The sequence below is a fragment of the Oenanthe melanoleuca genome, chromosome 14 (assembly GCF_029582105.1).
Source record: "Oenanthe melanoleuca isolate GR-GAL-2019-014 chromosome 14, OMel1.0, whole genome shotgun sequence".
Taxonomy (NCBI): Eukaryota; Metazoa; Chordata; class Aves; order Passeriformes; family Muscicapidae; genus Oenanthe; species Oenanthe melanoleuca.
In genome coordinates, this window is record NC_079348.1 from 1,798,493 (window position 1) to 2,078,572 (window position 280,080).

The 280,080-nt window shown below is 41.2% G+C and overlaps 17 protein-coding genes and 1 long non-coding RNA gene across 29 annotated transcripts in view; 10 read left to right on the top strand and 8 right to left on the bottom strand.

Moving 5' to 3' along the window:
• Positions 1-11,274: 11,274 nt before the first annotated feature.
• On the bottom strand, positions 11,275-30,902 carry PDILT (protein disulfide isomerase like, testis expressed). The gene is made up of 11 exons (XM_056503059.1): positions 30,542-30,902; positions 24,154-24,360; positions 21,168-21,301; positions 19,555-19,692; positions 19,008-19,118; positions 18,161-18,286; positions 17,002-17,199; positions 15,614-15,734; positions 14,080-14,261; positions 13,045-13,128; positions 11,275-11,436 (listed from the first exon to the last, which is right to left on the bottom strand). The coding sequence occupies exons 1-11, from the start codon at positions 30,735-30,737 to the stop codon at positions 11,368-11,370; spliced, it is 1,566 nt and encodes a 521-aa protein (XP_056359034.1). The 5' UTR covers positions 30,738-30,902; the 3' UTR covers positions 11,275-11,367.
• LOC130259092 (acyl-coenzyme A synthetase ACSM4, mitochondrial-like) lies at positions 27,361-43,527 on the top strand. Of its 3 annotated transcripts, none has more exons than XM_056503052.1 (14): positions 27,361-27,567; positions 33,901-34,166; positions 34,932-35,142; positions 35,563-35,770; positions 36,753-36,896; positions 37,486-37,642; positions 38,186-38,265; positions 39,204-39,327; positions 39,640-39,720; positions 39,857-39,958; positions 41,347-41,474; positions 41,560-41,659; positions 42,290-42,409; positions 43,050-43,527. In XM_056503052.1, the coding sequence occupies exons 2-14, from the start codon at positions 33,966-33,968 to the stop codon at positions 43,134-43,136; spliced, it is 1,743 nt and encodes a 580-aa protein (XP_056359027.1). In that variant the 5' UTR covers positions 27,361-27,567; positions 33,901-33,965; the 3' UTR covers positions 43,137-43,527. The 3 variants fall into 3 exon arrangements, with proteins under 3 accessions (XP_056359027.1, XP_056359028.1, XP_056359029.1); XM_056503053.1 differs by lacking the exon at positions 27,361-27,567 and adding an exon at positions 31,658-31,731; XM_056503054.1 differs by lacking the exons at positions 27,361-27,567; positions 39,857-39,958; positions 41,347-41,474; ... (1 more) ...; positions 42,290-42,409; positions 43,050-43,527 and adding an exon at positions 31,659-31,731 and having other exon boundaries at positions 39,204-39,344; positions 39,640-39,723.
• Positions 43,528-43,772: 245 nt separating this feature from the next.
• On the top strand, positions 43,773-53,854 carry LOC130259093 (acyl-coenzyme A synthetase ACSM4, mitochondrial-like). Its single transcript, XM_056503056.1, has 14 exons — positions 43,773-43,930; positions 45,794-46,058; positions 46,767-46,977; positions 47,398-47,605; positions 48,053-48,196; positions 48,554-48,710; positions 49,175-49,254; positions 49,926-50,049; positions 50,780-50,860; positions 50,997-51,098; positions 52,021-52,148; positions 52,234-52,333; positions 52,828-52,947; positions 53,356-53,854. The coding sequence occupies exons 2-14, from the start codon at positions 45,858-45,860 to the stop codon at positions 53,440-53,442; spliced, it is 1,743 nt and encodes a 580-aa protein (XP_056359031.1). The 5' UTR covers positions 43,773-43,930; positions 45,794-45,857; the 3' UTR covers positions 53,443-53,854.
• Positions 53,855-54,087: 233 nt separating this feature from the next.
• On the top strand, positions 54,088-62,163 carry LOC130259094 (acyl-coenzyme A synthetase ACSM4, mitochondrial-like). Of its 2 annotated transcripts, XM_056503057.1 has the most exons (14): positions 54,088-54,251; positions 54,786-55,053; positions 55,515-55,725; positions 56,114-56,321; positions 56,425-56,568; positions 56,819-56,975; positions 57,445-57,524; positions 58,205-58,328; positions 58,827-58,907; positions 59,015-59,116; positions 59,466-59,593; positions 60,224-60,323; positions 60,973-61,092; positions 61,858-62,163. In XM_056503057.1, the coding sequence occupies exons 2-14, from the start codon at positions 54,853-54,855 to the stop codon at positions 61,942-61,944; spliced, it is 1,743 nt and encodes a 580-aa protein (XP_056359032.1). In that variant the 5' UTR covers positions 54,088-54,251; positions 54,786-54,852; the 3' UTR covers positions 61,945-62,163. The 2 variants fall into 2 exon arrangements, with proteins under 2 accessions (XP_056359032.1, XP_056359033.1); XM_056503058.1 differs by lacking the exons at positions 59,466-59,593; positions 60,973-61,092; positions 61,858-62,163 and having other exon boundaries at positions 54,162-54,251; positions 60,224-60,321.
• A 5,926-nt stretch (positions 62,164-68,089) lies between these two features.
• THUMPD1 (THUMP domain containing 1) lies at positions 68,090-71,955 on the bottom strand. The gene is made up of 4 exons (XM_056503567.1): positions 71,714-71,955; positions 70,977-71,157; positions 70,391-70,639; positions 68,090-69,787 (listed from the first exon to the last, which is right to left on the bottom strand). Exons 1-4 carry the CDS (start codon positions 71,927-71,929, stop codon positions 69,459-69,461), a joined length of 975 nt encoding a protein of 324 aa, XP_056359542.1. The 5' UTR covers positions 71,930-71,955; the 3' UTR covers positions 68,090-69,458.
• An 818-nt stretch (positions 71,956-72,773) lies between these two features.
• Positions 72,774-78,826, bottom strand: ERI2 (ERI1 exoribonuclease family member 2). Its single transcript, XM_056503427.1, has 8 exons — positions 78,769-78,826; positions 78,486-78,625; positions 77,966-78,093; positions 77,658-77,814; positions 77,050-77,150; positions 76,106-76,187; positions 75,361-75,449; positions 72,774-75,141 (listed from the first exon to the last, which is right to left on the bottom strand). Exons 1-8 carry the CDS (start codon positions 78,789-78,791, stop codon positions 73,819-73,821), a joined length of 2,043 nt encoding a protein of 680 aa, XP_056359402.1. The 5' UTR covers positions 78,792-78,826; the 3' UTR covers positions 72,774-73,818.
• Positions 78,827-78,879: 53 nt separating this feature from the next.
• REXO5 (RNA exonuclease 5) lies at positions 78,880-93,134 on the top strand. Its single transcript, XM_056503426.1, has 19 exons — positions 78,880-79,069; positions 80,635-80,756; positions 81,665-81,791; positions 82,667-82,751; positions 83,232-83,381; positions 83,528-83,616; positions 84,420-84,535; positions 85,229-85,367; positions 85,937-86,031; positions 86,441-86,543; positions 87,130-87,266; positions 87,579-87,687; positions 88,010-88,120; positions 88,245-88,382; positions 88,850-88,942; positions 89,384-89,603; positions 90,071-90,264; positions 90,834-90,943; positions 91,558-93,134. Exons 1-19 carry the CDS (start codon positions 78,977-78,979, stop codon positions 91,625-91,627), a joined length of 2,301 nt encoding a protein of 766 aa, XP_056359401.1. The 5' UTR covers positions 78,880-78,976; the 3' UTR covers positions 91,628-93,134.
• A 48-nt stretch (positions 93,135-93,182) lies between these two features.
• On the bottom strand, positions 93,183-118,605 carry DCUN1D3 (defective in cullin neddylation 1 domain containing 3). Of its 2 annotated transcripts, none has more exons than XM_056503370.1 (4): positions 118,519-118,605; positions 108,107-108,182; positions 102,914-103,446; positions 93,183-101,061 (listed from the first exon to the last, which is right to left on the bottom strand). In XM_056503370.1, exons 3-4 carry the CDS (start codon positions 103,342-103,344, stop codon positions 100,578-100,580), a joined length of 915 nt encoding a protein of 304 aa, XP_056359345.1. In that variant the 5' UTR covers positions 103,345-103,446; positions 108,107-108,182; positions 118,519-118,605; the 3' UTR covers positions 93,183-100,577. The 2 variants fall into 2 exon arrangements, with proteins under 2 accessions (XP_056359345.1, XP_056359346.1); XM_056503371.1 differs by lacking the exon at positions 118,519-118,605 and adding an exon at positions 117,930-118,338.
• Positions 118,606-118,649: 44 nt separating this feature from the next.
• On the top strand, positions 118,650-129,773 carry LYRM1 (LYR motif containing 1). The gene is made up of 5 exons (XM_056503372.1): positions 118,650-118,734; positions 125,644-125,802; positions 126,801-126,893; positions 128,409-128,668; positions 129,538-129,773. The coding sequence occupies exons 2-4, from the start codon at positions 125,644-125,646 to the stop codon at positions 128,523-128,525; spliced, it is 369 nt and encodes a 122-aa protein (XP_056359347.1). The 5' UTR covers positions 118,650-118,734; the 3' UTR covers positions 128,526-128,668; positions 129,538-129,773.
• A 4,896-nt stretch (positions 129,774-134,669) lies between these two features.
• On the bottom strand, positions 134,670-186,087 carry DNAH3 (dynein axonemal heavy chain 3). Its single transcript, XM_056503507.1, has 61 exons — positions 185,985-186,087; positions 184,979-185,092; positions 183,991-184,195; positions 183,579-183,612; positions 182,897-183,077; positions 182,202-182,391; positions 181,736-181,931; positions 180,700-180,825; positions 179,792-179,987; positions 178,334-178,513; positions 177,848-177,984; positions 177,585-177,690; positions 176,844-177,022; positions 176,380-176,564; positions 175,060-175,183; positions 174,335-174,491; positions 172,469-172,613; positions 171,988-172,199; positions 171,632-171,723; positions 171,101-171,215; positions 169,658-169,774; positions 169,283-169,462; positions 168,249-168,385; positions 167,412-167,613; positions 166,751-166,843; positions 166,343-166,453; positions 165,478-165,592; positions 164,893-165,091; positions 163,789-163,897; positions 163,331-163,444; positions 162,039-162,215; positions 160,928-161,019; positions 160,290-160,509; positions 159,366-159,500; positions 158,465-158,576; positions 157,698-157,939; positions 156,989-157,089; positions 156,805-156,910; positions 156,300-156,429; positions 155,586-155,822; positions 155,096-155,199; positions 153,818-154,112; positions 153,182-153,361; positions 152,014-152,137; positions 151,766-151,922; positions 151,178-151,321; positions 149,969-150,635; positions 149,693-149,858; positions 149,148-149,364; positions 148,026-148,208; positions 146,967-147,165; positions 143,988-146,129; positions 142,867-143,092; positions 142,258-142,502; positions 140,963-141,079; positions 140,026-140,180; positions 139,094-139,261; positions 138,133-138,275; positions 137,364-137,568; positions 136,025-136,162; positions 134,670-135,841 (listed from the first exon to the last, which is right to left on the bottom strand). The coding sequence occupies exons 2-61, from the start codon at positions 185,066-185,068 to the stop codon at positions 135,488-135,490; spliced, it is 12,108 nt and encodes a 4,035-aa protein (XP_056359482.1). The 5' UTR covers positions 185,069-185,092; positions 185,985-186,087; the 3' UTR covers positions 134,670-135,487.
• Positions 186,088-188,395: 2,308 nt separating this feature from the next.
• LDAF1 (lipid droplet assembly factor 1) lies at positions 188,396-193,416 on the top strand. Of its 5 annotated transcripts, none has more exons than XM_056503512.1 (5): positions 188,396-188,602; positions 190,325-190,459; positions 191,318-191,486; positions 191,875-192,013; positions 192,566-193,416. In XM_056503512.1, exons 2-5 carry the CDS (start codon positions 190,388-190,390, stop codon positions 192,654-192,656), a joined length of 471 nt encoding a protein of 156 aa, XP_056359487.1. In that variant the 5' UTR covers positions 188,396-188,602; positions 190,325-190,387; the 3' UTR covers positions 192,657-193,416. The 5 variants fall into 5 exon arrangements, with proteins under 5 accessions (XP_056359487.1, XP_056359486.1, XP_056359483.1 ...); XM_056503511.1 differs by having other exon boundaries at positions 188,595-188,947; XM_056503508.1 differs by lacking the exon at positions 188,396-188,602 and adding an exon at positions 189,119-189,236.
• Positions 193,417-196,823: 3,407 nt separating this feature from the next.
• On the bottom strand, positions 196,824-203,820 carry ZP2 (zona pellucida glycoprotein 2). Its single transcript, XM_056503662.1, has 18 exons — positions 203,786-203,820; positions 202,243-202,316; positions 202,010-202,093; positions 201,841-201,935; positions 200,911-201,069; positions 200,594-200,638; positions 200,170-200,334; positions 199,707-199,803; positions 199,437-199,618; positions 198,932-199,061; positions 198,602-198,783; positions 198,432-198,523; positions 198,224-198,348; positions 197,796-197,985; positions 197,444-197,579; positions 197,271-197,367; positions 197,098-197,184; positions 196,824-197,007 (listed from the first exon to the last, which is right to left on the bottom strand). Exons 1-18 carry the CDS (start codon positions 203,818-203,820, stop codon positions 196,865-196,867), a joined length of 2,118 nt encoding a protein of 705 aa, XP_056359637.1. The 3' UTR covers positions 196,824-196,864.
• A 2,621-nt stretch (positions 203,821-206,441) lies between these two features.
• ANKS4B (ankyrin repeat and sterile alpha motif domain containing 4B) lies at positions 206,442-212,061 on the top strand. Its single transcript, XM_056503489.1, has 2 exons — positions 206,442-206,752; positions 209,572-212,061. Exons 1-2 carry the CDS (start codon positions 206,589-206,591, stop codon positions 210,641-210,643), a joined length of 1,236 nt encoding a protein of 411 aa, XP_056359464.1. The 5' UTR covers positions 206,442-206,588; the 3' UTR covers positions 210,644-212,061.
• A 556-nt stretch (positions 212,062-212,617) lies between these two features.
• Positions 212,618-223,140, bottom strand: CRYM (crystallin mu). Of its 2 annotated transcripts, none has more exons than XM_056503492.1 (8): positions 222,970-223,140; positions 222,101-222,251; positions 221,076-221,138; positions 218,941-219,042; positions 217,932-218,115; positions 216,380-216,501; positions 215,440-215,524; positions 212,618-214,783 (listed from the first exon to the last, which is right to left on the bottom strand). In XM_056503492.1, the coding sequence occupies exons 2-8, from the start codon at positions 222,236-222,238 to the stop codon at positions 214,719-214,721; spliced, it is 759 nt and encodes a 252-aa protein (XP_056359467.1). In that variant the 5' UTR covers positions 222,239-222,251; positions 222,970-223,140; the 3' UTR covers positions 212,618-214,718. The 2 variants fall into 2 exon arrangements, with proteins under 2 accessions (XP_056359467.1, XP_056359466.1); XM_056503491.1 differs by lacking the exon at positions 222,970-223,140 and adding an exon at positions 222,415-222,709.
• On the top strand, positions 222,986-233,980 carry LOC130259307 (cytochrome b-c1 complex subunit 2, mitochondrial). 2 transcript variants are annotated; one of them, XM_056503487.1, is made up of 14 exons: positions 222,986-223,331; positions 224,896-224,988; positions 225,119-225,268; positions 225,702-225,766; positions 226,718-226,774; positions 227,109-227,233; positions 228,586-228,683; positions 229,094-229,151; positions 229,312-229,407; positions 230,264-230,463; positions 230,734-230,814; positions 231,388-231,464; positions 233,009-233,162; positions 233,732-233,980. In XM_056503487.1, the coding sequence occupies exons 1-14, from the start codon at positions 223,296-223,298 to the stop codon at positions 233,813-233,815; spliced, it is 1,374 nt and encodes a 457-aa protein (XP_056359462.1). In that variant the 5' UTR covers positions 222,986-223,295; the 3' UTR covers positions 233,816-233,980. The 2 variants fall into 2 exon arrangements, with proteins under 2 accessions (XP_056359462.1, XP_056359463.1); XM_056503488.1 differs by having other exon boundaries at positions 223,230-223,331; positions 224,899-224,988.
• On the bottom strand, positions 233,818-237,838 carry LOC130259310 (uncharacterized). Its single transcript, XR_008841613.1, has 3 exons — positions 237,689-237,838; positions 237,111-237,206; positions 233,818-236,445 (listed from the first exon to the last, which is right to left on the bottom strand). It is a non-coding gene; the product is annotated as an uncharacterized LOC130259310 (long non-coding RNA).
• Positions 237,839-238,076: 238 nt separating this feature from the next.
• MOSMO (modulator of smoothened) lies at positions 238,077-268,024 on the top strand. 2 transcript variants are annotated; one of them, XM_056503565.1, is made up of 4 exons: positions 243,327-243,511; positions 245,736-245,805; positions 258,195-258,407; positions 264,269-268,024. In XM_056503565.1, the coding sequence occupies exons 1-4, from the start codon at positions 243,491-243,493 to the stop codon at positions 264,451-264,453; spliced, it is 489 nt and encodes a 162-aa protein (XP_056359540.1). In that variant the 5' UTR covers positions 243,327-243,490; the 3' UTR covers positions 264,454-268,024. The 2 variants fall into 2 exon arrangements, with proteins under 2 accessions (XP_056359538.1, XP_056359540.1); XM_056503563.1 differs by lacking the exons at positions 243,327-243,511; positions 245,736-245,805 and adding an exon at positions 238,077-238,348.
• Positions 268,025-269,157: 1,133 nt separating this feature from the next.
• VWA3A (von Willebrand factor A domain containing 3A) overlaps positions 269,158-280,080 on the top strand; it is a 17,612-nt gene continuing 6,689 nt past the window's right edge. Inside the window, exons 1-13 of the mRNA XM_056503723.1 lie at positions 269,158-269,336; positions 269,564-269,666; positions 270,980-271,118; positions 271,208-271,311; positions 271,536-271,616; positions 272,625-272,719; positions 273,635-273,754; positions 274,576-274,650; positions 275,324-275,468; positions 276,373-276,571; positions 277,010-277,080; positions 277,958-278,098; positions 279,495-279,594. Of these exons, the coding sequence (XP_056359698.1) occupies positions 269,272-269,336; positions 269,564-269,666; positions 270,980-271,118; positions 271,208-271,311; positions 271,536-271,616; positions 272,625-272,719; positions 273,635-273,754; positions 274,576-274,650; positions 275,324-275,468; positions 276,373-276,571; positions 277,010-277,080; positions 277,958-278,098; positions 279,495-279,594 (1,438 nt within the window). The 5' untranslated portion in view covers positions 269,158-269,271. The remainder of the gene's footprint in view (positions 269,337-269,563; positions 269,667-270,979; positions 271,119-271,207; positions 271,312-271,535; positions 271,617-272,624; positions 272,720-273,634; positions 273,755-274,575; positions 274,651-275,323; positions 275,469-276,372; positions 276,572-277,009; positions 277,081-277,957; positions 278,099-279,494; positions 279,595-280,080) is intronic.

Consider the following 280,080-nt stretch of genomic DNA (forward strand, 5'->3'; position numbering starts at 1 on the left):
CTTGCCCCATTCACAGTTTTGTCATTTTGCAAACACGCTCTTTATTCTAATTTCTGTTCCCCCTGAATCTTTAGCATGCAAGTACATGATCTATTGTTTTTGATGCTTACTGTGCTCTGTAAACAATGGTGGGAGGCAGAGTAGATGTGACCTTTCCAGGCTGCTAAGTAACTCTGTGTGTTGCAGTATCCTGGAAACTTTAAAATGCTTCTAAATGTGAAGATCAGAGCTCATTCACATCTCTAATGAGAGTGGGAGGTTTTATGTCTTACTGTAATTGTTTTGGTCCTCAGCCTGCAAGCTGGGTTACAGCAGGTGGCTGAAGCACAAGGAAAATAAGCAGCACTCAGTGGTTCTGATAAGCCCAGCACAAAACCACTGGACCAAACCCCTTCAAATCACACCTGCCTGCATTTGTGTGTTCCTGGGCTTCCCTTGCTCTGAGTGGGCTACAGAGCTGCCCTTCCTTGGAGTCCCCAGCACATTCCTGAGCCCAGTCTGCTCTCTGCTCCACACAGAAGTGGTTTCTGGGGTGAATGTGTCACAGCCTGACTTTGCAGGTGCTCCTTCTCCCAGCACTGATTTTCCAACCCCATTGGGTTTAGAGTTCACATCTTCAGGAACAGGTGTTCAAATCAAGCAGGTTTTTAAGACTGTGCATTTAATGCTGTGCATTCAGCACCATGAACAGAGGGCTTTGGAAAGGAAAAGGGTGAGAATGAAGGTGCTCTGAGACCTGCTGAGGGCCTGGCTGAGCATCAAACACTGCTTTTACTTCTGACCAGGAGCCATTTGAGCACAGAAATGGGTTCTGTCCTGGGTTCAGAGCCAGTTTCTCCTCTCTGCCCAGCCCTCCTCTTCACTTGAAGCCTTTCTTAAATGCAGTGTGCTATCAGTGTCCCAGACAAAGCAAATCCTCTGTGGGGAACTTTGGATCAGCACAAGTAGTAGTCACATGTCTATGGAAACATCTGAATTTCTGGTTGCCTTCCAGTGCATTTCTGCAAATGGCTGATATTCTGCTTCAGAGCACATAAAAAATTTAAAGAATCACTACATGCTAAGTTTAAAAAAAAAATACAATGGAGTTCTGTGCACTCAGGGAAATTATTGAAGCAATAAAGAATAATGTGTTTGCAGATGAGGCTCCACAAAAAGCAGTGCAGAGAAAATCAATAATGTCATACTTCTTGCCAGATTCCAAATACTTGTGGAAATAGCTACGGTGTGAGAGGGGAAAGGTTTGTTTCAATCAATCATTCTTGTATAATACAATATCACAGACCAAAGTAACTCACTTGCTAGGGACTTTAAGAGCTTGAAAAGCATTTAATCAAAAATGTTCAGACATTGTTGATCTTCAAGACTCATTATAAAGGGAATATGTGGTGGGCAGGGAGGCTGAACCAGCAAGGTCCTGGGTGCTTTCCTTGCACATCCTCATGCAGAAAGGTGGGAGCCTGACTTTGTATCAGAGCATCTCACTGCATGTTCAGGCTGTGAATGCCCTAAGGAATGGGAGAAATGCCCAGCTGGGTGCCTGTCTTGGGTAATTCACAATTGAAGCAACAAGTGCATGCTTGAAGTAGGTGGCAGCTGTAATGAAATTAAATGCCCTGCTCACAAAACTTCTAGTGGAACTGAGAATTGAAACCAGAATTCTTGAATCAGAGTCTCCTTTAGAGACCAAGCTAAGGCAAGCACACAAATTTTGGGTTAGCATTTCTCCCTGGGCCTTGGTGTGATTGAGAACAGCTCAGGCTGATGTGTTTAGGGTCAGAAGAACATTACAAAGTGATAATTAATGATAAAACAAACAGAGAAATACCAGAGCTGTCCCTATAGAATGGCCCAGGGAATGGTTCAGGAGAGACCTTGCAGATGCACAGGAGATCTTCAGATCTCAGCAGACAAAGCTCTGAGCTTGGGGCTGGTTTTCTCAAATGAAACCTATTCTGAATGTGCCCATGGAATCTCAGTTCCCCAGGTGTGAGGTCAAACTGGCTTTTGTAGTTTTCCTGTTTGTTTAAATAAATTTTTCATTTAAAAAACCCCAACAAAACAAAAACAAAAAACCAGAAAAACATGATAACGTGATCTTTGTCTTCCACTGCACCTAATGATGGAAGAGAAATTATGGTTTCTGTGGTACACACACTCCCTGAAGCAGCATGTATTGATCTAAAGGATGTGACAGTTTCCCTCTTTTCTGATGTCAGTATTTTATTGATGAACAGAAATTCTAATTTCATCCAGTTTTCATGTTTTGAAATACATGTTAATTCTGATGTGGAGCAATATGAACCTTTTTTTTTTTTTTTAATTTAATGTAGAATTGCCATAATTTGTATTTTCAGAATGAAACTCCATTTTTCTGCAGGACACCAAGAAAGCTCTCTCACCTGCTCTCTAACTCACACACAGAGATTCACAAACTCAGGTCATTTTTCATCCCAGATATCCCTGGCTTGGTCAGAACAGGGAACTGAAATGGTGCCTCCCTTCATCCTATGATGCAGCCATCTCACTCTGTATTTATTTTTTTAAAAAAGAAAACCTCAAACCAATTCATTGCCACAAAATATTTAATAAAAGAGCACACTTCTACAAGATCCAATTAAACCAGAAATCTTTGGATGGCTGCAGTCAGACTGCCTTGCTGTTCTCCTGAAGGTCATCTAAAGGCTTGAAGCATTCTGGGTTTTGGAATGAAAACTGTCATCTTTATTCATTTTGAGTAATAGTGGAAGGAACTAGAATTATAAATTGAGATTCACTTCTTCCTCCTTCAGCTACTGAATCAGAAAAAGTTGTATAAAATTAGATCCATCTTCTGATTACTCAGAACAGAATTTTCAGTCTCTCACAAGGCAGGTCAAACAATGCCCAGAAAGTTTCCCCTCTTTTACTTAGGCCATTAGAGAATTAAATTGATTGCATCATTTTCAGCATCATTTCACAAAAGTCAATAGTCCATCTTCCAAATTGCATCAGTGCCTCGTGCCATAACACCCATATGGAAAACAGAGCAGCTGCCCCTCCCTGATACACAAGGCATTTAAAATTCTCCTACAGAAAATTATTCAAACAAGACAGTAAAATGGCAGCTATTCACCATCTCTTTTCTCCTGCAAATAGATTGTTCTGCAAGAATAAAATTATTTGCTGTTTTTCTTTTTTCCTTTCCCCGTGTGCCTAAATTCACCATTGTGTAAAGGAGTCTAGATCAAAGGAAGACAGAGATAGCAGTGTGCTGTCATGGTCAGGGGCACTAACTGAGCAAAGCAAAGTCAAGAAGTCAGCTTGGAGTTCTGACAATGCTGCCCTGGTGAGCTGTGCCTCACACCTGGAGGTTTATTCAGTGCTGGGAGAGGGAAGGATGGCCAGCCAGGCTGGTGTGCCCTGGGCATGAAGCAGGAAAGGCAGGAGCAGCTGGAAAATTGTTCCATGCTTCTGGAGGGCTGTTTCCTCCCAAGCTGTGGTGCTCTCTAAAGAAGTGCTTCACAAGGGCAAGGGAACCAGCTGCAGGGCATTTCAGCCCCTGGCCACAGCTCTGCCCTGCTGCCCTGCAAGTGCTGCTCAGTGTAAGCAGCTCAGAGTAACTCACCCACTTCTGCTCAGGTTTTACACCTGGATTATGGCTTCAGGGACTCCTGAGCAGGCAATTTTCCTTTCCAAGCAGATCTACAGGATTTTCCAAGGCAGTAAAAGGAAACTGTTCACGTCTGCTGGCTGAGGATGAGATGATGCCTCTGGTGAGGTGAAACTGCCAGCAGTGTGCTTATCTGCTGAGGTGTGATTGACAGGATTTTTAACAGAAATAGGAAGCAAATGCAAAAATTTGCAGCTTGTGGTTCTGCTTTCAGTATTTCTTCCATGTTAAGCTTCAAAAGTTTTGAGAAATGTGTGGCAGAGTTTGCTTGTATCTGTTCTGTTTGGTTCCTCTGCTTCTCTCTTTTTCCCCAAGACAAATGATTACATTTATTTCTTTTTTTTTCTCTAGCAAGACAGAGGATTACAGTGGCATGAAAGAGTTGGGCAACCATAGCTGACATTTTACTTTGATTTGCTGTTGTGTCATTACAGGAACACCTGGCAGGACGTTACAGAAATTTATCCAACATCATAGGCTGGGAAAATGAGAAACAGTTCTTTCTTTTTCACCCCAGGTGAAGAGGGATTGAAGCACCTGGAGACCTTTTGTTTCTTCAGGTCTAAGCTACTCAGACCTCCAGCCCTGGGCAATGGTTTGGTCAGGTTGCTGCCTGGAGGACAAAGTCTGCTGGTGCATTCACTGTTGCCTCCTGTGGGGAAGTTAGGGACAGAGTTCAGGTTCAGCACTAGAGCTGATGAACTCCTCCCACCCAAAATTCATACATTTAGCACAGTGTCACTCCAGCCTGTGATTGCAATGTGGGAGTCAAGTCCTCACTCCACAGAACCCCCTGGGGATGCTGATTAAAATCTTCCTGCCAGACCAGCTGGCTGCAGTCATCACATTATTTTGATCCAGACCACTGGATCAGGCTGGTAGCAAAAAATCCCTTTGGGGACTGAGGTTTGAATAAGGAAAGATTGAATTCTTTATTTAGAAAAGTCTGATGGTATTAACCTGCTAGTTTAGAAAGTACCCACCCCACTGTGAATATTAACATGCTTTTATGAGGAGCAGGAACTATCAGGGACAGTTTTATAAGTGAGAAATGCTGCTTCTGCAAGCACTATTGTGTTAAATTGTAGGATTACATTACATTGTTAGAAGTTATTCTGAACAATAATATACATATATATATATATACATATATACACAGATATACAGATCTACTACACAAGTCAGTAACATAAGTTTATGGTGAAGGTGTTGACCTGAACACCAGTTTGAATTTCTGTGTGGCTTTCTCAGCTGCCCTTTACCTTTTGCAATGATGGAACAGCTCCCTGGGGCCAAACACTGTTTGCACTTTTGTCCCTCACCCTAAAAGTCACAAGGGCTGCTCAGAACTCAGAGTAGAAACAGTGATGAAAAATGTACTTGCTTTCCCAAAGCTGGAAAACTCTCTGTCCCCCTGTTGCCATGGTAACACCTCCATCCTCATTCCTTCATCACTGCTCCCTATTACCTTGCTCTACCACTGTCTCAAAGCAATCATTGTCTTTTCCTATCCCTGTGCTGAAGCAAGGAGAAAAAATATGTAGAGAGGAGCAGCCTTAAGCACACAGAGGCAGGTTCATTCTGGATACAAAACCATCAATGTGATTAGCCCTGAGGACAGGACAGTCAGAAAATGAAGAATAAGTTGCTGATTTGAAAGTGCAGCTCTGATTCTCATCAAGAAATACGTTGCATAACTTAAACATTGATGGTCTACACATCATTCTGGGGATTGGCTGCTTCTGCTCATGTCCCTGAAATTTGGGGTTGTTTAGGAAAGTGCTTTCCCGGGATTTCTCTGCCTGGGTTATTATTGACCACCTGGCCAAACTAAAGGGTTGTGTCAGAAAGCAGCTCTGCTGTAGAAATAATTGTGGAGGGGGTTAACATGAAATGCCACTTCACAGAGGCTCTGTTCCTCAAAGTGGTGCCCTATAATTTCACAGAAATGGGCTGGACCGTGTGGTTGAAGCTTCAGTTTGTATCTGGTGATCTGCCTGACAAACTTTCCTTGCAGGTACTATTTATGCCACCCAAATTAGTGTGTGCATGCTAGTCCCTTGAGTGAAATTAATTTTACAGGAGTATGATCTATAGGCCTGTACCTCTCTTTTGGTGTAGCTGGCTAGAAGTGAAATGTTTTTGGCATGCTCATGGCCCATGCAAATCAAGTGTGGGCTATGTCTTATTTTGATGCAAAGATTATCCCACATGATTACAAAGTTCTGTACAGTTGCCTACCTTTAATTAGAAACACTGAATATTATCTACTGCAAAGTGGATAATTACAGTACTTCTAACTAAAACCCACTTGTTGGTGTCTTCTGGAATGAGAATGAGGGCTGTTCTGCCATTGCTGAGAGAACATTTTACCTCTCATGGCTTGAGTCAAGGATAGTTCTGCCATGGGGTGTGATAATCTCTCAGCTCTACTTGGTGTTTATCCTGACAACATGACAATGCTGTACTTAATTGTACTTGGGATATAACCCAGCACAGCCTGGTGTAACATTTCCACAGTGCACACAGCACGATTTCAATGGAAACTTCACAATCAGAAAAATTTCAGGGAACTGGTTTTATATCCTATTGACAGTTTTCACTTCAGGTTTAGCTGAAATGTTCTCTGCTGTCTGTCACTTTACTGGGGTTCAATAAAACTGCACTAAAACTGTTTTCCCAAAGTGGAGGCTTTCTAAATCAAGCCAAAAGAATTCCATAGTGGAATCTTCTCAGCAATGGTGGAGGGATGCTTGCATTGATACTCAGCCTTGTGTGTGTGAGGTGTCTGAGGCACAACAGGGCTGTACCTGGGATGCAGAAGTCGCCAGCAGCTGAGCTTCTCCCCTCTTATAAAACCATTTCTTTCTTTTCTGCTTCGGTTCTTCACACTTCTTTGTATCTCCTGACTTGTCCTGTCCTACCTGCCACCTTAAGTTTCCCTCCTGTGGGGTCCCGGGTGTAGTCAGTGCCTTGGTCTCTCCCCAGACCCACGGTATCTCTTCATCCCACAGACATTCCTCTCCTTTCTCCCTCTCTGCCTTGCTTTCCCCCGGGGGCACACGGAGCTGGCTCTGTCCCTCTGTCCCGACCCGGGCTGGGGGTGCCGGACACCCGGCAGGTGGCGGTGGAGCCGCGGGGATCCCGCAGGAGCCGGGACCCGGCTCACAGGGAATTCCTATGGAATGGAAACCCGGCTCACAGGGAATTCCTCTGGAACCGGGACCCGGCTCACAGGGAATTCCTCTGGAACCGGGACCCGGCTCACAGGGAATTCCTCTGGAATGGAAATCCGGCTCATAGGGAATTCCTCTGGAACCGGGACCCGGCTCATAGGGAATTCCTCTGGAACCGGGACCCGGCTCACAGGGAATTCCTCTGGATCCGGGACCCGGCTCACAGGGAATTCCTATGGAATGGAAACCCGGCTCATAGGGAATTCCTCTGGAACCGGGACCTGGCTCACAGGGAATTCCTCTGGAATGGAAACCCGGCTCACAGGGAATTCCTCTGGAATCGGGACCCGGCTCACAGGGAATTCCTCTGGATCCGGGACCCGGCTCACAGGGAATTCCTCTGGATCCGGGACCCGGCTCATAGGGAATTCCTCTGGAATGGAAACCCGGCTCACAGGGAATTCCTCTGGAATCGGGACCCGGCTCATAGGGAATTCCTATGGAATCTGGACCCGGCTCACAGGGAATTCCTCTGGAATGGAAACCCGGCTCACAGGGAATTCCTCTGGAACCGGGACCCGGCTCACAGGGAATTCCTCTGGAATGGAAACCCGGCTCATAGGGAATTCCTCTGGAACCGGGACCCGGCTCATAGGGAATTCCTCTGGATCCGGGACCCGGCTCACAGGGAATTCCTCTGGATCCGGGACCCGGCTCATAGGGAATTCCTATGGAATGGAAACCCGGCTCATAGGGAATTCCTCTGGAACCGGGACCCGGCTCACAGGGAATTCCTCTGGAACCGGGACCCGGCTCATAGGGAATTCCTCTGGAATGGAAACCCGGCTCATAGGGAATTCCTCTGGAACCGGGACCCGGCTCACAGGGAATTCCTCTGGAATCGGGACTCGGCTCACAGGGAATTCCTCTGGAACCGGGACGCGGCTCACAGGGAATTCCTCTGGAATGGAAACCCGGCTCACAGGGAATTCCTCCGGAATCGGGACCCGGCTCACAGGGAATTCCTCCGGAATCGGGACCCGGCTCATAGGGAATTCCTCCGGAATCGGGACCCGGCTCATGGGGAATTCCTCTGGAATCTGGACCCACCAGTGTCAAACCAAGTGAAGGGAAATGATTGTTAACTAGTCTTTATGGACCCTTCCATCTGTTACTGGTCTAAAAGAACTGTTTTTCTGGCAGCCACTGGTGATATGCCCTGGCATGGAGAGGATGGAGAGAATGCTTTCCCAGGATGCTGGTTTAGCTCAGGACTCTGTTAGCACGTGGTGTGGGTGCTAAGAAATAACCAGCATCTCAAAAATGACAAGGCCAGAGGAGGAAAATTTAGGCAGAATTCCCAGCTCACTTCAGTCTATAAAATACAAGCTTTGAAAAGCTCAGGCTTCAGACATGATGCTCACATATGTCCTTAGCCTCTGCTGGCTAATTATGACCCTACCTATGTTGTACTTGGCAAGAAGGCAGCATTTGTTCAAGGGGGCTCTTGCCAGCTGTGCCTGGGAAAGTGCTTTTCAATTGGATCCCAATTAAATGCTTTATTAATATTTATTATTCACTGGTTGCAGTTATTGGTAAAATGCATTCACCCAGGAGAGCTCAAATGAATTACAGCATGGTGTTTCTTCCTGAGGAGGGGGGGAAATGGTTCTTTAGCTGTTTGTGTTCACTGTGTGGTGGTGCAGGTCCAGTGTGTGAATAGGGAGGGTCCCTGTGCAGTAAATTCCCCTTGCAGGAGCTGTGTGGAGCTGGCAGCCACTGCATGTTTGTTCAGGCAGCAGGACTGGCACAGCTTCAGCTCTGTCAATGTTTCACAGAAAGCAAATATTTCCAAGGTGATTCTCAGAAGCTGCAAACTGAGGGCACACTGTGTAATCCTGCCTGCTCCAACACCAGGAACAGAGCTGCATGTGGCTTGGCCCTCCAGTTGTGTCATTCCCCAGAGGTGGTGAATCAAGTCTGGAATGAGATGCTCCTGGAAACCCTCTGAGCTGGACACAGGCTGCAGTGGATGACTGACAGCACAGCCACAGCAGCGTGGCCACAAGCCCAGGGCACAAACAGGTTTAAAGCTTTTCCCACAGCAAAAGTTCAAATGAACAGATTCCTCACCCTTGTCACAGCTGATTATACCAAGCAGGGATTTCAAATATCTGAGCTGAGTAATTTCCACCAGTCCAACTCCACTTAACACAAGAGCACATTTTTACAAATGTGTGAGTTATTCCTTTTTGTTAATACAGCTGCATTAAATCATTGTGACCTTAGAGCAAAATCTCCTTTCTTTGCTGTCAGGAGTGTGAGAGAAAGGAAAGACAAGAGTGTCAAACTTCCCAGTGAGTTTGACAATGAAATTCTCTGAATGAAATACCTGAAATATTGGCTTTAGACCCCTCTCTCATTGTGCCAGCAGTCTTCAAACATATAGCACACATCTGTTTCTACCAACAGGAGTTTCTGACCTCCAAGCCAGACCTTTTGATTTATACCAATTATCCCACTGCCACACATCAAGGGGATTTTTTTTGGACAGTCAGTGCATTTGTTTTGTATTTGTATTAATCCTTTTTAATGTATTGTTGTTATGCTAATGCCAGCTGAAAGTAATTCCAGGGAAATTAAGCTAGGGTTAGTCTGTTGTAAAGAATTATTATGGTTCTCATTAAGATTGATTTTTTTTTTTCCTGTTCATTTGAGCATCTATTAATGATTGTCAATTCTGAACATTTTTCTCCTCCAGGACTTAAGAATAAAACTTAATGAGATTAATTTCTAAGGTGCTCAAAGCTTGTATTTTAAGGCAGAATAGGCTATCATTGAATAAAGAACACAAGTCAGCATTTCTTGAGGATGGTTCAAGTTTATCCCTTTTTTTATTAAACTTTGTGATGCTTTTTATAAATAAGATTCCTAACTGAGAGTGTTGCTTCTGCTGCTCCATATTGATAACCAAATCATGTTGGCAGTGTAGATTAAAGCAGTTCCATTGCTGGTATGCATTAATATTTCTTTACTTAGTCCTGTCTGTCTTAATTGATAGGGCTTATTTATGTGCATGAGGAGATCATTCATGTGAGTGAGGCATTCAAAATATTGGTATTCATTTACAGCAACAAGTTTGGCTAATAAATATTGATTTTAAAAAATTTTTATGGTTTTAAGTAATATCTAGAATGTCTGAGCACAGCTTTAATGAGGTAGACTTTAAAGTGAAAATTCACTTCATGTTTAGACTAAAATAAAAGAAGTAGTGTTTGACTTAGCAAAGCTTGAGGAAGCAATTGCATTTCACACACTTAGGGCTCGGTTCTCCTTGTGACACTTTTAAATTTTTGTTGCAGGAATATTTCTGTAGCTGAGTTGGGTCAGAGGGAGAATGAGGCAAGGTGCCAGCCCACCTGTTTGGCACCATGGGCTCCTCCTGCCCTGGTGAGACTTGGAGCACCTCAGACAGTAAGAAGGCAGAATTTTGACCAGGGAAGAGATGTGATTCAGGCAGGCTTTTGGCACATCTTTTATGGATTTGCAGCTCTTGCCATGTGTCAGGGCCTGGCATGTGGGTCTGCACTCAGCCCCTTGTCTTGACACCACATCTGAGAGTGGCTGGAACAGAAATGAGAACATCATTTGCTGAGATGTCACATGTTTTCATTAAAATGTAATCTTGCACCTCATAATAGGATAGATAGCAATTCCAGCACTGAGCCTTGTACACAGTGGGTAGACACAGTGAAATTTTTTTTTTTTTTTCATTATCTTGCATGGTAAACCCATCTGCCAGATACAGCCTGGTGCTGAACCTTGCTTGCTCTATTTTTCTGGAAGGAAACTAATTAAAAGATAATAGCTTCTGTGTTTAATTTTGTTCAAAATATACTGGTGGCATTGCTTGCCACTCAGATTCCATCATGTTGCAAGCAGCAAAGGGAAAGCACACGGACACCTCCCTCTCTTTGGGATTCAGTTTGTCTCATTCTCTTTCTAATCTGATCTCCCTGGATATCAAATGAAGGTTTCTGTGTGTCAATGAATGCCCAGTGTTAAATGAAAGTCAAACGTGTATTTTTCTAACTGGAATTAAAATATATCTCTATTTCTACATTTTTTTTTTACTGCTTGATAATTAAAAAAACATGAACTGTTCCTTGCTGCCCCTTTGGGCACAGTCTCTAGCTGCAGTGATTTCTTCTGAAGATCCCTCCAGGTTTGTTTTTGGCAGTGTCAGACCCTTCTTTCTGGGAGCAGCTAGACTCCTTTGGAAAAGAGGTTTTTTTTTATTAATAATAAAGCCATTGTTTAAATAAAATTTACAGTACTTTAAAAGCCCATGAGAACTGATCCCAGTAAAACTAGGGCTAAATTGGATTGAAGTCACACAAAACAAACCATGGATACTGAATTCTTTACTTTTTTTTTATTATTCAGCTCTGTGTTCTCTTGAGATGAGTCATTCTTCCAGTGAGCTCCTTCCAGGAAGGATTCCCCACAATCTTCAGAATGTTTCTCTTCCCTGCACTATTAAAGTTCTTTCTCTGTTATTACAGTTTCCTTTTGGCTGAAATCTTCTTTGATTCCTCCTGAGGGATCCTTTTAAAAAAGGAAATGCAGAAGGAAAATTGCTTATTACAAGTGTTCACAAAGACAATTACTCTAGTAATTCTTTAACAAAATAAATATTCAAGATTAGTTGAAATGCAGACTTTCATCTTTTCAACCAAGGAACTTGAGGTCTTATTAATGAGGTCAGAAACAGTGAGATGCACTTTGTTCTCAAACCTTTTCACTGGTTTATGGCAGAGCTTAGATGAAGCTTTATGTGAAGATTTAATATGAACTCAGAATACCATGTGTGCTGATGGGCACAAGACTGTCTTTCTTCAGCAATCTCAAAAGAAACTACCTTATTTATCTTGTGTATGTGTTGTGAATGCCCTGAGGTGAGGATGAATAATTACTTCAAGAGGGGAGTTCATATCAAGCACTGCACTGAAAATGGTCTAAAACTCTAAAACTGCAATCTTCTGGGAAAATTTGGTGGGTGTCAGGTAAGGGTGGAAAAAATGTACAGGTGAGAAAAATGCCAATTACTTACCCCTTTTGCTACACGGAGCATGGTTTTGAGTGGTATTTTCTGAGCTGACTTTTTTACTTAATCTTTTATGTGGAATGAAGAAGAGACAACAGAACATGCAGAGCTCAGATACTGCATGCCAAGGACTGTGTGTAGAGCTCAGCAGATGTGCTTGAGACACAGCACTAAGGAACATGCAAGAGGCAGACATCAGGTGTGGGCTCTGGGGTTTGGAAAGCAGAATTGTGGCAGGGCAAGGGTGGGTGTCTGGTCCTGCTCTGCACTTTCTGTGTCCCAGTACTGGTTCAGTCATCTTTCTCCAGCAGTAACTACATATTGAAGCACTGAATGCAGGAGAAAATCAAAGAATTTGGTGGAAATAAGTCTGATAACTCAGAACTGTTTCTCCACCCACAGGCAGTTTTCCTTCTAGCTGAGAAGAGTGTTAATAACAATTGCTACCCTGTGGTTCCACTTCACTTCTGGGCAGAAAGGACCCAAGATTCTTATTCTGGGTGTCTCCATTTACATGTCAGGATTTTTCCTGTTGCTTGTAGCTCTCAGTGTGGAGATCAGTCACATTGCTCACTTACCATGTGTCTTTTTGCAGAGAGGTGTCTGTGATTAAATAACAGGCAGCTGTGGGACAGCAAACAATTCTCTGGTCTGATTTAGAGAGAAGAAAGGGTGGGGGGACTGGGCAATAATCACAACCAGAGAAGGGACATCATCTGCTCTCAGCTGTGTCCTTGTTTCACAGGAGGAGAAGTGCACTGAATGAGGTGGGCAATGAGATGTGAGCAGCTCCAGCCCCAGCTGACACTCAGCTGGGCTGTTTTATCCCAGTTAAATCTTGAGCAAGTGCTGCTGCACAGCTGCCAGGGTGCAGCTCCTTTGTGCCATGTGCTCACCGATGGAGTGACTCAGGGATGGCAGGAGCTGAGTGACAAAAACAAGGCTGGGAGTGGGTGTGTGCTGCCAGGCTGGGGCACAGGGCTGCAGCTGCTGAGGGGATGGAACCAGCTCCAAACTGGGTCAGAACCAGCCCAGAGCAGGGGCTCAGGAATGGCTCCACAAGCTGGGACCTGCCTGGGTTACACAGCAGCTCTGGATCAAACACCTACCTTCTCTCCTGCTCCTGCTTTCATTTGTTCTTCTAAGAATTCAGAAAATGCCTCCAGTGTATATTCCCCAGTATAGGCCACTTCCTGAAAATAATTTAAAGTTGAGTATGTAACTGTACACAACATTTTGGAAATAATGATGAAATCAGGTGGAGGATTTGGGTTCTTTAGACTGACCAAACTCTAGTTTTGTGCTCAGTTGTGCATGCACATCTGAGAGGAGAATCTCTCAAAGATTAAATGAGGACATGGGTAAATGTTTTAGAATTTAATTTAAGTTTACTTCTAAGAAGGAAAATGAAAAGCTTAGTAATGCCTTAATTATAGTGGTATCTTAATTTTTTTTTTACTTCAGTGATATTTTCTTTTTAATTAGATAATCTACATAGATGGAGAATGTAGCTATTTAATATTTTTTTCCTCCACTTTCAGCAGCATTTTCTAATTTTGTGTAACCTAGCTGATTCATTAGGTAGAATATTGAGAAAATCATGGTCATGACAACAAATATTTATTACCAGTGGAGACTGGGATACCAGAATTAAGTAAAATTACTGGCTTAAATGTACAGAATAAAGCTTTTGATTTGGGTTTTGTGAAAATGAGGAGGGAAAGGAGCAGTACCAACATTTTAGGGACAATTGTTATACATGCTCTGGAAACAACTGGCACAAGCAGCCCTTTGACAGAACATCTCTTGTCATGTTTTCAAGTAAAAAGGCACTGAGGTCATTAGGATTCACTCCTAGTTTAAACTGTTGCTAGAACCCAACAGGCTGAGTGGAGATTGTTAAACAGCAGGATGTGAGGCCCTAAGGACTTGTAGTGAATGGTAGCTGAGCTCCTACCACAGCCTCATGAAGAGGATGAGACACTGAAGGGTTTCTCCTCTAATTCAGAAATGTCCACTCAGCAGCCAGAGCTGAGCAGAAAAGGACCAAAGCTTTGTGTGCAGGGGCTCCTCTCTCCCTGTGACACATGTGCAGGCACAGACCTGCCCTGGTGTGCAGCTGTGCCTCCCCAAGGGCTGCTCACCCTGTGCTGTGCCCCAGCAGGGAACAGTGTGAAGAAGGGATAACGATCCAGCCCCACCGACAGGATGTCGTTTGCTGTGACATCAATCTTGGCAATCATCACGTCTTTGTGGCTTTGGTATTGCTCTCCCAGCTTGTCCCAGATCAGCAGGAGCTTTCTGCACTCGTGGGACCAAGGGGCATCTGCAAATTTAAAACTAGAGTTAGAAGGGCACAGCAGTGCATGTGGTGGTGAAATCACAGGGACCCAGCCAGCCCTTCAGGTTAACAGGGCTTGGGGATCCAGCTGTGGCCAGTATCTGCTTGAAACCATTTGCCCTTCATGAATTTCATGTTTCTGTATAGTGATAACTAGTTTTTCACTAACACATTTCTGATAGCAGTGCTGCTTTAGCTCTCTTTAGCCCCTTATGACTGTAACAGACAAAACTTGGACTATGCTGGACAGGTGTGCCAGGTATCCAGTGCAACCATGTAAGCCTTGCATCATTCCTGTCTTGAAATACTTGTCAGAGCTACAAAATACTTCCTGCATACTAAACTTAACTGTGTTCATAAGCCATGCTTAGAGGAGTTTGAGTTGTGCTGTTTTGACTCTGAGCACTGCAGTGATGCAGAGGACAAGCTGCTGAGAGCCCAGGATGCCTTTGGAAAGCTCACAACACAGTTTGTGTTCATTGTTCTCCTTCAGTCAGGAGAATAATGCTCACACTCAGTTACACAGAATTAAAATTTCAGGAGCACTTGGCTGAATACAGTACATTCCCTTAACCAGCCTTTCATTTCCAGAGGACTTGGTTCAATTCTTGCTTAGATCATTCAGTTTGTTCATGATGCTGAAATGTAAAAATTACTTGTGTGAGTGACACAGCTGCAGCCAGCAAGGAGGGTGGCAGGAATGTACCACCTTTAGGAATTTCTGGAATTCAGGGCAGTACAGGTGGTTGTCTGTATTTCTGTTGATGCTGCATGTTTGCTTTACTGAAGGAACTAAGGCACAAACTAATCCCTGCTGGTACAAGGATAGGGCAGAGGTTTCTTGCTGGAAAGAATCATGTTAGGGAGCCACACCCCTTACAGACAGAGGAGGAGAAAAATAGTTGCAATTTCCTAAACCACAATTCCTATCTGGGTTTTAATCCTAGAGCATTATAACCAGACAATTTCACTTAACTCCCCCTCTGCCCTTGGAAGGCAGCCTGACTCAGGCTGTACAACACATTTCCATCATGCACCAGGACATTCCAGTGCTGTGTTGTCTCTCAACACAGAGATTCGATATGGCCTTGACAAATATTTACTGAAGGGATACAGTGCTACTCGGTGCAACACTAAGTCAGCAAAGGTATCACAGTGTTTCCATAGATATGACACAAATTTTTCTTCAATTCTTTCCACAAACAATAAAAATTCCGTGAGCTCAGATCCTGTAAAGTGCAAAGATTAGTTTGGTATATGAGCACGAGCTTTCACTTCTTCCTTCCAACTGATCATATTAAAGCAGCTTAAAATCTGAATTCAGTGACAACACTTACAAAACATGACAAATACAGTCATGGTCTTGTTGAAGATGACACTGTTGAGATTCTTCCCAACAAGCACTTTGACAGGTGTCTTGTCCCAGTCTTGTGGAATTTCTTCACTAGAGAGATGTTGCTGAGCAGAAACAGAAACATTGCTGTGAAAGTGCAGGGAGCATTGAGAAACTGAACTCCAGCTCAAGTTAATGTGAGACTGATGGACATTACCTAAGGTGCTCTGCTACTGTCTGATAACTCTTCTTTATCTTTACATCCTGTCAGCCACACGTGGTTCCACCTTCTCTCCCTTCAGCAGGAGCTGGGATCTCACACCCCTGGGCTGTTGGTACTCAGAACTACTTGTCCCTCTCTTGAATACAGACTCTGTGGCAGACTGGCTGCAAATGATCTTTTGGTATTCCTTGTCCTGAATTCTTGTTGCCCAACGTTCAGAAGCTGGACTACTGAAAGGTTTACATAATGTGGGCTCTCAAAAGTGATGTAAAACACACCAGAAAGAGTGCACTGCTGATTGAATTTCTTCTTTCACATTTAAATCTCTTCCTTCTACCATTTACAGTGCAGTAGCTGAGAATTTCTCTTCTTTAACAGCACAGGAGCAGAAGGGCACATGTGCCCTTTGGAATCTGTCCTTGGTGGGACTGTGCCCCCCAAGCAGATCTTGGTGACAGAGGCCACATCCCCTCTGCTTCTGTTCTTGTGCTCCCCTCCAGCACTAATGCAGGATCTACCTGCTCACATTTCTTAAATTCTGCCTGCTCTCACACTGACTGCTTTATCTTTTCTCCCTGTAAATCACCCTGAGGTGCACTGAATAAGCAAAAAATTGTAATGCATTTTTCATAAGTGTGATGATACCTCATGATGGCAACAAATGCTGCATTTACCATTGGGAATGATCCCCCTGGGAAAATTCACTTTGCTAAACTTGCTTAAAACAAATTCCAAATGTTAAATCCCCTCTGAAACTGTCATTTTCTATTCACTGGATTTTTATGTAACCTTGAAATCTGTTGCAATGATTGTTTGCATCTCTCCCCAACGAAGGAGAGGAAATATCTCCATTATAGTATTGAAAAACTGAGACATGGGGAGTTTTCAAACCACTAAAATAAAACAGCTGGCATAAGTTATAATATTGGGCCATAGGTGATCAATCCAGTATTTAGTCTGGAAGACTGGAAAACTTTGTAGTTCACCTTAATTTTTAAATAGAGGGAAATGCTCTGTCAGCAACTGTAGATGAATGCATTAGGCTGACAGCAGATTAATAAACCAGTGATCACAGCAGGACACTGTTCTAATTTTAAAAGGGATACTCTGCCAATTTGCTGTGTTTTAGCTGGTGTGGTAGACAGTTGTCTCATTAGTCATGGACATACCTTTGCTTTTCCATTTAGGTAGCTCTGGCAAAATTCTTTTAGGTTCTCCACAGTCACCTCATCTGCAGGCATTTTGTACTTGGCATCACTGGTGAGATTTAGGATTCTCACAGCAGGAACATCAATGTCCCTGATGCGAAAATACTCGAAGATCCTCCCATTCCTTGCCTCGTTGGTATCCACCAAAACAAACAAAATCTGATGAGAAAGAGAATCAAGCATCTGGTTGGGTCTTCCAGCTTTGTTTTAGCCATTTTGGAGAGATGTGGAGCTTGGCAGTGGGGGAGGATCCAACCTTAAATTCAAAGAGCTGTCAGGAATCATTTTTGTCTCAGATCAAAACCAGCAGCTCTGTGGATGTTACTACACCTTGATCCTAGTTAAGAACAAATGTCAAGCAGCCAAAAGTACAGAAGTACTGTCCTTTCACAGTGGTTTGCTATCATATCTTTTAGTAACACTTCTAAATTACCCCTCAAAGTGCTTATTGCTCTTCTTCATAAAACTTATCAGGACAGAAGAGCTGAAACGTGTAATCCACATGTATTTTCCAGTATTTCATATTTTATTACAAGATGCCTTACTATTCTTCAGTGTCTCATGTGCCTGGAGCAGGAATAGCACCACAGAAAACCAAAATACTTGTGTGTATGACTGCCTATAACTGTATGTAACTGTGCATGCAAACACATGGCAGCAGGCAAGGCTATGCACACACCTTGTGATATTCCTCAGGTTTTGCATCTGTTCCTTCAGGCAATATTCTGCCTTTTCTTCAGGCAATATTCTGGGTTCCTTGTTGTATTTCCCAGTAGAGCCAGAAATTTCCAGAATTTTTCTAAAACTGCCTTTGGCTTGAAGTTGCTCCCAGAAAATTTTATTTGTAAAATCAGAAACAGATTAATTTGGAGCAGCTGGAATTAGTGCTCCTCTTTGTGGTCTTTGTGTTTTAAAGAATCATTTCCCAGTGAAGTTTATGTTTCAGCTTGTCCTTAACAAATACAAATAATACTGAAACTGTATTTAAATGTATTTAAATGGTTTGGTAGAGTTAGAAGATGGACTGACAGCAGTTTATTTTTACCAGTAATATTGGTGAGTGGTTTTCCTCTGGTCTTTTGGCATTCCTATTTGCAAATCTGGATTCAGTGTTACAAACCTTTCCTCTGAATTCTGCAGCAGCAGACTGGTAGTTTTCATAAATCTCATTGAATGTCTCCGAGCTCCTTGGGGTGAACAGCAGGATGTGATTTTCAACAGGGACATCAAAAATCTTCACAGACGTCTGGGAAACAAAAGATTCAACATCTGCTCCACTCTTTGCAGGCAGAACAGTGAATCAGAGGCTCAGCATATCAGTATCCCTAAGTTCTGCTATTGCAAATGTTACTTTTGAAGACTCAGTTCCCAGTCATTTCCAGAACCATTGGATTTTGTCTCATTGTTTTAAAACAGATAAAGTAAGAAAAAACAGATAAAGCAAGAATAAACAGATAAAGCAGCTGCTGAGTGGGTTTTTTTCGGTTCCAGGAAAAACCTCATAGATATTCATAGATTTTTTACAGTCAGAAGGGACAGTGATCTTCTAATCTGACCTCCTGTGTAACACACACAGAAGAATTAATGCTGAAAGTAGAAGATGGTGCTGCCCAGGGAGGCCCAGCTGCAGCAGCTGTGGGGGCAAGACCTGCCTGGGCATTTCCTTCCCTTCTGGGGATCCCCAGCAGCTTCTATCTCCTTCCCTGCACAGGAGCAGTTTTTTCTCATGCCACCCTATAATCAGAGGCAGTGGGGTGTCCCCCAGGCAAGCAGCAATTCCTGCTGGTTTATTCCCTTTGTGCCTTGGCCCAGAGCTCCTGCTGCTGGGTTGGAGTGGGATTCTTGGAGCCAGGATTAGGGACTGACCTCCCACCCCCTCAGCTGCAGAATAGCTCCCTAGGTGCTAATCCTGCATGCATTTCTGTCTTCCTCCTGTAGCTCTTGCTAAAAGAGTGAAATGCACATACCTCAATATTATATTCAGTGACTAAACCCAAGGTAAAGGTTTTGATTAGTCTTGTCAGGTCCAGCTTGTTCTGTCCAGCATCTTCAAGCACTTCATTATGCACAGGTTTTCCCTGGACAAACAGTGAAGTTTGTGAGGGTAGTGGCCTTATCAACTCTAGGAGCAACATGACAGGCTTTAAAAGTGAGAGTTTTATCATCCTCAGCAGCTGAAATTCCATAGCTTGTAAAATGAATGTCACAGCTAGATTGAAGAGCAAGATAACAGCTAAAAATTCAAGGTACAGCTGACAGTTTTAATTTGTTCAGTGATGTTGACACACTGAAAGATCTTTCCTACATCCATCCACATTATCTGTGAGATATGCTCACTCAGGAAATCATTGGTCTGACTACTTCCCATTCTAAATATTGCTGCTACTCTGTATAGTTTTAGTTAAAAATGTAGTTTGGCAAAAAAATTTGTATATAACCTGAAAAACTCCCGATTTGCCTTTCCATAGCCCACAGCTGGCATGGCACCTTACCTGTTGATTTTTGTACTCCTACCTTCTCAAACACAACCAGGGAGTTCCTTTGGATGCCATAGTCAGCACAGACATCCTCACTGGCTGTCATCCCAAAAGGCATCTCTGGCACATCTCTTGCTGTCTCACTGAAAACTTCCACACTCTCACTGTGAAGTTCCTAGTCCCAGAAAGAACATTTATTAAGACTTTGCCCTACATGCTGCTAAGGTGTGTAGGAGTCAGAGCTCCAGGTGAAACAGGTTTTCCTTCTCAAGGCAAGGACCTCGACTCCTGCATCAAATACTCACTGTGCTGTCCACCCTCAAACTAATAGTAAATAAGGATGAAAGGCAAGAGCACTTCCAGATTTGATTTAATCATTTGATTATTTCATGCTAGATTAATAGTAATTTATATGCTAAGACCTTCCAACACATCCTGGCTCTCCTATTTGTGAGCAATCTGTGAGTAATAGAAGCCCAAATATGGCTCTTTATTTGCTTGGACACTGTTTTTTTTGGCTTCCACCCATTAAATTTCTGACATGCCCTAGCTCATGCTCATCTGTTGTCATTTCAGCCCCCAAGTGAAACCAGTGTCCAGTCAAACAGATCTGCAGGCAATGTCTGCTATCAGTGTGGTTCAGGGAATTCTCTGGCATCCCTGTGATAGAAAGAGCTTCTCAATTTCCCCCAGCACTGGAAAACTGCCTTCCTTCCTAAATGGCTGCAAGCAGATTGCTGCAAAGCACAATTCTGGGCACTGAGCATTTTCACAATTTGTCCTGTTATGTTCTGTGTGCTCACCAGCTTCATTGCCATGGGACATTTTGGTAATGAGTCCTGTTTTCCATATCCACCAAGCTTGGACTATCTACTGTAGCCAGCACATATTATATATTATTATTACATATTGGGATATTATCAGTTCAGGTATGAGTCCAGACATTGTGCTTTTAACTGGGCAGAGAGATACAAAAATAAAAGTCTCTTTAGTTGGAGAAAATACTTGATTGAATTTCCAGATATTAAAGATTTCAAGGACACATTGAAAAATCAGGAAAAAGCTGTTCCTATTTTTCTCACTCTGACAGCATTTCTACTGACTGTTATCATTAGCATTCGGCCCAAACCCTCAGAACCTTATCCTGCTCTGGAAACTGGTAGAACTTGCTTGAGAAAAGACAACACATTGTTGGATCATATACAGTGGTAATATTTTATGACTTCCTATCCATGTGGATTTGGCATTCTTCACACCAGGAAAAACTGGGAGAGTTTGGCAGAAGCTTTTTCTCTGAGGGTGCAGGAAAACTGCTGTGACCAGCCAGAGCTGTGCAAACTCTGCTGGAGCATCCTGCTCTCAGAAGCAGCTCTCAGGGTCTCTGTGCCCAGGCACTGACTAAGGAAATGTGCTGTGGTGTAAGATTTTCTTATTTCTGCCTGGGCTGCTTGTCTAGAAGTGTGAAAAAATAGATAAAGTTAATTTTTTTTTTTTTTCAAATATAGAGAAACTGAGGGCCTGGGTTTTTCTGGTGAGTTCTAGGTTTTGGGGTTTTTTACCTTTTGAGTGTGTGGGATTTGGTGTTGATAGCAAGCAGTATGTCCCAAAGCTGGAACAGAAATGAGCCTTTTGAGCTTTCCAGATAATTACCCTAAAAAAGCCAATCACTGCTAAATCATCAGCTTTTATGATGGTTTCAGCCTGATCAGTGGAGTTGATTAAAACAGTGCTAGGTCCTGTTCTTCTTTTCACCCATGTAATAAAGGTTGAGGCTTTTCTGACTCCTGTAGAAGGAAAAGAGAGTTAAAATGAAAGTCAAAATGAATGACAGAAATTTCTGTGCAATCAGCACAGAGGCAGTGGAAGTGCAGAGGAATGCTAAATACAAATGGACTTGGGCTCCTTTGGACTGAGGTCAAAGCTGATTGAGAGGGGGTTTGAGGTATCCAAATTCACCTCAGGTCCTAGTCACCATTTAAAGTGTTGTGACTCTGGAAGATCAACTGTGGATCAGTACAGTTTCTTCTGAGACTTCTGCAGATGGTTTTATGTCCAGCTAAATGATTAATCACACATGGAGAATAGAGATGAGGAACTTCAGACAGGTAGAAAAGCTGTCCTGCAAGATCTCATGTGTCCCAAAATCACAGTCAGCTATAAAGTGCTATCGATCTAAGGTTTAATCCAGAATGGCTTCAAACCAATTGCAGATTTTATTGAACTGTTTGTTCAATTACATTAGGTGTCAAAATTGTTCCTTTGGTGCTGCAGGAGGGATCTGATAGGCACAGAGACATGGTAAAATTCCTCTATGGGGCCATAGAATCACTTCAGTTTAGATATAAGAAACAAAGCTGAAGTGCCAAAGTTGTCATTTAGTTCTAGATTGTTCCATCTTTTGGCTTCCAAATTACTAGTGCCAGTTTCACTGAGATTATAGTCAGTCAATATTTCCTAAATTCTCCTAAGCCTTCAGAAGTTTTATAGTACTGAGTCTCTTTAAAAAGTACATTTTTAAACTATCATGTTTTCAGAGGAATTTAAGGCAACAAATTAAAGCTCAGGTGATTGAAATCTTAGCCCTTTTATCTCTGTATGACAGACAGGCTTGTTGGACCACAGTAAGGGTTAATTAAAATCATACATGAAAAAGAAAAGTTAAGTGCTGGAGTCAAGGTGTACAGTATAAGTGGATTATCAGAGATGCAAGTCCCAGCACTGTGCATTGTAGCAGTATGACAAGATCAAAATTGAGTCAGGCCATTTACTGCCATCAATTTTGCAGCAGACAGCACTGCAACTCGTTTAAAATACTTTTTTTCAAAAAGTGAAGCAGACAGTCATCTGCTCTGGAGTGTATAGGCTGCAGAACAAAGCACAGAGCAGTATCTAGTGGCCATAGAGTGCTTGACTTCTGCTGTCTAAAGGCAGAATTGAGTTCTTGTCACTTGTGTCAGTGCTATAGTCCTTAAGCACATTTTCTGGGTGGTTAGTATTTCTATTGACTTCCTTTAATCAGCCTGTGTACTGGCCAAATTCTGACCTTGCAGCTGTAAATGATGATTTTACAAAGCCTAGAATGTGGCTTTCATGTTATGTCCATTGCCAGGGACGCCACTCAAAACTTTCATCTTCCATAAAGAGATGAATTAATTGATTTAAGCAAGGTCTGCAGTTTCTTTTGTGGTATGAAATATGTACCAATCCTGGATGAGCAGTCACTGGGTGGCCAGTGCACATTTCCAATTGCCAGTGCTCAGTGCTTTAAGAGTCAAACACGGTATGTGAGGTTTCACTCAGTGTTGCACATCAGCACTTACCAGTGAACAAAACGTAATTTAAGCCACTGTTGGTGGCACATGTCCTCCAAACCATTGGTGCTATCTGATGGTACAAAGCACAGAGCAGCAGAGTTCCCTAATTCTTGCATCTTGCTAGAAAGTGTGCCCCAAGCAGCAGCTCTCTGCACGGCAGCTATGTGTGTGTTACAGCTCTCTGTACTCACTGCTTCACACCAGAAAATCTCACAGGTTTACCAGTTTAAGAGAGGTTTCCTTGTCAGTGCTGTAGATTTAATCAGAGACTGAAGGAGGGGCCCTTTTCAGGTGTCAGCACCTCTAACAGGAGCTCAGCATGGCACATCACGCCTCCACTGGCATTTGTGCAGAGGCTGCTGTTTGCACAAGTCTAGATGGTGGGAACTTGGTAAGAAATTCAATAGCAAGGAGGAGCAAGTTGCTAAAAATACTGAAAAGCAGGTTTCAGCAGGAGCCACAGGGGGCTCAGCAGTTAAAGATATCTCAGCACAAGGTTGTGTTCAGGTTCAGGAGGCAAACTTTGGGCTCCTTTTTTTGGTCCTTGTATTAAACTTGTGACTCACCTGTATGTGCTCAGAGTACACTAACAGATGCTTGACCAAGTCATGCAATTTTTATCACCTCTTTAAAAGTTCATCATTTTATGAAAAATAAAACCTTTCTTGTATATACTGTAAGTGAACAAAAATTATTAATATGACCTGGATTTCTGGGACTGTTCAAGTCTGCCGTTGTCTTTGCTTAATAATTTTCTGTAAAATACTTCAAATTATTCCATGTTTTATTCTAAGCCACATATGAGCTCCCTCTGATGGCTAAATGGCAAAATTATTTTCCTTAGCTTAGGAAGTAAGGATGTCAAGGACCCTGTGAATTCCCAGTTCTTTGTTAGATGTAGCATTGCTTCACTTGTTTCTGTAGGGACACTGCCCATGGGAATTGCAGTGACCAGAAGAGTAATGGAGCAGTTTGGGGACCCAATTCTTGTTTGGCATAACTCATTAATGTTTATTGTAATAATTGGGAACAAAATGTCTTGTTGGGGCAATTCTGTACTCAGTGGAATAACACCAGTAATTAATTTGACTGTGTGAACTTAAAGTAGAGAAGATACCCAGTTATGCCCTTGGAGGATGAATTCAGATTGAAGTTCCTATATTCATACAGAGGCCATTGCACATTCAACACCATGGGTAAAACCAGCTTTCCACCTTGTGCATTTTTTATCTGAGCATCTATATTTTTCTTCTCAGCAGGGTAATAGATAGGCACATCCTGTCATTACATATCATTATCTTATCAGTGCAGGAGACATTTACCTTTGCAGTCTATGGGATCTTCCCTGCTGCCATTCACAAAAAATTTCACACTAGGAAAGGCTTGAATATTAAATTCTTTTCTCAAGTCGGGTTGGTGTGTCACATCCATCTTGCCAAACTGGATCCTTGGAGCTTCTTTTCTCAGCTGTCGTGCAGCCTCAGCAAATTCTTCAGAAAAATTCTGAGAAGACTGAGATAAAGTAACATCTGGAAAAGGCCAATCAAAAGCCAATGGATTACATAAGCCACAGCATGAAGCTTTCTAGTGGAGGTTGTTGTGTCAAGTGGTAGCTGGAGAGTTTGAATAAGGTCTTCTATGACTCAGAAATAAATGAGGGATTATATTTACTTCTTTCTATTGATGCTATTTCTATTCCACCTCTCCCTATGTCCTTGAACCAATCACAGTGAACAACCAGCAACATTTCAATATTCTTCTGGGAAAATATGATGAGCAGTTAAAAAGTAGTTTGACTGACAAAGCTGGGTATGAGTTTAAGATAGGAGAAGGATAGAGTTAAATATTACTCACATTAGGACTCTCTGATCCCATTTTTGTAAGCACTTCACTGAGGCAAACTTTTGTAATGCAGAAAGTATTTTTCCAGATGAGATATGGAGGAGAGAAAGAGAGGAGCAGAGAGTGGTGTTTTAAAGGATGGCAGTGTATTCCTCCTCCAGCTCAAATGGCAGCTGTGTGTTTGGTGGGAGGAGAGGGGCCATCCTAGGCTGGGCCCTGGAGCTGTAAAGTTATATTGACATGAAAAACAGACAGGGGAAGGAAACTAGGCACACAAACTGCTCTGCATTCAAAGACAAGTAAGAGATAAAGGCCTGGAGCTTTATATTTTTGCAACTTGGTTGAAAAAAACCTGAGTGGTCAGAGTTGCAGCTAACTAGGAATATAAGTAGCATGCTTAGATAATGAGAGTTGGTAGAGTCAGTAGCTCTGTGCTGCAGCTGGGAGAAGTGAATGACTCCAGCAGTCAGACCAGGAGAACATTAAGTACCAATGACCTGCTAACCGTGAGACACAAGATGAGTGAACAGACGGATAAAAACTGTTTCCTTGGCTACCCAGAAATCATGTGGAAACATCCATCCTGCACCTTTCCCCTGCTTTCCTGAGTGATTAGACTCCTCTTCAGCTCTCCATCAATTCCTTTTCATTCCACTCACTCTGTTTGCCTCCCAGGTGCTTTATTTTTCAAGTCATTTGAGTGTTGCAGGAAATCATCACTCCTTTTATCTGGAGCCTTTTCTTGAGTTTTGTTTCGCTTCCCCTGGTTTAGATTTTTATTGACACCGATCACTTCAGGCTGTGGGATGAGGAGGCAGCTGCTGGGGCTGATGTGGCATCACAGGCTCCAGACTCGATGAGCATCACAGAAAGCAGGAGCAGACACAGATAAGAGGCAGCAGAGCTGGTGACAAGGTCACCAGGGAGGGCATGAGTGGGTGGTGGGACACCTGTGTGAAGCAGTGTGCTGTGCCACAGCTGCCAGAAGCAAGACCCCTTCAAAGGCTGCCAGCTCAACAACAGCCTCCTATTAACATGGGAGAATGTTTCCATTATCAGTAGTTTTAGCTGTGTTGTAAATAAAAACAATTTGAAAATTGAAAGTGGGAAGAGAACCAGAAATCCTGTGTTTTGACTCTCACCTCTTCAGTGCATTGACAGCCTCAGTAAGCTGCTGCTTCTTTTTCATGGTGCAGTTTACTGAGCTAAAAGATATTGAAATGTGGACAGATAAATCTTTTGCTGACACATGAATGTTTTTAATGGCCCTAAAGAATTCTTGAAGTGGGTATACATAGAAGCACAATGAGTTAATTTTCCTACAGCTAATTGCTGCTGGCCTCATTGGCAGTCATTGTGAATGTGCCTGTTGTCCTGCCAGATACTGATTTCCTGGCTGTTAGTATCTGACATGGTCACAAAACCATTTCAGCAGTCCCATTTCTCATCTGAGCAGGCTGCTTTTACAGTTGCACTACAGGTATACAAATTCCTCTGTAGAAGAGTCTTCAGATGAAGGATAGATTCATGTTTAACATATCAGAGTGGAAGGATGTTAATCTTGCTGCAGTTGCAAGCTTGCTTGTGTGACCTTGAATTCTCCCTTTCTATTCTAGAGTGAGATACAGCCATAACCTCCTGTGCTGACCTCTCTACTTTTTAACTGAGATTTGTAGTTCATTTGATATTTTCCTTTATGTAAACATCAGGGTTTAGTGTAAATTTGGATTATTGTAAACATTCACTGAAATAAGTTTGTGTGAGAGACACCTAAATGAGAACTCCATGCTAGTAAGTAATTCTGCTGCAGGTAACTGCAACTTCTTCTTAATAGCATCACCTTCAGCTTTTGTGCCTTAAAGAGGAGATGTTGTCTTCAAGAGTAACCCTCATCTTGCCTATTAAATGTCATTATCTCAGGCTGTCAGTCAGAGGTTGCAGGAATACTGTGGCTGACCCAGTGCCTCACTGGATGTACAAATGTTCTGCTAGAAAAGGTAAACATCACCTTTCCATAGATGAGAGTGTGCTTAGCACACAAACCAGCAGCACAATGTCTGCACCAGTTGTGTGCTTGTCCTTGGGTTATTCCCATGTTTATCTAGGATCTAAAAACTTTCACTGGAAAGAACAGCAGCAGGCATTCCCAGAAACCTGTGGAATCAATCATTTATTCTTTTCATGAATTCCTCTGGTAAGTTGGAGGAAATGGTGTTAGCACATGCCCTGAAAGCAGTGCTGTCAGTGCTTGTGTTTGCAAGTGTACAAAGTTCATTCTCTCTGTGACAGGCATATGTGTTAGAGTGACTGAGACCGTTTCTGGTGCTCCTTTGTTTTTCTCTGCAGTGAAAGTAAACAGAGGGCCTTATATCCAGGCAGTCTGTAGTGTAAACAGTGAAACTTCCATGCAGACAGCTCTGACCTAAGATCTACCTTCTGCTGGCAGCAAGTGCTCTGAATTCCCTGTGCTCATAGGCAGGTGAGTGGAATTTAGATCAGTTTAACAGGGATGAGGAGATGCCACAGCCTGCAGCAGAAGAGAACCTTCAATTGAGTGCTGGGCAGGGCTCACACTTTGCTGGGTGATGCATCACTTTCAGACATGGCTTGTTGCACAGAACAGCTGGGATGAGAGAGGAGGAGTGCTGGATTTCTGGGTCAATGCTTTGCTTTCTCACTGAGTACTTGCCCTGTGAACTTTGCCCAGCTCCAGAGGGATCTGAGGGATCTGACACTGCCTGGCTGGAAGTCAGCATGTATTTATAGAAACCCTCCCTGAAGGAAGGCAGACCTGGGACACTGTCAGGGTGGAACTGGCAGGTATTAAAAAGACTTGGGGATCACTGGGCAGAAAATATCAAAGCAGATCTCACCTGACAAATACTGTGGGACTGGTAAGTAAATAACATTATGCAACAGGGGAAGCATTGGGGTTTTCTCATAATTGATAGGTGGCCTAAGACAGAGTCATAAATCAAAGTTTGCAGCTCTGACTTTTGTGGTGTTGGTACAGCACCAGAAGAAATCCTATCTTCTGGGAAGCCTAGGATTCCTTCCCACTCTCTGTGTCCCTGTGATTGCTGATGAGTCAGGAAGAAAAAGATCTCAGGTCTCACATTCATTCCAGATTTCTGAAACTAATTCCTGGCAGCCTCACAGATTTCCTGGGTGAGCTGGGCAATATTGTTTTCTCTCACATTATCTGTTTCCTTAATAGTTCCTAATTAACACTGGTTGTTTATTTAGACAGACTTCTAAGAAGTAGGATATAAAAGATTAGGACTTTATGGCTTTTCTGTGCAGGTCCCATCTTTAGTCTCCTGGTGCTGTGGCAATGAAATTATTGCAGCAAATGAATCAGCTCATAATTGTGGAGTCATGTTTCCTACACCCCAGGGCAGTCCCTCACTGCAGGATAGTTTTTCACTGCCCCAGAGGCTGTTTAGTGGCACATCTCCAAGGGGAGCTCTAGAGATGGAGGTCAGTGATTTCCAGATAATGGATCTGTGCTGTGGAGCTCATCACTCTTGGGAGTGATTCCATAATTCTTTCCAGGGACTGTGGATGCCTTTCTGGTTTGTGGGGGAAAGGCAAGCCATGGGTTTTCAGTAAGCCCTTAGACAGACATGCTGGCCTTTGGTGCAAACATGACAGTGATGAGGATCACTGGAGCAAGGTGTGTTTGGGGAGCCAGGTGTGTTTTCATCTCTGTATTTTGGAAGATGAGGTGGGGAATGGGAGAGTCTGTTTGTCCTTCCCTTCTGAGGAAGCCAGGTGTGAGGGTGGTGTCAGAGAGGTGACTGCTCTGAAGAAGGGACAAGGAAACCTGATTTAGACCCCACATCCTTTGGGTGCCCAAGTTCCTGGGCTGCTGTATTCTGAACAATTCTTTCTCCATCTCCTGTCTCTTTATGAACTTTCTCCTATCTGTTTTCCACTCATATTTGGTTGCAATCCTGAAGTGTGTTGCAATATTTCACTGTTGATAATCTCTGCCAGTAGTAAGAAAGTTTGTCTACAAACTCTGCTCTGACCTGGCCATTTAGATCCTGTGCTTTGAAACAGCTCTTACAAAGATGAGAATACAGAATGGTTAAGGCTTTTCTGATAAGTTCTTTGTCCATTAAAATTGTGCATCCCCAGAGAAATAAAACAGTTCATAACTGCAGACTGAATTTGGCAAATAGCTTTAAATCCTTCACAATTAGTAAACAAAATCTTCCTAACATTTTCAGAAGTATCTAAAAATTTTAAACAGGTTTTAAATAACTTTCTAATGTGATTATTCTGAAAGTTTAGAAACACTTGAAGTTCTATAACCTTGTTTTAGGATTAATGAAATGTTTGGTATAATCCAAACATCTTTTGAGTTTCCTGAGTCTGTTAGTTTATTTTAGGTTTTGTTGTTGGAAATAGAAGTGTTTTCATTTCAGGTTGACCTACACTACATCACTACTACTACTACTACTACTACTACTACTACTACTACTACTACTATTACTACTACTATTACTATTATTATTATTATTATTATTATTATTATTAATAATAATAATAATAATAATAATGATAATAATAATAATAATAATAATTTCTTGTATTTATTATTTATTTATATTATATTTATTTTTATTTTTATTATACTCTTTAATTATGTTATTATCTGTGTTATTGTTTAATGCTATAATATTGTATTGAACACATTACTATATATTAATTTTTATTTTATATAGTGTGATTATATTATATTATATTATATTATATTATATTATATTATATTATATTATATTATATTATATTATATTATATTATATTATATTATATTATATTATATTATATTATATTATATTATATTATATTATATTATATTATATTATCTGCAGTAGAGACCACATTTGGTAGTGATGCAAAAGATTAGATGCACTTCTGCAAAATTAGGATATTGCCTTAATTTCAAAAATCCCTTCCAAATACAGTTTGGGGGTTCAGCTTGTGCCTGTGTCTGGCCCCTGCTTCCAAAGGGGCTGGTTTGAAATGTTTGTGTGATTAAGGTTGAGGGGAGTGTGCACTGAGCTCAGGGAACTTGGCTCAGCAGAGCAAGGTCAAGCCCAAGCCACAGAGACAAAGGTGTTGCTGCCTTATGCAGATCAAAGGGATTCTGCTCCCAGCTGGCCACTGCAGATCCCCATCTGTGGCATGGGAAATGATGCAGCATCTCAACTCTTGGGTGGGTAACATCACACAAATCTGCCTCTTGGCTTTTGCCTTTGTGATGTACTGATGGCCAGACCTTATAACAGAGTTAGTTACTCAAAAACCCAACAGTTTTCTCCCCAGAAGGAATGAACATGAGCCTAAAAGAAGGACAACAAACCTGCCTCTACCTAATCAAGCACTCCTTTCAGGGAACAAGAGCAATCAAATGCAAATAAATACATCAAAATATTGTAAAAAACAATCCATGAAACCCAAGCATTCTTAGAGGAGAGATGCCATCCAAAAAACCTCACACAAAGTGGTGATGAAAATGTGAGCAGGGGAAAAACACTCTCTGATTAACTTTTGTTTGGTTGGGGGATTTTTAATGTGTTTTACCCATCACTGCTATGAAACAGATACTTGCAAAATTAGGCAGTAGAAGCAAAGAATGCCAACTCAGCGCTGTCTTATGTAGCAGACTGGCATTTAACCACCCCAAAAAATAATAAATTACTGTAGTTACAACTAGAAATAGACACATGAAGGAAACCAAAACAAACAATGACTACTAGGGGACAAAGCAATGGTAAAACAAGCATTCCTGAGTGCCCCAAAATCAGTCATTCTCTGCAGAGCCACCAGGGTCAGGGAGTGGAAACTGATACTCACAGAACTTCACCAGGAGGTATTTGGTTTCCTTCAATGCTCTGTCAAAGTTGCTCGTTTTCAGCAAGAGGACATGGTTCTCCTTTTTTATTTTGGGGAGCTTGGTTTTCTTTAGCTTGGCTTCATTTGGGCTTATGCTGTCTGCTGCCAAGAACCCTGTGAGAAACAGTAGAAGAAGGAAAAATGGATGCATCTTCATCTTGTCCTGCCTTTATCTAGATCCTGAGGAAGAAAGAAGCAAAGGAGCATTAAGCTGTAGGGTTTGCTGCTCAAATGTCTGCAGCTGTATCAGCCAAACCAAGAGGCTGATAAGGTTGATAACAGTGCACCACCAGTGGAGCCAACTGCACCTTTCCATGGGAAGATTAAATTAGTTAGGTACTTCCTCATCTTTAGTAGTGTTTGCGGGTGGGGAATTATTAATGGGGAAGTTTGGTTTATTGTTTCTGTAAGTAAACAACCCAGGGAGAAGAAAGAACAGAAGGAAACACTTGCCTACAGAAGTACCAGTGGGTTCAGGGTGCACTGGTGTAATTAGACACCCTGCTCTTGTCAGGGCAGCACACAAAGCAGCAGGTCAGGTACCTGGGACAGTATTTGGGGGCTGCTCCTCTGCTAATGTTCACTTGTCTCTTGCACTTACAGATCTACTAATTGTGGATCTGACTGAGAGTGTGCTGAAGTCAAGGAAAAACTCTCATTTCTTTGCATAGGTAATTTTAATGTCTGTAAATCTTCCATGTATTGTCTGTGAGGCTCCCCTCTGTACATAAGTGAAAGCTGTAGCTCAAGTCAGATACTGCTTCAAGGGTTAAACCAGAAGATTTTGCCATTGGTTTTCAGTGGAAACACGATTTTCTGTGCAATAAACTGAAGGGACTAAATGTACCAATTCATCCTTAGGATAGCTACCAACTGTGCATGTGAACTATGAGGCCTCCCTAGACAGTCTTTTCAGAACATTAAAAAAAATATCTTACAGAAATATCAAGATTCTGGGATGCCTTCAATTTACTAAGGAATTATTACTTCTATAAATACCTAGCAGTCCATAGTTGTAGCAGAAACATCTTTGACCCTTAAACTCTGATGAAATTGGTGAACTTTACCCCCAAAGCTGTAGCTGGTAGAGGAGACTGGGTATTCTAGTGGTTGTTTCAGTGGCACGAAGGACAGAGCAGACTTGACAACAGGTGAGTCTGGATTAGTAGAACCAAGAAGAAATTCCTTCAATAATTATTCTTTCTTCTTGCTAAGGAGCAGCAAGTGATGCTTTGCACCTCGTGCCTGTAGCAGATTTATCCAGGAGGGCACCACTAAAAAGAAGGAATGTTCATGATGGGGGTTGATGTGGTAGCCTCCATTTTCTGTGGGTGAAGGATCTTGGGGGGCATATTGCTGCAGTTTAGTCTGTTTTCATGCCTGCTGTGAGTGGGGCTGAGTTTCCAGCAAACTCTTTTCTATCAGTCTCAAAAGCTTTGTGTTGTAGTGCACCTTGAGGTTGTTCTATTAGTGCTTGTAGAGTGTGCCTAATGAAATCAGGGGCTGTGTATTCAGGCTGCTTGCAAGATAAGATCACACATAAATACAGATTCAGCAATCAGGTACTAAAGGAGAAAAAGAAGCAGAAAGATAAGAGTCTCCCATTTGACTTTGTGGTCTCTTTCTCTTCATAACAGGTTCCTTTCCAACATACTAGTAAGGTTAAAAAGCATCTCTCAGAATTGCAGGCTAAAACTAACAAGGGCTGTTTGAGCTGAGCAGGCAGTGTTTGAGCTCAGAACACAGCCTAAGGCTCCCAGAACAAAGGTAGGATGACAAAGATATTTACTGAGAGAGCTGGTTTCTCCCCTGTCACTAAAACAAATAGCTGTCAACTTAAATCCCTCCTGGAAACCTCCTAGCAGGAAATAGGCTCTGTCATGGGAAGGGCTTCTAATCTCCATGTCCTGAAAGGAAACTGCAGAAAAAGGAGGAGCATACAACAGTCCATCCTGCCAGGACAGATTTAGATGAAACTGAACTGGTGGAGAACAATGTTTTCTTTGCAGATACAGTTACATTCTGTGCATTTCTTCATCAGTGCTATTTAGTTTTGGCTTCATTTTTGTGCTTTGTAGTTTGAGAGCTTTGGAAAATCTGCCCTCTGCAGAAGTCACAGTCCAGTCAGCAGGAAACACTGGATTCAGGATAAATAATATCCTAGAGCCTTCTGCTTGGTTACCACTCACACCCCTTAAAATATGTGGTCAAGAGCCATTGAGAAGTGCCTCATATGTGCTCCTGTCTCAATTTCTCTGGTTTGTCTCACAAAGACAGTGATTTCAGAGTGATGCCAGTTACTGTCATTTATTGGCACTGAACACTGGAAGCTCTCACTACACCTACACTTGCAATAAATAATGCAAAGGTGAAAGTAACTGCATGGAATTCCTGGGAGACAGGTATGTACTGCTGGCTATTAAATAAGGAAAATATCATAGCACAAAAAAAAGTTTATAAAGCAAAGCTGATTTCATTGAATTGGGAAAAAAATTCTTTTGATATATTGGTACATCCTTAAAGACTTCATTACACTCAAAAGAAGTTTATCTGATAATTCAGCACCTGTCAGTAAAAATCCAGTTTTCTTGACTTTTAGGGTTGGGCTTTAAATACCAGTTATATTATCCATTCTGTCTCTTCCACATGTATCTGTATGTTGGTAGGAAAGACTAGGAGAAACTAGAAATGTTGGCACTTTCTTTGCAAGCTTATTTTACAACATGTATCTTTTTCCAAGCTGCACACTTCAGCTGAAGCACAAAGCAAATGGAAGTCTTTGGCACTCCACCTTTTCTCACCTACTGTCTATTTTGTGTTTATTCCATTCCTTCAAAGAAAATAGAACTCATAAGAAAATAAATCAGAGATTCATCAGTTTTATTGGTGCATAAATTCAGTGTGACTCGCCATCTAGTGCAGGTTTAAGGCATAACATAATTACAGAGATAGTTTTAAGTCAAGGTGATAGTCTCCTAAAACACTTCAATAGTAGTGGCATTTTATTTCTGTAAGCAGGCAAAGTAACATAAAATTTACAGGAATCTAGACACAGATATTGAGAAAGGGACTGGCAAGTGAAGTTCTGGAGATGAGATATGAGAGTCATTGATCAGATGACAAAGTAGAGGACAAATGTTCTAATGAAAAGCACTGCACTATCCCTTTACAAGAAAAGGAGGATCATAAAATAATAGGGAAATTGGGATGTGTTCAAACAACCTATTTATTCAGGCTGGTTTGCATTAATTCATCCAACATCACAAACTAGACAGCAACCAATAACTGTCAGGTTTTAAATATATTTTCTTTCATTCCAGGTGACTGATTCCTTTGGTGCACGCCTGATTCTTTTCCCTCACTGTCTGATAAAACATCATTTATCATGAGAACATTTATTAAATCCTGGATTCCTCAGTGTTTGTGGATTCTCAGGTCACCTTCCAGATCATTCCATGGAAACAACAGGCTTCTTACATCTCAGATTATTTCCTATTATGAATCTATAAACCAGTGTAAGAAGGAACTGCCAGAATATTTCAACTTTGCAAGTGATGTCTTAGATGAGTGGGCACGACTGGAAAAGGTAGTATTTATCTTTTATTTTATAGACATTGAGTTGTAGTTTAACCCCAGCTGTCAACAAAGAACCACACAGGGCCTGGATCACACACACAGTCACACACACACTCCCCAGCAGGATGGGGAGGGGAATTAGAAGAAAAAAAAGGTAAAATCCATGGGTTGACAAAAGAACAGTTTAAGAATTCATATAAAATATAATAATAAAAAGAATATTAATAATAATAATAATTATCACTATTGTAGAAGTATTAGTGGAAGTTGCAGTGATGAAAAGGGAGATAACAAAAAGAGAGAGCAAGAAAGAAAACCCAGAAAAGACAAATGCTGCACAACACAATTTCCCACTGCCCAATGATGAACACCCAGCCTGTCCCCAAGCAGTGACTGGCACCTCTCAACCAACTTCCCACCAGGGTATAAACTGAGCAGGACATTCTGTGCTGTGGAATATCCCTTTGGACAGTTCAGGTCATCTGTCTATGATCTCTCCCAGCTATTCATGCACCTCCTTTTTGTCAGAGTGTAAAAAACTGGAAAGTCCTGATTTAGTTGTTGCTAAGCAGTGCTTACTCTATCCCAGGCAAAGCCCGGACACAGTGGAACAAATCTCAGATGACAGAGTTTCACTGATGGGTATGGGCACCATTCTACTCTGTTTGTCAGAAAGATGGGTATCACCCTAAGAGAGTAACTGCCAAGGGTGATTTGTAGTGAAGTGAAACCTTTGAAGGTTTGTCTTATTTTAATATCTTCTCACGTGTCATAGGATGGAAGAAAACCAGCAAATCCAGCTTTTTGGTGGGTCAATGAGGAGGGAGAGGAGGTGAAGTGGAGCTTTGAGGAGCTGGGCTCTCTGTCCAGGAAGGCAGCCAATGTGCTTTCTGGAGCCTGTGGTTTGCAGCCAGGAGACAGAGTCATTGCAGTTCTGCCTCGTGTTCCTGAGTGGTGGCTCCTGAACGTGGCCTGCATGCGAGCAGGTGAGTCACTCCCTGACTTGGTGGGTGCAGAGAGAAAGCAAACACAGGCTGCAAGCCATGAGTTAGATTACAGGGAAGAAAATGCAAACAGGAATGTTCTGTTGTGACCTCTACATCTGGTCTTCTGCCTAGAAGAGCATTGGCAGCAACCACACAGGAAGCACAGGGTCAGACAGGGTCCAGTCAAATGGCATCCTCAGGTGAGACCAGTGAGGGGTGAATGGCTGCAGCCTAAGGCCAGACTTGACCACATGTATAATGGAACAATTTATGTGATTAGAGTCATTAATAATTCAATAGAGCTATTTTGTTCTGCTTTCAAACTGCTAAATATCCATGATGGATAAAATCAGCATCAACAGAGAGACACCATCAAGTATTTTTGGGAAATACTGAGTTTTCTCAATTGCTTCTTTCCAGGAATTGTCCTTATTCCAGGAACATCCCAACTAACAGCCAAAGACATCTCATACCGACTCCAGGCTTCAAAGGCCAAGTGTATCATTACCAGTGACACACTGGCACCTGCAGTGGAATCTGTCCTGCCTGGCAGCCAGTTCCTGACAAGTAAACTCCTTGTAGGCCAAGGGCGCAGGGATGGGTGGCTGAACTTCAAAGAGCTCCTTGTGTGAGTACCCAGCTCTTTCACCTGGGAGAGAATTAGTGTTGGTGGGCTCATTAGGATAAGCTCATCTCAAGTTTTATCAATTGAAACAGTTTTTATAGAGTCCTGCAGTATCAAAAGTTTGATCTCATGCAGGCTCTGCAGTCGAGGAATTGCCGTGTCTCTCACTGCCGACCATGAGGTTCCCGCCACCCCTGTGTGAGTCTGGCTGGCTGCCCATGCCCCTCCTTCATGTGGGGGGCCGGGGAAAGAAACAAAACTGCTGCTGCTGCCTTTGTCCCTCTGTCTGCAGCATGCTGGCTAAAAGTGGCCAAGCAGACAGACTCCATTAGGAGTCTTGCTGAGACACGCAGGCCACGGGTGCTGCCCGTGTGGGCCGCGCAATCCCGGCCACTCCAGGCCTCAGGGAGGCACCGGCCACGGGGCCACTGCTGGCGCTGCTCCTGGAGTAAACAAAGTTCATTGTGCTAAACAAAGTTCATTGTGCTAAACACAGTTCATTGTGCTAAACACAGTTCACTGTGTGAGCCATGCCATGACAGCCTCGGCCCAGCAGTCTCGGTGGTGCCGGCACAGGCCTGGCAGTCAGGCTGAACCGCAGGCTGACCTGCAGGCCGAGCACACCCAGCCATGAGGGCCTGGCCTGGGCTTCTCCAAGCCAGAAGCCAAGAGAGCTTTCCCAGGATTTGTTCATCTTTAAACGAGCTTTTCCCAAGAGGCCTAACAAGCTCTTTTGGGTGCTTTAACTGGGTATCGATCTTCTTAACCAGGCAGCTGACTGGTTCCACCCGGTCTCCACAGGGAACCATTTCTGCAGGTAGTGGACTCCCTCCCCAACCAAAAAGCAAACCTACATTAAACCACAACAATTGGTGAGATTATTCAGTTTGGGGACACTTTCTTGTTGAATTCCTGGACAGCCAAAATACTGTTGCCAAGGTGGAAAACTGCATGTAGTGACTGGAATATATTATTTCTTCTGAAGGGTTGCATCTGCTGACCATCAATGTGTCAAGACAAGGAGTCAAGACCCAATGCTCATCTATTTTACCAGTGGTACTACAGGCTTCCCAAAAATGGTGATGCAGTCCCACAGCAGTTATGGCATTGGATTTGCAATCTCTGGCAGGTATTGCTATTATTTTGTTGTTATTACTATTATTACTGGCAAGTATTATTATTATTTCTTGCGGTTCCTCCCAGGGTCCTGACTAAGTAATGTGATCAGCATTAAACTGAAAATGTGACCATAAAATTCCAGTAAATGTAGGCATTTCATGATTGTAGGATTTTGCATCCTCCTCATCTTGAGCATTAAAGGCTACCTTTCTCAAAGCATTCTGAGTGGGAAGCTGGTGATCAAGGGTCCAGAGAAGTGACTTGTTTAGTGTCCTGGAGAAATGAGCTGTGACATAGCTGATGCCTCAACTGCACCAGGTGGGGAAAGCCTACTCCAGATGATCTGTCTGGGCTCTGCTCTGGATTCAGAATCTGCAACTCAAGACAAAGATGTTTTGCACTGCTCATGAGAAAAATTAATGCTCAAAATATTAAGCAGGAGGGAATGAAGAGAATATTTAAGACTCTTCAACTCTCTCAAACTTTCTACAGAGCCTCGCTTGCTGATATCACATCTTCTAATGGGAGCCTCCTGCTGTGACCTGGGCCTGTCTATCACATCCTCTGCAGCATTTCTTTCATCTCTGCTTTTTCATCAGGTATTGGATGAACTTGACTCCTTCAGATATTATGTGGAATACCTCTGATACTGGTTGGGTAAAAGCAGCTTGGAGCAGTGTTTTTGCACCATGGATCTGTGGATCCTGTGTCTTTGTACACCATATGCCACAGTTTAAGTCAGAAGTTATTGCAGAGGTAAGCTTAACATTTTATACTGTGATGTTTATTTCCATTTTATACAAGTGAAGGAAACAAACTGGGCTCCAGTCCATGGGTGCCACTGCTCAGTAGCAGCAGGGATAGTACTTCCCACATCCCAAGGAATCATCCCTCCATTTGGTGCCCCTTAAGCTCAAGGAACAAGTGTTTTCTCTCCTGGTTAGGCCAAGTGTCATGGCTTGAGTGTAGAGGACAATTGGAGGAAGATGCAGGATATAAAGCTCTTGGGATCACTACTATGTTGTCCAATATTGAACCTAAACCTCAATTCAGGTATGGACTTGCAGCTGTTTTGGGGTCAGGCTGAGTATGGGCCAGTAATCAGAGTATGGCATAAACCTGAACTCCTGAATTTTCAGTGAGTTGCCAGAGTTCCTATTCCTCCCCTAAGGCCCTTTTAACCAATCTGCTGGTTAATTCCTCTAAACATTGGCCTCTTTTGTTAATCACCTGTACATTTACAAGGTCACACCCAGCATTACACTTTCTTCTCAGCACAATAACTTCCTGTTTTTCTAGACTCTCTCAAGATACCCCATCACCACCTTCTGCACGGCTCCCACCGCCTTCCGCATGCTGGTCCAACATGATGTCAGCAGGTACAGCAGGGAGGGGAGGGAGCCTGGGCTGCACTGCTGGGACAGCTCTGCATGCTGAGCTCCTTGGGCTCCTGGATTCTCTTCTTCTCTTCAAGGCAATCTAAGGAGCACAACTTGCTCTCAGTTTTGAGATGTGAGAATAATTAGCCACACCGTGGGCTACTGGGGCTTCAGGACTGGGGCTTTGAATAGACAGCACAGAGGAAACTCTGTGGGACAATTTTTAACTTGTCACTTCCTCTGAACTTAGGGTTCACAGTTCAGATTAAGTCAATGTTTTAGGCAGCATTGAGTGAGGGAATTACTGGAGCACCATGGAGTTGTTCTTATATGTTTGAGAATGAAGGGAGCAGTTAGAGGAGTTTCACATACTGGGAATTATTTGGCAGCTGTTCCCATCAGTTTGTTACTCTGTAAAATACCCAGTTTGTGAGAATTGGTTTGTAAGGAGTTTTCACATCTTTGGTCACACTCTTGTCCCATAGGCCTTTCATCCTGACAAAAGCCAACCCAGGTTTAGCAGAGCTCAGCTTCTGTGTACCTATTCATCATTCCTTTTGCTCTAGAAATTTCTCTGTGTTATATCTGATCTTGGATGTTGGCACACAGCTCAGCTTTCCACACACATCTCATGTGCTTGTTCAGTTTTCTCCTTTTATGTCAGCTCTCCCAAGGAAACACTTTTGCTCATGCATTTTCCAGCAGAAAAACCTTCTTCTAGTGACACAGAGATAAACCACATCATCTTCAGTGGCAACTCAAGCAATCTAGGAGTCTAGTCCAGGTGTGCATAATAGGATGATGATTATCATTTCCAAAGGAGCTTGTGAAGTTTTAGGTGTACTTCCATGGAAATTAGAGGGAGGCTTTTCTGTTAAATCTATTTGCTGTTCTTTTCAAGAATTAAGAAAATTATTTCATTTGCTGTTTCTTTCAAGCTACAAGTTCCCAAGTCTGAAACATTGTGTAACTGGAGGGGAAGCACTCAATCCTGAAGTGTTGGCGAAGTGGAAAACCCAGACAGGGCTCGTTATTCATGAAGGTTATGGCCAGACAGAAACAGTACGTTTGCAATAAATGTAATTACGTTTATTAATTTATTATTAAAAGCCTTCACCATCTTTACTTCAAAAGCAAAACTAAAATAGAATATTTGCTCTGGATATCAATTTGTCCTATCTGAGGTTTTATTGAAAAGTATTACAGCAGCTCACATCCCAGACTCTGATGTTCCCAAGAACCCCAGTGCTTTGGTCCTGATTCAGCCCTTGTCACAACAAAGTCACAAAGGAGAGTCCTGTCTAGTGCAAACAATTATAGAATTTACAGCACGTTGCAACAATTTAAACAATCTTTTATATATCTCTTCTGCAGGTGACAATCTGTGCCAATATGAAAGGAACGAAAATTAAACCTGGCTCTTTGGGAAGAGCTGTTCCCCCTTACGATGTGCAGGTGCGTGGGATGTGGCAGCTGTGGCTGGCACAGTGGGGCAGTGCTGGCCGTGTCCCCTCTGTGCCCTGCTCTGAGCTGCAGCAGATGCTGCTGGGAGCTGATCAGAGCCCTGCTGCTGTGTGTGACCTCTCTGCAGATCGTGGATGAGCACGGGGCTGTTGTGCCTGCAGGAGCAGAGGGCACCATTGCTGTGCGAGTGCAGCCCTCGCGCCCCTTCTGCCTCTTCTCTGAGTACCTGGTGAGCTGAGCTGCCCTGCTGGGTCTGTGTCTGCTGGGAGACTCGGGAGGGAGCCAGGGCAGAGTGCTGGAGCAGCAGAACTCCATGCAGGGTCTTCACAAGGTCTCACTGGGTTACTTGAGGACTTTGAGCCTGATCAGTGCATGGTTCCAGGAACAGACTGACAGAGTGTAGCTTCAAAATGCAACATAAACCAGGGGATACTTGTTCTGGGTATGCACCAGGCAGTTGCCATGCACTTCATGTTCAGAGCATCCCCCTTTTCCCTCTATTCCATTTCTGTTTTGGTTAAACAGAATGCACATAAATTCTTCTCTTATACATCAGAAGCTCAGGGAAGCTTTCCCAGGCACAGGTATTTTATTCCCTTATTCTACTATCAGAGGTGCCCCCATTCCAGCAGTCTCTGCAGTCAGAGAAACCTTTGTGCAGGTGCCTGTCACACACAACATGTGCACAACATCAACAGCACCAACACAAGCTACAGCAAACCCCTCACATGTAGATAATCATATAGCTCTGAGGTAGTGACACACATAATCAAACACCACTTTTCAAATGGGGATGCTCTACCCACTGAAAGCAGAGCCAGGTTAAGGATGAAGAGATATTTTGGTTCAGGTCAAAGGTCCATCTAAGTAACTGTTTATCTGTGGTGGTGCTGAGGTGCACGACATTTTTAAGAAAACAGCAGAATCAGGCAATCCTAAAGAAATTCTCCCCTGTATTGGACCTGACATATTCAATAGGCTTTGGGGCTATGGCTATGTTTTTAATCCTCTTCTGAACCCCCATAATATTTATATACTTGTTGCATTCTCATAAATCAACTTGCACAGTCGTTTTTCACTTTGTCATAAAAGCCTTCTTTACATTCAGTATTGTTACTTCAGGTTTTCACTATGTCTTCTTTTGTCAAAGTGTTTTTCCTGTGTAACCAAAAGGTTATACTGGATATGTAGGTCCTAAAGGTCAGATAATGCTTTTCCTTCAGGTCACCTCATTTGTGTTTGGTTTCACAGTTAACAGGAAAACGTTTCCTCTGGAAGTTATTTTGGCAACCCCCTGCAATGATAAGTCATTTACCTGAACAAAGTGGATTACACCTTTAAGTCATTTCCTGTGTTGGATGGGCATTTTGATAGAGCATGACCTTTTCTCTATAGAACAGAAATCTACTATAAAAGTGTTTTTGTCCATTTCATATGTCCCCACAACAGAGCTGCTAAAGTGGCACTAGTTATTTAGTTGAAAATATAAAACAGCATTGAACACACTCATTTTGAGAACAATTGTTCATTTTTTAAGCAGTTCAGTCACTGCAAAGTAAATGCATTAAAATTCACTAACATTAAGATATTTTTTTGAAAATGTTTGATTGTTGCCAGGATAATCCAGAGAAAACTGCTGCCTCTGTGCGTGGAGATTTTTATCTCACTGGGGACAGAGGCACTATGGATGAAGAGGGATATATCTGGTTTGTGGGAAGAGCTGATGACATCATTAATTCTGCTGGGTAAGGTTTTTCCTTTTAGATTTGCCTCATGAAGGAAAATGGGAAGACCATTGGAGTGGTGGGGCTGATGTCTGTGCTCCCCCAGGTACCGCATTGGCCCCTTTGAAGTGGAGAGTGCATTGATCCAGCACCCAGCAGTGTCAGACGTGGCTGTTGTCAGCAGCCCCGACCCAGTGCGAGGGGAGGTAAAGCAAAGCAGACAAAAGTTATGAAAGAAATGCCCTTTATTCTAAACATCAGTATCCCTATATGTACTAGGCTTCCTTGGAATTCAATGTGTTGTAGATTTTTGAAATTAAGTGGGCTTATTTTTTAAAAATCCATATCCTAATAGATCTTAAAATATCAGAATTATTTCTTTGTTTGCAGGGTTTTGATGTGTAAAAATAGTTTGGCTTTTCAACCTCATAATGACATACTTTTGTATAAGCAATGAAATTTCAATTAGTCATCATTTTGTTACTTAGTGTACTGTAGCAATGACATCAAGAGTGTTTAAATTTTGTTTTATATTTTCCAACTCTGCAACACTTCTTTGAGCAACTGGGATGAGATTTTGGTATTTTTTATTTTTTGTATTAGAACTTCTTGAAAGTTTAATAATGTATAAATTTATGGAAAAAAATGGAAAATAGCCAAACATTCTCTGCTGCAGAATGGGTCCTTCATAGCACAGCAAATAGGCTAATGAAAAGGGAAATAAAAGAAAAAACTCACATTTTGCCATTCTGAATATTGACACTCACTTTTCACAACAAATGTATTCCCTTATTCCCTCTGGAAGTTAATGGAATCTCTTCATTCTTGTGGCACAGGTGGTCAAAGCCTTCATTGTTTTAGCTCCTGCTTTTGTATCACATGATCCAGAAAAATTAATTCACGAGCTTCAACAACATGTCAAGAAGGTGACTGCACCTTACAAGTATCCAAGGAAGGTAAGTGCAGCCCAGAAAGAAAGGCCCTCTCATTGTACCAGAAACTGAGCACTTTTTGTTCTGCCTCATCTCTTTTTCAACAGCATTCTGACCAACACTTCAAGCAGAGTTAGATAAAATAAAAGTAGATTACAAGGTCTGTTGTTGCTGTAGCCTTGGGCTGGCTGTGTGTGCTAGAAAGTGCCTGGAGGGAGGAAATGGTCATGAAATTTTATTTCATGAGCAGCCTTTCTTTCTTTCCTGGAGTACTGGGGTTTTCACAGCAGCTCAAAAGGGCAAGGCTTTCCATTCTATCCAGTTCTAGCTTGAGCTCTCCTCTGACACACAGCCAAATCAAAACAGCAGTTCCTGCTGGCATCGGTGGCTTGGAATCCATCTCTTCCCACTAGGGCAGACCAGTAACTCCCTGTGCTGAAAGCTGAAGCTCTCAGCTCCTAGAGGTCAGGGTCTCCCTGCAAGTAATGTCTGTGCAGTGGTTACAAGGTGTAGTAAGGAATTCACCATTCCAGCTCTGGTTGTGCAGCTTCCCATCTATTTATCCCTTGCTATCCCAGGCTAAAAGTCTTTTCACAATCTTTTGTCACACCTGGGAAATTAACCACAAGTTTTTTGTCTACAAGGGAGAATTTTTGCCTTTCAGGTGGAGTTTGTTCAGGAGCTGCCAAAGACAGCTACTGGGAAAATCCAGAGAAAGGTTCTAAAGAGCAAAGAGTGGGCAAAAAAATGACAACAGCAAGAGTGATCTGGAAAACGAGGAGAGAAATTCTCCATCATGTGTACCAGCCATAACACATGACAGAGCAGGTTGTCATGACCCAAAGCAGGAGGAGAACGTTGGGAAAAACAAACTGTGGAAGAAAAAGGAGAAAACATTCTTGAGGCTATGTGGTATTGGAACCATTTTTGCCATCGACCAGTAAATTTTCAGAAGGAAGGAAGTGCAAGTAATTCAAAGTGTGGTATGGGAGAGAGAAAGACTCAGGTGCATGCAGAGGTCTAGGGTTTTTTACTGCAATTTGTATAAACATCTTCCTTAAAAAAAAAAAAAAATGGGTGAAACCACGAGGCTTTGAAAATTACAAATAAATGAGAAATTAATAAAAATATATTTCTCTTGAGGTGGATATCAACAATTAATTAACATCCAAAACCTACCACTCTAACATTCTCGAATTTTTCAGGGTGGAAGGAAAAAGGCATTTCTTTTTAATGCTTCTCTTCATCATGATGTTTGTGATCTACTTAAATGGTTAAACTGGAGGGAAGAGTGCTTTAGGTGAAGGTGCAAATTATGTACAATTAACAATGGTGTAAATGATTACAAGAAAAAAGTTACTCCACAGAAAGTTCTGCTGCTTGATCTGTTTTGTGCTGCCTTCTCTTCTCATTACTCCAGAAGAAGAGAGCAATAAAGTCAGAAGGGTCTCACTCTAAAACCTTTATTAAGGAATGGTCATGTTTCACATCTCCAGGGAACAGCTGATCTTTACAGTGCCTCAAATGGGAAGCATGTCCTGAAAGGTGAGTGAAATGAATGAAGGGGATCTCCCCCAGCAGATCTCAGTCTCTCCTGTGTACAGCAGACAGGTCAGGAAAATGTTATTTATCTGAACTCCTCACATTGATGATCACTGAGCAAAGCAAATGGTATTAAGTCAGGAATAATAATTTCTGTTTCTTCCTACTCATTCTGAGAACTTTGCCATTACTGGGTCTTTTCCTCTGTTTTCTGTCTCCGTTTTCACTTCTACATTTGCAGGTGAGAAAGTGTTAAAAACTTGAAGGCTCTCACAGTCTTCTTGATGGACATTTTTGTAGAGCACTTTGGAATCCTAAACTTCAAATGTGCCATTTTGCCAGTCTTGAATATAATTTCCCTAAATATTCCAAAATATTATGTCCTTCCTCTTTTTCTCAAAGTGTGTTGTATAGATTTTGTCATTGTAATGCTCTGAAATACACAAGTTACAGCTAAATTAGAGAATTAGAGCAGACTGAGAAAGGAGAAACATCTTCCTAAGTGATCAGGGCTTGTTTACAACTGGTCAGTGTTTCTCTGTACAATGTCCCAGGAGTGTGGAGAAGACCATGAATTTCTGTTTCTTTTGACAAAATATCTGTTCTGGGGGGGGGAAATTCTGCATCTAGATCATTTATGTTAGCAGATATCACTGAAACAATTAAGTTGTGTTAAGCTTGGGTATTTGAACTAATTTGCCTGGTAGGCAGATTAAATATTACTGTATAAGGTTCTGCTAAGGAGTAAAGCAATAGTTCCAGTGTTAAATAAGTAACTTTTTCATGAGGAATAGAATTTGGCCAATGAGATCTGTGCATCAAAGATGTGAGAACAAACAGTTATGAATGCAGACAAGGGACATGGGGTAAAAGACTGCAAATTGAGCTTAAAAACCTGGGGCAAAGGGCAAAACAGCTTCACTCAGGCCACAAAACTTTCCTAGGAAAAAGTATTTTATTCAGAGTTCACCTGTGATTTTGTAATGGAAGAGGGCATCTGCAGCAAGCAAATGTAGAACCACTCTGCCTGGGAAGGTCATGAGCAAATCCTCCTAGAAGGTATGTTGAGGCATGGAAAAGACAGGAGGTGTTCCCAGGCAAGCAGTGTGTAAATGAAATTTGGGGGCCTGCATAAGGGATTACTGGAGTGAAAGTGCTTGGGACAGATGTAGTGAATGGACCTATGAGTCAGCAGCTGGTGAAGTTAAAGGAATGAGAATGTTGGTGGAAGTTAGGAAATATTCTTCAGCTCCACGAGAAGGAAAAGGAATGGAGAATCAGCTAGTGAATGCTTTGATGACAGAAGCAGGGATATTCTTCTAATGCAAACATTAACATCTGATGATGTGTTTGAGGAAGGAAAGTTGTGGGCAATTAACAGCCCCAAAGAACATGTCAGCTGAGACACAGACAAGGTGCCAGATTAATACAGGACATTAATCCTTAAAACACAGAAGGTAAAAAATATGAGATAGCAGGATGGGGAACTTCACATTATTTTAGACCATTCAAACCATCAGTCTGCAGTGGGCCTGAGTGAATTCAATGAATTGCCCATCAGCTCATAACTGGATTGTCTTGATAATCTCAACATTTATTTGTTTTGTTGGTTCTTCTTGTTGTTGTTACAGGATTCATAGCAACAACTCTGCTAATTTTATTAACCTCAAAATGACTGTGCTTATTCCTTCTGCATACTGTAGTGTTAAACACTCATATCACAAAAATACATGTACCATGACATAGAATGAGGGTGTGTGTAAACAACCTGTTTATTCAAGGCAGTTTGCATTCATTTATCCAACATCCTACATGGGACAGCAACCAATAACTGGGCTGGTTTAAATGTATTTTTTTTCATTCCAGGTGACTGGTTCCTTAGGTGTGCACCTGACTCTTCCCCTCATTGTCTGATAAAACATCATTTATCATGAGAACATTTATTAAATCCTGGATTCCTCAGTGTTTGTGGATTCTCAGGTCACCTTCCAGATCATTCCATGGAAACAACAGGCTTCTTACATCTCAGATTGTTTCCTACTATGAACCAATAAACCAGTGCAAAAAGGAGCTGCCAGAATATTTCAACTTTGCAAGTGATGTCTTAGATGAGTGGGCTCGACTGGAAAAGGTAGTATTTGTCTTTTATTTTATAGGCATTGTGCTGTTAACCCCAGCTGTCAACAAAGAACCACAGAGCCCCTGGATCTCTCTCTCTCTCTCTCTCTCTCTCTCACACACACACACACACACAGCCAGTGGGACGGGGAGGAGAATCAGGAGAAAAAGAAGGTACAACCCATGGGTTGAGAAAAGAGCCATTTAATATTTGAAATGCTATAATAATAATCATTATCATATTGGTAGCAGTAGTAGTAGCTCACTTTCCACTGATTCATGCCCAGCCCATCCCCAGATACCTCCCAGCAAACTTCCCCCCAAGGTATTGTTGGCAGAGTGTGGGAAACTGGAAAGTTCTTAACTTACAGTAAGCACTGCTTAGCAACAACTAAAACATCACTGTGTTATCAGCACTACACTCATCCTAAATTCATAAACCACAGCACTCTAGCAGGACTTGTAAGAAAATTTAATCTACTCCAGCCAAAATGAGGACATAGTGGAACAAATCTCTGATGATACAAATCAGGTTTCCTCATTGGTACTGGGCAGTATTAGCTGCAGAGTGAAAGCACCATTCTATTTTCTTTATCAGAAATAAAGGTGTCACCCTAAAAGAGTGATTGGCAGGGATGATTTGCTTAGTTAGGACTTATTTTTTATTGAAGTGAGACCTTTGAAGGTTTGTCTTATTTTAATATCTTCTCACGTGTCGTAGGATGGAAGAAAACCAGCAAATCCAGCTTTTTGGTGGGTCAATGAGGAGGGAGAGGAGGTGAAGTGGAGCTTTGAGGAGCTGGGCTCTCTGTCCAGGAAGGCAGCCAATGTGTTTTCTGGAGCCTGTGGTTTGCAGCCAGGAGACAGAGTCATTGCAGTTCTGCCTCGTGTTCCTGAGTGGTGGCTCCTGAACGTGGCCTGCATGCGAGCAGGTGAGTCACTCCCTGACTTGGTGGGTGCAGAGAGAAAGCAAACACAGGCTGCAAGCCATGAGTTAGATTACAGGGAAGAAAATGCAAACAGGAATGTTCTGTTGTGACCTCTACATCTGGTCTTCTGCCTAGAAGAGCATTGGCAGCAACCACACAGGAAGCACAGGGTCAGACAGGGTCCAGTCAAATGGCATCCTCAGGTGAGACCAGTGAGGGGTGAATGGCTGCAGCCTAAGGCCAGACTTGACCACATGTATAATGGAACAATTTATGTGATTAGAGTCATTAATAATTCAATAGAGCTATTTTGTTCTGCTTTCAAACTGCTAAACATCCATGCTGGATAAAATCAGCATCAACAGAGAGACACCATCAAGTATTTTTGGGAAATACTGAGTTTTCTCAATTGCTTCTTTCCAGGAATTGTCCTTATTCCAGGAACATCCCAACTAACAGCCAAAGACATCTCATACCGACTCCAGGCTTCAAAGGCCAAGTGTATCATTACCAGTGACACACTGGCACCTGCAGTGGAATCTGTCCTGCCTGGCAGCCAGTTCCTGACAAGTAAACTCCTTGTAGGCCAAGGCAGCAGGGATGGGTGGCTGAACTTCAAAGAGCTCCTTGTGTGAGTACCCAGCTCTTTCACCATCCTGCCTGTGAGCTGAAGGGAGCTGTACCAGAAGGTGACATTGCTGAGGTTTGGGGGGAATTTTCAAAATCCAAATGAGTTGCATTTCTCTGTCAACTTGCAGTATTGTGATTACATTGCATTAAGTACAGGTTCATGAAAGCCAGGTTTTGGGAGCCAAGTTCAGGTACTTCAGCTTCTTCTTGCTCTTCAGCCCTGTGATTCAGACTTTACTTGTGACAAGCAAAATGGGTTCTCTAACTTTTCCTTGTGATATATAATGCAACTATTTCTTTAGTAAGATTATATAATTTTGTAAGATTATTAATTGGTGATATTATATAATTATGTAAGATTATATAATTTAGCAAGAAAACAATAAAGATACTGAATACCTGGTGGAAAACTGCATGTAGTGACTGGAATGTGTCATTTCTTCTGAAGGGTTGCATCTGCTGACCATCAATGTGTCAAGACAAGGAGTCAAGACCCAATGATAGTGTATTTTACCAGTGGTACTACAGGCTTCCCAAAAATGGTGGTGCATTCCCACAGCAGTTATGGCATTGGATTTGCAATCTCTGGCAGGTATTGTCTTGCAGTTCCTCCCAGGGTGCTGACTAAGTGATGTGATCAGCATTAAACTGAAGATCTGACATGAAACTCCAGTAAATGCAGGATTTGCACCTTTCTCCTCATTCTCCTCTCATGGTAAAACCCTTGTTATTAAAAGCTTCTGGAAGACCCAGTTGAGCAATAAGGAAAGTGTCCCTACAGCCACACCAGGGGAAGTCAAGCACTCTCATATTGGGCCAACGTTCCCTGAGAACCAAAGCAACCTTGAGCCATTTCATTACACCTTAGAAGTTACCCTTTAGCTTAAACCTATGCCTTGCTACTCACTTGCTTTCCCTGAAAGTTTTTTCATCTCTGCTTTTTCATCAGGTACTGGATGAACCTGACTCCTTCAGATATAATGTGGAATACCTCTGACACTGGCTGGGCAAAATCAGCCTATGGCAGTGTTTTTGCACCATGGATCTGTGGATCCTGTGTCTTTGTACACAATATGCCACAGTTTAAACCAGAAGTTACTGCAGAGGTGAGTAATCCCCATATCCCAAGCAATCCAAAGGTACCAGAATGCCTATTCTTCTTCCAAGCTATTTTTTAAAAACACTCAGGTGGATGGTTGTCCTCAACATTGGCCTCTTGTATGGGGCAGAAACCTTAACCTTAATCTTCCCATGAATAATACTGGGAAAGCTCTGGTCTAGTTCCCTATCACCAATTAGGCTTGAGCCTGGAATAAAGACCCCTTGGAAAACCCAAAAAAACCCTTACTTACATCTACTGCTCTCACTGGTCCTTCATTTACATGAGTGACTTTTCTTGGACAGAAAGTTCCATATTTTCTACAGGAGCTGAACTGCCTGATTCAGCATTTTTATGGTTTTCATCTTGCAGACATTTGAGCATGTAAATTGTGTTAATCACCTGTACATTTACAAGGTCACACCCAGCATTACACTTTCTTCTCAGCACAATAACTTCCTGTTTTTCTAGACTCTCTCAAGATACCCCATCACCACCTTCTGCACGGCTCCCACCGCCTTCCGCATGCTGGTCCAACATGATGTCAGCAGGTACAGCAGGGAGGGGAGGGAGCCTGGGCTGCACTGCTGGGACAGCTCTGCATGCTGAGCTCCTTGGGCTCCTGGATTCTCTTCTTCTCTTCAAGGCAATCTAAGGAGCACAACTTGCTCTCAGTTTTGAGATGTGAGAATAATTAGCCACACCGTGGGCTACTGTGGCTTCAGGACTGGGGCTTTGAATAGACAGCACAGAGGAAACTCTGTGGGACAATTTTTAACTTGTCACTTCCTCTGAACTTAGGGTTCACAGTTCAGATTAAGTCAATGTTTTAGGCAGCATTGAATGAGGGAATTACTGGAGCACCATGGAGTTGTTCTCATATGTTTGAGAATGAAGGGAGCAGTTAGAGGAGTTTCACATACTGGGAATTATTTGGCAGCTATTCCCACCAGTTTGTTACTCTGTAAAATACCCAGTTTGTGAGAATTGGTTTGTAAGGACTTTTCACATTTTTGGTAAGGTATTTATTCTTGTCACGTGGGTCTTTCATCCTGACAAAAGGCAACTCAAGTTTAGCAGAGAGCTCAGGCTCTGTCTTCCTATTCATCCTTTCCTTCAGTCTCAGGTGTACTTGGAAAGTCAAGGAAATCTGTTCAGTTAAGGCTGTTCACTACTCATTTTAGTAGTTAAGAAAATTATTTCATTTGCTCTTCCTCTCAAGGTACAAGTTCCTGAGTCTGAAACACTGTGTAACTGGAGGGGAAGCACTGAATCCTGAAGTGTTTGAAAAGTGGAAAATCCAGACAGGGCTGGTTATCCATGAAGGTTATGGCCAGACTGAAACTGTACGTTTGCATTAATTCTTGCAGTGTACCCATTCAAAGGTAACAAAACCAAACCCACAATACCCTTGATAAATCAATGGAAAAGGTGAGAATCACTTATATGATTATAACAAAAAAAAAAAAAATATTTTGTGTAATTATGATTATACAGTTCCAGAATCAGCAAGCTGTATATTTTAATGGTTTAGACCCCTGCAAAAACAGAGACACTTCAGATCAAATAAGTTGTAGGACATCCCCTTGTCATCTTTACTTAAAAAAAAAAAATCTGAAAAAATAATTTGCTCCAGCTATCAATTTGGCCTGTCTGAGGTTTTAATGGCAAATATTAAAACAGCTCACATCCCAGACTTCTCTGTAAGTGAACATCAACAAAATAATTAAGAGCCAGATCTCAGGCCTTCTCTCATTTTGCCCTTGAAATGGTCCCAAATTAATTGTCCCATTATTGAAATAAGATCTGGAATAATTTCACATCTGCTGTCCTGCAAAGTCAAGTGTTTGCAGGATAACCCACTGGCTCAGACTCAACAAAACCAAGCTCACACAGGTCTGACCTGAAGTGCCCCTCAGCTCCTCTCTGATGTTCCCAAGAACCACAGTGCTTTGGTCCTGATTCAGCCCTTGTCACAACAAAGTCACAAAGGAGAGTCCTGTCTAGTGCAAACAATTATAGAATTTACAGCACATTGCAACAATTTAAACAATCTTTTATATATCTCTTCTGCAGGTGACAATCTGTGCCAATATGAAAGGAACGAAAATTAAACCTGGCTCTTTGGGAAGAGCTGTTCCCCCTTACGATGTGCAGGTGCGTGGGATGTGGCAGCTGTGGCTGGCACAGTGGGGCAGTGCTGGCCGTGTCCCCTCTGTGCCCTGCTCTGAGCTGCAGCAGATGCTGCTGGGAGCTGATCAGAGCCCTGCTGCTGTGTGTGACCTCTCTGCAGATCGTGGATGAGCACGGGGCTGTTGTGCCTGCAGGAGCAGAGGGCACCATTGCTGTGCGAGTGCAGCCCTCGCGCCCCTTCTGCCTCTTCTCCGAGTACCTGGTGAGCTGAGCTGCCCTGCTGGGTCTGTGTCTGCTGAGAGACTCGGCAGGGAGCCAGGGCAGAGTGCTGGAGCAGCAGAACTCCATGCAGGGTCTTCACAAGGTCTCACTGGGTTACTTGAGGACTTTGAGCCTGATCAGTGGATGGTAGTGCTGAGGTGCAGGACATTCCTAAGAAAACAGCAGAATCAGGCAAACTTATTCTCCCCTGCAATTGAACTACCATAATGAATAAGCTTTGGGGGTCCTATCTATGTTTTTCATCCTTTTCTGATCCCCCATAATATTTGGATAGTTGCAGCATCCTTGAACAACAACTTGTGAAATGTAATTACTCACTATGGGATAAGAAACTTCTACAAGTTCAATATTGTAACTTCTGGTTTTCACTATGTCTTGTTGTAAAAGTGTGTTCCTGTGTAACCAGGAGGTTACACTGGGTGTAGAGGTCCTATAGGTCAATGCAAATAATGAAGTTTTTCCTTCAGGTCACCTCATTTCAGTTTTGGTCCTGTCAGTTAACAGTAAAAAGTTTATTTTGACAGGAGCTTATCAAGGCAACCCCCTGCAATGATAAATCATTTCCCTGAACAGAGTGGGTTACACATTTTTGTGGGCTACACACTTGCTGTGATGGATGGGCATTTTGATAGAGCATGATCTTTTCTCTATAGAACAGAAACCTCTTCATACACTCTTTAGTGTGTAGGATTCTTTTCCACCTGTCACATACTTCAGGCATCAAACTGCTAATTAACATGGCTCTGGATATTATAGTGGAATATATTAAACATTATTGAAAACACTCATTTTGAGAACAACATAAAAAACTATTTTTATCATTTTTAGCAATACTGGAAAGTAAATGCATTAAAATTCACTAACATTAAGATATTTTTTTGAAAATGTTTGATTGTTGCCAGGATAATCCAGAGAAAACTGCTGCCTCTGTGCGTGGAGATTTTTATCTCACTGGGGACAGAGGCACTATGGATGAAGAGGGATATATCTGGTTTGTGGGAAGAGCTGATGACATCATTAATTCTGCTGGGTAAGGTTTTTCCTTTTAGATTTGCCTCATGAAGGAAAATGGGAAGACCATTGGAGTGGTGGGGCTGATGTCTGTGCTCCCCCAGGTACCGCATTGGCCCCTTTGAAGTGGAGAGTGCATTGATCCAGCACCCAGCAGTGTCAGACGTGGCTGTTGTCAGCAGCCCTGACCCAGTGCGAGGGGAGGTAAAGCAAAGCAGACAAAAGTTGTGAAAGAAATGCCCTTTCTTGTAATATCTTGGCAGATCTTGCAATTTCAGAATGATTTCTTTGTTTGCAGGTATTGATGTGGGAAAATAGTTTGGCTTTTCAACCTCATAATGACATGTTTTTGTCCAAGCAATGAAATTTTGATAATTTTTCATTTACCATAGTGGTAATGATATCCAGAATGTTTAAATTTTGTTTTACATTTTCCAACTCTGCAACACTTCTTTGAGCAACTGGGTCAAGATTTTCAGCTTTAATAGGATATAATGTTAAGGGGGAAAAAAGCTGGAAATATGGAAAAAATCCTCTGCTCCTGAATGGCACAGCATTCTGTAATAAACAGCTAATGAAAAGGAAAATTAAAGAAAAAACATTTTGCCATTCTGAATATTGACACTCACTTTTCACAACAAATGTATTCCCTTATTCCCTCTGGAAGTTAATGGAATCTCTTCGTTCTTGTGGCACAGGTGGTCAAAGCCTTCATTGTTTTAGCTCCTGCTTTTGTATCACATGATCCAGAAAAATTAATTCACGAGCTTCAACAACATGTCAAGAAGGTGACTGCACCTTACAAGTATCCAAGGAAGGTAAGTGCAGCCCAGAAAGAAAGGCCCTCTCATTGTACCAGAAACTGAGCACTTTTTGTTCTGCCTCATCTCTTTTTCAACAGCATTCTGACCAACACTCCAAGCAGAGTTAGATAAAATAAAAGTAGATTACAAGGTCTGTTGTTGCTGTAGCCTTGGGCTGGCTGTGTGTGCTAGAAAGTGCCTGGAGGGAGGAAATGGTCATGAAATTTTATTTCATGAGCAGCCTTTCTTTCTTTCCTGGAGTACTGGGGTTTTCACAGCAGCTCAAAAGGGCAAGGCTTTCAGTCAGCATTTCATCATCCCAGCCCTGGCTGGGCAGCTTTCCATCCTTTTACCTCCAACCATAATGAAAGTAGGTCTTTCCTTCAGCTGAGAATTTAACCAGAATTGTTTTTTGCATTTCAGGTGGAGTTTGTTCAGGATCTGCCAAAGACAACTACTGGGAAAATCCAGAGAAAAGTTTTAAGGAGCAAAGAGTGGGCAAAAATATAAAAATAGGAAGGGTGATGTGGAAAAACAAGGACAGAAATATTCCTTCACCTGTACCAACCATAACACATCCAACATGGCACGTGTTTATGACCCAGAACACTTGGAAACATTGGGAAAATCAAACTGTGGAAGAAAAAGTAGAAAACTCTCATATGGCTTGAGGATGTTGCTATTGGAACCACTTTTGCCATTGATGAACAAATGTTCTGAAGGAAGGACTTACAAGTTATTAGAGTGTGGAATGGCAAAGAGAAAGGACAGACACAAATGCATACAAAGATTTCATTTTACTGGATATAAACATATCCAGTAAAAAAATATATAAACATATATAAACATATATATAAATAGCTTCCTTGCAAAAAAAAAAAAGTGTAACTACAACTCAAATATATACAAATAAACGAGAAATTAATTAAAATAATCTTTGTCCTGTGGTGGGTATCAGCAGCATATTAATATATTCTTGTCAATAACTACCACTGTAACATTCTCAAATTCTTTCAGAGTGGAAGGAAAAAGATATTTCTTTTTAAATGGTTAAAGTTGAGGCAGAAGAAGACCCAAAATGCTTTAGGTTAAGGTGCAAATTACACACAACGAACAATGGTGTAAATGATTACAAGAAAAAAGTTACTCCACAGAAGGAGCTTTGCTGATTGGTCTGGTTTGTGCCACATTCTGTTCTCGTTACTCCAGAAGAAGTGAGCAATAAATTCAGAAGGGTTTCATTCCAAAACCTTTATGAAGGAGTGCCCAGGATTCACATCTCCAGGGAATCTTCTCACATGGGAAACATGTCCTAACAGGTGAGTGAAATGAATGAAGAGGATCTCCAACAGCCACTCCTGGTCTCCATGTCCACAGCAGACAGCTCAGGAGAATGAGTAGGAAAGTCTCTGTCAAACTCAGGGGCTACATAATGAAGTGAAGGTTCTTGGGGCTGATGTGGTGAATGGATGAGTCAGTAACTGCTGAAGCTAAAGCAGTGAGATTCTTGATGGAAGTAGTTTGGAAACATGCAGAAAGAAAAAGGAATAGAGAATAAGGTACTGAATGTATGAAGCAGGAACATTCTTCTAATGCAAACAATAACATCTGATGTTGTGTTTTAGTATGGAGAGTTGTGGGCAATTAATTTAAAATTTAAAAATATGAGAAGGCAGGATAGGGAACTTAACATTTAATTAGCATGTTAAAACCATCAGTCTGGCTCTGACTAACCCAAGTGACTTTAATGAAGAACACATTAATTCATAACTGGATTATCTTTGGATAATCTCAATATTAATTTTCTTTTTTTTTTGTTGGTTTGGTGTTTGTTTGTTTGTTTGTTGTTGCAGGATTCATAGCAACAGTTCTGCAATTTTGTTGTACAGCCTACAGCATCTAGACACATAATCTTCTGCCATGAAGCTGCTGTTTAAATTACAGAGTTTAAAACTCTTGAGGACTCTGAAGCCTCTTAATAGAACTTTCCATGGACATCCCAGGCTGCTTTCCTCTGATGTATATTCCCAGTATGAGTCCATCAGACAGGGCAAACAGGAGGTACCAAAGTACTTTAACTTTGCAAGTGATGTACTGGACAAATGGTCTGAGATTGAAAAGGTAGGTGACCTTCTGTTGTGCCAATGAAATACTTTAATTTTAAATTTCATTTGAAATAAGATGGGTTTTTGGGTTTATTTCTTTATAAAAACAACCAGTCACCAAACCAAATTTGCATAATGAAATTATACTAAAGTTTATTCTTTCTTGCTTTATTTCTTGTTATTTTGTAAGAGCATTAATGCATAGTGTAAGGCTTAAATTGAAATAGGATCCAGACTAGGAATTGGGTCTAGAGGCAATTAGGCTGGTAAACATTTCAGAATCAGAGAAGGAGAATCTATTTGGGTTACCTGAGCTTGATGAATAGCAAATCTCAATCCTTTAAGGACAAGGAAAAAAAAGCTTATATGCCAGCTGTCAAATACTCAGATCTTCCATAATTTAGAGATGTTTGTGCATTATTATTTCATGGTCCTTCAGAAGAAAATCTTATATATTTGAATTCCTATGTTTTGTAGGCTGGAAAGAGACCACCCAACCCTGCTTTCTGGTGGATAAATGGTGAAGGAGAAGAAGTGAGGTGGAGCTTTGAGGAGCTGGGGCTCCTATCTCGGAAAGTGGCCAACATGCTGACTAAAGAATGTGGGCTGCAGAAGGGAGACAAGCTGATCCTGATCCTACCACGAATCCCAGAGTGGTGGCTGGTCAAGGTGGCTTGTATGCGAGCAGGTCAGGGAGGTGAAATGGGCGTTGCAAGTCAGTTGAGGGAATCAAGAATGGATATGATTTATCAAAGGAAAATTGTGCAATAATCCAGTGAGTGCACTAGCTGCCAGGCAGTCCTGAAGGATTTTCACTAGGGGCCATAGGAGAGGTAGCTTGTGCAGTGAGCAAGAAGATGCTAGAAGGCAGGGAAGAGCCATGGAAGTCACCAGGCAGGTCCACATTCCATTCCTGACAGGAAAGCACAGGCACCTGCATTAATCTATTTGGCTGGGGAACACCAGGGCAAATCTGTATGGGAGATCAGTTTGGGAATAGTTAATAGCTTAGGTTCTTAGAAAATAATCAGATGTAGAAAAACTGCCAACACAAACTAACTTTATTTATCTTCCAGGAATTGTCATAATCCCAGGAACATCCCAGTTATCAGCCAGAGACATCCTGTACCGACTCCAGGCGTCAAAGGCCACGTGCATCATCACCACTGACAAACTGGCTCCTGCAGTGGACTCAGTGGCATCCCAGTGCCAGCTCCTGAAAACCAAGCTGATGGTGTCCAAAGGCAGCAGGGAGGGGTGGCTGAACTTCACTGAGCTGTACCAGTGAGTGTCATTAGTGGCACTGCAGTCACCAGGACAAAGCAGACCTGCTCCCACAAGCTCAACTACAACAACTGAAGTTATAATTGCATTCTCCTTTTTACAGAAAACAATCTGCTGACCATTCCTGCATCAAAACAAGCATTCAAGACCCAATGACTATCTTCTTTACCAGTGGAACCACAGGTTCTCCAAAGATGACTCAACATTCCCAGGGTAGTCTTGGTTTCAGACCCCTTTTAAGTGAAAGGTATGAAAGAGTTAAGCCTGGTTGAACATAAGATAATTGGCATAGTAGAACTATTGTAAAAAAATTCTGAATAAGAAATACCAGTGAACATCCCCAGCCCTTCTCCCTTTGAAATCAGAGTAAAAACCCCATCAAATTGCTAAGGATTAGGATTGCCCCTAATGTGTCTCAATGTTCCAATTAATACCTCTTACCCTTTTTTGGGGTGTTTTTCATTATCTTTTCTTTATTTTTTTTCCTGTTCTATCAGGTACTGGTTGGATTTGACTCCCTCTAACATGATATGGAACACAGCAGACACAGGATGGATACTAACTTCAATAGCATCTTTTTTTGATCCCTGGGTTTTTGGATCGTGCATCTTTATACATAACCTACCACAGAGTGACTCAGCAGTCATCCTAAATGTAAGGGAAAAACTCATGGAAATATATTCATCTGCAGAAAGCATGCCAAAAACATTTTGTACATAGCTGGTGAGCACATAAACAAAAATCATCCAAAAGCAGCATTAAATGCCTGCCATTCATTTCAGTGACTGTGGCAATAATCACAGTGGGTATTAATGCAGAAATGAAGTGTTTGTCTGCCCATACCTACCAAGATGAAAGTGAGCACCTCCCTGTGGTGTAGACAGAGGAGGAACTATTCTGGCCATGCCCCAAGCTGTGGGGTCCTGGTTGTGTTAACATGGGATTTTTACAATCTCTGCATCTTGCACCAACTGCAGGAGGGTCCCTCCCCCAACAGAGGGTGTGGTGCTTTTACACATGGGGGAAATGTACTTCTCCTTTCACTGTCACCTGTTTACTATCTATTCCCAAGGCAGTTTTTTGCCTGAGCTTTACATGTCCTTCTTGTTGTTTAACCCTCTAGACTCTCTGCAGATTCCCAATTGATGTCCTGGTTGGTGCTCCAACATTGTTCCGCATGCTGGTGCAAAATGATCTCTCCAAGTATGTAAAAAAAGTACTTACTGATGTTTAATTTAGCCTAATCAAATTTAGTAATCTCCTATATCTAACTGCTTGACCCAAAATAGGTCAATAATTTAGTTTAAAATATCATTCACAAGAAGACTGTAATGCAAAATTTGAGTTTTGCTGAGTTTTTTGATTAAACAGAGAAATTTGATGTTTTCTCTCAGAAATTATTAAATGCTTTGTCATAATTTTTGTTTACCCCATAAATTGTCCACACTTTGGGAAGGACCTAGAAAGTGCATGTCAGCATTACTGTGAGGTAATTATTTGTTGTGGCAGTTGTACCTCAGCCCCTGCTCCAGTTCTCACTGCCTGTCATTGCTCCTTCCTTCCCTCCTGAACTTTCTCACTTGGCCTGTTGCAGAGGGTCAGCAATCAGGGCCCTGGCTCAGCAGATCAGTATTTGGTTGTTTATAATCCCAGCTGACTTCAGCAGAAATTTTATTTTTCACATGTTTAACTCTGACAGGTACTTCTGTAGAGTGTTGAGCACAGAGTGATATTCTTGTGTCAGGAGCAGAAGGACCAGGGCCCCTCTGATTTCCCCACTTTGTGGCACCAACTCTCCCAGCAAACAGCTCTCCCATGGTGTGCTCCTGGTCTCCCCCTCTAGATTTAAGTGTTGCCTTTCATGTTTTTAACTCCCTGTGAAGATACAAATTCATGAAGCTGCAGTACTGCGTGAGTGGAGGGGAACCACTCAACCCAGAAGTGATGGAGCAGTGGAAGAGCCAGACGGGGCTGGACATCCATGAGGTGTATGGCCAAACTGAAATGGTACATCTTAGGGACAGCAGCCTGTTAAATCTTTGGAATTTCCTTTTGCTGTAAGGTTTGTTTTGTAAGAGCACAGTCTGTTTCCTCCTTCACCTTTCTGTGGGTGTTTCAGTTGCTCAATTCCCTGGTAACCTCTGAAAAACTTCCTTTCATGGCTCTGCTCACAGAACCTGCCAGAAACATGGGGCTTTGAGGGGAATGTGCTGTAATAGTTCTACAAATGTCCTTAAGATAATTCCAAGTAACAGTGACAGCCAAGAGGGCAGAGTTTGAATCTAAGGGAAGAAGACTGGTTAGCAGAGCACATGAATTTTTCACAGAGAATGGAACAGGATTCTTCCAGGGAGTTTTATGATTTTGCTTATCTGTGCCATACAGCACTGACATCTAGGATCCTATGAATCTTAATTTCTTATTTTGGAATTAGTCTAGAAAGTACATTTAATGAATTGTAGCAATTTTCTATTGCAAAACTTTGGTTTGTTTTGATTTTTGCAGGGAATAATCTGCTGTGTTGGTAAAGGAATGAAGATTAAACCTGGATCAATGGGGAAAGCAGCTCCCCTTTATGATGTTCAGGTTTGTTGATTGCTCTTTAGATTCTGTCATGGGGGATTTTTTTGTTTGGTTGGATTTGTGAGTTTGTTTTTCCATTAGACTAAAATAAAAATTGTTTTTCATCCTAGATCGTTGACAAAAATGCCAATATCCTGCCTCCAGGACAACAGGGGGAAATTGCTGTCAGAAGCAAACCTATAAGACCACTTGGTTTTTTCTCTGAATATTTAGTAAGAACTTAATTTTATTCCTCACCACCACTACCAATTTCCCCAAAGGCTCTCCAATTGCATAGTGGTCCTAAAGGCTGGACATTTTTCACCATTTAATTATTTATTACCAGAGTAATTTGTTTATTTGGATTGGTGGATGTTAGAAAAGGAAAGAAAATAATTTAGGATCAAGTTAATTTTTATCTTAAATAATAGAAATTATTTTAAACCCATTTTATTGTATTTTACATCAATATCAGTACATCCTTGACTGAAAAATTAACATTTGATGTTATGTGAGCTATAGCATAATGTATAGCTAAATGCATGCTCAAAATCTAAACTACTGCTTGTAAACCACTTTAAGGACAACCCTAAGAAAACTGCAGAGAGTGAACGTGGAGATTTTTATGTCACTGGAGACAGAGGGACTATGGATGAAGAGGGATATTTCCAGTTTATTGGCAGAGACGATGACATCATCATTTCTTCAGGGTCAGTCTGCACCCATTCTAAATCTGCCATTGTATATTCTTACATGTTGCATCCTGGTGAGCTTCTGACATCATAATCCTGGGATAGGAATGTATTATAATCCTGTATGACCTCTTGACTTTGGAATACTTGCTGTTATTATCACCTTTTCACAGACCTCCAGTATCATCTTGGTGATGATATTGGATCCATTTCCCCTGCAACATCTCATGTGTTTGAACAGAGAATGAAAAACTTCAGCTGGCAAAGGAGAGATTAGTTTAGTTTTTGACTAAAATTGAAGGAATCTGTATAGGATTCAAAGAGATTTTGAAACATTAATTTTTAACATGTTGAAAGGAAATAACTTGATGTTGTATGATGTGATACCATAACTTATCACAGCTCCAGGGTGGGATGGAGCTCCAAGGAGAGAGAACAGATGGAGAAATATCCACAGCCCCAGCAGTTCTCTGCCACAAGACCACTATGAAACACTTTCTCATTTTGTCTAAAGCTTTCATGGCTGGTTGTTGACTTGTTCTGGCTTTTTTTTTTTTTCCTTCAACATGAAAATTAAAAACCATTTGATACTATTTTTTCCAGATAAAAATTACGAACCAAATCTCATTTCTATTTTTCCTTACCTAGGTATCGCATTGGGCCATTTGAAGTAGAGAGTGCCCTGATAGAGCACCCAGCTGTAGTAGAAACAGCTGTTGTCAGCAGCCCAGACCCCCTCAGAGGAGAGGTAAGGATGCTTACAAGAGAATTCCAATCCAAGACATCTCCTGGTCCCTGCCTATCAAAGAATTTACTCTTCCTTCTTGTTTGATCTCGATGTCTCCAAACTGTCTCTGTCTTCATCTCTGTCCTTTTCTTTCACTCAAAAGGGAGGATGAAAGGTCTGCAGGTCTCATCTCAACAGGAATTCCCAGAGTTTTAAGGCTGAAATTCTGAGAGTTCTAAGCTTGGAATTCCCAGGATTTTCAGGGAGGAATTCCCTGATTTTGGGGCTGAAATTCCCAGGACTTTGAAGCTAAAACTCCCAAGATTTTCAGGATGAAATTCTGAGAGTTCTAAGCTTGGAAACCCCAGGTTTTTGGGGCCAGAATTCCTGGGGTTTGAGTCACAATATTCCCAGGATTTTGAGGTTGAAATTCCCAGGATTTTGGGGCTGGAATTCCCAGATTTTCAGGGCTGAAATTCCCACATTTTTGGGGCTGAAATTCCCATGGTTTAGGGCAGGTTATTCCAGGATTTTGAGGCCAAAATTTCCAGGGTATTTGGGCCAGAATTCCTGGGGTTTTGGGGCAGGAATTCCCAGGGTTTGGGTCTCAGAATCCCAAGCCCTTAAAAACAGATAGTATCAGATCAGTTCTGTTAATTTTACCTTACAGGTTGTGAAAGCATTTGTGGTTCTGTCCCCAACCTTTTCATCCACTGACCTGAAGAGCTTAACTCGTGACTTGCAGAATCATGTCAAGAAAACTACTGCTCCATATAAATACCCCAGAAAGGTAAATATTTCTGAGGAGAAACTTTAAAACAAGGCACCCTTCCCTAAATTTCAGGAGAATTAGCATCTAGATTTTCATGATTTAATTGAAAGAGACAGCAGTAAAGATTCATCCAGACTACTGACTCCAGAAGACCTTTCCTAAATAACATTAGTTTACATTGTTTTTCATGCCTTTTGTAAAGTACTTGTTCAAACTTCTCAAAAATTTCTAGGTTTTGAATATCCCAGCTAGATCTCCATGTTCTTAGTCAGACTCACAATAATTCTGTTTTGTGTTTAACCTTCAAACAAGCACTTGCCAGTATCTTTAGGGTAGCACATGACTCAATCTGAGTAAGACTTTATCTGCTGATCATCACAACTAATAAATATCCACCACCCCAGGAGAATACACTTGGTGTTTCTTAGTAATCCCAGCACCACAGGAAAAGAGCTACTTCAGTGCCTTAGTTAACTTGAGCAGAACTCACAGAACTAAGAACCATTAAAGACTTTTGGGCTGTAACATCTTTTTTTTCCTTCTTTTTGTCATTCATCTCTGAGCTCTGATACCATTCAGGCATTTGCCCTTTGCTGTGAGTTACTGTACTCAGTCTGGTCAGCTGAGAGGCAGCTGTACAAAGGGATGGTTTCACAAGTGGTTTGGCTTGGATTTGAGGCAGGCAGTTCTTACTGATGGGACTCCTCTCAGTTTTCCATATTAGCTTGGAGAATCCTGGAAAACCAAGCATGCTGCATTGCTTCCTCTCTTTATTTTATCTAGGTGGAATTTGTCAAAGAGCTGCCAAAGACAATCACTGGGAAGATCAAGAGGAATGAATTAAGGGACAAAGAGTGGGGACGGATATAGCATTGTTTGGAACTTAACAAAACTTCTTTCATTCCATTAGAGCTATATTCATTTCACTACTATAACTGACCTCACTCTGATCTCTTTTTATTAAGTGCCTGAGCATCAAAAAACACAGGTAACATCAAGATGTGATATTTGTACCTGCTTGCAGAGTTTCCAATATCAGTGAATTGTATTATTCTGGTGAAAAATAAAATTTTCAATGGACAACTTCAATAGCTTTTCCCTTTGAGACCTCCTCCCCATCCCTCTTACAGCCCAGCTTCTATTTGATGTTATTCTTGAGAGACAGTAAAAAAAGGTAATGCCTACATTTGAAAAGGTATTTTACATGAAATGTATTTGATTCCCCATTTCCTGAGAGTTTACTCTGACATCCAAAGCTTATGGAAAGGACATGGTGACTGGTATGGTCCCTATATGGGTTCCAAAAATGCAACCTTATGAATAGGTTGTAAAAAAAGATGTTAGTTTTTTTGCCACATGCATAGTGGCAGTAAAAATCCTAAAAATGCATTGTTACAGATGGGATATTAGCAGTTTTATTGGATAGGTTCAAAATCCACATTTTTGGTGGTAGGATGAGAACCATGTGCATGTGTCCTTTCTCCTGAAAGTGTCTTGTCTCTTCCAAGAACTAGCCAGGAGTGCAATTCTCACTGCAAGGTTGGAAGTATTCTGGAATAGATATGAATATAAGATCCCATCTTTTGCTTTAAAAACCACTCTGAGGTAAATGAAATAAGAATTGAGATTATGTTCAGTAGGTGAGAAATAATCCTTTAATAGATGATGCTGTCATGCATAATGAGAAACTAGTAAGTTGTAGAAATTCATGGTATGTACTTAATGTTGCACATATACACATATACAGTGTGTATAAATGTATGTTTTGTGTATGCATTTGGCATGTAAAATTGCTCTGCTTGCATTAGTAAGAAAGTTAATATTTAGTTTTATGTCTTGAAATGCTTAATACATTTCCAGGATGGGTTTGGAACTTGGTCCTGCAGATTTTCTGGATTGTGATTTTTGTGACTTTGAGTGAGTTATTTTAGCCAGTCCATTGAGCCAGAACATTTTATAAGTGATCTACAACTTCATCTCCTTTCCCACAATACCAAAGGTTGGAATTAAGCTTTAATGAAAAACAGAGCAGCCTTTAGATGAGTTTGGGTTTAGTTAGTCAAAAGCGATTCAGATTGTTGATATAAAACCAACTCTTCTACTAATACTTGATCTGGATCTAAATAGTCATCATGTAAGAATAAAAACAATTTATAAAAGCAATGTATGCAAGCTTATCTGTTTTAAAAGAGCTTGTTATTGAAAAGATCAGTAAGAGAAGGGATAATTTGACAAGTCTGGCCATCACATTCCAGTATTAGATTTAAGATTCAGACCAGAACTCACCATCACTGTCTGATCAGCTGTGGCAGAGCAAGGGAACTCAGCAGCTGATAATTTGTTAATGGGTTCCTTAAAATAAAAAATAAAGTTATCTCCAAACACAATCTCCCAGTCTTCTAGTGGGTGTAGAAAATTAAATCCTCCATGAGAACAAGTGGTTTGTTTAATGTGATTCTGCCAGAAGAAAAGTGAACAAAATAAGATTGTGCTCAAACCTGGCTGCAGCAGGGTTTTAAACTTCCCTTCCCTTTTCCTGTATTACAGCTTTTTTCTGAGAGATTGATTTTTCTCTCCTTCATTCAGTCAGAACAGAGGGAAAACATGTTGGATATTTTAAATGTAATGCCATTTTTGGACAGAATAACAAGAAATTGGATTAGATCTTTAAGTGAAATTTTAAAAAAAGTTTGAAAGTGTAATCTGGACACAATTTCAGCATCTGATTCTTTTTAAGGACATTCAGATTTCAAATGTCAGTTCTTTTTGGAAAAGCAATCTAATTTGAAGTGAAGTAATCAGATTTTTAAAGTAATCCACTTATTCCATGTAAGTAATACATTTTTAAATATATTTTTAAAATATAATCTAATTATGAACTTTGAAATTAATGATTTTAAAGCAAATTTAAAAGTATAGTCCTGCAACATGTTCTCGGGTTTTTGGTACTGTGCTGGGCTTCAACAGACCTGGCAAGACTTTCCCCTGAGCCCTGGTAGTGGCACAAACTGTTCTGGGAAGGGCTTGCTCAGGAGGTTTCCTCTCTCAGTCTGCACATTGGGTCAGACAGACTTTGCCAACATGTTCTTGCCATTTTGCAATGATAACCTGAACCTGGGCAGGAATAAAGGAAGAAACAAACTGGTGAATCAAAACATTTCTGTCTGATGTGTGGGCAGGAGCCTTTGCTCTGTCACACTGCCCACGGTGCCCAGCAACCACAAAAACCCCTCAGTTGTTCCAGTGGTGTGTTTGTCCTGCACTGCTGGCTGAGTCAACCAACTGATACTCCTTGTTTCTCTAAAACAGAAATTATTATTTTTGTTGGGCATTGGGAGTGATGTGCTACCTGCCAGCTAAATCCTAAAAAAAGCCTGAAGCTTTTAAATTTGCAGGCTTGCCTCAGCAAAGGAACAGAGTTTGGGATGAAACTGCTAAGTGGTGGTGTTATTTCTCAGTACAGACAATTTGGGGTTTGCTAAATAGCTGTCAAATATGATCTCTGGGAACATTTAGAGGAAGAAACTGAGAAACAGAGTGGTGCTCTTTGCTGCTGAGCTAGTCACCAGAACATGCTCATCCTGGACTTTTGTATATTCCAGCATCCTGTCTGTGTTAAGTGGACAACCTTCTGAATAAGGGTGGAAGATACACATTGCTGTTCTGCTCCTTTGAAATATTTCTAAAGCAATATATTCTCAAGAACTACAAATGTACATGGGAGAAAAGGTTTTTGAAAATAGTGTTAGAAGAGAGAAAAATGGACTGGTCCTTTTTTTTATATCTGCAGTGCTGTTACTGAAAGCCACAATATATATAACTCTGTGCCAAATATTATTTTGTGAGAATGTTTTTTAATCATTGCTGGTGATCAGACTTCCAGGTCTAGCCACTACTGGGTTGCATAGAGTTTCAGGATTAAATATAATCAAGGATTTCCTGGACTGAGGTGTCAGTTCAGACTGTGAGATATTTCCATAACAGTCAAGCCATTCCAAGGTTATGGGCACAGCAGAGGTTTAGATCATCCCTGCTAGGTCACATCTCACATTTCTTGTTTCCTCTCTGCAGCCCTTGCACTTCACACCAGGCTGCTACAGCACTTGATTCAGAAGATGTAAATAGCAGCTGAACTCGATGACCAAGGCTGTACTGAGCACAAAAACACCACTGAACCAGGAAAACGAAAAAAAGGAGAAAAAAAAAGAAAATAAAAACATCAACAACAAAAAGCACAGGGTTATTTATCTTGGATTTTCCTGGTTCTGCTGTAAACCCCCTACTCACTACCCATAAACATATCTGCTGGTAGCAGGAGCCTGGGAAAACAGCAAATGTGCTGTGGAGTAAAACTGCTGATGACCTTTCAGAACTAATTGTCTGGCTAATAAACACAAGGCCCAGGTGAGGCTGTGCCAGGAGGGTTCTGCAGGTGGATCTCACCTCTTTCATACCCTTAAGCTCTGTAATGGATATTCCTTTGCTTTCCAGCTCAAAGCTCATTATTGAGGTCAAATAGAGCACAAATGCACAAAATGCTGTGTCCATTGCATTAACCTAAATGAATCTGAGCTTGCACTACTGAAACCAGAGGAGAGTTGAGAATTTATTTCTTTAGGAGCAGAAATGGAAAAGGAGATGAAATTAAATGAAGAGCTGTTTCATGTCCCAAAAAGTGTTTAAAGTGCTCTCTGGGCTATGTGGTCTGCAGAGGAGACAGAGTTTTAGGGATTCTTCCTCAAATCCCAGAGCAGGGGCAGCTGAGTGCAGCTTGTATTGAAACAGGTGAATTGTGTATTTCCTAGTGGTCTGTAGATTGTTTGCTACTTTCTATGCCAGAAGTTAACAATTCATTTAACAATTCTATTTCTGATCTGACTTCCTTGCTTGAACATTTGACAATCAAAGGGGTGACAGGGGCAGTCTCTAACAATTGATGTAATTACCTTCATTGTTTTTCTTTTACTTTCTGTGGCTTCTGTTAAACTGACAGACTTAAGTTAAAGCTGCCAGTGTTTTCTGCCTCAAAATGATGCATCCTACTTTCACTGTACCTGTAGCAAGGGACCTCATAGAGACAGAAGCTATTTTGTACTTCAGGTCTGCACATCCCTATTCAAGTTCAGAAATGTGAGACTTATCTTACCTCCTTCTCATTTCTGCATTGAATGGTGCTGGTAGCCAACAAATCAGGAAAAGCTGTGAAGTGATGAGGACTGAAAGGGAAAAGTTCTTAATGCATTTCCAATTTTATTGCACTTTCAGGTGTTATCATTATCCCAGGGACAGCACAACTGACAGCACCAGGCATTTGCTATCACTGCTGGTTTCAAAGGCAGGTGTGTTACTATAATGGATGCCCTTGCTCCTGTGGTGTTTGCATCCAAGTGCCAGCCTCTGAAAAAAAAGCTAATTGTGTCTGAAAGTGGCAGGGCTGAGCAGCTGAACTTCAGCCAGTTACTCAACTAAGTGCCTTCTGCCTAAACCCTGTTAAGAGTTCTCTCCAGCAGAATTTCCTCATGTTTGAACACTCTTTACACTTGTATCTCATTAATGAATCAGATACCTCTAAGGGTGTAGAAGAGGCAATTTATTCTCTTTTTTATATAGGGAACCAATCTAAGGAACAGCCAAACTGCTAATTATAAAATAAGTAGCCTTATGATGTCTAGATTTATTATATAAGACCATAAAACAACACAAAGTGGGCAGGAATTACTTTTATTGACAGCTGCAGCCTGTTTACTCTCTAAAAGATAAACATTCTTTACAAAATTATTGCATGCTTCTATAACTTGATAAGGCTACTGTGAATAGCTTTTCACTATGAAAGGCTAAAAAGGGTACAGTAAAATGAATTTAATGTCTTTAGGAATCCTCTAGACAGGTCTGCCCAGCAGGCAGGATAACTGCCCTGACTTCCCTGCTGCCCATGCTGAGTGCTGAGCTGGAATTCCTTGCAGGAATGGGCAATGTTTGCATGCCAAGCCAACAAACATCAGTCCTGGCAGAGCATTTTTCATCTGTTTTTTACATGCCACGCCATGTAAATGTAAGAACACCATGCCCACAATGAACAGTTACTCATATTTCATGTTGTTTTCCAGGCAGGCCACAAAACTAAGCCTCTTAGATTTACAGGATTAGCTGTTTTAAGATGGCATAACCACAGGGTGATTGCTCTTTGAATAGGAATATAATACAGGAAGGATTTGCAGCATGATTCTTTGGGGCACAGGATATTACCTGCTGCTTCCAATCAGTGGGAGTTACTGGTGTTACTTACAGCTCTCCCCTACTGTATTTCACAAATGAAATGATAAATGAACTGAATTACATGAAAACTCATATTTTAATTACACAGCTGTGACCCTCAAGGCAAGTACTGGGAAACATTGAGGCTGTGAGATTGGCTTGTTCTTAACAGAAATTATCTTCAAGTTTCTGAGTTCTAATCTAGCACAAGGGGAAGAACCAATCTCAAGGCCAGGGTTTCATACCAAGGGATGAACTCCACCATCACCTCTTCAGCTGATGTCTGGGCACTGTAACATCTTTCCTCAGCACTGACAGTGACAGCAATTTTTTGGCTTTTCATGCAAGTGAGATAATAATGTCTTATAGTTCATCCATGAAGGTTTGAATTCAAAGCACTGAAGCACTGTCTGACCATGGAGGAACCACTGAGCCCAAAAGTGACAGCAGAGTGGAAAAGCCATGGAATTAATGTCCAAACAATGAATGTGCAGAAAGTGCAATTTGAAAAATCAGGCACACATGTCAATGAGAGAGCAGAGGAAAGAAAATAAAACCTCCCACTAATTACCCAGAGTTCTGCCCTTGGAAGGTAAGCAGGCTGTCATGAATCATGATTACCAACATCAGCCACCAATAAACATTCACAGTTGGCTTTTGTGTCTGGTCTCACATGGTTCTTTCCTTTGTGTGACTCAGACATTGATGGTTTTAATCCACACACAAAAATCTTCAAAAATTTAAAGAAGACACCACGGGACATAAGAAAGCAGGGTTTTAATAAATGGGTTGCAAGGGAGACAGGACTAGGGAAAAAAGTCATCTTCTTTTTCCAATTTTTGAAAGAAGAGGAAAATATAAATTATGAGAGACTTGACCACGTCCTTTTCATTAAACCAAGACAAGTAACAAATTGTGTTCTTTAAGATAAGTCTTTTCCCATTAGCAATGCACAGGCTTTTATGCTAGAAATAAAATACTAAAGCTAGAAAGTTCTACAAGAAGCATACTCAAAACCCTGCTGGAAAGCAAGTTATAGCTGCACTGGTTTTGATTGGTTTTTAGGAGTCACAGGGACAGTCCACTGTAACAGTAAGACAACAGAAGGACTCACTAGCATTATTTTCCATCTGAAACAAAATACCATAAAGCTAAAACTGTAACAAAAATGAAAATTTAATTCCCCTTATCTAGTATAGTATAATGGCAAGCTTCCTTCATAAGCTTCCAAGCAGTATTTAAATTCAAACTTTGAGACTTAAGGAAAAAAAAACCAAACAGAAACACTTTATAAAATCCCCCAAGGATTGAGTCTTTGGAAAGAGCAGCAAAAGGCTATCTGCAGGAAATTAGTCAAAAGGATTCCATTCAGTGACTACAGCATTTACTACAAACCAGTAAGTGCTGCATACACAGCTAATGTAAACACACATGTAGTTTTTGATAAAACCATCAGCAATGCCTGCACTGTACTTCTACTGTTCTAAAACAGTCCAATCTTTTACTCCAAATCATCTCATAATATTCAAGTATTTATATATATAGTAACAGTTCTTCTCATTCATGTCAAGACAGCATATCCTTGTGTATTTATAAATACATGTATAAAACCCTCCATCAAATTATTGTCTTTACATCATTCTGTTGTTCATACAGAAAAACACTACTGAGCTCTGCAGCTGTCAGCTCACTTCCTTCCCAAAACTCTCTGTAACCAGCTCTTTTCCAGATCTCTCACTTCTGACAATAATTGCCCAGAGCTGCTTCTGTGCTGCCTTTTGGCTTCTGCAGCCTCCAGATATAACGAAGAGTTCATAGATGCCAGGCTGGCCACATCTACATATACATGCACAGACCCCTGCCTGTGTGCCAGGTACAGGAAATGCAGAACAAAGCTGCAGGAGGACAGCAAGCTCCACCAGAAAGGTGATGCACTCTTGAGCACCTTTGCATCTGCTGAAATGTCAGTCCTACCTGCAATGAGCATTAAAATTCTTACACGTGTGGATTTTAAAACCAGGACTTTAAAACAAAACCCCCTCTCCTCATTCCAACACCCTTTCAGAACTCATGGGCAACTATTTTTTATGTGTTTGGAGTACATTTACCTTTCCCTTATATCACATTTTCTACACTGTCAAAGCATCATTCCCCTTGGGCTCAGACTCTATTTCACTTTGATTCTTGTTCTCTTCTTTTACTTCTTTAGAGCTCTTCTCCTCCTCCTCAGTTTCGGCTTTAACTACCTCTGAATTCTGTTCTTCTGTCACACTTGATGGGTTCTGCTGTGCATCTTCTTTGCTGCTCTTCACCACCTCCTGCAGATTGTATTTTCTGAACAGAACATAGTCCCTCACCACACTTAAGCAACAGACGGTTTTTATTATTTCCACCACAACTGTGTATTGTGGATTATTGAGATCAACCTTGTTTTCAGGATTGAGGCTGCCCACAATTCCTGTAAAAGAAGATGCAATTTAAAAGAATGCTGGAAAAACTGTTTAAGAGCATAAGTATGTCTTGTTTCTCAGTACTTGCAGTGAAATTATTTTTCAGCTACTTCAGTCCTACTGATGGAACATTCTGTATGTCCTACTCTGTTCTGCTATTTTAGGCAACTACAAAAATAACTGGCTACAACTGAGGGGGATCCTGTCTTCTCTCTCTTAATTTTTATCCATCCAACAAAATACTCGAGAAAGGTGAAGCTATTATATGAGTCAAATATTGAACAGAAATAGTAAAATTATTATTTCAATACAGCATCCAGAGAGAAAGCCTAAGAGCAGCCATTTCAAAGCTCATATAATTGATACCACAAATTATATTCAACATTGTTCCCTCTTCTGCTTATAGTCTCTTATGACATCAACACCAACAAGAAATACTGATGTCAGGTTTTTTTTTAAGTCTTAGAGAAGCTTTTAGAATTCAACATAGAGGTTTCAAGCAACAAATGTCTAAGTCCATTACGACCTCTTTTAATGGTCTGACCCATGTTATGCATGCAATATACTTGTGCATGTAAACTTGTTCTGCTTCGTGTTAAATCCATACATACCTGCCAGCTCCTTAATGACTTCTTCCCTACTCATATGGCTGTTATTACGAGCTTTGTAAACAATCTGAAAAGTACCCTTGTTAGGGGCCTTAAACCAAGGCTCAAAAAACGTTTCTGTGTATTTTTTCATATCTTCCATAAAAGCTTTGCAAGTTCCAGAAATGGGCAGCATGCGCAGAATGACTCTTGTTTTCTTCTTTTTAGTGGTGTGCATATCCTTTAGTATATGATGCACCAGGTTCTCAGGTTCTACAAGAAAAACAGTTGGGGATGAGCAACAAATTGAAGGCATTATCTACCCTCTTCCCCTTCTAAATAATAAGCTGGGAACTTGGCTGCACTGCTGTCAGCCTCAAATTCTTCTATGTAAAGCATTGTTTTACTATACCAACACTAGAATATCAAAGATTGTTTTGTCAAAGCAGTTTCCTCTACGTTTACCTTCTTCACTAACAACAAAATTCAGTGGCACAGCCAAAGGGAAGGGTATTTTTTTGATATACAGGTGTTACTAGGAAGCCACACTGTGTGGCCTTTGACAAACAGCGCTGGGAGCAGCTGCACACTCAGCGTGAGGAAGTCCCACCTATGCCCTGCGTTCTGATGAACACCACGTTGTTGGCACCACTCTCCACCGACTGGAAGCGCCGCAGCTTCTGCTCCGTCGAGGCACGGATCTGACCAACCTCCTTCTTCAGAGCCGCCTCCACATCATCCTCATCCTCCTCCCCGTCGCTTCCAGACAGCCTCTCGTCGTGATCTGAAAACTTCACACAGGCCCCGTTTGTCGGTGAGCACCGAAACATTCGGGGGTGCTGCACACACACGCGGTTTGTCCCACACACACGCGGTTTGTCCCACACACACGCGGTTTGTCCCACACACACTGGGTTTGTCCCACACACACGCGGTTTGTTCACACACACGGTTTGTCCCACACACACTCGGTTTGTCCCACACACACGCGGTTTGTCCCACACACACGCGGTTTGTTCCACACACTCGGTTTGTCCCACACACACTCGGTTTGTCCCACACACACTGGGTTTGTCCCACACACACGCGGTTTGTTCACACACACGGTTTGTCCCACACACACTCGGTTTGTCCCACACACACTCGATTTGTTACACACACACGCGGTTTGTCCCACACACACTCGATTTGTTCCACACACACGCGGTTTGTCCCACACACACGGTTTGTTCCACACACGCGGTTTGTCCCACACACGCGGTTTGTCCCACACTCAGGCTCGTTCCCCACGCTCAGCCCTGAGGGAGCCGAGGCCCCGCTCCGCCGCCCCGGCCCCGCCGCACGCACCTGCTCGGGCCCGTAGAGCAGGTCCCCGTACTCGCCCAGCAGGCTGTAGGCCTCCCCCACGCACTTGCGCTCGTTCATGTTGCAGGTGATGAGGATGCCTCGCATGCCGGCCTCCAGCTGCCGCCCGGCGCCGCGGGGCCGCTTGGCGCGGCCGGCCCCCGCCGCGAAGTGCCCCTTGGGCCGCCGCTTGCGCGCCGCCGGCTCGGCCGCGGCCATGGGGCAGCTCCGCCAGCAGCGCCGGAACGGCGTCAGCGCCGCCACCGCCCCGAGCCCGCCCGGCACAGCGCCGCGCCTGGAGCGGCGGCCGCGGCGCCGGCAGCGACCGCGGGGAGCGGGGCTGGGGGACAGAACCGCGGGGAGCGAGACTGAGGGAGCGGGACTGGGGGAGAGACCCGCGGGGAGCGAGACACGGGGAGAGAACCGCGGGGAGCGAGACTGGGGGAGCGGGGCTGGGGGAGAGACCCGCGGGGAGCGAGACACGGGGAGAGAACCGCGGGGAGCGAGACTGGGGGAGCGGGGCTGGGGGAGAGAACCGCGGGGAGCGGGGCTGGGGGACAGAACCGCGGGGAGCGAGACTGAGGGAGCGGGGCTGGGGGAGAGAACCGCGGGGAGCGGGGCTGGGGGACAGAACCGCGGGGAGCGAGACTGGGGGAGCGGGACTGGGGGAGAGACCCGCGGGGAGCGGGGCTGCGGGACCGAACCGCGGGGAGCGAGACTCTTGGACCGGCCCGCGGGGAGCGGGACTCGGGGAGCGAGGCTCCGGTACTGACCCGCCGGGACCGAGCCCCCGGAGCGCGGTGCGGACCGCGGTGCCGAGCGCTCTGGTGGCGCTCAGCCGCCGCCAAACTCGTAGCCTTTGATGCTTTTGCTTCCCCCGAGCTCCGGTTCCAGAGTTAAAGTCTGCGTTAATAATTCCGAACTGAGGAGAGCCAGCAGCCCTCGGTCCGACACCGACCCGAGAGATGCTTCGGCCGATTCCCTGCCTGTCCGACCCCCGAAGGCGTCACGGTGTAGAGGGACCAGCTAAACCAAAAACTCTTTGAACAGGTAAGTGGAGGCTTGGAAAAATAGCGAAGGTGTGCTAACAGAACAGCTGTGGCCCGCAGCGGAGTTCCTAAAGGAAGGTGTCTGTGTGCATCCCGGTCCGTAAGAGCCCCCTCTCCCTGCTGTAACTTTTAAGCTTCTTGGACAATTAAGGGGGTAAGAATTATTACAGGTTTTGATCTGTGGAAAAAACTGACCAAGGCAGTTGCTCCAAATCCAATACAAGAAAACCACCATTGGAAGCAAACTGTGCTAGAAGTGGAGAAAAAATGAAAGTATTTGCTGCTTTTTTGCAGGATTTTTACAAACTAAGATATTTACACAGTAATGTAAAGTAAGACATTACACTATATCCTTCTTAGTTTAATTTTGAGTACATTTGTACCTGATTCTCATCATTTCATGGGATTTCCATCATTCCACACGATTCCCTGCCCCAGGGGCTACACTACGAGCTAAAGCAGACACTGATACAAATGAAATGGGAAACTCAGAGAGGCAAGAGCACAACAGTGATGTGTGTTAAATAAAATATTTAATGAAATATCAGTATCTTATCTTTATTGTTACTTAAAGGATAAAAAACTCTGTAAGAGTTCAGGAGAATACTATTGCTTCAAAAATCACTTTTGATGTGCAACATCTCCTAAAGATATTTTAAAATCTTTCAAAAGTTTCAATAATTAAAAGTTGTAGGCATTACAGATATTTAGAAAAAAAGTGCAAATAAAATCTGAGTCATTAACATCTTTAGGGACTGGACTAGTAAAGTATTTAAAATATATGATAGAACAGAAATTTTAGAATAGTAGCAACAGGTGCTCATGCTCTAATTTTAGCACTTAATAGTTTTATCTCTTCTCTCACACTTCATTAAGAAGATACTTTATAATCTGCTGATATTTTTGAATGTTTAAGCAACTTTCCTTTCTATCTATGTTAACCACAAACTGTCCTTTTTGTCCCATTCTGAGAATATCTGACATCATTTGACTGTCCTGATTACATCAGCATGAAACTTAAAAAGCTTAAGATTCAGACAAAAAAAACTGTATCCATTTTCAAGTTCTCATCGAGGGTCTAAGAGACAAATACCTTTTGTAGTAAGAATTTTCTGTATTGTTAGAAAAAGTTCCAAGAGAGGTCAAAGCATCTGCCTTAAAGGTAAAACCATTAGATTTCTCTTTCAGAAGAGCATATTCCCACTTGAAGTATCCACAACCTTTCTTATCACCTCCTTGCTTGCCAACAGGACAACAGAAAAATGCTCTGCCATGATTTGGGCCAGCATTTGACACAGAGAGTTTTCTGGCTCTTCGGCCACAGTTACACAGAGGGGGAGTTGATTTCACATTTCTCACAGCTCTTACAGACTCGTTCAAATTGACTGTGGAGTTCAGAACAGCAGGAGATACTTTGGGTAAATCTGAACTTCTCAAAAATAAGGAGTGATCAAAAGAGGAATTTTTCTCTTCATATATATGAAAAGACTGCTTTTTTGCTGGTGGGCATGTTTTTGGACTAGTTGGCTTTCTTTTAGGAGCCTCTAAAGGAGTCGAGTAATTTCCAATTAATGCTGATTGTGCTGAAACAGCATTTCCCTTTGCAGATGGTAACTTAAAAGCTGAAAATTTTGAAGTCTGCCTTTGTACTGTCCCTATATCATAGATTGTGGTATCAGGACTTTTGTAAACAACAGACTTCAGCAGTTCCATGGGTGCTGCACCTTCCTCCAAACTCTGATTATCTGAACTTGTCACAGCCAGTTGTTTTGAAATACTTTCTTCTTCTTCAAACACTGTTAGACTATCTGTACTTGAGTCATCCTTGAGCTGAAGAGAGTCTGAATTTTGTTCATATTGAGATTCTGGTATCAAAGCAACATCTTCCCAGTCTGTCAGCAGAGACAAGCACTCAGAACTGGTGCTGACGTTCCCACTGGAGAGAGTAACTGAGGGGATGGTGGTGGAGACAAGCACCAGCCCTGATCCCTGCACTGGGAGGCTGGGCCTGGTTGTTCTCAGAGGCTGCCCAATGCTCAGTCTCTGCTGGATGCTTGTTGATGGCTGTGCCAGACCCAGAGGAACAGGAGACCTGGCAGTAGATGTTGCTGAAGAGCTGTGGGATTGAGTATGGAACTCAGTCCTTGAGCTGCTGCTGGGAATGACACAGACACCTGCAGAGGGATCAGTGCAAGTGATCTGCTGTTCCCCAGCCTGTGCATTGGCACTGATCTTGTTTCCAGCAATACTGTCGTGTTTGTTCTCAGCCAGAGATTTTGTTTCACAAGTCCCATCTCTAGATGTTTCAGGTCTGCTCTTACTTCCCAGTGGAGTCTTGTCAGTGATGTTTACAGTCAGTGTTCTGGAAATTAAATTACTTTTCTGATGTGCCCAGGGAGTCCATAAACAAAAGCAGATTTTGGAAAGTGAATACCCAGACATTTTGGGAATAAATGCACAAAATTAATAAGTGTATCAGCCTAAGGATGTTCTTTCCAAATCATAGTCAAGATGCTGGGTTTATTATTTGAATAGCTCACCTTTCATCTGTATTCCAGGTTACAAAGCAAGTAGACAGGAAGATACAAAGTAGTGACTAACCTTATCCAAAGATTTAGTAATTTTCAGCACACATCCATCACAAATCAGCCTCCAAGCAAGACGAGCAGTATTCCGGGAATCATCCAACCCTTCAAAATATGGGTATATTAATGTCTTCTTTTTAAACTGCTCCTGGGGATAGTTCTCATTACAGGAAAATGTAATCTAGGTAAGCCTTACATGAATGACAAGGAGTCACAGAACTGTGATACTTAGTCATCTAGTTCAAAAAAAGGAAGTAGAAGTAGAAAATTCCAAATAATTCTCTGTGCTGAAATATCTGAAGAATTATCCACAGAGCTGAATATTTATTCACAATTTTAAATATCCTTGCTCTTTTTATTAATCAGGTAAAAAGAAAATATTATGCCAGAATTCTCTCACTTAACATGATATCCAGAGCTATCAAGTAAAAATCAAGTAAAATCAAGTTTCTTTATCTTCCCTCCACCTCTTCTCTTTTGCATCCTAGCAATTTATAAATTGATCTTGTGAACATACACTCAGTAGTAGAGAAGGCTTCAGAAATTAAGTATAAGGTTTGAAATAACAAACTGATCTCAGAGCACTTTGCATTTCTTGTTTTGATGGTCTGTTGGACAGAACATGGCATAACTTGAAACAGTAGTTACTACTCAGAGTAATGGCTAACTATTAACTAGCTGCTTTAGGTTAAGCTAAACAGTACTATTTAGCTAGATACACATATTTATATATATATTAAAATGAGGATCATCATGCTTACCAGAATGTTCCCGTCCTTCAAAAACAATCCCCAAATCCTGCAAAGCTCCATTTAGTCCTTTAGGCTTTCTGTTATAGAAGGCCTAAGGAAAGAAATGCAGGTGCTTAACATGAAGCATTTCAAAACCTTTCCCTAGTGAAGCAAAGCCATTTCAGAAATATCCCCCTATGAATAATAAATCTCACAAGGCAATTAAGCAAGTTGGATATCTGCATTTTACAGTGAGGATAAGACTAAAGTGACTTACCCTGTTAGAAATCAGAATGGAAAGAACCATGAACCCCTTCTCTCAGTCTTAAGAAAATCCATTCTGTCTGAGCTCTGGAGTCATTTGTCTGCATTCTATGGCTTACATTGATGAAAGTCTTAACAGACAGTATTGAAAAATACACTATAAATTATACCTTAAGATGCAATCAAAGGCATGGGCATGAATATATTTGGCATAGGTATGGATTTTTTTGTAAGTGAAAAAATTGAGTATTATTACCTGCTCTTGATATGAGTATCTGATTTGATCACTAGAAAGGGGAAATATTCACACTGTTTATCTTTAGAGACCTAATTCTGCTACCTACCTCTAAGGTACCTCTAAGTACCTCTAAACAGACTATAATGAAGACCTCCTACCCAGTAGTATAAGGCAGCAATAAGAACACACAAAACAAAAAAAATTATAGGAAGCAAGGAGAGCAAAACATGTCAGGAAAGGAAGAGCAGCTCATAAACTCTCATCATTCTTTTATCAAACAACAGTCTTTTCCTAGCATTAAGATTTCTATTCAAATTCACACAGTTCTAGGGCAGTTGGTTACTGAGTAGTAACAAGGAATAAAACCAGGTTACTGGTCACTGGGACACACAGCATTGCCTTGTAAGTTCAGGTACAGTCAGCCTTTGAGGTGAGTGTGGGGAGGAATGTTCCAGTCTGTCAATCTTCTCACCCTGTAGGTCGCTTTGAGATCAATCCAGGAATTCAGAATGTCAGGTTTGTGCAGCTGCTTCCTTTTACACTCGTAGTGCAAACACACACCCAGGTCCCAGTCTGTGCAGGGAAAACCACAGTCAATGCACCACCACAGAGCTGGCCTAAAATCCACATAGTGTGGCCTATGTGTCCCTTTATGAGGCCTAAAAATCTACATAAAGGGACACAACAGCAACACACTGTCAGCATCCTGTGCTGCTGGACAGGAGGCACAGCCTGTGAAGTGGTTGCCCATGGGAAACACTGGGGTTGCAGAAGAAGCAAACCCCTGTTGTTAGTAAATAACTTCAGACAGTTAAAGATCTCAAAGACATCAATTCATTTAGACACACTAAGAATGGTCATACAGTTCACTAAAGCAGAAAAATGTAACAGTGTCAGGCTCTGGAGTCAAAGGTGAACAAATCAGGATTCCATGGATTTTATATTTTCAGTCTTATCCCAGTATTCCACATTTTTAATACCTAGTAACAGGATTCTGGCTGCCTAAAATGAAGACACAATCTCACTAGTGCCACCTAATGTTATTGCTGTGCAGAAAAAGCAAATGAAAATGTTATTTACCTGTCCAAGTAACAAAGGCACATGCTTTTGCTTCTGAAGTACAATTACTCTGACTATCTGTAGTGAATATAATTTTCTTCTCCTTTTGTATCTTTTGAATCCATTTCAAAAACTGTGATAAGCAGATGTTTAGAGGCACTCCTTCGTCAACTTGATTCTTCAAGGAACAGAACAAGAAGCATGTATGTGTTAGAATGCACTGAAATTCATTTCAGGTTTATTTCCTTTTAGCCCTTTAAAGGCCTCTTTAAATAAAAAAGTAATCAGCAATTATACAACTGTAAAACAATCTTAAGTCACAATTATACCTGTGTTATGCCAGTTAGTTCTGTACAGAATTCAGAGAGAATAGGATGCTCCTGGGGCTGGACATACATGTGGAATTCAGATTCAATCACTCCTGTTGAGGTGTTTAACAGGACTGCTGGAAATTCAACTGCAACAGACACAGAAGGAGAGGAAGAAACAAAACAAACAAAACAGAACCAAAACACAAAGCCAGAAAGGCTAAAACTGTTCACAGGAATACCATTTTTATATGGGTTCCTGCCAACTCAGCATATTCCATTATTCTATTATATATATACATATATATACACACTTATATATATAAACATAGAATTCTAGCATGATGCTGATAAGGCCAAGGTTGTGGGTTTCATCCCTGTGTGGATCATTCAATTAAGATCCTTGTCGATCTCTTCCAGTTCAGAATATTCTGTGATATACGTATATGTAGATGCGTACACATTTCTGTTATTTATATATCTATCATTCCATTACAGGGGTTAAAAGGCACATAACACAGAGAAGCCGCGGGGCACTCACTGATCTCGGGCCCGCGCTGCCCGCGCTCCGCCCAGCACGTGGCCTCGAAGTCCAGCACCACGAGGAAGCCGAAGCGCTGCCCCGCGGCCGCCCGCGCCCCGCTCCGCGCCCCGGCGCTGCTCCGCGCCAGCCCCAGCCGCCTGCGGGGAGCACCGCGATCAGGGGACACGGCCACCGCGGGGACACGGACACGGGACACGGCCACCGCGGGGACACGGACACACGGGGACACGGACACTGGGCACGGGACACAGACACGGCACACGGACATACGGACACGGACCTGGCCAGGCGCTTGGTGGCCATGGCCGCGCTCCGCCGCCTCAGCGAGCAGCCGCCATTTCAAAGCTCCCGCGGGCCCGCCCTCATCGCGCTCTCGGCGCTCGGCTGCTCCTGCCGCGGCCGCGGCGCCGCCCAGCGCGATCGGGGAGTCCCCGGCAGCCGTGCCGAGCCGAGCCGAGCCGTGCTGTGCCGCCTGAGCCGCGCGGGACATGGCGAACGGGCTGTGCCTGAACGGGTGCAAGCGGCCCGGTGAAGGCGCGGAGGGGCCGCGGAAGAGGCGGAAGGCGGATGGCGGCCGCGAGGTGAGAGCCGAGCGCCCGGCGCTGTGAGGGGCACACAGGGCCCGCACCGCGCCCCTCACAGCTGTTGCTGCCCCGCGCTGGGAGCTCGGCAGGGCCCTGCACACCGGCGGTGTACCGGGAGGGTCGCGGTAACACCACAGAATGTTTGAGCTGATCCGCAGGGCTCATGGAGTCCAGCTGCTGGGCTGCACAGAACACACCAGCAACCTCACCATGTGCCCCAGAGCATTGTCCAAACGCTTCTCGAAGCTTTGGGGCCCTGAGCGCTGCCCTGGGGAGCCTCTAATGGCCTGGGTTCTGCTCCGAGAGATGAGGGAAATAACTCCTGTGGAGTGCTCAGCATTGCATTTAAGGAATGTTGTTTAAAAAATAGATACATTCTCCAATAGAATCTTCTCGTAAACACAGCAGATGCTGAAAGGAGCGCTGTGTGTGCTCAGCATGAGCAGCCCCACGGTAACGCCTCACCCAGGGCACTGAGATCAGTCCTGTTTGTACCTGTTACAGACAAATTCCTGCGGGTGGCAGTGCCTCTCCTTGGTGAATCAAAACCTCTGCTCTTTGTGCGGGTTTTGGTTTTTTTTTACAAAGCTTTAATTAGGCTGTAGTGAAAACAACGGTGTCATTACTTGTCTCGCTTAGCAGGAGAGATGAGGCAGTAGCAATTACACCAGCCTGTGCTGTTATTGCCGGGTGATTCCTAACCACTGGAACCACAAAGGTTGTCACCTCTCTAACTTCCTTAAATGACAGATGTCTTGAAGAGCACAGCAGCTCAGTCCCATGTGGGCAGGCTCTATCCAAATTACTGAGCACAAGGCTTGTTAGTGCTCAGGGGAAAAGAACTTCCAGTGGTTGTTCATGCTGTGAGGTTTTACATTCTCTAGTGTTGGATGGTGTTTTTCCTGCTGTATGCCTTGATGGCTTTTCATCACCTATAAAACTCTTTAAAATTTGTACAGGAGTTCTTTGGAACAGGTCATTTGGTCAGTGGAGATCACTACAGTGCCACATTTATTTGCAAATTAGCCCTTAGAAGAATTTGTGCATTTAGGCTTAGAGAACTGCTGAGTAGCACAGTCCCCATCTCATCTCCCCAGTGTTTTCTTTCTGCAGCTTCCGAGGAATTTACTGAAGCATGTTTCCCTGCAGGGGTCAGCAAACCCTTCTGGCAGAGCCAGATCCCACACTGTAGACAGAGAAAGCCTCCCATAGAGTGAGTGGCTACATGTAACACTTGTACAAATGTTTAAAATTCTACAGTAGCAGTGGGGGAAAGGGTTGAGAGACCAAGATACTGCATTTGCATATCAATTGTCTCCTTAGTGCATACATCTGCTTGTGGTAATCTTTATTAAATAAATCTTTGAAGTTAGAGTACCTGGGTTACTGAAATGTTCAGTAAATGTAATATTAAAGTGGGATCTGAAAGGAAACTGTTGCCCATAAGGAGTGGAAGAGTTCCTTTAAATGTAGCTGGTTGTATCTAAATAGTTTACTTTTCCCTCTTTTTTCATGGTGTGATTACATGAAACCTCTCTTTACCAGCATTTCCCTTTCCACAGGAAAAGTCCTGTCGTTTGTCAGCAGCCCTGCTTGGCGAGGACTCTGAAATCAGCCAGGACCAGCTGTATGAGCTGCTGAAATACGCAGCTCTGGGGAAACGCCACAATGCAGCACAGCCCAGGTACATCCACAGCTGCAGTCAGCCTGGCCTCGTGTTCTCCTGAGCTGGGAAAACATTCCTGAAGGAAAATTGGCCACGCTGGGTTTGGAACACTTGCCATGGAGTTGCCATAATGGCAGCTTGGATTGTGCAGATAAAGTTAATGTTAGAGCTGGCCAGGAAGCAGAATTCCTCTTCTGGCAGAAATCCTACCATTCCATGGTTTTGTTTCATGCAGTTTTGAAAAACTGAATGATTGATGTGGAACTGAAGAAGCTCCACACACTGAGAAACAAAAATACCCTGTTAAAATGTTAACACAAATATTAATGCATTTCATGTTAGATATAATTGACACAGTTCTAGACTGTTCTAGAGCATTTTAGAAAAAAAAAAAACACATTTTTTTTCTAGTTGCCCTTTCTCTGGACCACTTCTCAGTACTGGAAGGGAAATGCTGAGGATGGTTTGTAACCTTGAATGGCAAAAATAAAATTAAATTAATCCTCAAATGAAATTCAAAGCAGAAAATACCCCACTTTAGATTTTAGTAGTGAATAGAAAATTATTTTGTGAAACTTATTTTGATGCATTAATTCACCAGACTGCATCACTATGGTTGAAGTTGCTGGTATATTCACATTCTGATGCATATGAATGAGGTGAACATGTCCTGAAATGGTATGCAGCAGAAATTTGCAATAACTCTTCTTTCTCTGTCTCCTGAATTCTGTTGCTCCCAGGAATATGTGGCTGTTTGAGATAAGCTATAAAGCCTCTTCTTACTGAAGTCATTTGGCACTTTGCCATTTACTGACTTAAAACCTGGGCTGGTTCCAACTGGTTTTGTTTTTTTAAGAGTGCTTGATAATTGTTTTGCTTTGATTTTTATTTTGGTTTTTTTGATTGTTGCTCTTTTTTAACTGCAGCTGGTGCCGTATTTATCACCAAAGCCACCTGGCTGGAGTTGTGGTTGTTGTTCTACACGAAATGAGCCAACTCCATTTCTACAGATTCTATTTACAGTTCAAACACCTCAGGAAAGTATTCCAGCATGTAAGTCCCCACACTGCTTTGGTGTCCTCTAAACTTCTTCCTGTCCTGAAACCACATCCCAGGGATGATGGCTGCAGTGGAATTACTGCCTTTTCCAAGGATGTGGCCATCCTTGACAGCAAGTGAGAGGATCTGATTGCAGCAGTTGTCAGCTCAGAACAAAGGACAGGGCTTTGATATTAGGAACAGGATTTCAAGACATATGTCTTTGAAGCCTTACCATGTGAAATGTTTATTGATGTTTTAGTCATCTGACTGTTGTGTATCCTGCACCTACAGGATGCCAATTAGATTATAAATATCTTGGAATGATTTCAATAAATTGGAATCTACTCTGAGTGAGGAGACTCTCAATATAGTTATGTTAGTCCCACTGGTTGAAAAATATCACTTTTATTATTTGTATTTTATGTCAAGTTTCTCCCATTTCCCAAAAATATTATTAAAATAATTATTTTAATTTTCTGACTTACAAGAAATATTTTTGAAGGAAGACAGAAAGAAAGAAGGACTTGAATTCAAGCTTCTAGAGAGTTCTTCCTTAACTGCAGCAAATGTAAATCACAACTTAACTGGAAAGACAGGCTCTGGCTTTAGTTTCTATCAAAGAAGGTCTTGAGATTTGCTTTCTTGATTGTATCAGGCAAGGCAAATCTGTCCTGTAGTACAGAGAGTCCTATATCATCCCCCATTGGAACTGGTTTGGTTTGTGTTGGGTTTTTCTACTTGATAAAACACCAAATGTATTTCCACCATTTCTTTATCCATCCTCCTCTGAATTTGGCTGGTTTGGGGATCAATAAACCCCTCATTTTCCTCTTATTTCTGCCTGTCTTCCAAAGTCATGAACATGTTTTCACATTTTCTTTTTTCAGAGATTCACATTAGCACCTTCTGCTAACTTCCCAGTCAGCCTGTATGGAGAAGGAACAAACCTGAAGCCTCAAAACAATCCACAAGGTGTTTTTGTTTTTTTTTTTTTGTTTGTTTGTTTGTTTGCATTGTCTCTTTCAAGACAGTGACTCACTTGGAACAGAAATTTATGACTTGCATCCTCTGCAATCCCAGTGTGCTGCCATGGTAAACTTGTTTAGAAAGGAACACAATACAATAGCTTAAACCATGAGACTTCTTACTCTAACTAGTTCACTAATTCATGTTGGGCCAATTATCAAAGTGAATGCAAAATGAGAGAAGGTTTTTAACATATTTAATCCAAATTCTTGCTGCTTTACTACGCATTTTGTGATTATTTTATTCTAAGATATATCTAATCAAAGAGACAGAGATATAAATTAGGCTTGAGCTAAGAAGACTGTGTGTCTTTTTCTCTGACCCTCTCTCTCCAGTCTGTTCCAGGTAGTAATTTAGAGTGATGCAGCCTCCAAGTGTAGATCTGATTTAGAAACTGAGCTTGACAGATGCTTCTGTATTTTACAGGCTTGACTTCCACCAGCAGCGAATGCATTACTAAGAAGTCAGACTTGCAATGTGATCCCATCATTCAGAGATATGGAGCAAAAAAGCAAGGCCTTACAAGCTATACTCTAACTTTAGAAGAGCAGGAAAAACATGGCTATCCCATAGAAGGTCAGTTTTTGTGTGAGGGCTGATTAGTGGTTTAGTTGTGTTGGGGGTTGTTTGTAATTTTGATAGTTTAGTGATATGTTTTGTCATATAAGATGAGTTATAGAAGAAGGGTCTTTTTCTTATCCCTGGGTGTGTTTTCCCTGCAGGTTCCCCTAGATCCGAGGGCTACATCTCCACAGAGTGTGATCAGCAGAGGACAGACAGCAGCCCCCTCTTCGGTCTGGATTGTGAAATGGTAAAAATCAGTGTGTGGCCTTACAAAATAGAGTCAGGCACCCAGCTCTTAACAGCTGTTCCCAAGTGAGCCAAACACTCTGTGTATTTGTGAAACCACTTCTGATATCTTAATATCTGCTGCCAATCCCTTCTTTGATAGTACCACTGGTAATGCAGCCATGGGAGAGGTCCCAGCAGTGGTTCTGGCAATGAGACAGGAATAATATCCTGAGCAGAGGGCTCAGTTCTGTTGGCTCCCAGAGCAGCAGCTGGATCTTCCAGGCCTGTCAGCAATGTTGCAGTAACCCATGAGGCTGCTGTGGGATTCCTCCTCAGCTCTCTCCAAGGTTTGGGAAAGGGACTCCCTGTCACACATCTTTCCTTTAGCCATTACAGTTCCTCTGGCAGCTGCTGTGGTGAAGAGTCCTCCTTTAGTGCAGTTTTAGCCTTACAGGGATGTCTGTTTGGCATCAGCACTGAGTAACTATTGATACAACCTGGGCTCTGCCTTTAAATTGTACAACATCTCTGGGGCTGGAGCTGTCAGTGGCACTTGTGCAGGGCAGACTACAGACTGATTCTGTGAAATCAGCACTTCTTTACAATGTTTTTCTGTGCTGTGTGTTTACTGTGCCTACAGTGCACATTTAACAATTACAGTGAAGCACAGCAGAGTATAAACCCACCAGCCATGAGTGGTAGATCTCTAAGTCAAGGAACTCCTTTGCAGTGATGCTGCTGCAGCCAAAGCAGGTGTTAGCTGAGGTTTTTGAGTGGCAGCATCGTGCTGATTCAACAACTGCCTCTGTTTCTTCCTGACAGTGTGTGACTGCCAAAGGGAGTGAGGTCACCCGTGTGTCTCTGGTGGATGCCCAGGGCCAGTGCCTCCTGAATGAACTGGTCAAACCTGAGAGCAGAGTGATGAACTACTGCACCAGGTCACTTGCACAAACCTTCCTTATCTCTTTGTCTTTCAGAGCCCTTTCAAACTCAGCCTGTTGCCCAGGACCTTTCAGAAACCCCTTGCTTTGCACAGGTGCTGCTGCATTGCCCTCAGTGTTAAGTTCTTGCTGCTCAGTGCCCGTGGGGCTGCCAGGCAGAACCACTGCCATTCTGCAGTGTCCATGGGAAAGTTCTGTTCCAAATTAATGATACACAGTACAAGTTACTCTTCACTGCTGGTTCTAAAATAAGGTGGAGTCCATAGCTAAATTTGCTCATATGTAAAAAATGCATAGAGCTTTTACACACCTTTAGGGTGGGACTCAAGATTATAACAAAAGCAGGCAAAATTCAAGGTTTGTCTTCTTCAAAACTTACCTGGCTTTATCCAGGAGGTGATGTCCCAGTCCCCTCAGGTTACTTGGAAGCATCTCCTTCCACCATCAGACTTGCAATATTTCTTTACCTGTGCTATCTGATGCCAACTGCATCACTTAAGAATGCCTGGGAGAAATAAACTTTTGAAACAGATGTGGTGACATTCTTAGCAGTTTAGCTGCAGTATATCCTCTGATGTTGGAACAGAAAACAGTAAATAGCATTCTGTGATTAGCTACACCAAGTTCATGCTATTTTCCAGCACACACTGCTGCTAATTGTTTTTAACTGACCCAACTTTTGTTTTGAAGATTCTCAGGAGTCACAAAGAAAATGCTTCTTCCAGTGAAGACAAGACTGTCAGACATCCAAACCAGGCTAAAAAAAATGCTTCCCCATGATGCAGTATTGGTGGGCCATTCTTTAAATTTTGATCTTCAGGCTTTGGAGGTAAGTATGTTTTTAAGAGTGTTTTTCCTGACCTTGTGTTCCTCATTTCACACCTGAAAACTCTTTAACAATTGCTCTTTTTATTAATGAACACTTGTTAATTGCTTTTCATTATGAATAGGGCTATTCATAATAAGGAATTTAAAATCCAAGAATTCTCCTTACAGCTATAAAATTTGCAAGGGCAGTTCAGAACCCAAAAGAGAAAAGTCTGTCCAGACACAAATATTGTTACAACTGCAGCTTTACCCCTCTGCTTCAGCCAGATGCTTCTGGAAGCTCTGGTTTGGGGAGAACTGAAGTCCTTTCTGTGGGTAATTTAACCAATCTAAAATGAATCATAATTAATCTTTCTAACCCAATCTAGATCTTCCCACTAGAGTGGGAAGTAGAAAGGAAAGTTGGACTTGTTTCATTATTCCTTTTGCTCTCTTGTGGATGAGATCTGTCAGGGAGGAACTGGCAACTGAGATTAAAAGGCACAGAAAAGGATTAGAGGCACAGAAAATTGTGGAGTTACTGTCCAGTTATGTTCTGAAACTAAACTGGTGATGATTTTTCTCCTGCAGATGATCCACCCCAGTGTAATTGATACTTCACTGCTTTTTGCCAGAAGTGAAGGTCGAAGATTTAAGCTCAAATTTCTAGCCAAAGCTGTTTTAGGGTAAGGTTATTACTGTACTGTCATGGGAAAGATTAGAAATTGTCATGGTGAATTATAGGATCTTACTCTGCTGCTAATAGTATCTGAATTATTATTTTGTTACTAAGATTCAAAAAGACTGGATGTGGCACTCGGTGCCATGGTTTAGTTGAGGTCTTAGGACATGGGTTGGACTCAATGATCTTGAAGGTCTCTTCCAACCTAGTGATTCTGTAAATTCCATAAAGCATTTTGCTCAACATTGCAAAAACATTTCTTGCAGTAACTTCTGGGAATATTTCACAGGAATGCTGCTGCACAGAACTGAAATCCTTTTTGGAGAGGGGAAAGCATAGTTTAGAAAAGACAGGAATTTGGTCAGTGTGGAAAAGCAGATAACCTGCCTGTACACCTAATTCTGGTGCTCTAGGAAGGAGATTCAGTGTGAACAGAAGCTTGGGCATGATCCTACAGAAGATGCTAGAGCTGCATTGGAATTAGCTCAATTCTTCATTGAGCAAGGACCCACAAAGGTACTTATATCTAATTAAGATTTCTCTGCTAAAATACAGAACATAATGTTGTGCTTTTGAAGAAGAAAACTCCACTCCTGCCCATCTGTTGATTTAAAAGAGAAAATGCAGCTGTGATAGAGTTTGGCAGCTTGTTGCTTCCAGCCTATATCCAGACACCTGAATAACCTGGGCACCACCAGTGCTCAGCACTCACTGACATCAGCCAGCACTGCTGCTGCTCCTGAGGAGAGGCACTGGCTCAGGAAGGACTGAGACACTTGCAGCCTGCAGGAATGCCTGTAATTTTTCTAGATGAAAGAAAAGAGAGACCTTGTGTGTTGTGGTAGTGATTCAGCTGGTTTTATGAGTCCCTTGTGTTGTTGATTTCTGAGAGAACATTTTTGGAGATGATTGCTTGTTGGTGCTGTGAGTGCTGCCTGCTCAAAAATGACAACAGAAAATAATAAGGCAAGAAATTAATGCCCATGTTTCTTCACTGCTAGGAGTGTGCCTGCATGACTCAGAGGGAAAGCATAGGCTTTTTGGTCAGCTGCAATTAGCTGATGAGATGAAAGCCAGCTAATAATCTTCTTTCTTCCCCAAGGTAGCAGAACTAAACTTGGAGATGCTTCTGACAGCTGAAAAATGGGCTGAGCTCTCACAGAACAAAGCTGCACTACAGCCACAAGGATGTGGGTTCCAGGAACAGCTGAATGAGCCTCCACCATCATCCAGACCATGGTAATAAGATTCTCAAATATCTGTGTTTTTCCTTCAGTTGAATCCTCAGTAAAATTAAACAAGTGTCTCATGTTTTTCAAGAGCCATCAGGATCTTCAGACAGACACAAATAATTTCAGCATAGTGCTGAAAAACTTTAAGCAGTTTCATCTTAAATTTCAGAGTATTTCCTGGGCTTCTTTTGATGTTGTGGACAAGAATATTCTTTCAAATTTCTTAAATTAATTTTAAACCTCTGACAAGCACTTCTTGGAAGTTTTTATTCCCCATATTGAAAAGTATTGCAATTCACAGTGTACTTCTCTCTGCTAGTTTTTTAGATTGTCTGCAGGTGACAGGCAAAAAACCCCTCCTCTTGGGCAGACAGGGATTAGACTCTTCTGGCCTGTGTCAGAGTAACCTGAGCACTTCAAACAAACAGGTGAATGGACTTACAGAGGGTTGGTCTAAGCATCAAAATAGTTCAAAGTTCTTCTTCTTCTGGGAGTGGGTAGATGAGTCCTATTTTAAAAGCTGGCTGACAGTACTGTTAGCAATAGTGTTAATACCAGGGTAGCTAAATCCATGTGGGCATTTCTGAAATGAGCTTTGATCCTCTGCATCCTCTCATGACTCACCAAAGAAGAATTTCTGCCTGGGGGCTTTCTTGGACAATAATGAAAATTAAAGTTGGGAGTTCAATTCAATAGCCTTGTTTCTGATCCTCTGCAGTACAATTGTCTTGTGTGCTCTTGACCCTCCAGATTCTTCAGAGAGCCTTGGAAGATGTTCCCCTGTCCAAATTCAGTATCATTCAGTTCAGTTTGGGTCCAGAGTATCTTGCATCTCACTTTCATGCTGGACTTTATGAAAAGGTATTCTTTTTTGTTTGAAAATAGTCTTCATGCTGAGCTTGTGGAGAGATGTGATTTCTCAGGAGGCACTGAGTAGTCAGTTCATTTGCTTTTGAAGTGCCTTCTCTAATCTGTGTTCCAACAGGTGAGAAGCAAGCTGACTGACATGCTGACAATTTACGCAGGTCCTTTTGAGGAGAACTTCTGCATGAAGCGTGTGAAGAAAAAATTTGGGAGGTGTGGACCAATTCAGTCCCTTACAGTGGTAACTGAAACATTCCAGGTGAGAAGCATTCAAAGGCTGCTGACAGACCTGGAAGGTCTGAGTAAACTCTTGGAAAGATATGGAGCCAAAGAATTACCAGTTATTCTGTTTGGATTTTTTTTTTTCTGGTAGTTTAGTCATCAACTACAATCACTGTACCTAAAAAGCTGCTCCACACAATGACAAATGCAGCTCATGTGCTGCTCAGAGGACTTCAAGTGCTGGGGAAGCTGAGGTGATTTTTGTCCTTCTAAAGAGAACTGATCTGTTAAGGCCTTTAATAGCCAAAGGAGAGAAAAAAAGGTAGTGTTAATTGAAGGGGGTTTTAAGCAGCTAGAGTATGTGTTACATACTTTACCCCAAAACTTTTTTATATTATTCTAGTTTTAAAAGAAAGCACAACTTTATTGAGACCTGACTTTTAAGAAGGGAGGGCTGATGTGTTTCACTGATAAACCTGAAGTATCTTACTCTTCTTTCTCAAGCCCTATGTCTGTATCCAGTATGAAGTGCTGGAAGCTGCCCAGCTTGCAATTGAAAGACTGAATGGAGCTGAGGTAGCAGGATCCTACATTAAGGTAAAGGCAAACAGCAAAGTTATATTCAGCCCAGGCACAGCCTCCAGTACCTCTGAACCATCTCAGCAGTGGATCTGGCCAAATGCTGCCTTGTTACAATCTCCCTGTCCCTGCACAATTCAGGGCCACTGGCAGAAAGGAAGTGGCTGGATCCCTCTTTTTTTCCTTTCTGCCTGTCAGTAAAAGGGATTTAGAAAGCTTGAAAAGGCAGATCCAAGTGTCAGGGCTATACTGAGTATGGCATTTTAGTTTTACAGTGTTTCTGCATTACAAATACGATCTCCCTGTATCATGACTAATTAAGTTGGCTTTCATTAGTCATAATTATTTCAAGTGATGGAAAATAACCTGGTAATGGGAGAAAAATACTTTAAAATAGAAGTTCAGAACACAGAACAGTGTGGGCTGACATGCTTTTTATTCCTGCTGCATCCACTCCAGGTCCAGAGACCAGTCACTGCAGCAATGCTGGACTGCAAGGTTCTGATTAAGGAACTAGAACTGGATGTAGAAAATGAAGGTGTGATTTATGTGGCTGGTCTAAAGAATTCATTAACAGAGACAGACTTGCAAGAAGAATTCAGCCAGTTGAAAGACCTGGAAACACTGTTCCTGCCAAAGGATCTTCAGAGTGGAAAGCACAGGAACTGCTGTTTCCTCAGTAAGTAGCTTCACACACAACCTGCATATTTCCTACAAATCAGCTCATTCAGCAGCCCTTGGGTCTTTGCACAGACACAGCAAGGGCTACTGAAACCCAGGCAGGCTCAAAGGGATGGTATTTAAAATGCTGCAGTGAATGCACATATTGTTTGGAGGAGCACTTTACAGCTAAATATTTAAGAGGAAAAATCAACTGCTTAAAACAACCCCAAACATTTACTTAGAAAAATTCCAGGGTAGCTAATGGGCTCCAGTACTTCCATGTGAGGGGTGGCTACTATAGTCACCCTGAAAGGTGAGAACAGCTTGATGAGTGCTGCTGCAGCCAACTAGCATTTCTAGTCTGATGTTTATCTGTAGCAAGATGAGAATCTGCTTTTGCAGTGATTTGTTTCTCATGTCCCTCCTGCTCCACACCTTCAGCCCTGCATTGCCAAAGTGTGTTCCCTTCTCTTTGCATTTCAGAATTCCAGAAAACCCAGAGTGCTGTGGATGCCCTTGAAGCTATAAATGGAAGGACCATGAAGGGTAGTGTGTTAAGAAGTAGGAATGCCCTTGCTCCAGGTCACCTCTGGAGATGGATTTGGCAAATGAACCACAGCAATGGGAATCAAGGAAAACACATCTTCTATGAGAAAATGGAGCAGCTGTCTGACTCTGTGAGTGTGAGGCTCTGCTGGTGCTTGTTGCAATTAGTGAGGAGGGACTGCCCTGGGAAGCTGGAGTGGTAACTTTGAGCTGACTGAGGTGCAGAGCTGCTTGTGACAGAAGGGTCTCCTTGTGCTGGAGCAAAGGAGCTGCCAAGGATCAGTTCTCATAGAGCAGTTTAGAGATAACAGCACACAAAGAATGTGATGCTTGCAGGGCACTGCATAATGTTAAAAGCACACAGCTGCACAGGGCAGTGGGTGGTGCTGCCCAGGAACTGAAGCCTGGCACTGGAGAGATGACAGGGCACAGAAGTCACAGGGAGGGGTGAGTGGCTGTGTGGCTGCACAGGAAAGAAGAGCTCTAGCTGAGAACTCTGGAGGTGCAGCTCTCATTTTTAGCATGGTGCCATTTGAGCAGGGCCTGTGGTTCTCCCTGCAGCTGCCAAGGGGATTTCTCCAGGCAGGAGCAGCATCACTGCTGCCCTCACCTGCACCATCCCACAGATCAGCCTCCCCACACACTTAGAAGTAACTTGCTGATGAATGGGGACCTTTAATGCTGCTATTCCCTTGTGCAGGAGCAGGATCTAAGGAAAAAGGTGAAGAAGTTAGACCACCATATCAGAAAGCTTTATAGAAGCCTGCAGAACAACACCCTGTGCATTGTTCTCTTCCCTGGAGTGAACAGGTAACTTGCTTCCTATTTTGCAAAGAACCAGCTGCTGTTTTCTTTAGGCTAAAACTGCATCTGTACATTTCTGAGCAATCATTTGCCTCTCCAACCCTGCATCACCTCACACCCCCTGCACACACTCACCTGTCACCCTACAGGAAAATCTGAGGTGAGGATGGCTGTGAGTTGCAGTTTTGCAGCAGAGTCACTGGGCTCAGCACGTCCCAATTTACTTTTCCAGGGCCATTTCCAACTATCCTCACTTAGCACAATCTTCCATCACCAAGGGGCAGGAATCCCACCAGCAGAACAGGTGGATTCAGGAATCTGCACCCACAGAGCCTGGCTGACACTCTCAGGCTGCTGAGTGGGTTGGATGGGAGCTCCATCTCAGGCTGGGAAGAGATTTCTTGCCAAGTGTGAGGTTCCTGCATTACTGTGTCCCTGAGGACCAACAGTTCAGAGGAGGCTTCTTGATTTAAAAGTGTGCCAAATAATTGTGGGGTGGAAAAAAAAATTTTTCAATGTGCTGACCTGGGGGGTGCAGGCCTCTCAGAGCCAGCCCAGCAGAGTTATGTGCACAAAGGCTGAACTGAGCAGAACTAACACATCTCCTGCTTGTGTTGCAGCATGCATGGATCACAATCTGGCCTTGGTCTGATGGGAATAAAAGATGATGAAGGGAGGAGTGCTTGTTAAACTGCCAAGATTTTAAGCAAAGTCTTTTGTTAAGATATTTTTAATTACTTTAAATATTGACGTCTTTGTAAAGATCTCTTACCATAAGAACAATAGGCTTTCACTTTGTATCTTCTACAATTCTAAAAATAAAACCATTCAAAGTGTCTTAAAGCCCAAAACTTTTTCCATTAACCCTTGTTGCTGTGGTGAGGTGGAGCCAGGCAGGTGCTCAGGGGCAAACCAGAGCAGTGCTCACAGGAGCTGGGCAGGATTGGCCTGTGGCTGCCATTCCTTGCTGGAGACCAAGGCACCAGCTGGGGCATCTCCCCTGCAGCATCCCAGGCCATAAACCAGCCAGCCAGGTCAGTGCAGAGCCTGCAGCAGCTGCTCAGCAGTTAAAGCCACCCCAGGAATTGTGTGGATTTCTGGAACTGTGCTCTGCCAACTCCTGGAGTTGCTGCCTCCTTTCTGGGAAAGTGCTGTACTTAGTCCATGGAAAGGAGGAATCAGTGATTCATACTCCTTGGACAATCTCCACTTTCTCCTCCCTCCCCTCCCACACACACACAAAAAAAAAATTATAAAAAAAAAGTTTCCATGTGGCTGTGGGAGGGGCAAGGGATGTTTTAAGGAAAGCACATGGCTGTGTGGACTTGCATGGCTTTCCACAGGGAGCTGGAGCAGGATGAGGTGATTTGCAACCTGACAGCTCCAGACCTGTCCTTTGCAGCCACTGCCACTTGAAACTGAGGCTGCTTGAGCATATTTTGTTAACACAGAATTTCCAAGCACAAAGATGCTTAGGAGAATTTTAGACACTCAGAAAAAAATTGAAATAAAAGGAAGTGTTTGTTAAAAGGTTTGACCATGAGTGAGGGATTTTTTTCATGTGAATTGGAATAGGCTAAGACAAAGTTGAAGTAGTTATCATTCCAGAAATTATTAAATACAGCTGATGGAATATTTACACCCTCCTACTTTCCAACCCTAAGTTCACTGTGCTGGGCTGGGTTCTCTCCTTGTGCTGGAATTTAGAAGCTGAAAGTTGCTGCATGGAGGAGCAGGCACAAAAACAGGAAAGCAGGAGGAAGGTAAGTTCAGCACAAGCCCAGGAGCAGTAGTGAGCAGGCAGGAGATGCTCATGTTGGTGTCATTAATGACTGAATTTAAAGCCACCTGAAAATCAATTATTCAGCAAGATAAATGCAGCCAATTTTTTCTCACACAAAGGCACTTTGGCCACTCCAAGTGAGCCTGGCATTCATTTGGCTCCAGCTATTGCAAAGTGGCATAAGCAATAACATCAGTGCTCCTACAGAATGAAAGGCAGCCAGTGCCTTCAGCAGCACAGCCAGTCCCTGCTGCTGAACAGGAGGGGAAGGGCAGTCTGACCCCAGCACTCATCCCTCTCCAAGGATTCCCTCCTGTTCAGGCTCTTCACATCCAGCATCTCCTTGCTGCAGACATTTGCACTGCAAAGTTGAAAAAAACCAGCTGGTTTTCCTTCCACACTTAAAAACTAGGTGGCCACCTCCCTGCCAGGACTAGATGGGATTTAGTGAGCATCCATCCAGGAGTCCTGCTTGAGAAACATAACAAATAAAACTAGCAAGAGTCCTATTCATAGGCATGAAAAAATAAGTAATTTGTCCCTTTTTAATTGAAAAATGAAAAAAGGACTTCAGCTTTAAATAAGACATTTTGTACAAAGCTTGAGCACAAAAAAGTGAACACCAATGTGTCGTTATGTAAACACCACAAATGTTACTCATTTGTTCAGTAATGCACAGAACAGCCTGCAAGTTCCCTTTCCAGTGGGTGAGATTGCTGTAGCTGTTCCCCTCCCCTCAGAGCTTACTGGAATACAGGAAACCCAGAAGCTTTGGAACATTTACAAGCTACAGTAGTCAGGATACATTGTGACTAAAGGATTTTTGTTTTGTTTTTTCTTTAAGGGGTTGGTCATTTAAATATACAAAGTACAATAATCTCACAGGTCAATGAATGGCAGCTTGGATTAGAAAAAGCACCAAAATATTTAATATACATCTGGCACAAATTTCACAAGAAGTCAGTAATGGACAAACCAATGCTTTGCTTGTAGGAAAAGAAAAACCTCAGACTGTACTTAATGCTCTTCTTCCAAAAGGGACACAACAAAAACATTGCACTCAGGATTGCTATCAAGTAAAGACAACCTTCTTATCACACCTTACTTGCATTGTGCCTTAGATTGCACATTCCATAAGATGCTGTTTCCATTCTGTTCCAGACGCCAATGGTGAGAAAATTTGATATAAAAGTAATTTTACATGATTTGTAAAACTACAAACCAATTCAGTAGATTAGGATTCAGTAGATGCATTGTCCTGAAATTCTCCCAATTTTCATTTAGATCAGGTTTCAAATTTGTTTGCATCCCCTTGAAATAAAGATCCTACATGAAACAGAATTTACTCCAGCTGTTTTCAAGCTTTACATTTACACAGCACTTCTGATACTGCTGTCCCAAAGAGGAACCACGGGGCTGCTCCATGACATGCAACACATTCATCATTTCCCAGAGGGAGAAAACTGGCTCATACAGGGTTATCTCCTGGGTAAGTCTGAAAAGGCAAAACACCCCCTGGCACAAAGAAAGCAGATGTGACCCTGCCCACCCTTGTGGTTTACTGAGGAGCCCAGAGGCCAGCAGGGCTCAGGGAGCTGTGCTCACAGGAGGCAGTGACAGCCACACAAAGATCCCCTAGTTACACTCAGTTACTCCTCTGGGAGCAAACACCACCAAAGTGCACTCCTCCCACAGACAGGGACTTGAGGTTAAACTGGGGCCTCAAGATCCACAAGAAAGAAATGAGGCTGCACCAACCAGTGCTCCCAGGCTGACCCTTCTCCACAGCCCAGCAAGGCCTTGTGGTTGCTTCATGCCCTCAAGACCAGGCAGAGCAAACCCCAGCAGTGCTGGCTCAGGACAGAATCCTGCCAGCCCCATCCGTGGCTCCTGGAACTTGAGTTACTCAACAACTTCTAGCATGAGGCCCTCCAACCCTCCTGCCAGCCCATCTCTTTTTAAACACTATTTCAAACTTACAGCTAAGAAAGCAAGTGTATTTTGTTTGGCATGACTTAAAAAGTCACAACTTCCAAACATGGAGCACTAATCTGTAAAGTCCTCTAACACACACGTGTAACACACGTGGGAGGAGCAGCAGCCTTCAGCTCCACCGATCCTCTGTGCAGTTTGCACCTCTGGCCACACCATCTCCACTCTCATGAACCAGAGAAGAGCAAGAGTCAGCAGCTGTAACTGCATAAAATGGCAACATTCAAGTAAACACACTGCTTCAACAGTAGGCAACCTTTAGTCCAGATACAATTTACAGGGGGAAAAATGAAACACTTTACAGCACAAACACTAGAGTGTGAAATGACAAGTTATCCAAAAAGGGCTTATCTGAAGAGTGCAATTAAGCAAAGATAGAAACTTATTAAAAATTAAACAAAAACCAGTATTACCTACAGAACCAGTTGGATTTTCAAGGACTGAGGATTGCAATAGTAGCAAGGAACCGCTGCAATGTCAGTGGTTTAAGGCAAGCTGTTAGGACAAGAACGTACATGCTCCTTTCACCTACTGTCTCATGTCCCCCTGCTCCCTGGAAATCCGTGCCCATCCCGATAGTGCAAGAGGTCACACCTCAAAACCAGCCCTGACACTGGAAGAATCTTGCAGCAGTAGCTGCTACAGCATCAAACTATGGGGGATTTGCAGTGACAGCAACTGTGTTGCAGTTTGCTTTGGGGAGGAAAGGAAGGACACAGACGTGTTGCATGGAGAACACCCCCAGTGCATTAATGAACACAGCTGAGCACCAAAGCCACTCTGGCATCTCCAGTTCTCTTGACAACACTCCAGCTTCACCCAAGCACAAGGGGTTTATCCTGTGCAGGATTCTGACCTTTGCACTTTGGTAGCTCCCATCTTTGCTGGGTGGTTACAAGTCCAGTCCAACACGGAACAAAACACAGTATTTTTGATTAAAATAAAAATACACTCATGGCACTGCATCAGGTGGGTTCCTAAAGCTTTTCAAGGGCAAATGAAAAGGCTGATGGCTCCCTCTTGGGGAACAGCTGCTCCATCTCCAACTGACTGTCAGTACAGGCAGCCTGACCAGGGAAGAGGACGTGTGGTGACAGAAGCCCTGAGCCACACCCACGCAGCTCTGCTCGCTCTATTGCACTCCAAAAGTAGCACCCGGGAGAACCAACTCTGGTTTGCAGCTTGACCCGGCCCCCTTCCAAAGGGTCCTTTGCATACAGGTTAAACACAGGATACCAAAAACTATGGCAAATAGATAATACTTAACTTGGGTCAATTAAAAAAAATAGATTACTCATCCAGGCATAAAATCCTGGCAGGAAAGGATGGTAGCCTTAAACTATTCAAGTCTAAGAACAAGAGGTAGAGATACCTACGTACTTCATGGTGAAGGAGATACAGCCTTCTTTCTGTCTTACAATCTCATGAATTTCACTTCAGTTCACACTACAAAACCAAAGGTTTGATCTTCAATAGTCCAAAAAAGAAAATGTTAACACTGGTGGGTTTGTTTGCACACAACAAAATTTAAGCAGACACTTTGCTTTAATACTTATTTGAAAAAATATGTTTTTCTGCATATTGAAGCACTGCCCTGAAGAACTCTGAGTTTCAGGTTAAGCATCTTCCTTTTTAATACAAAAGGCTAAATTCACATGCACACACTTTGAGCAGAGTGGGCTCAGGGGAAGAGCTGGATGCCCAATTTACTGAGGCCCTTCTAAAACAGGATCACGCTGCAAGGCTGCAAGACCCAGAAACTCACAATGACTATTATTTACCAAAGAATGGGAATGATGTAACCTCAGCCACCAAACAATACCATAGCTGAGGTGGCTATTAACTACATGGTGTTTCCTTAACTTTGTTGGCTTTTTTTGGAAACAAGACTTATGTTGATAGTATCACAAAAAGTCTAAGGTCACTGGTAAGTGCATAGGCCTGGGAGCCATGGGTGACAGGCTAGTCCTGGATCCATGGGCTCCTCAGGCTCTGATGGACACACCAAGACTGAAATAAGTCACCCAGTAAAGCTGCTGCTGTCCCCCAGCACAGTCCAAGGGAGAAGGGGCTGCACCTTCTGCCACCAACCCAAACCACTCTGCCCTCAGAGCACCCTGAGCTCATTCCATGCTCTGAGCTGTGCTTGGCTGCAGCTGTCCTGGTTCAGAGCTGATCCAGGAGATCTGCTGGGCCAGCCTGGGGGAGCAGCTCCCACAGTCCCAACTGCTGCAGCTGCTTCTGTGCCACTGCCAGCCCTGTGCTCATGCTCCTGTGCTCCTTTCACTAGGATTGCACAGCCCTAGAAAGCTGTAATTTTCCATGTAGAATAGCACCAGCAGCAAATAAACTCAATTTGGTGTTCAATTCCAACTCATGGCCTCAGTCATGCTTTATGGCCAGCTATGGGCAAGATCTTTCAAATCCTTACTTCAATCAATAGATAGTCTTTGACCTCAGAAATGCACCCACACAAGTAAAAATTAGCACAATTAAGCCTCCAGTTGATCTGGAAGACAAATTTTAAAGGTGTTGAAAACTATAATATGGTGTAAGTGGTCAGTGTTTTATTACTAGGGGCTAAAGTTTACAGGAGTTGTATTTCTTTGCATATAAGAGAAGGCAGTAAAATGCCACAGACTGTGGATGTCAGACCAGTTTTCCATTATATTACTTCAACTATCTATATAGTTATCTGTAGTTATTTATCCCAAGTTGCAGCAGATTCATTACATGCATAAAGTTCCCTAACACATTACCTAATTTAAAAAAAAAAATTAAACAGTTGCAATGGTTTCAAGGATTTCATCAGCATCACTGCTCACTTACAGTCCTGTGCCCTACACAATGAAGAATTAAATTATATAAAAATGAAGAGTGAATGTATTTGGCCTGTTCCACAGATATTCACAGTTTAACCATTAAACAAGCATATTTTCAGAGGCTCCAATATTATTAAAGACCTCTCAGAGACACACACAAACCCCACACTCCTGCACCCAGCTTTACAGAGTCCAGGCAGTCTTGTTTGGGATCACAAATCACCAGGCAATCCAAGAGAAGCTCTGACAGCCCCACTCACTGCCAGCACTGCAAAGAGCTGCAGCTCCTGCTTCAGGAGTTCAGAGCTGACACAGCTCTGGTTTGCATTCTGTAAATGGTAATTAAAGGACTGGAATTAGGCTAAAGATAAGTGATACTTTGCTAGATAGATAATTTGGCTATTTTTGCAAGTACCCTGCCCAGTGGGTGGAGTTGCTGCTGCCTGGCTGGAAGCAGCAGAACAGGAGCAGGGCTGTCCCCCACACTGAACACGTGGGACCTCACCACTGGTAATGGCTGTCCTTTCCCCAACAGGAAACCAGATTTTCCCTTCCTGTGTGCTCACCTCCACCTTTAAAAGAAGCTGTATTACATCTGACAGATGAAAATGGCTGAGCCTGATGCACTGCAGACTGATTTCCTCACTGCTCTCCACATTCCAACCACAAGATAAGCACCTTCCTTAGAGAGCTCCATCCCTCATCCTTTGGAGCTGCTGCATGCTGGGGTGTAAAGCAGAAGCTGCCATGAGCTGGTGTGCATGCATGCACTGGCTACCTACATGAATAGTAATTTTCACACTCTGGACATTTTAAATTTCCTTTAGGGGGAAAAAAAAAGAAGTGATGAACAAAGCATTTAATAGCTGAATGAATGAAAAGTCTCAAACTTACAGTCTTCATTTACTATCAAATCAGTCCCCATTTGGAACTTTTCCTAACAAAGCAGCCTCTGTTGGGGGATTTATTTTAGTCTTTTAAAAATAACAGCACCAGCAAAAGTCTCACCATAAATTCAACAATTCCAGCATGAGTGCTTTGGCCTGCTTTGCTCATCAAATCAGAATAAGGCTTTGCTGCCAAACACTTACATGCCACAGAAAGTTAGAGAAGCAAAGACAAAGCTTTGGGTGTATTTATCAATAAAACATCAACTTCAGGGCACTCCTGGAAAGGGACAAATTCAGCTGCATCTAAAACAATCACATTTGTTTTCCACAGCCTGTCTCCCAACAAGAGCAGCACGGGCCAAACTCTCCTTTTATTAGATGAAAGAGATGCTATCTGTGGCTTCTGGGTTTGTTTATAAACAGTTTGCATTGCCCACGTTTTGTTAGTGATTTATGACCTCCAAGCCAAGCTATTGCAGACTGCACACCAGCAAAGTCAGTCCCAGAATTCAGGCAGATCCTACTCCCCCTCTGCAAACCCCTGTGGGGACAGAGCAGATGTGCCAAGCATGACACCCTGGACCTGGTGACAAGCTCAAAACCTGTTTCCCTTTAGCTTTAAAACCCTTATATCACAAAAGCTATTAGATGCTATGGATGACTGTCCAGGCTTTTTTTGTTTTGTTTTCAGCTGAAGTTGGTTTATGATCTTGAAATGCAGCTCTGAAACTAAAAGGTGTGTAAAGGAAGTATATCAAATTCATTAAGCCAGCACTTGGCTATACAGAAAGCCTTGGCAATCAATCCTTTTACCAAAAGGTGTAAAAAAGTTGACATACTAAAATTAAAAAAGGTAGCATCAATAACCCAAAAAATTTCAACCAGTGTTAATAAAACTCCCTTTAAGTCACAACAATTTCAACAGGCAAATAGTCCCAATACAGGCATTGTAAAATAATAAATTGACTCCTATCCAAATATTATCAAATCAGTCTAAAAATGACTCATCTACACTGCTGTCATTAAGAACACAGTAAGAATTCACTTTGTCATCAGATGCCAATATTGTTGCTCCAGAAAGTGTGGAGTATTAACTGCAATTTAGCAATTAAACATATGGTTTAAAAAATTGGTTTGTCAATATTAATGCAAAAGATAGTTCCTTACATAGAAGTACTGTGCTTGCCAGACAAGTAAGGTAATACTTTAGGTATAAATCAAACAAATTAAAGCAGAATTATACCACAGTTTTCCTTGAAGACTTAGGATTTGTGTGTTGCTTCTGTCAATGTTTAGCAAACTTAAGAAGCAGAACCTTTGGTTCTTTTAGTCAAGTAAAAATATTCTCATGTACCACAAAAATACAACTTCCAGAGAAAATGGAAGTCCATCAACAAGTCCACTTTCAATAAAACTGAGGTAGTACTGCTCTTTTATTATGTGAATGTAAAGAGATTTAGATACAAATCATCATCTACCACTCAGTTGACTGACAGGTACAGTAATTTTATAAAACAATCCCAACATTTAGTTTGAAAGTCCAAAAAAAGGAATGATCTGGACTCATTCACTAGGAGTTAGCTCAAAATGGGAATTAGCCATATTACAAAAAGCTGTTGCTTATGTTGGTTTTTAGAGCCTTATTACCCAGGATTAATGCATTTATAGTTAACACTGCTGTTCATCTTGGTATAAAACCTCAAAATTATTACAGCCTAAAATTTCAACAATGTAAACAGCACTACACACAGTACAGACCTGCCCTGACAGACGTAGTATGAAAAACTTAATCTGGCACTGTATAATTTAGCAATGTTAATTTAACCTAACTAAAAAGAACTACATTGTGCAAGAAGTATCAGACTTATTTATACTAATCTGAAGTCTTAAAAAAAATAAAAATAATAATAATAATAAAAAAAAAAAGCTTAACTTGTAGCCAGGGTCAAATATTTCAGGGTGAGAGTAAAAGGAATAACCAAAATTAAGAAAGTGCCTAAAACATGATACAGCATTCTAGAGCCCTTTCAAAGACAAGGCAGAAAAAGGTGTAAAGTAGAAAAATCTGGAGCCTCGGTAATTTCCAGAAACATCCAGAGTTTACATTTCGTGAAGGGCAACAAGTTGCTTTTGTCACTGCTGCTTGGCCACTGCTAAGTCTGCTCCTCCACACACAGCCCCTCTGTGTCTGCAGACAGAAGACATTTGGTTTCCTCTTCCTTTTTCCTCCGCTCCATTTCCCACTCCACAAAGGTGTCGAAGAGACTCGGCCAGGCCTCGTCCTCGCTGTAGTTGCTAAGGTCCGGTCCAATCACCTGAGTAAAATTTAGAAACATGTTCCACGTGTCCCGGGAGATTCCCTTGATTCCTGAGGGGTTCTTGATTAGGAAGTGTAACCACTGGTCCAAAATAGGGGGCTTGTTTTGGGTGAAGACTAATTTCCAAAGGGCAATGGCTATTTCCCGATGTAGCGACCTCTGTCCTTCCTCAGAGTCCAGGCCAAACTGGAAGGTGAAACGATAGAGATCCTTGAATTTATCTTCTTGCTTGGCTTCATTTAGGAGGCTGGGGAACCTTGCACAAATGCCATCAATGCTGTCTGCATTTATTGCTTTGCAGCCTTCAAAAAACTCCTTCCTGTTAAGCAAGAGAAGAGAAATTAGAATGAGCCCTTCCCACTGACCTTGTGTGCCAAATGCATCCAGGCCCTGTTCAGCTGCACCAAATCAAAGATCATCTGGACAAGACAAGGTGTGCCCTCAGCCCCAATGGCACACAGATTTTGGCAACAGGAGCCATTGGAAAGAAACAATTCCAAGGCATTCCTAAAGGCCTGGGGAACCACGTGCAACCCCCTCCAGTGTTAGCATTTGAAAGGTTCTGCTCTCTGGCTTTTCTGGACACTTTCACAGCCTGGAATGCCTTTCACATTAAAAAGTGAAGAAGAAATTCCACATGTTTGAAATTAACACATTTACCCCAACCCAATTCAGTACTGCCCATGTCTAAATGCCCACGCTCTGGGTGAACTGTTTGCAAGGGACAGAGCAGTTCACTTTTGCTTTTGCTGTGGCTTTTGGTTGTTCTTTCAGCCTGCAAAACCAAAGGGGAGCCACTGGTGTGGGTCAGCAAGACACCTGCTGAGAGCCTGGGAGGGAGCACAGCATCACAGGGCTGCAGCACAATGCACAGACACTGCACAATGTGCAGGAGCACCAGCCCTGCACCCAGTGGGACACATTCAGCTTCCCTGATGCTTGTGAGCAGCTGTTACCACCAGCCAGGAGAGCCAGCAGGCTGACACAGGATGGGCTGGAGGGAAGACAAGAGATGGTGCAGCACTCAGGAGAACAGACCACGTTGCTTTGCTTAGTGGAAGAAGTCCATCAGCACCTGTACCACGGAGTGTGCCCTTCAATAAATAAAACCTCTCATCACTAGATCTGTCCTCTCCAAGGCAACTGAAACCATGTTAATAATACTCATGGTAGTTGTGCAGAATTACAGACACTACTTACAATTCCTCTACCATCTTAGCAAATACCTGTGCTGTCAGCCTCCAGTAAATCCACATTTGCATTCCAGAGTAACTCATCCCTTTGACACACACCCTCAGCCACAAAGACTCTGAAGATGCTGCTCAGTGCACAGCAGAGGCTTGGGTCAAGGCTCTGAACACCAAAGTAATAAGCTCAGTAAAAATAGGCAGCATTACTCAAACCAATCTAGATAGACCAAAAAATAAAAAATTCCTTCTCACCCTGCAAGTCCTTGCAGGCACTCTTCACTTGCTCTTACCTAGACATTGCTAATCAAGCTGGGGGAGGCTGCTGCAGTTTGGGTTTGCCTGTGGGCTCAGTGGGGGGAGTTTTAGCCACTGCATTGTTTCCTGTAGCATCACACATGGACTGCCTGCTGACTGAGCCCCTTGTCTAGAAGGGCACACAGCACTTAGAACAGTATGAAACAGCTACCAGTGTCAAAACCCTCACATTTCCTTCCCTCTCTATGCTTTAACAAGATTACTCTTGGAAAAAGACATTAGGTGTTACACTGGTTGGACAGGAACAATTCTGTCAGTCATTCTTTCACAGACTGTTAAGAGAGTTAGTAGCAATTACTAAAGAATCTTACATTACTTTAAAGAAAAAATTAATTTCAGCGTCCAATCCCATCACCAAGATAATGCTGGATACAGTAAATTGTTTTTGGCAAATCAATAATAAATTAATGTCTACAGAATCTCACTACACTGTTCATCACTAGCAGCATAATGGCCAAAACCACATCTTCTGAAATCCAGTGTGAGGGGATGGGGGAAAGAAGACAATACAAAGCTTACCTTGTGCAGTGGTAGGAATTAATTTGATCAAAAAGCAAGTGTTAGAAGAAATAAGTAAGTGAAGCTAATGAGGCTGTCTCTCCAACAGACTGTTGACAGGATATACTTTAACATATGAAAATAATTACAAGTTCTACAAGAACTAACCTTGTAAATTTGCACATGGTAGCAGCCTGGAATTTCCAAGCCAAAACTAGTACTTTAAATTCAGTGGGATCAACACAGAGGTCATTGCAAAATCGTTCCATTCCTTCTTCCAGTATGGCATCTTCCCGCTCGTCCTTATACCTCCTGAATAACTCCCCAATCCTCTGAAGAGAAGATTCCTCTGCACTGCAAACAGAATCTTTCTTTGTGTCTCCAGAAAACGTTGGAGGCTGACTGGACTCCACAGCAGCATCTGTTTTCTTTGTCCCATTCACAAGAATGTCTCCTGCAGCCTTCCCGCCAGCCGAGCCGTGGTCGTCTTTGTGGACTGCACCCCTCTTGCTGTGGGACTTGCTGCCAGATTCTCTTTCCCCATTTTTGCTGCCAAGGGTAGAAGAAGGATTCTTGCATTTGGTGACACACTGGCCCATGATGGTGCAAGCCCAGCTCCTAGCACGGTCCCCCTGCCCTTGGACACCCTCGCAGCTGCTCTTCAACACATCTCACCATGCCATCAGCAGCACTCAGCTAACCTGAAAAACAGTTTAGAGTCAAACTGCTGTCTCTCTATGAAGAATATCTGAAGTATTAAATGTGGGATAACATTTGCCATTAAGAGACTGACTTCAGGATATTTAAGCTCTGCATACTGAAAAGGAGCAGTGTACACAAGGCTGGAATAAGCCATAAATTTCAGGCAATTTCAGGCTGTTTTACCTAGAAATCAATACAGCTCACTCAGTGCTACACTACACTAACGGGTCCTAATAAAGGAAATTCCTAAAATTCTTACTGCAGCATAGGTTACAAAGAGGTTGATTCATGCACAGGCTTCATCACGACACACTAACTCTAACCCAGAAATATTTTAAAGGAAATGGTTTTTAAAAGTATACCCACATTTTATATATAGAATATAAAACAGTGAAACAAAGCAAAGAAAAAGGACAGGGACACTGATGGGACAACCTGGCAGAGTCCTAAGCACTGGATCTAGACTGTACCTCCAGCAAATCAGCAAAAGGATGTCTCAGGGAGGGGGCTGATTGCTGGCTGGTTTGGGCGAGGAGGAGAGGGAGTGGAAGTTGTGTGTTTATTTTTAAACAGAGTTTGGAATCTAGTTTTTGTACTTAAAACACAGAGTGTGTTTGCAGAAAGGAGGCAACACTTCTTATGCAAGAGGGTATTCAAAAATTGTTCATTGTTTCCAGTGGGCTCCTCCCTTCAGGTAAGGAGACAGACAGGGGAGGGGGCCTTCTTAATAGACACACATGCAGATAAGAAGTAGTAATTCCAGTTCAGAGAGAATTTTTTAAAATAAAAATTAAAATGCCAAAATGATTTCATCATACTCTCTTTTTATAAATCACAAAGCCCTTGCATATTTGGAAAAGATATTTTGTCTAGAGAAAAGGGTTCTCCCATTTTCCCTGTTAAAACCAAGCTACCACACTGATACTGCTCTATCAGTAAGCAGCTACACCAAGGTCAGTCCACTTCTCAGAAATGGCAGCTCCAAGAAAGCAATTGCTTATCATAGTCCTCCTTTACCCACTTACTTGCATTTCACCTCTGCTGTCAGTTATGCAAAAGCTTCAAACAAAAAAATTGTGTTTGACTTAACTAGGTGTACAGCTTTCAGTTTAGAATTAGAACAAGACAGAAGAGAGAAAATTTAAAAAATTAATAAATACAATAGCTATCACATCAGTTCTACTGTATTTTTTCTTGGGCAAAGCTTTACTGAGACTGAAGCCTTCTTTTAAGCTGTAAAGCAACAGCAGCAACAAGTACAGATGAATTTTCAGATATCAGGATTGCAAAAATAAATCTTCTCTCAGCCATTATACCTGTTTAGTCAAAACAGCACGTGTGCAGCTTCATGAGCAAAATATTTTGTCAGTGGAACTACAACAGCCAAGATGCTGGTTTTGACTACCTGGATTCCCTTTCCCACCCCAGTCCCTTTTCTTAAGCACAAAACTCACACACGAAACTAACAAATGCCTATTTTTTTAAGCAGACAAAGAAACAAAGGTATTATATATTCTTTCATCACAATGTTTCAAAGATTAACCTTGCAGCATCATTGTTACAGGCAAGCAAAGTTTGATTTAATGTATTCCAGAAACTCACAATAGTATATATTTGAAAGAATTCATAAAAATATGCATGCTAATATAAACCCATGCAAATATATATGCTTGTAAATATAAATTAGAAGATAATTTCACTGGTCCTCAGTACTTCACAGCTCTGTGAGCTGCAAAGCACAGCCTGACACTGGTTTCTGTGCTGCCAGATGCCTGAGCAACACTGTCCTCTCCTGTCTACACCAGTCATTATTTCATTACACCAAAACAAACAGGATATTAGTAGTTAGTGTAAAAACTGCTTAGTGATTAACTCCTACATACCAGCTTTCCCCCACCCCATCTTTAAATCCATCTGAATTCAAATGCTCAATCTACACTAATTCTTGTTCTTTCATCAGTTTCTCAGAGGCAGCTAGCACCACACTGGACAAATTTTTATTTAGAGAGAAGCAAGCAGCTAAAAGAACAGAATAAGAAATCCTGAGCACAGACTAGTATTAGAGTTTAAAGCAGAGTTTAGGTAGTATAGAAAACTTTCTGCTCAAAGATGTAACAGCAGTTATTAGCTATTGGTGTTTTCCTATGGGGGAAGGTTAAGGAACAGCTGCCTATTAGTGAACAGTACTTTCCTCTAAAGTAGTCAAATCACACACACCCTAATTAATCCAATGCACTTGAGGAATCCCAATTTGAAGGGTTTTTTTTTCTTAAGGCAGTTTGCAATACATACTGTGTTCATAATTTTCCTGATAAAAGTGACTCATGCTGTCATGCTTCCTAAGCAACAGCTTGTGTTAATGACAGTAACTATCTAAAGTTCAGGTTCCCAAAGTGACATCACCAATGTGATGAAACTGATGGGTTTTAAAATCATTTGCTGCCACAAAAAGAGCACTACAATACACAGAGGGAAGACCTGCCAGCATTATTAGACACCTGTATGTAAGGAGGTGTCCCACCAGCAGTTTCCAAAAAACAAGCAAGCCAAGTAGCATTAACCCCTGGAGGGCAAGTTAACCACCCCCCTCACAGCGTACCCCTCTACCAAACACATTTTGTATACTCCTACTTGCCTTACAAAGAGCTGAATGCTGCTCCTGAACTGCCACTGCCTGGGTACTGCTAGCACTGCTCTTCCCTGCAGTAAGAGAGTTCCTCCTCCTCCCTGCCAAGGAGGTTTTCAGAGCACAATCCCACTTCTTATGAACAAACATTAGAAGATACTGATGTAAAGTTGCTGCAATTCCTCACTTTTCTTCTACATGAAACTTGATGCCATGTGCCAGATACTTAGAAGCATTCTACCCCAAAAATAGCAAAACCAGCTTGGAAAAAAAAAGTCCAGACTGCATCCGCTGGCAGCTTGTGCATGTATCTGGTTTTGTAAGAGAGAAGCCTTTTGGCACTCCATCAGTTACCCTTTTGTAAATTGCTTTCGTTAAGCTGGATCCACTTCACTAACTAGTCACCTCCGCTTCCTACGTGACTCAGGTTTCAAGGCATGAAAGGAACAAGAGCCTTGGAAGGAGATAGAAACAAGTGGGAGAAGCTGGCCCTTTTGTTAGGGAAGGCTGCAGAGAGGATCTAATTGCAGCATCAGTGAAGCCAGAGCTCAGGGAGTGGGAGAGCACCCTCAGGAAGGTGAACAGAGCTGTGTGCCTGGCTGCAGAGCAAAGCAAGGATCAGAGCACAAAGAACAGCAGAGATTTCTCCCAGCTGGATCAGGAACTACAAGTATAAAGTTCTTGTGTACCCAAAGGTTACACTGGATTGGTAGCAAAGCATCAATTCCCAAAAGGATCATTTCCCAAGAGCAAAATTACTAAGAGGCTTGTACAGCATAAAAGCAAGACATAAAAGGCAGCAGTGACCAGTGCTTTTGCCATTCTGGTAAAAAGGATCAAAATTCAGGGCTAAGGTTGGAATGTGCTCAGTGCTCCAGGATGCAGTGCTCCCAAAGAAGTCTATTACTCAGAAAAGTATTGAGCAATGATCTCCAGTACATATGAATCACCAAGATGCCCATGAGGCCATCTTCCTCTTTCAAAGCAGAGATCCACAATGACGTTCTCTGCACCTTTCTAGAAGGAGTCAGCAGCTGGGAACACAGGAAGATGAGTTCTGGTGAATACAGCCAGCTAAAGAAAAATCATCCTCTAAGAACAACGGATGTGCAGAGCCAGATGGTCCCACATATTAAATGAAAACCTAGAGATTACAAAGGCCTTGGCTAATGCTTGGAGGGGCTTTTTCATTTGGTGGGGGTTTTTGTGTCAGACATTTTTCTAAGTGCTGTAAGGAATTCACAGCATTTTTCCTCCATTTTCAAGTGACCAGATCACACATAACCCAAAATTTGAAGGAAGCAAAACAATGTGACTCAGTAATAACTCTCAATCATACCAGCACACCATGGAACAATTGAAAACAGCAGCAATGAAGTGGAGGGGGGGAGCTGGCATAAGGAGAGAAGATGCAAAGGAGATATTTAAGTAACCCTGTATTTTTCTATGACTGATGTTATTGTAGTAATAGAAATTATTGGATATGACCAGAGGAAAACAAGCAAAACAAGCATTATGCTGTTTAATAAAGTGTTGCATCAGAAGGTATTTATAATGAGCTTCAAAACACAGCAAGTATCAAGAGAGTAGAGGAAAAAGCTTTCCATACCATTCAAGAAGACTCAAAGACAAATTTAGGAAATCTCATAACAAAAGGGGAGACAGTTCAGCCAACCATTAAATCCCTTTCCAAGTAGCATTTCACTAGCTAAGGCAAAGACAACATAACTAGAGCTTAACTAAGCCTCAACCCAGCCTCAGCTTTTCACAAACACTTGAGTATAGTCTAAGAATTTTACAGAATTGCACTATGCATTATCTAACTTTTAATGGTCAGGGATACACGACTTCAAAAACAGCTGAGAGTAGGGAGCAGTACATCATGGATGCCCTGTCTGTTTCCAGCCCTGAACAGACACACAGAGCTCCCCACTGGGCAGGCAGGAGAGGATCACTGCCACTGCTGAAGCAGAAGCAATCACTTTGCCATTGTGCCAGACAAGTGATCTTGTAAGCAAACATCTAATACTTACATAGTTTCAGCTACACAGGGAATCATTCCACTGGCTTCACAGCTTCCTTTAGGCTCCCTGGACTCCACATAGAATGCTGGAAGACAAAAGACCACACAAATCTTTACATTTAGAAGAGGCTATGAAAACCATGAAATGCACCAAATCACTGAGAACCAACTGTGCATTTAATAAAACCCTTCAGAGCCAAACTCCATTTGCTCAAAGAGTCATTTTACAGAAAACTACTTCACTTTTTTGACTTACAAAGTAGCATTTACACCATTAAGTCTGCACTATCATATGAACCATTCAACAGGTACTGAAAGCAGCAGACAAATTCAACTGTTTGTTAGGAGTAAATACACACTTCCGGATACTTCCATGGCTTTCAGCATGGGAGAGTGAATTCCTCATTTCACACACTCAAAGCAAAGCAGAGGACATGCTATCACTGCCACTGCATGTTAGCTGAGTGCTGTTTAATCTGTGAATGCCAGACAGCTGCTACCTAGCAAAGCATAATTTGGGTCTGGAGAGTAATTCTCTTTTTTCATTCTCTAGCACATTCTTTTCCATGTTTGTTTTCCCATGTTCAGTCAAGCTGGCTCAACTTCCCTTCTCTTAAATTCACAGCTCTGCTGTATAACTAGGAACCTCTGAAGAGAAAAAAACCAACAAAGGTATGTCTGGTTTTTGTAGCAAGAGCTGCAACTGCAGCCCCTAGTCAACACTTCTGTATCTGATGTAGTAGAAAAACACAACAAACAAGAAATCTCTGGCAATGCTCCCCTGCTCTGCCATACTAACAGAAACACTAAAACATCTAGTTTTTACAGCTCTTAGTACATCTAGGGAGCAGACAGATGATCAAAAGCTGCCTTGTTGCATACTTACTTTTTACATGAGATTTACTTCTTGGGAAACAAGTAGGAACATTAGCTTGCTCAGTGTCCTTCAGCAGAAAGAGGTGGGTGAATGTAGAAATACAACCATGAAACAAGGTCTTGTCACACATGCCAATCTCCACATGAGTTCTCCCCAAACCTGAATCCTATATGTGGATTAGGAAAATCTGACACATAAAACCTAGTTCAGACCAAAGCTGTTGATAGAGCTTAAAAGCCCCAAACACTTCAAAATGCCTGGAAACTCTTCATTCTTATGCACACACAGAACAAAAATATATCTGCACTGAATCATTTTTAGGCAATTACTGTTGAGGTGGAGACCAAAAAGTCTACTTCACACTGGGTTTATATGCTCTGCACCCAAACCTCATCTTCCACACAACTAACCATCCTTTTTCCCTCCTCCATGGCTTCACAGCTCTTTTAGCAGACACTCCAGAGGGTGCACAGCCACCAGGGCAGCTTAACATGCAAGGGAACAGAGGAGTGTCTGCCTCTCTCATGGTGGAAGTACTAGCTTCAATTTCTTCCTATTTCACCATAGCATCCCATGAATTTCAAGAATTTAAGAAAATGTAACATCTGGCACATCTCTGTTAATTTCTTTTGGCCTCCTGCATCTAAATATTTCTTTTTATAAATCACCAGGGAGGAACACAGGGTGCTGTGCAGCCTCATTCCCCAGGATCCTGTATAAACATCATACAGTTCACATTTTGAAAAATCATTGTCATGGCAACTTTTTGCAATAAACTACTTTTCAAACATATTTGTATTTCTTTGGAAGATATCCATGATCCACCAAATCTACATTTCCAGTTGACTTCCTGCACATACTGGAAGCAAACACTTAGTTCAAAAGAAGCTGAATCTGATGGAGATCAGCCCTACCCAGCAAGAACCAAACTTTTTCAGGTTGTTTGAAGTAATTTCCTTGCTGGCTGACCTATACACATGCACACTGACTGAAGCCAGAAATTTTAACATGTTAGAACCTCCAGCTACAATTCTTCCCCCTTCTTTATATTTCTATTCTTCTGAGTTGTCCATTTAACCTTTTTAGAATTTTTAAATGTATTAAACTTTGACAACACAGCTATGGTATATGGAACAAAAAGTTAGTATGAGTTAGCAGTTAGAAGATCAAGCTCTTCAAGGCTGTATTTAAAGGCTGTCATAGCACAGCAATGCACTGACTTCATCCTAAACCATGTACAGTGAGTGCAGGGGGGGACAGAAGCATGAGCACGTTGGTGGCACAGGTTTTGGCTCAGCCCCTGGGCCAGAGCTGCAAGGTGCAGCTGCAGGCTGTGGTCAGCAGCCCCCTCCCCCTGTGCTGCTGTGCAGCACAGTAACTCAGACAACAGCCTGCACTGCTCATTAGCAGCCCCTCAGCAACCGGGGAAGGAAGAAAGTAAATAGTGTGGACCCTTGGGATGATGGAGGCCTTTGTTTTGCTCACCTGCCTCTTCTTGCACCTGTGTCTAAGCCCCTGGGACTTGGCTCGCCTGAGCACTGGGCAGGAGGATCAGGGCAGGCCCTCCACACCCCCAGCAGCTTTCCCAGAGGTAAGAGCAGGCAGCCTTCTCTCCAAAGCTTCTCACCTTGGCTCTCCTGTGGCAATCAGTGAAGGATCAATGGTATTGGTTAAAATTGAGGATCAGCTCTACACGTGGAAGTTCAGAGCTCTACACTACGGCACCAAGCACTCAGTGCACAAATGTTACAGCACAAACCAAACTTCAGTCAAAGCTGTCACCTTCTGGAAACTGCTCATTTCAAGTCTGAACCTGCAATGAAACTTTCCCAGCAGAAACCCTCTGAGTGCAGGACAATGGCACATTCTGGGCTGTCAGGAGCCCAGAACACACCTCACCACATCCCCAAGCAAGCTCTGCACCTGTCTGTCACGCTGATCTGCTCCACACCACTGCTGCACAAATACACTTATGCAAAGTTACTCAAGAGGAAGTATAAAAGCAGGAAAGTCCTGCTGCAATTAGTTAAAATGAATTATTAGTTTGTGAGGCTTCCTGCAGCTGAAGAACCTTTCAATGAATTACAGACAGGAATGGTTTTGTGGGCAGATACACGACAACTTAACCAATCTGTTCCAAACCAGGGTAACAAAACTATTTCTGATTAACCTCAGTTTGAGCTTTGGAAACAAAACAGCTTTAGAAATGTGATCAAACTGGGTAAAATTTGTCTCTACAGAACATGTCTGCATAGTTACAGACACCTGAAAAGGCACCATGCAGAGCTCCAGCTGCCACTTGGCAGAAGGCTACATGGCAGTCTAGGGGAAAACCAAGCCAGGCAACAGCTATGTTGGAAGCCTGAATACTTTCTCAAATGAGAAGCAGACTTCTCTGAGAAAGATCATATTGGAAAGGCTTAACTACTTTGGAAGGGAAGGCCAGGTACAAAAATACACACAAAAAAAAAAAAAAACAGAAACAACTTCACCATATTTACAGTCCATAATGCTGGGCCAGGTCTCAGGGCCAAGAATCAAGAGTTACCACCAAATCTCTTCCTCTCCCCCCTCCATCACCAGGATGCAGGCAAAAGTCTTTTTACAATACCTGAGCCTTGACCTGGTGTGCTGTCACTCCAAGCCCAGAGCTTACTCATCAAAGGAGATTTTTCCATTCAAGACTGGGCAGAAGAAACCTGTTTGCTGCACTGTTGAAGAGCACCTGACTCTGCATACACTCACAGACCATGACACCACATTTCATCCCCAAAGTTCAACAAGTAGTCTCAAGAAAAAGAGGAACAGATGTTTCAGATCTGTAGTTCACTGCATGCAGCTAATTGTCTAAGGCCAGCTTAAGGAAAAAAGAATAATAATGTGAAAAATTATAGGCAGAGGAAGACTAAAGCACCTTACTATTTTTTTCTTATGAAAGATACTTTCCTTAAGTAGCTTTTTCAGCAGACAAATGCATCATCCTTGAATCTCTACCTTCCCTTTTCATTCTCTAACCACACAATACCTTACTTACTGATTACTTCTCATTGTTTTTCCATTTGGCCCCACTAAAAATTTTTCAATTGTTTCCTATTATGTGCTTCATCTTACTTTATTAGGTAGGTGGAATGATTTGTTAGGATTATTGTATTTTCAAAGAACAAACCCAAGTCCAGCTAGCTAAACAGAATGTAATTTTAGAAAGGTGCCTTCAGGTGCTTTTGTAATGTAAATAAATTAATGAACTAATTCATACAGCAGCAGTACTTGTTTTGAGAAGTCTATTTAAGCTATGAGCAGACAATGGGCAGAGGAGAAATCAAGACAGGCAAACAACAGGGCTGTTCAAGATCATGCCATCAGTTTTCAGTAAAGCTGAAACCAGATTCCAAATCAGATTCCATCCAATTCCCTACCTCTTACATACTCAGACATGAACAAACTCATTTATTTCACTGCATATAATTCAGCCACCTTCAAAAAATGAAGGTTCAGTCACTAAGCAATTTATCTCCATCTATTTAAAAACTTATAAACTTAAAAACCAATACTCCCCTTCTCCTTCAAGATCCTTGTGAAAGGCCATACAAAGTCCAACACATACAAAAAACAATCTTCTAATGAGAGTTTGTGTGGTTTTTCCCTTTTCATGTGCAAAGGGTTGTAAACTAATAATCCTTCAGTATTTTTCCAGGGTATACTAACTTTTGCACAGCATGACAGACCTTTAACACCTCAGTATGTATTATGAATAATTAAAGCTCATGCCAGGGGAAGAGCTACTCTGTGCTGACATGACCAGTTCACATCTCTACAGCAAAACTGCAGATTATGAGCCCTTGGGTATTTGACAGAGATGCATCCCACTGAAAGCATCTGAAAGTAGCTGTGCTGCAAGTATTTACCTTACCCTGGCTCAATGCATTCTGCAAATTAACCTACAGAAAATTGCAGCTCTCTGCAGTCAAACCAGAATAACTTTGAAAAACCACCTTGGTCTACAATCTACTCAGCAATGGAAAGAAAAAGCATTTACTTTTAAACTGAGCTAAGTGTGCACAGATTTTCTTCTACCCTAAGTTCAGCTATCAGACTTCACCTTGAAGCAACTGAGGTGCCTTCACCAACTACATTCAGCTGAATGTAATTCAGGTATCTATCAAGTGACTCCTGTAATAATAAAACATGCTTTAAAGTAATTGTAGTAAGTAAGTTCATATTTCTTACTGTTCTCAACAATGAGGAAAAGACAGCAGTCACACAAAAAAAGGAAGCCTTTCCAGCAGCTCTGGCTGACAGTCTCCCTTCTCCAGCAGAAAGCAGCTGTCAGAACAGTGACCCACACAGCACCTAACACTGAAGGCACAAGTTTAAAGACAAGAGCCAGACCACCTCATAAGATCCCTGCTGGCAGCAGAGCTCATAAGGAGTTTACAGAAGGCCCACTGGCCATCTCAGTGAGTGTAACACAGTTTACAGGCTGACAGCCAGAAGAATCACTCACTGCACACAGTTGTGTAGGAACTTCAGTACCAGCTGACCACATAAACACTGGAATCATATCTAAGTTATGTACAACAAATTGTTCTAAGTGAAAGCACTGACATATGAAAGTGCCTTAAGAGCATATGCTTGCATTTTTAAACTGACTACAGTTTCTAAAGCAGAAAATACACACAGCCATCTGCAGAAGCCCTAATTCTCTCTCCTGATTTGATTTGCAACTTCCCTATTTTAGCGAACAACACCAACATTTCCCACTGTACAAAGGATTCTGCACTATTTTGATACTAACTGTATCAGTAGCTTCAAAGGAGCTCCTTTGAGTAGTTGGTCATCAGCTGTAACAAAGACTCTCACGTCTCCTTGAGAAATCTGGTGGTAACTTTAATGAAGACACACTTCTTTTTCACAAGTTTTAACACATTCTTGACATATCTTGATTTCTCTTGACATTCTGTGTTCCACAAAAGACCAGGTGTGTAGGTATCTATCCTGATTCATGAGACATCATCACTAAATCCAAGCACAGGTAACTGCTGGAAGCTGGAATACATCAGACCTTTGGCACTCCAGGCCACCCACTTATATGCTGATCCAGAACACTCAAGGCTTTCTGTACAGACTTGTTGCCAATGAAAATATTGAACAGTCAGCATATGACCAAAACTAAGAGCTAGGACATTTGTGTTTGTGAGTCTATTACTAAGCTACACATGCCTCCCATAATCATGCTCAGATGATTTTCTCTCTCCCTTTCCATTTTAAAACAAAAGGATAAGACTAACTGCATTGCAAGTTCCAAAGTTGCAGGAGGAAAAGCATCACACACACAAAAAAAAAAAAAAAAAAAAAAAAAAAAAAAAAATCAAAGAAAGAACTAAAAACTGTCACTTTCTGCTACTACATGGATGCAAAAATAAGACTGGTGTATTTCAGGAGCACATAATCCTTTTGGTTCAAAAAAACCCACTTATGTTCACTAAACAGGAAAAGTGAGACAACAAACAACTATGTCATACTGTCTCTGGCAGTCTGACTTTGTGGGAATAACAAACTGTGACAGGAGGTCAGGAACAGCATTCTCACATTCTGCAAAGTAAGTTTTGTCTTTCACAAAACAGATGCTGTAGACAGAACAGCATTTATAACCATTCTTTCTGAGACACCAGAAGATTATAGTAGCTTACTCTCTTTACTGGAATCCTGTCTCACCACCTATGCTTTTGTGGGTTTCTGTACAGTTTTCCTACTTCTGTCAAGCAGTTCTTTAACACTTACATCTAAGTAGTCCCCTAACTATTATTTTTCTGGCAGCAGAACATTGCAATTGAATAACCTTTAACTAAAATCCGGATTTTCTGCTTCCTTTAATATGCAGATCATTGGACCAGAGAGCTGCCCCCCAAGACATACAAATAAAATGGAAACCTAGATGGGTCAATTCTCAGATTATATTTTAGGCAAGAGGCCTTGGTTCCCTATTTGCTCTGTTATGGCCAGCACTGAGATCAGAATGTAAAATCATCACCACACTATCACACCAAAGCCACACTCCTCATGTCACCACAAGGAACAGGAGCAATCAGAGCTCCCCTGGGCTTTGCCAACCCCCACCAGCCTGGGGCTCTCCCCTTTTTTCACCCACAGCCCATCACCAAGAGCCCAGTGGATCCACAAACCTCCACAGGGAAGGGGGAAGCCAAGCTGCCAGTGAGCAGTGGGAGCACGTCTGCAAGTCCTGGCTTTCCTGATCACTCCCTGGGAAGGTTTCAACCCAGATCTGTAATTACCTGACTCAAGCAAGAGACAAAAGATAGGGGGGAAGGAGAAATCGCTGACTGTTTGAAAAGACACACTCGAGACGACTCACAGTACAGGAGACACTGAGAAAATCTGCACAGACAGTTTACTTGTGTCACAGGTTTACAGGGGGTAAATTGCAGTTGGCACTTTACCAGAAGGCAACATTTGCACTGAACATTTGCCATGAAATTACCATTGTTTCAAGTCAAGTTAATATGCCATTACTGCTGGGTAACTTAAGAGTCAAGTACACAATTAATCCATGTCACCAACACATACAGTCTGCAAAACATTACAGCCATTAATCTAGCATTTTTAAAAAGGAGGAAGGGGTAAGAGACAAAAGAACTTATTAGACTTCCAGTAACCAGAAGACAAAGCCTATTAGTCAGAGGCAAATAGAGGAAAGGAAGCCAGAGAGATAAGATGCAGACCCCTAGGGAGAAGCAGCCAAAGAGAAGGAGCCCAGCCAGGGAATTCTGATGAAACTGTTAAGGGGGCTCCCCCTTATCTTCCTGTGACTACCAAGTCCCTCAAGTGTTTACAGATTGTTCTTTCAGCCTTCCAAGAATTCTAGCTACCAATATTCAGCTCCTTCTGTATTTCTGAGGATGAAAGAAAGGACTGTTTTTCTAACATCCTATACTTCTATTTTTATAGTCTCTTCTTACTCAGAGCAGAATTTTCCTGTTACATTCACGAACAGACCCATGTGCCTAATGAAACAATAACATTGTTTCTGCCATTTGCAAGTTCTTACAAACTGCCAAAACCTCATCGTGATGGATTTTATAGTGCTCCAAGGCTCTAAATTAAATTTACCAACATTTCCCTGGAACCAATAAAGAAAATCAAGTGCTTCAGTGTGGGACAGATCTAAGCAGTGCTGGGGCACTCTCACTCCTTCCAATCTGCAGCCATGCATCTCTGTATCCAAACCCTTTGTGCATTCCTTTCTGCCATGAAGAAATACAAGTGCAGAAGACATGGCTGTCCTCTTTTCTTCCATCCCCTTCCCATCTGCTTTACACCCCACTGTCCCTATACACATACCCAACACAGAGGATTTCCTCCTGCTCCTTAAGCTGAACCAAAGCAAGCAGCAGAACCACGCCTCTCCCTTACCCACTCTCAAATTTGTCAGACACATCCTAGAAGTCTGCCAAACCTTCTTGCTCAATATATACTTCTTCAATTAATTTCAATGAGAGTCTTCCAAAAGAGCTGTTCTTAGTTCTCTCTCAAAGTCACTCCTTCATCTGATCATCTTTTTTTCAACACAATTCATGCTAAATGAAAGCCAGATGTAATTATTAATGAATTCCCAAGATTAAAAAATTATAAGAACTACTGACACAAATCATTCAGAATTTGCTCACAACAATGAACACAACATTCAACTTCAAAATAAAGCAAGAATGAGGGCAGAAAAGGCACCTAACACAGCTTTGAAGATCCTGATTACATGAGCTGATTACAGCTCTTACTGCAGGCTGTCAGTATCTCAAAGAAAACAGCCAGGTAGCACCAAAGCTGTAAGTTCCCCTGTTATTAGTTGTGTTACTTTTTCTTTAAGAATTACAGTATTCATGCCCACATACAACTTGCTATTAGGAAATAATCAGTTTTAGAAATCATTACAAGAGCCAGTATTTGCAATAAGTTTGTAAAGCCAGTTGCACTTTGCAAATCTGAACTAACTCAACACAGATCACAAGCTCTCCTTTTTCTGCTGATGGGCAGAAACTCTTTGCTTTAGACTGTGAGCTGCCTGTCATGTAAAAGTGAATGTTTTCCACAGACCACCATGACACACCTGTGTGGGGGAGGCTTTGAGGACAGATTACAGAATTGACAAGAACATGAGGCCAGGTCTCTTTACTTTCACATGCAATCTTAACTAAGGAACTGTGTTTGCTTTTCTGAGGATTATCATTCACCAGGGAAACATGCAGCAGTGCTCAGATGCAGTCAAGGAACACAGGTACTCAGAAACTCTCTCTTACCATCACTGTAGCCCAAATAAAATACTAATACTGTAGCTATACATGAACTGTTTAATAAAGAGGCTTTTAAACACATAAGAATTTGTTTAGATAATGTCTTTTGGTCAACAGTTCTCCCAAAAAAAATACAGGCCATGCCAGCGAGGCCTGTAATTTTCAAAAAGGTAGGGGCAGTTCTGTGCTTTTTGTTTGTACAGCTATGGCCCCTTTTTTTTTAAAAGCACTTAACTCATTACCCCTCTAAATTATGTGACAGACACTGCCATTCAAAAAAAGTTACCAGCTGTGGATCAATGCTATATTCTGACACTTGGCATCAGCCTGTTCAGTTATCAATGTAACATTTTGAAGGGCAGCATATCAGTAGTGTTAACTATTTAAAAGGTAATCAATGATTCTTTCCAGCAACCACAGCACCGATAGGACAGGCATATTCTTCCAACCAATATTTGCTCGAAACACTGATTATGCAAGTTATAATTTGTTATGAGTAGCTTATTAGTACCATCACAGCCCCAGAGAGTGATTAATGCAGATTGCAGCTTGCACAGGAAGGGTAAACACACTCAGGGAAGGGAGGGAGAGCTGAAGCAGGAAAAAAAAGTGGCTGTGTAAAGGGGATAGGTTCAGATAGAGAGAACTACCTTGGAAATAAATCGCTTTACAGTTTATTGCTCTCTTTCTCCTGAAAACACTAGGAACATTCACGTTCCAGCGTGACACGTGAGCAGGCTGGGCTCGGAGCGCACCCGAACAAAGCAGCGGCTCTCCGGCCCGGGGGCTGCGGGGCTCCGGCAGCGACCACCGCGAGGGGCCCCGGGACCCCACAGGCGGCACCCCGAACGGAAACAACCGGGAGAACCGAACCGCGGGGCGAGGCAGCCCCGCCGCTGGGCACGGCGGTGAGTGCGGGGCGGGCACGGCCCGGCGGCACCGGACCCACCGGCACCGCTCGGAGCAGCGCCGCGGGCCCGCGGCACCGGGCAGCGCCTGTGCGGCCGCTCCCCGCCGGCTGTCCCCTGAGGGGGCCCTGCCGTGAGGGGGCGGCGGCGGCGGCGCGGGGCCCCCCGAGCACAACCGGCCCTGGCGGGGCTGAGCGGCAGCGCGGCGGCCACGGGCGAACCCCGCCGCCCGCGCCGCCGCCCGGGCCGTGCCGAGCCCCGCGCCGCCCCCGCCGCCGCCGCTCCCCCGCAGCCCGGGCGGACGGGAAGAGCTTCGGTCCAATTCACTCACCTCCGCGGCGCCGAGCGGCTCTGCCTCCACCGCATCACTTCCGGGCGAGCGCTCAGCTGGCGGACGCGCCGTGACGCGCCGTGACGTGCCGTGCGAGGGGCGGCGCGCGCGACGCCGCACGCACGCTGAGGGCAGGGAAGGCGGCGGCTCGCGCCTCCCGCGCCCACCGGAGAGGGGGCACCCGGCGGGGCGGGGCCGCGGCGCGACTGCACCAAGGTAAAGTGGGGAGGGGGGGGGAAGGCGGGCGTACAGGCAGGGAGAGCGGAGGGAGGGGAGAGGCCGGAGGCGCGTGCGGTGGGCCTACCCCCCCTCTTCTGCTTCGCGCGTTGGTTCCGCCCGGCCGCGGGGGTAGGGCCGCCCCAGCCGCCAGGGGGCGCACCACCGGTAGCGCCCTCTAGTGGTCGCGCGGCTCCAGGCCGGGGGGAGGCAGCGCCATCTTGACAGTGGCGGCGGCCGTGAGGGCGCCCGGTGTGGGCAGCGCCCATTGACCCGCAGCGGTGTGTGCCCACAGCGCTCTGTGCCCACAGCAGTGTGTGACCCACAGCGGTGTGTGCCCACAGCGCTCTGTGCCCACAGCAGTGTGTGACCCACAGCGGTGTGTGCCCACAGCGCTCTGTGCCCACAGCAGTGTGTGACCCACAGCGGTGTGTGCCCACAGCAGTGTGTGACCCACAGCAGTGTGTGACCCACAGCGGTGTGTGACCCACAGCGGTGTGTGCCCACAGTGCTCTGTGTCCACAGCGCTCTGTGCCCACAGCAGTGTGTGACCCACAGCGCTCTGTGCCCGCCCACAGCGCTCATTGAACCCCGGCGCTCCGAGCCCACAGCGCTCTGTGCCCTCAGGAGGAGAGGGCAGCGTCCTAAGCTGCACCAAGGTTGGACACAAGGAAGAACATCACAGAAAGGGGGATTAGACATGGGAACGGGTTGCCCAGTTGGTGGTGGAGTCGCCATCCCAGGAGGTGTTAAAGAAGGCTGGACGTGGCACTCGGTGCCATGCTCTGGGTGACAAGGTTTGGTCCCAGACTGGGCTCAATGGGCTCAGAGATCTTTCTAACTCTCCTCATTCTGTGACTCACAGCCCTGCTATGGTTCCCAAATAGCAACTAAAAATCATGTCTATCAATGAGTTTCATTGAGTGACCCTCAGAATTAAGTAAGAAAAGAGTCAGGGAGGATTTTGTCTCTCCTAGCATTAATATTTATACCTGTTCTCAAGCTTGGGAGCATTTCCAATGCTGGGAAATATTTCTATTCATGCATTCAGTTGCATTTGGCTGGAAGCCAAAGTATGAATAAAGTGCATAAATCTATACTGGAGCTTGTGTCCATGTTGTTATATTTCTGTATGCTTCTATATTATATAAGCAAGGCCATCCAAGGATAGCTGAGAATTCATTTTCTCTGCTAAATTTCTCACTCTGCATTAAAATCTTTCTCTGGTTGTAATAGAGAACTAAACACACGGGGAGAAAATGTTATGAAAGCATGAACAACAGAGTTGGACAAGACTAGAGACAAGTTCATATTGCTTTAGAGTTTACCTGGACACTATGTCCAGCTTTTCATGAGAAAGCTAAGAAATAAGTAAAGCAATTTTTTTTGTTTCCCTTCCTCTTCTCCACAGTCTAAGTCAGTTTCTTCCTGAGGCTCCTGCAGCACAGGAGGCACTCCCAGGGCAAGCCTGTATGCCCTATTAAAACCAGATAATGCCTCAACCACCTCAGACTAAGAGAATGAAAACCCAGTGATCAAAAGGAAATAGTTAAGAGTTTCCACTTTCATTTATTCAAGTGAAAAGAATGTTGGAGAACCTTAATTTTGTGTGAATTGGCTTATTTGAACTGACATAGGAAACAGTGATAAAATCCATGTCCTTGCTTTTACTATTTAATTATATTCTCTTTGCATGCAGTTGCTTTTTCTGATCAAAAGACTGCTCCATATGCAAGAGCAAGCTTAAAAGAGTCAGAAATCTGAGGCACAGATAGAACAGCAGAGTTCCCATCCCAGCTGATGAACAGTGTGAGTACAGTGACTTAAGGAGTCTGGTTCAGAGGTGTTGATTGGGGTTTCAGATCTTTTCAGTTTGCCAGCAGAAAGACACTGGCATCCTAAACCCTGTGAAAGTCACCCTACTTTTAGATACCATTATGGAATGTCTTGGTTCAGTAACTTCATTCTTTCTCACCAAATCTGCATATATTTATGATTGTAGATGGAAAGAGTGAAAAATAAATCTTTGAGTCAAATTGATGGGAATGTCTGGAAATTTACAGGCTTGTGTCAGTAGTAGAAATGAGGATGTAACATCCTAATGGAAGAACATGATATTTCATTCTAGTCATTTTTCACCACATGGAGATGGAATAATTTAGCTGTGATTGAGGTTTTGCCAGGATTTGGTTTTGTCTGAATCTTTAAAATAAGTGATGAATGTCCAATCAAGAATGAAAATCAAATTAAGTTTTCATTTCACCAGTACATACTGCAACCATGTGTGGCCAATGTTTGCAGGGCACTGTAACAGGCCACTGAGTCATTGATTTGAGTAAAAGAAGACAAAATTACTTCTGTGAAAACCAGATTTTGAAACTTAATATTGCTGGAAGGCATGTGACCTACCCAGCTATCACATCTGTGACCTCCTCTCTGCCCCTTGTACCACTGGAACTCATTGTCTCAGCTGTTGTCCCTCAAGGAAATGACAGCCCAAATCCACTGCTGCCTTAGGAACCACAGACTCATTTTGGCAGACTTGCATGAAAGATGAATATGGATTACTGACCCCTTGTTGCTGTGGAGAGCTCTGAAAGGAATGATTGATTATCTGCTGCATTAGCAGCAGGAGAGAGACTGCAGATCTCTTTTTAGCTAAGTGGCATGGTTTAGCTCCTTAAAAACCCCCAGATATGTGAATTTTTCTGAATCTCTTTAAATAAAAATTAGCCAAAGAGTGCATTTGAAAATAGGAGCTGTAGATTGGCAGACAGGCTGGATTGCTCATGGGCACATAGTATGGAACATGGTGGTGTTCCCTACTACAGTGTTGACACACTGTGGTCTTGAATGACATCATTTACTTCAGTAACAGACATGTGACCACGGCTTAATTTGGAAGGCAGTCAGCCCAGCAGTTTGTCATTGTGTCTTTAGACTCCTTGCCAGTAGCAAACCAGCTGTCAAATTGAAGTTGTGTTGCTCCTAAATAAAACATTTGACATCTGAGAAGTTCAAAGCTGCCTTTTCAAATTATTTCATGCAGGGTTTTGTTCCCCACCTCCCCTAAGCAAATCCAGTTTCAGCACCAGCACTAGGTGTATGTTACTAAAGCATGCCCCAGTTAGCTGGGATGTGAAAGAAGAGATCAATTGTTTGAAAATATCCTTTTTTCTCTATGGGCTCTTCCTTTCACCCTTTATTTTCTAAAATCCTCTATGTACTCTCTGCTGGCAGATTTTATGCTTAAAATGAGTAGCTAAAGCTTGACTTGAGAAGAAAGGGTGAAATAAAATAGACTTACAACTTGACCAAAGGAGCTGTGCAGAGGAGGAGAGTGCTGGAGCTGCATTCCCAGCCAGGCATCCCCTGTGGTTTAGCTGCTCCTGGATCTGCACTCAGTCTTGGGGCAGCCTGTCTTCTGTCCCAGCTGTGCTGTGACACTACACTGCTGGGGGCACTGTATAGTGCAGTTGGCAGACTCTTTTTATTATTCTTACATGAACTTCTAGTTTAAACTCTAGACAAGCCTGCAAATAGCAAAATAAGACTGGTGTTTAATTGATTATTCAGATTATTGAACTTTTGGGTCAACCAGCTAACAATCCAACGGAATGTGTATTTTTCCTGAAAGAAAACCCTACTGCTCCTTATAGTGTAATGGACTATTTGTTTGAATTAACAGTGAAAAAGGTTTGAACATTCACCATGCAGTAAGTCATTAACTATTCAAATCCCCTTTGGGGTTTGGATACAATGGGATGTTTCAGGTGCCCGATGATACGAGGGGGTTGCATGGAGACTGACACTGACACTGACAGGGCTGTGTGGTCACACCTACCCCTGACCTCTCCTGGTGGCAGGAAACACCCGAAATTTGCTCAGCTAATACAATAGCCCTGTACTTTTTGACAGAAACGCTTGTGGTTAACCTCTGTGGGCTGCATGCTGCAGTAAAATGAAGGGTGGTGGAAGTTAAACAATGGGTGTGACTACCACAAGATGGGTGTTAGTGGGAAAGTGGTGTAACATCCACTTAGCATTCCAGAGATGTGAAATATAATTATGATTTAAATGCCAAAGATGTAAGTTGCAAGATGAGTAACTACAAGGACATGAAAGCCTCCCTTATCTTCCTTTCTATCCCACTCAGAATCATTTGCACACCCACAAAACTAATACAAGTAGTGTCACTTGATGAAATTACACCTGATACATGACTTGTACCATCACTTACATTTCTGTCAGTGTGGGCTCTGTTTATACCAAAGGAAAAATTCCAATCTCATTTACAACATTTAAAGTTGGAAGTAATTTTGCTCTCAGTGGAATTACTCCCTATTTATACTCCCACTCAGATCAGAATCTGACCCAGGCTTTGAATTTTGTCTTATTTGTTCTCATCCTTTCCTGTCACAGACAGAAGTCCTCAATCTGTAAAGGGCTCCTCATACCTTCATTTATGTGTCTTTGCAGAAATGGCTTCTGAGCAGGTCTGTAATGTTAAGAATTTTTGACTAAATGAACCCTGGGAGCAGCTGGTTGCTGAGTATACATGAATAGCTGCTTAATGTCTTTTACATCATCCAGCCTATGTGGGAAGGAGAGCAGGAATGCAGAAGTGCAGCCCATGCCTAGATGAGGGGCTGCACAGTTCTGTAGCAATTACAGCACAGAGAAGTTAAAGAAGACTAAGTTGTAGATGGGGGAGTAGAAGTGGGGGAAATAATTGTTGGTTCTGGACTTTTCAATAAAATCTTTATGAACAGATTCTTTTTTAAACAGATGTTTAAAATTCAAGGGCAGCAGGTGTAGTCAGCTCTGAACAAAGGGCATGTGCTGTCCCAGGCTGTCACCTTGGAAATTGTCTGATGCACAGATCAGAATTGAAACCTGCATTTTAAACATTTTTATCCCTGATATTTTTCCTTTTATTTTCTTTATGGATTACATGAAAACCCAAGCTGTTATCAGCTTCTCAGAGGTGACAACTTCAGGTAAAAGAGATGGGGGAAGCCAGGAGAGGCTCTAGGTGAGGCCAGGATTTGGGACTCTGCTTGTGCTAGGTTAACCCTTGTAACTGAACTCTTTCTTTTCTGTACAAAATATGCACCTAGCAGGGGGAAGCAGTGATTTTTCAGATGCATGTCTGACTGATACCACTGCTTGAAATGGAGCTCTAGAGTGGATAAAGTGAAGCATTTACTTCAAAGTATTTGATGAGCTGGGACTACCTAATTATATTATTGTTGAATTTACTTCCTAGAAATACCATAAACATTTACTAGGAGTACTTTCTGCTCTGTAGGAAGAATAATTTTCTTCTAGGGAAAAAATATATGATTGGTTAAACATGTTAAAATACAAATAGCAAAACAAAAATATTCACTCTTAAGAATCAGAAACAGTTCTTGAAACCACAAAAGATCTTTAGATCACAGTAACAGTTAAGGCTAGGAATTTATAGCTCAGGATTTCTTATGAAAAAGAACCATGAGCCAAATCCTGTGTTCAGGTTAGCATCTGGAATTCCAGCTTTGGTGAGGGAAAGAGAGTGTGAGTGTCTGGAGCCACAGGAGGCTGGTTCTGGTCAGCTACTGTGCTGGAGGCAGCAGCTCAAGAACAGTACAGCCTGAGAAGCCTTTGGCTCCAGCCCCTCTTTTACAACCCAGAATCCCAGAAATTGCCACAGGCTGCACAGGGATTTGAGCCATAGCACAGTGCCAAACTTCTCATGGTAGTTTGGGTGCTGCATTAGGAAGCAACTTTTCCTCATGGCCAAGAGAGTGTTCCCTCCAGAGGGAAGGTCAGGGTGTCTGAATTACTCTGCTCCAGACTGTCCCTTCCCAGCACACAGGTCTGATTTCAGGGTAGATTCACCCCCAGTAATTAGAGCTGCAGTTGGCAGATGGATCCTGATGGTCAGATAATGTCCTGTCCCTGACACTTGTTCCTCACTGCATCCCTGTACTCACTTGGCAGTGCTGCTGCACCTTCCTTTGGGACAGGAAGGTACCTTTCACAGCTGCAGTGCCCTTCAGCAGAAGTCATTGTTTCTGTTCATTTAATCCATGGCAGAAATGTTTTTATCCAGAAGAGGATTTGTCTCAGGGATATTTGTGGTCTGTCATGAAATAGTGTAACATCTATATGATAAAATACTCAATTACATAAAGCAAGAATAAGATTTCATTCTTTCTTCTGACAAATAGTCTTATGACATCTGAAGGCTGATTCAGTGGGCTCAGCAGGTACACAGCTCTCTGAAAATCAAGACATTCAGGACTTTCCTAAATCCACAGTTAGTCTGCCTCTCCTGAGTCTTAGATAAAATAGCTTTCATCACCTTTTCATCATATCAAACTCCAGCTGAATCATTACTGCCTACTGTCATGGTATCACAAATAAGCCTCTCAGCCCCTGGAGCCTATACAAGCTTTCAGCAATATTGTGGTGGTTTTATCATGTATTTCATTCACAGATTTGCAAAGATAGGGTCAGCATTGGTACAACAATGTCTCAGGAAGGGGGATGCATAGAGTTTCAGTGACTTGCCCAATATCTGTTGCAAAACATCAGTGAAACAGAACCCAGGCATTCTTGTACCAGTCTTGATTCAGCAAAGCAGTAAACCAAGTGCTTAAGTTTGAGCAAGAGCTCAAGCTGTTTGAATGGAGACAGATTTAAGTATCTATATAAATACTTTGCTGCACTGAGTCTTCAGCTTTCAACAGCTGATTATTGTTTACAGCTATTTCAGGGTTTTTTTCATATAGCTCAGCATATCTTTGGATGGCAGAAATATTTTTATACTAATTTAATGGTGTGGAAAAACGTCCTGTTTGCTGGCCTTTTGGCAACTCAAATGTTCATGCATGTGTTGGGGGATTTGTCTTGTCTTTTTAGATGACAGCAGCAACTCGACAAGAAGTTCTTGGCCTGTACCGCAAGGTTCTGCAAATAGCCAAAAACTGGCAGTCAGCATCAGGACAGATAGAGGAAACCCTGAGAGAGAAAGAGTACATTAGAAATGAAGCCAGAACATTATTCCGAAAAAACAAAAACGTGAGTGTCCTCACAGTGTTGAATCTCTGAATTACTCTCCTCTTGCTTTTTGCACTCTGTGGTTGGATGCTAAAATTGGAATATAAGGGTTGAGTTTCCAAATTTTCGTTCACCTTAAATTTTGGTGTATTTGGGTTACAGTTTAAATATCGTTCCTGAGAAAACTCAAACCATTTCAGCTCTTCAGTAACTACTGTAGAAGTCTAAAAGGTCTTTTTTCAGTAAGAAAGTGCCAATAAAAAATTAAATTCCAAAGATACTGCTTGTGTAATTGAAGCAGCTTTTGATCTTTACAAAGTTAGCTAAGGGTATCATTACCCATGCAATAGCAAACAGAGCTCAGCAGCTTCTTTTTTCTTTTCAAAGCAGCAATTATTGGCACTTCTTTTAAAAGAAGCACTTTAATTTTTTTCTTAAGGAAGAAATTTCAAACCCTGGTAATCAAAGGCCCTTCTTGTAATTCGAGATCACAACGCTTATTTATATCTCATATTGGTCTGGGGCTAAATTGAAGTAATGCAAAAAAAATGCAAAAAAAAAAATTAAGTCATAATTCACACCACATTTCTGACTTCAAAGAGAGTTTCTGGATAGGATGGTAACAGAATGTGCACCAAGCAGCATCTTTCCTTTCTCCACTGGTGACCTTGCAGAGTGATGAACAGGTGAGCATGGTTTTTTTTTCATAGATGTAGTAGTAGTTTACATGTGTGTTGTCTTTTTACAGAGAAAATACTATGTTTGTGTAAAAAACTCCTTCTGTAGCCTCAGTCCTGACAGCTTCTGGGCCTCAACATTCAGCACCATCAAGCCCAGAACTGCTGAGTTGAGGAAAATACCAATGTTACCTTTTATGGATATGAACAATACAATCATTGTATCCTTGGGTTTGCCAAAATAAGCTAAGGAAAGCCACATACTGTGCATCATTTACACTTCAGCTTCCAATTGCTAAATACTGTACTCCTATAAAACACCTCTTTGTCTGATCATCACAGGTAACAGATCCAGAGCTGATTAAGCAGTGCATAGAAGAATGTGAGGCAAGAATAGAAATTGGACTTCACTATAACATCCCTTACCCGAGACCTGTGAGTATAAATCACAAAGTCTTCACTGATACCTACTGAGCTTTCCCTGTACAACAAAACCATCAGTTTCCATCACTCTCACTGCACTGCATTTTTAGATGAGCTGGCATTTAAATGTTTGCTAAAGCAGAGTCAAATGTACATTGAGATGTTCTCTATCTTCACTGTAAAGTGGAGCATTTCTTCTCAAAATAAGGAGTCAAAGCCTAAATGGAGTTGCATGAACTAAACTCCCAAGGCCTCTGAATATTTAGCCAACCAGTGAATATAGAAAAATTTGGTAATGGAATCAAGTAATAGAAGAGAATGAGAGAATAAAAATACCTAATTACATCTGCCATAGGTACAATAATTTGCCTACATTACTGTTAACTGTTCTGGTCACAAATCAGGCCTTATGACATACCTGTCTATGTTGCTGCTTTTCCCTTCTTCCTACAGAAGAACATGTCCAGGATTACTGAAATGCTGGAAGTTGCAGCAAAGTCTTCTAGTGCAGCATTCAATACAGTTTCCTCACTTCTGTCTGTAATGCTGCGTCCCATAGAGACTTCCTCTCTACTCCTGTCCATGAGTTTATATTTACACATCTCTAGTTGCTTTATCAGGGCAGTCATGGTCAAAATTAAACTGTATCTTTATCTGATACTGGACTATGGTCACTGTTACCATGTGTTTCAGTATACAGAATAACAATATACAGGTGGCAAACAGTGTTCCTAGAAATGGACCTAAAATCCATGTTCTGCAGTGGTTTCAAAATTCCAGAGGATCTGCTCTCTCAGACAAACTGGATGATTATTATTTTTCAGATTCTAGAAATCTCTACTGCTGCTTTAGTCAGTGCTTTTACTACTATTTGCACCTAAACACCCATCTTACAGGATGACAGCCTCAGCAACAGTAACACCTGACTGCTACCACCTACATTTTTCTGTTATTTAGGGGGGTTACAGCTGCTTGATTCCCACTTAGAGTCTTATGAAATATAAAGACTTTGTCAATCAAAGGAAGAGTCTGTCACCTATTGCTCCTTCTGCTTATGGAGTCAATGACATTGATTGTGCATTTTAATGTGCCATATATATAATCATGACAGTAAGAAGGCAGGCTTTCAATACATACAGTTTGGGGTTATTTTGTGACTTGTTAAATAGGTATGAATAAATCACAGTGATTCAAGACATCTACTCAAGAATTTTTTCTAGTTCTAGTTTCTAGTTCTTACTGTTCTGGAACATTTTAAGCAATCCTACTTCATCAAGTATCATTGCAGTCTGATATCAAACTGCAAAGGTTACTAAGGCCAAGCATATGTAGGATTTTAATAAACAGAAAAATTAGGGCCTGAAAGTTACACCACTAATCACTCCTCAGAGAGTGCTCCTCCTGGAAATCTAATAACCTGGCTTGAGACAACAGAGTTACCCTCTCCAAAGGGTGAAGAAATGATTTAAACTCAGTGAAAGTTTTTTGTCCCAGTATGCACCTAACTGGTGGGATTTTCTTTTCCAGATCCACCTGCCTCCTATGGGCCTTGCCCATAAACAAGGCCGTGCCCTGCGACACCAGGAAAAGCTGAGGAAGATTTCTAAGCCCATATACCTGAAATCCCATGATGAAGTTTCATAAGCCAGCATTTAAACTGTGATGTGCAAATCCTTTAAACTGTGAACTGCCATCCAGGTGATTTGTGTGCACACTGTGAATGGTGTGGTCACTTGCTCACACATTTCCTGAGGCCAAAAAGCCAATTGATCCACTGTGTACAATGGGTAAGGTTGGTTTAGTATTTATTACATTTCAACCACTGACTTGTCAATAAAAGTAACTTTTTAAGGACTGAGGTGTGATACAAAGATTGCTTTGACGTCAGGACAAACTGCAGCAGGATTTCCAACTCTTTTATCTGTAACAGGGTTCTCTGGTGGTTTGAGGGTTCTCTGTGCTCAGCTGTGACTTGAGACAGTGCCTTGTGTAAGGTCAGCCAAAATCAAAGAAGTCTGGGACAGTCAAGCAGACACAGTTCCTCCAGAGCTTCTGAATGCCAGCAGGAATTCAGTCACTGCACCATCTACCTGCTCTCCTTCCTCTCTGCTCTGCCTGCTGTCCCTGCAGAGTTCCAGGTTCATAGTACCCTTATGGGGAAGTTTTGTTTCTGGACAGTAGAAAAGGGCAGAAGTGCCACTGCTTCTTTTCCTTTGTGCAAACTGCAGAGGAGTGGCCTAGACTCCCTATGTCAGCTTTTTTCTCCCTTCCTTTGGAGAGGGTGTGGATGTGAAATGCAAAGTTTGGAATGCTATTACACAACTCTGAGTAAAATATTCCAGAGTTGGGTTCCTCAGGTTCCCATGTATGGACTGGCTGAAAACTTTGCCTTTAGGGTATCACTATGGGAACAAGCTTAGGATGCTTTGGTGTCCTCACTGTGTGTTTTCAGATGATCAGCTTTTCAGCATAATCAGAACACTGGCTTTCTCAACTATTATTTTAATTTAGTGTTAGGTTTTAACTCTTAAGTTAGGGTTCTGTCCATAACATTAGTAAAAGAAAGTATCTACAAGTCTCCTAAGTTTGAGGGGTATTTCTGTTTCCCAGATGCCTCATGAATAGAAGTAAAATGAAATTAATTTTCCTTTCACAGGCTACCAGTTGTTTTGGCTCCTTTGCAGTCCTCTGACTTTAGCAGGCTGTTGGCTTGTTCTCTACAGGGGAGTTAGGGGAGCCTTCCATCCTTTAGGCTGGAAATACCAGTGAGACCAAGCTTGGACAAGAGCCACACTGTACTGGACACTACCTAAGCACAGTCCACAGCACTTTAAGGAGAAGCTATTCCAGCCTGACATTAACAGTGGCAAAATAAAGCAAATTTGAAACATGCATATGTGTATGGTTTCCTTTAAAGTGGGAGAAATCAATGAAATCTCGTTTCTGAGCTCACCAAGCTCTAATAAACAATGACAAAGAAATATTGCTGTCTGCCTGAAAAGTAAGTTAGAACTGGTCCTGTGCAGAAGACTGACAGTCCCTCCCCCAAGAATACACTTTTAAGAGTGAAAAAAGTACAAGCAGATGAGAAAGTATAAGAAAATAATAAGAGTGAATCAGCATGACAGGTACTGGCTGGCCCAATTTCTCACTACCTTTTATGGTTCCACTCCACAAAGGTTTCTATTCCCATATAATTATTTCCTGGGAATGCCTCATGTGAGGAGGAACAGGTAAAATGACATTGTTCTGTCAGTGGAAGCTTTGCAAATTTACTGCTGCCAGGAAGACACAAAACAAAACTCCTTTAGCATAGGAAAAGAGGGATTGCACTGAAAAAGCAGGAAAAAAAAATTAACATGATTGCACACATTGCTTAACCATTCATTGAAAGAAGTCTAAATACAGGCTTCCTATCCTAATTCTGATACTCCAGTGTAGGGATGTGTCAACTGAGCCCAACCAAAATGTGCAGAGGCAAGGGGTTTGAATGGAAGCTTAAGCTCACTCTTTGTCATTAAACTATCATTCAAATCTTTTGAATTGCTGAAGTTCATGTGACTAATGAAGGTACTGATGCTCTGACACATCAGGTGAATAAACAGCCATGGAAATGAGCAGTGAAATCTACTGTCTGTGTTATAATCACAACTCTTTCCTAAGTACATACTGTAAGATGTAGATTATTTCAAAGGAACAGCCCTAAAATTACAGAAGATTTACACCAAATGAGATAACAACAGGAGTTGGAGTTTACTTTTGAAGGAAGATACAAAGAAGCAATTTTTTAAAGGTTCAAACACCCTCAAGTAACTCAAATTAGTATCCACTTGCTTAACTGAGAAACTAGCAAGTAACAGCATCACATTATTTGAGATGCCTTAAAATGCTAGACAGCCTAACAATTCTTCAAAGTGTTGAAAAATTATTAACTGGTGCTTCATCCTCATTACTCTCTATCACCAGAAGGCAAAGACTGCAATTTGTTAAAACTGCAGGCTGTTCAGCTAAAGGAAGGATTAGATCAGCTCTTTTTTCAAGACTAGAGAACAAACCCTTTCTTTCATAGCTTAAGGTAAAGTCGGTATGAAAAGGAGAATCTATCTAGGAGTCCTTTGTTTTTGGAGGTCAAACTGGCAAACTACCATTCTGAGGGAGTTTCATTAAAAAAAAATTAATCTGCAACTCAGTCCAGCAGATAGGCTGACATCTTAACTGTACTCTTGTATTAGATGCCAAGGCCCTTATAACTTCTGTCAAAAAGTATCCCAATGATTGCACAATATGTCATTCCTACCCATTAATTTTACTTGCAAAAACACGTTGTCCTAAAATGCCTCTCCTTTCTGCAGAATTTGTAATGCACTGGATTCACCCAGTCAGTGTACACTCTGTCCTGTACTTGCAGAACCTTCTCTTATTCCCCTTCCAGTAAATACTGTCATTTTCCAATTTATCACACCAGTCAGGAGATACTCTAGAATAATTTAGAAGAAGATGATGACATTAACTTTATATTCTTCAGAAATAAAAGTCCTGAGTCAGTTGCATGAACTCTCCTGCAAGCCAACTGCAAGGCAGAAATAATTTGTTGACACAAGTAATCTGGCTTTGAATACCTAAATAACACCACCCTTCTGGAAATTCTGTCCCTAAATCCATCATTACTAAGGTTGTAATTTATGGAGCTGTGCACTTATGACTAACATTAGCAAGCACAAAACCTTTTAAGAATATGAATGTCCCCCTCCATTGTCTGGGGCTGAGGAAATGCTCATTTTGCTGCAGCAGTGCCCTGATTCCCAGGACAACATCCCAGCACCAAAACAGGTTAAGATAGATTAGGTTACCTGATCCACCTTCCTACTAATACAAGCTGCTTCTTGTAATACCTTTCAGATGTGAAGAAAATAAGGCAAGCTGGACCTCACTCTGCTGGGCCCTACCATGTATCCATCAGAAATGGTACCAGCAACATCCATCTTTTATCCACAGACAGAAAGGTCACTTATCTGATCATACCTGTGCATTCATTCTTAAGAATGCTAATTACAGCAGAGACCTGCAACTTTCACTAATGACTCTAATCCTATTAGGCACGATATTCTAGTGATAAGTGAAAGAAATTGGGATCTTTGCACTGTCTTCTGCTTTTTCACTGTATAACTTTCCCTTTAACAGCCTAAGTGTTAAAATCCACAGCAGTACTACTTTCTAAAAAGAATTTTTGTACAGATAAGATGAAGGTTTCAGTCTCCTAGGAAAATGTACAAATTCTGATTGTCTTACAGCATCCCTAGCTGGAAATCTGTCTCTGTTAAGGGAGAAATACCTCTTGCTCCATTAATTTCTTTCCATCTGCCTTGAGTTATTACCAAGGCTGTAAATCTACAATTTGAAGTAATTACAGCTGGGTTTTGTGGCTTATTTAATGAGTGCTAATTAGGAAATAAAAATTCTAAACCTGTCAATCCAAGGATTCTAATACTACTATTACAAGGTATTTAGTTTGTCCAAAAAATTTTCACATTTCTATCATCTCCAACTAGCAGCTGAAATGCCTTTTTCTTTTTTCTAAATACATCTCAGCCAAGAAAGGTTGTGAATTCTAATGTTTAGCCAGTTTATCATTCTCCAGGAAGGTCTAGGCAATGCTAAGAAAAAAGGTTGGGAAGCTCATTTCAAAGAAGCACAGAAAAACATCTCTAAGAGAGATATCCCTTGACAGTAAATTCCATTCCTTTTTCTGTACTAGGGAGGGCAGCCCAGGAAATCATGCACTGCAGTAATCATCAGCTAAAGCAAGTCAGCCATGCCTGATCCCTGGTGAAGGGGGTGCACAAATCCTCTCTTACAGACTCCTCTCTATTCTATATATATTTTATAATGTCTAAAAAAGCTTAAAATACATCTTACATTAATTGCATTCCAAGAGATGCCTTCATATCAAATCTAAACATCAGCACACAGGAAGCATTTAGAAAATCAACACAGCAACAAGGACATTGCACACATGTCATAGCAAAGTCACTGTATATTCACAGGAACCACAACTATGCCATTTAATCAACTATCAATTACTGTTTGTTCACAAAAAAGGGTTAACAAGCAACCCACATGGCAAGCTATTACACAGAGTTCTAAGAGTTTAAAAAAGTAATTGATCTCCATAAAATATAATTTAGGTAATGAATCTGACTTTTTAAAAATGGTTTAATTTAGAGGACTGTTTGCAAGACCAGCATTATCTGTAAGAGGATTGACAAACCTTCATTTTAGTGTTAATTGTTGTTGGCTCAGCCTCCCTTTCAGCACCTGAGGTGTCACCAGTGCCTTGATAAGAAGCTCCATCTGAGTAGATTCTTCTGAGAGCGGTGCCTGAGCTGATCAATCCATGGGGAAGGATTTTACAGGCAGGTCCTGCCCCTTTGGCCTGACACAGAGCTTCCATACAAGGAGCCTCATGACTGGTTTGTTATTTCTGATGCCACAATGACCTAATTTGTGATCTGAATGGTTGATGCAACTACAACAACAACAAGATGCAGGCATTCAAAAATACAGTAAATTTCTGTTAATTTGAATTAACAGAACACTTAATTAACAGCTAATGAAAACTACAAAGTATTGCTTATGGAGTCTAAGAAAATAATTTTTTCAAGGATCAATTTTAATTAATTTATTTATAGATCTACTGAAACGTGATTCTCTTCTTAAAAACTGTTGTCTGTTTGGATGAGTGTGCTGTAACATTCATAAACAAGTTTTATTTTGGTATAGGTGCCAAATATCATTTAGCCTAATTTGTTAAGAGTAATTTCTTCCTCTCTGTAATTTGAAACACCTGCACATCTCTGTCCCATTTATTAAAACAAACATCCTTTAGGTGTCCTGGCCTGACATCTTTGCTCTACTCACCACATACCAATGATGCACCAAATGCCTGGGTGCTGGACTGTTAATGTGTCAGATGTGAAACATGGAGCTGCTGTTTAGCTGTGCATCTTCCTGCAGAGCAGCACTGCTCAACACCCCCAACACTTCTGCCTGACCTTGCAGTACCATCCTTAACAGTTACTATTTTATGAATATCTGCATAAAACAAACCAGTGGTTAATAAAACAATAATGAAATGTTTTGACCTAAGCACAAGACAACAGACAAACTCCTATGACAAGAACCATATTTTTTAAGGAGTTGTAGCATCATCCCTTAATGCTTGGAGCAGGATACTGGGAATTGCCAAATGATGGCTGAATCTCTGACTTCATGAGGCCTCCAGCAAGTCATTAAAATGCTGCAATTTGGGCAATGAAAAAAAATACAAGACCCCCAATTAGCAGATGTCTGTGTAGTGCATGTTTTTTTAAATGTTTGCCTTGATCTTTGTGCTTCTCTTGTGCTGTGTACACAAGTCTAATGATGCATCTTTAGTACCTCCTTGGCATGCTGTGGGGATTAGTTAATGACTGCACAGCTCTTTGAAGATGTTCAGGCTATTTTATTTTTAATTAATGTTTGCAAGCTACTTTGAGCTTCTCTGATGAAAGGGCTTAAACAAGTACAAAATTTCAGGCAGTTATTAGTCCAACATGCAAGAGAGCCAGATGAGGAAGTGTGCTAGGTTTAGTCAGTGAATTAGTGTAGGGTCAATTTTCCTCACACTGGTTTTGGATTGTGCTGAACATGAGGTTGACAATACAGAGGTGTTTTTGTTATTGCTGAGCAGGGATTGCACAGAGCCAAGGCCTTTTCTGCTTTTCACCCTGCCAGGCTGGGGAGGAAGTTGGGGGTGCCTGGAGGGTGGGAGGAGACACAGCCAGGACAGCTGACCCCAAATGGGTGAAGGGACATTGCAGACCCTGTGACACCATGATCAGTGTGTACAGTGGGGGAGAAGAGGGGAACATCTGGAGTGATGGTGTTTGCCTTCCCAAGGCACCATTACCTGTGATGGGCCCCTGGTCTCCAGGGAATGGCTGAACACCTGCCTACCTGTGGGAAGCAGGGAATTCATTGTTTTGCCTTGTTTGTGTGCATGGCTTTTGCTTTCCCTATTAAACTGTCTTTATCTCACCCCATGAGATAGTGGGGGATGCAGGGGGGGAGGAGTGAATTGCTCTGTGGGGCTGGGCTGCTGGGAGGAAGTAAAGTGAGACTATGGGAGAAAGAAAACCACTCCATGTATCAGGTACCTGGAATATGCAGGTAAATAATACTGAAAAAAGAGTTATATGGTATAAGCATATTGTTCTGAGAAATGGCAGCTCCCAATAATGTGCTGTCATAAAGTTTCCCACGGGAATTCTGAGATACTTCATCAAGGAATGACTACAGATTTATAAAAAAGTTTTGTTACTTCATTCTGTCTGAGGATTGGAGGATTGGTTTCATATGTTGACAGCAGAATACTCTCATCTCCTCCCTCCTTGTCCTACATACTCCTGGGACACAGAAGTGATAGGCAAATCCACAATCTTATTTGCAAGTGTTGTGAAGGGGAATTCCCATTAAATCAGGCCCAATTTCCTTAAAAAAAAAAAAAAAAAGACCATGCAGCCATTGAGGATTAAAGCAGATCTTTACAATCTCAGTACTGCACCCTCTCAGTCATCCAGCTGGCACAGGGCTGCCACACCTCGATTTATCCAGTGTTTCTGGGGCTTGTCTGAAGGGAGTTCAATCGACAGAACATAGTTGGTTGAGTGCCCAGTGGTGGATAAGACACCTCTTCTTTCACTTGTCTTGTATACAGGGCATGAATAGACATTCTGGTGTAGGAAGTTGGAACTTTCTCCAGGCTTCAGCCATATTATGGGCAAAGGATCATAAAGGATTTTTGGGAGTGATTCTCCAACTACGAAGGATTCTCTATCCCATCGTGCACCTTCCAAAAACAGGCCTCTCACATAAGCCCCATCTTCTGGCATTTTCTCCATTGTGTACTCCTCTTTCATCACCTAGAATGATTAAACCATTGCTTGATTTTATTTGTATCTGGAGTATACTAAATCCTATAAGTGACAGTCTGAAATTGCTCCTTTAAGTAAAATACCTTTTCATCTGAAAACTCTATTTATTGCTGCCCCAGAACGTGTTTCAAGCTGATCAAGAAAAACAGAATTCTTCTGCATTTTTCTTACCTCAAACTCAAATCCAATGTGGTCAATTGGGATGGTGTATTTTCTGGCAAAGTTTTGTAAAACACCAGTCAAAAAAGACTGAGTGAAGAAGAATCCTGAGAGCCAAAAGACTGTGGGTGGCCCCTTGTCAACCCAATCCTGAATAAGGAGAGAGAAAACAAATGTTAAAAAAAAAAAAAAATCCAATCTATTTTTGGCTTCACCAGAAAAAGGATGTCTTGTCAGATATACTCAAACAGCACAATGAGATATCTAAGCCTTGATGGGACCTTCTGCATCCTTCCATCAATTTTCTGTTTTTCTGAGACAACTAATCACAGAAGTCAGTTCTTTAGGATGACAACAAAAATTATCACTCATTCTGAAACAACCAGAATTCAGTGCTACTGAGAACAATTTCAGAAAGCAGCATAAACAGGTAGGTATGTATTGTTAGGTATAGATAACAGCTTCCAAAAACAAGAGAAGTGATTGAATTTGGATACTTTTATCAAAATACTTTCTTTTACAGTTTTGTAAACACCAATCTCCTAACATTAAAAAAGGCCAATTTCTTTTACATTCTTCACTGATAACTGTGAGGGCACTCACTACAGCCTACACATCAGATCCTAGTAGAGGAAATCTTTCCTGTACAAGGAAGCCAGACAAGGAGATCTTGGGCCTTATCCACACAATTCAGTAGGTAAAAGCAAGACAAGGGCAGAATGTCCTCACACTGCTGTAAGTTCTTTGGAGTCAAAAGAAGCCCAGCAAACAGGAAACTCTGCCACTGACATAAATCTCAGACAATTCTTCCTAGCTTTCTCCTCTCCTGACTTCTATGGGGTTTCACTACATCTCAGTACCTCACTATCTAAGGTACTTAAATTTTATGTAGTTTTAAGAGTGCTAAGAGTGCAAGGGAAATAATGGAATGGCAAGTTAAAAATAAAATAGCATGTTCAAAAATCGTGTGAAAGTGGTGTCACATTTTATGAAACGAAAGATATTTACAGACACATATATAAAATTTCATAGTGCCTGTTATGCAGTGGCTCTAAAGCATTCTCACACCCAGCTCAATGTCCTTTCAGCAAGGAAGTCATCCAGACACCAATTCAAACTAAAATGAGTCTTCTAGAAATAGAAGGATGGAAACTACCACAAGCAGCACTGGATTAGCACCAAGGGATCATGCTCCCAGCTCACCCTGAGCAATTGCCCAGCTAACTGCAGTGCTGCTAATGCACAGTCTGGAGCTACCCAGGGACTGCTGAGCAAGGACAGCACTGACACACTCTCCCCACCCAGCTTTCAACCACAGCTCCCCAGACTCCTCAGCCTCAGTTCAGCAGACCTGGAAGAACTCCAGACGGCAGAGGAGATCGGACACGTAACTTCCCAGAGGCTTCAGTGATGGATAGGATTTGGCAGCCCACATTGATGGCACTCTTCCCATTAGCATGCTGTTGAAAACGTCTTCAAGCTCAGAAGACATCAACACTTGGCCTTTAATGGCTTTGCCTATATTAATGAGGCTGCTCTGAACAACTGCAGTAAGCCTTCAGAGAAAACAAAGGAATTGTCATTATTTACTTCCTATTACCTGGCTAAATAACCCCCAGTCCAGCTTGAATGAAGGGTTGATAGAGGTGGTAAATGTCCTGTCAGAAATTCCTTATCTCACCTGTAGCTATCAAAACTCTAACTTAACTTTAGAAAAGCAAACAAATAGAAACACACACACACACAAAATAAAAGAGTGAAAACTTTCCCTCTAGACAAGGGAAATCAAGTGTCAAGAGCTTTAAAGCTTGTAGCACTCACTGTCATGGTGTGCTGTGAATATTGAGACCTGGGTATCACAAAGACTAAAGTAGGCTCCTCTACCTCAACACAATAAACTCAAATATGATTTAAATTCCTAATCCAAGAATACAGGTACTATTGCTATATTCAGGTACTCAGCTGGAGCTGAGTTTTCAAGTCTTTTTAAAAGATTCATCCAAAGCAGAATCTAACATGTAAGGAATAATGTATTGTATATGTATATCATTAATGTAATGTACCCATGAACACAAGCATATTTCAGTTTAAGAAGTACTCCTCAAAACACTGAGCCATACCTGTTAAATCGAATTAGTTCTTGCCTAAGAACTGTATTCATGGACTCTTCATAAAGTACTGGGTATGCCTTCATCACTTCTTCCATATCAAAGCTACTTGGTAGTTTGGATAGGATGTCTTGTGCCAAATCTTCAACAACTTCCTGAAGTCACAAGTTTGGAGTGAATAACATATATTCCTTTTCCCCCTCCTATTTTTATTTAATAAATGCCCGAAAACACTACAGACTTCATTTTTTTTCCTGTATAACCACATAGGTATTTTAGCCCATTTTCCTAAAGATACAATGCTTTTATGCTCTTATTTGCTTTGGGCATCATCCTGTCTGTCTCTGCATGTACCTGCTTGATCTTTCCTTCTCAATAATTTTAAATTTATTAGTAATTTTTAGTTTGTAACAAGATTTTAGGTGATTGCTAAGGAAACAGGCAGGAGAGCAGACAAGCATAATCCTATTACTGCCACAATGAAGGAAAAGATGAAGTGTGCAGCATGAGCAGAGTAAGGGGAAGACTCCTGAATACCCCAGCCACAAGAGAAGCTTTACTTACAGCATATTAGACATCAGAGAATAAGATCACTAGACAACCCTGCAGGAAACCAGGGTCCATCAATTCCACTTTCCAAGAATCCACTTGTGTGTAATATATAGGATGTCAAATCTGAGAGGCTTGAAAGGTTATTTACCTGTATCTCAAAGGGGCATGGATTTGGCCTGAGTAATCTGAGCTGCCAGGACATGTGGTATTAATCTGTTTGGACTGAATGCAAAGTCATGAAGGTATTTTCCATCTTTAAAGGTCCATCTTTGCCAAATCCATCTGCTTCTCTACACAGACATTCACATCTACTCCCAAAACTACAGTCATGAGATGAGAGGTGTTGGATTACTGTGAGACCTAAGATATGTCAGGAAAGGGCACCTTTCTGAGTGCAAATTGATCTTTCTTCCCCAGTTACCTGAGGGGACTTGCCAGCTCCCCCTGCTTCTCTAGGCAAAGTCAGCAGCACTGCATCAAAGAGCTGGTTGGTCTCCTGGTTGTCCTTGGTGATGTCTGCATTTTCATGAAGTCCAAACACTTCAGGGTGTGTTGTAATTGGTAAACTTCGTATGTATTCAATGTAAGACTGTAAAAGAAGCATTCAGATGCCAGACATCATGTAATGTGATATTCATAAATGATCAGTAAACCAAACTGGGACAGAACCTTCCCATTTACAATTCAAGATGGCACTTCCCTGTTAAACACATCCAGAAATTAACTGACTCTCCACAGAGATAAATGTAAAAGTTCTGAGTGATTCAAAAACTCGTGGAGGAGTTGTTAATACCACCCTCGTGTAAGTGGCAAGAGAAAGGAAAGTATATCAGAAATATCCAAGGAGTGCTGGTAGGAGTCACAGAAGGGGTAGGATGCTGGATGTGTCATCCCTACAACTGTGGGCTACACAAATGGGTGGGATTTGAGCACATTCATTATCTCTATGCAGCTGTTAGAAGGGAAAAAGAGGATGGAAATTGAGTATATCCACCTCTTCCTCCTGATTGCTGCTTTCAAGGTCAGACTGGTTGCAAGAAGGTGCAGAAGTACCATGCAAATTCCTGAAGCCTGACTCCTATTGGCTTTCTAGAACTGTGTTGGAAGTTCCTGCACAGGGGTGGCTCTCTGCATCAACAAATGCCAGAGTACTGGATAATCTCTACATCCCCACTGGGATATGGCAGATATTAAGTACCAGATTAATATTTCATATACAAGATACATTTTGGCATGGCTTTATGACCTTATGGGGTTTATCTTCTATTTGTTGTATTCTGCATTATCCAAGCACGGTGCAGTTAAGTTCTTCCCTAAAAACTCAGAGAGAATTTACACTTCTTATCTTCTCACCTCATATGGGCCATGTGGTGGTATGTAGTAGTCAGTTCCAGCTGAAAGCATGTACTTGTCCTGCTCTATATCCTTGTTGTAGACTATGGAAAGCAGGGACAGGAGAAGACGCCTGTCTTTATCATCTGTCACTCTACCTCCATAGTTACACTCCCCTGGAAAAAGACAAAGAAAACCAGGACAAAAAAACCTGAAAGTTAATGAACAAATAAAAATTGCTTTGCAATAATGTGAAACTCTAGTAAGCTGAAGCTCCAAAGCTCCAGATCTTCCAAAGTTTTTAGTTTTATACTTCATTTGATTCAATGAAAATTAGACAACTGAATGTGCCAAACTTATGTGTCTTAATGATGGAAGGTTTAAGTACCCCTCTGAGTTGGTCTGAGTAACTGCTACTCATGTCCCAAAATTCTTTTTCATAAAGCTAATCATAATATTAACAAAAATCAAGAATGACTAGGCTGACAGAGGAGGTGCCAAAAAGCAGCTTACCTCCCTGGAGAAAGAGAACAGAATAACTCACAGCAGCTGAGTTATTTACATACATCAGCACCTCCTGCTTTAAACCCCTCAGCATTATCACATCCTCTGGTGAAGTGCCAAAGCTTCCTGTGGCAGGCTCACATTGATCAGCAAAGGTGAACCAGAGGCCATCAGTGGTTTTATCTGATGTCTATGAAGCAAAGACCAGGAGGTTTGCTGGACTATCAGTAACTTTAGCCATATACAAGTAAAAACAACAATGATATCTGAGGGTTTGGGATCCAACTCCATGTAATTGTCCAGCTCCAATATCCATCCAGTGACAACCACATTGAATGTGGAAGGCCAGTAAAACAAACTGGTGTGGAATCCACTCAATTTGTTGAGAACTCACCAGTTTATCAGTGTATCAGCAAAGTCAACAAATCCATGTGAGAGGATGTAATGTCTGTACCTGTTAGATAGGTCAGAGCTTCAAATGGGATTTCTTCATATTCATTCAGAAACATCTGAATCTGTTGCATACTGATTCTGAGGTCAGACTCGTTGAATTCATATGGAATATTCCAACCTGTTCAATTCAGAAAAGACACACAGGGCAGTGGTGCAATGTGCTGATAGCTGGGCTCAGGAAATGGTGGTGTGGGTACTACACTGCTCCTGCAGAGCTGAGGATATAATTGCAAGTCTAGAAGCAGCCTGGAATACCAGGGTGTTTATTAAGCATGGCATTTTGGCATCACAGTGTCCTGAAAATTATATTTTACCTGCTTGTATTTCAAGCTAATCTGTTGCTATCTGGACACAATGAGAACAGGAGTATTAATTCACTTATTGATTTCAATTTTTAATCTGCCCATCTATTAATATTGTTTGCAGATGACACATTAGCGTGTCACACTAGCAATAGATGTTAGGTTAGAAAATGGCCCATAGAAAATTCAGTTTTACTCTAAAGCAATAAATTAGTGTCTTCATACTGGAAATTTAGTGCTTATTTAAATAGCTGACTATTAAAATAATGAAAATGGCTTTCAGTCAAAATATATCATTTCCTAATAGCAACCTGTTCTGAGGAAGACAGGCTCAGCTGGAATGGAAGACTGAGAACATTTTACCCAAGTGCAGAGTGTAAACTTTATATAGTTATAAAAGTGGAATCTCTAAGTCTATCTATTTTTCTGTTATACAGAAATTCTATATGGTTTTCTATATATTTGAAGATTACAGAAAAAGTTGAAGCACAAATCTTATGAATGTATATGTTTCCATTGCTATGTTATAAACAACACACTGCAGTTACAAAGATTTGTTTCACACTAAGTAAATACATGCACTAGGTTAGATAAAACAAACTATGCACATAAGTAACAAAAGCAGAATATAAGAAGGCATATTTTTAATTACAAAAATTTAAAGTATCTGAATTTCATTATTGGCAAAAACTACAGTAGTAAGTTAATAACTTAGCAAGCTGTAATTTCATGTAACTACTGTATAATATATGTATTTGGACAAATAGTATTTTCTAGTATTCCCCAAGGTAATACTTTTAGTAGCTTCTAAAGTAGCTTTGGCTGAATAAGAATCCCTGTAAATAATAGCTCTTAGACTTTATGATGTCCTGTGCAGTGCAGATTGCACTCCTGTAATACTGTTAACAGTATTTTTACAGACAGACTCCAGCAGTGCATTTCAAAAGCATGAATCTTTTGTTTCAAATGAAGTGCAAAATAACGTAAAACTTACCCAGTGGGCCAAAGTTTCTCCTTTCCTGCACAACAGCATGAAAAAAGCAAAGGCCAAAAAGCATTTTTTGCCACAGTTTTGGCTTTTGGCAGCTTTTAAAAAAGGCAGGGTCAGAGATGGGATCGTTCAGGTACGAGCGGAGGAGATTCACTCGAACGCCCTTGGGAGGCTCGTTTGTCATTTTGATGCCATTCTGGAGGATGCTAACAGGAAACTTGTCTGATGGATAACTAGTTAACCACAACCTAAAAAGGAGTTTCAAAAGCCCATTTAAAAAAATCATATAATAGTGACAGAAGTAGTGGTGAAAAAAAGAAAAATAATAAATCAAAAATATAATCCTGCATCTTGATCTCTAAAAGACTAAGTTTTACTACTTATTAACTATGAAGATAACATCTAAATCTGGTCTAAAATACAGGCATAAAGTAGATTATATTGGACAGGTAGAAAAGATGACCTCTTAATTATGGATCTTGATTTTATCACTGCACATAAATTATATGAATGTCATACTAAGGCATTCTTACAGAAGTATTTTCATTTCTTTTTAGCAGTCTTCAGCAAACAGGAAATACATTAGAAAGTACAAAATAGTAAAAATCCTACCTGAACTTATCATTGGTATTCTCAGGCACTATAACTTCCTCACAGATTTTTTCCAAGGCAGGCATCCAGCTGGTTGCAAGGTGGCAGTTTTGTAACACTACCCAAGTTCCAACAGTAATAGCTTGGTAAATCATTTTTTCGGCTATTGGGCCCTGGCCCTGGCCAAGTGAAACTGTTTGAATGCTTGAGCTTCCCATGCTAACATCATCAGCAAATTTCAGCAAACCTATGATGGCAAGTTTTATACATGCAAACAAAGACAAAGTCTATTAGAAAGTAGAATGTGTTATATTCATCATTTTTATAATGTAACTAAAAGGAGAAAAGTCAACAAATAGTTTTGTTTGGTTGGTTTTTTTTAATTGAGTAAAATATCTCAACCACACAGAAGTAGTATCATATGCTGTATCAGTCACTGTGTCTCTGAGGCATACACTAAAATTTAGAGGTATAAGGTATTATTTTAAAAAAAACCCTAAAAGTAGCCAGATTAAATGGCTGACCTCTTTTTTGGCCCCAAGTGTTCAGTTCCAGGCTGCACAACAGCCCTCAACTCTCTCTGTTGGATGGGTACAATTGTTTATCTTTGCTATCAAAATCAGTACTTTCTGGAAATACATCCTTATGGAATGACTCCATATCACAATTCTTTTGGCAGAAAACCAGATTTAAAAATAATCTGTGTGGTTATACTTTAAAGGCCATTTAACAAATGTGGTTTTAAGTGTGGCTTATACACCATTTAATCAGCAACTGAGAGGGAGGAAACTTACTGGAGGAGGGGTTGCAATAAAGACTGGGGCAAACCTCCAACACCCACTGAAAGAATTGTAAGGCAAGTAAAATTATAAATGGGTCTGGATGCTACAATCTGTTAGATCCCCAAATTGCTGATTAGAGACTGAGACATTTGAACATCACTACTTTCATCCCACCCTCTAAAAATTTTACTATCATTGTTTATATATGAGCAGATGCCAATGTTTGCTATTCCATCATTGCTGTATTGTACTTTAAAGACACTTTAAAGGTCAAATGAGGGGGCCTACACTATTAATGGGTTAGTCAGACCCAGTGACATTTAACCAGATAAAAAAAGATCTTTTTAATACCAATCTCACCTGCCATAGGATCAGCACCAGGTGATAATATAAAAATCAAAGGGGCACAACAATTTGAATCACTGTAACTTCTTCCAAGATCAAATGTAGGTGGTTCAATAAATGTTCTTCCCATGTTGTCCACAATGAAGATCTGCACTGCTGGGATGATTTTGTCAGGTCTCAGACACCTCAGAACAACCATGCGATCCAAGCCCGTCAGGGAGCCCCAGGAGTCTGGGAAGGCTTCCTCATGGGGCTTGATAGAGTCATAGATTGTCTTCCACTGGGAAGAATTGTCTCTGACGTGTTCCATTAGTCCCTGGAGGTTTGTCAGGCAAGAGGCACGTACGATCTCAGCCCAGGATTTGTTAGACAGCCAGTCTGGAGCTGGATTGGGGTGAGGATTATCCAGAGCAACACCTCCTGTCAGTAGGAACCGCCAAACTGCATCATCTATCTTGCCCTTTCCCTTCATAATGCCTACTGTGAGAAGGAAGGAGAATAACAGCTTGTCCTTTTCAAACAGGGAACGACAGACATTGTTATAGATGCTTACTGTGAAATGGCTAGTTATATTTTTAATTCTCTCCTTCAGACGTCCACTCTTTCTGCTTTTAGCAATAGACTGAACATACAAGTTAATGAACCAAATCAATGAATACTGGTACATAGGTTCAATGTTTGCCAGATCAGAGATGCAAAAGAAGACAACAGATGAATGAACAGCAACTGGCTTATACCCCATTCGAGTAGAATCAATTTCCTGCTCAGTTACAGAGGCAATTTTTTGCTTTTCAGAGATTTCTTCAGATAACTGTTTGGATGAAGACAAAATATTAATTGCTGTTTCGTCCTCTAAGATGTTTCCTTCCGAATAGGAAAGGACCTCCAGAATTTTATCTTCTATTTCCTTTAGTTGTTTCTTATTGGCTGCACTTTCTATAATGAGCTGGTTTTTCTTTTCTTCTAGCTCAGGCTTTTCCTTGGCAGCTACAATTCCAAGAAGCTGGTCCTGAAGACCCAAAGGTGTAATCATGAAATTGAGGAGACAAACTTTCACAGCCACTTCAGGATAATAATGAGGGTTCCTTAAGTGGGTTGTCATGTAAAACCTGAAGTCTCTTGAATATTCAATTATATTTTCCCCCAATTTCATGTATTCTACTCCTTGTTGTTTGAATGTTTGCTTTAATAAAATAGGTTCTAAGAAAGCATCTAATTCTTCACCAATATTTTCTAGCAAGACTGGTGTTCCAAGCTGAAGAGCAGTTTCTAATGTCCTCACATAATGTGTGTCAGATAATTTGACAACTGCCAGCTTGTTACTTTTCTCCATGTTTTTTATCCACTTGTTAGCTTGCCTTTGAGGATCTATCATTAAAGCCCATCTTCTCGAGTTAGAGACAATGACACCATTGTCAATGGAAAAAGAATCAACTGGCAATCCAGCAATCTGCCATGCACGGATTTTGACTGGATCCCCCAGTGTATTGCTTAAGCTGAAATCGCTGGAGCACGGAATGTTCTTTTCAATGCACAGATCCTGCCACTGCTTTTGGCATTGCAGGCGATAATCGACTGTGAAGGCTCCCAAATAAGCCACAGTTCCTGATGACAGCAGCACATCCCCTACCAGGTCTATGTACTGAATTCCTAATAACCGTGCAGCTTCTGTCCACCTCTCCTTCTCTCCACCCAGACCACTGATCAGCTGCTCAGCTCTCACAAGCTTCTGCGAACAACGTTCAATATTATTCTCTAAGTCTATCTTCTTGTTATTCATTTCATCAAACTCATCTTGCAAAGCTTGAAGGCGATCAACGACCTCCTTCAGCTCTGCTTGTTTCACCTGCAGCTTCTGCATCTGGACAGCCAGGATTGCCTCAGCCGCCTGCAAACGCTCGCGCTTTGGGGCCACCACCTTCTGCACACGGTCATAGACCTCCATGGCCCTCACCCACTTGCAAAGGCCTTCACAGGCAGATGAGACGTTTTTCACAACCTCTGGCTGAAAATCTGGGTGGTTCATAAACTTCTCTCTAACTCTCTTCATGATAGCAGGAGGGATGTTATCCTTGTCGTATGACTTTAATCTGTCAAGGAATTTAATATCTGAAAGAAGTTTTTTAGCTGGTCCCCAGAAGTCTTCAATCATTTTACCTGTATTGTAAATAAGACTAAAATCAGGCTTATTATATGCATGTTGAAACTGAAAAAAATACTTTGAAACATAGTATGAAGAATTAACCTCAATTATATTGCAGTGGAATTTTACTATGCAAAGACTATTGAATAGTCTGGGAAAATCATTACCTAAAGAAATTCAGACAGGATCTTCAGCATCACTAACCAATGTCATATTTATTAAATGCATATTAATTCTAAATCAAACAAGCACATTAAGAGAAACAAATTAATATACATTGTTTATGGGATAAATCAGTAACCGTGGAAGTATTCCTTCTCAATCTAGATAAGACCATTTTGGATGAAAGGTATTTATATAATTCTTATTTTTAATTATGAAGGATTGAGCTGTATAGGTATAAGGTAGAAGAAGAGTGAAAGAAAAAGGTCTCTTTCCTACCTTGCAAGTCCTGTGCAATCCCATAATAACAACATTAAACCACACAGTTAGAATAATCACCTATGGCAGAGGTATAACTAGAATTCCCTCTCCCAGCATAATTGACAGTTTGGAAACAGGGATTACAAGGGGAAATACAGGCAGATGATGCACAGCACACCTCCAGCACCCAGAATTCCTCAAGGAAATGCAAATCTCAAGGGTGGGTCAAAGCAAGCTTAAGAGATGACTTTGTGCTGGTGACTGGGATCATATTTACAAAGCTGCACAACAGTGTCAGGCAAGGGCAGTATGTTAGCAGGGCAAAAGCAGCTCTTTACTACTCAGTGTATTTGTCACTGCCAGCACAATGCACCTCAGTGCACACAGCTGCATTCCTGGGGCAGGGATAACAAAAGCTGGGTCATTACCGCTGCCACTGGGGTCGGGTTTCCTCTCTGGTTTAATTGACCTCATCACACAGATACTCTCCATGACGAGCTTGACAGGACCAGGTGGATTCTGCATGGATTTCACCAGAGAGATGTCAGAAGGATTCAGGGTGTTGAGAGCTGCCTCTGCTGCAGCCAGAACTGGCAGAACCTCTGCAAGATCTGCTTCACATTCATCCTGTGAAGACATTGGGCAGAAAGCTGTAAACACAGTGCCAGCCTGATCACCCCACCACAGCCCAGCCTCGCAGAACTTTTATCTTGGTCAGTACCCATTAAACAGACTCTTCACAACATTGTGTTTCTAGGAGAGAAAACTACTTTCACAGTTTGGCTGCACGGTTTAAAGAGGGAAGTTTGTAGATAAATTAGTAAATTTCATAAGCTGAACTGATAGTTGAAAAAACAAGCTTTCAAGATCAAAGTCTCTCTGGTTTAGCAATGAGAATTAAAATAAAGATTAGATACAGTTGTTCTTAGTTAAATCTTACAGTGAAAAATTGATATTGTGAAGCATATCTTTATCATATACTCTGATCTCAGCAGTTGTGCATAATTAATATCATTATGACATTTCCAGCTAGTTTCAGAAAAAAATATTGAGAAATCTTGAGCCTTCCCACAAGAAATTCTGTGTTACAGATGTCTGGCTATGCATTACCTCTAAAGTCATGCCCAATAGGACTACATGCAGCATATGCCAAATTACCTCAGCTAACTCTAAATTAACTGTCTTTGGGCCTGGAAACAGTATAAACTCATTATTCAATCTGTTGAAAATGAGAATATTTTAGTAGAGAAATAAGAGCTAACAGCTTTTGGAATGTGAACTAGAAAGGGAAGTTATGCAGGACTGTGAGATGCAGTCAGACTCCAAATAGCCCAAATTTACTGTGTTTATATTAGGAGTGTGTCATTCATCATCTGCAATTGTGTTCCTTTAAGAGCTTGGCTCCCCCATTAACACATCATCACATCATCACAGCTCCCATTTACTTGGAACCCGTTGTGCTCCAGGCTCAAACCCTTGTGCTCTACCTTAATACCCTGGGCAACAGCAGCGGCATCATTGGCCTCCTTCTCATCTGCCGACACTATTGCCTTTTTTGCATCTACTTCAACTGTCTCCTTTTCAATCTTGACCATCATTTTATCTGTTTCTGCAGACGTTTTAATCAGTTCAGGCTGAAGTTCAGTCAGTTCTTTCTGCATGTCTGCAACCTGATGAATACAACAGGGAATCAAGAAAAAATCTGAGCAAACATTGTGTGCATTTCATATCTTGATGTTTTAGGAATAAAGATTGGAAGACCCTATAGTAATACAATATAAAAAAGGACACTTGATCTAAAGAATTAACAGTTCTCTAGTTTATTTTTACTAAGAGCTGTTTCATTTAATTGATTAGATTTTTAAAGGTGTATTTATCATCATCTATGCAATACTCTTGCTTTTTTAACATTCATTAATCTCAATAATGAGAAAGATATTGATTAATTCTATTTTTTCCTCACAGTCACTTTCAGATACTGAAAGTCCAGATAATCCTTTAGTGCACAGGTGGAAAATAAAATCCAAAAGAAACCTGGAATGGAACACAGAATAATGACAACAAAAGCTGCAGACTGGATCTTCTTCATCCAGCAAGTATCTAAAAACCCCTTTAGTTTGTATCTTGGAAAGATCAACCCCTAGATCACACAGGTTGAAAAAGGAATTATTTATCTGGAACCTGATCCATTTCCTGCTTGGCATCTACTCAGGAATTAATGTTAAATATTGTATTACAATGCTTTTCAAATCCTTGCCTATTTTGAAAAGGATAATATATACTAGAATGATGAAGTGGATTCTCCATATAAGGTTTTCAGAAAATAATGAAATTTATAATGTTTATTCTTTCAACATTTAATGAGTACCTTCATTTTAATTTTGTTTTCTATTAAGAGCTATAATCCAAACATAGAGATCACAGTTTCTTGAACTTAGTAAGCAGAAATCTCAATTTTCCTGCTGGCTTTCTATAGAAAACTATCAGTAAGCATTATGAATATAGTGAAGAACAAATTAATAAGTTGTATTTTTTTAAGTTTCAACCATACAGATCCCACACTGAAGTATGCATATGGCACATATTCAGCAATTTATTCCAGAACTCACTTGTGAAGATGCAAATTCAAGCTTTTCAAGTCCCACAAGATAACGAGTCCTCATCATGTCAACTTCTTCCCTTTTTCTGTTCAGCAGGGTCTTGAAGGTGAGGATCAGCTCCACGTAGGAGGTTGGTGTCACGTAGTTGTGTCTGCGCAGCGTGGCGTAGTAGCCAGCAGAGAGTTCTCTCACACTTTCTTGGAAGTATTTGCACACTGACACAACCCTAGGGAAAAAATGTCCACATTACTTTGAAAATATAGTCTGTCTTTATGTCAACCCTCAAAAAATTACTCTAAGTTTATGAAGTCATATTAGTGTTAGGGCAGGCAGACATGTATTTTCCCCATTAGAAATACTTTAGACTCCTCTCAAAGAGTGGTCTGATTTTCATTAACATCAGATATATAAGTCTCAGTATCTTTGACTTGCTCTGAAATCCCAGAGTTGGCTTAGCTTTGTCCACTTATAAGGACAGATCAAACACATTGGGGGCACAAGGGGCAGGGGAACACACTTTTGCTTCATATGTTTCTTGAGAGATAAACTCATACTCTTTTCTAATGTCATCTTTGAGCTCAATATCCTCTAAAAACTTGTTAGCAACCATTTCCAAAGCATCTGTAGGCCAGGTTTGGAACCAATCAATGGTGCAGCAGTTTATCAGTGAAGGGAACATCCGCAATCGATTCCGAAATGCATCTCCTATAGGACTCATGGCTACAAAAAGAAAAACACGATTGTTACCCAAGTTTCTTTGCAGTTAGGAAGCAGAAAAACAAATAAACCTAAAAAAAGACATTCTAAGAAACAATGCGTTGTATACAGACCTAAGCAAATATGCAAATTTTTCTTCACCCTTTCAATAAAGAAACTGTACATAGCAAGGGGCGTGGCTTCAATTTTCCTGTTCTCCATCCTTGCTGCACTTTGCATTTTCTCAACAATTTCAGCTTTCTCATCTGCTGCAAAGATATTGGGCACATCCCCAGTATTTAAAAGCATGTTGATATCTTCCACAAATGATTCATCCTTTATTTGATTATCGCAGAACAAAAAGGACACGTTGTTGTTAGCAACACCTGCTTTCAGCATGACTTGTTTAATGTCATCCTTCCATTCATTGATGCCATAGGATTTGGTGATTTCAATCTGGAAGAGCTCAAAGGAGCTCATGAAGGTGGCGAGTTTGGTGGCGCTCTGCCGGCCGCTGCCGCCGACACCCACCAACAGCAGGTGTCCATTATCCTGCTTCAGCACCCTGCAAATCCTGGAGATGTGCTCAATAGCAAACTGGAACATCACCAGGGACATGGGGGCCTTGCTGATGTTGTTGTATTCCTCAAGGTAGAATTCCATCACGCTTGTCAGCTGCTTTAAGTCTCTGATCTCATCGTAAATTTTGGCAGAACTGCTCGGCTTTATGTAGTCTCCAAAGAACAGGCCACGGATATTATCATCAGTGACTTTTCCAGTAGGTGAGAGATGACTCAGTACCTAGGAAAAAGACAAGAATCAACAGATAATTCTACATATTAGAGAATTATTTTCCTTAAAGTCGTAATAATCCTTGTCTATATGGCATTAATACTGAAGAAAGCACTGTTTTTCACTGTTCTAGTTACAGTCTTGGTCTGCAAAATAATACTGTAGTTTGACATGCAGGTTTCCATATATGCATAACTCACAGAGAGATACTGCTATCAAATATAGGCCTACTTCTAAAAAGGCTTCTCAGGAAGGTACCCACTATACCCATCACATCATCCAAATAATTATCTTGGGTAAAAGCACAGATAAATACTGTGCAAGACATACATCCCATTCCAATTGGTCCTCTGTACCAACACAGAGTCCCTCAGAAGTTATGAATCATTCTGATATAAATACTCGATGCTGAATAGAAGATTGTCCATACTTTTTAAATTCACTGTTCGAAATATTGCAAAATGTCTCCAATACTGATTTAATCTCAATGTTTAAGTATTTCTGAAAATGCATCAGTATCATCTTGGTCCCAGCACATCACCCAAAAATACCTTATTAAAGTTCTGCTTGAAGCTATTTAATGTTGTCTCTTGTACCATCTGAAAGAAAATATTCTTGTCATCCTCATCAACCAAGCGATCATAAAAAACTCTGTAAACCTCATGAACCCAAAGTCTGATCAGTTTATCTCCATCCTGAAAATGTAAATACAAAAGAATGGGTAAATATAGCTCAGGCAGGATTTGTTCAAAAAGAAAAGGTTAGAAATGTCCATCTGGACCCTGCTACACCTTGTACTAAACACAGTGGGAATCTTTCAAACCCAAGCCATTCAGCACATGGCCCAGCATCTGCCAACTTTACTGATTCCTCACCTAGTTACCATCTTGTCCTTCCTGCCAACACAAACTGGGACTCTCATGTCAAAGCATTTTTCTCTACTGCATCAAATCAAATTGTATTAACAAAATGACAGCTGTCTCACTCAGAGACAGACAGAAAATACATAACAAGGAATTCAGGGACTATTCTGCTCTTAAACCCTGTAAATCTATTGAAATCATAGTTCATGCATTATAAAAATGATTTACTTTTTTCAGTGCTCTCTCCTACATCATCATAATTAAACTACAACTTACTTGCAAATGAGTGTGTGGACAGAGCAGAACTCCTTTAATAACCCTGGAAAAATCCCGTAGATTAAAGACATAGTGGGATTTTGAAGGAGTTGGAAGAAAATTATCAACTGCCAATTTATAAATCACTGATGTGGCTTGGACCATCATCTTACCCAGCCTTAAGAAAGAAAAGAAATACAATTTTAACTTCTGCAGATAAATCACAGGGACAAGACGACAAAGTTGCTACAGGAAATAGATCCCATTACCTCTGAAATGAAGCATCAAAGCCTTTGCTGAAGTGCCAGTCCGTAACTGCAGTAAAAATCCTGGTTAAAATGTCATCATTGAAAGCAGAGATAGAGACAATATTCAAGTGCCGTGTGAAGCGTCCTGTAACACACACAGGAGGATGCAGAGAAATTTAAATGTTCAAATGTTTCTTCACCTTTCAGCTAGCATCTTCTAGCGTGGACTGTCACTAAAAAAACATTTGAATCTGGTACCAGCTTCATGGGTTTTTTTCTGGCAGATTTTTGCCCTAGCAGTGGAGCAAAAGAAATATAAACTGGTTTACATTTTCTATCAGTATTTAACTTGAAACTCTTTTAAATGTGTAAAACATGAATCTCCATTACAAGGTTACTATTACCCAATTTAAAATTTCAGCTCACCTCACCCTTCTTGATTACAATATGACACAGCAAAAACTTTACAAAGTCAAGTATCTTGTTATTTGCTTTCACCTAAAAAGAATCAGTCTATACATAAGTAATTTTAGAAATTTAGCTATATCAGAAGAGTTATTTTCATAAAGCCTCCTCAGAACATCTAACATACAGATATAACACACAGTTATAGCTCTATTACAGTGTTTATAAGAAGCAAAGTAGCATGAAGTGCCTGATAATAAGCAGCTGTATATAGCCTATAGTAATGTAGCTGCAGCTACATTAGGGCTTTTATTTATGTAATTTTTTCATTAGAAAATATAACCTCCCTTGTGTTGCTGTAACAGGAATGGTGGAGTTGCAGGTAATAATCCTGTAAATAAATGCAGACAGCCTACCTAAGCAGCAGGAGATACAGCTTCAGAAGAGACTTGCCAGAGACATGGCAAGCAGATGTATTCCCTCCCTTTTCCAAAGAACAGAAAACAGAAATAATCTCCACCATTAATTTTAGAATAACTTTTATCATTCACAGTTTAATCAACTGTGTTTAACATTGTTTCTAATGTTGATTAAACTCCCTCTGGCAAAGGTACAGATTTGAACTTGAATATAGCAGACCTGTGCTTGGAATGACCCTCTCAGTGAATGCACCTGTAGATCCAGCAGTCATAGATAAATGTTGACTTTGCCATCAGCAAACCTGAACCCAGCCCTTAACTTCAGTCAGCTGGATAACAACTGGCCATAGTAATGTGTTTCCTACCTGTAATGTCATTCCTGCCTCCCCCAGGGGGACCCATGGCTGTGACCAGCAGCACATCTATGATACTGAGGTGGGATGCATCCTTCCTGTCATACCAGTGCCCATGATCAATCCATTGCCTGAGAAGCTCAATAGCTGGCTGGGCTCCATACACTTCCTTTTCAGGCATGTTTAGGTCATCTGTGGAGAACACAGACATTGAGCAAAAAACCTCAGTGTTCAGGAATTCAGTTTTCTTCTAAGAAGAAAAAATAACTGAACCAGAGGTAGAAAAAGGCTGTGTGTTGTTATTCCTGCTTCCCATTGAACTAACCAAAATCAAATACCATTACACCTCACATAATTAGGGGTAATGTTTTAACTTAGTGGGGCTGGTGATTTTGTTTTGTTTCATGTCATGTCCCACTGCAATTCTAAGAACTATTCTGAAAACAACCACCACTTAAACCTCTCAGCAAGGGCAGTGCTAATCCTTCAATGATCCCTGCAGGTCCCTTCTGACTCAGGAGATTCTAGGATTCTCTGGATGCCTGAAAAAAGCACTGAGGAAATCCAAATTTACTACTTCCAGTGAACCACTTCCTTTGCCTAAGCCAGAACAAAAATGATTTTTAAAAAATGAAAAATATGTCTTACCCACAAAAATTATAGCTTCTTTCCCTGTTGGAGGTCCAAACAATCCTTTTCTTCTTCTGTCCAGCTTGGACATAATAATATCCTGGGTCTGGTTAGCAGAGGTTCTTGCAGAGAAGTTGATGAAACTTGGGATGTACTTTTCCTTTGGGAGTTTTAGTAGAAAGTTGTTTGTTATTGCTGTTTTTCCAGTGCCAGTGGGACCCACAAAAAGCAAAGGGACACTATGTTCCACATATGTTTTAAGAAAAAACATTTGTCTGGCAGTTTCCATTGTTGGAATGATCAGCTCAGATACCTGTTACACAGGAAAGTAAAATGAAACATGAAAATCAAACATCCAATACCTTAATCAACAGGAATATTTGCCATCAACTACAGGAACCCTGTAGCACAAATGCATTTTTAAAAAATTCTATTGTCTGAAAACCTAAGCTGTAACAAGGTTCTAGTAGAGTCTGTGGCCCCACCTCTTGATCAGGGCTTATACAGTCAATAGCACAACCAGCATTACCTATATGATTGTTCACAGATATTATATGAAGTCTAGAGAACTAAAGAGTTAAGTAGGGCCTAGTTCTGTTCCCCTACTGTGCAAAGGGAAAGGAACACTGGTATAAATTTTTTTTTCTCTTTTTTATTTTTACTTCTAATTAGCAGCTGTGGATTTGACATTGAGAAAAGATTTGCTGCAGCATAATGAAATGTAATCTTACATCTCTCATATACTTAATAGACAAGACAACTGCAACTATAGTGAAATGAAAAGTTAAACAAGTTAACTTGAATTTTCATCTGCAGATCTCTGCTGTGCTTCCCTTCCATTGAGTTCACAGCTGCCATCAAAATCTGAGTGCTCTATTTGGAAATGGAGGCACCCAGGACTCTCAGTACTGTTCCCCATATCCCTAAGTAGTAGTAAGTCTCTTTGCTTGCTTTCTCTAAGTAACTCGTACTACAATATCATCAGATCAACCACTGAAAACAGAAATGAAGGAAAGGAAATTCAGGCTTTGGCTTTTTCCCAATATCAAATGCTGTTAAGAGAATAAAGCAGAACCCAAATTTTGACCACCAGGCAACCTCAGGGCTCCATGTGCACCTGCAGTGCTGAATTTCGAGTGTTAGTGGTACCAGAACTGAGACAAAAGCAGGAAAGGGAGCTCACAGAGACTCATGAAATGTTGCAAATCAATCATCAAACAGCTGAATATAGTTATTTATATCTCTGAATCATTTAGTCAAATAATTATTTTCCATAATAAAGACACCAATGTGCACCTTAGCTGTTGGGGCAATAACTTGCTCTTCCTTTGTGATGTAGTCTGTCCATATTTTCCACTGCCCATGGCCATGCTTGTTAAAATAGAAGTCATAAATAGTCCCTGTTGATTGAAAAACACAACATAGGAAAACCCCTTAAATTATAAAAATAAACTTCAGTAATTTTAGTGTGAGATTTCCAAAACTGTGAGATAATGGAAGCTTTCTAGTACACACAAGATACACCCCCATCCCTCCAGTCCCACACCCCCCACAGCCATTATCATCACCAAATGATTTTAGGTCAGATTCAGCCACACTGTTTGAGTACAACAGGAGGCATATGCTAGTCCTGGTCAAAAGAGCCAGGAAAGGGCACCCAACTGTGCAGCCCAAGGCTTGGCAGATGGTGGCTTTGCTGCAGTCTTAACATCTGCCAGGCACACTAAGTGCCAAGCTTTCTTACTGCTTTATAAAAGGCCAAGCAAGCACAGTTATGAAGAAGCACCTTTTTCTGGGAAGATATTGTTTTTGTTAAGCTTCACATTTTTAGGGCGTGGATTTTCCTCATTCATTCCACTGAGCAAGGTGCGGTAAAACGAATCAAATTTTCTTCTGCTGTTTGCATCAATGACCCCTCCAATTGTCCACACCACAGCAAAAAGGAAAAGGGACTGCAGCCACGAGGTGATCTGCTGAGCTGACATGGCTTCACTGTCATCTTCACTGGATTCCTTTATTTCATCTAAAATAAATATTTTGAATTTTAATTAAATGTCAGTAATAACCATAAATCCCAATTCAAAAAGCATTTTTGCAAAAGCATCTTGAGACAAAAGTAGAGCACTGTCTTCAGTGGAAAGAAGCCAATCTACAAAAGGACCTTGTCTGTGTAAAATACTGTTTACAAATAAAAATAAAATTAGAAGAAAAATATTTAGAAAGAGTCCTAACTCTTTTGTTCAGATGGTAGCAAACAGCAAGCAAAACAGAAAACACTTGCAATACCATGTTCAGTTTTACAATGACACCAGTGAAAGCTCTGTATTCAAAGAACTGTTAATAATACTGATCAGTGAGATCACTGACTGTGTTACAGGAACTCAACAGTAAGGAATTCCTTTGGCATTTCCTTGCACCTTATGACCTGCATTTTGTCCTGGGACATGGCAGGAGAAAAAAGAAAAATTGAAATGAAAACCAGGCAGCTTAGGGTACTCACCAAGGAGAGAAGAATAGAGTTTCATCAAGCTGTAAGTCAGGTGAAGAGAGGATGTTTTTACCATGACTTTGCAATGATGGTCAATAAAATCTAAACAGGGCTCGACTAGCCACATAAACAAGCTATTGACCTACCAGAAGAAAAGGAAACAGCTGTGTGACAATGCAGGACTTGCCACACTCCCCCTTGTCCCCTCAGATAATTCACCCTCAGTCAAACATAAAGCATCAGAAATTGTCCAGGTTGGCAGAGAGATCAGGAAAGGGCCCTTGTGAGGCAGTACTGAAATGTTCACAGTCACACCATCACTGTCTGATGGTGAAGACAAGTTGCTTTTACCACAGAGAAGTTTTCAGTGGGACTTCTGAAGGCTTTGAAGACTAAAAGGTTAAAGTAATAATAAAAAAAATTGGATGCTGCATGCCTGCTTTCAAGTGGGCAAGCTCTGAATGTCACCTTATAGTTAATCTTTTAAATTAGACTGTGCAAAAATGAAGTCTCGCACCAGCTCCCGGTGTTCTTCCTGCAGGTTTGGAGGCAGAGTTTTCAGGTAGGAATCCTTCAGTGGCTGCCAACCTAACTGTTGTGGGTCCATATAGATCATACCACACCTGGGAAGAAAAAACATCTATGGCAGAGGAATACATGTGCAAGGTGGGGCAGTTGAAGTTTGAATGCTCTCACATTACCTGCTGACAGTTGCTGGAGATGCCTGCTCTAAGTCCGCCGGCTCAAAGATTAAACTCATTTTTGAGCTCATCTGAATTATTTCACCACTCATTAAGCATAACTGGAAGAAGAGCATCACATAAACATGGTCTCATCATGTCAGTGCTGATCGTACAGTCAAAGCAATGTCTGTCATAAAATCACTGAACATTCCACTTAGTGTCACTCCTCCTTCATTCATCTGTATCCTTACAATACATGGTATATCATGACCTTGTCTCAACTTTTCCATGTCTTACTGTAAGGCTTGCAGAGACACAGAGAACAATGTTCTAACTTTAAGTAACTCTGCAAGAAAAAGCAGTTATGACCTGCAGCTTTTTAAAAATTCATTTATTCTCGAGGTGATTTAAGCAAGTTTGGTTTTCAGTCACAGAACTGAGTCCATACATTTCAGTTTCCTAGAAGGGTCAATGAAAAAGCCTCAATGATCAACCTCATTTCAATAAAGAAGGAGCAAGACAAGGTTTCTAGGGAGAAGTAATGGGTTAGTATTATCTAATACCATCTAAACCCACTCATACAAGTGGGGAAATAAGGCAGTGCTTTTAGACACATCAGCCTTTCCTGAATTTCACAACTCCCTTGACTAATGTAGTAACAATATTGCTACTACTAAAACTAAGTCTGTTTATTCAAGGAGGAGGTTACAGGCAAAAATTAGGCTACCTTTTTATTATCATCCAGCACAGTGTTCATGTTCTCTATCCAAACTGCATCCACAGGGCCATCAAAAATAATCCACTTGCGGTCCTCTGTAGTAGAAGATGCTTGTTCCCTGAAGGCCTTAGCAAGAATTCCATCTGACCACTCATGACTTACAGGATCAAAACTGCCATACAACTGTCCCATAGTAATAGCTTTGGGATTAATGACTTTGTATTCAACAGCAAATTCATCCATGGCGTTTGCTGTGCAAAAAGATAAATACGTGAGCTGGAGAATTTAATAGTTAGTTTAATTCAACAAGATGATTCCTGAGAATCCTACTCTTGCTGCTCAAAGCAAATAAACCCAGATAACTGGCATCTAAGTAGAAGTAAAAAAGAAATTCTCTTACTTGTACAAGGCAAACAAGCAGTCTGCTGTAAAAAAACACATGGAAAAAAGAAAAAGCGGAGCAGCATAGATTTCATATATTTATGGGAGTTACTTACAATATCCTATCAGAGCTATTTTTTTCAAGAGAATTATGCAAAAGTAAAATGCCTAACAAAATTCAAAAAAGCATAAACACATTAGTATGGGCTTACTGTTCCAGTAGATGCAGACAAAAATACTATCAGACAAATATACCAGACAAAAATAGTTCAATTAATAGAAATTCTGCAGTCAAAAAAGAAGAATATAGGACAATTAACAACCTGGGCAAAGGAAAAATAACAGTCATAGAATTGACTTCATTTAATGAGAAGCTTGTGGCTGGACAATGTTACCTGCACACAAATCAGCCAGGGCTCCAGCCAGCACTTTGTATGAACTGGTCTTCCCACTCATAGGATCTCCAACAATCATGAACCCATGGCGCACCAGCATCATTTCATACACCTGCCAGGGACAGAGAGCCACTCCTTAACATGCCACAAAAGCAAGTGTTTCATGCTATGTGAATGGAAATGGAAATTTCTCTCCTGCATTCAATGTGACACAAACAAATCTCTGCACTCTGCTGGCTGACCAAAGCCTTAATCCAAATCAGAGGGTAATTCTCACTGAAACGATTTTTAAATGAAAGGTACAGTGAGGTTTGGAAAGCAGCATAAGGTAGTTTGAACATAAGCCATGAAGTCTGAACTGCTGTAGGAGAGGCCACTGAGGACCCCAGCCTAGACCACACATTTTTACCCTTGCCATTACTTTGTCACTAGGCTGCACAAGAAAAAGAGTTAAATATTGTTTAACAGGTCCCCAATGCTAATAAATGGGAGGCAGTGGGAACACAGGGCTGGAAGTGAAGCATAAGCAAGGTTACCTCTTTCAAGATTTCTCAAGGAGACTGAAGAGAACTGGGAACAGAGCCTGACTCCCAGTCCAGCATTCTGCTCACTAGACTACACTGCCTCAGTTAGTAACAGCTTCAGTTTAATTTTCCATCCTGAAGCACAAACCCTGCAATGTGGCTGCACACATCAGCTTCTTCACAGACTGTCTGAATTACAAAATCACTATGACCAAAGCAAGCTTTTATTCCATGATTTCTACTCAGTAAAAATACACCACTTATAATAGTCCATTAATGGTAAGGAAACTAATAGCTATTCATCACAACACAGACAGTGAATGAAGAGTGGTTTTGCTCTTGTGCTTTTCTTCCCCAGAAGTATGTGAAAGTAAAACCTGAATAATTTTTCCAATGAACCACGGCACTGGTTGAAGATTTAATTTTTCAATATTTTCAGTTAGTGCCTTGATAAACAGGTCATAGTCTGGTGTAGGAAGAACCACTCCAGGAAACAGGTCAGATATGATACCCTGTTAAGGAAAGACAGAATAGAACATTATTTAAACACAGGTTACAAAAAAGAAAATTCCCAAGTAAAACAATACTCACACAGATAACAGCAGCTTAAAACCAAATGTCCTCAGCTGGACAAAACTAACTGCTAGGCAAACTTTAGCCATGGAAGTGTTCAGTAGACTTGAAACAGAAACCTGTGCCTGTAGTTTTCATGAACATGTTGCTGTTGTAAAAAGAAATTTAACCTTTGCAAATTTGCCCCCATCAGGATTACACAAAATGTGAAATTAGTTGAAAGAATTTCAGTGATTAAATGAAAAGGTATGTGTTCCAAAATTTCAGAGTAGTGACTCTGGCTGTGCTTCTACCCTAGGTTTTAGTCCTCAATATTGATTGCTTTGTATCTTCATTTATTTGCTATTAAAGCAGCATGCAAACAGAAACATCATCATTTTTATTCTGAACTCAAATTTCTAATTGACCTTAGCTTAATTATCCACATCTCGTTTGGAGCATAAAGCTAGAAAAAATCTTCAGAGAATGATTTCCACAAAGGAAACAGAACAAGATGATTTTTAACAAGATATTGTCTAAAACATTTAATAAAATAAAAGCATCACTTTCAAAATAATCCTAACAGAACCAAAGAGTTCCTCCAGATAAGTGGAGGAACTAATTAGTGCCACTAATATGGCATCATCTAGATCAAACTGCTCTAAATTAAGATAATGACCTGCTTCTGTGAGTTCTTACAATGGATCCCATCATCATCAAACCTAAAACCCACTGGCCTGATACCTTACCTGAAACAATGGCACATCCTGGGACAAGAACTTGGCCAAATTAACATCCATTAAAGCCCGAAGCAACAACACACTTTCATTTTCAGTTGGGTACTTCAGCTTGAGGTTCCCTGCTGCTGTCAGGACAGATTTCACTGCACGCATTCCATAGTCATAGTGGTGCTGAGATGACAACTGCTCTGAGCACAAACGGTAAGTGGCAACAATTTTCTGGGCAAGACTGTGGATAATCAAATATAATATGTAAAGTGAAAATATCTCACCATGCAAGGAAAATAATTTACCTACCTACATACACAAAATATCTGCAGTGATTCTAAGACACAGCAGCTGACAAGATGGCCCAAGACACCTGGGAAGAAAGACTGTAGATTTTGCCATACTAGAGAATGCATGCACCATTTAGGAATTCTCTCTGATATTTTGATACATTTTCCAAATGATTCTGTGTAGAAGTGCACATCTGGCAACATGAGGTGGTAAATGAGAATTGACAAGAAAGCAAGAGATTAAAAAGTATTTTCTAGAGAAACAAAACATGGATTGCTTTCCATATATGCCTCAAACACACATATATGCCTTATAGAGGAATGAGATATACCAGACCCATTTAAGGCAGAAAATTCAGCATGTCTTACCTCTTAGAGTCCAGAAATCCCATTGAATAAAGTGAAATTTCCCCAATCAAGGCATAATCTGGGACCATCATGGCAACTGTTCGGAACAATGCCTGTGAGGAAAAAAGTAAGATATCAACTTTTGACTATGGAATATTTTAATAAATTGTGCCTGTTTTGTAATAGCATCTCTCCATAAATTCATGAATGCAAAGAATTCATGAATCAACTGAAATCCATGAGACTGCTTTAGAATATTATTCTATTCTGATCTTATCAAGAGATTCAAGAGGTCTGTGCTAAGCACTGCAGTGCAAGAAAGAGTCAATTCTAAAGAACTATGAAAAGAGGAAAAGCAAAGTGACATTCATCTCACTTTCATAACAGTAAAACTAGCACATGGTGTGGTTAATGCTTTGTAAAAGATCATGCAAAGAATTGTGGCAATGTTAGAAAAAGAACCAGGACCATCTCAGTCTCTCCATAGTGTCTCAGCAACTCACAAAGTTATAATAAATTGAAACTGGGATTTGGGTCTCCAAGCCATTGTAAACCCAGAGAATTTCCAGTTAGGGAGAGCAGAGTTAAAGCAGTAAACTGGTATCAATGTGATTAGACTGAGACCTTTCTTCTGTATAATTCTGTGCAACCCTGTTTACTAAAGCTTGGTGAAGAGCACAGCAGATACACTTGAATAGGTTACCAGTTGTGCTGGTTTTGGCTGGGGTAGAGTTAAATTATTTCACAGTAGCTGGCCTAAGGCTGTGTTTTGGATTTGTGCTGGAAAGAGTGTTGATAATCCAGGGATGTTTTAGTTATTGTTGAGCAGAGCTCACACAGAGTCTTCAAGGCCTTTTCTGCTCCTCACTGCACACAGCAGCCAGGAGGATGGGTGCACAAGGAGCTGGGAGGGCACACAGCCAGGACAGCTGAGCCAAGGGATATTCCAGAGCACATGGGGTCATGCTCAGCAGTAGCAAGGGAGGGGATGGTTCAGAGTGATGGTGTTTTTCTTCCTTAAGCAACCATTACACATCAGTTTATAATTCAATCGATGACTTTTCTAATTACTACAGACTAGAAGTTGCTAATTCAGTTTAATTTTTACCAGAAAGCAGGATTTCAGACTTACCTTCAGATTATCAGGCAGCTCTGCCCGTCCAGCATAGCCAGGATTCATGGTAATAAACACAGCACATGTGGGATTAAGGGAGATCTCTGTCCCTTCAAAGATGAATGTTATGAGTTTGCGAATTATTGCTTGCTGGATGCTGAGTATTTGCTGGGCAACTACAGATAATACTTCAACCTAATACAGACAGAACAGATAGGAAAATGTAAGACATGTGGAGAATTAATATAAATTTTTTTTTTATTTATTTTGATGGCTGTATTTGCATTCCTCCAGGGAAAAATCACCCTGAGCCTATGTATTAGCTGCCTATTGAAGGGATCCTTTGAAAGTTAGTGCCACTATTCTCTACTCAACTAACAGAGATCAAGAGAGGCTTCTAAAAGCCTCCTCAGGGAAATACTGTGTGTCTGAATGTAGATATCTAAGTTAGTTGGACAGGAACTCCCTCTGGAGGCCTCTGATAGCACTTTCCTTTCAACTCAGACACATAGTTCAGGCTCTCCAGAAAAACTGCTTCACTCAATGCCCGAAACTGAGGGTAAGTAATAGGTAAGGCTTGCTGATTCTTTTAAAGTATCAAGGTAACAGAATATTGAAAAATAAATGCTAATGCTTGAATTCACTAGAAAACAAGCTACAGCAGAAAAACTGAAAAATTAAGGAGTTTAAAATACTAATACATACAAAATAGAATTTCGTTAAATTTCCATATTTACTAGTATGTACTTAAATCGAATTTCATCAAAGAAACGATAAAACTTTTCCAAAGTCATGAGTGACCAAATTAAACAAAACCAAAAAGACCAGAGAAAGATCAAGGGGAGAATTAGATGTGTCTGTTTACACAGCTTGATAATCAGGTCACTCAGTTAGCAACACTCAGCTCCAGTCATCACAGGAATCCCTCCACTGGGATTTGTCTGTCCTGTGCTGAACATGGACAAATGCAACTCCACACCTGTAAGCTTGATTTCTCAAGAAGAAAACAAGAACATTTCTTTCCCCACAAATGAGTGGCACATACAAAAGAAAAAAAAATGTAAAAGAACTTTTTTTTTTTCAGTTAAATTGACCCAGAACACAGCACTTCTGTAACACAGCACAGGTAGGTACGTGCTTTAGAGCAGGCAGCTGAATGCCTATTTCTGTGTCACTAATTATCAAAACAGAGAGGCCTCACTACAAGTAAAAGCAGAAAATTAGCAATAATGCTGTCATATCTAAATCTGAAACTTCTTGTGTCTTCAATTACAGCTTTCTCATTTTATTTGGTTGGGATAAAACATTACCTCAATTCTGTTGAACTCATCAAAGCAGGCCCATGCCCCAGCTTGTGCCAGCCCTTTAAAGAACTTGCCCATTGCCTTGTAATCGAGGCCATCAGAACAGTTGAAGACAACACACTACAACAAAAACACAGAGAACATTTCTCAGTATTACCACAAAGTCCACCATGAAATTCTTAGCATCTAAAATGGGAAGGGATTACTGTTGCCAGTTTTGGATTAGAAAACCAGGATGCCATACAGACACAGTCCTAAATGTGAGCTTGTTATCAACTATTTCCGTGAATAAAGAACAGAATCACAGAATCATTAGGCTGGGGAAAACCTTTAAGAGTCCAGCTGTAAATGAATAGCTACAAAATAAGCAGCACTTGCTTAAGAATAGCATTTTAAGAAATATCAACATATCCAAACATAAACAGTGGAAAATAAAAAAAAAAAAAAAAAGGGAGTTTTGGTACCTGCTTAGCTATTGCCTTTGCTAGATCTTTTGTTGTTTCTGTTTTGCCAGTTCCAGCAGGCCCTTCTGGAGCACCACCAAGACTTAATTTCAAGGCACCCATTAATGTCCTACATTATCAAGAACACAGACATTAGAAATAGCAATCTGCAATGTCAGATTGTTTCTGAATGGATTGATAAGTATTTTCCTATACAAGCTCTCCTGAAAACAATTTACTCATTTCTCTACTGACTTCCAGTTTGCCCTAAAAACCCAATATTGTCTCATAAGTGATTCCTAATTGTGGAAGGTGATATTTGGCCACTTGGCCTAAAAGGCATGTCAAGGCTTTTATGACATGCATCCACTGTGTATACCCTCAATTACACAAGCAAATGAAGAGTGCCATGAGCAAAATGGCAGAATCTACAAAAGCACACATTTCCCTCAAGCAGCACTTGAACTAGCAAGAGCTTGAAGCTGGCTTTATAAATTCAGCCAATCTTTAGAAATGGATGAGAAAGCATAAAGGTTGTTACAAAAACCTGGGAATCACATTGCTTTTCAAGTGAACATCTGACTAAAGTGAGATCCCTGTTAACACTGGAGTGATCTGATTATTTTACAAAACTCTCAAAGGCTTTGACTCATGTCATGAGGGCTCACCAGAAGTGAAATACCAAATGACTTTGAGGATTTCAACCTTGAGGACTGAAGTTTTTCCATTACAACCTCTTGAAGGCCAGTGGAGGACCAGGAAGCTAACTGCAGCCAAAATCTGTGAAGGGCTCTGTAATTATTTCATTTATCTTACAGGCAGGCATACTCAAACTTTGTGTCTTACTTCAGATAAATTAATTGACCAGTGCTACTGTAGAATTTTTTGCAGTTCCAATACCATGTGCTGCCACCTCCTTTCAGGAGCACCTTCTTGGATACACTAGAATCTATTACTCTACTGATGTAGAAGCCTCTACATTGTAAATATTTTACTATATTTGGGCAAAATCGACAGGAAGCTGTTAGCTGCTGAGGCTCCTCCTATTATTAACTAGAATAAATGAAAGCAAACAGAGATCAATCCAAAAAAAGAAAAGATTATTCCCAGTCAGTGTGTCTGTACCTGTAACATCGGTCTGTCAGCGGGGTTATAACCAGACGCTGGGAATTGCCCAGATACTCGTAACCATATTTCATTTCTGTGGTGATCATCCGCACCATCACATCCTTCTCTTCCCAGTAGTATCTCAGCTGAGAAATCCACTGGAAGTCATTCAGATCTGTGACTTTGTCTTCAGCCAATTTTGAGACCACATCACGAGCTGCAGAGTGAGATACAGATTGTTTTAAAAATCTAGACACTTCTACTGAGGTAGTTTACTTAAAACAACTTATAAGTAAAGTAACATTTACTTAGAGCTATGTAAGAGTAATTCAACATTTAGAGGCTGGTTTTTATGTTAGAGAGGAATGTGCAATTGTCTTTCATAGGGAATCAGTTTAATTGTAACTAGATTCCAGTGTCTGTTCTAAGTAGATGGGAAACACTTGTGCAGTACTGAGCAATCCCCATTTGCCCAAAGAACTGAGCAATAATTCTGCAAAGGCTGATTCAAGTTGGAGGAAGCACTTTAGGTGCCTCTCTCCAATAATCCACCCAGCTAATGTCAGCAGCACTGCCCCAGATGTGCCAGCAGCTGCACATCACCGTGCACATCGATGACAATGAGAGCTCCAAGGGTCAGCCGGGCTCCACTGGACAGCTTTCCTCTCACCAACTCAACTATGTCCTTGATCTGTAGATTGCTCTTCTCCAAGAAATCCTGCCACAGAAACAAACACAGGCATTAGTGTGATGCTGTAGCCAGCAGTTCCTAAGCTCCTGTGGGTGCAATCGTTGGAGACAGCCCCTCCAACAAAACATATTAATGGTAGTCAGGACACTACACAAACATTTTAAATTCTTTTTTGCATACTGGCATTTTATTTTAATATGAACACTTCAAAAATATTTATGGCCTGAAAGCAGTAGAAGCAGAAGGCTTATCTTGCTAATGGAATTGATAAAACTCTACAATGGAAGAGGCACAGATAGTCTTTGTTTTGCTTCCCCCACACTAGAAAGGAATGGGCATATGGGACCAAGTCCATTAGAAACATGGTTTAATTGGCTCTACTTTAAACAGGTGCTGGACTACATGATGTCCACAGGTCCCTTATATTCTGTGATTCATTCTTCCATGATTCCTCCTTATTTTTCTTCAGCTGTGGATTATTCAAGATACTTTCTCTGAAAGTAATAAATATTTTAGTTCTGTCTATATATATCAAATAAGATCTTCAACTGGTGTTAAACAGTACAATTTCCTTCAGTAGGATTTCTCCTGGTACACACCAAAGTAAATGGGAACAAACCTCTGCTAAGATCCAATGCAAAAGGAAAAACAATAAAAAGCACTGCATGAGTAAATTGCAATATATTGTTGATTGAGGATCTTCACTGCTAGAATCAGCTTTTTATTAATTAATCAGGGTTGAGTATCTAGAAATAGAAAGTTAAAAGAACATCTTACTTGTAAAGCTTTTGTCCTTATAGCCTGAGACACTTCTTCTGTCCAGTAAATGGATGAAACACAAATAACTGTCTGTCCAGGCCACTGAAGTACCCACTCTTTTCGAGGAACCTTAAACCAAAAGATCAATTTCAGATACAAGAAGTCATATAAACACATTAGATTATGGCATTATGGCCTCAAATGTCTTTTGTCTCATGCTGCAAATAAATGAGAATCAGAATCTAAAGCTTTAATACTTCTTCTTCATGAAACTTCAGAATTAAAATTTCAGATTGGTACTATTGAACAAGAAGAGCTGGATTCCACTTACCTTCAAACATGTTTCCCTAGGTAAGAATTTGAGCAACCTATTCATGTATATTTGTTTGTAAAATTGAACTTATTCCATAGTTCAGGAATAATTACCTGGCTATAGCCTTTTATGCCATCTTGAAGAACTTGTCTTACACTGGCCAACATCATTTCTTCTACTTGCAGAAGCCATTTTTCTACCATGCCCTTCAAGAAAGAAAAATAGTTAAGAGTCAATACACATTTCCTGATTGTATTCTTCTTCAATGACAAATTATTGAAATGTGTTAGGCTTAAATATGCTTTCTTTGGATCTGGGTGTTGTATATAAAAGGAATAAAGGTTGAAATTACCCAAAATCTGACTGATAATGCTGTAGTTTACATTGCCTGAAGGCAGGTCTATTAAGCTAACTCTACAATCCAGCTGAAGAAACAGCTGGATATGTTTTGTATAAGCATAAACAGAAAACACAAATGGCATAGTCAGCTAAGCCTGCTTGTTTTAACCCTTTGTTCCTGCAGGATTAAGGGAAAAGGGTAACTCACAACATGCCCCACCTTTCAGAGGAATTTACTGCAAAATTAGTATGTCTTACTCCTTTTTGTAGGAAATCCTTTTTATTCTAGAACACCAGTCTGCACTCTCACTTCCTAAACTCCTTTCATGATGTGATCCTAAATGGTTTAAACCCAATTCCCTCAAAAACATGCACATTATGCAATGTATTATGTATTAATCTAATTTCATATAGTAAAATTTAAAAAATAATTACATTTGCTTTCACTGGATAGATTTTATCTATGAAAGGAACTACTTCTTTCTCTGAACTGATCATGCCTACAATCTCCAGATCCTCTGTGAACTCCAGTTTAGCAATTCCTTCAAAACACTTCTTTAAATGTGGTTGTACTCGAAGTGGATCCTTTGTTTCAGACAGTATTTCAAGCAGTTCATCATTGGACAGGAAAAAGAATCTGCCAGAAAAATACAATTACTTTCCAATCATGAAAATTGCCATTAATAATCTACTCATACAATTGCTTTTATTGCTGCTTAAGATACTATATATCAGAGAGTAAATTATTATCTCAAATCCCTTTCCTTAAGCAATTTTTAACGTTATAAAACTTATCACATCTGTTTTTTCAGAATTTCAATGTGACCACTCAGGCAGGAAAAGACCATATGGCTCCAGCCAGCCATTAGGGACCCTGTAAAAACCCTGAATCCTGCTCCTGGTGATCATGTACAACTCCTATGGATCACACACCTCTAAAGAGGGTGGGGCAGGGACATAATTGCATAGCATCCATGGGATGGGAGCAAAATACCTTCCTTCAAAAATACCCTGTAAATAATAATGCCTTTCCTTTCTAATCAAAGTTTACATTGTGATAGATTGGCCTCCCCATCCTCACCTGCTCAGGCATTTCACAGCTCAAAGGAAAATGAGTTATGTCTGGATGATGTGAGAACAGCTTTTCATTTTTTGCTGCATGTGACTGTGTCCCACATATGTATGTAAAATGAGAATTTTAAGTTCAGTAGAAATGGTTTGAAAGAGCTTGCAGCTTCTTGTTTCTAACTTAGGCCTGTTTAATTAATTTACCTTGGGAAAAATAATCTTTTCGACTCCAAATAAGTATTCAGTCCCTTTTGAATGTCTTCTAAGAGAACATTTGCTTCCTGAAGTCTGTCTAACATCTTGGGCTGTTCAGTTGCTACAAGTACCTTTGTGTCTTTCACCTTTGTAAAAACAAACACAGAGCAGACACTGCTAAAAACTGCTATAAGCTTTACATTAAAATTGTTAGCATCAATCACAAACACTGCAGAAGGCTAAAAACCTGTAATTCTTCTCTGTAGTGTGCTTTCATGTTATTAAATATGTTTGCATTATTTGATAGTTTTGCTTTTCACACTGTCAGTTTTACCAACTTGAACTTTACAGACATTAATGAAGGAAATATCAACAAATAAGATCTTTGGCACTTGCCCCTGTGTCTTGAGCTTGCCACACACTCCCAGTGTTTTTGGCAAACATCTCAGCTCACACCACCACTGTCTGGCCTCTTACTCAACTTCCTATTTACATGGAATTGAGCTGGTTACCAAATTGCTCTTCCATTATCTTAACCTTGCTACCCTGACAGTCCATATTCACTAAATTTTTTAATAACCATGCTGTCACATATTAGAGAACAATCACAGAAAAGAAAATCTACTTGGTTGCTCCAAAAGTGTGTATACCCTGTGAGTCTAATGCAAACTCTCACTGTATCCAGACAAGGCTTTGTACCTTGTCAGTGAAGATGTAAGCAGGTCCTGAAAGCATAAATCATTAATCTTTCTACCTAATTCTGACCATTTAGCCACATGAAAGCTAGAAAATTTAGAATTCATGTTCCTTGAGCTATAATTCACCCTTCAACACCCAGCCTTTACAGAAATTTCAATACAATAATGATGTAATCTACAATTTTACTGCAAAACTAGAATTTGTTGGACTACAAAATAAAGGATTTTCCACTCCATCAATACAAATACCCAACTGCAGAAAAGAACAGTGTATGCACATGATATTAATAACCATGTTACCAGATGTGCATAAAAATGCACAATTTAGGAAATGTTAGCACTTACCACTTCTGTCATAATGTTTTTCCAGTATGAATCCACAATCTTAAACTTTCTACCCTCCTCAGGCATTTGAGCTATAATGTCTTCTGAACTAAAAATTGGTTCCAAATACAACCATGTTGCCTGACATTTCAACCAGCTATCTATAATATCTTGCATTAAACACAGCTTATCTTTCCAAGCCTGCAAGGAAAACATTTAGTAGTTAAGCAAAATTAGTGGTTAAGCAAAATTACAACAAGAAAAAAAATCAAAAAATACGAATATGTGTTCTTAGTTAACAACTCTCTAACATCTTATCATGTCAAAATACCTTGAAGCACTTGGGGAAAGCATATTATGAGACATGCAAGCTCAATCAAACTGGCTTTTCCTTACCAAACATTCAGCTTCTATTGGTTTGATGAAGGGAGAACCACACACTGTCTGAGTCTTAACAATGTGATCATCCAGCAAAAGCTGGATGTCATCCACTGCCGACAGGATGTTGGTGTCCTGTAAACACATCACATTTTGGTAAGTCAAATGGGAGTCACTTTATTTCTCATTCAGCTTCCTGTTTTCCCTTCTGTATGATGTGAGGATATCAAATGGAATCTCCTCTGTACACCTCTGTTTCAAAGGTCCAGACACAGACTGTTTTGTGATAGGAAGCTGCTGCCTTCTGACTCAATCTCCTGCACTGGGATTCTTGTTTCTTCTGGGCAAATTAAAAATTTACCACTGTCCAGCTTTCCATACAATACTGCAGAAGTCCTCAGGCTTACAGAGTTGTTAGGATATGTGAGATCACAAACTGTCCAGTTACTAAAGTCCACATGAAAAGAGTTATAATAATGGAGATAACTGCCAAGCTGTGTCACAATGAATCACCAGCAACATCCCTCTAATACTTCTCAATTGGGATTCAGAATCAAAGTAATTATTTTCAGATATATATTTATGGAATTGGAACTAGTGGGAAGGGACAGGGGAGTGGCTTTGCCTGCAGATCCAGGAGACTTTAACCTGAAACCATAGGGACATGGCCAGGCACGCTCCTAGTTCATGCTGATGACTGGACCTTTGCCCTCAGAAACCCCTATTGTTGTAAGTACATATTATATTATTGGCTTTTTGAAAATATTAATATGAATAGTATATGCATAATGTTGGAAAACTTTGCTGTATGAATATAGTTCATTTTAGTTCTGCTTTTAACAAAACTTAGAAATAGTAGTGTGATAAATATATATCTTTTTCTTGGACTATAACATGGTAATGTAAAAAGTTTTGGTTCATGTAACTAGCTCAGAGAATGGTAAAAAAAAAAGATAATCAGGAAATTCTTCACATTCTTGAATTATAAGTGACACACCAGAACCCAGGGAAAGAATTCATTGATATTCCGTTATCAGGGAATACTGATGTTGATTTACAGGTTGTGGGGGGTGATTTTGAATAATGCATGAAAATCTATGAATATACAACATGTTGATGCATTTAAAGAAGTGTTTTCTGAGTTAGTGTGTACTCTTGGCTGAATGCCCAGCACCCAGCCATAAGAACCTTTTGCTTTATTGTCTTTGTCTCCTATTTGTCTTTTTTTTAATTAAACCTTTTAAAATTTACCAGGAAAGTGAACCTTGCTTTTCACACCTATGTATTGTTACATTTACCACTCCCCTGGGGTCTTTGGATGTGTGCTTTCAGATCAGTTTCTATATTTGTTATTTTTACACATTAAAGCCTTCATGTTTTGAGGCCACTCCATCACTCCCATCTCTGTATATTTACACCCCAGATTTCCTGTCAGTAAATCCTGATTTGGTGTTTACTCACAGTATCCCTGTACTTCGTCAAACCAAAGTGCACATTGACCCACTCCAACTTCATTTTCTCTATTGTTTTCTCTAAGGAATACTCCTTACTTGCAGCTGCTCCAACAGGTTCTATTCTAAATTGAAATGAAACATATCTTTGAAATGTTTTTTGTAACATAGCTGAAGAGCAAAAAAAAATAGCAGTTGTAGGTAGAGTTGCATATCAGACTACCTTTCACAATTTGTTAATAATACCATAGACTCTCTCTTCAAGGAATACTTTTTCCACTTTCAGCCTCACTAAGTTAAAGATATTAATAGGAAGATTAATACAGACAGAAAATTCTGAATAAGCAAATTAAGTGATTTAGGAACACAATTGGATTTTTATGCCTCTGTGCTACAAGAACAACTGACAGTTCACATCTTGATAAATATACCTGATTTTACAGCATGTTCTAACAGCACACAAACCCTCAAATGAACCAATATTTGCTATCAGAGCTATGAAATACAATGTCTAAAAATGAGACTAGATTAAACTTCTTACTGTTCAATAAATTTTGAGAGCCCACAGTCCAATATGTATTTAAGGTTACTGTTTTCATCCAGTATGATCTCACATCCTACAATTTCACTAATCTGAAAAGAAAGTAAGAAATAAATCTATTACCGAGATGCATTTTTGTAAAATACTTTCCAACAGCAAGCAAGCAGCAAATTCTAATGAAGTATTAGTGTAACACCCTAACTTGCTTTTCTGCCATAAATTATTAATTCAAAGAAGCTTCTGCCTGTGGCATTACAAATTTCAAATCTGGATCTATTATGTCACAGGATAAAATATATTGGACTGTCAGTTTCTGGGGCAGAATATTTCCACAGTTAAAGCAGAGTTTAAAGTACCTGCTTCCAGTGCCTCTCCTTCATGCCACGATTGCAGGCAATTGACAGGACAGGAAGATGCTGTTTAAATTTGTCAAGCTTGAATTTCATGGATTCTGCCATGCGCCTGGGCACAGGCACATCTGGGAAGCTCTTACAGAGCTTGTACATGGTCCTCCACATATTTCCAACCTCTTCACTAATTTCCTCAGCATTCAATTGCTGAAGAGATCCTGAATACAACAGCATAAAAAAAGCACAGCAGGCACATCAGCATAAGGAGAGTCCCAGGGTGGTTTAATTGCAGCTATTTTCCTCTAACTGGAAATCAATTTGTGTTACAAAAAACTATCTTAATGCAAAATCCAAGTCAGTAACTGTTTGAGACTGCTTAACAGCATTTATTCCTTAAAATTATTCTCTCAGAACTAATCAACCCTCTCAACTTCTACTTGACTAATTGCAAATAACATGTTTCATCAAGTGAACATCAAAGCCTCACCCTTCATCCACTGCTCAGATTTGGTATGGAAAGCATATGCTGTTACCCAAAGCTGCTCAAAGGGTTCTTTGGTTGCAATTATAGATTGCAAGAGAGGAAACTGAGTCTTCTCCTGCCCAAGCAAATCTTCTTCATAATTAATACCCTTTAAGGAGAAAAAGAAAAGCTTATTATTCCCATCAAAATCAAAAATTCCTATTGTTTCTTGAGCTTTTAAACAGACAATATTGAACACAATTATTTTACATGTCTTAATGCCAGACAGATCTGTTTATATAGGCTTTAGCATATTTGGTGCATAAGGTAACTGTATTTTTGAAACTTCCCCTGGTTCTTTCATTTCTTCTCCAACCTAAGCCATTCTAAGATCAAGTCCAATGGTTAATCCAGCATTTGTAGGTATCTTTTGCTACTCAAATAAACTTAAAAATCCAAATCCATTTTAAAATAAGATAATATACTTTGGCATTCAGTGAAGACAAGGCTCACAAGTTTCCAATCCACTGTGAAATCTGAATGTAACCTACTCACAGAGTAGAATTTTTTTAACCAAAACAAGTGTTAATTGCTGTGTTTATTCACAGTAAGACATCCTCTTTGTCCAAAAAAATTTACAATAAAAATCAATGTGCAAAGATTTAGATTTTTAAAAAGTATTGTCTTCTTCATTTTACAGGTAGGGAGGTGAAACACAGAGAAATGCTGTCTGAAATGCAGACACTGAATTCAGATTAAGTCCCAAGTCTGTGCTTTTATAATGCCAACAGGTCTTTCATAAAACTTGTAATCATTTAATATGAGCTGCAGGCAGAAAAAATACAAAGATCCATATTCCAATATAATATATAAATTAATGTATTCACTGAGCTAATTGTCAGGTCATTTAAATTGTGTAAATACACCTCTTATTGGGATCATGTAATAAGAAACTTAGGCTTAATTAAGTGTTCTGATTTACCTTTAACAGCATATCAGTGCTGTTAACTCACATTAATTAAATATACTAGATGCCTTTAAATGAGATTAATAGTGTTGATGTGTAGGACTACCAATTTATTTAAATTCTAAACTCATTTAATTGGCTCCATTTGTTTCTTTCTAGTTTTCTCTTTTCTTAATTAAAATCTTGACCTTAATGGGTCCATATATGGAGAAATCTCATTGTCTCACTGTGACTTAGAAGATTAATTAAGCCTCACAATGCCTGTGAGAGCTCTCAAAGACAACCCTTCTCATTTCCCAGAAGAGTCACAGCTAAGACAAACTGTTCAATTTAGGATGATACAGTAAATGGGATGGAGAGCCCTGAATAGAATCCAGAAATCTTGGTCTTCATTTTGTTTCTTAGCATTTGAAATTCCTGTTATGTGTTAAAATGTATATTTAATGCCTATCAGCATTACATGGAAATGATACAAACAGTTGAAAAACATTTTAATTAGAGAACAAGCAGAGGGATTGAAAACACAGCTTCAGTGCACAAACCACAATTCAGGAAAAATGCCAGCTCCCCAATATTCTGCCTCTGTCAACTCTGCCAGAGGAATTGCTTTCTGTGAGTAGCATCTTGGTACTACTGTCTGCTTGGAAATACTGAAATTCAGTATTTCAATTTTAAAATTGAAAATTTTAAATTTTTAAAAATCTCTGAAATTTTTTTCCCCAAAATTTGCTCTTCAGTGCAGTAGTTGGGACAAATCAGCATACGAAGATATTTGCCACATCTTTGTGAATTTGGAATCTTTAAAGTCATCTTAACAATATATGGCCAGAACTGTGGAAAAAAAAGTCAGGGCAGGAACCAAACTTTTGCTCTTCCAGTACACTGTAACCCACTCCATACTAAATAAATTAATAAATACTAACCTCAAATTCTGTTAGTGCATTGTCTATATTCTTATTTAACACTTTAAAACTCTCAGCATTCTTCCTCAATTCTTCTGCAGTCACGATATCCCCCCGCTTTTTGTAGGCTTCTACTTCTTTATAATAAACTTCAAGAGTTTGCTTAAACTGAGAACACCTGAGGGAAAGATAGCTAAGGTAATATGATGTTGTGTTTCATTCCTTTTCAGGTTTCAATTATTTTATTAATTACAACAGGCACTGTCACATGAAATCTGATCTCAATACTAGTGTAAGCACAGATGCCAGTGAAAGCTCACTGATCACTTATCAATACTGTGCAGTTCACAGGATTAGGATTCAAGGCTTATTTTTAGATCTCACAATTGATTTACTTTACTTACATTTGCTACCTCTATTACCTGGAGGAAATAAAGGAAGAGCGAAAACCATGTAACAAAATTGTGTGTACTGCTGTATTAATCAAGATAACAACATCAAATTATGAATATTCTGGACCAATCCTCCATTTCTTCTCTCAGCTCTATTTAAGTACAGGGATGCTCAAATCCACTCTCATCTACAGTATTTCTTAGAAATCTCTATAATACTACAAGCTAGATTTATTCTTTATTTTCTTATTTTCCTTCTAAGTTTTCCTTAATCGAAATTATGTCCCTCCTAATCAGTGTGATTTTTCTTTTCTTTAAAAATTCCCAGTGAAAAAAAATTATTTAACAGCATACCTTTCAAACAATGCCTTCTCCACCTCCATCCTCTTGTCAGCCAACAGTTGTTTACTGCTTTCAAATACTTCCCTAATATCATCAGGCCACTGGAAAACTGCACTGTTCAGGTTTATGTCATCATCTAAAATAAAAAATATAGTCACCTTTAAGAAAATACCTTTTAACCAATGATTTAATAGAATGGTTATTATATGATAGAATGGCCACTAACAAGAAAAATAGTTAAACTATTTAGGAATAAGCAAAGAAACTGGTGGCTGAATTATCTTTACTTTAAAGAAACCCTTCCCTAAAACAAGCCTGATTAACAGCAAGTTAAGAAATCAAGTTAAGAATGTAAAATTCTCTAAATAAGACATTAGCTAGTCAGAGACAGTTTGTAAGAACAGTTCAGTTATTCCAGAATATCAGTTCCATTCAACAACACACAGAGACCACTCCTAACTAAATGTATATCATAATAATAATAAATGTATATTATACCTACATAGGATGGATAAATGCTTAAATCATTTCTAGTCCTCAATCTGTAAATGCTGAATTATTCACAAAAGCTAGAGTATCAAAACTGCAAGATGAGCAATCATCTCCATCTTCATATTTGTCTGTTCAGTGCACTTAGGCCATTATAACTAATGTAGAACACATGCTTATAAAACCATTTCTATCACTGTCTGATCCAAGAGTGTATTCTGCTTAAGGAAACAATATCATCCTGACACTAAAATAGATTTGCATTAATTTAACTGCCCTTCCTTTTCAGGGGCAGCAAATAACAGATTGCATCTGTCAATTACATTTTTGCTTTGAATAAAAGTGCAAAGTAAAAGTAACTTCTACAGATGTATCTTCAGTCTTAGTAAACAGCCTTTCTATTAACTAAGAACAGCAAACCATGACAGCAAAACAACTAGAGGCCTGTTTTGATCTAATCCTCAGCTGCAGAGATGCAAGTTTTCACATTTTTTTATATGCTGGCATAAAGCCTTTGCCATATGGCTTTTTGGAAGGCTTTTATGTGGAGAATTTTTATTTAATAATATAGAGGTGTAACATCATTTGACCAGATTACATAACATTGACCTGATAACACCTAAAACACATTAAAAAGCCCTGTCTGTGCTGTGTGCCATTCCTCTACCACTCTTTGCTGCACTAGTACATTTTGGCCTCTGTTGAATTTTTTTTATTTCCTTTCTGTCTCTTTTGGAACTTTCCAATAGCACCCTAGAAGATGCAATATTTAGGCATGCAGAGCCCATTCTCTATATATAAATATTCTCATATGGAAATTTTATAATCTGTAGGTATACATACCAGAGAGATAAGCATAGTCCATGAGGACTTGCAGTCTCTGTTCTGCTTTGATGAGCTCCTTTTGCAGTTTACCAACAGTAACTTCACGGGATTTCTTTAAGAATGCTTCATATTCCACTAACTGTTCAGTGCTCTGAGGCACCTCACTCATTTTCTTTGCAATAAAGTTATACTCATCACAAATTCTTCAACAAAAAGAGAACAGACATATCACTAGGATTGTAAATAAAGAGAGAGGAAAGATCTGGTAAAATGATTTTCGTCTTTGAAACAAAAATATGGAATTTCATCATAAATTGAACTTTTTTTTTCTGAGAGTTCTAGCCAAAGCTCCCTATTCAGCCAGCCTGCCCATCTTGCACTTGTCTGGTCAGAACTAAAAAATTCAGTGGATTAATAAATGTATCTCAGCCACAGATATACAGCATTGACCCAGGCAAGAACCCCATGCAAACAACAGGTACCTTTGGTTTAACTTTCTGTTTTCCAACACTTCAAATTCAATCAATATGTCTTTGAGATTTTGGGTCCGACTGCAGAGTTCCTCATTCAGTTGTAAAGCATCCAGACAGAACATGGCCAGAGGAACAGTGACATCCATAGAAGCAATCTCTCTTTTCAGTTCTGTGAAGCTGTCAATCTTCTAAAAACAAAATATAATACATCTGTTATTTTCCCTAAAAGTCTATAGCTGAAAAATCTGACACAACCAATAATTTCCATCTAACAAACTGGATCATTTATTCCAAACAGAAGGAAAAACAATTTTTATCTTTCCAGATACCTGCTCTTATCCACAGATTCCAGGACTGAAAGCTTTGCACAGTAATTTGCCATAGTAGGGAAGACCCCAAGCTGCCTAAGGAAGCATTTAGCCATATGCTAACTCAGGGTTGCAAAGAGAAGAGTAGACAGGGCTGACTGAGGACAAGACATTCCATAGACAAGCAAGCTGTAGATTGACCAAATATTCTGGGCAACCTTTCTGCTAAGAAAGAACAACAAAACTCACTGAAGGAGGTTATAGAGAAACTCCCTCCTACATTTACACAGCAGCCCTACAGTAAGGGGCTATGTAAATTGAGCACTCCCTAGCATTCCCAAGGGTAAAATAAGTGATTTGTTCTTCAGGCAATAAGTTAGGAAGTCATGTGTGATGTTTTAGCAGATGTATGGACATGCTGCAGTTGTCAGGAACATATTACCTCACTTAAAGCATCTAAAGAAGGACCTTTTTCCAAAAATTTTGCGACATCTCGCCGTGAATTGTTGTTCAAAAGATTGCTGTACTTCCTGTACACATTTAAATACCTTAAACACAGAAGACCACAAAAACAAGTGTAAGTTTCTGATGCAAAATTTCCCTATAGAAAGAAACAAATACACTCAAACTGTCTATTTAGTCAAGTGGACAGTGTTACAAAACTGAGGGTTTGGAAGGGCAACAGAGTTACCAGCCAAAACTTACTTCTGTGGACCAAGTATGTTGCTTTCAAAGATCTTTTCAAGTTTGTTTATGTACTCTAAAAACAATGACTCATGTGGTTTGACTGTATTAAGAGTGAGATCCCGTCTTCGTAATGCCGGAAATAGAAGTTTCTCTACCTAAAGGAAATCATTACAAATATTGTAACAAGACACAGAATAGCAAAAAAAAAAAATTAAAAAATCATTATTTGGTAAATACTGTGCAATGTGAAAAGGCTCTGATCCATAATTAACACTTGGTTACTCACATAGTTTGCTTGTGAAAACTATGAAAATCAAACCAGTGCTTCAATATAACTTGACTCTGAAAAGTATTTTCTATAACCAAAAAGTTTGCACAGTTCATGATTCACAATCCTCATTTTTATCTTCTACTTGTCAGTCTTCAGCCTCATTCATAACTTTTTATATTACAGATAGTTTTTATTAATATTGTACTTTGTATGCAGCTCTAACTTCTCAGTACCTTTGGGAGTTCCTCAGCACTCTGCAGGATCTTCCTGAAGCACTGACTGATTAAATCCCAACATGCTCCCAAAGGTGGCTCAAAGACAATCTCAGGCTCTTTCACAAGGAGTTTGACTTTGAGCACCTGAGCTAGGAAGAACTGTGTTCCTTGATATGGTTCTTCAAAATCATTTCCATCCTTAGGGGAAAGAAGAAGAAATTTACAGAACAAGGAAGTGAGCTGTAGGAATAAAAATTTTTAAACTCCCCAAATATCCTTCCTGCACAACGCCATGGGATCACCTTCCCTGATATTTATACAAAACCTGATGTTTTAAATGAGATCTTATGGTGCTGACTCCTAAATGAATCTATAAAAGCTAGAATTGTTAAACTGGATTTAAGCCTAATTGCCTTTTCTCTTAAATAACAGAAGCCCTAATTATCATACAAAACAAAATCTCTTAAAAAAAAAAAAAAAAGTAATCCATAATATCCACCAGCAATAAATTCTAGAATCTAGTTTTAATTGCCTTTAATTGTATGGTCAGTAAGAACTGCACCACCCCCAAATTGCCTTTACAATAATGGAGTCCTAATCCATGACTAGATTCGTAATATGGATGTTTTAATAAGTAAAAACAGAACAAAACAAGCAACAAAACAAAACAAAACAAATAAAAGAGCCCACCCAAACCAACTCACAAGGTAAAACTAAAAAAAAAATAATTTAACAACTCAACCATCAGCCACACAATCATCATCCAGATGCAAAGTTTAGTGGCAAGGCTTAGGGCAAGGTCTGATAGTAAACTGCATCAAGTGATTGATTTAATTGATCCTCTGCAATGCAGTATTTAGCCACCATATTTATTCATTTTGTTTTATCAAGGTAGGTCCTGAGTGATCCTATATTTAAAAAAACTCATTTAATCAAAGAAGCAACTTTATGGTAGCCAAAACAGTGGTAAAAATTCCCACTATGTAATGGTTATTGTTATAGTTCTGTGCATTATTTGAAATAATACATGGCACTCATTGGCTACAGACAGGAATCACCCATAAATCACCTCTGCAAAGAATTACATACATGACTGTGCACACTTTTGTCTTCAAAAGGGCTTATTTCTGTGCTTTCAGAGAAATACTGTAACTTGTTAAGACCAAGAAAAATTAAAATTAAACTAAACTGAACTAAATGCACACACTCACTCAAGACTGTGCTGAAAACTCTTATAAACTGTTACTTGTAACCCTAGACCTGCCAAGTGATCATTCAAGTCTGCAGGTGTTGACCATGCAAAAAATCCACTGATTACAGACAAGCCTTTGAAGGATACAGCCATTGCTTATGGAGGCAAGAGCCATTTGTAACATTTTAGCCTCCAAGAACCACTAGATTTTATATGAATTATAAAACTCTATGAATTGTCTCCATGTAAAACAGAACACTATACATACACCTGACAGCACATACCTTGTGGATCATGAAAAATGCAAGAAGATCTTCCAAGGAGTTAATGACCATCTCACGCAATTGCAATGACATGAGAGCTGCTACAGAATTAAAATAGCTTTCAACTTTCTCTGAGGAATCAGAGTTCCTTTGAGGAGCAAAATGAAGCCACATATTTTTCTGATCAATGAAAACAGATGCACAAGTTGGGATCCACCTACAATGAGATAACGTGGAGACAAAGTTTTTAAAGGCTCGTTATTCTTATTTTGCTCCTTGCAAAGAAATTTAAACTCAGAAATTACCCAAAGAATGAGCAAAATCCAAAGGGCTAGAAGAGAATTGATAATTAGATATCAAACAAAACTATATTTTCCAGGACTTAGAGGAAAACTGAGTTTTAAAGCTGAGGATGCTTGTTATAATGGACCATTGATTAAATTAATAGTAATAGACAAAACAATAGTAAATTATATTGTTTTATTGATTATGAAACAATATTCAATTCCTAGCATTATATGAGAAACAAATTTGGAAGATATCTCAAGCAGTAGAATGTAAACACTTTCTATCATGTGCCTCATATATTCTCTTTCTTAAACTGACTGATTTTCTTCATTAAAAAAAAAAGATTTTCCATCACCATTTTTAAAGAGACTCCACTCTTCTCACGGTTAGAAACCTTCTGAATTCCAGTCTCCATTTATTCATAGTTTATTACCATTTATTCTTGTACAAGCACTCTTGCAGTTCCAAAGGCTCTGACAGCACCCTGATGTTTATTCCTCTAAGGGCTATTCACCCCTTTGTTTTGGGGGCGGCTGGGACTGGTGTCATCTCAGCCTAAGATCAGTTTTAAAAACGGGCCTGCATGTGAGTCAGACCCCGGGATACTCTATTTATCTACAGCTCTAAGAGCTGGCACTGACTTGTGCTGAAGGATATCACGAGCTTCTGCACAGTGCCTTTGAACGATGCCCTCGAACTCCGCAGGCAGCAGGGGCAGGTTTCCACACAGCACCTCTGCAGTGCGAACAAACCGGACCTGGCTGTACCTAGGGAAGGCAAACACACAGGACATCCCTATGGAATACTGTTAAAAAAAATAAAAATCCACGAAATACAGTCAGGAAGGCCTCAAGTGTATTATAAACACTAAAAATGTAATTTCATGTATAAATATCACTCCATCACTAAGCTGTCCAAACGTTCATTTCTGGTTGGGTTTTTCTATCAACAAACATAAAGGGTTTCACAAATTTTTGTTGTACTTGCTGTATTTAAAACCCTTAATTCTACTAAAATTGCCTTGTCCTTTTCCTAGATTAATTAGTGTATCCAGTCATTAAAGAACATACAGAATGACACCTACTGCTTCTATTCCATATTAGTAAGCAGCTATCCTGACTACACTATGGGGGAAAAAAAAAGAAATTTCAGCAGCATGGCATATATCACAGTCTGTAACATACAAGCTTACATTCCTTGCAAATGTTCCTTAAATGCAAAAACAGCTCTCAGAATTACTAATCACCATATTTAACTTCCTAAGATTACACAGTTCAATCTTCAAATGTCCCCAGTGCAAATTTCAAAAACAAAATTTGAAAGATATTCAGTTTTAAGAGTCAATTTTGTTCATATCAGCAACAAGGATGAGAATTCCAAATGTCCATTTACTTGAGCACTGACTCTTAATCTAGGCATAGCACCTTTTAACAAAGGGGATAATCTTTTCACAGCATGTAACATGTTGATTCAGTGATTTCAGGAAACAATTATTTTATGCTGAAATTCTTAGAGGCTCCAAAAAGAAGAATTATGTAGAAAACAGACTTTCTATATAGTGGCTCCCCCAGGATTTTTGTAGTATATGTAGAGAAGTCAGCAGATGCACCCTCTAACCAAACCATGAAATAAAAACATGCTACATTTCATTAAGATTTGATGAACAAGTCATCTTACTGAGAAAGCCAGAGCTCTTGCAAAGTGAGCATCAATGAATTCACTATGAACAGGTTGCTTTCATTCCAACTTTTTGTTTCTTTATAAGAGCTGTGCCATGGGACCGGTGCACAGATAATTCTCCGGGGAAAAGGGCGTGGGGTGCTTCGAATAGACAGTCTCTTCCTCTCAGCTGGATCCAACAAGACATAATCAACTAGAACAAATCACATATATCATGGTTAGACTGCATGTATAGCCAAAATCTACATTCAGAACCACTGTATTTTCATAGTTCAGGAAGCACTAGAATTCTGCCCATTTAAAACTAACATAGATATCACAGGTTTTTTTCTCTCAGAAATCTATTGTCATTCTACTGACCCCAAAGAAATTCTCCATAGATGTTAAGAATAGAAGGAGATTTGCTTTCAAAGTGCAGTAAATGTCTACATAGTTGGAACTGCCCAGAGATTGTGAGCCTTACCAATGGCTTTCATGAGGCTGACACTATAGTCTGTCTTAATCTCTTCTTTTAAACCTGCCAGGAAAATCTTCATCTGTAGGCTAGGAAGAATGTCAGGTGGAATACGTTTTAAAATTTTATTCACCACTTCCTTATCTTGAGGTGCCAGCATGTCTTCTCGCACTCCATTATGTATGTAGTGACAGTACCGCTATAAAATGTATAAAAGATGATGCTTGTTGTATTAATTTTGTGACAGATAATTAATTACTACAAAGTATTTTTAGCTTTTCTATCACCTAAGCCTTTTCTGTAACTGAAAGGTGTTTGAATAGAATGGATTTTGGGTATCTATCTATGTTCCTTTTAAAGCACTGACATATGTACAATACTTCCACCTGTGTTGATGCAAGCACATAGACCACTAGAACTCAGTTCAGCATATTGAATTACTGATCAACAAAGTACTAGAGAACAACATGAGAGGTTAAGAATTTGGGAAGATACTTACCTTTACAACAAAAATCAGAGTAGCTACAAATAAATGAAAAAGAAGTTGGCAATATTGAACAGCAGTTTGCTATATTGAGTATTTACATCTCCTAATCCTCATGTACTGCCTGCTTTTCTCAGCTACCTTTTAGCAAACAGTTTCCAGATACCTTGCAGATGATTACTGCTACTACTTTCACCTTAAAAAGAAATAATATAAATACCTCTATGTCATCACTTGAAGGTGGCTTTTCTCGCTTACTTATCTCCTTCTCGTGCAAATCCATGAGAGCAAATTGTTCTTCTGGGGTCAGTGGCTGGTTGTGTGTGTAATTTAAGACATGCAGCTCTGGTGTGTGAGCAGGTGCACTCAGTGAAATGCGATTCAAACTCTTTAACAAATCACTTTTAAAAAAAAGTAATACAAGTTTAGTGAATAAAGAAGCAGTAATGTTGAAGGACAGATGACAATGATTATATAAACAACTTGTATTATACTGAGAACAAGTATGACCTATGGAAGTATTTCAATTACTCAATAAAAAAAACTGTCATTAAAACTGCATAATACAATATATTACTTTAACATAAAGGATTCAACCATGCAACCCTTACAACTGCCCAGTATCACCCAGACAGGCAGTATTTTATGAGCAGTTCTATCAGAGTCAAACCTACAAGGACAGTTATTTAGGTTACCCAAGATCTCCATGTATTTTCATGTGATTATCTTACTAAAATCCTGTCACACAAAAGCCAGTCTTGATGCACATGCATTTTTTGTAGGGACTTAACATTTCATGCTTGGATGCTTAACACAGCATTCAGTAAAAAGACATATTAAATTACATCTCAAACCAGACTTACTGTAATAATCTGTATCTTTATAACATTATAGTATGTTACCTGTCAGAACTCCATCGCCGCTTTTTCCTTGCAGCTTTAAATATCAGTTAAGAAAAATCACATACAGACATGTTTTTCAAATAAGATGTTATTTCATATTGGTGAAAAACACAGCTAAGATAACTAATCACATAGTGAAATAAGAAAAAAATACAATGTCACACAGAAGCACTGCTTGTGATTATTCCAAGGGATAAACCTAATTAGTAAATCTGAAACTGGCCTTTCATTAATTGAATTTATGCATGCATTGGCAAATTTGTCTGTACTGACTCTGAGGTGATAAGCTTTAAGTGTTTATTAGGGATAAGGAATGTCTTCCAGGGATGATGCTTTAGCAGATAAAGAATAAGAGATAACAATGCACAGAACAAGCAAGCCTAAACTTATAAACACATTCAAGTATGGATACACAGTGAAGCCTCTGTTAGCTCTACCATTGAAAAGGACTTGAATTTTTTCATATTTTTCAATTTTAAATCCTGTGCAGTAAGAGTGTAGTTATTAGCAATGGAGTCACTTGGGCTTCTGTAGTGATCCCGTTCTTTGAATGGAGCTGCCAAAGTCCATGATGTCTCCTGCATCAAAGGAGGATAACGGCTTTTCTGAAGGAGAAACTGGAAAAAAAAAAAGCAGAAGTTTTGCAAAGCACAGCAATTTAAAAAGCCTTCTTAGGGCCAGAACAGGATTAAACATCAATTAGTATAAAAAGGAAATACATAGGTCAGACATACATTTGACCACTGATCTATTTTTATATCACTGTGCTCTCTACATGTATAAGAATAATTTTACAGAACAATTCAGTCATAGGCTTTTTTTTGCATAATTAAGGTATTTTTTGTAAATAAGAGAATGTAGTACACTATCTAGTTCTTTCTACTCCCCCACATCTCTATCTTGCTTCTTTTCTTCTTTTATTTGCTTAGATTTAGAAAATTCCTATTCCTCAGGCCATTGTTAATGACCTGCCTACTTTTAGCACTCAGCCCTTATAATAGTTGAAGAATAGTACAAGTTAACAAATTCAGCTCTTGTCTTTCCCTCACATCAGTAAGGATTTGTAATAGAGTTCTTCTGTCTGTACATCCCATGTTTCCTCAGGTGACTTGGTATCTCTTGATGGACTTTTCATCTCTCCTGATGTCTGAACTTTACTGAGAGAGCTCATTGCCACATGAGATGCATGTCCCAAAACACCCTCAGAGATAAAAGTACATAAGATACAATCATAAATATAGTTGGAATCATTGGACCATTAAGGTTGGAAAAGACCTCCAAGGTTATCAAGTCCAACCTTTGACCCAGTACCACCATGCCCACCAAACCCCATTGCACAGAAAGGGAATTTGCCAGCACATGGAATGTGTGCAGGCCTGGCAGGAGGAGGGAGCACATACCTGATACAAGTCTGAAGGTGCATCTGCAGCAGAAGCAGGTGCAGGTGTGTGTCGCAGTGGTAATTTCAGTGACCGTCTTGGCTGACTCATATTGCAGGTGGAATTGTTCTGTGACTAGACAGAAATAAAAAGCAGCTTCAAAGATATTTATGAAATACTCTGTTTCAAAAAAGATTCATGAAGAAGAAACAGAGTCCTTCAGTTTTCATTGAAAATTACATATTGCAACTTTTCAAATTTTAAGGGAACAGCCATTTTTTGTGGTAGATTCCTCAGCAAAACATGGTTTTTGCAGTCATTCTATGAAACTTCTAAACACCAGTAAATTCCAGTTTAAAAATACAACAACTTATTTTTATATCCCTGAAAACGACTTAAAATTGGTTAAATATTTTAAGCTACACTAAAGACTCTACATGGAATTTGTAATGGTACAAACTCTGGATATTAGAATATTAAATCCTACCAGACCACCAAAACTGTACCCTCCTCAATATCAAAGCAGAGCCCATCTAGAAATAAAATTTGAGAAAGAACTGATTTGATTTACCTCCTTGGTATTCCCCAGCATGCCTACACACACAGAAATAAAAACATTATCGCAGTCAGACATAACTCATTAAAGAGAGCATGAATTCCTCTTGATTAATGACTAAAGGATCGGGCCTTAGGGTACTTTAAAAATGAATAAATTATACAGCTTATTAGGACATCCATTCATTCATTCTTAAAAGTACAAGAAGTCATTTAAAAAGCCATAATTCATCCTAAAAGAACTCCTGACTTATATGCCAACCAGCCTTTCAAACACCTAATATTTGAACAAAGAAATCCTTAATAAAAAGTACATTATAAAGGATTAAGTCCAAAGAATATTTAATGAGAACATGTGTCTTTTAGTAAGTGTTCTTCCAATATCAAATCACTAACCACCAGTAATGGCCAATTTCATCTGAAGTTTTGGCAAAGTTATCAATCTTTCTCAGTCACTGCAGAAGGAACTTACCCTCAGGAGACTCAGGCTCTGTGTTGGCTTTATTTCGCTTTGGGTTTTTTGTTTGCTTAGAATTTTTTGATCCTTCCCTTCAGTGTGAACATCCTTGTTGTAACATGCACTGAAAAAGAATTAGAGACTCATTTCAGGTGCCACACAAGATATCAATCAGCTTCTATCCCAGCTGCCAGGAAGAAGAAAAATCAGCTCTCACATTCCTTGTTTACAACAGTAAACTCTCTCTTCCTCCAAACCTCCATGCTCTTTTTTTCACCATTCCTCTCAAGCTCACTTTTCACCTTAATCTTTCTAACTCCCCCCAGATATCCTTCAAGCAAGGCTTTGTTAAACCCTTCCCTTTCCACTCTCCAACACCAGTTTCCTCCCTGCTGATCTCTTCCAATGTCCCAGGAACTCTGGGCCCCCCAGCTGTGGCTTACAGCAGAACCACACATTAATTGCCAAAAGAATAAGCCCATGTCAAAAGGAAAGGGAAAAGGGAAAGACACCCTGCATGCCTCACACATGCACAGGATGCACAGGTGAGCAGGGTAAGGGCAGGTACTACCTGCAGGGGCCCTTGGTACCAGTCCCTCTGCCTGTCACAGCTTGGTGAATTCCTCTGACACTCTGCCTTTCAGTCCTCAGCTTGGTTGCCACAGTTACAGCATAGCTGGTGCCTGGAGACAGAATTCCCTCCTCCCCCAGCAGAGAGGAAACAGCCCCTTTCAGTGTTGTGCCAAGCTGTGGTCAGGGAGATTCAGTTGTAGAACCAATGAGGAACTGTACAGGCTCCTTTTACCTCTGAAAGTTATGAAAAATGTAGTCTGAGATACCTGAGCTATTCTAACTTTTGCATGAAAGCACTGCACAGAGCTCCCAGAGCAGTAAAGGCTCTACAAACCCAAATTTTCTTAAGAAGAATTGGAAAAAAAATATTCAAGATTCAAAATCTTGACTCCTAACATCTTTACCACCATTCAGAATCAAATTCCCTGAGGATCTGAACACAGCAGATGGGATACTCCCAAATCCTCTAGGTCTGTATGCATTTGCCTCCTACTCACAGTCATCACTCTGTCCTGAAAGAGCCTTCCACCACATTCCTCCAGAAATGGGAATTACAACTATCCAACATGAAATCCAGCACAGTCTCTTCATATCTTACCCTCAAAAGGGCCCTTGTACGTGTTCTGCCAACACAGCAAGAGTTCCATTTTAAACCCTTTCCCATCATCCTTGCTATTTTTCATCCAGTTTTCTGTGAGGTGTGAGAATGGCTGATATCCCTCAGTTAACAGCAGAGCTTTCCTTATATCTTGCCCTTATACCATCTACAAGTGGAGTATTGTTGTTGGCCACAGTTCTTTAACATAGGCCAGCAGGGCAGGGTACAGAAGCAGCACTGCTGGTGCTGGTAATTGCTTGGCTGTAACTCTCCAAATATTTCAGTGCTGGTTTGCAACATGAGTATTTTCCTGCTAATTGGAGCTGACACTGGCATGAAGACAAGCTCAATTAAGCAGCAGTTAAGAGTAACTACTGTTCCTCTGTGCACATCAACTTGGATGCTCATCTGTGCATGCCCTTCAAAGTTGAATAACTTATCTCTGCTAAAAACCATTAAAACCAGTTGTTTTTAATAGAGGAAGATTGTATAGTAATTTTTAGCAGAAGAGATAACTATGCATAACAATAAAATAATTTTCTAAGAAGTATGAGACTATCTTCAAAACTGCAGCTATGGCATGTTTGAAAAAAGCCAGAAATTTAAAATCTCTAGTATACTTTAAACTCAGCTCCATTAAACTTTATAGTACCATTATCACTGAGTTGTCACACTGCAACTCTGTCAGTTTCCCCTATGCTCACTTTTTTAAAAAGTATACAAACCAACAAGTTTATTATGATAAACCCTAGTGCAGCAGCAATATCAATCCACTATGCACTTTAATAATACGAGAGATTAACACATTAAGAGTTCATGCAAAATACATTTGCCCTGACCATCCTCTTCTTGCAGGTATCTTGTGCTAGGCTTTTAGACTCTAGAGTCCAGATATGTGTTAATTTGCAGATCTTACTCCCTCTGTCTCCACAAATCCTGGTATCTTCACAGATCATTGAAATCAGCACCTCAAAGACACTGAGCTCCAACAGTCTGATTAAGTCTAACACCCCCCCTCCATAGTTCACAAAACATCTTTTTGCAATAATTTCCAAATTAAACATGCTGTTTATTTTGTTGCCCTTAAAAAATAATGGAACCATTAGCACTCAGTTTTGTAATATTCTCACAGGTGGCACCAACTCAATGATTAAAGCAGTCACGAGAAACATGAACATTTAACTCATTTCTGATTGCAATTTACAGCACGAGAAATTCCGTGCAGCAGAAGCTGGGAATTCACTGAAGCGTGTTCACACCGTCACGATGGCTCTGGAGAGCAGCCAGGCCAAACCAGCGTGCGCACACCTCAATGAGAACAGTCCCGGCCAAACCCTGAGCCACTGCAGGAGCGCTGCTTTTGCTGAAAACCCAGATAAATTCTTACAGGAGTTACTCCTCACACGCCACGTCTCCCCGAACAGGTTTGCCGCGTGTAAACACCTGGAGGCAGCAGGACAAGGTGGGAACGCGTGGGAGCAGGAGGCCGGGCGGGGGAAGGCGGCTGTGCCAGGGGAGGTGTGAGGTGTTTGCTCCACTGTAGCTGCTCACGGCGTGAGCAACACTCCCAGCCCAGGGCAGCTGCCCCCGCTGCTGCCAGCCTGGGCACGGTGGCGTTACAGCCACCCCCGGAGCCGCTGCTGGCACCCGAGCGCTGAGGTGCGGTGCCGAGCGAGCCTCTGCACGCCTCCACAGCGTGCGCATACCCGCATTTTCCGTCCTCCATTCCAAAAAGCTGCAGGCTGCATGTCCTAAAACAACGCAAACCTCTAGGACACTGAGGAGGTGCCCGGACAGAGCGGCTGAGGTAGGGCGGGGGTGAAGGGCAGGACAGTGAGGGGGGCATCGGGCAGCGCCGCCAAGCGCGGCGAAGTTTGGAGCCGCACGGCCACAGCTCCGTGCGCCGCCACCGGCGGGCCCTGCCCGGCCCGACCCCCACGGCCCCGTGCGCCGCCACCGGCGGGCCCGGCCCGGCCCCCGCGGGGAGGAGACAGCGGCGGAGGCGGCGGCGCTCCCCCAGCCCGGCAAGCCCTGCAGGCCCGGCACCGGCGGCGAGCGGCCGAGCGGGGCCGCGGCCCGGCGGGCGGCAGCCGCAGGTGAGCGGGGCCGTTCCCGGGGCCGTTCCGCTCCGCCAGCCCGAGCTCCGGCACTGCCCGGCTCGGCGGGAGGGCCGCGGCCCGGCGGCTGCGGGAGCGGGGCCGTGTCCCCCCTTACCTCCGGGGAACACAGCCGGGGAGCCGCTGTCCAGCAGGTGATGAGGGGCGCTCACTGCGGCTCTGGTGCCGCTGCAGGCCGCGGGCGGTGGCCGAGGTAACGCCCGGGCTCGGGCGCGGCCCGCGGGCAGCGAGGGCTCACCGGCCGTGTGTGACAGTGGGTGCGTGTACAAGGGCTGTGTGTGACAGAGGCCTTGTGAGACCCTGGCTGTGTGTGACAGTGAGTGCGTGTACAAGGGCTGTGTGTGACAGTGGCCTTGTGAGACCCTGGCTGTGTGTGACAGTGGGTGCGTGTACAAGGGCTGTGTGTGACAGTGGCCTTGTGAGACGCTGGCTGTGTGTGACAGTGGGTGCGTGTGGCAAGGCCCGTGTGTCTGCAGGGACACTGCCGCCCTGGCTGCCCGCGGTTGCAAACGGGAAAATGCATCCTCTAACCTGCCCTGTGTAAAGGTCCCCCTGTAACAACAGCTGGAAGTTTTCAGGGAGACTGCTGGGCTGAGGTTTCCTTGAAACTGCCACAATTAAATATGTTCAAAGCGTCTGGAGGCGTTTTGCCTTAATGGGCCGAGTTTTGAAGCTGTGTGGGTATGCTCTGGCTGCTGAGCACAAGGATGCTCTCAGAAATAAGAATCATGAGTGTGTTACCTGTTTCCAGCAGCCATAGCAACGAATTGTCCATGCAATGGTTAGAAGTGATGTTTTTACATGTAAATGAATACCCTGATGGGTAAACACAGGGTTAATGTTATAAAGGAAGAAGGTGAGAGTCACTTGTATCTTGCTGCTTGGCTTTGGGAGTTTCAGAAGAGCTTGCAGGGACAAGCCTTCTATATTAGATGTGCTTTTATCAAAGTAATGTTTTAGCTGTGTATCACTTCATCTGAAACCTGCATTCTGTCTTTATACAAAGGAAACATTTTGTTTTCAAAAAGCATCTGTATGAGTCTTACTAATTGTACCTTACTTTTAAGGGGAATTGGATGGCTGAGTGAGAGCTGTCTGTTCAGAAGAGGTCGTGGCTGAGGATTAATAACATGTCTAAAGAAATGCAGGAACTACAGAAGCAGTGGCACTCCGTGGTGCAGACCATCCACAGCAACGCCAATGTGGGTCTAAATTCTAATTTTTTATATTTATAAAGCTACTCCTTTTGTAACTATCAGGATACCACAGTCTGATCTATTTAAATGCACTCTATTTTTTAAGTGAACACTATGAGGCCTATGGGAAGGCCTGTCCTCCCACACCTTCAGTCAAGAAAGAGGGAAACCTGTTCTGCATTTTTGTGTTTAACTGGCATAACCCTTTGAGATATAAAAGTGGCATTTTAGTGAAATGGTTGTACTCCTATAAAAAGAACTGAAACTCTCCTCAAGGGAGGAAACCACTGCAGTAGAATTCTAGTGCATACTTGTGACTGCCTCTGTAACAGGATTTTTTTTACCAGTAATTAAATTCTTAACAACTTTCTGATACAGACATGCCTGCACTGTGCTTAGATTCAATAAATGAGCAGGTTGCAGATATTACTAAGCCATGGATAAAAGAATAGTTGAGCATTTTTAAATGTTGCAGATTTTTAAAATGAATAGAGGTCTCTAGATCAAAATAACAGTTGCCAAGATACCAGTGAAAGCTACAGCTAGACTGGGTTTTTTTTTTTGTTTTCAGATTAGTTGCTTTTTTTGTGAGTTTGGTTTTTTTAATAATTGGTGCAAGAATAGAACTGGGAAGTCCAAGAAAAACATGTCTGTTGTTGGTAGAATTATATTTGCCCTGAAGTTATCTAAGTTTGCAGCAAGTTTCCATGATTTTGAAACAGAGGCAAGAGGTGCTCCCTATTCCAGCTGCAGACTGACAAAAGATCTATCCTACCTGTAGCTTACTACAGCAGCAGTGATCTGTGAAAGGTATCTGTGACAAGATATTAAAAATAATCTAAAACATTTTTTATTCATCTGCAGGTTGTTGCTTTCATGAATTCTCGAGTCGGCCAATATTTAGATGACCATCCTTTTGTTGCCTTATCACTCCTGATGTTTATTGCAGTGTCTGCTATTCCTGTTGGATTTTTCCTGGTTTTTGTTGTTACAACAGCTGTAATGGCCTGCATTGGTGTGATAGTCATGGAAGGTACTGTATGCACTTATGGATGTACTTACCTATTCTCTTTTAAGGCAATGCTATCTCTTCCCTTTTTAATTTTTTTCTTCTGGAAGTCTGAGTCCTAGCAGTTGAGGATTTCTGTGTGTAGTCCTCAGGTCTCAGCAGTAGTAAAACTCTTAATACAAGAATACTAATCTAATTAAGTGTAGTCTATACAGGGGAAATCCTATTTTCCTTTCTAGTCTCATCCACCAGGATATGCCTAACCCAGTTATCTTGAGCATGCATAGCTTTTATGCAGGCTAGCCACATGAGTGAGGAAGATGGTTTCCCCAAATTGTTTGAAATTGTGGTTATGATAGAATATGAGCTCTTCTATTTGTACTTGTTTAAATAACAAAGTGATGTTTTTTAGGTGTTGTCATAGCCATAGGTGGCATAGCCCTTCTGTGTGTGCTGTGTGGCCTGGGAGCCCTGTCCCTGGGAGTGTCTGGAGTGCTGAGTGTTTCTTACATTGCACTTTCAACTCTGGTCAACTACTGGTATGCATCAAGGTGAGTATGGATGCCTTTATCCATGCTTGCATTTCAAAATCTGCAGCTGTTCTATTGCATACATTATTCCATTTTTTTCCTAAGTGACCCACTGTTGCTTAGTTTAACAATGTTTCTTGAATGCTTTGAATCTTAGGCTACCCTCATGACTTAAAATGCAGGAGACACATCTGGTCATTGATAGGTATTCCAATGAGTGTTCATTCATGCCCTTTTTCCTATTTGGGACAGAGGAAATACAAATGGTCTTTAAATGTGAATGTGCTAACACAACATGACATCAGGCAGTAAAATGCAATTTTGTTTCACTCCAATTTATTGCTTTAAATGCCATTAAAACCCACTGCCAAGTAGAATTTTGTGTAGAAGATCAACCTTTTGCAGTTCTTCCTGCATGAGAACCCAGCTATCTCTGCTTACCAGCATTTGTAGAATAAGGGAGTAAAACTGGTCATAGATTTGCTCATATTGCTCAGCTTTTTTGAGCGAAAAGTTAAAAGACAATCTTGGGGCAGAACAGACAATAAAACCACTATTTTCTCATGTACACAGGGGCCAGATAAGGAAGCAAGATGTTAATGGAAGTTTACCACAGAAGCAGCCTGGCTTGGATCTTTCTGCCAATACTGGAAAGAGTGAATAAGTAGATTTCACCCCACTTCATAGGCACTTAGCTGTACATTTCCAGCCTTTGCTATGTAATTGTTTACTCATTTAGCATTCAGCCATTGTGTATTCCTGGAGAGTGAGAAAAACCAATATACATCTTACACTGGCACTGTAAAAGGGATTTTAAGAATAAACAAGCAGCAGTAGTGCAGTGCAGGAGTAAGTGTATGTGCATGATGGAATGGTCCATAAAGTTTGGTAAAGGGATGTAAGAGTAGTTGGTACTGTTATGTCAATGGTAATTAGGTGGACAGAAAGGGGAGGGAGATACTTGACTTCTCAGATACTGGAGTTCTGAATGTACTCTTTAGTACATAGCAATGGTAACTGATACAGAAGTATCAAAGTTCAGAACAGTAGAAACACATTTTGAATGTGGAAAAGTATTTGTAAGCCTTAACAACCTTTGTTAGAGTAGTACAAGTGCACCAGGCCAATGCTTTATGTTCATTATACAGGGAAATGTGGGTTTGTCATATGTCATGGTTTAAGCTTTATCTCCCTTTAGCTGTTGTATTATTCCAAAGGGATATTTTCCTTATTCTCATTGCCTCATCATAGCAGGGGTACATTTAGGTCTTAGGTCTTGTATTTAAAGTGCCTGGTTTGGTTCTCAGTTGTAACTTTGTGTATGTTATTTAAACTTTTTTCATTTTTGCAAATGCTATTATATTTTTAAGCATTAAGAAAGTATCTAACTATATTAGCTTAATAAAGTGTTCTTTGTTTAACCACACTGTCTTATTAGTCTGTTTTATTCTACAGTAAAAACAATTTTTTCACATCATGTTTTAGGAAGGCTACAGTTAGAACTGAGTTTTTCTTAAATAAAGTGTTTTATGTAGGTAACATTGCTGAACCACAAACTGCAGATTACTCTCTTTCTCATGCCTGTAAAGGAAATGCAGATGTCTAAGGTCTAAATTAGTTCTATTTAGTTTTGCATAAACAAACCTGCTGCTTGACTAAAAACATGGACACAGCCTACCTGAGCTGCAATGTGCTTCACACAGTAGTGGTAGTAACAGTTTCAGTATTAGGCTAAGCTCGCCCCACACTGCAGCTGTAGAGTGAAATAATCCCCAGAAGATTTCCAGGAGCCCTTTATTTTAATGGCACATTAATTCAGCAAGCAGAACAAAGCCACATAACCAGCCTGCCCTCAGGCTGGGCTGCCTGCAGGAGCTTTCCAGGAGGCACCTCCAAAGACAACAATAAAGCCCTTACACCTGCCTAAAGTTACAGCAGATCTTTATAGTCCAACTCATAGATGAATACACAGTTGAATCCTTTCCCTTCAGTTTCCTTTGTGACCTCATCTGAGGGGAACAGGCATTACTTAATAAAATCAGCAGACACTAAAGTAAGTTAATCCAGTCCCACTCAGAGTCTGACCCAACATGAACCATTTCCATCTGCATTTTAAATTTATTTTTATTATATAATTCATTCTGTCATCAGCACTTAGCAGGAGCTAAAACTGTGAATTCTCAGTTACCTGCTGATAAACTTGGAACAGTTTCACTCCTGCTGCCCTGACCTTTGCATGCTTATCAGCCTGTCATGTCAAGGCCTCTCACTGTGTCCTTTCAGCAAGAGCTGCTTTTAGTGCAGAGTAAGGTTTTCAACTGAGAGATGCTGAAGAAAAAAAACTAGGTCAGCATAGAGTAGGTGTTTTACTGGAGACAGTGAGGCATCCCTTAAAAAGGGGGCAGAGGTTATTTACATCTTTGAATTATTAAAGACTGCAGTAGAGCTAAGAAGTAAGACAGGCTGGGGAGATGCTGCCAAGTCCCCTCTTCCTCAGCTGCTCTCTCAGCTTTCTGCTGAACAGCACCAACCCCACAAGAAACTAACAGGAAACTCCCACCCCAGTAGCACCATTCCCAGCCAGCTCAGCCTACTCAGCTCTCACAGATCTGCTTCACTGCCCCTTACTTTGGGGATAAAGATGCCTAATAGGCAGCCACCCCTGTGGCCCTAAATCCTGGGGGACCCCATGTCTGAGGGGATTTGGAGCAGCCAGCTGTGCTATGGTTCCTGCAGCAGCTGCCTGAGCTCAGGCTGCAGAGTCAATGCTGCCTCCACCTGCAGCAGGGTCCCTAAATAATTCCTCTGCCTTATCTTGCACAGCATCTTCCCTACCTCACCCTGCCCTGTGTCAGAAGAGAGGGACCTCTGCCTGAATGCATGAAAGGAATCTTTCATACTTGTAAGAGGAGCTTAAATTTTCCAGATAACATACTTGAACAGGGGACAGAGAAGCAGCAGCACACATAGAAGAGGGAGGAATGCATGTGGCTGGGCTCAAGGGTAAATTATGTACAAAATAAGGAACACAATCCTATGTTTTCCTTGATTTAAGTTACACAAGTCTTCAAAGCACCCCTGCAATATTCCCAAAGAGCATTAACTGAGCCTCCCAGAAACCAGGGACAGATCTCTCCCATGCCACAGCTGAAGTCTTTCCCTAGGCAGACAATATCAGCCAGGGGCAAAAATCAGGCAAGAAAACCTTCTCTTTGACCTAGATGGCTGTCACCACGTGCAAGAGCTCTGGTCTCACCTCCTCAGGAGTAAAAATAGTACAAAATACAGAAGTTAAAGAGCAAAAGTAAGGCTCCTATACTGAAGTTATTTTAAACTTGTCTTCCTGAAGACACACACAGATCTTTTCCCTACACTTCAGAACAAAAAGGATGGAGAGAAGGAACACTAAGAGTAACCTTATTTGGGTCAGAGGAGCTAAACAGCCCATACAGTTAAGTACAACATACTGTCAAGTACATAAACCCTCTTCATCAAGGACCACTTAACCTGGCTTTTACAGAAATACTTCATATTCCAGCCAAGTGCTAAGTCAACAAGACTTAAGTATAGCAGGTTGTTTGCTGGACAATAGCTTAAGTGTTAGGATTGAAAGGATTACAAGGCCACTTGTCACTGACTTGTAATTAATGTGAGATTCATTGTTTCACTGTTTATATTACAATAATTTTGATTAAATACAAGCATAAGGTCTAATGATCATGTTAATCATGGTCTCTACTCCATGCTCTTTGCATGAAATACACATTAATACTTAGAAAATGCAGCCTGAAACCTATTACATTAATAGTAGCTCATTAATAATGCCTAAGTGAAGCAGGGGCTGTGGCAGACAAGCCCCCAGCCTGTGCTGTTTACACACAGCATGTTTGACAAGTGCCATGGTCTGGCCACTGACTTGATCTGAAGCCCTGCACACTCAGACCTGGAGCTGGACTGGAGAGGATCACTCTCCCTGCTCACACAAAGGTGCCAGACAATGTTTAACCCAAGGCTGTTACACTCCTACTGCAGCAAAGCACTTTCACTCTACATGTGCAACCATATTTTATGCCTCATTTCCTTGACTATGCAAGGCAAAGTATACAAAATAAGAACTGCATAAAAAACTGCCTTACCTCAGGTGGGCAGCATTCCATCTACAGATAGTGCTGCCAGTATTGCAGACAAGACAGCTTGAGCTGTACTCACACCTTTTCTCCTCCCCCAGTTTGAGACCACAAATTGCATGAACCTGGCCCCCCTATTAAGTGGCCAATGGAACTTCCAGCCATCAGAGCAGCTCTGGCAGCAGGAAGTGTGTTCCACTTTGGTTTCTGCAGTGTCCTTGTAGACTGCTGCATGCAGAAAAGGGAGGCTTCACTGTGTATCTCCTTCAAAGAGATTTCATAATGATCTTACTCCCAACACAGACAAAGGGGTTTTTTTTACAGTAAGGTTCTAACACAAGTGCTGGGTGTTGCTAAACAATTTCAATAAAGCCATGTTTTAATTTCCAGGTGCAGTGCAAGGCTCATGTTTACAAGTGCAGCTAGAGAAGCTACTCCTATGTCAGACACTGGCATGACATGGATTTTTAAAAATCCAATTGAGTGAAATCACAATTGTGAACATTGATAAGCAATTCAAGAAAGGAAATTGGCTGCAAAGTCAAATAGGAATTTAACATAGCAATGGTCTGTTTCAGAACAAAGACACTCCAGGAAGTATTATAGTCATTGCTAAAGACAAATCAACAATAAGGACACATTCAGAGGATGAGCAGTGTCAATTTGCATAACCAGCTACAAGAGAGGGAATACATGACAGACATAATCCATCAAGTGACTACTCCAAGTTTATTGGAAATACACACTAATGTACCACATTTACCATGTATGCTCTTCTCTTTAGGCATTTAAGAAAAGCCAGAAACAGTAGCATTGTGGCCAGAGAGAGAACACCAACAGCAGCCATTGCAATGCCAGCCCATGCCTCCTTGCTCAGGAGAGTGCTCCCTGCAAGGCAAGGGGAAAGGCAGTTTGTTTGTGGGGACAGACCCTTCACTAAGCCCAAGCAGCACCCCCAGCCCCACGCTGGCTCAGTACCTCGGGCTGCAGACCACTCCTCTGGCACGAGGAGGACAGGGCCCCCCAGGCTCACCACTGCAGGGTTCACAGCTGCCACCCCACTCTCTACAACAGAAACACAGCACAGTTGAACCTCACCATGCAGTGGGTCATCTTGGATAAGTGGAACCTAAAATCCACTCGGACATTACCTCGCTTGCTTCTGGATGGCCTCGGGCATCTTGGTATGCACAGTGGGGAGTCCGGGTGAAAACGGTGACAGAGCAGAGCACTGCAGTGGAAGTACACCTGGGACAGAGAATGAGAGGAATAAGACATCTCTTCATTTTGAAACAAGAACTGCTCCAAGTCCAATGTCACCTACCAGGCCAGGAAGGGCTCTGTCACCAGAGACAAAGGCAAAAGTCTTCACCTCCAGCCTTTGGCGATAGTTAGCATAGCTGACACCACGTCCCACAGGGTGAAACACGGTCCTGTAGCTGTCCAGGTCATACTCACAGCTAATAAATAAAAACATAGAACAAAGGATAAGAGAAGGTCTGGGTTGTTGGTGTTGACTCCTTTAAGCAGCAGATTAAAGTTCAAGGCTGAGGTGCTATCTTCTTCCTACAAATTCCAGCACTCCAGGGCAGTCTTGGAAGGCCCTCATACTTGAGGCTCAGTTACTAAAGAGGAGGATTAGGGAGGAGCAGAGGAGGATTAGGGACTCCACTCACCCATCTACCACAATATTCCACTGGGGCAGTGATGCTGGCTCCTGGGAGGCCGTGGCCCAGCAGTCATCCAGCACCAGGTGGAGGTTGGGGTCGTTGCGGTTCAGCACCTGAACTTCCAGGAGGATGGGCTGGCGCAGGTACCTCACCAGGGGATACTGATCCTCTCGGTAGGGCTGCCTGAAGGAGTCCTCTGCAAGGGCCAAGGGCAGCTATGGTAAACAACCCAGGGGGCAAAGAGGGCCTCAAGCTTTTCAGCAGCAGCTGGTTGGACAGCTACTGTCTGTCTGGGGGCATCTGCTTCAAGCAGCATGGATGAGCAGGAAGGAAGCAACCAGGACTGGAGAAATCTGTGTACCAGAACAGTCCACTCATCCACCCTCCCTCCCCTCCACAAGCTTCCCAGCCACTGAGCCCAGAGCCAGCTTTACCTGGGTAGCTTAGAAGAACTAAGGACAGGGAACCTTGATTCACTGCAGAGGGTGGAGGAGAAAGATTGTCTACTTTTATAGTGAGGGAGGCATCACCATTGCTGAAGGAGCACATGACTGTTAGCCTGTAACAAGGAAGGAGCAGGTGAGTCATATTGATGTATGAGTAATACAGTACTGGATGGCCTGAAGAGGTTTCCAGACTCACCTGAGTTCACTGTCCCTTGAGATCCTGCCCAGGGGAAGGTCTGTCCATAATGCTCTCACCTCATTCTCATAGTGAATCTGCTCCCCATCAAACTGCAGGTAAGCAACAGCATTAGTGGGGGCACTGCCAGTGCCTGAGTGGCTCCCCAGCAGCCCTGGCCACACACTCACCCAATGCCTGGTCCCACAGCCATTCAGAGGGACATGGAACCAAACCCTGTCATTCAAAGGGGACTTGTAGGCTGGCTGGCACACGGGATCCCTGAGCCTGAGTGTATCCAGATCCAGCAGGGGTGTGGTGCTTTCAGCCAGGACTTCAAAATCCATGAACCCATCCTGGGTGCATACAGCAGCTGTAACAGAGGTCCATGAGTTGTCCTGTGAGTCAGTGATGGCTCTGCCAGCCAGGAGCTGTTGGTGAGGTGACTAATCCAACACAAAGTGCAGCAATGGGCCATGCTGGGGATCACAGCACAGCAGCTGCAGGAGTCTGTCACTTACCTATTGGTGTGTGCTGCTCACAGGGACACTCAGGGTGCATCACCATTGCCACAGTCTCCCCATGGAAGTGAAAAGCCAGTTTCAAAGAGGACATGTAGTACTGGAGTCCTGAGCAGCTCCTCCCAGGTTGCTGAAGGACAGGTTAATCTCTTAGTGCAACCACAAGAGCTCTCTCTAACACATGTACCTGTTAGAGCTGATTAACAAATAAGCCAGGCCTAAAGAGCACACTGGCCACAGGGGAAGCTCATTTGCATTGCTCCAGGCATGCCAAATACCCACCCCCTCCAAGAGGAATATTTTCACCTCCATCTGTTTTTGCCTTACATGATGCCTATCTATTACAAAGTCAGTTTGCATTAATCTTAATCACATCTGCCCTCAGCCAGCCACCAGCACATGACTGACTTGACAGATGCTTAATCAAGGTCAAAAGCTACTGTGCTCTAGGTCTCAGAACACCAAGGAGGCGTGATCACACCAACACCTGTGACTCAGAACACACCCTGGACTTCAGGGCTCTCCTGCTAATATACAGCCTGATCCCTCTCTGTGTGTCCAGAGTGATTCCATTTTCCTGAAGCTGATCCATGGGGATGGTCTTATTGTCTACACCCACATCCATGAGGATCCCTGGAAAGGCTGGGATGGCAATAGTCATGTGTGTTGCATTACAGATTGCTGGACCTGCAGCAAATAAAATAAAATACATTTGATAAATGTAACATCAGTTTCCCTGGGGCAGGTTCAGGTTCTGGCTTTTTCCATGCATTACCTGGAGCACAAAGCATTCTTGACTCTGCAGTCAATCCATGCTCAGGGGGGCCATACATGAGCTTGAGTGCCACAGTGTAGAGCACCTCATCATTGTCCTGACAAAAGATGGAGCTCTGTTAGACAGTGCTCAACTCTGATCCATCATAAGACCCACCCCAGAGGGTCAGGTTTGCAACAGCAGTTTCTTCCCACCTCACCCATCCTAAAAACAGCTGCTGATCATGAGACTGCCAGTCAGATGTTCCCAGGACTGGCAGTGGCCAGAATTCAGCTTCTGGAGATTCCCACTCACTGTGACTCCCCATTTCTTTGTGCCAAGCAGTTCAGTGACTGCTGTGCAAAGCCAGACAGCTTTGCACACACCAGCTCTGAAAATGCATTCCCCAGGTCTACAGGAGGGAGACAGTGCTGGCCAAACAGGGGCTGGGTGACTCCTCAGTGCTGATTCTGCATTCACACACCTTGTAGGACACAACTCCAGTGGCAGCAAAGGCCACCTGAAAGATCAGATTGTGGCCATCAACTAGGAAGTTATAGCCTTGCTTCATTGCTTGCCCAAGGCTCAGATGGTGAGTTCTGGTTCCATCATCAACTGACAGATTCCAGGACATTGGAGTTGCTGGAACCTGCAAAGCAAGAAATCCCTGCTTTGGGAAGGAAGGCACAGACACATCAAGGCATTAGATTGCCACCCTGCAGGGCTGCCACCTCCCAAGCCTTACATTCCATCTCCCTATACTGGCAGGGCAGAACTAGGCTTCCCAACAAGATACAAGTGCATCAGAGAGGTCCCTGCCTGAACTTGGAGATACCAGGCTCAGTTTATGCCCAAACCCCAGGCACTCCTGCCTCCCCAGCTCCCTTCACAAGGCAGGAGGAACATACCATGTGCTCATCACTGAGACTTGAAACGAGTCCTGGGAAGGTAACCTGAAACACACATGGGAATTAGACTGCAGGAACCTGCAGGGCTGGAGCCACACAGTGAAGTCTCCACTACAGTTTCCTAAAGCAGACAGCCACCACCAGCTCTCCAGAGAGCCAGCAGCCAAGCCAAAATGAACATGCAGCCAGGAGACCTCCTTTGCTCATTGGAGCTTTCCCCAGCTTTCTGGGGATCTAGACACACAATTCCAGCTGACAGCCACCCTGCCTTGCAAGCCTCAGAGCAGCATCTAGAGCACTCCCTTTCCTCCACTTACTGCCATGAAGTCTTTTGTGCAGTTTGTTGCACCAGCAAACACAGGAGAAGTGACTTCATCTGCATGAATGCTGTCACAGTGAGTGCTGTAGGTGATGTTGGTCTCCTCTCCCACTGTATCATTCACCATCAGCTTCAACCAGAGCTGGTGCTGACCACCCTACAAAGAGACATTAATTAGAGAGAGGCAGGACTCACTACAGCCTGAGGGCAGCTAAAACACTGGGACTGAACCCTAACTTCAGGGTAGGTTTAGGTGTTTGTACCAGTGCAAGAACAAGATGATTTCTTGCTTTAAAAGCCCAAAGGAAAAGGATGAGCTCTTTAGGAAAGCAGGGGGGCACCAAGGTGAGGTTGAAGAGCAGAAGATAAAGATAACTGCAGAAATAAAGAAGAACACTTCAAGGAGTAGCAGGGTTTAGTGCCAGAATCAAAAAAAATCCAAGCTAATAATCAGCAGAACAGAGCCTTGTGGTATTTCAAATCCCAGTAAAGCATCTGGCTTCGGCCTCCCACTTACTGCTCTACCTCAACAGCTATGATCAGCAGATGGTGTTAATTGTCTGTCAATACACATTTAAATAGTTTGGTGCCCTGAAACTCTTAAATCTGGTCCATCTCCCTACAAGAAAAACCTGTCAAGGAGCTCAAGTTTCCTACAGGAAAACACAACATTTATAAGCAGGCTCTGAGGGATTTATTGCATAGTTGAAAAAATAACAATTTCAGTAGCTTTGGGTTTAGTTTTCTTTTTCAACTTTTGGCATGAAATGTTCCTCCACAAGAATTTTAGGTTGTCAGAAGTGTAAGTATCCTCAGTCTTGAAGAAAGTTAGAGATAGAAACCATATTAAACTCAGTCCTGCCCAGGGAAAAAATTAAACATCTTCTAACTCCACTACAGCAGCTTCCCAGGATGAAGACCCCTTTACCTGCAGGCTGGAGCAGTTGACAAACAGGACATTGAGTATCAGCCTCTCATAATCCACAGTGTGGTCACAGGACACAACCTCCTCACCACTCACATCTAGGAGAACATGGAAGATCAGCCCTGCAGCAGGCAGGTCCAGCACACAGGGCTGGGGCAGCAGCAGTACATACCAACAACATCCACATGCCAGGAATAGTTGCTGAGCTCTCTGGAAAACTCAACTTCCATCCCATCCCTATGGCAGGTCACATTCTCTGCAGAGGGAAGAGCAGCATGAGCCCCAGCAGACCCTCCTGGGGACACACACCCTGCAAGCCCCCAGCCAGCCCCCCAGAGCCCCTTCCATGCCAGGGCAGAGGGAAGCAGCTCCAAGAAAACCCAAAGCCCAGCACAGGCACAGTACCCAAGAAATCCTGGTCCCCCAGGCCAGCAGCACAAGGGGCTAAGCACAGCAAAAATCCAAACAGGTGCAGCAACCTGCAAAGAAAAGGGAACCAAATGAGAGAGCAGCAAAGAAAGGACCCACCTCCCCTGTACCCCAAACCACACTCACCACATCCTTGAGGTGCTCCAGCACTGCTGCCCAAACCCCATCTCCTCAGGGTACCACAAGCTTGGCCTTTGGCTGCCCAGGGAGGGTTTTATAAGCCCTGGGTCTGGCTCACACAGGTGCCACATCTCTGCTGCCCAGGGAGCAGAGTGTTTGCAGCTGCTGCTCCTTGAGTGGGGCAGCTCACAGGTGACCTTAAGGTGATACCTGATTTTAACAGAGCTTGTTGTCACCTTCTATTTTGAAAGCATCCTTTTCTTGCTCTGATAATGTATTCCCTTTATTCCCATGCTAGATATTTAATAAAAAAATGCATGTCTGTTTTGGCAGTTATTTTTTTAAATGGAGTTTTCTGTGCCAGCATGGCAGCATTTGGAGACACCAATGAGCTCAGCATGGCTTTTCTTGGCACTGTTTGAAGCACTGGTGAAGATACCAGGGGGAAAAGATCCCCAAAACCAAGGAAAATGTTTTAACAAAGCAAAGAGCCTGAATGCCATGTAGGACTTCAACTTTTGAGCACTCACAGCAAAAACTGGAAAAGTCCCTGTGATAATGTCACTGCTCCCAGCCCTACTGAGTGCAGGCTCTGCAAGGGATGCCCTTGGACCCACTGTAGAACAGCAACCACCTCAGGTGGGTGTCAGGCAGCACTGGTGTGGGTGACACTGAGCCTGGTGTGGGTGACACTGAGCTTGGTGTGGGTGACACTGAGCTTGGTGTGGGTCACACTGAGCCTGGTGTGGGTCAGGCTGAGCCTGGCAGGGGTGACACTGAGCCTGGTGTGGGTCACACTGAGCCTGTGTGGGTCACACGGAGCCTGTGTGGGTCAGGCTGAGCCTGTGTGGGTGACACTGAGCCTGTGTGGGTGACACTGAGCCTGGTGTGGGTGACACTGAGCCTGGCAGGGGTGACACTGAGCCTGTGTGGGTGACACTGAGCCTGGCAGGGGTGACACTGAGCCTGTGTGGGTCACACTGAGCCTGGCAGGGGTGACACTGAGCTTGGTGTGGGTCAGGCTGAGCCTGTGTGGGTCAGGCTGAGCCTGTGTCGGTCACACTGAGCCTGTGTGGGTCACACTGAGCCTGGTGTGGGTGACACTGAGCCTGTGTGGGTGACACTGAGCCTGTGTGGGTCAGGCTGAGCCTGTGTGGGTCACACTGAGCCTGTGTGGGTCACACTGAGCCTGGCAGGGGTGACACTGAGCCTGTGTGGGTCACACTGAGCCTGTGTGGGTCACACTGAGCCTGGCTGGGGGAACTGGCTGCTCAAGAGCACATCCAGCAGCATTGTGTCCTGGGGCACAGAAGTTCTGCCTCCCTAAGAAGTGAAAAAATAAGGTCTTATTGTTGCTTTAAATGTTGTCATCATCCCTGAATTGTGTAGCCACAATTACCCAGTGTGACTAAGTTCATTCTTCTCCAAGCCCATTAGTTCCAAAGATCTCATTAGGCAAGCAGAGACTTCCTTGCCTCCCCTTGCATGGCCTTTACCATACCACATTTGGTGTTTATAAAAAGTTGCAGTGAGGAAATGTAGTGCTGGATAATACCTGATGCAAAACAGATGGCACAACAACATCACTGTGCAGGTTCATGCTCCAAATCATCTACAACAACCTAACTGGTGATGCTGCAGCTTTTCTATTTAAATAGTTTGTTTAACTGGCAATATTTTATTTGAGACAGTTCTCAAACTAATAGAGTACTACCCATATACACAGTGAAATCCAATAACAAATCAGAGCTGCTGGGTAAATAATTCATTAGTTTACAACACCTTGTAGCATCACAACAGAGTTTCTCTTGAGCCTGGTAAGATATTTCAATTGGAAGTGGAATGGTTCTGAAGTTCTTTTCAAACACAAAAAAGAAAAGCTTCATTCTAACTATCCAGGGAGCTTAAAAAGTTCACAATTTTGAGCTTAAGTCTCAAAAGAATAATCTCCATTCAGGCTGAGAAATTTAGCTCATTTGATGTTGAATCATTTATTGCATTTCAAGTTGAGGTTTCTGAATAGGACAAAGATGAACAAGTACCAGGAGTTTAGAAACAGATGAAGATTTTGTTTGGTCTTTTCTTTTTTCTTTTTTTTTGTAATGCCCACTTTTATGACACAAATAATAATAAAGCTTGCAAAGTCCTAAAGCTTCTCCCCAACTGAAGTGGGTTTTTCTTCACCTCTAATTAAAACTTGGAACAATAGTTTCCCACTTAGCATTATACAGGGTAAGTTTAAAATCAACATTTTCAGATGTTAATTATAAAAATCACTCTGAGATCAACACTTTTTGTGTTGGATTAATTAAGAGAAAAGCAAAGGAAGGTACTTCTGTAGTAAAAACCAAGGATCTTGAAAATTAAAAGGACTTTTCTGCCATCAAATCACTTTTCAGGGGTATTTCTCCTACCAGGCACTGGTGGTATATGCAACATGTGAATGGTGATCATTTTACCCCTGAAAAAAGGCTTAGTAAAAGAAATAAAATTCAATGGCATTAAGAAACAGCTAATTATATATATATATATGTGTGTGTGTGTGTGTTACCTATCTTTGTTCTGCAACAGCTAGTTTTTCCAGTAGCTGTAAATTTAACTCTGTGCTGTACCTGGTTAAATATAAAATAAAATAAATGGCTGCATTTTTATTAGAAAATTATTGATGCAGTGCAGGAACATGCATGAGAGTAGAACTGTCTTCTAAAGTGGGGCTGCAGGTTGGCCTGGTGAGGCACAGCCCACCCTGAGTGCCCTGGGATGGCAGGACAGGGCCAGCTGTGCCAGGGGGTGACAGGAGGGACAGCCAGGCTTTGCTTTGCTCTGTTTATTCACAGCTTCAAACCTGTCACAGGATCTGCCTGACCCTCCTTGTCCCCATGGCAAGAAAAAGGTTGGTACAAGTTCATTCCTGAAGAGCTCTTCAATCCCTGCCTTAGAAAATAATGAAGAGAGAAAGCCCATTTTGAGAGGTCTCTGGTGTGTCACAGGGGCAGAATTATGGGATGTAAATGAGGTGGCAGAATTCCATTTGGGGATTGCACCAACGCTGAGCAAGGAGCTGGCTTGTGATTCTCTAATGGGGGCACAACAAGCAACAAAACCCCACTGCTAATTGCTGAGGGTAGAGCCTCTGAGATCCAGGTTAATTCAGTGAGTCACAGAAAACAGCTTGGCAAAAAGTAATTGTGAATTGTGAGTGTGGCCAGAAGAGCCCTGAGCTCCAGCACTGCAGGAAGCTGCAGGAGCCTCTTCCCAACTTTGGAGCAGCTGCTTGAAAATTGTCTTTTTATGTGGCTTGCTTTTAGCAACCCTTTTAAACTTAAAGTTAGAATTTGTCTAATTCTGTGAGTTTCTGCTTGTAGAGAGTCATTGTTTATAATGGGGAATGACCCCATCTATTCCCAGGCAAGGACCACAGTGCCTAGGTGGGGCAGTAGGTGCAGGCCCATCATGTTTCCTTTTCTGGAATTTCCTGTGGTATCCTGAGGAAATCCTGCACTTTTTTTTTCTTTTCATCTAAATGGAGATTAAAACACCTGTTGGATAAGTTTTATATTTGCCCATTTCCTGAAGATCTGATGAAATGCTATTTACACAGCTGTGGTTTTCCCAGCTGTGACTTGCAGACTTGTTGGGGGTTTTATCCAAACATCACCCTGTTCATCATTTCCAGACTTTGTACACAAAATAGTTCCATGGAAGTGCCTGGTTTGGCAGGGGAGGGACTTAATTTCAAACAGAGCATCCCAGTAAAAGGGGATTCACCAGTACAGGTAATTGCTCATCCATTTCCTCCCATCAAACTCAGGGATACTTTATTACTTGGGGTGACACCTGGTCACACTGACACTCACAGCCTTTTGAAGGCTTTTCTGAAGTTCTTTTTGTAGTTCAAAGTCCTTTTGCAATTCCCACAGAACATTCAGGCAAAGGCATGGAGAAGATGGGTGGGTCCCCTCTCCAAGCAGTCAATTATTCACCCAAGTGCACATGGCAGAGCCACCTCCAGGAAATGGAAGATTCACCACCCACAGCCTGGTTATCTCCAGACAAAGAGCCTGCCAGGATGAACTTTGCCTCCCCATTCCCCTCCTCACAGGGAGCCTCAGCTTGTAATCATTAATGAGCTGCAATGGAGCAGTGACTGCCCAGCCTGGGTATTGCCCGGAGCTGCTCCAGGAAACCAGAAACTGCTGAAAATGTCCAGCAGGTATCACAAAGCAGCAGCTGATGGCAACGTGGACCTGCTGAAGGAGGCCACTAGGAAAGACCTCAACTCTTCAGATGAAGATGGGATGACCCCCACCCTTCTGGCAGCCTACCACGGGTACCTGGAGGCTCTGGAAGTCATCTGCAGGAGGGGGTAAGTCACCAGCCCCACTGCTCACAGCCTGGGCCTCAAACAATACAAGTGTTTGTATTTGCTTGTATTATACAGCACTGTGTTTGTAATGCCCCCATGACTTCAGGCCCAAAAGGCTGAAAATCACAGTCATTTCCTTCAATGCATTGCCAAGAATTGTTTCTTTAGTGGCTGTGGTTTAGGTCCAGAGCCTGCAGGAATGTCTCTTCATGATTTTCTCAGTGAAAACACATCAGCATCCTCAGGACCACGCTGTGAGTGGAGCCTGCAGAGAGCAGGAGCTGGGACCTTCCCTTTCCTCACTGGAGGAACCTCTGAGGATATCTTGAGACAGGACTTATAGAGAAATCCCTAATTTGAAACAGTTTCAGCAAAAAATACCTCCCATTTTCTTCCAAAGTGCAGTTAGTAGGCACTTGTGAAGATTTAATACTGTCCAGAGGTGAGTCACAACAGAGAGCTTTGAGCTAGTAATGTCTAAAATGGTTATTTCTCTGCTTTTTTAACAACTAGCATCATGCAAAACCCAATAATACTGTTTCAGAAACTGTGATAGGATCCTTGTAAAACATCAAAAGAAAAGGAAAAAAGGAAAGAAAATGAAAGGAAGGTTTTCTACGGGTTTATTTTCTACTAATAAAATGTCTGTATCATTTAAATGTCTTACATGGTTAAGGTGTCTTATTGAAAGGGTAATTACCTCTCCACCATCAGCACTCTCTTGCTCACAGCCTTTTCATCTGTGATTCTGTAATAACATCTAATAAAAGAAAATCTGCTCTTGTGTAGAGATACACTTAATAAAATGTTCTTTTGCAGAACAGTGAACAGATTGCAGGGAACAGCTGAATTGGATGTATCTGAGTTTTATTAGAAAAGGAGTTGAAAAAATGTTTTTTTTTTTAATAGACTTGCTTTATAGCTCATTGGGCTCAGGTGTGGCTGTGGTATCACAATGAAAAAGACCTTTGGACTGTGTGGTTGTTGCTCTGTCCTCAGGAGAAGCAAAAATAGATTGACAGCTTTTCAACTTGTGCAATTAAGGTAGCTCCCAGGAAATACCTGTCTATAAGGTTTGTCCCTGAACACCTGCAAGCCAGAACAGCTAGATAAGGAACAAATAGCAAAATAATTTTCTCCTAGCTGACAGAAATCAGAGAAGGTGACACAAAGATCAAAATTTCTGTACATTTGTTATTTCATGTATTTCTAAGTCTTTTTCTTAATAGAGGACAGCTTTGGAACAGTATCACCTCAAAATCTTCATATATATGTGTTTACCTTTATTTTAATCTAAGATTCTTGACACAATCAGCAAGAGGTGTCTTTCAGAGGTATGGCTGCATTCTCACTGTTTTTTTTCGGGGAGAAGCTGAATTTTATAAGATGGTTAAGCTGTTCTTCAGTCAGTTAATGTTTTCTTGTGAGAAAGTATTGTAATTATTTTTAACAAATTCATCCTTTCCTTGAAGAGGTTTCCTGACAGAGGCTCTGAGGTACAATTTTCTGTTTTCTTTAGAGTGGTTGCAGATTTTAGGACTCCCAAGCTTTGGCCCTTTTTGGCTCAGGGCACTGCAGCCAACTCAAAAATGTGGGAATTGAGGAACCCAGCACGCTCAGCCACGGCCAGGCAGCTCCCCAGGGCACAGCCACCAAACAGAAATATGTGCACATGGTTCCCAAATGTCTGAGTGAGAAACTTGGATCCTCAGCTGCCACCTCCTTGTGGCAAAGCTGAGCTGCCAAGGTTGGCTCTGCTGGACCCCTGAGCTCCTCCTGGGGATGGGTTCAGATCTGACCCTCAACAAACCTGGCAGTGCTTTTCTTCAGAGCCAGAGATCAGTGCCTGAAGGACATTTTGGGATGTACCATGTCTTTCACAGTACAGCTGCTGTGGCACCAAACTGTGTCATTGAAATGCTTGAACTCCCAGGAGTGGAAATTCTCCTTGTAAATTTGGTCCCAGGCTCTGAAGTCAATAAAGACTTTGGGCTTTTGTGGCCACCTTGTTGGTTGGTCACAAGAGGACACAAGCTGTTTTCTGAACATTGCTAAGGTTAACCTTGCCAAATGTGCATCTAAATATTCAATCTAAATATTCAGTGTGAAGTCAGAACAAGAGTTAAAAATCAAGCAATACTTTTCACTGGCTTTAAATTCAATTGAAAAAATGTGGCATTTTATTTCCAAATGCTTTTCAAACCACCATGAGTAAAAGCAGCTCACAGAGAACAAAAGAGTTGAAAAACAATGGCATCTATCTGGGCTTAAACTAATAGCAGTGGAGACAAATGGGTAATCAGGGCTTTACTCTGGATCATTTACTTATTACCTGCCTAAAAAGTTACTGCATGAGCTCATTAAATGTGTATCACTGTGGCCAGTGAGGAAACCACCTAACAGTGCCTGTATTTGACATGCAAAAGGAGCGAATCATGGGAAATATTCCATGCAAGTGTTCTTGAAACAGTTTTGCCAGTACTTCCAATGGGACTAAGTCAAAGCCTGAGCCCACTTTCAGTTGCCAAACCCTGGGTTGACAAAGGAAATGCCCTGGCTCCCTCATGGGGAGATGCAGTCACAGTAATTCCTGTGAACTCGTGTAAATCACAGGGATTAGAGCTGCTGCCACACACACAGCCACACTCAGGGTGTGTGTGAGTGGGTGCAGCCCTGTTCTGGTGGCTGGAGCCAAGCTGAGCCATTGTCCCTGGGCTGTTCTCTCAGAGCAGAGCAGGGTCACACGTTCAGTGTGTTCAGTGCCCCTGCAGGGCTCGGTGTGGCTATCCCAGCTCACTGTGTGCTGTTTTCCCTGCCAGGGGGGATCCAGACAAGTGTGACATCTGGGGGAACACGCCCCTGCACCACGCTGCCTGCAATGGCCACATCCACTGTGTCTCCTTCCTGATCACCTTTGGGGCCAACATCTTTGCCCTGGACAACGACCTGCGCACGCCCCTGGAGGCAGCGGCCAGCAGGGACCGCAAGGAGTGCGTCCAGATCCTGGACAAAGCTGCCACCGAGCAGAACCTGCTGAACCCTAAGAAGGTCTCCAAGCAAAAGGCACAGGCCCAGAGGAACGTGGAGAGACAAATCAAGGAATGTGAGAAGCGCCAGGAGAAACACCAGCATGAAATGAACCGGAACTATATCAAAGGAAAGGTTGGCACGGTGAATTCTTCCAGAGGAACTCACTCCAGGGTAAAGTTGCCTGGTCTGTTTTCTTCAAATACCACAAGCACTTTAACCAAAAACCTGAAAGATTCCATGAAACTCAAGACAAAAAAGACAGCTGACAGCACAAGAAGGCAGGAAACACAAAGAGATGGACAAGAGGATGACATGCGTAGGAAAAGTGTGATGCATTTGTTTGATGAGAAAGAGGAGGATGAATTACTGAATGACCTTGATGAGAAAAACCTCGCTGGTAACGACAGCCAGCTCTCCATTTTTCAGCGGCCAGGTCTTGGCAAGATTGTGTTTGGAAGGAATTTGGCTGCAGAGGTAAATCCTGAAGCTGTGTCTTCTGAGAAAGAAGGCATAAGAGTTACAATGGCCAGTGAGCTCTTTCAGAATGAAAACGCTGAGAATGGCAGGGAAGATGATGCTGAAAACAGTGCTGATGTCCCTTGGAATGAGGAAGTCATTTGGGATGATGAGGAAACAGAGAATACACCCCTTGAGGTATTTCTGGCATCACAGATGCTGGATGAGTTTCTTCCAGTCTTCATGAGGGAAAAAATTGATTTAGATGCCCTGATGCTATGTTCTGATGAAGATCTACAGAGCATTCAGATGGAGCTTGGGCCAAGAAAGAAAGTCCTGAATGCTGTGAATAAAAGAAAACAGGCACTTGAGAACCCTGGAAAAACTGTAGATACTTGCTTATAAATTATCATGCCTGTTGTAACCTACCCACTGATTGATTACCCTTCCCTCTCTCCAAAGGGTGGGCAACTCTTCTCAGAAGTCTGCTAAAGCAAAAGGGAGAGAGGTTACCAATTGCTTTAGGAAGTACAGCAGGGATAACAATTTTTGTCTCTGGGAAGGTGGTTGTGATGAACAGGATATTAAGTAAAGTATATTCTGCCAAAAAGCAAGACTGTTAAGGTAAAAACCCAAAAGCTTTTTCTCATGAAACTTTTTATGTGGATTGGATTTCTTTTGGTCCAGATAATTTCAAGTAAGAGTGAAGGCCAGGCCCACTGCATTCCTTAATAAAGGCCTTCCTTTCTTCTCCAAAACCACAATGAAAAGAACATTCTCAGAACTTGAGAGCTTTGAGTTTTCTCCATTTGTTTCTGGAAGATCAGTAAAACCACTTTTCCTGGTACTGGTGGTACATTAGAAAAGAATCTGAATCTTGATTTTAGCTATGGTTTACTGACTCTAATCACTTCTGAATTAATGTAAATAAGAATAATTTACAGCAAATTTCCTATTTTTGTCACTAAAGTTTTTACTTCTGTATTGACAATAATTTTAAAATACATGAAGTATCTTCTCAAGAAATGTTCAGTGTGAGTTGGATATTCCTTTTTTGTCTCATTAGGCAGGATCCAACTGCCAGCACCCATCATGTCCTAAATGTCATCAAGGCTGCAATACTTTTAACTACAAGAAGCTGAGATTTAATTTTCAAAATTTTGGATCTATTTTGGTATAGCCCCAGCTTGGTTCCTATAGGCTGCATTTTCCATGCAAAGTCCCAGAAATGAGGACTCATATCACACACCATTTTCTGTGGGTTGTTAGCCTGAGAGCTGTGCATCACACACAGCTCATGAAAATAAAAAAAGAAAATGAGCTGTGCTGCTGTGGAAGCTCCTGCTCTTCACAGTTTATCTGGAGGCATCAACAGCAGGGTTCCCCTGTTCACTATCAGATACCAATTAATCACTCTTATTAAGTTTTGTGAATTTAATAAAGTGCTTATTGTAGCCATGCTGTGGCTAAAATCACAGATTTTAGATCCACATTTATTTGCAGAACATTTATCTTTAAAGCTCTTTTTATGGCTTTCCATTAGCCAGCTATGGTTTTTTCCTTAGGGGTATGCTGCATTTGTGGAGGCTAATCCTGGTTAATGATCTGGTTTTTTCATATTTCTTTTTTCCATATCATCTTGGGACTGTGATTTGTATATTATAATATCTTTTCTTGGATGGACTTTATACTGCATTCTTCCCTGTTTGGATTCCTGTACACAGCAGGTTGATATATTCTTATATTATGCAATCACATCAAAGTCCTGTTCTGTGCAACCTTCCATGATTGCTGTGCTCAGCAATCAAAAAAAAAAAAAACACCAAAGTACAATAGTGCTAACCCTTTTCTTATGGGATAGTATAAAGCAGCCCTGTGAAAAAATTTGGGAGAAAAATTAATAGAAAGGAAGACTCATATTTAAGGTTTTTTCCACTCATGTGCTTTGCTGTTTTCTTTTTTTTTTTTTTTCCTTCCCAACCCCTTTGTTTCCTTTGGAGTTTGGGAGCACTGGAATCCTCACTGTGACTCCTTAGGAACATTTGTACAGCTCAGTTCAGTTCACATGTGCAATCCTAGGGCAGAACCCAAACCCAAAGCATAAAACCAGGCAATCTACAGGAGCACAGCTCTGCCAAGTACAAAGTTCTCCCTCCTTAAGGGTTTCATACTCTGCACTGGACAGACATAAAGAAAATGTGCAGCATGGGACAGTTGCAAAACTGAGTATCTAAGATGAACACAGCACTCCCTATTTCTTCCATTTATGTTCAGTGATCACATTTACTGAAAGAGCAGTCACTGCAACAACTTGGATATTTTCTTGTCTTCAAATATATCAACCACAAACCAGAAAAGAAATGGACAACAAAATGAAAGTCAAAGAAAAACAGTAGTATCTATTTAATTTTAATATAAATGCAAGTTACACAATTTCATGATCCAGTAATTTGTAAGAGAAGGAAACATAGAAATTGATGCTATTATTTCCCCTCAGAAAATCTAAAGCTGGCATCCAAGCAATTCCCATCATAACAACCAAATCCTCTTCATGACATCAGAGGTACAACACTGGAGCCAGGCTCCCAAATGTCCCACTGCCAATGAAGCTGAGAACAATGTGGGTTTTCAGAACCAGGTCTTTGGACTGGCTCCATTTATTTTTTAAAGTGCATATTCTGTAGGGGAGTACATGTGAAAATAAACTGGACTTGTCTCCTTTCCAAACACTACATCTCACTTTAAATTACAAATCTGGTATATCACTGGCACAGAACTGGGATAATACTGTCATCATTATTAATTGCAAGTTTCCATGGAGTTCTTCAATAATGAGAGCATCATTTGCTTTCATGTTTACCTCAGGTTAGTGAAGTTCTGCATGACTGAAGTAACAAATTTAGTCAACACATACATTTCTGAACACTTCAGAAATAACAAAGAAGAAACAAGACATGTAAAAACAGAAGAGTAATTTTGCTACAATTAAAACGCAAAAGCTCATAGAAAAATTTCTGTTCTTCTTTCTGATGGAATAAACAGAATCAGGGGAGTTCAGTTTGGATCCACATGAAATATCCTTCAACCCTATGAGTGGTCTGGTACCTTTAGTACATTTTCCAACTAGCTTACACCAGGCTTGTAACTGGCAGTATTATTTACATCACACCTGCCCTGTACTCACTAACCTCTTCTACACTTACCTATGCACTCTCCAGAGCTTCATTGCCAGCTGCTCCTGACCTTCCTTCTTGTTGCCCTGCTCTATTCTACCAGCATGTTAAAAATGCCCTGTCATCCAACTCTTCCACAGCATGAAGAAACACTTAATAGTCTGCATGAAATAATATGCAAATGGAAATAAAATTTCACAAGGCACAACTTGTGAGCCTGAGACAGGAATTTGTTTCCAGGGCAATAGCTGTTTTTCAGCAGATGCTCACTCTTTTGCAAGGCAGTTGCATAACAACACAAAGCTGGAACTTTTCCTTATGTGACTGGGTTCCTCTGCCAGGAAAGGATCATGAAAATTCCTGCCCCAGCTAATATTTGCGATAATAGAACAATCAGCAATTGAAGCATGGTACAGCCAAACTGAAAATATTTGCCTGTATATTTGAAATCAGCTTGTGTGGTTTCAGCCTTCAAGAATTTTAGAAAAACAACTTAGAGGCACCACAGATCAATAGCAAAATCTCCCTCCAGAATACAGGTAAAAGTTAACTCAAAACACATATTAGTTCTCACATTCTGTGCAACCCCTTGCAATATGAAAATGGCAATATCCCAGCAGGGCATGTACTAAGGAGGTACTGAGCAGAAACCTAACTGGTTATTTACATAAACCCCATCTCAGAACTGTGCTCTTATGTGAAAAACCACTGAGTCTGAGGGCAAAGGAAGGTGGATTGCAAGGGGTGAAAAACATGGTGACTTGCAGTGTGAGCTGGAAGGGAAGGTGTGTCCAGGACTCAGAGGTGGGCTGTGTACCTAGGAGGCTGAAGACAAGGTCACTGTCACTGGAGCACTGAAACCCACAGTTGCATTTAAAGTACCATCACAGGTAAATATGATGCCAGAGTCCATTCTACAGACTGATGTATTTTACACCAGAATGAATTATCCCTCTAAAAAACATAAAATCTACACACAGGTTTCTGCTACATAAATAATTAGGAAGGAAAGGCATTGATCCAGAATGACATCAAAATATGTAAAGATACTCTTGTTAGTATCACTGCAAACATCTAATATTTACTGTTACAAAAGAGAGACATTTATTAGCAATACTGCAAGTATCTAATACTTAAATTAGAAGACCTTAGAAATTAGACTATTGCTAAAATTTTACTTTTCCTTCTTGAATGTTCTAGAATGGCCACATTCAGATAGGATTGGTGCCTTTCTTTTTAACACAGGATTCAAGGAAGCTAAGTGCAAACAATTTTCTTGGCCTCATTGGCATTGTAGACTTCTCTCTTTAGTTACCAGCTGACCAAGCATCATAAACAAATTTTGCTGCTACTGTGTCTTCAACTGCCATGCCTGAAAAAGAAGTGAAGTTACCTTCAAACAGTTATTCAACTGTACAAATAATTTTGCTGCAGAAGGGAACAGGAAGACTCAGGACATTATCTAACTAGACAGGAACAAGAGTTATTTCCCATCCCAAACACCTACAGTGTTATATTCAGAGTCCACAGCCATCATGGGGTGTTGGGTGTGCTGTAAGAAGTTAATGTAACAGTAGGAATCTAATTCTCAGTGCTCATATCACAACTGGGCCCTTCTGGAGATGTCATGAAGCTCAGAGCATAGTAATTCAGTCCCAGTGCCACCCTTCCCCGCAGGACACTGTCACATTGTCTCAGGTCAGACAGACCCCACGGGAGGAACAGCGGGGCAGTCGGGCTGCAGCTTTATTAATAAATGCTGCAGTCATGTCTTGAACAACTGTGAAATGGAAAATGGACTTCTATTGTTTGCCTGCTTTCCTATCACTTTTCATTACATCAATCCTGCTAGATAAATAAGAAGGGAAATAAAAAGGGAAAATGCAAATCACAGTCTACTTTCTTGTGGACAGTGCATTGCCACAGTGGTTCTGAAGATGATCAGCAGCTTTCCCACACATGGGGGACCTAATAAAGAACAAGGCATTGTTTTCTGTCAGACTTGGACACAGGAGGGGCTGTTCTTACCCAATGATTTAAACACTGTTGTTTTCTCAGGCAGGGCTGGTTTTGTACCCTTCAATACCTCCCCCAGCTCAGCAAAAATCTCTGCCTGTGAAAAAAAAATACATATTTATGCAAAATCATAATAGCCATACATACATTAAGGGGAAAAAAAAACCCTTTTCTTTTGAGTGACTTCAAAAGAAAGAACTCCTCCAGTGCTGCATCCCAAAACTGATTACTTTCCATGGTGAAGCAGATCAACATTCAAATTATATAGAAACTGGACAGAAATCAGAGGAGCCGAATGGTTTTCAAAGAAAAACAGCTGGCAGACTTTCCTCAGCCAGTAAGTTTTTTTACAGTGGATAGCTTGTTACTTGTCCAACAAAACACATGGGATTTCACACACATTACCATATCTGAGCTCTTATGTTAAACCTCAAAAGTGTAAATCATATTTATTCTGCAGACACATTAAAGGAGAAAAAGAACCTCAAAGAACCTCAAAGAGTCCCTGCTGGCAAATCTGTGCAGATCATTGTCTGCTTGCCTTGTGTGGTCTATTCTTTGGGCTGGTCCATTCAGTGTCAATCACACTGAAATCTCATGGGAAAAGTTACAGGTTTTAATAAATAGATTTGAAGAATATTTATGATAATCAAACACTGCAGGAAATGTAGGTCTTTTAACAGCAATTCATTGTTATCACCAAAAGCCAATGCTGAAAACATGCTACTGTAATATGGTGTCATATAATGGTAGATACAGAGGTTGCATGGTTTGGTCACAGACAGAGCAGTCACAGTTTGAGACCAGTTCATCTTTCAACCCCTGCCTGGAAAGTGTTAACAATTACATTTGATGCCCTAAAGGTTTCAGTGCAGGACATCCTCAATACCAACTCATTTCAAATGCAAGCCAATTGCTACAAAAGTAAAGCCATCATTTCAGAAAGTCTTACCCCTGATAAAATAACATCTCCTGATTCTTTAAGAGCAGCATCTCTGGAATCCACAAACAGAACGGAATTCTTCATCAGCTCATCATCCAGTTCTCTCCAGTCTGGTCTGCTTGCTCCAACAGCTAAAGCAACAAAACTATGAACTTGAGAGCAATGTTTAAAACAAATTCAAATCACATTTTGTTCAAAAGACACATGTGAAGCAACAATCAGTGCTATTATGGAAATGTAATGTACAAAAAATCCAGTGTTAGCCTTGAAGAAATACTGATTGATAGGACAACAACAACAACAAAAAATTCAAGATTTGATATGTCAGTAAAATATCCTTGTCAGAAGAGTCTGAATAGCTGAGGCAAAAAAAGTCCTCTTCCTTTGTCTTATCTCTTATACCCTTGTTTTCATCAGATCATTACCAAATGAATTTTACACACCTTTATTAGATTATATCACTTACCCAGAGAAACTGAAAACAAGTCACAGAGCTTAATTTTTTATACACAGCACCAAGATCATTATCAACTTGTTATGGACTTAAAAAACAAGCAAACAAGAAACTCATCAAAAACTAAGAGGACTACCTAGCTATACTCTATTCAAATATTTTTTTACATGTCCAACTGTTAAGGAACAATAAATTTGTATTTTCTAAATTTGCATTTGTTGCTCAAATACCTCTTCAAACAGTACAAATGCCTCAATGAAGGGTAAAAAAAGGCAAGGAAGGAAGAGAGGTCTTTCTGTCTGTGTCATCTCAGTGACTGTGGACCTTAATTGATTTTGTTGCATTTCTGGCTTCCATGCCACGACACAACACAGACAACAGCTTTCAATGACAAAGGACTAAATCGAGTTTGAAAAATTGGTAGGATGCTGCTGGAATGTAGGACCTTTCTTTAAATTATTCCCTTTGAGAACTTGCTTTGTCTTATTACCATACTATCTGGAAAAGTGCACAAGGTCATCTGAACAAGGCCCACAATTAATAAAAATAAACAAACAGAGGCATGTCCAGAGACTCCAAACAATAGTGTGGCAACATCATTACAAGGCAGGCAATACAAAAAAAAAAAAGCACCCCTCCAAACCTCACTATAATTAGAGGTTAAATTATGATGCTCTTAATTCAGTCATTGCATCTTCATATCTCAAGTAAAAAAGTAAATTGGTGTGATCAGCCCCAAAAGAAACAAATAGAGAGGATAACAAAATTGGTGAAAGAAAAGGGCAATGTAACAAGGAGCAGTAACTACTTAGGAAAGAAGAAGACTGGTGTGGACTACTCAAATAGAGAGCAAGGTGAGAATAACAACAACATGAGGACAAAGATGATGCACCACTAAGAAAAGAGCATATGGGAACAGAGCAAGTCCCATGCTCTAGGGTGGGATTATGCAGTGTTCTGGCTCCAGGAGGACAGGGCTGGGAAAAGTGGTCCTCACTAAAGAGGAAAAGTCAAAATTCATTGATTCCAGGAAGCACAGAGAACTGCTTTCCAACAGATGGTGATGCTAAACACCGTGCTCATGAACACAATGGGAACAGAACTGACCATTGATGTGGGCACCTGGCTTCACCCAGTCCCCAAAGAGGATGGGGGTGGTGGCCATGGTGACTGTCACGATGACATCGGCCCCTGTCACCGCCTCCTGGGCGGAGGCGCACACCCGCACGGGGCCGCCGACGGCGCTGGCAAACTGCACTGCCCTCTCCTTGGTGCGATTCCATATCCTGACCTGCAGCCAGGAAAACAGGGAAAAACAAAACACAGCAAAGACAAATTAACCTGGAGGATTTCTTCTTGCTGGAACAGAACACTTAATTTAGGTTTTCAGTAGATAAATGTTTATAGTTAAACCTTTCCTAAAGGTTGCGGTTTTTTCCCCCTTTAATGTTTGAGTAAATTTCACGAGTGTTCAGCTACATTTGAATGTCTGCTTTGTCCTTGTAGAGCTGTTCTTATAAAGTGCAAATATTTCTGAAAAATACAATTAAGGGAAAGTCACAAAAAGCTTATCCAAGCATGGCATACACAGTAGGATCGCAGACAAAAAGATACCTGAAACTACTTTGATTCCGACCTTTTTTCTTTTTAAATACCAACATTTGAGCAAGAAATTCTTGCTGCTCCAACTATTCTTGGGTTCTGTAGAAACAGAACCAAAATATGATTAACCTTAACTTTTATGGTGGATTGATGGCTAGATACCAAGTGCCCACAAAATTGTTTCATTACTCCCCTCCCCAGCAGCACAGGGAGAGGGAAGAGAAAATAAGATGGGAAAATTTTGTGGGCCAAGATAAAGGCAGTTTAACAGAACAGAAACAAATGTTTGAGGGACAGCCTTGATATAGTGTGGGCACTGCTCAAAAGTAGCCACAACACTGGATGTTATCAGACCCTTTGGGCTGCCAGAGCACAGCACTGTGGGGGCTGCTCTAGGGAACAGGAACTCCATCCCAGCCTGACCTGATACAAATACACTGGCTGTACGTTTTTAATAATGAATCCTGCAACAATAGAGAAAAATAAATGTATCCTCTTAACATGTGGCTGTTACCTCTTTAAATGTGAACAGTTCTGTGAAGATATCGTAATGGCTGTATGCTTGAACACCAGCTCCCAAAATGCACAGCACTTCTGCAGAAGCTGGCATCAGCAACTGAAGTGTCAGAAATAAAAAACCAAAAGGGAATATGTAAGGACAATATATTAACAGGCATCACAAATATATAGCAAGATATTGCAACAGATATTCAATAATCACTATATATACTGGGCGTTTTTTTAATGCAAAAGCAAGCATCAGTAGCACCAAAACACATCTTGGCATAATTCCAGTGTTGATTTGTCTGACTTCAAATTCAGATTTAAGATGCAACAGCATGAACAGCAAGTTCCAGGGTCTAGGCACATTCCAGTATCAACACACTCATGTGGCTGATTAAGTGTAAAGCCACAGTGCTGATGTTCTGCACTGGCTGAATGCAGGGCTCAGAATCCCAAAAACCATCAGTACTGAGAGCTGCAGCTGCACAGGTAAACTGGTCCTGGCAGCTCCACACGAATCAATCTCTTTGAATTCACTGAAGCCACAAATCACACCACAAGCATTGCACAGTCTTGGCATTGCAAGAGCCATAATACAGAGACATTGAAGAAGTAGGGGATGGGGTTTTTGGTTGGTTTTTGGTTTTGTTTGGGGTTTTTTTTGTTTGTTTGTTTGTTTGTTTTTTGTTTTGTTTAGTTCTTGTCTGTGATTCATCAGTACTTGGCAAAGGGGAGGACAGAGCTGCTGGAGTCCAGCCCTAATCCATCCTTGTGTCTTGTTTATGCATTTTCTGTGGCCACTCACTCCTGCCTAAAAAGCTTTAGAATTGTCTAGGCTCTCATATTCTGCTGCAAACAAATGGAAAAAAATCTCATTAAGCCCATTTTTCTGTAATTAGAATTTGTTTTAATGTGCCTTTTAAAGACTGTAAAGCACTGATTTCAAAGGTCCTTTGCGTAAGATCATGGGTCTTTGAAAAGCAAATGCCATAAAGAAGACAAGATGACAAATATGACCTAAACTCAAACAGTCCTGAAAATTTCCAAAACAATAGATGACAATGAAGGATTTGATCTTGAAGTACCTTCAGCAGCCAAGCTCCTTTGAAGCCAGCATGGACTGCACAAAAACCATCAGAACTGACCAAATACAGAATGGCCAAAATGAATGAGGTCCTGTAACCTCCTGTCCAAGGAGCTCATTGTAAATCATTCTGTCCTTTGGTTCAGGAGAAGCTCTTGGGGACAGGTCCTTCACTCAGTTTTATGCCAGTGTAGCTCCATTGCCATGGATAGAGTCACCCTGGCAAAAAGACTGCCCCAACAAAATGGTGAGATCAGCCTTCATTCTGATGCAAAGCTGAGGAGTGACAAACAACAGTATTTCTCAGCTCTGGCCCTCTTCTTATTGCCTCAGCCATTGAGGTGAAGGCTAAAACCCTGCTGTGCAATGCACAGGCACTTGTTCTGTTCCTGCTGCTAGCAGCCCAGCCAAAAACAGCTTTTAAAAAAAGAATTCCAACACAACAATTTCCAACTGAAATTGAAGTGATACAAAGCAATACACAGCCAGATAAACCTCACCTGCCTTTAGACACTGAATTTTATGGCCATGGTCAGGGACAATCATCTGGACACCTTCCAGTGACAACAGAGACACTGACAGACAGACAGACACCTCTGGACAAGTTATCCATCTACAGTGGGCATCATCTATCTTAAGAGAAATGGAAATGTGCTTTTCCCCTCTTTTTACAGGTCCAGTGCAACCCACCTGTCCTGTCCTGACAGCAGAAGGCATCTATCTAAATAAAATTCAATATATCACCACAGGTACTTCAGCCAAAGCCATAAAGGGGCATGATACCACAAACACAAAAGAAAGAAAACACATTGAAAAACAGCTCAGTAAATTCCAGAAGAGGGTGCAACAGAAGCCACAAAAATATAGCTCAGATTCCTTCTCCAATCACACACAAAGTGTTAAAGCCAAACATGACTCAAAACAGTGAGTTTAAGTTTTCCCTGACAGTGCATATGTTATGATAAATCTAATTGAAAGCTGCATTGCATGAAAAGCCATTTGCATAATTTGTTCTAGTTATTTTATAACTGCAAGCCCCACTTAGAGAACAGAAGACACACCTTGGTAGCAATGGCAGAAACTGCAGCTGTTCGTTTTGCTGTAATGACACTTCCATCCAGGACCTTGAAAAAATTCAAACAGACTGAAGTGAACACTGAAAAATTAATAAATACCAAACATTTTCATCCAATTTGTAATGATGTGATATTCCAGGTACAAAAGATACACACATGTATAAGTTGGCAACTATTATCATAGCAACCACAAACCATACAAAGTCTTGTTTAAACTGGGCAGATTCTCTGTTTATTCCACTTCTTCCATACTATTCCATCAACACAAAAGGAGTGAAAATGGTCAGAGAAGAGTCACCTCTAACTCACACCTGCAGCACAGGGAATACATGGGTATGACTCCAATCCTCTGCACTCCAGGAAGAGCAGGGATCAGTGGTTCCCCAGTCTGCACTGTCCTGGTCTGTACAGAGCGGTGACAGGGAACCATGGAATTCCCCAAATGTGTATCACACATGGGACACTCCTGCCTCAATGTCCACATATGTATGCAGTAGCTACTGCATTAATTATGGGGCCAAAAACCCAAGATGTTTGGTAGAAGAAGCCAAGATAGTTTTCCTGACCAGTTTTGTCCCTTTAATAAATCATTATTACTAAAGTGCAATGCAAATCATCACTATTTTTTAAAAAAAATCTTAAATCCTTTAAAGAAAGAAAAAGTAATCAGACTCTGAATCCTATTCCCTGCAATGCAAATTGTAAATCTCTTTCAGCTAGAGATTTCATATGGCTCAAGATCCATTCTTCACACAGAAAGGTGGGGGGCTATCTTTGCTTTAAAATGCTAAATAAACTTCTACTAATCGTTTCTCTCTTCCAGTTACAGTCTGAGCTATCAGATTCAAATCGCAAGCAGCAGTAAATAGCACGGTGAGTTCAGTTTAACAGAAACAAAAGATAGCTTTGGGCCAAATCCTGCTGGTAACTTAATTTACACCAGCTCTTACTTCCGTGAAGAAGTGAGAACTGACAGCACGAGCAGTGAATTCAGGACACACGAAACTTACAGCTTTCAAAGTACCATTGCTGGGGTCAAACAGGAGGACAGTCGCTTGGTGAGAAGGCACAGAGGAGTCCTTCAGGTGCTCATAGAAAGTCACCAGCTTGGTTGTCAGCGCATCGTCCGCAGCACTGTACGCGGGCATGACTCCGAGGTACCTCGGGGGAGAGAGAATTACCGGCGTTACTCACACACCGCTACCCACGGCTGTGCCGCTACCGGCCCGTTAACCACTAACTCGGTACCAAACGCCTTTTCTGATGGCAAATCCGCCCACCCGCTCCCTTCCCCGCGATCCCCGGCCGCGCAGCCCCGCCTCACCCGCCGTGCCGGGGCACGGACAGCACGGTGCGCACGGGCTGCACCACCCCGCCCGCCGCGCCCGCCGAGAAGTTGGCCAGGGCGGCCTCCAGCGCCGGCAGCAGGAGGCTGGCGCGGTGCAGGTGCTTCTCCACCTCCTCGGCGCCGATGAACACGGGCGGAGTTGAGCCCATGGCGGGACGGGACGGGACGGGATGAGGGGACTCCGAGAGCGCGACACAGCGAACAGCCCGCACCGCCGCTAAGAACTCGCCGGGTCAGCCCCGCACCGCCGGCCCCGCCCCGGCCCCGCCCCGCGCCCCACGCCCCTCACGGTGTCCGCGCTGAAATCCTGCCCCAGGGCGGCGGCGGCTCCCCGGGAGTTGTTGTACCCGCGGGCACCGCCGCTGTCCCGCCTCGCTCAGGCTGCTGTGAGCTCCACGGAATGGCCCTGACATAAGCTGGGCACAGCCAGCCCGGGACCCCGCGTCCCGAGGGACAGCCGCCAGCGGGACCCCGCGCCCTGAAGCACGGCGCCGAGGGCCGTTCCCCGAGGGACGTTCCCGGGGCACATACCGTGGAACTGTCGTCGCCGGGATCCGCGCCCTCAGGCACGGCGCCGAAGGCCATTCCGAAGGGACATTCCCGAGGAACTGTCGCCGCCGGGACCCTGCGCACCGCAGGGTGTCGCGGCCCCGGTGCCCGGGAAGGGGCGACACCCCGCGGTACCCGCGCACAGCCCCCGGTGCCCGCGCGGCGGCGCTGTTGCCGCCCGGCGGAGCAGTAGAGTTCAGGGCGCGCTCGCTGGAAGGTCAGCGCGGCGCGGGGCGTGCCGGGAAGGCGGGGTCTCCCTGCGGACAGCCATATTGTTCTGGCCGGGCCGAGCCCAGGGGCGCGGGACGATGAGGGGGTTCCCGGTAGCCGCGCGTTCCCTCTCGGTGAGCGGGGTGCGGGCGCGGCGTGCGCGGTGCGGGAGAGGGGCAGCTGGCGGTGACAGCCGCTGTCTGGGCGCGGGGGCCTGCGGCGGGCCTGACCCCGGGCAGCCCGGGGCGGTGAGCCGGGCAGGGGGCGGCGGGCAGCGGGCGGTGGCAGCGGCGCTGCCGGGCTGCCCGCGGGGTCGCGGTGCGCGCAGGGCCGGGCCAGGCCACGGGCGGCGCGGCGGGACGGCTGAAGGTCAGACAGGCCGCGGGCCGGGGCCGGGTGCGGAGCGCCCCGCAGCGAGCGGCGCTCCGGGCCGTGCCAGAGCCGCCCCGGGCCGTGCCAGAGCCGCCCCGGGCCGTGCCAGAGCCGCCCCAGCTACGGCCGGCGGGGCGCGGAGGGAAGGGAGGTGAGCGGATCCCGCCGCGCTGGAGAAGCTTCAGCTCCTTGAGACAGAGTGGTGCCCTTGGCATTGCGCTTGGCGTGTCCTGCAGGCGGGGAGGGAACAGAGGACTTGTCGTTCCCAAAGGCTCTCGGCCAGCTGGGTAGAACCTGTGCTGGATGTCCGCTGGAAATGCGCTCGAGTGGGATGGAGAATGACCTCTGGGTGACAGCGTGTTTGTGAGTCAGTTTTAGATATGCAGTAGTAGTTCATAAATAAGCAGACTTAGGGTTTGAAACTAGGTGTCTTGGCAAACCCTTGGTGAGGGAGGAAAGGAGTTTTTCCTAGGTTCATACAATGAACAGTCTCTGGTAAAGAAATGGGAATTAACGTCACCGACATCTGTACAGCCGAGTGCAGTGGTGTTTCTGTCACACGGTTTTCACCTTGAGATGCATAGGAATAAAGTTTCCTTTTATGTGAAAACAAGTAATACGTAAATTTACTAGTATAAACAACTTCTAAAGTGGATGGAAAGTAATAGCATTTCAGATTTGAAATCAATAATCTTGTCATTTCTGTTGCCAGCTGCTGAAGGCAGGGCTCTGGGTGTTATTCACCTCTTTCATGTGAAGGACTGCTTCTGCTTATTAAAATCCTAGAATCGTGGAATAATTGAGTTGGAAGAGACATTAGAGATCATGTCATTCTTGCCCTCTGCCATGGGTAGGGACATCATACACTAGACCAGGTTCTTCCAGGCCCTGTCCAATCTGGCCTTGAAGACTTCAAGGGATGAGGCATCCAGAAATTCTCTGGACAGCATATTCCACTGCCTTACCACCTCACAGGGAAGAATTTCTTCCTAAAATCTAACATAACTCTCTGACAGTTTATATTTGTTTTCCCTTGTCCTATCTGTGTAAAAAGTCCCCTTCTCTCTCTTTTAAGAGCCCCTTTAAGGTGGAGGAAAGATTCTTGCATTGCTGTTTCTTGAAATTCCAGAGTCCTTGTGTAAGTCATAGCACAGGTTTTACTGATGTAAGAAGTAATCAGAGGAATTACAAGGGAATCATTGTTTTTACTCCAGTGTTTGAAGTCCTTCATTGTATTTCTACTTTAAAATCAGATTCTTTTTCAGTATGTAAGGAAATGTGATGACCTAATTAAGGAAATCCATTCTCTTATGCTTTCTCCTCTAGAAGAGATTTTACTCACTTAAAACAGCTCCTAAAGTTTCACACTCACCAGCTGCAGCAAAAGTGAAATTATCTCCAGAGTCTCAGGATCTTGAGGTCAGTGTAAAAATACAGATTGATTTTTTTCCCCTCTCTTTTTAATTTAGTTTTTAAAACTCGGTCAAAGCAGAGCTGAGATAAGTACTTCCACTGAATGAAAACAAAGGTTTTTTTATTTTTAATACAGATCACAAAATTACCAAATGGCTTAGTTATTGCATCGCTGGAAACCTTCTCTCCAGCTTCAAGAATTGGTGTGTTTATTAAAACAGGCAGCAGATATGAAACCACTAGTAACCTGGGAACTGCTCACTTGCTTCGTCTTGCATCTAACTTGGTAGGTGTTCATTGCCTTTGTTATTATGTTAACAGTAGGTGAAATGGTCAGAGGTTCATAATTGCAAAAATATGGTAAAATCTAATGTAAGAAATCTTACGAAGTGGAGAACAGTGTACAGTGGTGCTTGGTTCTGTAGTTCAGTGCAGGAGAAATCATACTGCTTCCTGGACAGAGGAGAAATAATACTCATTTTTAATTATGCTTTCCTCTGGTGTCTTAAATCAGATATAAATAGTATATCTGCATTCAAATATACACATAACTCATTTTATTTAAGCTACAGTAGAAATTACTTCAGGTGCCTGATAAATTCAGTTTTGTGCATGCGTGGAATATTTCTGAGTAGTTTCTCTTACTGCTGCCATCAACCCAGTATCTGTTTTTTAAATAGCTAGGATTGTAAGTTGCTGGTTTTTTGTTTGTTTAATAGACTACTAAAGGAGCTTCCTCCTTCCGGATCACTCGTGGCATTGAAGCTGTTGGGGGCAGCCTGAGGTTTGTACCACATAGAAAGATAATCTGTATTGGTGGGATGCAAATGAGCTCTGAGACTAAAGGAGGCATAAGACAGTAAGCACAACAATATGTAGGTGGATAAACTCAGCATGGAAGTGGTACTTGAATAATGAAAGTTGTCAAGGAAGATTTTGTACTTTCTGTTCTGTTAAGCTTCAAGGCTGCGCTCATGATTTGTATTTTAAAAACACTTTTCAGTAAACAAAATATAAATATTGTGTGCATGGAAAAAATGTAATTTGTCTAGAAGTTTAATTTTCTGTCTGCCTTTGCAGACTTTGAGAATAAACTTCCTAAAGTCAGAAGATTTTTTTTCTTTCTCCATCTTTTGTGAATAGATTGCAGCCTTAGGAACAGTACAGACAGTAGTTAGCTTTTGTGATTTGAGTGTTTAAAGCCTAGAAAACAAGACTAAGAGGAAGAAAAGAGGGATCTCACTGTGCCTGCTTTCTTTAAGTGTATTTTGAAATCATCCAGTAAGATCTTTTTATCTAGAATTTGGTTAAAAATAGTGGTTTATGACTCTACCCTTTTTCTAGTCCTGTCAGTAACAAATATGTTGAAGGAAAAGGATAGGATCAAGATGTTTTCTGCCCAAAGAGAGTAATTTCTAAATTGCTTTATTTAATACATAGGCACATTTTTTTCACGTTTTGCTATTCAACTTTATTTGCTCTTTTACCTTGGATTATTGTGGCATCTTAAATTCTGATGGTCACAGACACTTGTTTACTTGAATACTGATGATGTGAGTTTTAATTATGTCTGTTTCTGCTCTGTGTGTGTTTAAACAGTCATCCCAGACAGATTTAAGGTTAAGTAGTTGTTCTGATCTGTATCTTGTAGATTAATTTGATCATTGGGGTGTGTGTGTGAACATTGACTTCTGTGTTCTTTGCTGAAAAGGATTTTGGTTTTTTTCTCATGTAGTGTGCACGCAACAAGAGAGACAATGGCTTACTCTGTTCAATGTCTGCGAAACTCTGTGTAGGTACCTGGATGGGCTATAAAGGGAATTACTGCAGTCTTTAAAACTGCTTGGTAGGGAAGACCTGTCATTTACAGGGTGGGAGGAATATCTATTTTCACACTTTTTTAATAAATCAGTAAATTTCTATATTCAACTTCTGTGTCATGTTACTGAGCATGTAAATGCTACAGAATTGAATTATCCTACTTTGTACAACAGTGCTGATAATTGCTCTGGTTTGAGTGATGAATTTTGTTATTAATGTGTTGCTTACAGATTAATTTGAATTGCTTTCAACTGCAGAAGTATATGTTACTTGTGTTTAATGCCTTTGTAACTTCTTTTATCTAGTGATACAGTAATGGAATATCTCCTGAATGTTACCACAGCACCAGAGTTCAGACCATGGGAAGTAGCTGATCTTCAGCCACAATTAAAAGTTGATAAAGCAATTGCACTTCAGAATCCTCAAGTTGGTGAGTATATTTTCTGTTCCACTGCATTGGCTCTGCAGGAGTTCCTTCAAAATAGAAAAATGTGGAAAAAATAGTTTCCCTTTTGCTTTGTCACATGAACATTGAATTTTTCAGCTTATTGATAGATATGATCTTTCTGGTGTTATGGAACTTTTCTTAATTCACAAGTTTTTCCAGCCTGTGATAACATTTAACAAGTAACACGCTGAATATATCTTACACCATTCTCCTTGACAGCTTCCATTTTACATTTTTAATTCTTTTTGAGTACAACCACAGAATGTGCAAGCTGTAACTGTTGTTGACAATGTATTTGCAGAAGCTTGTGTTCTGAAAACCATTTTTGGGTATTACTCTTTGGCGTGAAAACAGTATTCTACAAAAGACTTCTTGAATTTGTATGATTATTTTAGTATAAAAACAGTATGTATTTTCATCACACTGAAAATGGGTTCCAGCTTTAGGATTGTAAATTTAGATTTCTGAGTTTAAGGGAAAACAAAAAGGAAACACAACACAAAGCCTCAGTCAGATCAGGCCTATTCCAGTATATCTTGTGTTATTAAGTCTTGTCAACCAAGATTGCCTAAGTTGTTCTTCTCAATAAACATAATTTGTACCACTCTGAAGCATGTTTACCTTTTGTAACCCATTGGAGGTGACAGTGTAATGTTGGAAAAATCTCTGGCTTAAACTGAAGTGCTGCTATTTTTTAAAATTAGTCATAATTTTTTTTTTAAACTTACATCAATTGCAGGTTGGTTTTCATAGTAATGTGATATTTTCAGTTACAGTTATGTTCAGAAACAGAACTATGAAGAAAGGAATCTTTCTCTTGAGGAAAAAGTATGAGCAAATACAAGAAGAATATCAAAACAGGAATTACTAGAATGCTATTGGCATGCAAAAAAAACTAATTAAAAGGGAATTGAAGACACTAGCATCCTTCATCTGAGCAGGGAGATAGATGAGACACCTCACAAAGCTACAGATAGTATTCTGGTGATCCCCTTCTTTCTCAAGAACAAAGGATGCTGCTCCCATTCTAAACACTGATAGCATTTATAGCTTGCTGTTGAAGCCAAAGTGTTGAGTATATATAAGTTATTATATATATATATATGTTTGTTTTGGTTACTTTTTAATAAGCTGCAGAAGAATAGAAGGCCTCAGGCCAGGTTGCTGCAGCCCAAGGATTTGGAAACTTCCCTATGAACTGGATTATTCCAGACCTGCTTTTGTAAATCTTATGGTCCTTAAAGTAGATCACAGCTCTTCTTCATTTAGTTTCATTTGTAACACTTATTGCAGCTGGCTCTTGTGTTAATTATCTGAAACTTTGTTCCTCTCAGGAGTGCTGGAAAACTTGCATGCTGCAGCTTATAAAAATGCTCTGGCAAACCCCTTGTATTGTCCAGACTACAGAGTTGGAAAAATTACTTCTGAGCAGGTAGGGTTCTTTGTATTGTGTTATATATCTGTTTCAGTTTTTTGTCAGGAATAGGTGGTGGCACTTGTGAGAGAAAATTAATTTAGTATAGATACAGGTAGTATTTACCACCCTATTGATGTGGTGTTTAAATAACTTATTTCCTTGCAACTTTTAATACTGGGTACAGAACTCACATTCACATTTTTAAAAGATGGTTAATGTCAGTGGCTTTCTGTTGATGGTAAGGTTGTCAAGTGTTCCTGTATAAAAGGGTTTTGTCACTGGGGAATGCAATAAAATTACATTCTATAGACAGTTCCTTTTGGAAGCTTTGGAATTTGCTTTAGGAAGTATAAGGGGCTATGTCAGAAACACATGATTTTTGTTCTTTAAACAAAATACCCTAAAATGTGAATTTACTGTTGCAGCTTCACCATTTTGTACAGACCAATTTCACAAGTTCAAGAATGGCTCTCGTAGGAGTAGGTATGTATGCTCCTGAATGAACAGTGCAGGTCATATGGGAAAACTGCTAGAGAAATTTGAGTTCTCTATAGAAATAAACTATAGGATAGGCTTCACTTTAATTTAAGTGCTGTAGCTTTTCAATGTCATTGCATTACTTGGAGTAACTGTTGCATTGCAGGTGTAGAGCACCCTGTCCTAAAGCAAGTTGCAGAGCAATTCCTGAATATCCGAAGTGGATCTGGTGCTCCTGGTTCAAAGGCTGTTTATAGAGGGGGTAAGGATGTTTCTTGTATCTATCCTTGGGGGAGACTCAGTGAGTCACATTGTCTGAGTGTTTGATTTTCTGTTTATAAATGTGGTAGTATTCAAAGCTACAACTATACAGTTGCCCTAAATGCTGGGCATTGGAAGTGACAATTCAGATACATATCCCATTTAAATAAGCAGAAGATTCCACCATGGAAAGTTCTGGGATAAAACTGAACCCAGCTCTTCAAAGTTTTACCTGGGACATACTTTTTTCTATAAAGTGAAAAACAAACTGCCATATGGTTTCTCTTGGAAGTCTTGGTAAGATTCCTGTAAGAATTGGTTAAGGGCTGTCAGGAAGTGGAGGTAGGATTTCTATTTAGGGAAGATATGTTAAATGTTGTAAGTCAAAGCAGTGCTTAGCTCTTTCAGAGCAGTGTCTTGCACCATTACCAACACCTATTGTTTAGTTGGAGTATGAATGATGAAGGGGTAAAGAAGGTTTCCAGCATTTAATGTTTGACTGGAATAACTTCAGTTTCTATAAGCCAGCATAAATATTATTATGAACAGAAGGTACACTACTTTTTGGGATATTTGTTATGTGGAGACTCTTGAGTTTTATTATCCCACACTGTGTATGGTTTAGGGTCAGGTTCAGATAAGGCATAGTAAGGTACTGGATTTTGTGCTAGCAAGAAAAATTTTGAAAGGACCTTTTAAAATTACCTGTGGTCTCATGCTGCTTTCCTGAGTGGACATTAAGTAACTTCAGGCCGTGGCTTCTCTTGTTAAAGGGAAATGTTTCTTTTCCATGCCTCTGAACGTACAGTAGTTTCTAATTCAGCACTGTATTACCTTTTATTCTGTTTTATTTCTAGGAGAAGTCAGGAAACAGACTGGTGATAGCCTTGTCCATGCTGCTGTTGTAGCAGAAGGAGCTGTCATTGGAAGCCCAGAAGCAAATGCCTTCAGTGTCCTGCAGTATGTTTTAGGTGCTGGGCCCCTTGTCAAGAGGGGAAGCAATCTTACCAGCAAATTGACCCAGGGTGTTGCTAGAGTAACCAGCCAGCCATTTGATGTAAGTACAGGATTTCTGTATTCTGATTTTTAAGTAAAATGTGTATTGTCTTTGAGAGGTTATTACCTTCAGCTAGAATCGTAATTGGTTTGTTCTTGCACACATTACAGTATATCAGTGAAGGGCTTCCAGTCTGATCTTTCCTCAGGCCAGACAGAGTTTAGCTTCTTGAATTACAGTATTTTAGATCCTAATAGTAATTACTTTCCAATGCTTGATGCTGAATTACTCTCATACTTATAACAGTTGATGATAATGTTTGTTTTGCAGGTTTCTGCATTTAATGTTAATTACTCTGATTCTGGGCTCTTTGGGATTTATACCATATCCCAGGCTCCAAATGCTGGGGAGGTGAGTTGCTGATTAGAATTTAAATATTTACAACATAACCTTCAAAACAGTGTTTTGATTTGAGATAGTGACTGATTTGTCTAAAAAAAAAAAAGAAATTAATCTGATTTCCTGCATAAGAATGCTGCAGGTTCAGTTATGACTTAGCTCTGTAAGCTGGGAATGAGACTTGCTTTGTGAGAAGGGCAGACACATAATATGAATTGAATTTAGTAAAATGCTTTGAATTGCTGACTGTAATGGCTGATTTACATTTGTAAGCCTAAGTATGTCATGAAGAACATGCTGTCTCTTGAAGCTGGCAGAACTGAATGCTTACATGAAAAATGGTGAGACCATATACATGAATGCTGCAGTGCAGTTAAAATCCACACTTGCTTTTGTGCATTTTTGGGCATTTATTACACTGGATTTAGTTTTGTTATAAAACTGCTCAGAGTTGTGTTCATGCAGACAATCCTCACATTGTCAGCTGCTCTTCCCTTGAAGTTTCCAAGATACTAGATAATAGAAATATTATTGATATTGAAATTTGACATGGGAATAAATCTTAATCAATTTAATTTTCCTCAGGTTATTAAAGCTGCTTTGGGCCAGGTGAAGGCAGTTGCTCAGGGTGGTGTCACCGATGCTGATGTCACACTGGCAAAGTGAGTGTATCAAGAATTCTCATGTGCTGTAAAGAGAAGTTTCTTAACATGCAGCTGATTGTCAAACACACAGACTATTCTGTGCAGCAGAGCTTATCCTGTAATTATTGCCATGGGGAATTGCTCATGGTCCTGCCTTAAAACTGAGCCACATCAATATTCTTTTTCAAAGCTGTACTGATTCTCCAGTGGTGTTATTTCCTAATGAAATCTTGTTAGAGAAGTGTTAATATTTTCTGAAGACTGCTTCAATGTAAGAAATCAGCAAGTGTCAGCAGATGCTGTCGTTTTAATCATACTCAGTAATATTAAGATGTATTTGAATTAGAATCCTAAATTGCATTATTTAGGTAATTCCCTTTACAGTTACACTGAGCAATTCCCAAAACAATTATAATAAGCAATCTGTGCCATCTTCAAAGAAAAAGAGTAATGAGGGTCTGCAAGTGTAAAGCACTGAATTAGTGATGTTATACCAAGTGCTGGAAATACATGCCCCTAGGAATATTTGGGGAGGGGGTCTCCAAGTAGTGTTAAACTGCATTGAGCTTTTTAAAGCTGCAGTTGTGCAAAGCAACAACATAGTACAGACTCAAGTAGCAAAATGAGAACATTGTCTGTTGCATGTATAAAATATAAGACTCCATGTAGAGCATAGTTACACAAAATATGATAGCCTAGACATGGTTGGTTCTGCCTTAGTCACTAGTAGCTAAATGGTGGATTCTGGACTTTCATACCGGGCATTATTTGTTTTGTGTGTTGTGGGTTTTGTGGTTTTTTTTCTTTTGTTTTTTTTTTTTTTTAACAAAGCTGCCTAATATTACAGAGTTACATGCAGTGCTGCTGGCTAGTTTCCTTTTTTTTTTTCCCCCTAGAGTTTCCCTTCTTGAATGGCTTCGTACATTTCCTATAGTCATCTTTTTCCTGTATTGAAAAAAAAACATACCCGAACCTAGTCAATTCTATTTGCAGAGACTGGCAATTCCATCAGAAATACCAATCTACTTAATAATGAGCTATTGGAATAAATAGTGTTCTATCTTTCTGTCTTCATAATAGAAGGACTGGGCTACAAAAATAAGATTTTCATATATAGCAGTGATTCTTCATGAAACACAAAACCCATAAACTCTTACCTTCTGTAATAGTTCCATACTTTATCTGACCCTTTACATTCACTGCTTCTTTGTCACTTAGGACAAAATTGCTCTTCATGCCTTTGTTCTTGATGAGAAAATTAAATTTAAACCTGATAGTTTGTCTGATTGCATTAGTTACCTCAGACAGGAACAAATCCTGAGCTAGAGATCTGACTGTGTGGGGAGACAGCAGGTGTTCAAGTACCTGTCATTATCATGCTTGGACTATTTGTGGTGCCTCTTTCCTAACTATGGAATCCTTTGTATTAGAAATGGGAAACCTTACAAAATGGAATCTTGAAGTTTAAAAGGACCAAAACCTCCTTGTATTTATGGGATGGTAAGGAAGGTAATATCAGGACTCACAAACTTGCTCATTCTTGATGCTTTGTTTGGTGGCAGAAATCAGCTGAAAGCCAACTTTTTGATGTCAGTGGAGACCTCAAAAGGGTTGCTGAATGAAATTGGCTCTGAGGCCCTGGTTTCTGGCACACACACATCCCCATCTGCTGCTGCTCAAAAAATCGACTCTGTATCCACTGCTGATGTTGTGAATGTAAGTATGTGTCAGCATCTACAGGTGTTCCTTAATCACTGTGTCAGGTTTTTTATGGAAAACTGATGCTCATTTCTGTGTTTATAAACACACTCATATACTATCTTTAAAAATAGAAAAAGCAGCTCATTTACAGATCCCAGCTGGATATCTTTTGATGTCTTCACTTACTTTATTAACACAAGACTCTTTAATCCAATACACTGTAAAACTAATGGGAATTCTGTAAAATTCTCATCTTCTTCACTTAAACTTTACATTTAGCCGCCAACTAATATTGGCAGAAAACTTCATATTAGTATTTTATTATGGTGTAATAATTATTCTAGGAATAACCATTTTTAGAGTTCATGCCGTTTTATCTGCCATTTCTGTTTAGAGTATAAAGTAATGAGTAGCTGTATTAGAAGCAATTAGATTTATACAGCAAAAGGAGGATTGTTTTACATTATGGTTTATTATAGTGGTGCCAGGATTTGTTGTTTTAGTAACTTGAAGCTGATGCTGTGAGTAGCATCAACTGTTGTAGTGAATATTTCCTCATATCCACTTTCCTGATTTATTTTCAGGCTGCAAAGAAGTTCATCAGTGGGAAGAAATCAATGGCAGCTACAGGGGATTTGGGAAATACTCCTTTTCTTGATGAGTTGTAAAAACAAATCTGGGATGGATTTGATTCAAGATGGACCTATGCTCTAAGTCACCATGTTCTAAATGAATTACTACTAACTTGTTATTTATGAATTCAGTTCTTTCAGAAAGTTAATCTGGAGTAATTGTGGGCTTGCACTCATCAAATAAAGTGCTGAGTTCATACATTTTGTGTAGAAGTTTTTTTCACTGAAAATGGTATATAAAAGGCTGATAAATCTGGCTCTGTACACTGGAGGTAAAAAACCACAGTGTGAAAACAAGAAGAGTTTTGGTCAATGTAAAAAAATTAATTATAAAAATTATCAGTGCAATGAAGACAAATGCTGTAATTACCACTGGTTATCTATGTATTCTTGTATATTCAGGAAAAGTTCCTGATAGATTGTCTCTACCATCCTTATATCAATTAAGTAAAGAAACCTGCCTTCAAACAAAGATGAATATATTAGACTTTCTTAGAGCTTGCAGTTCCTACTTGTCTGGGACTAGCAGAGGTTTTGTTTTTTCATGACTTCTCCACAAGGAGTACTGGAAAATGTCTTTGAGGGGATTATCCATATATAGCTAATACATAATTTGAAATCTCTCAGGACATAAATTTTTGAAGTCTAGGCATATATTAAAAGAAAACATATACAATACATCATAAGAAATTTAGGGTTTGAAGAAGCCAAGTTTTGAGGCGTTCTGAAGCCAAGTCTTACAGGATGCATGTGATACAGAAGGGCAGGAAGAAGAGGAAAGGATCTCAGCATGAGGGAGGTCAAACCACTGGCTTCCAATAGAGCATTGCACAGTGCTCCAGTGCCTCATTATGGAGTACAGCCTATTCAAGTGTCTGGCCTGTATCAGATATTCACCAAACTTTGGATATTGCTGGTAACATGAGTGAACTTGCAACACTAACTGTAAAGATTTGTATTGAAAAGCATGCAAGTCTAGATCATCATCACTACTGGACCCAGTGTCATCTCCATCCTCAGTGTTTTCACTCACACAGCATGCTATTACTTAAACATGCAGTAATTCCCATAGCCATTTAGCTAACTAATCATGGGATATTCATTTTTTTTTCAAACACATGTTCTAAAGACAAGTTATTCAGTTCTGGAGCTCCTCTAGTATCAAACATTCTGTTGTTTATTGTCCCTTATATACTCTTTCCTTTGGTCTTTCTCTTTGCTCAGTCAATAGAAAAGCAAGCTCTTCTTTTTCTGCTCCTTCAGTGTAGTTAATGATTTATTCAAACATAAAGGTTTAATCTCTTGGAAAGTCCCTTGCTATGTGTGAGCTTCCTTTCTGCTGTTCTAGCCTAATTATCTCATTTTAATACTTCTGCTCCTTCCCCTGCCTCTGAAGTTTATTTCTATTAAAATTCTCTGCCTCAGGAAAACTTGGAACTGCCTTGTAACCTGTCTAGATTAATTCTACTGAGTGTATGGACCACCCTTAGCACTGAGAGCAATGTGTTCTTAAAAGCTGCATGCCAACTCCACTTGATGGTTTTTATTTCATCCAGCAAGTCGATGTTTCTTCCTGGCATTTGCAATTCTGAAGGAAGGACTGCCCAAACTATAAAGGCACTGCTAGGAAAATTGTTCTAATTTAAAGATATGCCTTTTCACTGTACAGCCAGTAAATTTCTAAATTACTTCATTACACTGCAGTTTTTGCTTCATAGATTTCAATGTTAAGAGACAATTTCATGCTGGGAATTACCATAGCACAGTATTGTCCCCAAACTGTAGTTCATGAGTTTAATGTAATTGGGCTGGGGACCCATGTGAAGCACTCACATTTACAGAGCTTTCAATTTTAAGTTTAATACAGGTGTCAGATGTTCCACAAGAAACCTTTAATAACTGGTAATAGTCTGCTAGTTCTGATATGGTTCATTTCAGATTTAAAACATTCAGCAAATGAACACCTGCGTGGATTGTTGAAGCACAGAGATTAGTCTATTGCTACTGTGTAACTACTCTATGTAATAAAGAGAAATAAAAAGCAAACAATAAGGCAAATTAATTTCAAACCTTGTGAAGATTTGTGTTACTTGCAGAAAGAAATTGCTTGAACAATAATGCACTGAATAAAGAATTATATTATTCAAGTCTAGTTGCTACATAAAGGTAATAGTCAAAATATTTTTTGGAAAAAATCTGCTGGTGACTAGGAAATCTGTTTTTGCTGGAGAACAATGTATAGACTTAAATCTTGATCTGATTATGGAACAGTCACCATATCAGCTATTTTAAGATCACAGGTATTTCATCACAGTGGAATGCTGGCACTGAGCTTTATACAGTTTGTGCTAGTTTCTTTTCTCTGTAATTTTCAACTGAGTTTCTTTTGATCTGTGTAAGTGTAAATAAATCAGAGACAGGCTCAAAGCATAAATGCAGAACAAGGATATTTTCAATGCAATTAAATTTTAATATCAATATTGGTTCGTTTTACCTGGTTTCAGTTTTCCATTATTAGCTGCAGAGCTTTTTTCAACAAGGCTTGTTATCTGGAGATATGGCCCATCCTGTACCATTGTGAGGGCAAATCTTTGTTCATCCCTCCCAATCTCTGCTGGCAGTGCTGCAGTCTGTGTGCTCAGAGTTTTCCAGTGCTGTCAACTGCCCTTTGAAAAGTGAGAGGAAAACTTTACTAGCTGAAAGAGTGAAATCATTCTTCAATAAAATGTTTGACACATTTGAGAGGGTGCTGTCCCTGTTCTTCAGTATCCAAACAGTTAACCCTCTCATCTTTAGTGACTTCTTTAGACCAGCATTGTGTGCTGAGTTAATGCCAACACTCCATAAACTTGCTTTCTGCAAATAAACACACTGGAAGTAGTTTTTATGTAGAAACTTATTTCTTAAAAAGTCACACATTTTGCCAAGAGAAGGAGCAACAGTGTTGTAAATCAAGTATTCATTACTAACAGCACCATATTCAGGGAAGGTAGGGAACAGGGCACAAAATAACAGAATAGAGGAGTTTCCAGCTATCAAGGACTTCAAGAAAATACTGCATGCCTATAGCAAATGGATTTTTCAAATCACTATTTCTTCCATGCACCAATTTTTTCTGGTTTAGAGGGAATAATTTCAGTTATTTTTCATCAAAAGCCTTACAATTTTCTCCACCCTTAAGAAAATTTGTCAAGTATAGGTGATTTCAATGGGAGGTAAGTACAGGGCTTGTCCTCCAAATAACAAATCCTACTGATTGCTGTTGAACACTTTAAGATTGCTGATATCTCCATTTTGTTTGTACAGGCTGCCATCTATGTAAAATACTTACATAAAAATAAACAGCACAGGCAATTGCCCACTTGGCTTCCCAGTATGTTCCATATAGACCAGTTCTGCTGCTCTGGAAAAAACAGGTGGGTGTTCACTATTGGAAGGGAAAAAATGCAAACAATTAGATATTTTCCAAGTATCTGTAGATATGGGAGCTGTTTGGTTCATTTACTTCAACATTCCCACACCAGAATGACAGGATCAAAGGCACAGAGCTATTGTGGCCAAAACCGGGCTGGTTTCCCACATTTGGTGCATTGTTCATTTTCTGGCTACAGATTCCCCACAGTTCTGTATAGCTGAATCCATGGAAAAGCATGCCGTCAAAAATAGCTGTATTTGGGTGAGATTTCCAGTCACAATTAATTAGATTTCTTTCCAAAGACAGGGCACAGACACAACTTTATGTAGTGCTTCTGAGGGGCTCCACAGCCGCCAAACCTCAGTCCTTCCACGTCCCCTGTTCTCATCAGTGCTACAGAAGCAGCTCTGGAATTTCAGCTTATGCCCAGTCTTGCAAAGGGATAGGGCAGGGACTCGAGAAACAGAAGGCAGTTTTCTGTGGTGAACACAGACCTGTGATCGTTCCTCAGCCCTTGGTACTGACCAGAGGTTCATTATCGGTTCCAAAACACCTCTGGGGATCGCAGTGCATGAGGGCCGCGAAGGGCCAGCCAAGTGCTGGGGACCCCCGGGCCAGAGCGGGGCGGGGACCAGGCACGGCGGGGTCCGGGGGCACCTCCCGACCCTCATGACAGACCCGCCCTGGGGCACCGCCCGCCCCTCACGACAGACCCGCCCTCACGACAGACCCGCCCTGGGCACCGCCCGCCCCACCCTGGCTGTTTGCCCCGCCCCCTCCCCGGCCACACCCACCGGCAGCGCTCCGCCCCCGTGGTGGCCCCGCCCCGCCCGGGGCGCGCGCCGGGGAGCGCGGGTTCCCCTTCCGGAGCGGCCGCCGCCCCCCCGCCCGCCGGGTTCGCTTCCGGCGCCGTCCGGGGTCCGTTCCTGCCGCCGCCGCCGAGCGCGGCGCGGGGCCCATGGAGCCGCGGCCGTGAGGCGCCCCCGGCCCGGGCCCGCTGCGGCAGCCGGGCGGAGGCCGGAGCCGGGTGCCGCCGGAGCCGGAGGAGATGGACAAACTGACCATCATCTCAGGATGCCTCTTCCTGGCTGCCGACATCTTCGCCATCGCCAGCCTGGCGAACCCGGACTGGATCAACACCGGCGAGTCCGCGGGTGAGGGCGGCCGGCGCGGGACCCGCCGGCAGCGTGCGGCAGGTGGCCGGGAGAGGGCTCCGCTTGTGCTCGGGGGCGGTGGGGCTGCGGGGCTGCCTGAGGCGCCCGGGGGAGCCGGCCTGGGGGGCTGCTGGCTCCGCTGGGCCGCGTCCCGGGGCTCCCGGGGCCGCTCCCCCGGAGCGGCGGCGAGTGGAGCGGCCGGGGGAGCTGCTGGGACCCCGGGCCCGGGCAGAGCCCCCGCGGTGCCTCCCGGGGTCTCCCGAGGGTCCTGCAAAGCCCGCCCTGACTCTGGGAACCCGAGGGCCAGGGCAGCATCCCTGCCTGTGCTTCCCAGGTGCCGTCACCTTGGACAGGGAATTGAGATCTGTCTCTGCTTAGTTTGCAGCAGGTTTGGAGTGTTTCGTACTACACTGGCGTTTCCTTTGTTGCGGGGAAGTTCTTGCTTTCCTTCATCCTTTTTTTCCGCCCCGAATAGTTCCTGCATGCTGATTTTTATCAGCTTTTAAGCCAAGGTCCCATGTGGTTTTTATTTGAGAATGTGACATTGTTTTCTTTATAACAACAAGGATTTCGGCATCTGTCTTTTTACTAATGATGTAGTTGTCTATGAACAATTTATTTCAGTCTGTTGATAAAGATCTGCGTGTTCTGATCAGTGGAGCAGAGAGAGAGGGCAGCTGTTTGATCTCACGTCCTAGAGGAACCCAAAGCTCCTTGTCAGGAAAGGAAGGCATCTGACTGCAAACAGATTAAACTAACTTAACCACTTTGACTGGTCACAGGGCCCGAGGGAGCAGCATGAAGCTGTGTCAGGGGTGTTTGGGTTGGGTATCAGAGGGTGATGGGGCACTGACCAGGCTCTCCAGGGCAGTGGTCACAGCTTTAAGCCTCTGTGTGTTCAGGAAGTTTTTGGACAATGCTCTCAGGCACACGGTGTGATTTTTGGGGCTGTGTGTGCAGAGCCAGGACTTGGACTTGATGATCCCTCTAGGTCCCTTTCAGCTCAGGAGATTCTGTGATTTTTCCTAAACTTATAGTTTCCAAGTAAACTGAAGGTTAGTACAGAGAAAACTGGTCTGGCTGTAAAGACTTCTGTCATATTGGCTTGCATCTTCCATGCCTAATAGTCAGTGCATGCGAACGGTTGAACTGGTTCAAATTGTGTCATATTTCCTTTATTCTAATGAAGTAGACTATTAAAAACTGTTTGGGATTGGTGACTCTACTCTGACCAGACTGTACTTGTGGCTTATTTGATTTGCTTCTAATTGCCTCGTCTAGAATCTGGACTTTCCTACATGGTTCAAAGGAAAGGAACGAGTCCCTTCCCAAAATGCAGCCTTCAGGAACTCCCTGGGTGACTTCATCATTCCTTCTGTAGCTAATTGTGGTTTTCCTGCCTATGGCTAGGTAAAATATTTGGTTCTTTTCTCTTATAATTCCACCTAACAGCAGTGCTGTGGTAATGAGCCCTTCTTCAGGGGCCTAAAGTTAAATAAAATAGTATTAATTTCAAATATTTAAATATGTCTTTCTGAAGTCCTAACTCACGTTAGCAGATCTTGTGCAATGTGTAAAATATTGGATTCACTCTGCATGTATAGAGAGGAGATAACAAAAACTATTCTGAAAAAAGTGCTCATGGAAAAAAACAGTCCTTTGGGAACTAAGCACAGTCTATTACATTCTTTTGTAAAGAAAAATGTTTTATATGTCTTTGTGATACAAAAATTGTTTCCTAAAATATTTTAAACAGCAATTATTTCTTAGTTACTTAGTGGATGATTACTTAAGAATCATCTGCCATTTCTAAGGTGCAACTAAAAGTTTTACTTTTAATTAGGCTGCCAAACATGAAAGCTGTGTGGATTTTTTTCTGCAGGACTTCACCAGTCAAAGAATGTTTTGACAGACCTAAGCTTTTTTTTTTTCTTTGCTGTATTTTGAAGCCAAATAAATTGTTGTCTTGATAGGACCATAAAGGAGAGCTAGCTGCCATCCTTAATGACTCTTTTGTAGATTTTTTTATTGATATAGCATTCAATGCATTATTATAAGAGTTGTTCTTAAAAGCAATACAGATGTGTGTGCTTAGACCTTCTAAAGTGGTTTGTCCAAACTGTAAAGAAAGGAAGTGTGGAGATGCCCATTGAACCAAGGACTTCCTGTAGTATTGAATTATGAGGTGAATGCTTTTATGAGTGCCATTCATTACCCAGAGACTGCTGGGGAGAGATATGGCACAGGAGGGCACAGCCCTGATGGTAAAACCTGTCCCAGCTGCTGGTGACATTCAGGGAATCTCAGCAGACTACTGTGCTTGGAGCACATCCAAGGCATCCAGCTTCCATATGTGCCACTAAGAAGCAGGTTTTTTTTGGAGCATCCTGAGCTCAGCTGGTGAAAGGAACTATTTGGTAAAAGAAAATATTTCTTCACTTTATCTCTGTGTTCTTAGGTTTATCTCCTGTGGGAATTATTCCAGATTCTGCTTCTACAGGAGGAAGAGGAGTAATAGTGTTTCTGTGCTTGGCTGCTGTCCTGGGGATTCTGAAAGGCAGTGGAACAGCCTGGTCTCCTCAATACTGCAGCTGTTTGAGGATGGCAGAGAGCAGAGGTCTTGGCAAACCTGGGAAGGCAGCACTGTATTGGCTCATTCAGAGCTGTTTACAGCCACTAAGGTTGGGAACCTGGGTTTATGTTTCAGGAAAAAAAAAATCTGTTCTGATTTGGATGCTAAACAATATGTGCCTCTTACTCCAGAGATAGTGATGAGTTTCAGCAAAATTGGATAGCAACATAAATCACTGGCTTTAATGCTTCTCTGAAAAATCTAGGTAGTTTTCAATATTTTTTTAATCAATATAGAAGGGCTGATTAGTCTCCTAAATCTTACTCTTAAGGATAAGTTTTATAGTCATTTGAAAAATGTTGGCTATAAAAATTTCTCCCCAGCAATTATCAGCAAAGGAATGCAGCTGAGATTATTGAAGGTCTCAGATGCTTATCTGTCTTTAGACCAGAGGAGCTACACCTTTGTGAACATGGGTCCAAGTCTCTTGGGCACTTCTTTATGTACTTTGTAAGAATCGTTCATTAACTTGGTATCAGATATTTCATACATCTTTAAGGTGGTAAAGGAAAGATGAAAATTAAATGGATTTTTCTAAACTGTGAGTTCTCTGTGAGATTTTGTTATTCGTGCTGTGCAAGTACAGAACACTGATAACTCCAGTCTGAAAACCAGTGGCTGCTCAGTATTCTTGCACTGACTGCCTTTTCTTATCAAACTGACACTCTGTGTGAGAAATAAGGACAGAGCTGGCTTTAATTTAAGCCAATGCCTAAAGTGCCACTGCTTTAAGTAGGAAGGAATTTTGCTCCTGTTTTTGACACTTCTGCAAAGAACTTTATAAGCTGATAGTTTTGTCTCCATATGTTCCTTTTTTTTTTGTGTGGGATGGTCTTTAATGATTTTGATATTTTGTCTTCAGTAGGGGAGGAAGGGGGATAAAGGCAGCTCTAGCTTCAGCTCTCTTTTATAGGAAAAAAGGTATGAATAGTATGCACAGTTGAAATTAGAGATGTTAAAAGCTGTACATATGGGAGGTTGACAACTTGAAATGCTTTTATGGGGTTTAGTACAGGTCAAGTTATTCAAGGGAATAATTTAATCAAGCAAAATCTCCCTTCAGCTAAGCTATCAGTTTGTTTATGTGGCTTAGTCATCCCTTCCTATGTAGCATGATTGTTCATTTGATTCCAATTTACAGAACAGCGTGTACCCTTTTTATGGCAGCCATTAAGTTAACATGGATGTCAGGATTTAGGGGTGCTTAACTCATGGGTAGCTCCTAAAGCAAGGATGTATCACATCCTCCGGTGCTGACCCAGAGGTCACCAGAGCACACAGTAGAATTTTATGGCCAGGGCACCCAGCATGTGCCCAGCAGAGCTGGCCTGGGCCATGTTTGTGTTCAGCAGAGCTTCCAATTTCATCTTGCATCCATGACTAAAGTATCAAGGTCACTTGTGTTAGGAATTATACTTTTCATTTAAACTGCCTTCTGTATCTTGCTGTGCAGTGACAGTGTGAGAATGAATTATAGATCTGCAATGTAACATTTAGTTAAAATTGTCTCTTTCCCAGTGCTGCCTTTCTATGTGTTTTCTAAAGTGTTATGTATAGGGGTTTGCATACTCAGTTGCATTTTTATTTGTGAAGGATGATTTCAGATGAAGTGGTCTTACAGAAGAGCAGGCTCTGTGCAGCAGGCCATTCCTCCTGAGGCAGTTAACTACCTGCTCCTGTGGAATAAGTTGTGTAGTACTTAGTGGAAAATTACTGATGTTCAGTGTTATTCTCTGCATGTCATAGCTCTTCCTGAAGAATTTTGTTTCATGGTTCTAACAGGAACTGTAGCTTTGTTGGGATCAGCTTAATCCTAACAAACTATCACAGGTAGTACGACCAAGCAGTGATTCCTGGTTCCTTCTGAGCTTGAGATCACTGAAATATATTTCTCTAATTGGAGCACTGACTGGACACGGAATAAACCCAAGATCACATGAAGGTGCTAAAATGAAACAGTACTTCTAAATAAAATAAAACAGATAAAGTAAATAAAGTATCCACAACTCAGAGGGTGTAAATTTGAGTTCCAGCTGGCATTATTGTTCTAAATTAAGTTGTCTCCTCAAACAGTAGTGATATATAAAAGTCAGTATGGCATATTACCAGTGACTTCTGTGCTTTAGGGCCTGTGCTGAAAACTGTTCATGTACAATGCTCCCCTGAGGACAAGTCATGGTATAGAGCAGCCATTGTGCTGTCCTCTGGAGGAGATACTGTTGTTTCTGTGATATGTGGGTAGCTGGCTTTTCAAAAACTGTCTGTAAAAGGGTTCTGGTGACCATTTTTCATGCACCTTGCAATATACTCAAAAAAACACAGTATGCATCTCCCAGCTCCTTCTCAATAGAAAGTGATGGGACATGATAGGAAGCAATTCTACAAAATTACTTTTTCCTAATGTTTTTTGTGCTATTGTGTAGTGACTGTGACAGGAGAAGTTATTTGCCCTTTCATGAACCTCTTTGGATTGTATGCTGAGAATACAAAAAAAAGGAGGATGAAGATTTATGTTCCATCAGGTCCTAGAGGTGAGTGCTGAAAAGCAATCTCCAAAGCCATCTGAACATCAGAGTGTTAAAATTAGATTCTAAGACATAATTTTCAGGAAAACACATTTCTTTGATGGATGCTCCCAGATGTGTGAGGAAGGAGGTAAAGGTGGTGGTGGGTTGTGATGTGTTGCTGATCCCCTCCTGCTTCTAATCTGCAGGCTCTGCCAGCAGCACTTGCATTTCAGAGATGTTGCTAATGCCTTAAAAAGAACAATACCAAACCCAAACAAGAACAAGATTCTGAGCCCCATGTAATCTGAATACTCTAATAAGAGTGGCCTGTTAATGGATCTGCCTGGACCTGGAGGGTCAGTGCCATATTTAAAAGGAACATTTCCATTCTACTTTGTGTCTGTAGATGTCTTTCAAGTGGATGTGAAAATGTGACAAAGCAGAGTGTTTGAATTGTGCTTGGGTTCTGTAATCGACCAGGCCTTAAGGCACAAGAAAAATCAATAGAAAGGCATTGTTGTAATGAATTAATTTTGTGCTTACTCAACCACTCAGAATTTAAACATATGGAACTATTTTATGTGTAGGAAGAATCTCATGAAAGAGCTGTGTCAGCCTGGTTATTTGAGCCTGCCAGAGAAGACATGAGAGAGCCAATTGTTTCTGTCCATAGAGGAACTGATGTTTTACATCTGCTTTTTAACAAACACAAACTCATGCTGCTCCTGTGAGGTGCACATTTTGTTTTCTCTTTAGCATGTGAAGTACAAAACTGTTAGCTTGCCATCCACCAAATCCTGTTGAATTCCTCTCTCTCTAATTAGAGTTAGGTAAGAATTACCTGATTATAGGATACAGATCTGGGAGCCAGTAACTTTCAAATCTAGCATCTGGCATGGCTGACTTTGGATGTTGGAAGTTATTGTGGTAGTACTCCAATTTCTTCCTCTGTAAAACAAAGGTGATACCTTTTTCACAGTAACTTCTATTAGCATTAGCAGCAACAAAGCTTTAACTCTGTTTTGGCTTTAACTTTTGTTTCCTATCACAGTTTTACTTTATTAAACTAAGGGGAACAATCACAGAATAACATGCATTTAATTTGTCTTTTCTAGTAGTGGTGCTTTGGATAAGGTACTTGAGTTTCAGATATTTGGAATAACCTTTTTATTTACTTACCAGCAGTTTGCATAGTTCCTACAGAACTATATTCCATTCAGTATGTGCAGATATGGATTTGTTTTCTGTCCATCCTGTGCTTTACTCAAGCAGTATGTAACTGCAGAGCTGCTTTATACACAGATGGTTTTTCTGTGGGAAAGGTGCCTTGTTGAAAGTTCAGCTTTGTGGCTTCAGGAAGTTACCTGAGTTTCCTCTGTTCTTTAAAATCAATTTAGACCTGATTTGAGGTGTGTGTATTACACTTGTTGCCACAAACTTATACCAAAGTCAAAACAAGAGTAACTTAAATGTATGAGTCTTAAAAGTAAGGATTCAATAGTGTTTACTGCAAAACAAAGATTTAAAGTTGTCTGAAATAATAAAAAAGAGGAATCGTGTTAATGGCTGGGGCTTATTAAAAACATTTGTATCATTTAGTTTCCAGCCAGCACTTACATGTGAGCAGCATTATGTAAACTCCATTTGTACTTTTGCCAAAGCAAAGAAGATCAGTAGGTCAAACTTTTAAGCTTGACCTACTTTTTTTTTCATAGGTACTTCACAACAGCTCAACTTTTTCCCATTTATTTTCAAGCAGTGCCATGCAGTGTGTAGGATTTTCATCTCAGGCAGGAGTTCTTCACCTCTTTCTTGAATCCTTTTCCAGCAGTGGTTGAGACCTTTTTATTTCAGAAGAATGTAACTGGAGTGACTCATGGAGGAAGTATATTGAACTTCACAGAGAATAAATGCTGCTGTCTATTTTAGAAACAGATACAAAATGATGCTTGTAGTATGGTGGAACAAATACAATATGGAGACTGTTTTATTCTTCCACAAAGTAATTTGGGAAAACTATAAAATTATTTTAAATTTTTTGTTCATGCAATTTTAAATTTGAAAATAATTTTCTTATTACCTAGTTGTAAGTTATTATTGTAATTCAGAGTGCCTACAAATTTAGTAATTGACAGAGTCTGTTATTAGTAATGGCTATATGCAGGAAAAAAAGTTCTTTGATGATTTTTCAGCAAACCCCTTATGTATGCTCCAGCTGCTTTGCTCAATTTCACTTTTCTTCCCCAAGCCTCTGACTGATGGAGATATACACAGATCTGAAAAACTGGAGATATGGCCAAGAAGAGGATCTGTGCAGGGTATGTGTCTATTTTAAGAAGAAGGGAAACAAGCTAGGCTAGCAAAGCACTCATACTGGCCTGATTCTGTAGGGATCTATATGGAATCAATGGTCATAGGTTATATCCCTTCTCAGTGGGAAGCTTTTGGGTTATTCCTATGATACAATATTTTATTTCCTGTCTGATGTATTGTCTTGTATACTTATTTTGAATTTCATAAATCGAGTTGATGACAAGAGTTTGGTCTCTCTTGGGTACCCTAGGAAACATCTGATTGTGATGGTTTGTCTGTGGGATGGGCTAATCCAGTAGGAAATACTTGCTGCTAAGAGTGTGAGGTTCAAAATTCACGGAGTATGTAGAGCCTGGTTCCTGTCTTTGAGCAAAACATACTCAGTCTGTTACATCTGGGTCCTTGGCATGATGTAAAATGCTCCCTTGTGAGGGCATCCCAGTGATTCACTGCAGGATTCAAAGCCAGCACAACACAGTGCAGTAGGCAACAGTTGGCTGCTACCCAGAAACCTCATGGTAGCTGCAGTTCTGTGCCATAAATTACAAAGCACTTTGGGATCATTAAGGATGACAGTCCCTCGAGGTGTGGTGATTAATACCCCACTTGGATGTTTAAGTGCTTGTCCAGTTGAAGACAGTTCACATTAGGCCTTGAACTTACTTGATGGTGAGCAGCTCTTTGTGCCATTCTTTGCACACTGCATTAGGAGGGCTGGGCTGTCCCTGTGCTTGGTATGTCCATGAATTTATTAATCAAATGACAGTGTGCATAGACAGTAAAGTCAGGTAGGTTATTTCTGCAGTGCTCATCATGATGCCAGCTTCCCAGTTTGTATTCTCACAGTTCTTATACCTGGGCTTTCCTTTCTTTTGCCAGGTTCTTGTGTGGTTTCCACTCCTCTTGCTTGACTACTTTTCTGCTATGGGCAGAAATGTAGTTTAGTTGTATTTTGAGGAATAGGTGTGGGATCAGAACAGGACAACTGACCATTCAGTGTACCTCAGAACTGCTTTGCTGTGAATAATTCAGTAGGGTTCTTTGAACCTAGATTCTTTGTTCTTTGCTCAAATTGGCATATATTCTCATTTCTGCAATAAAATCTTGGTATACACAGAAATGAGAGGAAACCTGTGTTCATTGATAAGCAGGGCAAATGTACAAATAAGGGGTGAATGGTTTAATCTGTGACTTCATCAGTGTGAGCTTAATGTATCAAACATTTGCAATCTCTAATTGTAATGCCTTTATACCAAAGTCAAGTGAAGGAAACCCATAAAGGGTTGTCATGGGCTTCAAATTTCCTGAAGGATGACTTTTGTATAAAACTTGTTTGACTTGAAAATTTGCTTTGATATATTTGGTCTTCTCTATACAAAATAGAAATACTCTGAATTGAGCAATGGGAGCTATCTTTTCTCATAGACAGTAATCCAACAATATTCCCACGGTCAGTGGAAGTGTCAGCTCCAGAACTGCAACAGGGGAAGAATCTGATTTCCTTTCTTGTAGAGGAGAAAAGGCACTGCTGCTTCCTCTGTGCCTGTTGATGTGAGGAGCACTGTAGGCATTCCATGCTGTGGGGGAAGAGAATTTGAAGAATGAATTTTTTTTATTTTCCTTAGGTTGAAGTTCATTCTGAAGCAAATTGTGCACGTAAATTCATGTGTTAATGATGTGCTCCCCATCATAGAAACTCGTGGGAAGAAGCATGTTTCACTTTGTTTTTTAAACCCACACTTAATTCAATTTAAAAACTATGCAACAAGATTGTACAGGAAACCTGAAGAGATTGAAAGGCCAGGAATTTCCAGTTTGGTTCCATAAGTTCTTTCAGTGGAATATTACTGGGTCACTCAGTAATTTCAAGAAGCACCTTGAAGCTTAATGGTAGTTTTAGAAAAATGGAAGTAGCAGTTGCTTTTTCACAAACTGAAGTCTGTTGACTTATGCCCAATGTAATCTGAAGTAAATCTTCTCTGTAAGTAGATGTTCAGTAAGATGAAATTGCTGATAAGAGCAGAGGATCTCTTGGTTGTTTATGTAAAATCTAAAATTAGAGTGAATCAGTTTCAGAGTGTCAATATAACAACTGTATAAACATCTGTTAACAGACACATTCTTTGGAACACTAAATAACATTTAGTTTCTCTTCAAGAGCAGTCCTACTTGCTCAGAAAGAACTGAGCCTTGATGTTTCAATAAAATGGTATTTTATTTCACTGAAGTGCAAATTTAACAGTTCAGGAATGGTCTGTATTCTCTTTTTTACTAGTATAAGAGAACTCTCCAGATTCTTACAGTCTATTTTTGTAGATGCCAGTTTGTGATAAGGGAGAAAGTGTTATCACCACACAGACAGCACCTGTTAATTGCCTAAATAATTCAGGTTTAAATTATGCAGGCTTCTAAAACAAGGACTTGCCTTAGCAAAAACAATAAGAAAATATGTAGTTCAGGATAAATCCTGAATATGCTTCCTGCATTCTTATTCTGTGTTTTTAATGCTTTTGTTGTGATGTGAACATCAAGTAAATGCCTAAATTTGAGAATTATTACTGCAGAAGAAGGTTGGAGTTTGGTTTGGTATATTTTCCAGTTTGCCTTTTATATTGGTGGGGGCTTAAAATGTAAATTAGGCAGGAAACTGTGTGCCAGAAGTCCTGAAGGACAGCTTGTATGTGGTTAAGATATATCTGTCTGTCTTTCAGCACATGAAGTGTTACTTATAGATAATGAAATCTTGGCTCTGTACCTAATCCCTATTTGAAGTGCAGTTTAACCTGTATTCCCAGTTGTTACAAACATGTCATACATAGGTTTGGCAGCAGTTAAAAAGTGCCTTTAGGAATAAAAACTAAGGTTAAGTTTTATTTTACTTTAAATATTACTCTACTTGCAATGAAACACATTTCTTTGGGCATATAGGTGCTGTTCTTCAGTTGATAAAATTGCCTTATAAAAAAAGCAATTCCAGTGGGCAGAGACAGGATCTTGTGTATCCCCAGCAAGTACAGTGGTGGTAACCTGTGTGTTCAAGGAAAGACTTGCAAGATCAGAAATATGCTTAATCTTTCCAATTTTTCTAGTGGTTTTAATGAAGGATTACTTCTACCTGCAAACCTCCCTTCTCATGTCCTCATTGCTATAAATATAATCCTGCCCTTAGTTATGTGATGTAATTGTTAGTACACTTGGTTTGGGATTTGAATGTTTTGTTCTTTATTTAGTGTAGTCTGTTTGTTGTACTTTCAGGTAATCTGGGCCTAAAATATTCTGTCAGTAGCGGGCCTAGAGAAAGTCATGCTCAGGTGGGCAAACATGGAAGCTCATAAGGTGTATTTAGGCTGAATGTTTGCAGAACAGATGCTGAAACTTTGCAAATGTGTTTCTAACCATATAAATGCCAAAATGCATTTCAACATTTCTCTTTTCACCTTCACCAGTGGGTGATTCATGAGGCCCTGGAAGAGCCAGATCAGTGGGTGTCCTTGGAGCATGTCTGATGCAAGCTGAGATCAGTGCAAAGCACAACAGACAGAGGAAGATGATCCTTATTCCTCATGAATTTAGTTTGTTAAAATGCACAAACAATCTTGAAGTCAGAGCCAGGACCTGAAGTTTTCCCTTACATTGAATGCCTTTGTCACTACCTTAGGGAAATTACTTTAGACTGTAACCAGAAACATTGATACCTATTTTCTCTCCATTAATAAGAAGAGGGAGAACAATAGGGTACTTTAGTTGGTGTGGTTTGGGAATTTTGGTGTATCCATCCTGATCTGCTTGAGCATAGCTAACTTGGAGAAATGATGCTTTTGAATTGAATAAAGAGGTATCGTTTTACAGCTCTGTCTGAAGCCAAATATAACTAACTGTTAAAAAGAACACAAGCTCATCAGATGTTAAATGGCAGAACAGCTGTGGGTGTCATAGCTTGTGGCTTTCAGCTGAACATATGGCATAAAATGGTGTGGCTGACTCCAAAAATCACTTTTAAATATTGACACTGCCTTTGATCTTTCTTTTTTTAGTCAGTAAATTCTGTCAATTTTGAGTAGCTCTACTTTGGTTGGAAGAAAAATTAAAATAACTGGATTCTTTGTTTGTGTTTTAAACTAAATAAAACATTGCTTTCTTATTTTAGGAAAGTTGTGTCTTTTTTCCAGGCCTTTGCCACTTCAGAAACTGTAAAGATTCTAGTCACTGACAAAACTGTTCCATTGTGAAAATGCTTATAATGTTAGAAAACAAACAACCAGAAGGATGCAGCTTATTAAAGATCCTTTTAACCAACATTTAATTAATGCTGTCTTCTGAAGTAGGAATGAATACCTTCTTCTGAAAGAATAACTTCAGCACAGACAGATTTCTTGGCTCTGATTTGTGAGAACACACAGCCTTTGTTGTGTCAGGAGAGTTGTTCTGCATTAGTGCCTGAAGGTAGCTCTTAGAGAGTCTGGTGGTCTATCTCAAAAAGAAAAATTTAAAAAAAAAAAAGAGGGGGTTGGAAAATTAAAAAAACATTAAGTAAAGTCAATACACAAGCAGCAGGGCATTGAAAGTTACTAGAATTCAGAAATAAAATCACTTTTTATTGGTCCAAATGTCTGCAATTTAGGCATCTCTTAGAACTAATGTATCGTAATGAGTGTCATATGTAGTAATAAACTTTTCTAATATGTGTAAGTCTTTCCCAATAGATGGCCCCTGATTTTTTTTTTCTCTTTGGGAAAGGAAGAGGGAGGGAGAAGACTGTGGGTTTTGTGAAGGGGGATTTGGTTTGCATTAGGCATGATACAAACACAGAATTGAAAAATTTTGAGGCAACTTGGCACCAGATGTTATTCAGCAGCAAGGCAGGCTCTTCTGCCTTCTGCCACAACTCTTTTGACATTGGCTTTAGACTTTAAAATTTGGAATTCTTCTCTTTAAAAGTCAGTAAGATTTCTAAGGAGTGCCAAAAATGGTACATAATAAGTTCCATTTTCTGGAAATTAGATTGTTGAATATAATTAAAGTGGTAGGTTCCTCATAGCTAACATAAGCTGCATTTGAAGCCAGAGATAATACCTCACCTGTATGAGTATTTTTAAGAATACTTTGTTCCTGAAGCAAGTGAACATCCTTTACATCTCTAGAGCAAGAAGCATTTCAAAATTGGTTTGAAAGGAAGAGAGCATCAGATTTGAGAGAAGGGGATAAATGGAGTAGAAAAGAAATAACATTGTATAATATAAACAAGGACTCTTACAACAAGGTTCTTAAGAGTCCCTCTAGATACAGCAGGGACTTGATTAAAGGTCTTTACTAAAAACTGACTTTTTAAAATGGTGAAATACTTTTTAACTGTTTGCTTCATACTGATAGAAATCCAGTGGGTGTATGAATTGATATTGCATCTGGCCTTCTTCAAAGTGAGAAACTCCAAAACTTTTTTCCCAGGGTTATGATACCTGCTAGATGATTTGAGAGAGAAATTGGAGTGAAGGCCAAAAGCATAAGATTTGGCATACAAAAGCCAGAAAAGATAATTTATAATCTGTTTGTTTTGAACTGTTCTGTGTTCTGTGCCTCTGCAGCTGAACTTCTAATATTCTTTTCAGCCTTCCTGTAGATCATCCTTTAACATTCATAAATCTTATTTTAGTGAGTTTTGGTTTCCTGTTAATCTACTACCTGAACAATGTACTGGAACATCCACAGTGAAAGAATCAATCTGTTCTGCTACATCCTGAATACTGTGCTTGCCTGGTAACCTCAAAGTTATTTTAGCAGCATAAGTGCTAAAGAGCTTCTACTCAGACTGCCTTCATTCCTCACAAAAGAATTAATTATTTTTATAAGAACTGTACCAGACATTGTATTCTCATACTTGATTAGAGACTGGCAGCTGATCTTATCTTATATTTTGATTCTTTTATATGCTCTTTATACCTATCTAGGTATAACTTAGTTACTGTGTTGTCCTACAATGACTGAAGCACAAATGTGGAAGACAAGGTGTTCAGCTTGCTTGTAGTTATTAGTTGTAGTTAATTATGTACATGTGCTGTTTTAAAAAATGCTCTGATATGATGCTATTTGAGACTGTAAACTTTTAAAAATTGCTTTAGTGGGTCAAGGTTGAAAATTGTGATGAGGACTGTAATTTGCAAGGCTGTGACTGTGAACTGTTGTAGATACAGAGCAATTCTGTCAGCTGTGCCTGTGGACCTCATTCAGTGGGACATGACATCCAGAGACCTCATGATTCTGTTTGACTCTTGCAACATGGGCCTTGCCATACAGGATCTGGTGGTCTTCCCCAGCACTGTTAGTTCTTTTTTCCACCATGGTTTTGTAAACCAGCAGGGTGCTGTTATCTTTTCCCCCTTCACACCAGAGGTGGTGCTTATCCTACAAAGGCATAACTTTTCCCCTAACCTTCTGCATTGCTTATTCTGAGCATGTGTAATCTCATAAGAGGGTACAGGGCCTGATTTCTAATAGAGTTTTGCACTGGAATAAGTAGAATTAACTGTATGGAGTACCTCCAAGACCATGGTAGGGAATGATCAGGACTGTCAGTTCCCTGGATTTTGGGAAAGGCAAAGGGGAGAGACCTCTGTTTCCAAGGAACTACTACCTAGGCTATGGAATTCATAGAAATTTTACCCAAAACAAAACACATACAAGTAAACCTAAAGAAGTCATTCTCTCTTTCCCCTTTCACTTCAAGTGCCTGTTGCAGGAAAATAAATTCCATATGTAAGAATGGGAAACATCCCACTTCAACTGCCAAATTCCTTTGATGACTTTGAAAATCTTCTTCTTGGAAGTCCCTCCTCCTTGTTTCCTGTATGGGTAGGTGCATTGGAACTATTCTTTCCATGCTGTGTTGCTTATTTCTCTCAGAAATTCCTTGGCTACACTTTACTCACATTGAATCTCAGAAGACTGCTTGGTTCTTCTGCTTGGCTGCAGTCAAGGAGCAGCAAACATGTTAAAGGCAAGCTGGCCAATGCCAACTTGATGGTTATCATTAACACTGGTGCATAGAATTAGTCTGCAATGACCAAATCACTGTGTTTTCTTGAAGCCTTTCAAGTTTCCACTTGGATTGGCAACAAGCTACAGCTCTGCTCATTGCTGGAGCCTGTTCCTCTCAACTGGACCTACACCTTTTCCATTCAAGCTTATCAGCTTATCAGCTGAATAGAACTTAGAAATTTTCCAAAACCAAGCTCTCCTTGTCTGTGGCCCAGTGAGAGTTACAGGGAATGATTTAACTGAGCTGCCCTTAACTTCACATATGTCATTCCCTGGCATGTGACTGTTACCTAACCAGCAGCAATGAATGTTTTATGTGACCGAGTAACACAGCTCCATGTACTGTGCTCATTAATAAAACATAAAACTTAGCAGTGTCCTTGCCACACTGGCAGGCCTCTAAGATTTATGTCACCAGCACCTCATTAAGAAACCTCTAAACTGTGCTTTTAACTTAACAAATATGGTTTAACAGATCCACAGTACACTAAAGAAAAGTGTCTCCTTTGAGCAGAAGCTGTCAGACTCTGCCAGTCACAAGTGGCATTTCCAGCAGCTCCACCCCATCTTGTCAGGACAGTGAGGGAGAGGAAGTTGTTCTCTGGGGGCAGTTCTGTGTTTTAACCCCCAATAGCCTTGGCATATTGGCCCATAATACTTACTTAATGATAGTATTGAGCATTTTGCTAAGGATGTGGTTGATGTTTGGGAGGTAGAAATAAGGAAACTGTTGTCAAGGAATATAAGTGGTTGCAGATGCATTTAAACCCAAGAAAGAGCATTTTGTCTAAAATGATGGTAAAGACTAAACTCATTTTCAAGTTGTGACAGTAGGGGAGTGCAGAGGAGGAGCAGGTACCCCAGGCTGAGCAAGAGCAGTTCTGAGGGTTTGTGCCTTGGAGGTTCATGTGCCACCATAGCTGCTGAGCTCTAGGACCTTCTAACCCCACCTCATTCACTGCATCTTGCTTTTACCATATTAATTGTTTCTTGTGCTGTGGTCAGCTCCTCTTGGCAGTGGCAGCTCTCCTGTGTCCATCTGTCACACTCGATCCCACATGTCCTGGCACTCAGATAACGGAGGAGCAGCGAACATCTGGGTGGCCATTACAGTGCTGCTGCTTTCCAGCCGTGCTACTGCTGTGCCACTTTTAATAATTCACAAGTGATGTAGAGGAGGGGGAGTTAAAGGGCTGCAGCAATCTTTGTTTCTCTCTGTAGAGTGTGATTCCTCCTTTGGTGGCTCTGTAGTTACCAGGGAAACAGGAGAGGGATGGCAAAGCAGCGAAGGGCTGGAGTGGGACTTGGGGGTCGGCTCCCTGGCAGCTGCACATCTGCACCAGGGGAAAATGAGGGCTTGCCTTTCCTTGGTTTGGTGCCTTTCCCCCTTTTCCTCAATGGTTTTGTGAAACTTAATTGTTAAATAGGTGATGCTCCCCAGCGTTGGTGTATTTGCTGAAGAGCCTTTTTGTCATTGATTCTAGTAAAAATATGCAGTGTTGAAAAATGAGCATTACTGGTGGTTTTGAGGAGTTGGATGATCACAAAGTCTTTCTCTGAAATTAACTGGAGCCCTGATTATACACAGGTTGTTATTACTGAGAGGTTTTTTCATTGTGTTAGAAATGCTTTGGCACTTCAGGGAATAGATTTACTGGAAAAGACTAAGGACCACTTCAGTAAGGACCATTTACTCAGTGCAGCATTCTCTGATTTGATAAAGGTTGAATTTCACCTTTAGTAATTAGCATCATCCCCTCCTGCTGTAGCTGTACTGACCTGAATAATGGCAGTGTGGAAAGCTCTGGGGGCAGAGGCAGGTGAGAGCAGGGGAGCAGCCCCTGCCCCTCGGGGTTGTCACTGGGCTGAGCTGTGCAGGCAGGGGGAGGTGGGTGGGCAGCTGTGTTTATCCTACTGCAAATGTTTAGGGCTGGATCCATCTTTCAGCTGCCTCATCTACTGGCATTAACTGTGCTGTTTGTTCCATACCTGCTTAGATTTTCAGCAATTGTGCTGGAGTAGTTCTGAGAGGATGACTTAAAACCTTTCACTTATGCAGCCTGATGGAACTTGGTGATTGGTTTGAGATGGGCTGTTGAGCTGTTTTCTAACTACAGGCAGAAGGACTCTGCAATTTCATATCTCTGTCACTCTTTTCAATGATAGACTTGATAAGAGGAAACAAGATTTTCTGTAACAAGTTTGTTTGCAGCTTCCTGGAAATTGTTTGCTTGATTGCTTCAGAATGGGACCATCAGAATAAAATAACATATAAACATGCTCTTCTTTTGAATTTCATGGCAAATGAATACTGTTTTTCCACACCAGAGACTTCTTTTGAAGTCTGAATTCAACAGATTTGTCACTATGGAATGAGCCCTGAGGTTTCATTTCCTTGTGCCCAGTTTATGCACACAACTGAGGTATTCCTGTGTAGTCAACTTGAATATTAACTGAATTTATGAGTGCGTAATGAGGTTGATTTTCCAGTTACCTTTGTGAAACCTTCAGAAATGGTTCACAGACCTCTTGTCCTCCATTTGGCTCCCTAGAGGCTGCACACTCAAGGTTCAAAACCTTAAATATGGAGTATGTCTACTTCAGATTTGTAATCCATAAAGCAGAGTAAAGAAGAAAAACTGTGTATATGGTAGCAATATCTTAACCATAAAGCTCAGTATATTTTCTCAAAAATGTCAGATTCTGAAATTTAATTGCTGACACTTTAAAACTCTGATTTAAAAAAAAAAAACAAAAACAAAAACAAAACAACCCACCCGAGTGAAACAATACACTTGGGCACCAGAAGTGATGTTTAGGAAGCCGTCCTCTGAATAGTTTCTTCCAAATATCCATGTGTATTAAGAAGGAATGCTACAGTGCTACCCACAATTCAGAGATTTTTTTTATTGTTTTCCTTATTTTCAGTTCTGATTTTTTTTATTTGGGTGGGTTTATTTTGTTTGTTTTTTTTTTAATTGCCTTTTGGAGTAATAGATGTTGATAGGAAGAGAAATTGCATTCAAAATAATAGTTAAGATGGAGTTTTCTTGTTTACTCTAGATATGGCACTTCTGGGCTTACCTTTGGTTCTCTCTGAATCTGACATGTTAAATGTGCTCTTGTTAATTGAAAAATATCTTTAACATAAACTGCAAATTGCATCTACAAAATGAAATAGTTGTCTCCCACTAATATGTGCTCATCTATAGGAGCTGTTTTCCACTTCAGTTAAGACACAAAATGGAACCAAGTTCAGCAGAGTGAGTCTTATCACTGCTGCTTTTTCCAAAGTTAAAAATGCACTAAATGATTGCCACTGAAGTCAGGAGAGGTCTTTGAATTCAGAAAACATCTATGGAGTGTATGATGTCATTTTTATGAAGTCATTCTTTGATTAGAATAGCAGTTTAGAAAAAACTGATTTCTGCTGTAAGGATAGTAAAATTGTTGTTAAATCCTAGTGTTGCAGAGTGATTGGGATGAATTTCCTGTTCTATGATGCTGCAGTGAATAGCCTCTTTATCCCCAAACTACAGGGAACTGCTCAGTGTTTAGTATGAGGTTCTGCAGTGTGTGTTTTCAGGGAGCTTGACTTTTAAGGACACAGGCATATCTCCCCTCTGCTCCAGCAGCTGATGTGCAATGAAAACATTGCAAGTTTTGGAAGAGAAGCAGTTCATGTAAAACTGTACTGTGCAGGCTTGGAGCTGGGCAGGATTGCTTGTGTATTACCTGGTTCAGGTTTGTGTGATCCTGGTGCACAGCAGGAGTATCTGGAGTAGAAAATGCCAACTTTATTGGTTTTGTAGTTGTTCAGTTTTTAGCTGAAAATTCATCCCTGAATCTTTCTAGTTGATGGATGTGTAATTAAAAGGGTATATTTGAATAAGACTGAAATTTCCTAATCTAACCAAATGTTGCAAGAATACATCAACAGAACTGATTCAGTAATGGTTTTGCATTTGGTTCTTCTCATCCCCTGGGACATGAAGCAGTACATTTAATAAAACTCTAAACATCTAATAAAACATAATGTGCTGCCTCCTAACCCAACAATTCTAAGCTCAGAAGCTGATTCTGCTGGTAGTCATTGCTGAGGTGTGAGCAGAGAGGATCTGTAGAAATTGGCTCCAGGGTGCCAGAAGGTGCATGCTAGGACTGGTTACTCTTTTGACTATTGGCTTTCTCCTTTGTTTTATGCTTTTTCCTTCCCCAAAAGAGAGGCTAGAAAGTATGGCAGATGTTTCTCCCTCCAAAGAACATGCTCAACCTAAGCTTCCCAGTCTTACTGTAATTGTGTCTTAAGTTTTTATTTGAAACAGGTCAACTGAAACAGTATTTACTTGAAGTAATTTGTGGAGAAAGATGTTGACTGTTATGCTGCCCACTGTTAGGTTTTACTCCTAATGTAGATAAAGGATAATTGTGATTATTTAGGATAACAATTCAGAAGAAAAGACAAAATTGAGAAATCTAGAACTTAATAGAGACACTGGAAGAAATGGATCTTAATCTTGCATGTTAATTGGGATTAGAAAGATAACTTCATTATTAAAACTCACTAAAAGCAACTTTATAAGTCTCAAAAACACCGACTTTGATTTAAAAGATGATTATGATGACAATGATGATGATGATTATTATTATTAATTATTATTATTCAGAATAAACATAATTTTGGTTAAATCTTTATGGTTCCTGTACCAAACTTACTGTTTTTCTAGGAGCTCTTTGGTAGATCTTTTGTGTAGATATCCCAGTTTCTGTGCATAGTAACTCTTGTTAGTAATCAAAATGATTGATCAGTCTTGTATGGAGGGACTCTTTAATGAGTTACTGTCAAAAAGTAGGGGTTTTTAAAATGTTTTTAAAATCATACATTAATCAAATGCAGTTTCTGCTGCAAGAGTCAGAGGCTTAAAGCCACATTGACAGATGAGGGAAAGAGATAATAGACAAAGGCATTTTAGGAGGGGCTACAACTCGTTTAGTTAGGCTATAAACGTAGTTCATCTTGCACAGATGAGGGAGTGATCCTCTATGCAAGTCAGCTAGCACATTAGCAGATATTGGCAGGCTTTATTAGGAGTGCTTTATCCCTTTGATTAGACCTTGATTTCCACTCAGGAACCAGATAGAGCTTGCAGCAGTCTCACTTCAGCTTGTGCAAGCATGTGATGAGGGAACATGAAGATAGATGTTGATAGCATGACCCCATCCTCCGTGTTTGAAAGGCTCCCTAAGGTTCATCAGAGAAAGAATCCCTTACTTTGGGGCAATTCTGAGCTGTGGTTTGCAATGGAGCGCCCCTCAGAGAGGATTTTGAAAGTTTACTTGCCTCTCTGCTATGTGTTTTCAGGTGCTCTCACAGTTGGCCTTGTGCGACAGTGTCAAACCATCCATGGACGTGACAGGACCTGTATTCCTCCACGGCTGCCTCCCGAGTGGGTCACTACGTTATTTTTCATCATAATGGGAATCATTTCACTAACTGTCACATGTGGTTTGCTGGTGGCTTCCCACTGGCGAAGAGAAGCTACTAAATATGCCCGCTGGATAGCTTTCACTGGAAGTAAGTGACCTAACTGCACAGTTGACCTGTATGCAGGGTAAACTGGTGGAGTCTGAAATAACACATAGTGTTGGAAAGGAGCAAGTGCTTAGGGCTCCTGCAATGCAAAACATTCCTTCTCTTTGAATACCACATCTGAGGGAAAAATAAGTCTTCAGAAATAAAGGTGTTGGTTTGCTAAGTGACTGTAATTGAGAGGGAGTAATGGTGTAAAAGAAGGGAAGGCCTGACCCCTTTACCTTCCTTGGGCAATGCCATTGATTGACCCAAGAAAATGAGCAGGGATAGGAGAGGTCGGTCCTGACTTGAGTGGCTGTAGTATTTCATACTTCCCCACTCCCATATATCCAGGACTTAATCACAGTAGCTTGTGGTTACTGAAAATTCCCTCTCTGAGGCAGGAGAGGCAGTTGGTACATCTGAGGTAACCTGTCCCTTACTCAGGTGTCTTGTGAATACCTCCTTCGGGGTTGAGGCTGGTTCAGTTCTGCTTCATGCTCACAGCAGCTGCTTTATTCAGAATGTCTGCATCCTAATTTGCTATGCAGGAGGATTGCCCACTGCAGAGCATCTGCTGTGCTTCACAGCACCAAGAGTTCTGCTTCCAGAAGTGACCTGCAGCCGTGCTTTAGCCAGAGGGAGCAGTAGCAGTGCTTTTCTGCCTCCCTTCCTGTGCTCTGCATGAGCACCAGTGTAACTCCTCACAGCTGAGCCTCCTCCAGCAGCCCTGTGTTTGCACTCAGGGGAACATATCCTATGGCTACTTCATTGCAAAGAAAAAAACAGTTATAATGAGCAAGGGCAATAACTTTCAAACTTCCTTTTCTTGGTGTGTGTTACAGGCTTAGCCCAACTGTGAAATGGTGCCTTAATGGTGGGGATGACAGCATGAAAAAACTCAAAACCTGAGGGCTTTTAAATTGACTTGAATTATGACAAACCACTAAAGGTAGTGTGAACACTAACTAGAAAATGCAAGTTTGTGGTTTACATGGGCATAAATAAAGTCTAATGGAACTCTGTGACATCTAATGATATCTAATACGAGTTAGATTTAACTTTGTTTTTGGGAAGGGAGTAATATTAAAAAGTGCTCAGCTTCAACAAAGGTACTTCACTGAGGCACTTGAACAATCAAAGCCATCTTTCTGACAACGTTGCTACACAGCATATTAAATTAATAGTGCAGCTCTTGCAGACAATGGAGCTATTGAAATGTTGTATCCATTGTGATTGACTTGCATTTATTTTCCAGTGAATGATTAAAATAGCAGACCTGAGTATTACTGAATATTCCATCCCAACTTTTCCAGTGCACCTGTTTATCTATACATATTTCATGTGTATCTAATATATGGGGGGGTGGGGGGTGTAAAATAAAAATGCTGTATAAAGTATTCACAGTGAGCTGGAGTCAAGGCTCTTGGGTAAAAAGCAGAGTTTGAGTTCTAGATATCAGTGTTTTTCTTTAATATCTTAAATCATCACATCCCTGCAGCTTTAGTTTTCTACAGCTGTGATGATTAGTTCAGCCAAGAAGTGTGGTACCCTAAAGCTTTTTTGTTTTGGATTTTTTCTCTGGAGATTTCTTCAGACTTGCAACAGGTTCATTATTAAATGTCTCAGTATAAAAGGACATTTTTATTTCAGCACTTGTCTTCTTGGTATGAGATGTTAATAATGAAACACACTAATTTGTTCTTATGCAAGTCAGAATTATTCATAATTCTATTAAGATATGATCTCTGCGTTGCTGAAATTATAAAATTCAATGTCTTAGGTATTCATCTCCAATACATACAACTCTGTGACCTTTGCATTCCTGTTAACAAAGATGATGGGGAATTTTATCTCCGAACTCACTTGTTAGGAAAATTAATTTTGAAAAATAGAAGTGAATGGAAGGAAGAATTCTAGATTTTTCATAACGTTGTTGAGAGTGACTTCTGTGGTTTGTTGGATGCAAGACAAATCAGTAACCAATTTGTAGGTTAGTATTAGGAAATATGCACCCATGTGGAATCACCTTGGAATACCCTGAGCAGATCCTTCCTGTGCAGTGCCAGTGCTGTTTAGATGAAAATGTGTAACTCATTAGAATGGGGTAGGGAAGATTTCATATTTATATTACATCTCATCTGTAAGTGATTTCAAGACTCAGTGGGCTCGTGCAGGCTGCTAGCAGATAATCTTCTCACAGAACTCTGAACACAGCACAGGATGTGCTGTCCTGGGCAGGCAGGGAACTCTGCTGGGGCTTCCAAGGGAAGCTCTGGGACTGCAGCTCCATTCCTACAAATGCAAGAGGGTCTGGAGTAAACACCTGAGGCAAAGGAATCCTTTTACTCAGCCTTTTCCTTACAACTCTGAGAGCAGCAGGGAAAGCCTGGTAAGAGGTCACTTTTGCCCAGTTCATGCTGGAATTTATATATAGTTGTATAAGTTATATTTTTCATAGTAATTTTGGTTGTAATTTTGTCATCTTGAATGACTCCAGGTGTTTTCAAGTACATACTTATTGCCAAATTTTTTCATCTGCATATCTATAAATATGAATTGTTGCTGAGAGTGGTCTTGTTTATCTTGTTTAGCTAAGAGACATGAAGACAGAAGTTTACTCTGTCAGTTCTCTTTCTTCTATACACTTCTGAAGGGATATACCCTAAAGGGTATTTACAAGTACAGCAGTTTCCACAGTTTATTCTCCATTGAGGCCACATAGGTGATCTCATGTCTGTTATTGCAATTTTGGCTATTGCAGTAATTCACAGAGCTCCCTCAAGATCTGTTTACATGGCACAGATTCATGTCTCTTACCATCTGCTTCAACTAGAAAGGGAATTAATTCTGTGTCTGCTACTACTGAATGAGGTGCTTCTCTGAGATGTATCAAGGGAGAAGATGCTAGACAGAAGAATTGTATTTCTACCTTTTTTCCAGCAGTTATCAGAATGTCTGGATTTGGTTTGGGTTTTTTTCCTGAGGATGTAAAAGTTCATGAGCACTAATGGACTGCTTTTTGGAATGCAAGTAAAAATGGAGCAGTATAATCACATCCTTAACTAACAGTAGCTATCCTGTGAATGTCTGTCTCTGGTGTTCCCCAGTGAATAAAGTGCTTCTTGAGTTATTAAAAATTTGTACCAGGTGCTGCTTTCTGTGTTATGTGGGTCTACAGAGGCAAGCAGACATTACAGTGAACCCTCTGAAGACTAAAGCTTTTTTGAAGACCAGATTTCTTTTCAAGTTGTCATTGATGTTCAAAACAATTTCACGCTGAAGAATTACAAGAACTAATTGGGTTTTTTGACAGCCACCATTCAGATGCAGACTAGAAAGCTCTTCTATGCTTACATAGGACTGCTCAAGAAACACATATCCATGCTTTCCTCAGATGGACTTAGATGTTTGAGATACAGTTAAAATAAGGAAGCATTTTTTTAAGGATTGTGTAGTGTGGAATTGCATGGACCGATAATCATAGATAAAAACTTTCTTCATTGTTTGATGTCTAAGGTCTGGTGTCTGGGTCTTTGGTTCTGTTCTGATAGATGGTCTAAGGTGGTGTCACTGAGCAGGAATGTGGCAACTGTGCAGTTGCCAGATGTTTTCTGGTTGTGCTCTTTCCCTTCCCTTTGAAGAATCCCGCGGCGGTGCAGGCACAGTGTGATGAGGCACGAGCCCCCTCCAGTGGAACAGCTGGGTTTTCCTGCTCAGCACTGGCAGCCAAAGGAACAATCCTGCTGCTGGCTGCTCTTGGCTCAAGGTGTTGTGAAAGCTGCTTTATGTGTTTTGGAAGGCAAGGAGCAGCTGATGTTCTGATATGGATCATGGTTTATGAAAGCATCATTCTTTATGTCCAGGTCCTACTTGGACACACTCTGAATTCAGATTCATCATGCCCAGTATCTTCTAGAATATGAGTGTTTTTTTTCTCAAAGCTGAGAGACCTGTGCTATGGAAATCATAAGCACTAAGATATAAAATATATGATAAACTATTCATCTTGGATATACATGAAATCCATTAAAAAATTAGTTCAGTGTAGCTGAATAATCCAGCACTGTAGCTGGATAAACTGGAGCAACTGTATTTAGTGAGGAAGAGCAGTAGTGAAGTATTTTTATTAAAAAATACTGATGTTGTTCCAACTGATTGTTTCCTCATTTGTTAAGACTTGAAACTTTCTTCTGGTGATGCCAAAGGCAACAGGCAAGCTCCTGACTTTATTTCACATAGCTTGGAAACAAAAGCAGCTGCAGCACTTCTTGCAGGGGAACTGGTGATGAAGGTGATGACTGTTACTATTGCCAGTGGTTTTTGATGTTGCTTGTTTGACTTTTAAGGAGGCTCAAGTAGGGAACAGCATCCCCAAGGTTTCCCCTTGCAGTGGTGGAGAAGAGAAAGAAGAGACAAGGACACTTTGTTCAGGCAGGAGTATTGTAACTTGGCTTGAATTTTATTTTTTTTTTTGTGTATGGCCACGTTATAGGCAGAGTTTGAGGACTAGGAGAGGCTTCAGTGTGAGCTGTCCTTCATGTTAGAAGATGTTGGTATGTGGATTTGTGGGGCTGGTGAGAGAACAGAGGAGGCTCAGCTCCTCTCTCCCCCCAGATCTAATTAGATTTAGTTGAATTGTAGGTATTGTGGTGCCGTGTTCCACTCACAGTAAACAATGTCTGAAACAACACTGAAATACATAGAAATGAAATAAGAGTAAAGCACCAATACTTGACTGAATTAGTAGAATCAGATCAAATTCTGTTTTATTCTGATTTTAAAACCCAATTGTATGTTCTTGCATATACAATCAAACCAGTTCAAAAGCTTTTTATTGTGAAGAATACCTTGCCTCTCAGAGGAGTCACATTTAGAAGTCATTCCCTTGACTGAGACAGTAGAGACCTGCACAGCTACATCCAAACTAAACAGGGGTACTTTTCCAAAGGTGTGCTACAGAAACACTGAAGTTGTCATCTGGGAAATAACACTGAATGTTCTCTCCTGGATTTGATCAGGGTATAGAAATGTGCTGTGAGGAATCTTGGCCACTACTGATACTTGAAGGCCTTGAAATCTGTAATGTAATTCTTTAACAGGAGTTCTGTATTTCTTGTACTTTCACACAGCATCAGTTGCAAGAACAACATAAACATAAGTTTGAAGTGAAATAAAAACCCTTATTGCTCAATCTCTTTGTTCACAGAGTCTGAATTTAGTTTTTCACTAAGAAGCTTGAATTAAACTGAATTGGAAAACTTTCATTTCATTGTATTATAATGGGAAATTCTAAGGATATTTCATTATCTAAGGAAACATTAATATAAATTTAGGAAATTGGTATCTTTTCATCTTAAAAGAAATTGCAATGACAATCTGAGTGTTTTCTGTTTTTAGCAAAGCTTTTACAGAAAATGAATGCGTGAAGAATGGGAGAGGGCAACTACAGTTGAAAAAGACAACTGATAATAGAAAAAGTTTCTTCAGTGTTGAATGTTACTTTATCTTGACTGGGCAAAATGACTCTAAAATAACTGGAGAGGAAATGACTGAACTTTGAGATGGTGATAGAATTGTATCTACCGATTTTTATTCTGTGAAGAGGATTCATGATCTAGTGAGCAGAACTGAAATTACAGTCAAAATTGGGGAATTTTAGTCTTTCTTGGAAGTAGATGAGGGATGTTTTGAAAGTATCATAAAGCCTACTGAGTCATTTCAGGCAAGTTATGAACTCAGCTCTGATCTCAGCTCTTCAGTTCAGTCAGGATATTTTGCTTGTTTTTCAGGAGAGCTCTGTGAACAGGTAAACATTTTCACTTTAACACAGTAGTGACTGTTTTTTTCTTTTTTCTTTGCAGTGATTCTATTCTGTATGGCAGCCCTAATATTTCCAATAGGATTTTACATCAATGAAGTTGGAGGTCAACCATATAAATTACCCAATAACACAGTGGTTGGGTCTTCGTATGTACTGTTTGTCTTATCCATTTTCTTTACAATAGTGGGACTTCTATTTGCTGGCAAAGTTTGTTTACCTGGCTGATGAATGTCTGGACTGCAGGACTTTATTTTGGAAAAGAGCAAGACATCAGAATTGCATTCTCAGGAGGATGCCTAAATCATATTATCAAACACTGACTGAAAAGAGGAATGCTTTGACTTGTTCTCACTATGCACTTTGGATGAAAAAAAGGAGAGCCTTTCCCATAACCAAATACAGCCCACGCTGACTAATCTCCTGAGCATACTCCAATGCAGTCAGGTCTGCACTGTGATAGGAACTAGTGAAGAATGCTTTCCACTGAGAAGCATAACACCCCACCTTACTGGACTGTTCCTGTTTTTAATGTCTAACAATTTGGAAGTCAAAGTATTTATGAACTTTGTGGTGGACCAGAGGGTTGCAGAGGAATTCAAGTGAGGCTGGCCTCGCTGTGTAGGAGATTAGTGTTTTACATCTTCCTTCTGATGAGCAAAGCCTTTGGCACCAATGTGGATCAATCCTGCATTACTGCACCAAGAAGCCAATAGATCAAAACATGTTCTCTCAATGTATGTAACAGCAGAAACACATACATCCCCTGCTCCCCCATAAGCTCTAGGAAACACTAAGGAACATTTTAGAGGGGGATTCGTCCTTATATTTATATAAATATATATATAAATATATATATATATTTTGCTGATGCAGTATACAGTGTGTGTGTATGTGTGTGTGTGTGTATATACACATATGTATATATATATATATGTATATACACACAAATGATTCCTGGAAAAGAACTCAGAATGCTTTGCTAGCAAAACACTGTGGTGTGCAAAACTAGAACTCAATAGAGAAAAGCCATTTTTCTGAAGGCCACATAGCTGAGAGTCTTCAGTTTACCTCATTCTTTGTAGCAGCCCTTGATTTTAACAGTTTTTTGTAATAGGTACAAACAATCCCATGCCTTTCTAGGTGCAATTTTAAGTTAAGCTAAAATTCTTTTTATGGTAATTTATTTGTATATGAGGGTAGAAGGTGAGATCATGTCATACCTTAAAATCCTAATTTTGGGAAACTGACACTCTTTACATTATTAGCAACTGTTGTACAGAAAATCTCTTTTTCTACTGCATTGTTACATTAGCATTCATACATGTTCAAGCACAGCATTTTACCATAGGTAAGATTTCTCTAGCACATATAAAAATGCAATGTTGAAAGTAATACAAACACTACCCCACTGCAAAGATGAATGCACTTATTTTCAGCTGAGTATTAATTCATCTTTGCCAAAAAAAATGAGCAATATAATTGTTAAAAATGTATGCCTTGTTTACTAAAGTTGTTATTTTAAATGTAGATTTAATGGCTACTCAAATTTGGAGTAAATATTCCTCACTAAAAATAGTTTTATTTTTCAACACAAGGATAAATCATTGAATCCACAGACATCTTAATTCACTACTAGGTTGGTGTTCCAGGGAAGCTGCCTGCACTATCAGTATTTGTTTTCCAGTTAATACATAGTTTACCTGAGATTCATTCTGAAAATAAAAAATTGTCTGTTTTGAGCACTGTTTCATTGAGCTTACTAGAGGAACTGCTTTAATGAATAGAGAGCCATTTTAGGATGAGATTTGTTAAAATAAAATCAGCAGTTTCTAAAATAACCACTTACCAGGTAAACTGGAGTGTTTAAAAATAACACAGTTTGCACAATTATTTTAAACTCTGTGCCATTCAGACCATAGTGGGTCTCTGCCTTTCTCCATCTCTTCCCTCTCCACCTCCCAAGGTATTTTAATGCAAAAAGGTTATTTGTTGATGTATATTTTCTTTTGAAATTTTTGGCCAAACTTTCCACTGGAATGGTTTCTAAGTATTTTTTTTTCCCAGTCAACTCATTCACAGGTAGAACAGAGTGTTTATGGATCACTATGTTTTTCCAAAGTATACTAATCTGTAAATTCAGCCAAGCACTTACTTGGAAATCATGGTTTAAGTATAATTTGCTTCCTAATTTAAACCTTCATCTTAATCCATGCCCATCTGCATGGGCTGTCTGAGGCCCCTGGTGATAGTGGTGGAGGTAAAAGGCAGGTTCAGCTGCTTGATATGTGTCAAAATTTTGGTGTTATCACTACTGTCCTAAGATAAAGTGTTCACTAAAACTTGGATTATAAATTATGTTTTCAGAAATGTTACACTTGTAAATAGTTCAAGATTTTTGTAACTGGATCACAGCTGGGGGGTGGGGAGAGTTTCTCAGCTGCTAAGATTTTCTTCCCTTCCCACCCCTTCAACTTACTTCAGTTATTGTAACATCATGTGGATTTAGGCTTTGATTAAATGGATCATAATGATAATTAAAAACAAACAAAATAAAGACACTTTACCTTGGAGCTTATCCAGACTGTGGTTGGCTGACTGGAAATTGATCTGATCTGCCAGTGCTATTGCTATGAATTATTAAATATCAGCAAAGGTTTAACAAATAGATTTATTAAATATTTGAGCATTTCAAGTCCAGAATTAGATGTGGCCACGTGCATTTTAAAAACCCAAGCCAGTAATTAAAGAGACAGCTGTCAACAGTTGCTTTTAATAAGGTCACTAAGTACTATATAGTACAGTATTAATTTATAGCAGAAAATCATATCTTGTAAACTGTATATAAAACACTGTTTTATGGTGCAATCATTTGTCAAACTTATGTCTGTTACTTTTGTTTTAAAGTTGTGTGCATTCTTTTCATACCTAAGAGCATCACTGTAAAATCTGCTGAAGACTATTTATAGGTTTTATTTGCACAAGGTTTTTTTTTGAACTACAGAAGTTCGTATTGAACATGCCTAAACATCTGTAGACTTTTTCAGTTCATGAGAAGCAAATGTTTCCATATGAATCTTCTCCAAAGGTAATCCCATATTTGTGTTGTGTTTACATAAACTTTTCTGATTCTGCCAACCATTATTTTTTAACTTTTTGAAGGACAGCTCATTTCATACACTGCTAGAGAATTCCATTTATCTTTTTTGCTTCTAGATCCTCCCAAAAGTTTGATGCCCCATCATAATGTAATTTGTGCACACTTTGTCATTTATTCGGCCAACAAAATATAAGATTGGAAACCAACAATACTTTCAGAAGGAAAAAAACTAATAAATTTGTCTGTATAAATCTTAAGATTGAGCTCACTGAAACAGTCGCTGGAAGCTGTTTGGCTCCGAGCTGGGGATGCCGCACTCCGAGCCCCGGCCCTGCCCCAGCCGGGCCCTCCTGCCGTCCCTGTGTTTCCGAGCCTTCGTTTAACCACTCCCGAACACGGCTGTGGGTTCCTGTTTGCCCCGACACACACACACACACGGGAAAATGGAAGCTGTCCTTTAAAACCTTTGTGAAGGATGAACGTAATGAAGGAAATGGTGTCTGCAGGCGGGCTGTGCTGCCGTGCCCGCCGCCTGCGCCCCCGGCCTTTACTGAGGGTTGTTTTCTATTGGTTAGAGCATTTTTTTCAATTAATGATTTCCGAACAAATGTTAATACAAACTGTATAAAATGAACATAATTTTCTTCACTTGTATTTTTGTTATTGAGCAAGTTTATCAAAATAAATTGTCTACTAAAGCGACTGGCTCCGGCTGCACTGACTGAAACCGACCCTGCCCTTCCCTCAGGAGTCTCCCCTCAGGAGTCTCCCCCTCAGGTGTGTCCCCTCAGGAGTCTCCCCCTCAGGTGTGTCCCCTCAGGTGTCTCCCCCTCAGGTGCGTCCCCTCAGGTGTCTCCCCTCAGGTGTCTCTTCCCTCAGGTGTCTCCCCCTCAGGTGTCTCCCCCTCAGGTGTCTCCCCTCAGGTGTCTCCCCCTCAGGTGTCTCTTCCCTCAGGTGTCTCCCCCTCAGGTGTGTCCCCCTCAGGTGTGTCCCCCACTGTGGTCTGTTCCCTCAGGTGTCTCTTCCCTCAGGTGTCTCCCCCTCAGGTGTCTCTTCCCTCAGCTGTCCCCTCACGCCCTCGCCTCCCGCCTCCGGCGCCCTCAGGCGGCAGCAAGCGGCATCCCGAGTCCGGCCCCGTCTCCACCGGCAACGCCGCAACAGCGAGCGGGGAGCGGGCTGGGCTCGGCTGGGCCGCTCCGCTCCCGGTCCCGCTCGAGGGGAGGGAAGGGTCGGTGGGGGCAGTGCCGGGAGGTGCTGAGGGGTTCGGGGAGCCGCTGTCACTGGCGCGGTGCCCGTAGAGCCTTTCTCCCGTCAGGTGAGTGCCAGGGCCGGGAGCGGGCGGCGCGGGGCCGGAGGAGCCGAGGGGTCTCTCCCCGGCGGGTGCGGTGAGTCCGGGCACGGACAGCGCGGGGTTCTTCCCGTGAGGTGAGGAGGGTCTCGGAGACGGGAAGGGCTGTGCTGACACCGCTGTGGCCTCGGGCCGGGAAGGGGGGGCGGGCAGTGGAGCCCAGCCAAGGGAAAATGGGGATTGAATGGTTTTTGCTGGGCTCGTAGCGCGCCTCAGCCCGAGGGCTGCTCGCTCGCCCGCTGGTGCCCGGCTGGCGCAGCTCCCGCCGCCCTCGGGGCAGTGCTGTGCTTAATCTGTTTCTGCTTGAGCTCTGCAGCCGGGCTCCCAGCAGCTGAGCACACATATAATTGACTGCATAAAATCCCTTAACAAGCAGCTCCTGCAGAATAGCTCCTAAATGTGTTTTCTATAAATGGATAATTGTAACTTCTCTTTATTTTTTAGTTTGCTGTTGTCCCACATACAATATAAGTTATAATTTAAATTGCTGACAATATTAATACCTTTCTAATAGTGTTTATTCCTGAGGATTTTAACTTTTTTGCTCTAATGCTGTCTTTTTACTTTTATTTTTAACAAGACTAAGTCTATTCATATAATGGATACACACATCAGGAAAATGGTGTGGTTGTCGGACAATGATCAATATTTGGAAAAAACTGGGTGAGAAAACTTACTAAATATAGTTGAGACTTCATATGTAGATAGAAAATAAATTGTAGTTTATATAAAGTATATACTATATCCCTTCAAAACATCATATATTAAATTAATGCTTAAACAGCTGTCAAAGTATAGAACAATTCCTACAGAAGAAACTTGAATGACTTTATGACAATACAGGAATATGATGGGTAATTAATTGCTCTCATAAAATCATTGTCTTGTAGGGTGACAAAATTCCATCTACCATGGCAAGATTCTGCTGTGCCTCATCTAGGACCAGATAATGGATTGCTGGGAACACATAGCAGCAAGACACAAGATGTGCTGGTAGGTGAATTTTCCTACAAAATGAAGCAAGTAATACAGTAATACATACCCACTGTAAATTCACAGTGGGGATAAATAAACTGATAGGCAGCTAATGTGATCCTTACATATATTTGCATATATACACAGTTTGATAGATGTGATCACTCAAGTTGTGAAACTGCATGTAGTTTCTCTGCTGAGAAATGCTTATATTTCTCTGCTGGGAGATGCTTATTTTTATTCTTCTCTGGTAAATCACTGGGGTATTAATTTGAATTTTTTGCTGAACTCTTCTGTTTCTTGTCTTCATTCTTTCTGCTCTAAATGAAGTTCTCTTTCTCCTTCCTTCAGCTTACAGTCTGGGGATATTGTGAAAGCTTCTTTTCCTTTGTATCCCACATACAAAAGAGCATTCCAGTACATAAAATTACATTCTTGGACATGCACTGCCTAGCAGCAACTCTCCTTAGGACTTACATTTTTGTCCCATTTAAACAGCACGTTTAATTTCTCATACTGCATGTAATATTTTCTCACTTTCATATCTTTGATATGTGAACTTTGAATATTCTCTATTGAACATCCATTGTAAGAGCAAATTAAGAAAAAAAAAATCATTAAAGGAGACATTTTGCTAAATATTCTCCAAAATGCATGAGAAGAGCATTGTCCTGTGATGGTAATGGGTATCTAAGGAGCACTAGCCTAACTCTATGCACAATTACATAAATGAAGTTCCAACAGTCCTCTAAATTGGTGAAAAGATAGTCCTGTGTGATTTAGTTACAAACTTATAAAGGTTTGTTTTGGTAGCACTGTTATACAAGTCTGGGAGGAATTTTTTGTTAGCAAAATAGTCTGTTCTCTGTCACAGCCACTGTAGGTGCTTGTGTGATGTGGACAAGTCTGGTGTGAAAGGGGAGCTGAAAGCTGACATTGGGTATCCTTGTGTACCTGCTCATCTGACCTGAGACATTCCAGACAGGAGGCAAAGTAGTCATTTGTGAATAAAATTTCTAATTATTTTTCCCTTAATTCTTCCTATTCTTCCTTTTTTTCTCTCTCTTCCAACCTCATAGTTACTAAGGACTGTGTAGACTACCTATGGAGCAGAAGTCACTCTTCTATAGATACAGAAAATTCTATATCCACAGTAAAAGCCCATTTTTAGGAGGACCAGTGATAGCTGTTTTCAATGTGTTTTACTTGTTGGAATCCCAGAACTTTAGTTTTAATTATGTTCACCAGGATTTTATGATGGATATTTTAAATTGAGTGTAAAAATAAATTATGTTAAAACTTGCAAGAGCTCTTCTTGAAATCCACTCTAGGTTTCCACAGAATTTGGAAATACAGAACCTTCCAGCTTCTTCCTAAAGCCTCCAAAGCACAAAGGACCATTAGTTATTCAAACACCAGGCATCCTGGCCAAAACCTCAGCAGACTGGTTGAAGACATATGGATTGAAAGGTAGCATAGAAAGAAAAACTCAACAGGTATGAAACATGAATTAAAGACAGAGTATGTGTTTTATTTAATGTAGTTTTTTCTTCTTATAGCTAAAAAGCTGGACCTTTATCAAGTTCTGGCTCCCAATGCTTTCTCTCCTGTGGAAGATTTTGTACCTATTCTTAAAAAAACAGTATCATCAACTCTACATGAGGCAAGTGATGAGAAACTTCTTTTCCCTGGGTTTGTGGGGTTTTTTCTTTCTATTGCTACATTTAAATCAGTACTTTATAAATTAGCTGAAATTCTACTGAATTTTGAAATTTGAGTCATAGATTCAACTCAAATACTCTTAGTGCCACTCTTAAGAATGACTCAGGAAGAAATTCCATGTTAGTCTGTCTTATGTTGAGTTCTGTGAACTATTTCTCTTTCTAGAAAGTGATGATGCAGTTTGAGTGGTATGATGGAACTGTAAAAAATATCCATGTTGACCTGCCAGTATTGTACAACTATCAGGTAAGTTGTCCATCATGATATGGCCTTGTCAGGGCTAGACTACCATCTAATTATTCCTCATTAATTGTCTTGTTAGCTAAGTACTGCAGAGATTCATGTGCACACAGCTGTCCATGCAAGTCTGCAGCCACTGGAATTCTTACAGGCAGTTGTGACTCTTGAGGATTTCCTCCTAGATCAGAGTGGGACAGTTTTAATCAAAGAGAAGCTTCTGGGGGTGTTTGCAACCAGGGTTTGCCTACAGTGGTCTGTCAGTCCTTCTTTCCTGCTTCACTGGCAGGCCTTACCAAGGGCTATGAGAATGTTTCCAGGCAGGGCAAATAATTAATTAAAGTGAGAGTGATGTGAAGTCTGTGGAACTTTACAGCCAGACCAAAAGGAGAGTGTGAAGTGGCTGAAATGATAAGCAGCTTCTGTGTCTCCTGGCTCACTGGTAGATGCTTGTGTTTTGTGCTCCCAAAGCATGCTAAATTACAGTTTTATTTCTGAGTTCAGTGCTCTTTTCTAGCTTGATATGCCCTCATATAATACCTACATATACTTGGAAATGTCATGGTGTGTAGAGTGTGGACAAGTTACCTTAATATCAAATTGATACTGTTAAAGAATTACATGTTTGAGAATATTGGTTTTTGTTTGATTATGTGTTTTGTAATGAACGCTGCCTAAAACTGCTACTGAAGAAAGGGTGAGCTTGCAAAAACTGTATTTTAAAGCTCTTTTTTTTCTTTTCTTGATATGCCTGAACACCATTTTGGAACATGGTGGCAAGAGGAAAAGTGAAGTGGAGATACACACCTTTAGATTCTTTGTTGCTTTTTATCACAGTATGTTTTTTTCTTGGACTGTGTTCTCATATCTGTACTAAGAATGAGGTATTGCTATCTAAATGACTTAAAATACTTTTTTTCATTACTATGCTGTTAATGTTATTTCTGTATTAAGCATGTGGCAATAAAAGACTTGAACTTTTTATTTTTAACATAAATTTTCTTTATTTATGCGTAGAAACTCCTTGCTAAAATGGTAAGAATCTATGAGAAACGAATTGACTGGCTTTCTGTGGCTAGCAGAAGAATATGGGGAAGTGTTTGTGAAAGAAGGTATTGTATTTGGTTTTGGGGTTGTTTTTTTTGTTTTTTTTTTTATTTGAAGTCTTAATGTGTTTGAGAACAGTGTTTATTTACATCTTGTCTGGGGCCTTACTCAACCTCAATTGCACATTTGCTCCTTTTCCTGTTTACAAACCTTGACTATGGAGTTTCAGACAAAAGGAAGGTAGCTGAGCTACCCAGCACTATAGATTTTTTTTACTCATTGATTAAGGACTGAATTGGCCCATCTGGCCACTGTGTTGTGCTGGGAACTCACATGCCACTGACTGTCCATCACATCTATGGGTCTTTTCAAAACTACTGCTCTCAAATTATTCCCTGTCTATTAAATGTGATCATCCTGCATTGTCTCTGCAAGCAAGACTTAACTCTGACCATGCTGAGCAGCTCTAAATAGGTAACATGCTCAATAACATCAGTCAGTCCATACCTGAGCATCCACTCTGGCACTGATGAGCTGAGAGGAAGTTTAATTCTGTCTTTGGAGTAATATTCCATATGTTCTTGTATTGTTGGCTGGGAAAGGCCAGTGAACAATCCAACAACTCTCCTTGCTGGCAAACATCCACACATTTCAAGAGGGTTTTAGATACTCAAGTACTGGGAAGGAGAAGGAGCCAAGTTCCGGGTTCAGGAGCCATTATGGCACTACAAGTAGCCAGCACCCTGATTATTCCCTAGTTTAGGAAAGATAGAAGTTTCCATCACTGTTCCTATTTTTATTTTTTAAGTCACCTAATGTTTTGCAGAATTTTTTTAAAATATAGATTCTGTGTTTATACATTCTGATACATAGGTAGAAGATACTTTCTCTGACAAGTTAGAGTGCACTGAAGATAAGAATACATAATTAAATAAGACTTTTTTATCTTTTTTTTAATGAATAGCATTTTTTTTATATAGGGTGGTTATACTTGTTGATATATCAGTGACAAACTCTATCTACATCTCTCATATCCAACATTCTTTGCGACTTTTACTTGAGGAGCAAATGTCAGATAAGGATCACTTCAATATTATAGGGTAAGTAACTATGGAAGAGTCTTTTAAAATAACTGTAATGCATTGCAATGAAAGAAGTATGCTGAGAGACTCTAATTACTAATAAGCATATTTTAGTATTTGATGGTTTTTAGTGAAGTATTTGCAAGACTATCACTGATCCTTATTAGGTGAGTGCATTAATCAGATATATGGAGACCAGATGGTAATTAAAAATCACTGTTCTGGGTGAGGGTCACTGGAACTGATTGCATCATACCTGTAACAAATACTCATCCTGCTGTATTGTTCATAACAGTATTAATTCACCTGTCAGAAACTTACCAGAAGAGGAATTTAATGACTCAGGTACTGAGGGCACCCTTTAAATTTCACAGTAACTCCAATACTGTTTAATATACTGTGGTGTTAAAATTCTGTACTCAACTCTGGCAGGCAGAAATACGTGGCACAACTGCTAAGAGCTGCTGGGCAGGTTTCTGGCAGGTAAAAGTAGGAGCCAGAAGCCCATGGAGTTCCTAACATGGTGTGAGAACAGAGCCCTTACCTCACAAGAGAAGTACTGGCAGCAGCTGAGGGTTGGAGTTCCTTTTTCACAATCCTTCCACTGAGATTTTCCCAGCTCATGTAGGATCCTATTCAGGAAAGAAAATCAAACAAACCTTGGGTGATGGATAAATGGGGATAATTAAATGGTTTGAAATAGAAAATGGTTGGCATTGGGCAGTTTTATGTCTGTAATACCCCAAATGAGATTTTTCTTCTTCGGTGAATTTATTTTATCTTTTTGCTTATTCTAAACCATAATCTGAAAATTAATTGCTGTTATCTTTTTGTGAAAGATTTGGGAGTGACATTGTGCCTTGGCAGCAGGAACTACTTCCTTCCCAACCAGAAAACTTAGAAAAGGCTTGGAGGTAGGATCAAATAATTATTCCGTGTATGTGAATTTCACAAAGAAAAATTGCAAACTAAAAAATTCTATAAGTTTATCATGTTATAAAAATAGGCTGCCATGTTCCACACTGATTGTTCGTAGTGGTTTCTTGTGAAAACAGTGTTTTAAAAGTTAATAGGCTTGGTGACTTTGTATTTTATATGTATATATAATGTAATATGTACACAGATACAGAAGTGTCTGTGTAAGGAACGAACAAGTTGCATGAAGAATTGAAAACTGCTTCAGATACAACTGGGATGTCAGAGCTAAGCAACAGAATTTTTCCCACATGCTTTGGAAAAAATCCCAGGTTTCTGTTTGTGGAGTCACACCTTCTGTGCTCTCATTATACCTCTGGTTTCATTTCTGTTTCTGTAAGTTCTACTATGTTAATATTTTTCCACATAAAATTAGGAGAGGATTCTTTCCTCTTTATGCTTTGTATCTTACTTTAAAAACTAGTTTGCCATGCTGGCAATCCAGAAACCAAAACAAATAATTTGTTATATAATCTGGTTTTGCTGTCTGTCATTTTCAAAAATTTTAGACTCCAGTGCAGTGTTATTTAAGATACTTGGTTCTCTTTATTGTTTTGAGCAGAAACAAGCTTTTGTTTCTTCTTGCTTTGAGCTGTAAACATCTTGGTTTAGGTGGGTGTTGAGCTTGGAGTGCAAGGGCAGTAGGAATTTCATGAGTGCACTCAGAAGAGCTGTGGAAGTTGACTTCAGAGACAAAGATAAACACAAATCCCAGGGACTCTACCTGCTGACCACTGGAATACCTGATCAGGAAACAGTGAGTGTCATAAAAGGCAACTTTTCTCTAAGTTCCTGTCAAAACTAATATCAACATTATTTTTCTCCTTTTTTCCCCTTATGGCCAGTCATCACAGTTCATTGGCAGAGTATTCCTCCTTTACCTACCTAAGGTAGCACAACTGTCAGGATCCCAAACTTCCATTTCTTCAATTGTTAATCATGTATTGGAGGTAGCAGTTATTAATTATGTGTGAATTATTGAAAATTGCTTTTAGGATTCCTTTCCCACTCCAGCTCTGGACATCGTTTCACTTCAGATTTCTGAGTTTGAACAAGCTGATTTTTTTTTTAAATTTATCATTTCTGTACAACTCATGGGAACAAAGACACAAATAATTTTCCAGTGGAACTCCACAGCATGTTATGTAGACACAGCTCTTGTTTTTATCCCACTAATCTCTTGCTTGAATCCATATTTGTAGTGAATGTGCTCCATGGCCATTAAGCTGCATGCACAACCTCGAGTTTCTACATTTGTGCAGTGAGGTATCTCCTGCTTTTGTTACCAAACCTTTGGAAAATCTGGGCAGACCTAAGAAATCATTAAAGCCCATATGGCTGACAAGAAAATGAGGGACAAATGGACAGTTTCATCCCTGCTTTGCTTCAGTGCATGGCTAGGTTGATGTCCACAATCTCTGTCTTTGGTTCCCAAATTACTCCAGCTCACCTCTTGCCTGCAGTAGAGCTGTTGCCACTGAGAGCAGCAGTAGTGACAACAGTTGTGTGTCTGCATGGACTGAGGAGCCGTTGGACTGCTCAGGGTAGTTCCTGTGCTGAACTGCTCCAGCTGGGAGGATCTTTACAGGAACCAGTGGAGTGGATAGAAGCTTGTCTGAGGTAGAGGCCCACCCCTGATGTTTCTTTTTCCTGTCTTACAGCACACAATCAGTGCTTATGTGGCTGAGGCTTGCACAGGTTTTGATTTGCAGCTGCATGTCTGTCTGTTCAGTGTGACAGAGGGCACTGACTCCAGTGGGATTATTCCAGCCCGCTATGCCAGCCCAACAGAAACTGCCAATGCTTTCAAAGAAATTGTACAGGCAGCAGGTGGGAGATTTCACTGGTTTGGAGAAGCAGGTATGAGCAATGGAAAGTCAGCACATACTTCTTTTTCATTATTGAAATAATATGCATTAATGCTTTTTTATTCCCAAATCAAGTCGTTTACTTTTTTTAAAGATATGCTGATGCTGTACTAGCACTGAGATATAAACACAGGTCATAGTTTTATTGAGACTTTAATCACATTGCAGAATATTATAATGCAGCCTTAATGAAGGAATTTGTTTGGGTTTTTTTTTCTTATTTGAATTCACTATTTTCTGTTAGCCTTTTTAAGGATACTTTAAAATATAGTTACTGATAGGTCCAGGTGATCAGGCTTTCAGGAAACAAAGGTTTTTTGATTCTCTCCTTTGGTATTTAGCATGTTGCACAAATTGTTGTACGTTTTGAAAAATACTTACTTTGTACACTTCAAAAAAAAGTGCTAATTAGCATCTGTTTGATCATCAGGTATTCTTGAAAGTGATGATATTACCAGTATTATATCTGAAATGGAAAAAGCAAAGAACTACTCCCAAAAGGTATGAATTACATAGGGCAGGAATGTTCTAGAGTGTGAGAGTAGTGACCACAGAATAAATAAGGACTAGAAAGCAGTTGCACAATAACACTGCAATGACTGGTGTTGGAGTAGCCATGATTCCATACCAAATACAAGTTTACAGTTCAAGTGATTCTCCTTTTTGTTGCCAATCCTGTGATGAATTCTTTCAAGTAAATTAATTCTTTATTATAATGAAGTTATATATGTTGTATACAAATAAATAATACTGCATTCTTGTAAGTCCTATTGTAGGGAGGGTTTGTCATTAGCACAATGGCTTTGTCAATTCTGAAAGAGTTATTTTCTCAAGACTGTATCTCACCATATTCCATGCACATCACTTTTTTCCAAAGACACCAAACAGAATAACAGAGGCAGTATACTGCCTGGCAGTGTGGTGGCTGTTTCTTCTAAAAGTGTGAATAGAAAGAGATCTGCATTCAGAACCTTGTCCAGAGGGCTGAGTACCCTGTTGAATGCAGGTCTGAGTCACTGAAGTTGGACGTTTTTAAAAGAAAAGCTGGTATAGATTCAATGACACCTTAAAATGCATTGTTATAATTTAACAGTTGCATATACTTGGTTCACCATCTTCCAGTTTGTTCCAGCCTTGGTCTGTACACACTGCTGCCTTTTGGCTTAGTCTGTTTGCCCTGAGCAGGAAGGGTTTCCATACAGCATGTTTGACCAAGCACAGCATTAAAGGGTTTCTGTTCAGTTAGAGCTGTTAAGAATGATCAGATAGGAATTTTATTTAATATTATAGTAGTAAATACAAAATACCTGTCTTTGAAATGTCATTTCCTTAAATTCCATGTATATGAATTGTGAAGCAATGTGGATTTCCATTTCAGTGTGCATTCCTTGTGGAGTCCTTAAAGCAACGCTCAGTCAATCAGTCTGTGAAACCCCTCACACCAGAAGGACTCTCAAATGTGCTTGTGAGGAACAAAGGGAAAAAAAACCAGAAGGTGTCATCTCCCAAACCCACAGCTGTGAGTCTGGCTAGAATGGTTTGAAATGGTCCCATTTTTAATATGTTCTGGGTTAATTAAAGATCCTACCTAGCTACTGGATGTTCCTCTTGGTGAGAGAAGTGCTCAGCTGAAAATTTGAAGAAATAAGAGCAGAACTGTGATAGTACTTTGAAACTATGTTTGCATTCAAAATGCTACATATACCAAAAAGTGCATCATACTAAGAAATTAATTATAATGGAACTACACTGTAGTGTCAAAAGGTGTCTAAATAATCCTTCCTCTCACCTTACAAAATAATGTTTAATCAGAACAAAGGCAAAGCAGAAATGTGCTTTACCAAATTACATCCATTTTACAAGTCTTTCTAGAAGGTACTGAATGTTATGATGCTCTGCTCATTTACAGATGAGGCAGCTGCAGCTCAGTAGCATATCTTTGGCCTCACAGAGACCCAGCATAAAACAAGAACAGGATTCAGGATTTGTTTTCCTGCCTGCTGTGCTTATTTCCATGGAGCTGCATTACTGAATCCCTTGGGATTTTGCTAGTGTTTGTTCATTTTGACTGTTCATACATCTGTTTTGAGTAGGTGTGCACATCTGGAATATGCATAAAGGGCCAGTGCTTGCAGGAACTTTCAGTTCTCATCTTTGAATTTGGAATGGCATTGTAGGTGTGGGAATGTAGGAAATGGGAATGTAGGTGTGGGAATGTTGCAAAGGCTTTGTAGGTCTTCCAGGCTGTTTTATCAAAAGTGACATGCTCTCAACATCTCTTCACAAATGCAGGAGAAACTAATTACTCAGAGATAACAATAGAGCATAGTTTTGCAGGGATTAAACTTTAAAAAAAGGAGTACGGGGTTGTCTGTAGATGTTTGGTGATATTTATAGCAGAGCTGTATGTTAAATTAGATGTCAGATGCTTGAAGGCTCAATGTCATAGCAAGTTTATCCTACAGCAGGGTTAAACAGGGGTTTCTGTTGTTTAGCAGACTGCATAACCCCAATAGGAATGAGCTAAACCCAAAGGAGAAATTACTGGTGTCAATACTAGATTTTTAAGTCAGTAAAATGCTGAGGAAAATACTAAATACTGTATTCTATAAAGCAAGGCCATTACCATACTAGACTGCTCCTTCAGGTGGCAAAAATGGTCCAAACTCCTCTCCCTGTAAATGTTAGTCTTCAGGTTTATGGTAGCAAATGATATTGGCAAGATAATTAAAACACAGCAATTAGAGTTACTTAACCCAGCAAGAAACTGCAAATTAATGGTTGTCATGGCAGTCTGTGGATTTGTCAAAGCCAGAGTAAAGCAGGAATTCAAGAATAAAGAAACATAGTTCCAGGTTAGAATCATGCAGTTATGATCCAACTGAAACACTTTTTACTTTTTTTTGTTATTAAAGGTACTGAAGGATATTAAAGACAACCATGGTGCAGAGAGAAGTCCTCCTGTAAGAGTAGTGGCATGGCGTCCTCCTAGTGCCAGAGCAGGAATTCCAGCAGGTCTGTATAGATTTTGTCTTCAGTGGCCTTTGGGTTTTGTTTAAAAAAGAGTATTTAAATTAAGATTTTACAAACACCTGGAATTGTAATCTTTATTCAGATTTATAGGAACTATCGTGCTTGTTTTGGAATTCCTTTGGGATGAATAATTTATCTCATTTGCTTCTACACTGTGCAAGGAAGGAACTCTGCACAGCTATGCAATGATTTCCAGGTCCTAGGATTGAATACCTGGCCTTTATCAGGAAATGTCAAATGTGTCTGATGGAAAGTAGAACCCCATTGTGTCCATACCTGAAACCATAAGGCTCAGCAGTTCAGACATTTATTATGTTATTAGTTCAATGTATATATTACCATGAAATCTGTTAGATCCCATTTTAATTCATATACTGCTCCACTTCATTTATTTATGATCTATTAATGAAGGAAAAGTTAAACACCAATGTCTGAAGTGCTGACTCTTCCAACTGCTCCTGGTGTATG

What these genes read in the sequence shown, in the direction of transcription:
- REXO5 (XM_056503426.1), top strand. Translation starts at nt 78,977, where the DNA reads ATGGCGAACGGGCTGTGCCTGAACGGGTGCAAGCGGCCCGGTGAAGGC. An exon ending in CTAGCCAAAGCTGTTTTAGG is followed by an intron (nt 86,032 to 86,440) that starts GTAAGGTTATTA and finishes CTGGTGCTCTAG; the next exon opens with GAAGGAGATTCAGTGTGAAC. An exon ending in TGAGCACTTCAAACAAACAG is followed by an intron (nt 87,688 to 88,009) that starts GTGAATGGACTT and finishes TTGACCCTCCAG; the next exon opens with ATTCTTCAGAGAGCCTTGGA.
- MOSMO (XM_056503563.1), top strand. Translation starts at nt 238,243, where the DNA reads ATGGACAAACTGACCATCATCTCAGGATGCCTCTTCCTGGCTGCCGAC. An exon ending in CAACACCGGCGAGTCCGCGG is followed by an intron (nt 238,349 to 258,194) that starts GTGAGGGCGGCC and finishes ATGTGTTTTCAG; the next exon opens with GTGCTCTCACAGTTGGCCTT. An exon ending in CTGGATAGCTTTCACTGGAA is followed by an intron (nt 258,408 to 264,268) that starts GTAAGTGACCTA and finishes TTTTCTTTGCAG; the next exon opens with TGATTCTATTCTGTATGGCA.
- ERI2 (XM_056503427.1), bottom strand. Translation starts at nt 78,791, where the DNA reads ATGGCCACCAAGCGCCTGGCCAG. An exon ending in AACTAACTGGCATAACACAG is followed by an intron (nt 77,815 to 77,965) that starts GTATAATTGTGA and finishes TGTTCCTTGAAG; the next exon opens with AATCAAGTTGACGAAGGAGT. An exon ending in TTACTAAATCTTTGGATAAG is followed by an intron (nt 75,142 to 75,360) that starts GTTAGTCACTAC and finishes TGGGCACATCAG; the next exon opens with AAAAGTAATTTAATTTCCAG.
- CRYM (XM_056503491.1), bottom strand. Translation starts at nt 222,587, where the DNA reads ATGGGCTCAACTCCGCCCGTGTTCATCGGCGCCGAGGAGGTGGAGAAG. An exon ending in TTTCTGCCATTGCTACCAAG is followed by an intron (nt 219,043 to 221,075) that starts GTGTGTCTTCTG and finishes CTGACACTTCAG; the next exon opens with TTGCTGATGCCAGCTTCTGC. An exon ending in GAGATGTTATTTTATCAGGG is followed by an intron (nt 215,525 to 216,379) that starts GTAAGACTTTCT and finishes TTTTTTTCACAG; the next exon opens with GCAGAGATTTTTGCTGAGCT.
- LOC130259094 (XM_056503057.1), top strand. Translation starts at nt 54,853, where the DNA reads ATGAAGCTGCTGTTTAAATTACAGAGTTTAAAACTCTTGAGGACTCTG. An exon ending in CTCCCCTTTATGATGTTCAG is followed by an intron (nt 58,908 to 59,014) that starts GTTTGTTGATTG and finishes TTTTCATCCTAG; the next exon opens with ATCGTTGACAAAAATGCCAA. An exon ending in GTTTTTTCTCTGAATATTTA is followed by an intron (nt 59,117 to 59,465) that starts GTAAGAACTTAA and finishes AACCACTTTAAG; the next exon opens with GACAACCCTAAGAAAACTGC.
- LDAF1 (XM_056503512.1), top strand. Translation starts at nt 190,388, where the DNA reads ATGTCTAAAGAAATGCAGGAACTACAGAAGCAGTGGCACTCCGTGGTG. An exon ending in TGGTGTGATAGTCATGGAAG is followed by an intron (nt 191,487 to 191,874) that starts GTACTGTATGCA and finishes GATGTTTTTTAG; the next exon opens with GTGTTGTCATAGCCATAGGT. An exon ending in AACTACTGGTATGCATCAAG is followed by an intron (nt 192,014 to 192,565) that starts GTGAGTATGGAT and finishes TCATGTACACAG; the next exon opens with GGGCCAGATAAGGAAGCAAG.
- DNAH3 (XM_056503507.1), bottom strand. Translation starts at nt 185,068, where the DNA reads ATGAGTCAGCCAAGACGGTCACTGAAATTACCACTGCGACACACACCT. An exon ending in AAAACATTATGACAGAAGTG is followed by an intron (nt 168,386 to 169,282) that starts GTAAGTGCTAAC and finishes GTTTTTACAAAG; the next exon opens with GTGAAAGACACAAAGGTACT. An exon ending in GAGAAACTTTGGCCCACTGG is followed by an intron (nt 141,080 to 142,257) that starts GTAAGTTTTACG and finishes TGAATTGAACAG; the next exon opens with GTTGGAATATTCCATATGAA.
- ANKS4B (XM_056503489.1), top strand. Translation starts at nt 206,589, where the DNA reads ATGTCCAGCAGGTATCACAAAGCAGCAGCTGATGGCAACGTGGACCTG. An exon ending in GAAGTCATCTGCAGGAGGGG is followed by an intron (nt 206,753 to 209,571) that starts GTAAGTCACCAG and finishes TTTCCCTGCCAG; the next exon opens with GGGGGATCCAGACAAGTGTG.
- ZP2 (XM_056503662.1), bottom strand. Translation starts at nt 203,820, where the DNA reads ATGGGCTTGGAGAAGAATGAACTTAGTCACACTGG. An exon ending in GTCTCAGTGATGAGCACATG is followed by an intron (nt 200,335 to 200,593) that starts GTATGTTCCTCC and finishes CTTGCTTTGCAG; the next exon opens with GTTCCAGCAACTCCAATGTC. An exon ending in GGAGTGGTCTGCAGCCCGAG is followed by an intron (nt 197,008 to 197,097) that starts GTACTGAGCCAG and finishes CTTGCCTTGCAG; the next exon opens with GGAGCACTCTCCTGAGCAAG.
- DCUN1D3 (XM_056503370.1), bottom strand. Translation starts at nt 103,344, where the DNA reads ATGGGCCAGTGTGTCACCAAATGCAAGAATCCTTCTTCTACCCTTGGC. An exon ending in ACCATGTGCAAATTTACAAG is followed by an intron (nt 101,062 to 102,913) that starts GTTAGTTCTTGT and finishes CTTGCTTAACAG; the next exon opens with GAAGGAGTTTTTTGAAGGCT.
- LOC130259093 (XM_056503056.1), top strand. Translation starts at nt 45,858, where the DNA reads ATGAGAACATTTATTAAATCCTGGATTCCTCAGTGTTTGTGGATTCTC. An exon ending in GACATCATTAATTCTGCTGG is followed by an intron (nt 52,149 to 52,233) that starts GTAAGGTTTTTC and finishes GTGCTCCCCCAG; the next exon opens with GTACCGCATTGGCCCCTTTG. An exon ending in CTTACAAGTATCCAAGGAAG is followed by an intron (nt 52,948 to 53,355) that starts GTAAGTGCAGCC and finishes TTTGCATTTCAG; the next exon opens with GTGGAGTTTGTTCAGGATCT.
- PDILT (XM_056503059.1), bottom strand. Translation starts at nt 30,737, where the DNA reads ATGAAGATGCATCCATTTTTCCTTCTTCTACTGTTTCTCACAGGGTTC. An exon ending in CTGCAGAATTCAGAGGAAAG is followed by an intron (nt 17,200 to 18,160) that starts GTTTGTAACACT and finishes CTTTCTCATCAG; the next exon opens with ATTTTGTTTGTTTTGGTGGA. An exon ending in AAGCAGGAGCAGGAGAGAAG is followed by an intron (nt 11,437 to 13,044) that starts GTAGGTGTTTGA and finishes CTTTTTTAAAAG; the next exon opens with GATCCCTCAGGAGGAATCAA.
- LOC130259307 (XM_056503487.1), top strand. Translation starts at nt 223,296, where the DNA reads ATGAGGGGGTTCCCGGTAGCCGCGCGTTCCCTCTCG. An exon ending in CAGAGTCTCAGGATCTTGAG is followed by an intron (nt 224,989 to 225,118) that starts GTCAGTGTAAAA and finishes TTTTTAATACAG; the next exon opens with ATCACAAAATTACCAAATGG. An exon ending in CAATGTCTGCGAAACTCTGT is followed by an intron (nt 226,775 to 227,108) that starts GTAGGTACCTGG and finishes TCTTTTATCTAG; the next exon opens with TGATACAGTAATGGAATATC.
- LOC130259092 (XM_056503052.1), top strand. Translation starts at nt 33,966, where the DNA reads ATGAGAACATTTATTAAATCCTGGATTCCTCAGTGTTTGTGGATTCTC. An exon ending in CGTGGCCTGCATGCGAGCAG is followed by an intron (nt 35,143 to 35,562) that starts GTGAGTCACTCC and finishes GCTTCTTTCCAG; the next exon opens with GAATTGTCCTTATTCCAGGA. An exon ending in GTCCAACATGATGTCAGCAG is followed by an intron (nt 38,266 to 39,203) that starts GTACAGCAGGGA and finishes GTTTCTTTCAAG; the next exon opens with CTACAAGTTCCCAAGTCTGA.
- LYRM1 (XM_056503372.1), top strand. Translation starts at nt 125,644, where the DNA reads ATGACAGCAGCAACTCGACAAGAAGTTCTTGGCCTGTACCGCAAGGTT. An exon ending in TATTCCGAAAAAACAAAAAC is followed by an intron (nt 125,803 to 126,800) that starts GTGAGTGTCCTC and finishes TGATCATCACAG; the next exon opens with GTAACAGATCCAGAGCTGAT. An exon ending in ACATCCCTTACCCGAGACCT is followed by an intron (nt 126,894 to 128,408) that starts GTGAGTATAAAT and finishes TTTCTTTTCCAG; the next exon opens with ATCCACCTGCCTCCTATGGG.
- THUMPD1 (XM_056503567.1), bottom strand. Translation starts at nt 71,929, where the DNA reads ATGGCCGCGGCCGAGCCGGCGGCGCGCAAGCGGCGGCCCAAGGGGCAC. An exon ending in TGCTCTACGGGCCCGAGCAG is followed by an intron (nt 71,158 to 71,713) that starts GTGCGTGCGGCG and finishes GCCTGTGTGAAG; the next exon opens with TTTTCAGATCACGACGAGAG. An exon ending in AGTCATTAAGGAGCTGGCAG is followed by an intron (nt 69,788 to 70,390) that starts GTATGTATGGAT and finishes CTTCTTTTACAG; the next exon opens with GAATTGTGGGCAGCCTCAAT.